This window comes from Melanerpes formicivorus, unplaced genomic scaffold, assembly GCF_026170545.1.
Source record: "Melanerpes formicivorus ecotype bairdi unplaced genomic scaffold, bMelFor1.0.p_v2 SCAF_3, whole genome shotgun sequence".
Lineage (NCBI taxonomy): Eukaryota > Metazoa > Chordata > Aves > Piciformes > Picidae > Melanerpes > Melanerpes formicivorus.
The window spans coordinates 8,840,191-9,128,548 of record NW_027142355.1 but is presented as its reverse complement, the minus strand read 5'-3'; the positions used below and the strand labels follow the sequence as shown (position 1 = coordinate 9,128,548).

The 288,358-nt window shown below is 38.7% G+C and overlaps 4 protein-coding genes and 1 long non-coding RNA gene across 24 annotated transcripts; 2 read left to right on the top strand and 3 right to left on the bottom strand.

The window, feature by feature from the left end:
- Nucleotides 1-65,650: 65,650 nt before the first annotated feature.
- On the bottom strand, nucleotides 65,651-125,493 carry BRD1 (bromodomain containing 1). 5 transcript variants are annotated; one of them, XM_068166256.1, is made up of 13 exons: nucleotides 125,168-125,493; nucleotides 119,572-120,952; nucleotides 109,162-109,318; nucleotides 103,531-103,662; nucleotides 100,148-100,276; nucleotides 98,690-99,002; nucleotides 97,854-98,114; nucleotides 94,305-94,793; nucleotides 79,551-79,686; nucleotides 78,175-78,302; nucleotides 72,826-72,935; nucleotides 70,474-70,628; nucleotides 65,651-67,551 (listed from the first exon to the last, which is right to left on the bottom strand). In XM_068166256.1, the coding sequence occupies exons 2-13, from the start codon at nucleotides 120,936-120,938 to the stop codon at nucleotides 67,368-67,370; spliced, it is 3,561 nt and encodes a 1,186-aa protein (XP_068022357.1). In that variant the 5' UTR covers nucleotides 120,939-120,952; nucleotides 125,168-125,493; the 3' UTR covers nucleotides 65,651-67,367. The 5 variants fall into 5 exon arrangements, 4 of the variants coding, with proteins under 4 accessions (XP_068022357.1, XP_068022367.1, XP_068022338.1 ...); XM_068166266.1 differs by lacking the exon at nucleotides 125,168-125,493 and adding an exon at nucleotides 124,620-124,955 and having other exon boundaries at nucleotides 94,305-94,409; XM_068166237.1 differs by lacking the exon at nucleotides 125,168-125,493 and adding an exon at nucleotides 124,620-124,954.
- A 1,154-nt stretch (nucleotides 125,494-126,647) lies between these two features.
- LOC137455422 (uncharacterized) lies at nucleotides 126,648-135,366 on the bottom strand. Of its 6 annotated transcripts, none has more exons than XR_010990823.1 (7): nucleotides 135,178-135,366; nucleotides 134,795-134,941; nucleotides 134,427-134,471; nucleotides 133,572-133,675; nucleotides 132,325-132,455; nucleotides 131,727-131,892; nucleotides 126,648-130,450 (listed from the first exon to the last, which is right to left on the bottom strand). It is a non-coding gene; the product is annotated as an uncharacterized lncRNA (long non-coding RNA). The 6 variants fall into 6 exon arrangements; XR_010990824.1 differs by having other exon boundaries at nucleotides 126,648-126,904; XR_010990821.1 differs by having other exon boundaries at nucleotides 126,648-131,892.
- Nucleotides 135,367-135,438: 72 nt separating this feature from the next.
- Nucleotides 135,439-159,697, top strand: ZBED4 (zinc finger BED-type containing 4). Of its 4 annotated transcripts, none has more exons than XM_068166087.1 (4): nucleotides 135,439-135,602; nucleotides 136,563-136,673; nucleotides 141,197-141,270; nucleotides 154,335-159,697. In XM_068166087.1, exon 4 carries the CDS (start codon nucleotides 154,741-154,743, stop codon nucleotides 158,305-158,307), a length of 3,567 nt encoding a protein of 1,188 aa, XP_068022188.1. In that variant the 5' UTR covers nucleotides 135,439-135,602; nucleotides 136,563-136,673; nucleotides 141,197-141,270; nucleotides 154,335-154,740; the 3' UTR covers nucleotides 158,308-159,697. The 4 variants fall into 4 exon arrangements, with proteins under 4 accessions (XP_068022188.1, XP_068022213.1, XP_068022205.1 ...); XM_068166104.1 differs by lacking the exon at nucleotides 135,439-135,602 and adding an exon at nucleotides 136,289-136,424; XM_068166095.1 differs by lacking the exon at nucleotides 135,439-135,602 and adding an exon at nucleotides 136,289-136,464.
- A 59-nt stretch (nucleotides 159,698-159,756) lies between these two features.
- Nucleotides 159,757-182,920, bottom strand: ALG12 (ALG12 alpha-1,6-mannosyltransferase). Of its 8 annotated transcripts, XM_068166132.1 has the most exons (11): nucleotides 182,855-182,920; nucleotides 178,549-178,741; nucleotides 178,291-178,423; nucleotides 177,603-177,776; nucleotides 173,819-174,013; nucleotides 172,293-172,396; nucleotides 171,577-171,800; nucleotides 170,732-170,901; nucleotides 170,497-170,572; nucleotides 166,119-166,363; nucleotides 159,757-164,989 (listed from the first exon to the last, which is right to left on the bottom strand). In XM_068166132.1, the coding sequence occupies exons 1-10, from the start codon at nucleotides 182,911-182,913 to the stop codon at nucleotides 166,132-166,134; spliced, it is 1,560 nt and encodes a 519-aa protein (XP_068022233.1). In that variant the 5' UTR covers nucleotides 182,914-182,920; the 3' UTR covers nucleotides 159,757-164,989; nucleotides 166,119-166,131. The 8 variants fall into 8 exon arrangements, with proteins under 8 accessions (XP_068022233.1, XP_068022226.1, XP_068022242.1 ...); XM_068166125.1 differs by lacking the exon at nucleotides 159,757-164,989 and having other exon boundaries at nucleotides 165,048-166,363; XM_068166141.1 differs by lacking the exons at nucleotides 159,757-164,989; nucleotides 182,855-182,920 and adding an exon at nucleotides 182,592-182,698 and having other exon boundaries at nucleotides 165,048-166,363.
- Nucleotides 182,921-183,065: 145 nt separating this feature from the next.
- Nucleotides 183,066-198,719, top strand: CRELD2 (cysteine rich with EGF like domains 2). The gene is made up of 10 exons (XM_068166197.1): nucleotides 183,066-183,361; nucleotides 185,174-185,256; nucleotides 186,141-186,251; nucleotides 189,144-189,235; nucleotides 190,715-190,891; nucleotides 192,893-192,991; nucleotides 193,918-193,995; nucleotides 194,754-194,849; nucleotides 196,570-196,710; nucleotides 198,145-198,719. Exons 1-10 carry the CDS (start codon nucleotides 183,209-183,211, stop codon nucleotides 198,201-198,203), a joined length of 1,089 nt encoding a protein of 362 aa, XP_068022298.1. The 5' UTR covers nucleotides 183,066-183,208; the 3' UTR covers nucleotides 198,204-198,719.
- Nucleotides 198,720-288,358: the final 89,639 nt, after the last annotated feature.

Below are 288,358 nucleotides of genomic sequence, written 5' to 3'. Positions count from 1 at the left end.
CATTAAATGAGAAAGCTGCTGTGCAGTCATCTCGTTACTACCAACTGATAGCAAAATGAAGGCCAAGCAGCTTAGTGACCCACTTACATGAAATGAGATAATTTAAATCTATATTTCTTCAAGTACCTTCATTCTGTTTGCACAACATTACACACCATGTGTCCTAGTAATAAGACAGCAGATTAGAAAAAAGTTCTGGGACCTTTCTCACTGTAGGAAAGATTATTCCTAATAATTTATGGGCTTAGATTTCAAAACCATTCATGTGCTTTTGCTTTCTCATGCACATTGTAGTAATAGGTTTGCAATTTCTCTTTCAAGTTACACAAAGTCTGGTGGGAGAGTCTGGAGCCAAGGTCAAAGCATAAAGACCAGCATACAGGGAAGTACTGGAATGTGTGCTGTGCAGAAAATAATGGCAAATAGAGAGTCAAAAATTTGTTCCAGTTTCTCCTTCTAGATTGTTTCCTCACTAAATCAAAATAATTTCATCTGAAGAAATAAAAATAAGCCAAAATGAATCTTTAAAAATTATTCTTCATCTACATTTGATCAAGAAATTGCACAAAAGAGTATCAATGGTCACACAATTATAATACAGCTTGACTGCATGAAGTAAAAGAGGTAAACCCCAATCAGTCATTTTTAAATGTGACTCAAAATTCATGTTGCTGGAGAATGATAGAAGGATAAAAACTCTAGAGATGTAAAGATTACTGATCTTCTAATTGCATCTGGAATAAATTTTATTTGCATTTTGATGAGATTCCTCACCATGTGACATTGCTGGGTACCATGTTTCCTGGGATAACAGCCCACTCTCAAAAACTTCCCTCCCCTCACACAGAGAGGAGGAAATATAACACATTAAAAAATCTTCTGGGTTGAGATAAGGATTTTAATGAGATGATAGCTGTGCAATTACCTCAGCAAAACCAGATGTCAACAATAAAATGGTTCCCTCCCAAACCAAGAATGCAGCAGCCAGCACAGTGGAAAGAGCCAACACCTCAAACCTGGAAACTGGAAGCAGCAACTAGAACAAGAAGCCACTCATGTTGCAATCTCAACTTCAAGACCCTTAATACTTTGCTCCAGCCAGCACTTTCATTTTGAAGCCGTCATGACAACATCATGGTATTGAATACACATCTTCAGATTCAAGTCAACACCTGACACCATGCTAATAGTATAACACATGAAGGCTTAAACCCAGCACCTTTCTAGGAGACATATAGTAGGCATAAGAAAAATAAGAATTAAATGATAAAAACCAAGCAGAGGATCAACTACAGTCCCATCATGAGAATAATGCAACTATGGCAACAAAAATTAATCAGCAAGTCAACACCACATAATAACCATCTTTTTCACTCCCTTATGAACTAAGTCACTGTTGACTAGATTACATTTTATACATATCAGCTGCATTCAGCTTTGATTTGAACTTGATGTAAATTGTCCTGCACTTGAATCCTCGCTTTTAAAATAAATCTGCAGTAGACCTGCACACAGAACTGAACTCTTCAGAGATTCATATCTCCTGTTATTAACACAAAGTACTTTATATCATAATTCATGCATTTATATTTGGGTCAGAAAAGTCACTTATTAGTATATACTTTATATCAGAATGTGACAACATTGTTTAAAACAATTAAGAAAACCTATGTTTTATTGCACAGTGTCAATAATGAAATGGAAAAATTATTGATCTCTTCTCTTTTCCAGTCTTATTTTGGCTCATGTGCTAGGAATCTCTGAAAATATGGTCTTTTTATTTACATAACTTACATTTCCACAATTATGCTTAGCGAAAGTGCTGAGAATGTTCTTGGTCATTTTTTTTCCAAAGAAAAGCCTAACATTGTAGTATATATCCAAAAAGTGTCTTTGGAAACTGACTGGTTTTGACATGCATCCAAAGAAGATTCATATGCTTCTATGCTGGAAAATCCATTAACTACATGGTTAAAATCTTCGACAAGGTGCAGTTGCAGCTGTATATATAAACTCCCTGACTTTGCTAGAATTTCTCATGTGCTTAAACCCTTTTTTGACTTGAAGCTGAAGCTTTAGCTTATTAGAAAACTCAACTATCTGAAGCTTTGAACTTTTGAAAAGAAACTCTGTAATCTCTTTATGTTGTTATACACTTGATCTGATAGAAGCTTTACAAAGGAACAGTGTGGATTCTACATTAACACTGGAAAAAAATCTGTGATTTTTGTTATCCCCTCAAAAAAAAACCAACAAAAAGAGGGATTCTTTCAACACTTTCGTGCCCTACCAGGGGACCTATGGGCCAGTGTGCTGAAATTAGCCTGAACAGAGGCAGAAATTGAATTACGTGAACTCTACTGATATATACACATTTGGCCAACTATCACAAGTATTCACACATTTGAAAAAAAAAAAGAATTAAAGTTTTTTCAGGGTGTTTGGTTGTGGGGCTTTTTTCTTAGGTTTTTGGGTTTTTCTTTGATATATCAACTCATGCCATCTACTACTTTATTATTTTAAATATATATTCTGAGGACCACTGTGACCATCTGTTGGAACTAAACAGGAAAGACATGTGCTCTAAGTACTTACTAGATTATACATGCATTGTGCTAGTAGTGTATTTCCCAGGCATATATAAAGAGTAGAGCTATGATTCTGGCAGTGCATACGTAGCACAAAGATAATAGGGTCTTCATTAGTCAGAGTTAGCATCCAGGAGAGCAAGACATGCTGAAAGAATCACCTCTTCACTGCAGTAATCTTAGCCCATGTCTTGCACAGACTAAAATATAGATTTACTCTTACTTCCAAGGAAGCTAGTACTCTGTATTCCTTTCCTTCTTCTTCTGCATTCTGGGAAAACAAGAGGTCCTTGAAGATTCTTCGTACCTCTCAGTAGCAGACATTCATGCTTCAAAATGGCATGAAATGTGATTGCTGGTTTTATTTCTCTCTTCTGGGCATTGTGCATTATTCCTGAGTGCTGGCGATCATAGGCAAGTCTGCAGAGTGCATGGAAGCCAAACTTTCACTGCCACTGGATTTTTTCATTATCTCTTTAATGATTCTTGAATCACTTTAAGAAATAAAGAAAGGACTGGAAGCTGGCCAATGTGGTGCCCATCCATAAGAAGGGCCGGTTGGATGAGCCAGGGAATTACAGGCCTGTCAGCCTGACCTCAGTGCCAGGGAAGATCATGGAACAGGTCATCCTGAGTGCATTAACACAGCACTTAGAGGATGGCCAAGGGATCAGGCTCAGCCAACATGGATTTAGGAAGGGCAGGTCCTGCCTGACCAACCTGATCTCCTTCTATGATCAGGTGACCTGCCTGGTGGATGTGGGGAGGCCTGTGGGTGTAGTTTACCTGGACCTCAGCAAGGCCTTTGACACCGTCCCCCATAGCAAACTCCTAGCCAAGCTGTCAGCCCATGGCTTGGACAGCAGCACTCTGAGCTGGGTTAGGAACTGGCTGGATGGCCGAACCCAGAGAGTGGTGGTGAATGGTGTCACATCCAGCTGGCGGCCAGTGAGTAGTGGAGTCCCCCAGGGATCAGTGCTGGGCCCCATCCTCTTTAACATCTTTATTGATGATCTGCATGAGGGCATTGAGTCTATCATCAGTAAATTTGCTGATGACACCAAGCTGGGGGCAGGAGTTGATCTGCTAGAGGGTGGAGAGGCTCTGCAGAGGGACCTCGACAGGCTGGACAGATGGGCAGAGTCCAAGGGCATGAGATTGAACACATCCAAGTGCCGGGTTCTGCACATTGGCCACAACAACCCCATGCAGTGCTACAGGCTGGGGTCAGAGTGGCTGGAGAGCAGCCAGGCAGAGAAGGACCTGGGGGTGCTGGTTGATGGTAGGCTGAACATGAGCCTGCAGTGTGCCCAGGCAGCCAAGAGGGCCAATGGCATCCTGGCCTGCATTAAGAACAGTGTGGCCAGCAGGAGCAGGGAGGTCATTCTGCCCCTGTACACTGCACTGGTTAGGCCACACCTCGAGTACTGTGTCCAGTTCTGGGCCCCTCAGTTTAGGAAGGATGTTGACTTGCTGGAACGAGTCCAGAGAAGGGCAACGAAGTTAGTGAGGGGCTTGGAACACAAGCCCTATGAGGAAAGACTGAGGGAGCTGGGGCTGCTTAGCCTGGAGAGGAGGAGACTCAGGGGTGACCTTATTGCTCTCTACAACTACCTGAAGGGGGGTTGTAAACAGGCAGAGGTTGGTCTCTTCTCCCAGGCAGCCAGCACCAGAACAAGAGGACACAGTCTCAGGCTGCGCCAGGGGAAGTTCAGGCTGGAGGTCAGGAGGAAGTTTTACATGGAGAGAGTGATTGCCCATTGGAATGGGCTGCCTGGGGAGGTGGTGGAGTCACCGTCACTGGAGGTGTTCAGGAGGGGACTTGACAGGGTGCTTGGTTACATGGGTTAGTTGATTGGGTGGTGTTGGGTGATAGGTTGGACGTGATGATCTTGAAGGTCTCTTCCAACCTGGATTCTATTCTATTCTATTCTATTCTATTCTATTCTATTCTATTCTATTCTATTCTATTCTATTCTATTCTATTGTCTGCAAAATTGAACTTTTTTTTACACACAGTCAAATAATTGGCCAAATCATTTGTACTTAATCATTAGGGAAAATTTGCATTTCATCATTCAGTCTTTATGAGATCTCCCAAGGCTTTGGATTGTATCTTTTGAAAATATAAAAACATGGTTTGTTTCAAATGCAATCCGTGGCTTTCAGAACATATCACTGTTTAACAGTGAGTATTGCAATGGAAAAGATAAAATAATGTTCTCTAACCAATATCAGTGAATTACCTCATAAGAAAGCAGTGATATATGAATCCTCTATAATCTTATAGAAAACTACAGCTTGATAGAGAAGGATTACATAACAAAACACATTATCTGACATTTACTTTTTGTTCATGACAAAAATATGTGCCTACCTATATATAGTAAGCATTGAGCCACCTTGGAGCTAAACAAGAAGGGCAGGAGTTAGAACACTTCCTGTGCTTTCATGTTCAACATAGACATCAAAAACAGAACATCACTTAAATGGTTTAATTTGAACCTATTACTGCATTGACACCTTGCTGCTTTAAGGATTGAAAGGCAGAGGTATGAAATGCACAGAAAATACTCAATGGCACCTACCAAGTCTCACAAGTGTATATCAAATATTTTTGTAACAAACAGTTAAACTGGAGAAGACTGTTATTTTTCAAGAAAAAAAAAGTACATAAATTTGTTTCAGACAGCTACTCCAGATAAATATTGGAAGTGTTGTATCCTCCACCCTTCATTTGGAAAAGGAATTGACAAAAAATTTTGTTTCACATTCTTCATGCACTTGAACGCTTTGTAGTTTAGAATGCTTCGTTATCTTCTCCTTCATTAAGCTAACAGCTTTTTCAAGAGCTATTGTAAAATATTCTGTTATTCTCATTATTCTGTTTGCTGGCATGAATTAAAATATTAAGATAATGTTGCATGTAAAAAGATCCATTTTTAGGGGTAACTCCCCGACAGAATATATGACTCACATTCTTAGATTTAAACATTATTTCAAATAACTTCATGGGGAAGGGTGATATAGAAATACCTATGAGGACAAGTGTAATTTTCAGTTGCCAAAAAAGCATAAACTGAGGCTGAGTCTAGATGCATTGTGGGAAATGACAGAAAACAAAACTAGTTGTGTGATTTATCAACATGACCAAGAGAAGGCAGAAAAAAGCTTCCAACTTCTTGAAGTCTTCTCTAAATAGCCATATAAGTGGTGTGAAGTTGTGAATGATGTGTACTGTTTCAAATACGGTATAAAATAAACCACCCATAAATTTAAACAGTTTACTTGAAAAGTACTTTTAAACAAATTATTAACAAGATTTATAAGTAGCCAGGTAACACTGATGAAGCATTTATTTATTGATAATAATAATTCTTGCACTTTAGATCCCTTTTATACTTTTGCCCAACTTTTAAAAGTTGTGCTTTTCCAGAATATGAATAACTGTTCTTGCTATTAGCTAGAAAGGCAAAGACAAAGATAAAATTACAATGTTATATTTTGTCATTTCTAATTCCAACATGTCAGAAATAAATCATTATGGACTTCATACTGTTTCAATATTAATCAATTAATCACAGAATTCTTCTTGATTACAGTGTCCTACAAAAAAGAACACAGTGTGAAATTCAAGAGCTTTAAACATATTCCCAGTGTAAGATATCTAATGCATGTATATTAATTTCCATTTCAAAATAGAAAAAAACAATAAACAGTGCTGAACTGATCATCTGCTAAGGCCACCATCACATCTGTGTTCCTTATTTTGCTGTAGATGTGTGCACAGCTTTACCTTTTAAACTTTTATCTTTATGATTCTCTCCTCTATCGCACAGGACGAGAGTGAATGAGTGTCTGTGTGGGGCTTAGCTTCCTTCAGGGTTAAACTGCAATAGGTACAGAAATATTAAAAGGCAATTCCTGTGCTGGGTTGACATTGACCAGCTGCCAGATGCCCACCCAGATGCTCTTTTGCTCTTCTTCATCAGGGAGAAAAGAAGATGAAAAAGATCATGAATCAAGATAAAGACTGGAGGAAAGTTGAATACTAAAATAGATTCAAGCAAGAAAAAATTAAAATGTGTTCTCCCTGTCCCCCAGCTTTCCAGACTCAACTTCATACTCCTATTCCTGACTCTTCAACATCTTTCCCTTCTTGAGCAGTGCAGGAGGCTGGGAATGAGGGGTTGTCCACAGTCCATAATAACTCTTCTTTGTCATGTCTTCCCTCTCACACTTCCACCCTTTCCCAGCATGCATCCTTCCACTAGCTGCTTCTATATAAACCTCCTCCACCATGGTCTCTCCATGAGCTGCAGGGGAGTCTTTGCCCTTGAGGGTGAATCACCTTCTCCTCTTCCTTCTCTGACCTTGGTACCTCCATGGCTGTTTTATATTTTCTCACTTGTCCGTCAGAACTGGTTTTACCTATTCTTAATTATGTTATCACAGAGGTTCCACCATCATGGCTGCTGGGCTCAGCTGTGCCCTGTGGTAGGTCAGCTGGAACAAGCTGGAATCAACTGTGGCTGCACAGAGTAGCCTTGGCCTCTCCTCACTGCCCAGCAGCCCATTAAATTCCACTGTGATTTAAGATTGCTTGCTAGTTAAATAGTAATTTTTCACTTTTCTTAAAATGAGTGTCATTTCAACTTTCATGGATACAAATTGAAATTTAATAGTACAGCTATAATTCAGTGCATGTGTGAATTCATATTTACAACAAGCTTTTAATTAATAGCATAATTCAGGAAGTTTTACATTTCAACAAAATGCTTTGATCAATGCACTTTAAAGAGTGATTTTATAGAAATAACTAAATAAAAAACTTCTGAAGGAAGTATTTAATCCAACCATACATGCCATGATTCTCTAGAGTAATATCTGGGGTTCCATTTTGGGTTTGGCACCCCACTTACAAACACTCCCAATGACCTTCAGAAGAGCCAAAGATACATTATTTTTGTCTAGAACTACCTGAAGGGAGGTTGCATCCAGGTGGGGGTTGGTCTCTTCTCCCTGGTAGCCAGCACCAGAACAAGTCTCAAGCTGCACCAGGGAAGGTTTAAGCTGGATGTTAGGAAGAAGTTCTTCACAGAAAGAGTGACTGGCCATTGGAATGTACTGCTCAGGGAGGTGTTGGAGTCACCATCACTGGAGGTGTTCAGGAAGAGACTGGATGGGGCACTTGGTGCCATGGTTTAGTTGATTAGATGGTGTTGGGTGATGGGTTGGACTTGATGATCTCAAAGGTCTCTTCTAAACTGGTTAATTGTATTCTATTCTGTTCCACTGACATGTGCTGTCACAGATGCACATATTCACAAAACACCTTCTTTCCCAAACAGAGAAGAATATAGCCCTCCAGCTCTGAAATACTGAACCCTTATGTGTATAACTTTCAGGACACTCAGTTAGACTAGAAAAATGAGAATGCTTAATTTGCATGTGATATCAATCAGGTTAAAGAAAAAAAGAATAAGAAATCAAAATATAAAATCAGCACCACGGGATTGAACTAGACATGTTCCTAAAAACAACACAAAATCTAACAGAATTCAGGGTCAAAAAAAAACCACTTACAGCTTGTAATCATGCAAGTAAGTTTAATCTCTTTTTTACTAAATTTTTCTGCTTTAAGCATATTAAAGTAAAATATTTTCACACTTGTTGAACACTGATCAGATGCTGATATCCTTATTTAACTGTAAGATACAGACCTATGTTCTAAAAGAATTCCCAGCGTCACTGATATTCATGGATAATGACTTGGAATAAGCGTGGATTTCAAAATCCAGATGTCCTTCACCTCTTTTTTGTTCTCTTCTAATTTTTCCATTTAAGAGGAAAATCCATAAGCACACCCTTCATTCAAGTTATGCAGAAAGCAGCATGCTACCTCCAAAAGAAATGGGAGAATTAAAATGATTCCATATAGAAAAGCTTATTCAAAACAGAATTTTTAAAGCCTCCTTTTTCTAGTATAGCAAATTTAAGTATCATTCCATATGCAAAAACAATATGTAACAAATTGTCTTGTATGAGATTATGTGAAAACTATGAGGATGTGCATCATAAAATAACAGATATATAGGTAGATGAGGAGAGCCTTTTTAAATACTTTTTTTCCCACAATGCTGATATGTAGTGGACTTTAGCAAGCTGCAGATGTTTTCTTATCTTTCCAGGATAATCAGTAAATTACTTGCATTGTGTACCTGTCAGCTCTACCATGACTCTTTCAGTGTCTGTAACTGTTTCATACACTCTGGTGGTCTTTACTGTAGTTCAGTTTCCTGACAGCTATTACAACCTCTTCCCATCACCTTTAGCAGTTTTCAAAACACTGAAGTCAGACTGTCTAAATATGGTTCCCTTTAGGACATAAAATTTTTTTGTCTTAAAAAGATTAGAATTTTTGCCAGCAAAGTCTAGAGAGTTGTTATTTGGTTTGGTTTTCTGGTTTTATTTGTTTGTTTGTTTGTTTGTTTTCCTAAACTGGTATGATGTTCTAATTAAAGGATTTTGTTTCTGCAGCCAAAACAAATGATGTAAGGCTGGGAGCATAGCAGTGCTATGTGCTTAGGCATGTTGGGATGCTGAAGAGTGGGGGAAGAATTGCACTCACTCAGATGGGAGAAATTTACATGTAGATTCATACCTTTGCCTCAAAACAGGTCCAGGTTAGAAGTGCACAGTTTTAATGCTTCCTGACCAAGGAAGCCCTGAGCAACTTAATCCAAAGCCAACTCTAACACAGGGTGGAAGTATAGATGACTTACAACCTATGTTTCTATGACTTACAGCCTATGTTTCACTTTCTTACTCTAGAGATACTATTCCCCCCACTCCAAAAATCTTACCTTTTACATTTCACAGCCTAGAAGCCACCTTGCTCCATCCTCTTTCAGCACAAAATGGCACCCATACTAGTGTTAGCTCCTTCACTTTCACCAGGCCAGTCTATTAACCCTATCTAATGTTTTAAAATGAAGCAAAAATCTTCTGATTCACAAAGGGTTGATGGGAAAGTGGACTATTGCAAAGCCACTTTCTTCTATAGAATATTCTTTTGGCTTCAATAGGGTTGTAAAAGGAAAAAAAAATCCACCACAAATAAGCAAAAAAAAAAAACAAACCACAAAACACTAAACAGAAACAAAATATCAAATACAGAATAAAAATATGTTAAAAAACAGTTTGAAATGCTGTTATTTAGCAAATATATCCATCTCAATTTTGAATTCTGAGATGAGGCAGACTTTCTCCAAGTACTCCAAATTGAAATATAACTACTTATTGAAAAGGCACAATGTGAGGCTGATTACAATGAGATGACTTGGCTTTTCACTGAAAATAATATTTCTTCTAGCATATTTTTCTCTACCTCTTTTTCATTCTTTTTTCACACAAAAAACCCACCCAATTAAAATGATTATTTTCTGTATGATATATTTCCTCTAATTATTATTAACATTTATTTTTAATAACCTAGTGGTTTTACCATACCCAAATTGAGGGCAAAATGTTTAGCTATTGCCAGTCATATTTTTTAATAAAATGACTGAGCATATAACAGTGAACTAATTCAGGAAAGGAGAAACTGGTTAGGTCACACCTTCAGTACTGTGTCCAGTTCTGAGGCCCTCAGTTTAGGAAAGATGTTGAGTTGCTGGAATGTGTCCAGAGAAGGGCAACAAAGCTGATGAGAGGTTTGCAGCACAAGCCCTATGAGGAGAGGCTGAGGGAGCTGGGGTTGCTTAGCCTGGAGAAGAGGAGACTCAGGGGTGACCTTATTGCTCCCTACAACTACCTGAAGGGAGGTTGTAGACAGGTGGGGGCTGTTCTGTTCTCCCAGGCAGCCAGCACCAGAACAAGAGGACACAGTCTCAAGAGGCACCAGGGGAGGTTTAGGCTGGAGGTTAGGAAGAAATTCTTCATAGACTGAGTGATTGCCCATTGGAATGGGCTGCCAAGGGAGGTGGTGGAGTCACCATCACTGAAGGTGTTTAGGAGGAGATTTGATGGGGCGCTTGGTGCCATGGTTTAGTTGATTAGATGGTGTTGGATGATAGGTTGGACTTGATGATCTCGAAGCTGTCTTCCAACCTGGTCTATTCTATTCTATTCTATTCTATTCTAAATATTTTCACAACGGCTATCCCTTTTCAAAAGTATTAATCTATAGCTTTCCAGGCACTCTTTCTTCAGCAGTCACATACATCAAACAATCATATCACAAGCAGAAATTTTCTAATCAATATCTAAATAATTTTACCATAATAAACTCCAGCACATGGATCACTAAACACCCTTCTAAACTAATAATTCATCTATATAACAGTTTATGTCTAATAATAAAAACTACATTGTTTACTTGTTTGATTTACAGGATCTACAGGAGGAAATGGTTGGGTGCATATTTTTAGGGTAACTGAAGGGTTATATCTGTTACTAAGAATAAGTTTCTGTCTGTTTCAGCTGTAATGCATGCCATTTAATTAAATAATGATAAGGCCTAAAATTAGAAATAATTTTGAGGTATGTGGGATTATAAATGCATGATATCTGATTATTGGTTTACATTTTATTTGCTACAGAAGATTAATGACCATACTAAAAAAAAAAAAAAAAAAAAAAAAAAAAACAAATACTGTAGCTATTAATGCAGGAGACATATCTGTAATCAGAAACTCTGCATGTGCCTCCACTTTTTGCACTGTGACAGACATGGAGCTGGCTGTAAAGTGATAACAATTCTTTTGAAAAGCATGTGCCCATTCTGATAAATGCTCAACTGGATGAAAAGAAGTGTTTTCTCTTCTCTGTCCATCTTAGCTTCCACTATGAACTACCATATTCCATTCTTTCACCCTATGAGTCCTATTTCTGTTTTTCCTTTTTAGGATACTGAGAACAACTACTCTCAAAGATTTTTGCTGCAGAAGCCAGAGTAATGATGGTTCAGTTAACAGGACATTAGCCTGCTCTACTATGAACTCTCTAAAGCCATGTCAAGAGGACAGCACAAATACACTTTTCTGACTGCCTTGTGGTCCTGTTGTAGCAGATTGCTCTTCTCTTCCAGCCCTTTTGCTGGCTTATCTTTCCTGTATGGGACAGCAGGATATAAGTGCAAGTGTTGGACTGTGCTACTTCACCCTGAGAGGTGCTCAAGAGGGCACTCACTTGGGAAAGCTAATTCTTTCTAGGTTCATGTAGAACCTCAGGCATGAATTGGGCTTTGTTTCTAGCTGCCTTTGAAGTGTATGTCTTATTTCTAGAAGTAGTTACATTCCCTGGATCTTAAATGTGAAAGGAAACTTTAAAACATCTAAATTGATATAAGATTGATTAATGAAAGTAAATTTGAAACTGTCTTCATACATTTTTCTGTGAATTCCAAAGATAAAAATACACTGACATGTTAACTCTTTAGTGTATAATGTTTGCTGATAATTTTTCAGAACACAGTTAGTCACTGGTAAATTACTTCTACTAATAAATAGAGAACATTTTTAGATTAACTTCTTATTCAAAAGGCTTTTAAAAAGCAAGAAATTCTTTATTGCATTTCATATTTTCCAAGGGGAAGATGCTCTCCAAAGCAGGTGCGCACTGGAGTATTCAATTTTTTTTTTTTTTTTTTGGATCCCCATCATCCTAAAATCATTAATCTTGTAACCAGAGATTTCCACAGCCAACTTTCAGTAATTTCCCTCAGTAAATAAAAGAACTAATTAAATTATGCAGAGTGCTTGAATTGTGAAAATCCGTTCCTTTCTACTTAATTCTGATTTGTGGTCCTAACAGTTCCACTCTGTTTCCCATTGAGGTGCTTCAAGCTTTTTGTGTCCTCAACACAGCAAAGATTTTCCTGGCACCATCAAAATTTCTCCAGCTTTTCAAATTTTAGTCTTCATTTTTACCTCTATTTTTTTTTTTTTCCTGCAGATGGATGCAGTTATTATATCGATATAAAGTTTCTCATTTTGCTTCATTTATGAAAACAAAACATCTGCATGACTAGTTGAATATAGTCCTAAACAGAATTTCTTGCACAGAGATGCTTTCCCAGTCTCTTGTAAATCATCTGAATATCTGACATAAGGTCTTGGGAAGTTCAAAAATGTAGGACAAAGGCATCTCATCTCTCATCTTCTTTCAGGGAAATGATAAATGCTTTTGATCATCATGCAGAGATATCAGTGGAAAGTAATTATAATTCATATCTTTGTAATTATTAAAACATTATTTAAAATACTATTTTAAATACCAGATAATTATTCTTCTTTCTGAGGCACCCTTTTCTTTTTTTCTATTTTGGTGAAACAAAAGCAAGCTGAAACTACAATGGTGCTGTAATTTATAACCAAGGCCGGATCATTAGGCAAAAGAATTACCTCGGTGAATTCTTACAGGCAGTGAAGTAGTCCCCAGTTACTCCTAGAACCTGTTTTATTCTACTTACATGAAAAGATTTTATTTTTTTTTAAAGTCTACTACTACTTTTCTTTCTTTTTTTCCTGAACATTAAACATCTGGTTATGGAAGCAGCTGAGACATCAATGCCTGGCAAATGATGCAGGTGGTCATCTGGAACACATACATGTGAGAGGTATTGTTACATAATACCTTGAGTACCATGTCCAGTTCTGGGCCTCTCAGTTTAAGAAGGACATTGAGACACTTGAATGTGTCCAGAGAAGGGCAACGAGGCTGGTGAGAGGCCTCAAGCACAAGCCCTATGAGGAGAGGCTGAGGGAACTGGGATTGTTTAGAGTGGAGGAGGCTCAGGGGAGACCTTATTGCTGTCTACAACTCACTGAAGGGTGGTTGTAGCCAGGAAGGGGTGGGTCTATTCTCCCAGGCAATCAGCACCAGAACAAGAGGACACAGTCTCAAGCTGTGCCAGGGGAAGTTTAGGCTCGAGGTGAGGAGAAAGTTCTTCACTGAGAGAGTCGTTAGCCGTTGGAATGGGCTGCCCAGGGAGGTGGTGGAGTCACCATCCCTGGAGGTGTTCAGGAGGGGATTGGACGTGACACTTGGTGCCATGGTTTAGTCATGAGGTCTGTGGTGATGGGTTGGACTTGATGATCTTTGAGGTCTCTTCCAACCTTAGTGTGGAGATTAGAATCTTTCCCTCTACAGTCCAGATTTGGAATTTCGATTACACAGTTGAATCATGGACAAAACAACAACATTTCTTAAACACACTACTTTTAAAAAGCAATAAAATACACAAAAGACCAAACTTACAGATGTAATTTTGTGTTCTTTTTTCAGAGAATTATTTTAGAACAAATATGGTCTGCTTAGTAAATTAAGGTGTTACATCACATGGAGTGGGTCTTCCTCTGGTAATCCATTTTTATTGTACTGGACACAAATTTTTAAGTAAAAATACCTCCTGAAACAAAAGGAACAAAATTCATCCATAAAATTGTTTTTCATTTCATCAAAGGTTCAAATCCTCTACTTTTATATCATGTGTTATGTTTAGAGAAGTCTCTTGGAACAGAACTGTTGAATTAGGTGCAGTCTCTTTGCACCTTTGGGATAGCCTGCTAACTTTGTGCAAACATGAAATTATAGAGTTTCATGAGACTTGAATAATAGGTATGATCTATTTCTGCACAAACAATTTTAAATAAGGAAAAAATCCTTGTGTGACTTGACTCAATGCAAACAAATTGTACTTTTCTAAGATGTGAGTATGTGCAGTCCTCATTTATTCCTGTACTTGACCAGCATATTTTTTTTAGTTTCTATCATCTATTAAAATAACCGAGACTCAGTTCATTCCCCTAAGAACTCAATGTAAAAGGATGTGCAGACTAGAAATGGAAAAGCCTTAACAAGAAAAGCTGGTATATATCTTAATGTTCCAACTCCCACACAGGGAACTGTAGATAGCCAAGCATGTATATGGAATTCAAAAACAACTGGGCAGGCCAGGAGGTAGCCTTGAGGTAAAGCAAGACTTAGCATCTCATTACCTATCACACAGGAAAATAATAGTCCTTTCTTCCCACTTACACCTTAATGTCTTTTTAAAACCATTTGAGGCTTCAGGTCTTTGATTCAACTGCTGCTACCAAGCCAGAACAGTTCAGCTGACACTTTGCTGATAGCCAAAGGACCATCACAGGAATGCCCTGGTGTCCTGACAACTTTCAGAACTCAGAGTCCTTGGAGGCAGTCCTCGTAATTGTTCTCCAGCAGCAAAAAGCCCTTTCTCTTTTCAAAGGAATGAAAGTTAGAAAAGCTTCCCAAGGGGAAATTTACAGGATAGTTCCCACATTACTTTGTTCTTTCAATTTTTCCTCACAATAGGGAAGATGTGTCCCCCTGTTTCCCAGATATCTCAAACCTGAAAATAGATAATCAACAAAGTTATCACATTGTTTTTCCATAAAGCAAAATTTTAGTGGTTTGCAATTGTTTCAAGATAAACAGTTATAGTTACTCTACCTTCCTAAACATATTACCTCCTCAAATGTTCTGCTTAGCTCTTCTAAGCGGGATGAGTGCTTTTAGTGATTTAAAGTATATTTATTATTCTTTTAAATAATGGAAATTTCACACTTGATGATTTTAAAGCAGGAAAAAATGGACCAATTCTTTAATAAGGCTATGTGTTTAGCTGTTTTAAGAAGTCTACTATGGAGTTCACTGAAATGCTGAGAAGAGCAGAAATAAATGACACAGCACAGACAGAATTAATATTGCAAAACAGATGTTCTACAAGTCTCTGTCTAGATTTGGGCTTTGCTGTAACAATCAAGAATTCACAACTGGTATGCAGATATTTCTGTAACAGAATCCTGCTCGTGCATAAAATAACTCTTTAGTGTGCTTTTTACTTAACAACATTGTTATATATTGAAGGGTAGATCAATCATTTCGTTGCTTCTCATTATTCAGTATGATCTTTTTGTTGTTGTGGTTGTACTCCAAGGTGCATGCCAGAAAATATTTCAAGAAAATTCTCATTGTAATATTCCTGGAAAAGTTCTATTAGGTTTTAGTCCAAATAAAATTCAATGGATTTACCTGGACTAGTTCCAACAGTGCTTTTGGATTTGTCTGATCTCAAACTAGTGCAAGAGCTAGACAGGTTAGACTTTAATCTGCTTCAGATAATCACAGTCAATTCACGTGGAAGCACCTGCAATCCCACAGAAGGCAGCTGACATTCCTAAAACCCCAGGAAAAAAAGGATAAAAAAATATGAGTGTGTAATGCAACATGGAACACTCTGGCCTATAACAAAAGAAAAAAAGAAAATTTGCATTCCCCCAAAATATTTGCTCTAACTGGAAACCCTGTAATATGAGGCAAAAAGCATCCACACAGCTTGGTATAGCCATAGTAAGTCTTAATGGGATATAGAGACCCTCTAGACCAAATTAAAAGGAGCGAATTACAGCCCAGTACCAGATCAGTACATTGACTCCCACTACTAAACAAATGCAGGCTAAAATAAGTGGGTTTATATGAAGCTCTTTAAAGCAACATTTCTTTAATAAGCAAAAATACCCTTCTGAATACTAGTAACATGAGTCAGTCTCAAGATGGTTTATTGAAAATGCAACAGTGCCATCTATCAGATTTTATTAGAATTATAGTTTTCCAAATGGGAACTAGAATGTGTGATTTTCTAATGCTAAACAATAGCAATATTAGAAGTACAGAAAGTGCACAAAACAGTAAACATTGATCAAATATTAAATTACTGCATGCAAAGTGCTAGTTAATCATAAATCTGTAGGGATAGACAGAAGAAAAAAATAAAAAGGTTTAAAAGAAAAAAGGCAAGACTACCTTATCTTTCAAAGAATGCTACATCTACTCATTAGAGACAATCAGTTAAATATCTGTCTTCAGTAGTCTACTGGCTAACCCTGACTTGGACACCTAATTTTTATATATCTAATAGTGGTTAAAACAAATTTCATCAGACAGTGTGGAACCACTAAGCTATACAAACTTATGTTAAATCTACAGTCATCATCATTGTTGAAAGGGATATAATATTTCCTTTATTACATAATGATATGTCAATATTAATCAAAATATTAATAACATTTTATTAATATGAAAATGGCCAAATGTATCAAAAGGTTTGATGTACGGTTAGAATATGTTTACAATGGGAGTGTACAGTATTTGGGCAACTATAATAATTTAAACAATTTTATGCAAACCAGGAGGAACTAACAGAAAGAGAACACCTCAGGAATGAAATGGCGCTCGACCACAGTGGGGGGGAGACTCAACAAGAACCATTATGCCAAAGAGGCAGTGAATTAACTACTCACAACTGGTTGTACCCAAGTGTGGAGTGCTTTTGCTGTGTATTAGAGGCTTTGGGGTGCTCTCATGCGGCAGGCATGGCAGGTTGCTGGCAGGAACACCACGCGGTTGTTGATGGCTGGTCTGGCTTCAGCAGATGGCGGGCTGTTAACAACGCTATCGTGATGGGCACTTGCTTTGTCCTGGGGAAACTGAGGCATGGCAAAATCCTGGCCGCAAGGGGAATCTGGCTTGGCTTTGACTCCTAAGCTTGTGGCTTCTCTCGTGGCTTGCAGTTTGCACGCTCATGGCTTTATCCCAGACGCTGTACTGAGCAACTCGAGGCTGTGCAACTTGAGGCAGTTTCAAGCCAGACAAGGTAGGTTCAAGGCAGGTTCAAGCATGCAAGGCTTCAGCAAGGCTAAGCAAGGCCTGAGCAAGGCCTGAATAAGGCAAAAGCAAGGCAAAAGCAAAGCAAAAGCAAGGTACAGGCAGCTAGAAATCAGCCTGGATAGAAATCTTGCCTGAGATTGATTGGACCAATAGGGCAGGAAACCAGCACATAGCTACCTAATGGGAAGGGGTTCTGTCAGTCTGTGGTCAGAACACATGCCCTTACCACAGATACAAGGTTGTTTTCCAGGCACACATGGTCCTGTCCCCTTTGTTCCTTTTCCTGCGTTACCCTACATTCATGAATTCTACCATATTCTTTGTCATTTCTAACATTCTATAACATGTTCTGTCATAATGAGCACAAATTCTGTTATCTTTGGGGAGACCAGAACACAGGCATTAAAACCCTACCCTTACAATTACTCTATCTGGCTACAATATATACCTAGAAACAGACATTCTTCTGTTAACCTGTGTTCAGAAAAAAATCTGCAGCAGCAACTGATTAAAAAGGGACTCTTTTAAATTGTTGAAATGAAAAATTCCTCTGCAAATGCAAATATTCAGCAGCTATAGTTCTAGCACACTGTAGCAGTCTCCTGCTTATAACCCAACACATTGACATTCAATAAACAGTGTTGCATAAAATTTCATTTCCCTGTGGGGAAATTTTAAACTTACTTTATTATTCTTTGGAATATTTTAAATGAGAAAAAAATGAAGATAAACTACAATTGACCCTAGGCATTATAAATGCCATTAAGGCTCTCGCTCTGTTAGGCCCATCTGTTGCTTTTCAGGCCAACTATTCATTAACCTTATTAGCACCAGCCCCTATAGCCTTGGGTTGACATTTCCCCAGTTAATATGGAAGGCCCATTTCCTAGCACACACAATGAAGCTGATTAAAGAATGTGTATGAATTGTGTAATAGGTGCAGTAGAATAAAGAAATAATTGATCTGTTTTTTCCAGATTTGACATACAGTTCCTTTCTGTGGACTTCTAGGGGACTGCAGTTTTCTTATATGTTAATATGTAGTTTTGCACAGCTACTGTTCTAATCAAATCAGCAGAAAGTTAGTCTTCATGGCAATCTCTATATGTTGCAGCAATATAAATCCAGCTGGTACACTATCAAATTTTGTACTAGGTTTACTGATAAGCCAAAACAACCCAGCAAACATATTAATTTAACTGATTTACTCAGCAGCTGAAAATTATGTGAATGCATAAACTATTTATTATGCTTTACCATAGATATGAAGACACAGTAAGGTGAATTGCACAGTAAGGTGAAGTGCTTCTTCATGCTGGCCATTCATGCAATTTTTAATTCCCACCAAAAATATTGTGAGCAATTTAATTTGCAGAATTAGTTTAGAGGAAGTGTTTTTCTCTCTCCTAGGGGTATTTTGCTGGATATTGCAGGCTTAGACAAAATTCCATAGATTTCTGAACCTGCACACACTAAACCAAACATTTCAGAAATCAAAGAAACATGAATTCATTCCATGTTATTAGTTTGGTGGCAACAGCTGACATTATTTCACACACTAAAAAGAAATTATGAAATCTTTTTGCCAAGAGTTTGCTCTCAATTTTTTTTTTCTGAAAAGCCCAAGAGTGAAACTAAATGGGAACTAGTTAATTAAACTAGAGGGGGACAGTTCAGCAGCATTTCTCATCATCCCTATCCATTTGACACTTCTGATTCTTCCTGTATCTATGGCAATACAAGGTAATTTCCAGATAATTTTTTCCCATAAGTGAAATGTCAGGATAATTTATAGAGGTGCCCTATTCTTCCTGAATAGATTATTTAGTTAGGAGCAAGCCTTTTAGGGTTTTAAAGCAAAAATTAAGAGTACCTTTCCTAAAAACATCCAATTCAGCAATGCAATTAATTAAATGTAAGTTCTGACCTACAGAAACTACTATAAGTACTGCAGGTAGAACATACTGGAAAACATACACTTGCTCAAACATTTTACTTCAGGGATGTATTTATCAAGTATTCTACCTCTATTAATCATTATGTGTGTCTTTTCTTGTGAAGTTATCTGTCTCTGCCATACCTGACCTAAGCCTATATGAGACACAGCCTCTCTTTTTACAACTGAGTCTTTTTTGACCACTAACAGCCCAGCATTAACTGACTTGCAGAGTAAACAAACAAAACCAACCCAACCATGTTTTTCAGTGGGAAAATGTGCAGGAACTTTTAGTGGTTTTGGAGCACATGGAGTCCACTGAGTGTCTTGCATAAGAGTGTTTCACTGATGTCACCTGTGTACATCTCTTCCCACTGTCATCACTGGGATGATCTTTCTCAGGTCAGCATCTTGACTTCTCCACACCTGAAGACTGAACATGCACCTTTGTGCCCTTGAAAAAATGGTAATATTTATAAGTGTAAAGTGAATAGAATAGAATAGAATAGAATAGAATAGAATAGAATAGAATAGAATAGAATAGAATAGACCAGACCAGGTTGGAAGAGACCTTCAAGATCATCATGACCAACCCATCATCCAACACTACCTAATCAACTAAACAATGCAACCAAGCACCCTATCAAGTCTCCTCCTAAACACCTCCAATGATGGTGACTCCACCACCTCCCTGGGCAGCCCATTCCAATGGACAGTCACCCTCTCTGTGTAGAATTTCTTCCTAACATCCAGTCAGAACCTCCCCTGGCATAGCTTGAGTAACTAAAATGTTATAGGAGATATTTTGAAATAGTGTTTTAACATAAGTAAGGAAAAGCAGTTCCTATTGGAATTTCCAGCAGTAATGGATAAATCTTAAAGATGTGGTTTGAGGCTGATAAACACTTCAAAGTTTGAGTGCCTATCTGAATGTTTTTTACTAAAAAACCTAATAATTTGCTTGGAAATTTAGGAAAATAATCTGGGGTTTGAGGTGTGGCTAGTAGATACAGCTGAAGATGCTCAAAGATAATCAGTAAGTATGAGGTCTGAAAACAAATAAAAAACTAAATGTATACAAAACTCAGGAACACTTCTGATTTGATTTAGGAAATAAGAAATCGATTGACTCATATGTCATAACTATTAATTGTTTATAGCAAGTTATTTTGTTGACAGCCAGCTGAACATGAGCCAGCAGTGTGCCCAGGTGGCCAAGAAGGCACATGGCATCCTGGCCTGCATCAGAAATAGTGTGGCCAGCAGGAACAGGGAGGTCACTCTGCCCCTGTACTCAGCACTGGTTCGGCCACACCTTGAGTACTGTGTCCAGTTCTGGGCTCCTCAATTTAAAAAGGACACTGAGACTCTTGAATATGTCCGGAGAAGGGCAATGAGGCTGAGGAGGGGTCTTGAGCACATCCCTATGAGGAAAAGCTGAGGGACCTGGGGTTATTTAGCTTGGAGAAGAGGAGGCTCGTGGTGACCTTATTGCTCTCTACAACTCCCCGAAAGAAGGTTGTAGACAGGTGGGGGTTGGTTTCTTCTCCCAGGCAACCAGCACCAGCACAAGAGGACACATTCTCAAGCTATGCCAGGGGAACTTTAGGCTTGAGGTGAGGAGAAAGTTCTTCACAGAGAGAGTAATTGCCCTTTGGAATGTGCTGCCCAGGGAGGTGGTGGAGTCAGTGTCCCTGGAGATGATCAAAAAAGGATTGGACGCGGCACTTGAAGCCATGGTGTTAGGTATTAGGTAATAGGTTGGACTTGATGATTTCTGAGGTCTTTTCCAACCTGGTTGATTCTATGGTTCTATGATTCTATAATTTGTTAGTAGTGAAAGAAAAATCACATGTTAAAAAAAAAGTCTTTCTTAGTTTTTCAGTGAAACATAAAGGGAGATGAACAGAAAGGTTTCTGTCTGCGTCTCTGCCTTCATTCCTCTACAGAGTGCTGAGCTACAGCAGGAGCTTTGTAATAGATAAACTTGCCCAGTTCTGGTGTCACAGATGTTTTCATAAGTGCTTTGACTCCTAGAAATGCAAGTCTGGAGATAACTATACACGCTTCCTCATCCTAACAGAACAGGACATTACCCAGAAATCATGAAGCAAGCTTCATGTGAGATTTCATATAAAAATATAAGGTACCAGAAAAAGGTTCACACCTAAGAAGCTATTGTCCTTTTTTTTTTTTCCAATGCAATTTTATTTCCTTTTTTCCCTGCATATGCAGCTCTTCCAGATTATTTCGCTGTGACAGTGCATTTATCAATTTGCTGGCATGAAGTTTGTGCTTTCCCTTAACTTGCATAATGCTACCTCACAATCCAGGTCCTAATTTAAAATGAGATTTCTGTTAGAAAGCCTTGTGCATACAGAAGAAAAGGCTCTGTGCCTTAGCCTTTGTAAGTGAACAAAGATAATATATAGAAAGTATGACAAAATAGGCATTCTTATCCCTGTTTTCAAATGAAATTTTCTTGTTCTGCAGTCCTTTGTTCTCCACCAGATTCTTCAAGCACAAAACACCAGTCAGCCAATTCTTGTTAGTCCTGTTAAAAATTACCTAGCTAAGTATTCAGAATATCACATTGTTTGTTTTTCCCCTAAACAACTAGAAAAATAGTCTGTTAATTTCTTCCAACAAATGAAAGGAAAAGCACAGTAATCATGGTTCTATTTGAAAAGATTTGTTCACAGAGTTCTCACTCCACTGGAGTCCAGTTATTTTCTTTAGGGTATTGGAAGTTCATCTCATATCCAGCAGAATTTAATACACATTTCTTAAATAATCTATTTGAACGTGTGTTATTCAAATACTAAAAAAGCTCATTCCATCTGGAAAAGGGGGAGGGCATGGCTCTCAATCATAAAGAAACTAAAGAGATGGACTGTCAAGGTTTTAAATGTACGGGGAGAGAGCAGGTGAGTTTGTATTGCTGATAGCAAAAAAAGCAACCCAGTACAACCATAAAGCCCTTCTTGTGAGCTTATGTAAATTGAAGAATGCCCTCACTGTCAGCAGGTATATTATTTCGAAAAAGACAGACAACTGTGTTAATCTCCCTTCTGCTTAATCCCTGTCTCTCCACAAATCATCATGTCGACAGTTTAAACAGATTTAGATGTGACTGAAATCAAGAAAAGGAGATAGTCTTAGGATGCTGGGGCTAATGCAGGCCTCTAAGAGGTAATTTTGTTTGTGGTAGAGAGAGAGTGAGGGAGAGAGTAAATCTAACAAATCTAACAAAGCAACCCTCTGGCCCAGCCCTAAGGATCAAATCCAATTCTACCAAGATACACATTAAGCCTTGTCTATCACAGCTTTGCCCTTGAAAAGGGAAATAATGATGAGATTCACCTCGTTGTGCTTGTCTCTGGAGAGAGGAGACAGAAGACATTTAAAGAACCCACACTATTGCTCATTTTTAATACTTTTTATTATTTAATTCTTATTATCTTAGAGTATTTTATTCAGCTAGTTGCTGTCCCTTAAATAAGGAGCAATAACCACCAGAGTAACAGAAGCAGTCAATAATAAAGCAAGCATTGGTCAGAGGAACAGTGGCTCATACATTATGCATCTTGACCAAATTATTTGTTGCAAACTTTGGCTTTTGTACTTCTTTTAGGTGAAAAGGACCAATTTCTACCTGCTGCTCTACTGAAAAATCATTGTGGAAAATGTTCTCAAAAGACTGCTGTGAACTGAAAGAAAAAAAAAAAAAAAAAAAAAAACAAAAACCACAACAGTACAACACTGAATATTTAATCATTTTCTGATTGTACAAAAGTTAGATTCACTCACATTCCTTCTGTGCCTGGACCAGACCTTTAGCACTATTTTCAGCATTAATAGTAAAGTTTTAGATAAAAGAAGTCCTTTTTCAATAGGGATTACTAGCATGCCACTCTAAGTTTCTGATGCAGAAATTCTATCATTTAATCACTTTAGCTTTAACTCTTATCTGATCAAATTAGCATTTGCAAGACTACACCTAAAAGTAACAAAAATAGACTTCAGAATAATCTTCAGTGCAATGAAAATTATAATTACCTAGGTGTTCTGCATGATCACAGCTTGCAATTCTGTGTCTTAGAAGAGAACTAGAAAATTAATTAGTTAATGTTAGTGATACTCTTTGAAGATGAATAGCTATATGAAAGCACTGAGAATCATTACAGTTATTAGACAGCACAATTAACAACTACAGGGGGTGCCACTGTTTGCAGTTCCCTGGGCCAGCTCCCCATAGTCTAGCTGATGGGATGAGGGGCAAGAGAAAGTAAAAGTGGGCAGATCATCGGTACACAAGACTGCAGGGCCCTTTGGGAGTGACCAAAAAGGTGCAGGCTTCTGCATCCAGCAGTGGCCAGGAGCCATTCTCCTGCCTAAGGAGAAGTACAGAGGGAAAAGGTAGGAACTCATCACAATATGGAAAATTGAGTTTGCATTTCGAATCTTTTTGTAGCCTCCACGGAAACCTTCCTACTCAACTTCAGCATAAACTGTTTCTGAGAAAGGCTTCTAGGTTTCTAAATTAGCTCTTAAATGACAAAAATAAGGGGGGGGGGGGGGCAACAGACGGATGGACACACACAAAAAAAAAAAAACCACAAACCAAAAACCAAAAAGCAAAACAATGAACGAAACAAAAAAGGGCCCAACACCCAAACAAAGTCAAAGTAGCTCTGACCTATTCTATATGCAGTAGTTCACTCCCTGGGCCATGAAAGTGCTTCTTTTAGCAGGCACAGACAATTACTGCGCTGTACTTTAGCACTTTTATCTGATTGCAGCTACTCGTTCGTTGTATCCTTTGAAGTAAGTTTTCATGCTATTCAAATATGGTACTATGTGGCAATGGCAACCTAGAAATTTATTTTATGTGGATTAAACTGAGTGTGCAACATCTGCTGCAGATTTCTTTCCCAGCCAAGTTTTGTTTTTACTTTACAATTTTTTTTAATTTCTTAAATGTTTTTAGATCATAGGAATGGAAGAGCTAAGGAAGTACAGGATGTAATATTCAAATTACATACAATAATATTAGCATATAATTCAGAGAGAACAAATTGACAAATTTAGGTTCCTCTTCTACATTGTGAGCCACCTTTCCTGGAACTATTCATAATTTAGACATATTAGAAGCATCCTTAACTGTGGTATTTTATGAACTGTTGAATATTCATAATTTGAACTATACTCTTTCTTAAGGTTGCTCAAAGGAGCTACATAGTGAAAATTCTATTCACTGATTGCTTCACTGTTCTCAGAAAATTGCTTGTGTTTGCAAAATCAGAAATGAGCTTTTGCTAATACTTTCACACCACTTTTAAAATTTGCTTCATAGAAACACATTGTTCAATTAATTACTTTGCCTGGGTACATGCAACAATACTCTAACATTATTCTGCAGGTAAAAATTATTGTGCCTGGTGGCAAGTTTAAACTACATTTTTCCACAATCCCTTTGAACTTTTACTGATTTTTTTTATGTGAACAATTAGTAGCTGTTTATAGTTTAAGTGGATTTCTTTCCAAAAGCATTAAAGTTATGAATAATTCTTCATATGTGTTTAGCAGGCTAGTGTTTCAGTCACTGTACACACAAAAGGCATTGAAAATCAGCAATGGCCAAAGATGCAGATGCCATAAACAGAGAAAAATCACCCTAGCAAGAGGAAACAGTTTAAAAATGTCTAGATAATTTAGTGATAATTAAATACAGTATAAGAAATAAACCAAATTACCTGACTGGAAACACAGAAGAAAGCTGTGACAATCCTATAGTTCTGAGCTAATTCTCTAAAGGAATTGCCTCTGCAGAGATATACAGTGCTCCATACTGTGCACTGGGGAACAATCAAGGGTTGTGGTCACCTTGCGTTGCCTATGGTAAACACAACTTCATCAGAAACTAAAGAACAGGGCCAGAGATGTCTGCAGTGGCTAAGCCATTGCAAGCTTTATAGAACCAGCTGCACTTCATAACAGTAGCAGTAGATGAGAATGCCCTTTTGGGGCCATTAGCCATCTTTTTTGCTTAGATGTTACATTTATAGCTGGATACCGGGTGTGAACAGATTAATAATGCATCTTTCCAAATGCAAACAATAAAGGAGCTGCCTCTAGCTCAGGACTGAGGTGCAAAAGCACAGCAATATTACGAAATCTGATCAGTCGCTGCTCATGCTGCCTTCTCAGCTCTGAAAACTAGGCTTCATTAAAGGGAGGGCAAGAGCTGTGACAAGCAGAAGGTGTGCACTCTGTATTATCTAGTGGCACTGTCAGGCCCATTCCATGTAGCAATAAGATTTTGAACTCCTTTGCTAACCTTTATGTTAGGCTTATAAAGTACAGCATTCACTGAAGGAGGATCAGAAGAAAATGGTCTGAAAGGTAAAAAACATATTAGAGAAGGTGTTGCTTAAATATGGATACTATTCACATGTTACCCGGATGTGATCACAACTTAATAACACATATGTCATCATCTTTATTTAATGCCTTTGTATTATTTGATATTGCAGTGCAATCTTAGCCTAACAAGTAAGAACAAATAAAGGCAGTAGGCTGGATGCTGCAATATCAACCCTTCAAGTTAAATTCTTTATTACTGTCCTTGCCTGGTACTGACTTCTTCAGGGCTGTTATATTTTATGTACTAAGTGCAACTATGTGTTAGCTGAAATTTAACTTGTCATGCCTCGGGCCCGGACTGCTTTATATTTTATGAAAATGTTAATTGCTTAGCAGCTATGTTCTTCCATTTTTTAATTAAACATTTTCCTAGGAAAATTCTTATTCTTGCAGTATGTCCCTTATTGAATCTTTTTAAATTACCTCCTTGAAGTAAAAGAAATATATTCTTTCTGGCTTTTTCCTTTTTCTCATATTCCTAAATTTTTATTTCTAAATTTTTATTTTGCTGTTCTGCTATCTAGATAGTACCAATGGAAGGAAACAATCATCTTAAAGCTTTTATGTTCAGCTCAATTTTTGGATGAATTTTTTGTGTGGTGCCTAGAGTAGGACAGTACTGTTCTGCTGTACTCCCTTTTCAGCTTTAGAGATCCATCTCCACCTATTCCCCAGCAGTCAGGAGACTCTTTGCAGTAAGTATTAGGAAGGCCTATACATGCTGTTTTTATTGGTCTGGTTATGCAAATATCTTTATATAAGTAAATTTTAATGAAAGTAAGCCTGTTTCCAGTATCTCTTTGAAAACTTCATGCTTTTATTCATTAGACCGTAGCACTCAAAGAAAAATAAGAGAATGCTATCTAGAAAGTCAAGTGATTATGCAATGAGCATATCACAATTTACTGTGAAGGATTTTCTGAGTTTGACAAGTGACACAACTAAATGTAGGCTGCAGAACTCCCTCCACTCCCACCAAAGTCCAGGTGCTCCACCTAAAATATTCATGCTTCAGACAAGTCACTGCTGCTTTCAAGCCACATGCAGAAATATAACCAAACCATACACATGTGCTCCAGGAAGACACATTCCCTTAGTATTTCCAAGGTTATGCACACAAAGTATCATCTTGAGAAGTCAACTAATTCTACAGATGGGAAAAATTATGCCAGAATGTTCCTGTATAATAACATTCCACAGAAGAAAGAGGGCCTGAGTGGAAGGCGAAGAATATCACTTGCACTGAAATACATGTTCAAGACAGGAATTGTCAGGTTTCTTTTGTGTGATCCTCCCAGTGGCTCTCAAGCACTGCACTGGAAACATTATTCATTAGCATGTCACAGAAATGGGAAAGAAGGCTGAGATCAAATTAATCCAGGTTTTCTGCACTAACCACAGAATGTAGCAACAGCTCAATTCAGTTTCATAGTTAAAGAGGTTAAGAGAAAGGGCTCCTTCCTCTTGTGTGTGATAGCAAAGACCTAACTTCATGATCATGATCTTCATGATCATTTTCTACGTCCTAACAAAGTGATAGAAGTAATTTCAGTTGATTACTATTCTTGATGTAATGTTCTTAGGCTATTGAAAGACCTTTGACTTCACACATTTTGCTTACAAAATTAGAGCAACACAAAGCCAATATGAAACCTATCAAAGGATTAAAACTGGCTGATAATCTCATAAACTGGTAGAAGCAGCTCCTACCTTCAAGAATCTACCTCACTGCTAGCTGTTTGGTTCTCTTGGCTCATTTTATATGCCCCAGAGACAAACTTCTCCAGATGGCAAATATCACAGAACCACAGAATGTTAGGGCTTGCTCATCTAGTCCAATGCCTCTGCCAGAGCAGGATCACCTAGAATAGATCAAACAGGAATGCCTCCAGGCAGGTTTTGAATATCTCCACAGAAGGAGACTGGGCAGCCTGTTACAGTGTTCCATCACTCTCACAGTGAAAAAAATTTTCCTCAGGTTTCCATGGAACTTCCTGTGCTTCAGCTTCCACCCATTGCCCCTTGTGCTGTCATTGGGCATCACTGAGAAGAGCCTAACTCCATCCTCTTGGCACTCACCCATTACACATTTAAAAACATGAATGAGGTCACCCCTTAGTCTCCTCCTCTCCAAGCTAGGGCCCCAGCTCCCTCAATCTCTCCTCATAAGGAAGATGTTCTACACCCTTAATCATTTTTGTGGCTCTGCATTGAAGAGAACTTCTCTTAATCTCTTAATCACACCTCTTCTAATACACCCCAGAATGTTGTTGGCCTTCTTGGCCACAAGGGCATATTGCTGGCTCGTGGTCAACCTTCCATCCACTAGGACCACCAGGTCCTTTTCCCCTTCACTGCTCTCCAGCAGCTCAGTCCCCAACCTATACCGATACATGGGGTTGATCTTTCCCAGGTGCAAGACTCTACACTTGTCCTTCTTGAATTTCATTACATTTCTCCCTGTCCGAAAATGTAACTTGCATGCTCAGAAGCAGCCTTGGAAATAGCCCACTACCACAGTTCTGTAAGGAATTTTGGGAGACTGGTAAGTAAGATAACAGAAATCATAATCCCTGAGAAAGAAAAAGTACAAGGAGTAATATCATATGTATCAAGTGTGAATAGCTGTTAGTTTCTGAACATATGTTGTGTGATACACCCACTACTACACAGAAGTATTTCTAGAGATCATAACAATACATGAGAAAAGCAACCATAAGGACACTAGTACTAAGGTTGGATTACTTTTACTTGCTAAAATGTGCACCATGGTGAACAATCAGTATGGCCTTGAGTATTTTTAACACATTTAGTAAGGTTAAATGCAGCCATACTTATAGAAGGATCTCTTTTGTATTCTTTATATAAGACCATAGGCTTTAAGAGGCCGAATCAGCTAAACACAACCTCCAAATGAAAGAGTGTGATGAAAATCAGTCACATAAACCCTGTTTGAATAAACAGAGTATTTTTCAGAACAGAGGAGATATCTGTATGGGATGTTGTACTTTCCAGCACCAAGACCTCTGATATTAGAAAGGTGTTAGTATAGAAAATATTTATAGAATATGTATTGATCAGAAAATATTTCTCACAATACATGCACTTGAGTAACTAGTTCATTCAGTCTGCCTTAATAAAGGGAAGGTTAGGGGATTGCCTGCCCAAAGCGTCCGTGCCTACATGACAAATAGGCACTTCCTAATAGAAGACTCATCAGTCCAGCAGGTAATTCTGTAATGAGATCAAATGATCTGGATGAAGCAAGCCAAATTCAGATCGACTATAGAACACTACATTTAAAGAATAATATAACATTAAAATAATTTGCTACTGATTATGGCAGACTTATCTCTGGACACACTTTCAACAAGATTGGTTATTTTTCTAAGTGGAACACTGTAGTTCATATGGGAATTAATTCAAAAATCTCCAATGGAATGTGCTATGCAGGGGATCACAGTAAATGATCACAATGGTTCCTTCTGGCTTTTATGTAATCTGTGAGTCTCTGAACTTGGTTCAATAAAATGGGTACTGCTTCCTAGCTGCAGGCACACCAGAAAATGGACCAAGTTTTCTTCCCTTCCCACCACTGACATATAAATCTCACATTCAAAACACCTGACAAACAGTCCACTGAAACAAATATTCCTCTTGATATAGGTGGCTGGTCCATTACTCTGACAAATCTGTGTTTAATGTTTTATATTTAGGAATCTTGGGCCAGAATGAAAAGAAAATTTAAGTACAACCTGAAGGGAGGTTGCAACCAGGTGGAGGTTGGTCTCTTCTCCCAGGCAACCATCACCAGAACAAGAGGACACAGTCTCAAGCTGTGCCAGGGGAGGTTTAGGCTGCATGTTGAGAAGAAGTTCTTCATAGAAAGAGTGACTGGCCATTGGAATGGGCTGCTCAAGGAGGTAGTGGAGTCATCACCACTGGAGGTGTTTAGAAAGAGTCTGGATGGGGCACTTGGTGCCATGGTTTAGTTGATTAGATAGTGTTGGATGATAGGTTGGACTCCATGTGCTCAAAGGTCTTTTCCAACCTGATTAATTCTATTCTATTCTATTCTATTCTATTCTATTCTATTCTATTCTATTCTATTCTATTCTATTCTATTCTATTCTACATAAGAGGCAGTCTTCGGGGATAGGACACAGCTCACCACTGACTGGTAGTCTTTTCCAAACCCAAGAAATTCACTGGTTATTTAAACAGACCTTCTAGCTTTCTGCAGTTAATACATGTTATTGCTTTATGCTCAATCAGATAAGCAAAAACTTTCCAAACAGATGGCTTACATGTGCCACCACAGGTACCATCACCAATCAATTCCTGCTCATCTAAAGATGTGGCTGTAGGGAAGAAATTCCTTCTAGATGCAGTCTGTCAGCAATAACAACAACTCTTCTGCTGAAGAGGAAGATGTCTCATTTCTGCAATACATGTGAGAATCAAAGAAGAGATACCTTGGAGAGCAATGAAAGTTGTGGTGTACTGAGCACTCTAAATTCAAAGCCATAAAACTCAAGTCTGTCCAGTATGTACTAATGTGTGCCTGCAGCAATCAAATGAGAAACTGAGAAAGCCTAATGAGTCTTTGAAAGTTGTATAAGGACAACAGTGTGTGAGTACAGGTGTGTGCTGCAACTTTTCTGCTCAGTTCAAAGATAATGTTCACTGGCATGATGAAGGGAAGCAGCAGCTAGGAAAGTGAGGAATCCACTCAGTGTTTACCATACCAACATCACAATGCCGGCTGATGCTGATGAAGATGGAACCAAAATAAACAAGAAAGCATCTAGTCATCACAAGAAAGCAAGCATAAGAGAAGTAATGTGCTAAAGACGTATCTCCCCAAAAGCGGTGTTCAGTTTTGACACTTGAGGTTCACCTTAGCAGCCAGTTGAGGAAACATACTGGTTGACCAAATCCTTTCAGTTCAGGTCACTTTTTACAGACCTCAGTAAAAACAAAACAACAAAACAAAACGTGATCTTGAATCACTGACATGAAAAAGTAAAAGCTGGAAACTGTGCTGTTTATTGCTTTTCTCATACTATAAGAAGCTGCTCTTAAGCTGTTTGACTGGATGGATGGATGGATGGATGGATGGATGGATGGATGGATGGATGGATGGATAAAGAAAGATAATGTATGTGTGCATAGGTAGATGCACACACAGAGCTTTCATGTGTGTAGAAGTGTGTGTGTGTGTGTGTATATATATCAAAAGCTGCTACAGACAAAGCTTAGCTCAGGTGGATCTCTGGGGAGTGCATTCAAAAAGAAAGAGAAGAAAAAAAAAGTGCTCCAATGAGAAAACTTTTGAGCACCCTGAAGTTAGTTGACAAATATCCATTTCAAATAGATGCAAACACTGCAGCATGTAGGAATGGTAGACAGTTGTGAGAAAACAGATCATTTTGCAGTAGTAAGAAAATCTGATGCTGTGCAGTAGCTAAGGTAACATTTCTGAATTTAAGAATCAAAACAAAGAACTTCCAAAACACAGGAATTAAATAGATGCAGTGAAGCATACATGACTTATTAAGTCAGTCACAACATTTCTGTTTTATGCTGATATTCTAACCACAAAGTTCTGATTTTTAAACAAAGCTCCCAGTCTCATGCAGGGTTAGCCTAGATTTTAAATTCTGATAGAAGCAGTTTTGTGTGTTAGAGAAAACTCAATAGATGGAAAATAGATTGTTTTTCTTCAGTGATTATTTTATTCCACAGATCACGGAGTTGCTAAAGGCAGTGGGACGCTCCCCTGTGGTTCTTTCTGCTTGGTATTTGTCAAGTGAGTTGCAGAATTGTTCATCCGGTACTAATAAACAATCTCATTAATGCTGTCTGAGCCCTGCTGCCTGCTCCAGCAAATCTGTCCAAACCTTCATAGACTAGTCACCTTTGCTACAACACACTCTCCCTTGTGTGCTGGGAGAACTCCTCCTCTCTGCTGTATTCCTTATCTCCATAACGATCTCTTCCTGGTCCCAGTCATTAAATTAACATTAAAAGAATGATGTAGAGAAACTCACATTCCAATTTCACAGGTGTGTATGCTTTCACAAATTACAATGCACTATGTAATAAAAAACGTGATCTGGGGGACTGATAATTTTTCATCTCCCTGTTTTCATGGACTTTTTTTAGCCATGCAAACAGTCCATTAAAACTAGAGAGAAAGCTGATTTACAAGTCCCATTTAAGGTTAACTCATGTCTTAGTCCTCTAGGAAAAGCAGGTTAGTTTTCTCTGCTAGAGCTTAGCACCTCCAAACGCAAATAGTCTCAGGACTCATTTCTGTAGTCTGATTAGACACTCCTCAACCTGGCAAAACCTTGTCCACATGGACAAATTTTGTGTGCTGGGTCCCCAGACATTTCTACTCTAGATTGAAGGAAAGTGAAATAATAAATAGTTTTCTGGAGAAGGTCCCTTGACTACAGAGACATCTAAAACTTTTTGTGTCTGAATAGAGAGCTAGGCAGGTAACCAGTTCCATTTTTCTAAGGTAAATATTTTTGCTTTGAGAGCGCAAAAATTTTAGTCTGGCTTTTTAATACTCAGTTATTTTTTTCATTGTATGTGAAGCCTGTATTTACAGAGTACTTGTGCAATAGACTTACAGATAAAAAATATATTTATCTGAGGTGTGAGAAGAGGAATAATTAAGGACAAAATGACAAGCTAGACTACCCTTATAAAAGAAGGTCTACAGATGTGAAAGTATTGAAATAAGTGTTCAGAGCATCTATACAACTCAAATATAAGACTTGACTGCTTTGAAACCTTCAGAGTGAGGAAACTCAACAATAAGAAACACGAAAATAACAAGAGGTCATTACAGAGAATATATCTGTACATCCAGAAATCTCAGCTCCTGCTTTGAGAGCTGACCTACACACAAAACATCGAGATTTCTTTTGAGATCAGGGGAAGGCATTCATGTGTGTACATGTCATATCATCCCTCTGGTTAGCCTTTTTGGGTACTGAAATTTCAGAATCATTCTCTTACAGAACTGTAAGGACAGAGAGTCACTCTTTTCTGAGAACTGAGATAGAGTGAATTCACAAATGTGATAGTTCTTTCTAAAGGAGTATGAAAATAACTGTTTGATGCAGAGATATGTAGTAGTTTTCCCTCCAAACATTGCTCAGAGCATCCAGGGCATCTGGATTTTTTAGGTCTGCACAGATTTATTCATAAATATCAAGAAACCTAATTTATTTTATTCTTTGTAAAATACGCTTATTAATTTACCAACATTAAAAGGGGGAAAGGAAGATGATTCTTTACCATTAGATTCAGTTGCTTCTTTGAAACTGAAAAGCAGAGGTTTTTAAGCGGGCTGAATTCCATTAATGTAATTTCATAAAGCTTCTTCCAGCATTCCCACCTGAAACTCTGCATCCTAACTGGTACAGCAAACCAAACAGCTATCATGTGAGAGTGACAGTCACTGCCTAGGTCCACCATGCAAGACAAGTGAAATAGGAGAGGTCTCATATTCTGTTGTTCCTGCTTTCTAACAGTATTTTGTTTACTAGAAATATTTTTTTTAAAAAAAAAAATCAGTTGTGTTTTAAAGGAGTAACCACAAATGTAAATATTTCCAGGCATTAGTTCTCAATGAACACATCTCCTTGGCATTCTCTCCTTGAATTCTAAATGTCTATGAAGTCCATGACACACACAACAAACCTCTGGAACGCAGTTCTGCATTCTTAACCTAATTAGATACCTCTAGTATAACTTGGTGAATAACTGACCACATTTTTAAATACATGTATACATCACCAAATCATGGAACAGGTACAAGGAGTACCATCTATAAAGCACAAAAATAAATGCAATTTTAAAAGTTTGTTCTCAATCTGTTTGTTTCAATTGCCTCTATAAGCAAAATAGAACATTGCAGAAGGGATCAATAAAGCAGTTTTGCTTTTGTTTTTATGGATTCATTAGCCATCAAGATGAATAATCTCAATGCATGATTATGCTGAGTGTGAATAATCAGTCAGCTAAACTATTTCAACAAAGCCTAAGCCATAACACTACCAAATGGAGACAGAAATTAAGATTTATCAACAAATAAAACCAATTTTTTGCTCACACAATTTTCTTGTTACTGTCCTTGTCCATTTTCTCTCTCACCATTCCTGCTCATTTTGCAAAGTCCAGTTGTGTTTTATCACTTTCTTATTTTCATATTTTGTCTTTTTTTAACTTATTTTGCTTCTTTTCATAATATCACCTCTAAGCCTTTTATTTTTTGCTTTGCAATTCCAGTTTAAAGGACTTCCTACATTCATCTCTTTTCTATATAGTGATTTGTCTGATTTCTGCCATCTCCTGTTTAAATTTTCTAGCCAATTTTGTATTCTGAACCTGCACTTCAAGTATTTATTTTTCACTTTTTTTAAACTGAATTACATTTGCCTATGGTTATGTTACATGGTTCTGCTTCCTATTTTTTAATTCTGATAGACATTAGCAATGTATCACAAATGAGTTCACATGAAAAACACTTCCTAAGGGGAAAAAAAAAAAAAAAAGAAAAAAGAAAAAGGAGGAAGAAAAAACAACAATAAAATCTCAGATAAGAAAGTCATAATTTTGTATGTTCAATATAAATATTTTCAGCATATGATTCTATGATTTAGCAACTGAAGGGAGGATCTCGACTTTACTGTGTTAAATGTCAGCAATTTAAAATAAGATTGTGTTACTTTACTTACACATATGTGCCTGTATTTCCATCAGTTCTGGATTTGCACATGCATGACCTTGATGACAGAAAGATGCAGGTCTACACTGTGTATCAGAGACTAACACATAGCTCCCTGGTTTTGCAGTGACTGACACATTTCAGTGAGGTGACATGCAGGCAAAACAGCTCAGGTCTGGAAGCAGTAAAACTTGTGGGCAGTGCTGCATCCAATTAGATGAGCCCAGTCTCCCTTGATTGAGCTACAGAATAACACAGCTATGTTTCATTCCTGGCTTGCATGATCTGCTCCAGTTCCAGTCTCTCTTCCACTGCTGGAAGGCTCATCCAAGTCAAGTCTGCCCATACTCATGACACAACTGGGCTCTTAAAATGACAAAAGACAACTTTCCTTGTGCTCTTTGGCAACATGGTTATGATTTTGCAATATTTTATTCATGTTTAGTTAGGTGCTAAGTATATATGTATATTTGTTTGTTTACTGTTGCTCTGTAGCATGAATTTCCAAGAACTCTGAGAAATACTTGAACTCTAAAATAAGGAGGTCTGGGTAATGAGGAACCTATCAGAACTGTATTGCATTCTACCTGGAGAATTATCACTGGGATACCAAGGCTTGAAAAAAATGCAGGCGTTGAAAGAGTCTGTGTCTGCAGAAGACTCCAAAATTCTCCTGATAAATATCTAACAAGCTTTAGGTGCCTATGAAAGGTTATCCACATACAAGCAGCATATCACATTAATACAAGCAAGAATGTTTGGCAGCAAAACCAACTAACCATTTTGACAGCATAGGTTGCATCACCTCTGAGGTGCTTACACAAGACTGCAGCAAATGCTATAGAAACATGCAGGAAAGCCTTATCTTCAAAAATAAGTATGCAGTACTGATTACTGTGATGTGCAGCACTGTACTGCTGCTTATGCTAAGTACTGCATTATCATAAAAGGGAAACAGAAATCTCATATTTTGGCATCCAATTTACATTTATGTTCAGTCAGTCTGATTATGTGTCCTTGAGGTTTAGTTGTAAAATCTTGGTGCAGAAGACTGATCTCTTTCTGGATAATATTTAAACTTCCATGGCTCAGCATCAAGACTCATCAAATCCACACAAGGAAGGCAGTATAATTTACAACATCCTTCTACGTCAGAAAACTAAGCTAGCACATAAACACAGGACTATCTCCTAATCTTGTGCTCCACCACAGTGCTGACTATCATGTAGTGCCTACCCAAGCATTGTATATACACAATGTCAACACAGCACCACCCAAAATGACAGGAGAAAATCATTAATTCAGTACTAACTCACTGAACAGCTGTCTCTCTGGGGCAGACAACATACAGCACTTGTACAAGTGTATATGTGTGAATGTGCCATTCTTGTAACTGCAGCACTTTCCAATATCTACTGTGATTTTGTGGTAGGTTGACTTTGGGTGGCTGCCTGATGCTCACCTAGATTCTCTCTCACTTCCTTTCTTTTGTCCAGAATGGGAGAGCCCCAGACTCTCCTCAGAGAGGCCACTCCACAGCTCCCGCTGCCAGCACCTGGGCACAGACGCCCGGCACAATTTTTTTTCATTACACAAGGCCTGTGGTGAAGGAATGTCCAGGAATGTTTGTTAATGTCTAGAATTGAAAACAAAGACACTGACAGGTTAAATGAGTTGCCCCAGGTCTTAACAATAAAGTGTGACAGAGCAGCTTCAGCAGATGATTATAGCTGTTGGTCAGTCAAACATTTCTGTGGGGTCTCTCAGATGATTTTGTGAATCTGATGGGATTTGCACCAGCTATGGCTGCATGCTGTGAGTAGCATAAGTTCAGGGGTATGCACAAACACAGCTGAGTAGAATTTTCTGGACACTCATTTAAACATTTTTAGATATTTTTGTCACTTTGTCCATGATGTGGAGTATATACTCAGTACATTTTGATTCTTTTGATTTGTTTAGCTTACTACAAGGTCAGTAGGATGCTTTAGCACAGACCTGGGGTTTAGATCAAAATACGCCTCAGCATATTCTGACAAATGTACAACCAAAATTCTTGCAGCTTCCTTTACTGTAATATCCAAATGCTTTGTATTTGTGCATTTACATGAATTTGTATTTTAATATACATATAAAATACATATATATAGGCCATGTAGCTTTGAATGCTTTAAACAGTGTTTTAGGGGCTGTATTATATACATTCTGAAGGAATTTGATCTGTAGGGGTTAAGATACAGACGTATCTGTAGTAGGTCCATGCATATCAATGCAGTCTTCAAGAATGCATTTATTTCAGGAAAAGTTTTGCTTCAGGTGCTTCCTGTTAACATAACATCAAAAGAAATAAAAAAGGCAAAAAACTAGAAATACTTTTAGATGAGTTGAAGAGGAGAGGAGACAAAATAGAAAGGATTTGCAGACTGTGTGGGAAACTCATACAGAAAGAGAAGAGCAACTGTCAGTATTCATATTTTCATGTAGGTATATCAGGTGGAAAGGTGAGTTAGGTGTGCAGTAGCTCATCAAAGTTGCTCCTAGCCTTCACTGTAAAAGGTGGGACAAGAACGGCTTACACCTCTGCAAGCCTCATTGATTAAACCACCAAAGGGACACAGAAATTAATACAATGTAAATCAATTTTATCCCTAATTTGCATCACTTTGTACCAGCCTGTCTTCTGGATTGTAGAACCACCAAGGGACTGGAAAATACTGTACCCTCTCTGTACAGTTTCTTTGTACTCCACCAAATCAATTTTGCCACAGCAAACTCTTAGGTACTTACATAACTGCATTTTGTCCCTTTGAACTGCTCTGAGTAAAGATCTCAAACTAATCTAGACTAATCAGGAATGTATATTGGCTTGCCCTCTGAAACTAACATCAGGCACTGAAGGCATTTAGCATGTAGAGTTATTTGTATAGTACTAGAATAGTTCAGAAATGTATTGTAATTGAACACATTCAAGAGTGATATGCTATAGATTCTTCAGTGGACTGAACTCACTGATGATATCAATGACCTTGAATGTGAGAACTATAACTTACTGCAGCTATGCAGATGCCTTTTCAAATATTTCAATTTGGTATCCTCATCTAAGATTTACAAAAATCCAAATAAAATTCTTGAGTAGGTTTTCCACTGCTGAAGTTCTCCGATTAAATCTGAATATTGTATAAAATGCCATTCACTGCCAGAGGATTGGGAAAAGGTCTTCTCCAGATATAGCAACCTTCAAATATCTGTATAACACTTAAACTGTCCTTAATTTAGTAGCTGGACTGAACTAATTATCATAAAGATCAAAAGATTGCCAGAAATACAGTCATTAAATATTTTTCCTTTTCCTAGCATTAAAAAGCAACCCCTGGCTTTATTAGCATAAGTTTTCTCTTTAATTAGGTGCTAATGATGGTGTTTTTTCAAGTATTTTCAGGGCTAGTACCTTGGGGTAAGTAAACATATAAATAGGTCTGGTAAGCTTTGGGTCTGAAAGCTCAGGTCAACAGCATCATTATAAAGAGGGTATACAATTACAACACTATGTATTTCCTTAAATTAGCTTTGGTGCTTTACATTTCAAAATGACTCATAACATGACCAAAGTCATTAATATGTGCCTAGCCATTAAAAAAAATAATTAAAAAAAGCTATTTTCTTACAGCTTCAGTCAACCTCTAAACAACCATTTACTGAATTCCACTGATGCATTATTTAACAGTATCCAGTCTAGCAGCAGGAAAATACTTCTTAAACTGGAATGTGAAGAAACAGGATCTCAGAACAACATTCGATAGGCATTTTTGGTTTCCAGTTATTTAATTAAAGACCATTCACTCACTGTTGCCACAACTGATGTTTATTGGTTCCTTAAGTGTTTCTGTAATTTTTATTATGTACTACTTTGTGCCAAAAGATTTCAGGGAGGTGATCAAGCTCCTGCCCTAAGACTCTTTCTTTTATCTTTTTGTGGTAAGGCAGGAGGGTGTGAAGGAGTGAGGGCTGTCAACAATGACATTTGAGGCATGAAGTTTGTCAGTGATGGAGCGCAATCAGCACAGGTCCTACGCTTTCTCATCTAATGGTAACACAAGTCATTATTCTTTAGGAAACCCATAACAGTCTGCTGTCACCAACCTCCAGTGTGCAAAAGCACTGTCTTACACCAGAGACTATCTCTACTCCTGTTCTCAAAACATAATGACTTCTGCTTGGAGATTCTGGGAGAAGAACAAATAAAAAAATTATTAATGTGCTTTATGCACTGACCTTAACAGCAGTGACTTCAGCTAAGAAAAGATTACTTTTTAGTAAATACTCTTTCCTACAAAAATGAGTCATTCTATGTAGCAGAATTAAATCTTTCCCAGATCAGACAAGGAAGAAGAGAAGTTGGTATCAAGTCCAGTAATCTCTGGAGTTTTCAGGTAAAATTTCCCTTTACTTGAGATTTTTAAATGCAAAGTAACTGCCACTCACATGAACTGGAAATTCTCTGTTCTGCAGGAATCCTGTAATTTTGATCATGATGATAAAATGATTAGCATATGAAATAGGAATAGTGTTAAAAATAACATAGAGAATGTAATCTTTAGTAAGTTCATCTTCAAATTTTGTATCTGTTTATAGCATTTTATATTCTACTTAAAATATTTTACATTTTCTTCATTAAATGAAAAACTGAGGATGATTCATCTCTTATTTCTCATTTGGAAAAAAAAATCACTGATACTCTGATAGAAATAAGTTCATCTGAGGCATCTAATAGAGATGACTGGTTGTGACTGGCTGAGGCTGTGTCCACCAGCACCAGAACGAGAGGACACAGTCTCAAGCTGCACCAGGGGAGGTTTAGGCTGGCATTTAGGAAGAAATTCTTCATAGAGAGAGTGATTGCCTATTGGAATGGGCTGCCCAGGGAGGTGGTGGAGTCACCATCACTGGAGGAGTTTAGGAGGAGACTTGATAGAGTGCTTGGTTGCATGGTTTAGTTGATTAGGTGGTGTTGGATGATGGATTGGACTCTATGATCTCGAAGGTCTCTTCCAGCCTGGTCTGGTCTATTCTATTCTATTCTATTCTATTCTATTCTATTCTATTCTATTCTATTCTATTCTATTCTATTCTTTCAACACAGACTTGTTTGAAGGCAGTGGAGTACTTGGCATGTACACAGACTGAAATAAAACAGCCTGCACCAGAAAAAATTAGAATGAGACTTTCTCTTTCTCTGTCTTGGCTTTCCAAGGCCACTGCAGAGTATTTTCAATGCTACTGACTCACAGAAATGGTACACAAACTCATTCCCTGTCCTACGCAACCTTTTTCTAGGTTATTTTTGCAACTTTGTTATAGAGCTACTAACAGTATTTCCTGTCATTGATGAAAACCTTTCCATTTTAAAGATTTTCTAAAGACAAAAAACAAAATCACAAATTCTAATGATTTTTACTAAAGAAACACATGTTGCAGTTTTGGTTTTGGTTTTGTTTAGTGTTGAAACAAACATCATTTCATTCTGACAAATAAAAATCCCACTTCAATCCCGTTTACCTCTATCATTATATAAGATGCAACTACCACAACTTGAAATGCCAGACTGAGACCGGGACCTTGTATTTTACAATGGAAAAGTTTGCTCAGTAATGTTTTGGGACTTTTAGTAATACAAATTCATCACCTTCTTTAACAATGCCCTCTGGTCAGCTGGCTTTCTGCAGTAGGCATTCAGGTCCAAACAGATGTGGGGAATATTAATCATGTCAGTGTTTTACCTACTACTGCCTTGACCTTCACTGGGGAAAGTGAAGATCTCAGAATATATGAAAGAGTGGATTAATCTGGGATAAGTCCTCTTCATGATGGGCCAGAACCCAAGCCAGAATCAATTTAAAGACTCTACTGAAGCCAACAGAATAATGTTATTGAAACCAGTTGAATATCTTTTGCCACAGCAGACTTTGCAACCCTCAGGATATTCTCTTTTATTTTCAGTTGATTCTGTATTGCCTGAAATATTAAAAATATTAATGTAAGTTTATCCATATTATATATAAATGGTATGATTTAGATTCTTGCAGGTGGTTTCTCAGATAACTTTTCAGGTTATCTTCTTCTTGTAATTACTGGATTTTTCAGCACCATCCTAGTACAATATTGTAACTACGTGAAAATATTCAGTCTTGATTTCTCATTTGCAAGGGAGTTTCCAGCTGCTAGAGCTAAGCACAAAAATTAGTCTCTAATATTTTAATAGCATAAAAAGTCTATGCAGCAAATTAAAATCAAACCAAAACCACTCCATACAAAAATGGCCACAAAAACTTCCGCAAATATCTAAATACTCAAAACAAGCTGGTAATATTCTGGAAAGCTGTTCACATTTCAGCCTTTGAGACTGGCAATGCAGCTGTTAATCCCATTTCACAAATTACAAACCTGAAGTAGGAATTTGGATGAATTGGGATGAGCTGGTTTTGAAAATTAGCCATTGTTCAGGTTCAAAGGCAGGAGGGAGCACTAAGGTTCCCAAATGCCCCCAGGTAAAAAGTTAGACTGTATTCATCCACCTGTTGGCCTGTATCATCAAGTAATGAGCTAGTGCCTCAGAGAAAACTAATCAGTCCTTACCCTTTCAGGATGATCACTGACACAAGCTCCATTTTGGAAAGCCTGAAAGCCTAACTCCAAACTGCCATGCAGTTCTCCAGGCTATGTAACATGGTGCAACATCATAGCAACAGCTGATTAGCCAAATTTGTGTAAAAGTAATGACATTCATTCCAGTATAAATAATGTAACAAATCCTCACAGGATCCTATCACTATACTGGCAGTAGGCAAGAAACATTTCTGACAGGAGAAAAAAAGCCTTTTAATTGGAAAGTGTGTTAATGGCCTCTATTTTTAACAAGGAATAAATGTTCATGTCAATATTTCCTAACTTCCTCCACAGCTGTGGCGGGAGCTGAACAAGCTGCCCCACTAATGAGCCCCAGCCTGTTTTGAAAGAATAGCAGTGCTGGTGACAGGTGGTCGATAAAACTCTGATGTGTGGGATGGAAGAGGGGCTGCATGACTGACCAACCATAGTCACTTCTCAAGACTGAGGAGCACCTACCCCCTGGGGTAAACTCATGCATTGGCATGAGCTAGCACCTTCCATCAGAGGGTCTGTGATGTACCAAGAGTCTGTGGTGTACCAAGGGTCTGTAGCCTAGGAGCAGCTCCCATGCTGCTGGGGAGCAAAAGAGTACCAGCTTCTACCTTTCCTGTTTGATGAGATCCTCTCAGCAGATTCTGACTCAGCCAGGGTCCTGAAAGGGACCTGCTCCACCCTTTCCATATAGCAAACAGGTGATACCAAGGTTTACACTCTCCAGTGTTTGCAGATTAGAAGTAAAGCATACTAAACTTCAATAAGGTAACTGCTTCTGCAGGAACAGCTCAGCTTTGCAGGATGAGGTCAATTGTAGGAAAGGTTTGGAACCAGAAGTACTATAGTTCCACAGAGTCTGTGTGCTGCCATGGCTGCCATCATGGGGGGCTGGCAGCTCTCTCTTGAAAGTTGCTCCTAGGACAGCATATGCACAGGTTCTCTGTTGGCTCAGTCCAAGCCCCAGCAGTGGGGGCACACACATGAGCAGCATGTACCCTCCTTACCAGGCACACAATTTTGGCAACTGTGTAACACCAACCCAGCAAACACAAGAAAGCCATATGCCAGAGATGCTACAAGAATGATTATCACTTATCACGATTTTAAATATATTTCATTTTGTGAAAACAAAGGCAATAAGCTTGGGGGGGGGGGGGGGGGAGAATATGATTAAACATTCCTTTCTTTTCCCCCTTCCTCCTTGGTCAGTGAAACCCTACCTCTTAACAGTGGGAATAGAGGTCCTGTAGCAAAGAACTGCCAAGAGATGCTTTGGAGAAGCAATGCAATATGAACACTCAACTACATCCATCTCTGCATCCCTCAAAGTAAATCAAAGTGATATTACAGTTTGGGTTTAGAAGAACAAATGGTTTCCATGCAGTTCTGATTCAAGTCTCAATTTACAATACAACGGGGGGTTTATACAGTAATTAATGTTAGAAAAGGTGAGGTTTCTTTTCACTTTTGAAAAATTATAATATTTTATATAGAAGGTTTTGGGAATAACCTACAAATCTGAATGGTCAGTTAGGAAGTTCATGTCTCTGAAGTGATTTCTCTTTTAATGTGCTTTTACTGTGAGGATAGTTATGCTTACTCTTATAACATGCATATTTTTTTTAGTGTACACAATGAACAAAAAGGTAGTATTTATCATGCACGTGTTTACTGAAGATGAATATTCTCCCTTCTGTCAATGAAAGAGGTTTGCATGTGAAAATGCAGGCTAGCAGTGTGCACAATTTATCAGAAACAGCAAGAAAAAGAAACTCAGCTCATGTCTGCACTATAATGTTTCTCCAGGTAGTCTGGCCTGAGAAAGAGCTCCTGCTAGGACATTTTAAAAACAAAAGGAATTAACACAAATAACTGTTGACTGCTCACAATCTCAAAATATTATCTCTGTCTTATTAAAAACAATTTAAAAACTCCCCATTCAGTAACAAGATTTAGATGAAACTTCTAAGTCACCTTTCCATACTGTTAGGTGTGGTGGTGTTTTGCTTTGTTTCTTTACTGCTGACAGTAGAGATACAATTACAAAATACATGGATAGGCTTTCTTAGTGTTTAGATTATCCTTTTTTTATATAAGCTTTATTCAGAGCTGTGAGGATCGAATCTAACCTTCCTAGTAGTATTTCTGAGTCAGACTTCTCTTTAATACTCATGAAATACTAGGAGAGAATTATTGCAGACTATTCGAAATTCATTTCACAATCAACTCTGTCAGTGAAACATACTATAATTCAGTAATATTGCATTCTGGTAAGTTCCAGGTTTTTTTCCCAGAAATATTAGCTGAAATGTGCAAAATACAATTTTTCGTATGCACTCATAATAAAAAAAAAAAGGATAAAAAATTGCAGGTGATGAATAGAGGTGAGACAGATTTATTAGAACACTGTGTAATGCTTCTTAAAACCTTAATATCTCCAAAATTAGTTTCAATTGGAATAGTAATAACTACAATTGTACAAAGTGAAAACGATCTGAATAGTCATAAATACAATGATAAGTATCAAAGTTTCAATTTGTGGCAGAAGAACAAAAGATCCAGTTTTGTGCAAAATTTCCCTGTTAGATCTGGAAAGTAGGAGTAGGACATGATGCTAATAGGCAAAGTATGAGAAATTTTAAAAAATAATCTGGACAAATTAGAAATATTATATCAAAAAGTGGTACAGCTTAAGGAAATACCATCTCATAGGTCTGAGCAAGATTAATGTAGATCAAAACTTGAAAGAAGGAGAAACTAGGAAAGCAATTACATCAGAGAGGATCAGGCCTAGGGCAATTTCCTGTAGCTATGTGATAGCATCAGCTCCTGACAAGCTGCCCACACTAGCGTTTTCTGGACAAAGCTGCCCAGGTGAACTCTTGTCCATTTGCAGAGAGCATAAATGCAGGTTCAGAGGAAGGCCTTAGCTAATACATATCTCAATGTCTACCTTAGTTTTTGCAGCCTTTTCTGAAGGACGTGGAAGAGCATGTTAGATTTCTTCACTTTGGTGCCCAATGATCTTTATTCTTTTAATTAAGTCTGTTGAGAACGAAGTCACAATGGTCTCTGTGTACTTTATGCTTTAAATAAAGGTAGTAGCACCTCGTTTTGATTCTCAGAAGCCTCCAGTGAGTCATAAAATATACATAAAATCCAACACAAGAGAAAATTGTTCACTGAGGCTCTGGCCAGCCTGATCTAGTGTGAGGTGTCCCTGCCCATGGCAGGAGGGTTGGAACTAGATGATCCTTGTGGTCCCTTCCAACCCTGACTGATGCTATGACTGTATTTTTGTTGGGTTTTCTCCCAGATAATTTCCTTTTCATATTTAATTCTGGGATTTTGTCATTTCCATATTCCAAATTAAAGCCTTGGCAAGTCAAGATGCCCCAAACAGTAATGAATTGGTACAGCTTGTTCACTGGGTGAATACAAACAAATTACAAGAGTGACTGCTTTTTTTTTTTTTCTTCCCCACTCACTACGGCCAGCAAACAAGGGTTTGTCATAGTCCAGGTTTTTAAATCCTATTTTAAACTGGGGAAAACAACTAGACAACCAGAACTCCAGGGCTGGTACTTTGCTCTGACATTCATGCTCTGCATGGTCTCTTCCAGACACCTTTTCAGGGCTTTTGGCTGCCCATCTGTGAAATCATTTGCAGGAATGCTGGACTACCTCTAGAAATACCCTATCAACTATAAACTTGGCATAATGCCTTTAAATCTTTGAATACCTCATGAGATTAATGGAGCATTCCAGGGTGTACACCTCGGTGGTTATGCTGAATTCAACGGAGCCACACTACTTAAAATTGAAAAGTTAAAGCTGTGATGACATGATGACACTGATGTCTCAAATTGTTAGCTTACTGCAGACTCTTATGACTCTGTTTAGACCGAAAGTCCATCCTAAGTGAAACTTTGATGGTGTTTAGATACCTTAATCCATATGTCCTCATTCTTTAAAGTGTTAACAAATGCAGGCAACCATACTGCTGTTTACACTCCAGAACAGCAGCCAGTGCAGAGCCATTTGAGTGTACAGCACTCCATAGGATAAAAATCACCACATTTCTTGTTTGTGAAGACTGTTATATAGCTGTTACACTTGTGCCTACACTGCAGAAAGCAGAGAAGACCAGGGGAAGGGCTGCCTGCCACCAGGACAGTGACATCAGGTCCCTCACATCCTTAGAGAAGCGTGGCTGGACAGGATGAAAGACTGCAAGAAGCCTCCTAAGCTTTCTTGAAAAAGACCAATTAATAAAAAAAGGAATAACTTCCAACTTAATAACTTACTGAAAGTATAAATGTTTTTAAAAAGATGATAAGATTCAGTGTCCTGAGCCAGCCCTTGGTAGAGACAGCAGAAATTCCCTTTGGAGAAAGTTAAGGTGAAGCCATACTAAAGAGATGATGAGTCAGGTTTACAAGATCCAATGAAAGTTCTCAGTCACTTGTGCCTTAAGGATGCTTGGTTGGACCAGAACAGAGGGGGAAAGGGAAGAAAAAGAAGAGGAAAAAACAGAGTGTGTTAAGAAGACAGAAAGAAAGATATCACCATGACTTTTATAACCTTTTACTGCTGTGGTTTGTGGGATGGGGTGGGTGTGGGGGAGTGGTCTTTCCAAATCACAGAGAGGTGAGCACCAGATCCCTACACTGTCACCGGCCTTTCTGTGGCACTGTTGCAGTGGCTTTAAAATAAGAACGAGAGAATTCCTGCCTCCGCGGAAATACTCTCTTTTCATTGTTAAACCAATCTGCCAGGCCAGCAGCTCTTCTGGAGAACTATTAAGGACCATCAAAGCCATCGCCCTGTCTATTCAGATCAGGTATGCCACACATTGTTTTGAGACAATAGAGTCACTGGGCTCTCACAAATGATTATCACAGATTTTAACGCCGCGGTAGGGACAGGGTAACGGTTACATCCTCTTGTTAATGTATAGTCTACGGTTTTGTTTGAGGCTTTTGTTTATATTATATGTATAAGCCATTAGGAGGTATTAGCACTACTAAACAGCCTCTATACTTCTAAACAGTTCATGTCAGAACTGTCTGCTTCAGTTACAGTGAGTCTCACTGGAATCTGGTTAGAGCAATGGAGAATGGGTTTTGCATTACTTGAGCTGCCAGTTTTGAGATACCGGGGCCCATCTGAAAGTGCCTCGGGGTCGCTTGCAATGCATCCCCAGCCGTGAGCACAGCACACCAGGCTTCAAACCTGCTCCCCAAGTTGGAAACATCAGCAAGACTAGTAACAAAACAATTTGTGGAGGCACTCTCGGTCCAAGATTGCCATCTTGTGGACTGCGACTGATCGGTGCCGAAGACAAATTTTCTTTCATTGCACCTCAAAAAAAGTGATTCTTCAATGAATCTTTAAGAACAGAGTGAGGATGTTAAGTACTTCTGAAACAATTATAGAAATTGCCGTTTACTAAAAAAAAAAATAAAAATATTAATAATATATAATAATAAATATTTTACAGCTGCAGTGTTTTACAATTACAGGGAACAGTTTTATGTGCAAGAATTTTCAATATAATTTAATGGTTTATAAATTCAGACATAAAAATTTAATTAAATCTTTTAGAAGGAAAGTGTCTTGGTAAAGAAGTCTCCTCTCCTAACAGACATTAGCTAGGAAAGCAGCTTTAATAAATGAGAACTGTTCTCGTACAGGTAAGTGTGGTTTCTCTGAAGTAGTTAGTGGAAAAATGTATTTTATTTACTTAATATTTTGATCTACAATATTTTTCAATATCTGCATCCTAGTTTTAAATATTTTAGAGAGTTGACTTTAAAAAAAATGTATCCAGTGTTGAAGAAAAGATGAATGAAATTAAGGAAAATGTTAAGCACCATTATCTGGATCACACAGCCTATATGCAATATACATATGGGATGCAGCAATGCGTGTGTGTGTTATCACTGTCACAATTTTTCAAACAGCCTGCTTTGTAAGCAGCCTGTTCTCCTGGAGTCTGATTGCTGGGTTTGGACATCTCAGGCAATCAGATGCTCCCAACAGAAGGGCACATCTGGAGAATGCAGATTCATTACAGGGAGCGATGAGCCCTACTCCCTGCTCTGTCATCTGCTATCAAGGAGACTATTTCATCCAAAGATAAAAGCAAAGAACATTGTTTTATGTTTTCCAAGGCCCTGCAGTATCTGTGCAGCTCCTTCTTTGTGCTCCTAATATGAAGCTTACAATGAGACCTCAAAATGCCAAATTCATTTGAGAACCCAATGAGCAGGTGTTGAAAAGGGCCCTTGAACAATATTAACAAAATACTGGGGATACATGATGTAAGAGGGTATCAGACTAGGGCATTATTAATGACATAATGTATTTCTTTAAACATTTTGCATTTGGCATTTTATTTAGAGATATAAATGACAAACAATAACAACACCTTGAGTACTGTGTCCAGTTCTGGGTCACTCAATTTAAGAAGGACATTGAGACACTTGAATGTGTCCAGAGAAGGGCAACGAGGCTGGGGAGAGGCCTCGAGCACAAGCCCTATGAGGAGAGGCTGAAGGAGCTGGGATTGTTTAGCCTGGAGAAGAGGAGGCTCAGGGGAGACCTTATTGCTGTCTACAACTATCTGAAGGGAAGTTGTAGCCAGGTGGGGGTTGGCCTCTTCTCCCAGACAATCAGCACCAGAACAAGAGGACATGGTCTCAAGCTGCACCAGGGGAAGTTTAGGTTTGAGGTGAGAAGAAGGTTCTTCACAGAGAGTTGTTAGCCATTGGAATGGGCTGCCCAGGGAGGTGGTGGAGTCACCATCCCTAGAGGTGTTCAAGAGGGGATTGGACGTGGCACTTGGTGCCATGGTTAGTAGTCAAGAGATCTTGGGTGACAGGTTGGACTTGATGATCCTTGAGGTCTCTTCTAACCTTATTGGCTCTATGACTGTGTAAGTTTGACATCTGATCACCATAGTAGCAATCCAGAAATAATCAATTACTATCAGTCTGATTTGCTTTTCATTTACAGGTTCATTTTCTCAAATGGAAAGTTTTCTGTAATATTTTAAACTCTCTTGTAGTAATTTTAAACTATAAATTATATATAGTTAACTGTAAGAGTTCTGGCACAATTTTCTATAGTATTTTATATAATAATCACTCATTCTCAGTTAACTGTCTCTCTTCTATTTACTATTCATTTTGGGTAGTAACACGCAGAGAAGATTCTAAGCTAACAACACACACCTTCTATCACAGAGGCTGGAAAAATGTAAATGTACTCAACCATTTGTGTTCCTAATAATCAGATGAATTTTAACTGTGAACATTCATTTTGCCTTTCCAAGTTGAAATTATTCATACTTGATTTTCAGAAGCACTTAATTTCCTCCTGTCTAAATTAAATGAATAGGAATTTTGCTCCACTTTTGAAAAAAGAATTGTGAGTATCTCGAATGGGGTATGTAAGATCCTTGTATTTGAAAATGTACAACACAATGCCTCAATGAACATCAGTGCATGTCTATAACATTTGAATATGTCACTCTCTAGAACAAAGAATGAAGTACAATATTTCAGACCTTTAAAACAAGACAGACAAGCAAACAGGCCAGCTCCCTTCCACCAGACACTAAGGTAGGAGTTTGGCTAACAAAATGCATTCCCATGCTGACAATAATGTCTCAGAAGAATAAAAGTCACAGACTACCACTCAGCTGTTATTGAGGTTGTAAACACAAAGCAGATATATCTTAAGCAGAGATAAGACAAAGCTGACAGCCATCTCTTTTTGATATTTGCTATTGTAGTAAGCTTGTCAGTTTTATTACTTTTGTTCAAATCCTGCATGTTTGCAACTTTTCACTCTTATAAAATTTCTCATATGAAGTGAGTAGAAAGGTATTTTGAGCCACAATAATAACGATATTTATCTCCTCATGTGATATATTTTGATATGTTTACATTATCACTGTTCTGTTCAATTGCAGTTTTGAAGAAAACATCAGATGTTATACCAGACATCACAAAAAGGAAAATAAAATTGTACCTATAGAGGAGAACTGAATATGGGTAGCTGAAGAGTCCATCCATCTACCCTTCAACATGTCAAATATACAAGCTGACAAAATACAAAATTGTGAAAATTACTTCTAACATTAAAGGCACAGGCTTTTACCCTGCTCCAGTGCTAAATACTGTTGTATCAAGGCATTTCTTCCAATATGGACCATTAAGTGAAGCCTATTCTAAAGAACATTTTAGTGTGACACTGCTATATGTAGGTCAATGTCTAAACAACATAAATAAATACAATGAGCTCCTGAGATACAGCCACTAGCTTATAGCTTGTATTTTGTGTTATAACCCAGAGAGACACAGGGACATAGAAAATTTCAGACTAAATGAAAATGGTTACCATTCTACTTGGTGCTGCAAATAGAAATATGTAAGGCATCCTGCTGTGGACCACACCAAATAATTCCTCAATGAAATTAATAGGACAGAGAGGGCAGAATTACTGGTTGTACCTATGAAAAGTAATTTTCAAATGCCAGAAGTGTAAACTATTATTAGAAAACCATTTAGGTGGGGTTTACTTCTTTGGAAAAGAATTAATCATCTGTAGAATCCATCTAGACAAGTGTATCTCAGTCATCACCAGGACACAGCTGTGCTATTTTACTTTTCAAGCTAAACTTCTCCAGGCTGAGATCAGTAAGGTTAAAGCTAAGGCTGTGAACATCAACAGTTACAGCTTTCTAGAGCTAATACATTTTATTAATGTAAACTGATTTGAAAAAAAAAAAATATATATATATATTTTTTCACAGAATAGAGACTGATGCTTACTGGGAGTCACTGTCATCTGTGAAAGCAGTGGGGGTCTCTTGGAAATTTCTGTATGTACATAACTAATCACCTCCTGGTCCATATGTTTGCTGCAGCAGTCTGCTGAAATTCACTTAAAATTTCCATTGATTAAAAAAGTCACAGCCATTTCTCAGAAATCTACTTTTCTGGAAAGGCAAACAGCCTCTGTATTTACAAGGGTGCTGAACCATCACTGTGCAGAATCCAACAGAGCAAAATATCTTCACAAACCAGCTTTAGTTTTTAATAGTTTTAGAACAGGCTTCCAAAAACATTTTTACAAGACTTGAATACAAGACATGAAGACACAAGCTTAGATTAGAATAGAATTAGAATAAACCAAACCAGGTTGGAAGAGACCTTCAAGATCATCATGTCCAACCCATCAACCAATCCAACCCACCCAAACAGCTAACCCATGGCATATATTCATGCTTGTCTAAGAAGGAACATATTTCAGTCTCTTGTGGTTTGTTGGCAATTAATCCTACATTTTTGTAACTACATTCTCTCCCTGTGCAAGTTCTCAGTAGAAATACAATGAGACTTTTTAGCAATGCCACACAATGCCCTTTGCCATTATTACCCACTGATCTACCACATTATGGAAATTTTCTGTAACCAACAGATAAAGAGATATTAATCCTGCATGACAATATATATTATTTGTAGTTTGCTGCTAAACTTTTTTGTGAGTCATTTGCTGAGCTCTTCTGGATGAATAAGATTCTGGGCTCCACTCAATTGCTACAAGTCACCTCACAAAGAAAAGAAGCTGAATCTGTGGGTGTCATTTTCCATCATCCTTTTGGGTCCACTAATAAAAGTGAGCTGACTAGAGCCCAAAGGCAAGTGATATCTATCATAGCAACGGTATCAGCTGCCTTCCCATTGAATTAACCAGCACAGGAGGCCTTGATCTGCTCTCATAGATCCCATTTCTGATGAAGGGGGCAGCTGAAGACTGAGAAACTGCTGCAGTGTCCATGAAAGACTATATGAAACACCAAGGTGCAACTCCATCAGGGAGCGTATAATGCTGCCAGAGAAACCTGGCTAAAACAGAACGATTCACGGTCCCTAGGTCCATGCTTCTGCAGAATAGAAGCAATGCTTGTGCTCTGTTCAGGACAGTTAGATAGCCACATCATATACTGTTCTCAAACTGCATCAACTTTGCAAGAACTTTCAGGCAATGAACCAGTTGTACAAGGACCAGTGCCCTAAATGTCTCCAGAAAAAAAGCTAGAAACACAGCATAATGTAACACAATCATATTCTGGTTTTTTTTTCCCTAAATAACTCCAGTCCTGTCCTCAGCACTTTGCATTGGTTTTTGTGAGTTATGCAGGGGTTTGGCGGGGGGGTGGGGGGGGGGTGGGGGGGTGGGGGGTGTGCGGTGGAGGGTGTTGTGGTGGTGGTGGTACTGTTCTTCATGAAATGGAAGTTCATTTCAAAGTCCCAAGAAAACATCTTTGAAAGATGGATAGCGATTTTGGTCTCAAAGAACCCATAGTTCCATCTTAAAATTAGGTAAATATTTTAAACATATTCAGAGATCTCTGAGAAGAGCTGACCACCTGTCAGGACTAAGGAGAAATCCCTTCAGATCTTGTTTTGGACTGGAGGCTGTGTTAACCACCTGTCTGTACATATGTCTGTAGGGACATTTGGGACCAGCTCAGTATGACCTCTGTGTTCTTTTAGATTTATTTTAACAGGCAATATGTTATGTTAAATGAAACTGTCCCTGTGGCATCATCAATCAAAGAGAGTATCTGTAGCATAAGGAGCATAAGGAGCAGGCCTAAATGTGGGAAAACATACAATTCTTTTAAAAATTGTCAATATTCTTGAGGTTTTATTCAAATAATAGTTGGAATTTTATCTGGATAAAAGTTGAGTGCAAGTAGAAAGAGCTTATTCATTAAAAGGACTGAAAGAGGATTTGGATGTGAAGTTAAGTGAAGACAGATAAAATAAAACACAAATTAATATATTGCTCATTTCTGGTTCTGGTTCCGTCTGGTTTTAAGATATGGATGTTGAGACATAAGAAAATTAAGAAAGAGGTTTGATAAGTTTTTGGTGACATATAAACTAGATTTGTAGGACATGTTATGTCTGATTTCATAAGACTCCAAAATGTTTCCAGGCACATTTTTTAATCAGATCAATAATAAGAATCACAGTATCAAGTTATGATTCAAAAGATTCACACCTCAACTATGTACAGTTTTCCTGTTCAGAGCACTTTTATGAGAGTTCAGATGATAGCAAACCCATAATGATGAAACAATTCTCTATCAAAATGATAACAAAGTGCATTACACAATGTTTCTGTAGAGCAATGATGTTCTCAGTTTCAGCTCCTCACCTTCAGTATTGTTAATTCTAATACTGATAACGTTATTTTATTTGTCAGTAGTGTTAACTATTGCACAATTAAAAGACTACAAAATGTGATGAAACCCATTATGAGTACTTATCATTATGAGTACTTATATCAATATAATAAATATGGATAGCATCATGCACAAGCAAAAACTGCTCAAATTAAAATGCATTTGAGTTTAATAGCTCGTCTGAAATATCTTGAACATGAGTAAGAGCACTTTCAACAGAATAATTTAGCTTTGCTGTTTACATTTTTAAAACGTAAACAACAGAAAAACCCCACCAAAAATAAGAAAATTACTTATTTGTTTAACTTGATTAATGAAATGTTGGTTATGATTTCCTCTTCAACATTTATTATTATTTTTTTAACAACAAAAATATTTGTGAACTCATAGGGATTGACATCCAGAAAATTTAAAAAACTTGGAACCATTTTTAATGTGTGCCTTTTCAGTTTTCCACTTGGGAACATTTTACTTCAGAAATTGCAGAGGTTCATTTTTAAATCACTGTAAGTGGGAAACAGTAAAAATTGTTTGCATCAGATGAAAAAGTTTGCAGAAAAAGAGAACTGAAATATTACCAGGGGGAAAAAAAAAAAATAAATATATATATATATATATATATAAAAGAAAAATCCATCTTGAAATAGTATAATTTTCTGTTAAGAGAGAAAATTGCAAAAACCTCTTCAAAATCTGTCAGCTGTCTAAACTTGAGCTGTGAAATCACTACTTTATGTTGCTTCAGAAAAAAATACTCTTTTTTTCAGCTACTTTTTACACATTGTAGTCTCATTTTTCCCTTCTCAGCTATACATCACCAGCAGTAGGTATTACTAGACATTTCTTTCTGTTGAAAATGAGATCTTTCCTGTTGTCTGAAAACAGAACCAGCTTCAGGCTGCTTGAAACCTCCCCAGCGTTGAAGATGACAGGGCTTATGCTGCTTTCTCTTTTCCTGTTACTGATGTTAGAAGAACTAAAAGCAGGAAATGGACAGGAAAGAAGAGATAAAAAGAAAATTGTTGAAACAAAATAGCTAGACCCTTCTGGATCTAAATTTTTCTTGCCCAGTTGTTAATAAAAATGTACGTGTTAAGTATGCACCTATTTTTTCTGTAAATCTTATCTACATGAGCCTGAATACTGCAGTACAACTTGTCATCTAATTGCACTGCAACAGTAGGACCATGACCCAGACCAGCACTGTCAAAAAACTGCAAAAGTTGTCAGGTGTATTCAAAACTCTTAGAAGAACATACAAGGACAAAATTGTTCCTCGATGGCTTTTCTCTGCAGCTTTATACCTCAATGCATTCTTACTGCAATGTGCAAGGAGGATGGGGAACAGCAGTGATGCTTTGGCCTCACTTAAGGGTCTTATGACATGGCTAGAGTTTGCCTGAACCAGTTGTTTGATACATTTTGAGTGCCTGGGCAACATAAAGAACACAACACTCAGAATGAATGAAGATTTCCTATGTGAACTGGATTACGTGACAAGCTAACGTGGATACACATACAGACACACAGAAGCTCAATTGTACAGGTGGACATGACAGAACGTTTCCTGTAATTAATTAAGATACTGCTTCTTATTCCTAGACCTCAACAAGCTGTTTTAAGTCTTCACTGCAGACTCACATCCCCAGAAGAGCTGCAAATAATTGCAAATAATTAAACTGTAGATTTGGTATCTTCTCTCAAGAGATCTGAAATTGTTACTTGTCCTGTGCTCTTCAAAAAAGGAATTGATTTTACTATACCTATTTTTGTAGCCCTATAACTCCAACTATTTATTGAAATGTGAAAAAATAATCTCTTTTCTGAACCTGATAAAACAATTATTGCTCAGCCTTTGAGGTTTTTTGTCACTTTAAAGCATTCATTAATGTGGAAAAAACCCAACTGTCTTAAAATATCTACTTTAGCATCAGACTCCTCCAAATTATGCTGTATCAGTCACATGTACTGCAGACTGATGGATCTACATTCATTCAGCCCAGCAAATACTGATATAATGGAAAGTCACTCAACAATTTCAGTAAATTTTATAAGAAACTCTAGCTAATGCATTTTGAAATGTTGGACAGGTAGTGAAGAATCAGCATACAGAAACAGCAACTTAATGATCAGGAGTCAGAAAAAGTGAGAAGCTAGTTCTAGCTAGTCAGATCATAGACAGTGGGAAATGATAGCACTCTGGAAATGTTTGGGTTGGTTTGGGTTTTGGTGGGTTTGGTTTTGTTTTGTTTTTAAGAAAAAAAAAAGAAACTTGAAGAATAGGGAAACAAAGTTATGAAATGGCACCTCAAACTATGCTAATTCTGCAACAGGAGAGATTCGTTAGAGATAAAAATATATCACAGCATTTGCATAACTGGCTGTACATTTAATGTGTAACAGCTTAGAGTATTAGACTCTAATACTTGTATAAATACCTGGATGGAAGCTCTGCTGCAGGGAAAATGGCAGAAAGGAACTCAGCATTAAATAAATTTGGTTTTTTCAGAAGAAGACTTAAATCTCTAATCTGAGATTAAAATTGCCTTTTAGTTATTTACTCTAGAAAACTTAAAAGAAAGCAAAACAATGGAAATAGCTACATTATATGTATGCTTTAAATGCAATCTTTTCAACTGAAGTCCTTTAACATCTATAGAGTTAATTGCCTAGCTGAGGCCAGCTTCACTCTGGAAACCCTCACAATGTCTTTCCATTCTCCACAAGCATTAGACTCTGCAGTATCAGATAAAATAAGAACTGAAAGACAGAAACAAACAGCCTTTGCTATCAAAACAGAGTATCAGTCCAACTCACTATTGCTGCCATGTTGCAAAGTCACACAGATAAGCTTAAAGCATCATGCTTAATAATTTTGCCTATAGCGAGAAAGGTCTTTCTCACCACTGCTGAAGTCATCCCACTTTAAATAAGTAATTACTTATCAGGCAGGGAATGTGAATCCAGACACCTTATATCTCATGTTTGTTCCATGGCCTATAGAGTGAGTCTTTGCAGAAATAGTTTAAAGCTTGCTAAAGTTAAGCAGCAATATCAGAAAACCAAACCAAAACTACTTGCTTGCACTCTAGCAATGAAGACAGCAGTGAAGATATTTGCACTCGATGCAGCACAGATGCATTCAGTTTGTTTGGCAAAATCAAGCAGGGTACAGAGCTGATCTCGCATATCTACCCTGGATGGTTATTGACAGCCCAATAGAGCCATAAGAATTGCCTCCTTGATGGATGTGGTGAATTGACCTTGGCTGGATGCCAGATGCCCACCAAAGCTTACTCTATTACTCCCCCTGCTCATCTGGACAGGGAGGAGGAAATATAATGAAAGACTCATGGACAAGGACAAAGTTCACTCAGCAATTACCATCACAAGCAAAGCAGCCTTGACTTGGGGAAACTAATTCATTACCAATCAAATTAAAGCAGAATAGTAAGAAATAAAAATAGATCTTAAAACACCTTCCCCCCATACTCCTTTCTTCCCAGGTTTGCCTTTCTTCCCAGTTCCTCACAACTACCTGAAGGGAGGTCGTAGACAGGCGGATGTTGGTCTCTTCTCCTGGGCAGCCAGTACCAGAACAAGAGAACACAGTCTCAGGCTGTGCCAGGGGAAGTTTAGGTTGGATGTTAGGAAGAAGCTCTATATAGAGAGAGTGATTGCCCATTGGAATGGGCTGCCTGGGGAGGTGGTGGAGTCACCATCATTGGAGGCGTTTAGGAGGAGACTTGATAGGTTGCTTGGTTGCATGGTTTAGTTGATTAGGTGGTGTTGGATGATGGGTTGGACTCGATCTCAAAGGTCTCTTCCAATCTGGTCTATTCTATTCTTTGCCTCTTCTCCCTGATCAGTGAAGAGAGATGGGGAGTGGGGGTTGCATCAGTTCATCACACTGCTACTAGTTCCTTCTCACTCTTCTCCTGCTGAAGTGTGGGGTCCTTTCCATGGGATATAGTCCTCCAAGAACTGTTTCAGCATGGATCATTTCCTTTCCACACGTCCATTTCACAGGGTGTAGTCCCTTCAGAAACAGACTGCTCCACCATGGGTCCCCCCCAAAAAAAGGTATTAGGGTATCATCATAATTTTAGCATATCCACTATTCAGTTCATTTATGTCAAGAAAACTTGCTGAATACAAGTTTGCTGTGCTTGTTTTCCCACAATTCCTTTAAAACAAGCAAACAACCTTCTCAGAGTAAAGAGTTAGGTTTAGTCCTTTGGTGTTAAAAATTTTGTCACGTGCCTGTAATTTATCAGTACTAATACATGAATTTTAGCTTAAACCTTAAGTTTGGGTAAAACTCATCCCATGAAGGTATTTATATCTTACCTCTGAGGGAGAACTGTTTAACTAAGGTTGTACTCATTTACTGAAAATGAATTATGCTTGTGAAAGATGTATAAGCAGTTTATAATTTTATTGTGTTTTCAGAAGAAGTTAGGTTTAATGACAAAGGTTTTCCACAAGAAAAATTGTGCCTACCATAGTTCTCTGGCATCATTGTAGTATATCTGTACTAAATGAGCAGCTCATCCATCAGAATGAAGTACTCAAATCCCTTAAAGACTGCTGTGCTAATTTAGTGCTATCATTTGATTAATATTCAGTGCCTCCACTTTTCCAAAATAAGGGAAGTTTTTTTCCTTTTTAGTAATTTAACATACATTTCAGGAATCATGCTGAACAGCCTGTCATCAGTATAAAATGAAGTTAACGGAAAGTTAAAACATTCATATTTCAATCAGCACATACAAAAGTAGAAATACAGTTTCTAAATGAAGAAGCAGAGAATGGTAAAACCTCATAACTTTAAACATAGTACAGATTAATTTGAACTCTTTAATTACATGCACTAATTATTTTGGTAGTCCCAAAAGGCATTCCCAGGATGCACAGTAGAACTTTTATTTATTTCAGTCCTGTCATGGCGTACCTGTATAGGCTGTATACTAGGAACAGCTAGTGCCAGCAGCAAATGCAGGAAGAAAATTAGAGAGGCAAAAGCCCATTTAGAGCTTAGACTGGCCACTGCTGTGAAGAGCGACAAAAAATGCCTTTATGAATATATTAATGGCAAGAAGAGGGGCAAGGACAACTTCCACTCCTTGGTGGATATGGAGGGGAACATAGTAACAAAAGATGAGGAAAAGGCAGAGGTACTTAACACCTTCTTTGCCTCAAATTTTAATAGCAGGATAGGTTGTCTTCCAGACAACTGGCCTCCTGAGCTTGCAGATGGAATCAGGGAGCAGTATAGTTTCCCGGTGATCCAGGAGGAAGTAGAGACCTCCTTAGCTGCTTGGATCCCCACAAGTCCATGAGACCAAATGGGATCTATCCTAGGGTGCTGAGAGAGCTGGCAGATGAGCTGGCCAAGCCGCTCTCCATCATTTTTCAGCAATCCTGGCTCACTGGAGAGGTCCCAGAAGACTGGAAGCTGACCAACATGATGTTCATCCACAAGAATGGCCGGTTGGATGAGCCAGGGAATTAGAGACCTGTCAGCTTAGCCCCAGTGCCAGGCAAGATTATGGAACAGGTCATCTTGAGTGCAATCACACAGCACTCACAGGATGGCCAAGGGATCAGGCCCAGCTAGCATGGGTTTAGGAAGGGCAGGTCCTGCCTGACCAACCTGATCTCCTTTTATGATCAGGTGACCCGCCTGGTGGATGTGGGGAAGGCTGTGGATGTAGTCTACCTGGACTTCAGCAAGGCCTTTGACACTGTTCCCCACAGCAAACTCCTGGCCACACTGTCAGCCCGTGGCTTGGACAGGAGCACTCAAAGCTGGGTTAGGAACGGGCTGGAGGGCTGAGCCCAGGGAGTGGTGGTGAATGGTGCCACATCCAGCTGGCACGCAGTCACTAGTGGTGTCCTCCAGGCATCAGTGCTGATCCCTGAGGCAGAAATGTGTTCAGTTCAATTCCTAGCTCTGTCCTATTCTTCCTCTGTGTCCTTGGACAAGTAACTGAGTTTCTGCTCCATTGCCTTAGCCAGAGATAACAACAGTTCCTATTACATTCCTCTGTTGCATCTAAGCTACAGCCAAGCCCCCAGAGAGGTGTGGGGCACAGTGCTGTACCAGATCAAAAACAAACAAGAGAACAGAAGACCAAGCAGCAGGGTAATCAATACCATGTAAAACTGAACATTAGCAGTGGAAGTGCATTTACCTTTAATAATCATTAAAAGTACCTTCATATAAACCTTCAAAAGTACCTTTATAATGCTACAAACGCACATATCTGTCTATGCACATGTCAAGTACACATGATAATATATATATATTTGCATACCTGGCTCAAATATGGAGCTACCCCAGGTAATGAGGGTTCTGTTTCAAATTTACATATGTGATCTAAAGAGGATTCCAGCTATATTCATAGATTGTTGCACAGTTCTATATGAGGCATACACATGACCACATGATCCCAATTAGGAGGCTTTTTTCCAAAGATTTTTTCATACCATCCTTTGAGACTCAGTTTCCCGCAATCCTTTAAAACAAACTTTTCCACCAAGTTTTCCACAGTTTTCCAAAACTGTCAGCAGCAGCAACAACATTAAATCATGTATTGCTTTGGTCTTGCATTAGAATTGGTTTCCCTCCTGTTTGCATTCTAATTACTCAAAATGTGGTCATCTAAACTTGTAGCTTCATTTTATAACAGATCCCATGAAGACCAAAAAAGATAGTGGTAATTCGATTATGTGCACTTGAGTGGACTAACATCTACTGCAAAGATTTCACACGTTCTCTTACAGCAGACATGACAGCTGAGCAGGATCATCTTCAGCTTTGTAACTGTTTTTTTCACTTTCCAAGGCTGTTTGTTCTTTAGATGGTATTTGTGCACATATGGCTAACGTTAAAGAGATAGGTGGATACAAGAGCTAATATGAACTTCAGACTGTCCCCGAAACTGATTTTTATAAAGGCAGTTAATAAAACAACTTGTCTAGTTCATTAACTACATCCAACTCTAGGACTGATTGAATATATCACTGTCAAATCTAGTAACCTTGGACATAGGAGATAGTGTCACACTAACTAAGATTAATGAAAATACTGGAAGTTAAATATGAAAAAAGATCAAAATTTTGAAAGGCAAAACTTTTTACTGCTGAGGTTTTAAAATACTTACAGTTTATTTTTATGCAAGTAGCTTATGGGTGACTTGATAGACACTTTGAGCAATTGCAGTAATAAGACAGCAGCACGAGGAGGGTGTCTGGCATATGAGGCTCTGGAGGAGCTGTCATACAACTATTTGGTGCTGCTATTGTCTTTGACCTTATTTTTTAAAATTCTGCCTCTAAACTGAGAACTCTGCCCTCATTTTCTATGCAGCCTCCATTCCCTTGCCTAGACATTAGGAGTTTTTAAAATAATAACTGTTTTACTGTTGTTTGTAAAATGCAGTTTTACTTGCCTTTTTTTTTTTCATTTCCAACAGTTAGTATCTGAAAAATCAAATAATTTAGTGACATGTCTAACAGCCAGCACTTTTCTACTGCTTATTTTGAGGAGAAAAGTTTTTCACTTAATTTCAGAAGACCTTCTGAAAAACACAACCACAAAAACCCAAACCCCAAACCCCAGAACGTCTAAACCAATACTGTACATAAAATTCCTTGAAGCTTTGATACTTCTTAACGATACACCTTGTATAAATACTACCACAACAGCCTTTGGAAGAGCGCAAAAATATTATTAAGTAAATAATGAACAGAATGTGAGTGTAAATAAACAAAAAGGAGATTAAAAACTCCAGCATGCTTGCTTTTCTCATACTGGGAACCATTAATTCTGATGATTTATTCTGGCTTTATTTTAAAATATGAATTGGAGGGGGAGGGAGAATAATTAGAGTAGAATTATATTTAGGAAAACCAGCTAAATAGCCAAAACCAAATCATATTTACCTGTCATGAGACAGCTTAACAATTAGGAAGTAGCAACACAGTATTGAAGAGACCTTTTGGGCCATCAAGGACAATCACCTGTTATTTCAAACAGTGGAGTCACCGTAGTTCCTGTCACAAAACTATTCAGCTACCTTTTTGTTGCTTTGCCAATTACATTTTAATGTCTATTTGCCTCTACCCTCCTGGTTCAATGGCCACATGTCAAATCCACTGTAGAATGATGTCTTTCTTTGCCCATAGGTTAATGTACTGCATGAATCACAGAGAGGAAACACTGCTGCACAGACCATCTCGATTTGTAATGTCCAAACCCCAGGACATGTACTCACTTCTGTGTTGCATCTAATGATTTTTTCTATTTTCACACTTCTTAACATGTATTGGTTTGGTGTTACAATACTAATTTTCAGTGAAAGAGAAATAGCTGAAGAAGAATAGTGTTTAATTGCAGCATTAAATATCAGAAATAGTGTAAAAGAAAAATTTGTAAATGAAGCTGATTCTTTACCACATAAAATTATGCGTCTGAACAATTTTTGTTTTAAAGTAACACATACAAATGTGCTAAAGAGAAAAGCTTAAGAAGCAAAACTTAAAGGAGTTCTAAGGAAAGAAGACATAATTGATTTCTTCTCCACTTCCAACTCTATCCAAGGTGCTTCCTGATTTAAACCATTAGAAAACCTTTGTGAACTCACACACTGAAAAAGTAGACAATCTTCAAGAAGAAGGTTAATGGTATCCTGAGCTGTAATAGACAAAATGTTGCCAGCAGGTCAAGGGAGGAGATCCCTCCCCTCAACTCAGTGCTGGTGAGGCCACATCTGGTGTTCTGTTCCCAGTTCTCTACTCCCTAGTACAGAAGATATGGACAGTACTGAAGACAGTTCACTAAAGGGCCAGAAAGATGACAAAGGGACTGGAGCACTTCTCTTTTGAGGAGATACTGAGAGCTAGGATTGTTCAACCTGGATTAAAGGCTGCTTAGGGCAGTCTTATCAGTGTATATGAATACCTGAAGGGAGGATGTAGAGACAGGCTCTTTTCAGTGGCACCTAGCAACAGGACCAAAGGCAATGGGAACAAACTGAAATACAGGAGGTTCTCCTTGGACACCTAGAAACACTTTTGCTCTGTAAAGGTGACTAAGCACTGGCACAGCTTGCCCAGGGAGATTGTGGGGTCTCCATTCTTGGAAATATTCAAAAGCTGTCTGGCCATGGCCCTGGCCCTGGGAAATTTGCTCTAGGTGGCCCTGCTTAGGCAAAAAAGGATGGATTGGGTAATTTCCAGAGGTCCCTGCCAACTTTGGCCATTCTGTGATTATTTGACATTACAAGCACCTACCATGTTTTTACCAGTTTGACACAATCCTCCAGTTATACCTAAAATCCTCACAAGTCAACAACCCTAGCTCTGAGAAACAGGACTAATCTTGTTCAAAGTAATATGCAGTATCTAGGAAATAGTTTACTGTCAGCTGTACCCTTTCCACAGGCCAAAATTGCAACATTTTCAGCATACATACTTAGGTGCTTCAAATTTACCCTTCCTTACTTTACACTCCTCATTTCCTACTGCAAGTGACAAAAACTAAGCAGTAGTCATAGACATTTGTAAATTTAATGGTCAGTAGAAGAATGCAAAAAAATGTCTGGTGGTATATAAACTGAAAAGAGGTAAAGGCTCAACAGTACTGTCTAACATAGAATCATAGAATGTTAGGGCATGGAAGTGACCTCTGAAGATCATTGAATCCAGCCCCATTAATAAACTAAAGCTATGAAATATAACATTATCCTTAGGAGATTATGAGAAGCCTATTCTGATACAGTTGACTAAGATCTTAGCATGCTTAAGAAGAATGAAGAAGTCTAGGATGGATTCAGTTAAGAGATGCCTTCACACACTCTCATGGATGAAAGTATTTCCTTTTTTTCCCCAAAACAATCACCAAGGATTGTGGTTGAAAGCTACTGCGTACAGGAAGCCAAGCATAGGTAGGGCTGATCAATCCTACTTTGCACCAAAGACTGAATTTCATTATGTATTAAAGACCAAGGAAGACTGTAATTTACTTACACACACCTCAAAATTTTTATGGCAGTTGAAGTACTTATGCCAAATGACTAATAACAAATTATATTCAAGGTAAACACGAGAATTTCAAGAGATCTTATGAATAAACTAAGTTGGTGTAAAGATCTTTGCTTGGAAAAGGAGCAATGGAAACTCAGTAAGAAACCAGAGTAATTAGTGAGTTTCTAGAATACAACACAAAAGGTATATATATGCACATTTCCACTTTCAGTCAGACATTACAAGAAGTCTTTTTATCTGCACTGCTGAAATACCCTTTTAGAGCAACATTTGCATTAAATGTTAGGAGTATTTTCTACTGTAAGCTACAGTGCATCTAACTTCTGTATTTTTCTCAGCTGGAAACACCTGCTGACAAATACTGTATTTCAGTACAGAGATAGCACTGCAGCAATTTGACTAGAGGACTGTTTCCTAAGATATGTGATATTCCTGGGACCAATTTTAAAAAAGTAATTAAATACATTAAAACAAACAAATCAGCAACACACAAAGCCATTCCTTATGCTGACTCCTCTGAACATACAGTATCAGCAAAAAACGGGGTGACTGCAGTCACTGCCATGTTAGATTTGTAACACCATGGAGACAATCAAAGATAAAGGGATCTTGAGTAACTCTTACAGTACAGCTGCTGAGATCTTTCATCTTCCTCCCTGACCAGCAGAGACTTGACAGCCATTTCTGTGCACAGGCAATGAAAGCTGAATAGGTAGACAAAACCAAACTTACAGCTCCTTCCCATCAAATGCCAGTTCCTCCCAAAAAGCTTATTTGTCAGTTTCCTGCTATTCCAAGAGCATTTTTCAACTTTCATTAACTCAAATTTACTCTTTCTCTACCTCACAAGGGAAGTTTTAGAAGAAATAAATCTTCCAAAGAAGAACTGATAAAATAGGTTGTCATAATAATTATTACACAAAAATGTAAACACACTAGCCCAAAATGTGAATGTGGACAATGAATGTACCATTTACTTATGTATTTGTGTTCCAGACTTACAGGGCAATAGCACCCTTGCCCCCCCAAAATCCCAAAACACCCAACCAACCAATCAAACACCACCACCACAAAACCCAGTGTTTTCCTGAAACAGGTAACAACCTTGACTCACACCACTCTGCATTAGAACTATGTTTATTTAAATCCCTGCACATATCCTCAGGACCTTCCTGTGCCAGCCTGTAGAACACAGCAATTATCTCTCATCATCACCTCCAAACTTGAATACTTTTATTGTTGATTGATGTGTTAGATTCATACTGCCTTACTAGTAGCAAGCAGCCTTTCTGACACAATAGAACACATCTATTGAAGCACATCTGTGAAAAGAAAATTATTGGCTAAATAGAAGTGCAAAACGTAACTCACCTGTCACTAGCAATTAGACACAAAGAAAAGACAGAAAATCCAGTTCTTCTACATACTTGCTTTGGTTAAAAATACACATTCCCCAAATTGCCCACTTACAGTAAAGAACATCAGAGGAAGCTAATTCTGATGGACTACAAATACTAGAAGCAAAAAAGACTGTTTAGCAGCAAAAGATTTTAATAGCAGCATTCTGAAAGGAAAATATTATGTATTTATCGCGTGAATGTCGATGGTCTGTGTGTATTGCGCCCTCTAGCGTATAAGAGACAAAATCACAATCAATACACATCCAAAAACACCCAGTCTGGGAACAGAGACAGGTGTTTTTTAAAAGAACAATTCTCTATCCACATTTCTTCCCTATATATTTAGAACATGAAAATCTACACCCTGTATTTACTGCTGTAAATCTCCTAAGAAATTGGTAAGACATAAAGGAGTGTTCCTTTTTTTTTTTTTTTTCTCCACTATAATACTAGTTTATGCAGTGAAGTAAATTCTGATATGGACATACTCATCTAACTGATTAGGCCCTAGAATTTGGAAATAAAGTAGCTTTGGAGCTCATACTTCTTTCCTAAGTAGGTTTGAAATCTCTATGTAAAAATACACAAGTCACACTGAAATTATTTTACCCCTGAATCCAGTCTGAAGAGCCACTGGATGATGTACAACTTGGCATAAGAGAGTATGGTGAAAACTGTACCACTGCTGGAACATCTTCTGAGACACTATCTATGAGGAATTCCTGGGACAGTTTCCATCACATATACAAGAGGAAAACAACATAGTCTTTCCTGCCAGTTTCATCAAAAGAATATGCAGTGTGGTTTTTTAGGATGCTTAACAAGCTTCACCAGTACAGTTATCCAGCCTGGAAATTCTCTTGGGTACATACAGACACCTGCAAGATCAAAGCAGCAAATTCACTTTACCAAGAACCAACAGAGCCATCTCTAATGACAAAGGCCAGAAAATGATACTTGGAAGTCTGAGCAAAATTCAAACTAAAGCTTTCACTGAAGGTATGATTAAACAATTTGTTATAATGAATATAATGTTCTGCTTTTGTATTAAAAAAATGATGTTTCTCCCTTTTCCCTACTAACTTTGGAAGCCTTCTAATGAACAATTTTGCAACTGTGTGTATACTTCAAGGGAGATTTAACAAAACTCTTACCACAGAAGTACTAAATTACAATCTTCAAATGCCTATTGTAACTGCAATTTCAGCTTTCCATGGTCTGACAGATCAAAAAAAAAACCCACCCACTTTTTTCATTGCTATAATGTGGCCATGAATAATTATCCACTTCCACACACACCGAATTTGAGTACATTTGGCAGAATAAGTCTGAAATAAAATCTGACGCAGGATGTTGTTTTATGAAAGCTCTTAATAGGCAGTCCTAATAGGGTAAGTGGTGCTACTGTCTCAACATTGCACATACTAAGCTCCATTCCATTCGAAGAAGAGCATGGTTGTAAGACAGATCTGTGAAGTCCTTACACAGAAGTTCTATAAGACAAACAACACAATTTTGTTTTTTCTATCTGATGTGGCTGCCATCACAGCAGCACACCTCAGTGAGGGTCCTTACAGGATACTTGCCATCGCTACTCCCCCTAAAGCTGTTATTTACTGTCAAGACTGAGAAAACTACTTGCTTGATCAGTTGTAAAATTTATCCAACTCATCTAATTTTTAGTATCCATGGATCAGCAACTGGTCTCAGCTAGTGTAGCTAACTAGAACTACGCAGAGGGCTCGTTAAGGATGCTGCTGCATGCCAGAGCAAGAAAAGTCAGGTTCTTGAACTAACATCTCTGTAACAGCTCAGTCGTGGAGGAAGAAAATGGGCACTAACAGCAAGATCTCAGGGGCTAAATTCAGGACAAAATTAACAGTTGAGAAAGAAATTTTATTTCAAGCTTCTAAGGGGGTATTACAAACAATAGAGAATAAAAACATTAAAAACTATTTAAAAAGTAATTGTCCCTTTAAAATAAAGATTCAAGCAGGTTTAACAATGAAGTATGCTATTCAATGAAGTTTAAAAAAAAATTTAAAAAGTATTGGTTTTGCTGTACTTGCTAATCCTTTATAAAAAAGCTGGGCATAAATACTTCGTGCATTCATATGCATTATTTGGTGTTTCATATTATATAACTTGGTACAGTATTTAAGATATCACTGCAAAAGAGTTCAAACACAGTGCATTTATAAATAATGGAGTCATTATAAATCACATTGCAAACATACCTTGCCATTTTCATTGTTACAAATTCAGTATCTCAGTGAAGGTAGGAATAAAGTAGCTACAACAATCAATATCTTGACTTTATTTTTTTTTCCTTTTAATATAAAAATGCAGTTCTGGAAACCCACCCTCCTTCTTCCCCCTGCCCAAACATAATGCTTTACTTCTTAAAAATAAAAATAAAGTACTAATTCTATATACATCACATGTACCATACAAAAATGTATCCAAAGTTTCTATTGCTACCAAAGTGTTCTAAATTAAAAGTTACATAAATCCCCTCCTTGGAAACGAAAGATTACAAGTTACAAAAAAACCAAATTACACACAAACCATCAAGTTATTTTATACAATTTCCAATACATTTTTCTCCCAAAGCAAGTTGTCTTCTCATGTGCCTGTATAAAAATGCATATCAATATATTTGTCAATTTTATTTTTCATTATAAAGCAAATTAATACATTTTCTACAATAAATAAAACACAGGGAGGCACACATATCAACAAAATTAAATCAGTGGGAGATAAATGGGATATGGTTTTGAAAGAAATAATGTGCTTGCAGGCTTTAAGCCAGGTTTGTTTAAAACAAAAACAATCTTAAGTTATTTTGGGCAACAATGGAGTGTTTTTGGTGATTTCCAAGTGATGTACATAGTATAATTTTTTTCTTGATGCCTTTCTCACAAAGTACCCTCCAAAATAATTCAACTTCCTTTCTTAAAATACATATTTGTAATTGTAAATTTACATCAATCTTAAATATGTGGTACTTTGTGCAAAGAGCAATGATTTACACAAACATTCAGAAGTCTTTCAGAAGCTACAGACCAAGGAAGAAATGATACAAGCAGCACCATATTGTATATGATTTAGGCAAACATATATTTGATGCCATTTTGATATTAAGCTTTAAAGATCCACTAAACACCTTAAGCTGGAACATGGTGCTTAGGTAACTTAACCTCAGAAAGAAAAGGAAAAAAAAAGTAAAAAGGATGGAAATAAAAAACAGCTCCCTCCCCAGCAAAATTATAAAAGGAATTAAAGAGCTACTTCTAAAATCAGAATAAGTTAAGTGTTGAATATACATTTATGTACAATTATGAACACTATGAACAAGACATTTTAACAGGTTTAGTGGAAAATCCTCCAAGCTACAACACAATAAAATCAATAATCAGTATGGCAATGGTGATTTAGAAGAATTGCTCAACTATTTCAAGTTTGCAGAACTCAGCCACTGAATCAACAATTAAGGGGTTGTATCTTCAATACATTCTTTAGACAAAGAGGTTCATTAGTAAAGTTTTGAGTTTGTGTGGTATTTATTTTTCATGCCTCGGCAGAATCTCTGTTAGTCAATATCACTGAAGTCACTGACTGGTTCTCCATGGACTCGACTCAGATGATTCATAGCACGATCAAAAGCAATTCTGACTGCTTTTCGTATGCTTGAGTTACGGCCTTCCATCATTTTTAACTTGTCTATGGTTTCATCTATACCAAGGGGAACCATTTTGGATTTGGGAAGCCACTGCCTGTAAGAAAAGGTAAATTAAGTATGTTAAATATAGAATAAAATACAGAATTTTCCAGCAATTCAGGGCTGCTGTATTTTTTTTCTCATGTAGCAGATGAGTTTTATAATTCTTTTCAAGATGGTACTTGCCTTAAATGCTTTAAACCCAAGAAATATTAAGAAAGCCTCTTCCATACAACAAAGAATACATTACAATTAAATGATAATTATTTAATAATTAAATATCAACAAAAAAAAATTAGCAAGAAATACTGATGCAGTTTAGTTTGAGAATAGGCAAGTAACAACGAATGTGGCTTAAGATTCTTGACACAGTTCCTCTTCACTCTTCCACTTCCATTGTTAAAAAGAGTTTGCAGATGATTTAATTTTTGCCTTACATTTAAGACATTTCAATTTGGTCTTCACAGGGAAAGCTAAAATGTCAAAGAAATTCTGCTTAGTATGTTTTTACTCTGCAGTATGAAATCCCAGTAACTCAGTATTCAGAGTACTTTTGCATTTTAAGCTTCGTAAACATTATTCATTGCTAGGCATAGAGGAGCAATAATCAAAAATGCTCTACAACACCCCATTCTTCTAGATACACAAAAATCATTAATCATTTAATTAAAACATATAAAGTGCATTTATTTCATTTCCATATATGTTTATCTTAATCCTGTTTGCTTAAGTTATACTCAAGGAAAACAAAAAATACATAAATTCAAGGAATATCTATTAAAATACATCACTACAATCTGCAATCCCAACCCTGCAAATGGCAGGAGCCATGCTTCTGCTTGAAAACTTCAGTCAAGGAGTCCATTTGGAGCTGAACCAAATGCACAGCAGATAGTAAAGTGTGATAGAATTTTTTTTATTAAAAGATGATTTCTTTAAACTGAATGCAATAGTCTCTTTTAATATTTTTTATTAAAGCATTGTGAACTACAACCCTATTGTACTGAATACACACACTGAATCCAAAAGAAGCCATAGACTCAGCACAAGGATACAGGCTGAAGAGTAAAGAACACTAACATAAGCACAATAAGCAGCAAGCTAATCATTATCAGCTTTTATACAGATTAGAGGGAAGTTTTAAGAAAGCATTTTTAACAGAAAGCTTGTTGGTCCTCCAGATGCAGGTGGTGAAGAAGAAACAAATATGACTGTTTGAAAAGCTAATCCATGGGTGACAGAAGCTGGTATCACAGACTGCAGAAGAATGAAAATCTTACACATGGGTTTAGGGCTAAGAGATAAAAGTGCGTTAGAAGTGATGCGTGCAAAACAGCCACAATAATCAGGATAGAAGAACTACTACCAAAAACAAAGTTGTGGGATGGAGGAGAAGAGGGGGAAGGGAGCAGGAAAAGTATTTAGCTTTTCCTGTCATCTCTGCACAGTACCTGTTAGAGAGAGTTTTGCATAGTATTTGCAGGATTTAGGACCATCCACATATCGTGTCAAATTAGAATGGTTTTCCAGCAGGTCAGGAGAGGCGATTCTGCCACTCTGCTCTGGTGAGACTTCATCTGGAGTACTGTGCCCAGGTATGGGGCTTCCAAAAGAAGAGGGACACAGACCTGCTGGAGTGGGTCCTGAGGAGGGCCACAAAGATGATCAGAGGCCTGGAGCAGCTCTCTGAAAAAGACAGGCTGAAGGAATTGGGACTGTTTGGCAGGGAGAAGAGAAGGCTCCAGGGAGACCTTATAGCTACGTTTCAGTATCTGAAGGGGTCGTACAGGAAAGTTGGGCTTGTAGTGATAGGATGAGGGGCAATGGTTATAAACTGAAGCAGGGTAGATGTAAGTTGGACATAAGCGGAAGTTCTTTACAATGTGAGTGGTAAAATACTGGAACATGCTGCCCAAGGATGTGGTTGAGGCCCCATTCCTGGAGACATTCAAGATCAGACTCAATGAGGCCCTGCGCAGCCTGATCTAGTTGAAGGTGTCCTTGCTGACTGCAGGGGGTTTGGACAAAATGACCATTGAGAGTCCCTTCCAATGCAATTCAATCTGTGAATGCTGCAGACTCAGGAAACAATCACAGATACTGTTAAGATAGTGGATATGGAGAGCATGAATTACCAATAAGAGAAAAATAAGAAACAGAATACCAAATACATTTAAATTTGGATGTTCTCACAGAACCACAGAATACATCTGGTTGGAAGAGACCTCAAAGATCATTCAGTCCAACTCTTGACCCAGCACTGAAGGGTCAGCACTAAACCATGTCCCTAAGCATCAGGTCCACGCATTGCTTAAACACCCCTAGGGACGGTGACTCCACCACTGCCCTGGGCAGACTGTTCCAATGTCTGATAACCCCCTTCAGTGAAGAAATATTCCCTAACACCCAGCCTAAACACAAGCAAAGGGAGAAGAATGCAAGACCTTATGAAAACCTGCACTGGTGAACAAAGAGTATCATAAGGAAGTATCAATTAATCATGCCAAAGCATCCATGGAGACAGAAAAGCAAACATCAGTTCTAAAATTCAGGCAAGAAGTTATTTAGGTGATAGGGTATTAATTCAAGAGTTAAATTCAGATATCAAAAGATTTAAAATTGTCCTGACCTGTGTGGAAACCTGGAGAGAGGAGAGATTAAGAAGAACACAGGAAAGAAATGTGTAATTTCACAAAAGGAAGAAAAAGAGGAAGAAGGAAAAGAGGTAGAAGAAAAACTTCTGTATCTGTTTAGCCAAAGAAGTAATTTTGCCATGTCGATAAATGAAACCATCTTGCAAAACAACTTCTATCTTTTTATGGTCTGCTTGGAAGAAAATAATCTTTCAGTGATGCTGTATCTTTTACATAGGAAAGATAACCATGTAAAGATGATGTTTTAATAATGCTTTAGATTAAAGGTACAGGCTTTTAAAGTTGTAAGTCGCTGCAGCAAGCAATTCATGTCAATAACATACCAACTTCTTTTGTTGTCAAAAAATAGTACCAAGAATAGCTTCTCATCTGATTTGGTCTGCATTTGTTCTCCGATTTTCAGCACATCCAGAGGTGGTACTGGTATAGTAACACCATTGTGATGGCCAGCAACACGAGGCATCTTAGGGTCAATAATCTATAAAAGAGAAGCAAGGACAGTTACTAATTTTTAAAACTATGCAATTTATTTTAAGATGATATTATGAATAAAGTTGATGGGGAAAAAAGTCACAAACTAAACAGCCACTGCCTATAAACTGGCTTCGTGTTACACATTTATGTAATTTCTTGACATAAGTTGAAGGGACATAGTGGAGGCAAGGTGGCAGATTCAACTGAAAAATAAATCTCTAGAATATTTTTCACTGGCATCACTTCTTAAAGTTTCATCTGAATTTCACTTCATACAACTTTGCAGACCTACAAGCAGGTTTCACAATAAGAAAGCTGAACCAGAATTTTTTTAAGCCATAACTGGCCTCAAGTGATGAGTGCTGAGTATCAGATACTTTAAAGAAACAACCAAGGATAATGCAAGATACAAGCCCCACACACAGTGTCTGGAACAAAACCCCTCTACATAAGAAAAAAACCCAACCAAAGACACCACAACAGAAAAGCAGACCAAAACACAAACACCGTCCCCACCCCCCAACAGCAGTTAGAAGTAACTTTCAAGCATCTTGCATATCCAATTTAATTACTCAGTTTTCAGCAACACATGCAGTTAGCAGTCACAAATTCTCCCTAAACAAAGTTTACAGGAGGGAGAAAGCTGCTGCTAACTGTAAACCACTCAGGCTACTACAAAAAAAACCTCCTCTGCAGGCAGATTATAGCATTAGCAAGTGGTCTTCTGTGACCAAAGAGGGTTCATGTCACTTCATGCCTGTTCCACTTGTCTCCTAACCTACAGATGTTCTTGTTGCTTTTCTAGCATCTGCACTGGCACTAACCTTAAACCATAGTAAACTAATTATGGGAACTAAATCAAAAGCAAACCAGCACTGTGGGGAGTTTTTAGAAATCAAGAGAATGTTATTCTCTTAACCCAAGAGTGTTTGAGTCAGCCACTGAGAAGGGTGCTTAAACTCAAGTGCTCTGAATCTCATTTCCACAAGTTTTAATTTGCTTCTATGTATTTCCTGATATCCTCAGCATACATATATTAGAAGTCACGATTGTTCAGTCTTTTACCATAAATTAAGCCCTAGAGAACGAACTGTTTCTATAACCCAAAATATCTGAAGCTGAACACTTTATCAACAACATTTTATGTGCAAGATTGAAGTGTATTTCTCCTAAAATAACATAGGCAAAACAGCTTAAAGTTTCCAGTACATCACTTAAAACTGGATATAATAATTAAATTTATTCAATTTATTTGTGTCTTTAATGAACTTTAATAAATCAGAGTTACTTTTCTACTCATTTTGCAGCAGAAAATACTATTCTAACACTAACAAAATGCCTGTCAAATGCTTATTCAGTTGATTCTTTAAACAGTAATATATACTGCAGAAACAAATACTACTGACATGGGTGTGCTGGTTCTGGCAGTGACACAGTTAATTTTCTTCACAGTACCTAGTATGAGGCCATGTTTTGGACTTGTACTGAAAACAGTGTTGACAACACAGGGATGTTTACATTATTGCTGAGCAGTGCTCACACAGAGTCAAGGACACTTCTGTTTTTCATCCCACCCCACCAGTGAACTGGGTGGAAGTACACATGAATTTGGGAGTGGACACAGCTGACCCAAACCAATTGAAGTGATATTTCACATCGTATAATGTCATGCTGAGCAATATAAAGCTGGGTGAAGAAGAAAGAGGGAGGACATTTGGAGCAATGGTATTTGTCTTCCTGAGTAACCATTATTCCTGATGGAGCCCTATTTTCCTGAAGATGGCTGAACACTTGTTCGACAATGGGAAGCAGTGAATAAATTCCCTGTGCTGCTTTGCTTGTGTGAATGGCTTTTTGCTTTACCTGTTAAAGTGTCTTTAACCCAACCATGAGTTTTCTTGTTTTTACGCTTTTGATTCTCTTCCCCATCCCACTGGTTGGGAGTGAGTGAGCAGCTGTGTGGAACTCAGCTGCTAGTTGGGGTTAAACCACAACGGGTATTGCAGATCCCAAAAGATGAGTAGGGTAGTAAAGGGTTACTGACTCAACATTCATATTGCAATGGTTTTATAAACTGGATGCACAGTAAAGAGGACAGAACTATCTGAGGGGGAATTTATCTATTATCCTAAACTCACACACTGGGATTTTCAGACCAGAAACAGTATCACTAGTGTACTGATGTCAAGATGTGTACTTACCAGAGCTGGGTATGAGGGATATCCACTGCATTTGGCCCATACTACCTTTAGAGGCTCAAGAACAGATGTTGCAGCATCAGTTGAAATCCACATACTGCTATGCCCAACTTCTAAGAACAAATAATAATATATAATTAAAATGTTAAATAAAACTTCAGACAAATCCTCTGCAGTTCTTGGTTTCCTCCTCAGTATCTCATGATCATTGAAATCCAAATAATGGTTCTGAATATGAAAGTTGTACAGTATGTTTCCAAAGTGTCGAATATCTGTACCAGGATGAGCATCTCATGTCTGAGAGTTGATTGGCTGGTATACTCTTCTATTCTTATGTATTAAATCCTAATCTGCATTTTATTTTTATTTATAATCAGCCCTCTTTGTCTCTTTGCCCAACCATTTCCTGCACCAAAGTTCAAAAAGACCAACAGGCTTCAACAAAGTAGCTGCAACGGTAATGGAAAACAGAGTTTATTACTGCTTCCTTCTACCCAAATCTTCCATTTAATTTCTGCTGCTCACCACTGGATTGAAGCACAAGACAGGTTTAAGCCTTTCAGTCAGAATCACAACTGGCCCCTTAGACACATATAGCCAAGAGACCAGGCAGAAGACCATGATTTATCCCCTCAAGATGGAACTAGGGGTAGAAAACAGTAGGAAGAAGGTAATGAAAGTTCACAAGTTGTGGAGATGACACTTCTTGTATGAGGACACATGGTGCCAAAGTACAGTTCAGTAGTTGCCATTGCACTTTTTTTAGCAGTAATACTTGATAGAAGTAGCTCTCTACTTGCCAAAAAATAATTTATTCCTCAATTTTTCCCCATGTGCTCTTACTTTAAATGAGCAATGTTTATATATAATGAAATGTGGCATGTGGATATATATTTTATCTCAATATCACAAAGATAGTACTGGAAAAACCACGGTGTCAGACCTTATCAGAGTAGAAGGAGCAAGGAAAAAGTGTTTAAGGTAACCAAACAAAAGAAGAGGTCATTCTCTACAAAATAGTTTAGGTCAAATTTCAGCCTAATTAATTCAATTATAATTTATTTTCAATCTATAATGGCATCAATATTTCAATAAAATACTTCATTGGACAGTCTAACTTAAGAGATCCACACCTATATAATGTCAGTTACCAAAATGCAGTAGTTTGTAATAACTTGGCACCACAGCACAGTGAAGACATTACATGTTCTTGAAGCTAGAAAATGTCCAGCGTCTTTAAGATCTTGACTGAGTCTCCTAAAAGAAACCAGGATCTTTGGCATCAATCCCCACAGACTTTACAGAAGAGATCTTTAATTAGTGGATTCCATTACACAAAACTGCAAAAATATTTGCCTTATTTACACTATTTCTTACTGAACTATGTAAGCTCGGAAAAACAGTTACTAAATCTATTTACTAGTTTGCTTATTTGTTCCTCTCTGTCCAAGAACATCCTAGAGTGACCTCACCCAAAATTAAAGTCATGCTCATATTCTTCACATTTATAAACACAGAATACTTCTAAGAGTGCAGCTGAACATAGAAAATACAAGGCATTATGGAAAGATATTTAAAATCCAGAAGAACCATTTTGGTGGTATCTCAGAAGAAAAAAAACAATTGTTAAGCCCAACAGAAAAAGCAATTTAGGCAACTTATTAATGTCTCTGCTCTGTTAATACCAGTAGGTGAATGCATGCCAGTTAAGAGTCATGAAAGTTTAAATCAACATATCCCTCACACACAGACTATTTTGAAATTGCTTAGCCTGGAGAAGAGGAGGCTCGGGGGAGACCTCATTGCTCTCTGCAACTACCTGAAAGGTGGTTGTAGCCAGGAAGGGGTTGGTCTCTTCTCCCTAGCAACCAGCACCAGAACAAGGGGACACAGTCTCAAGCTGCGCCAGGGGAAGTTTAGGCTAAAGGTCAGGAGAAAGTTCTTCACCAAGAGAGTCATTCATCATTGGAATGGGCTGCTCAGGAAGGTGTTGGAGTCACCGTCCCTGGAGGAGTTCAAGAGGGGACTGGACGTGGCACTTGGTGCCATGGTCTAGTCATGAGTTCTGTGGTGACAGGTTGGACTCGATGATCTTTGAGGTCTCTTCCAACCTTAGTGATAGTGTGATAAAAACAGTACAAGTTCTCTTCAGGACAGATAACAATATTGAAAAGAAACCTACGTTATTCTCAGCTGCAGAGCTGATACAAAACAAAGAAAACTGTGGTTTAATGCTGACTAGGAGGTCACACAATCTGACAGGATGCATGCAGCCAGATTCCTTCAGAGACTTCTCAGATGTCTAGACAGTAGAGTCTTAGACTTTTGCTAGTCAGTTTACTCCATGTGGTGAAAGGGAGTTACTACACTAGCACATACGGTTACTAGCTTTCTCTTACAGCATAAATCCTCACATTTTTCCTCAAGCTATAAAACAAATTTAAGTTAGCAGTCATAACAATGTACTCCTGAAGATATTAAATAACAGTACTCCCAGTAGCTGAAAACCAACAGTACTGAAATATCACAAACCAAACTGAAGATCCTATGTAGTTTAGGGTAAAGATATCTCATATTCTTACTTCCTTTACAGATTTAAAAAACTTGTTCTTTTTTCACTCTTTTAATAAGAGCAAACATGTTTAATTTTTCTTTTGTGCTTAATTTTCTGTTGATCAAAACACCCATTACATCTCAGTGTCATAAATCTCAAAACTTTAAGGCACTGCTGTCTTCAGAAACAGAGCTAAGAACTTCATAGGTTTCAGCAAGGTAGGTGAGCTCTCCATAAGCCAATTTTATTTTAAATCAGAAAACACAAACTCAGCCAGGAAAATCTATTTTACTGAAATGTCCAAATTAGTAGTACACAGTGTTTTCTTTTCTACACAGATGTAAATTTCATTTTAACAGCTAAATTTCTAGACAAATCCACCAAAAATGGGCATTTTTAAGCTTCAAGACTACTGCCACCCAAGAGGTAGTTGTGGTATCTGCAGCATATACAGATTGTTCTTTAGCACAAACAATAAGCTGAGACCTTCCTTTGATAAGTATTTTCTGCTGTCAATGTTACCTGTTAAAATTACCACTATGAAGAGGAGAAAGCCATTTGAGTTAAGGGCAGCAAAATGCTCCCCCTACAGCCTGCCCACTGCATACTCTTTCTCACCGGTCTCATGTGAGTGAACAGTGCACAGACACCACTGGAAAGGATACTGCCACTAAGATTTACCAAGGGGGCAAAAAAGTAAAATCTGACAAGAAGGTGGATCAACTGGCTGGACAAAGATGGGGACAAAGAATTGAGAAGTGGGACAAACGTTTGAGACAAACGTTTGAGAAAGCCTAGGAACAGCAGAACTAGATAAGAATGCTGAATACAGGAACAAGTAGTATCCCGGAAAAGGACTGGGGGCAGGGTTCAGAAGGGACAGGCAGAAGAAGAGATTGCCACTTCAGCGCAGCAACTTCCTGACCCTACAAATAAATCCAAGACCCTCAAATCTCAGTGTATCTCTGTATACAGCATCTAGGAAAACCAATCATAGCATGTCTATTCTAGTGCTCTTGCACACCAAGGACAAGCTATTACATACAGATAATTCTATCTGAATACCAAGAAAACCCTATTGAGCCCTCAAGTCTAAGGCCCAAAAGTTAAGACTAATTTTTGAAATGTTAATTCATCCTCTGTATCTAAATCTCAGTATAATCTTCATATTTAAGTACAGAACATACCTCACTATAATTGTCTTAACTCACCCAGGATACTGAGTGGACTTGGTTCTAAAACACAGCTTTCTCACAAGTCAAAAATGCTGCACATGTCAGCAATACCACAGAAAACAGCATGCTTGCACACCTGGCTTTGTGATTTCAATAGCACTCTTGTAACATTGTTTGTGTTTGGACTAACATGATTTCAGTGTGCCTCTATTACGATTACATCCAAAACTACATCCTATCATAAGTGCAATATTACTACATACAGGTTCTGAGAGAGTGCCTTAAAATAGAAACCAGATATTTCTTGGACCTAAAGATGGCATAATTGTTTACAATGTGTTTGTTTCTAAAGCATACATCCTATGTCAAACAGAACTGTTTGAGACATTTTGCCAAGAATGAACAACCCTTTAAGTTTCTTTGCAAAATCTGGGATTTTACTAATAAAAGTAAATAATGGTAAAATTGTAGTTAAGCACAGAATATAGGCAGGAGTTTTCACTTTTCTCCTACTCCTACTTATTTCCTCTTCTTGATCTGCTGAGGTAACATGGCGCAGAAGGTAGCCACAAGAGCTCAAATTGGATAGACTATACGGTAATATATAAAATAATACTGTTAAATGCAATTTCTCCTACTTTTAGGCAGCTACAGAATATATCTGAAGACAGAGATGGAATTAAGGGACATAAGGAGAGTCCTGAAAAAAACAGGTACTGGAATTCAAAGTGAAGTGTAGAATACAAGGACAAAGTAAGAAAATACCAGTAAATAATACTCAGGACAAAGTAAGAAAAGCAAATGGAAGAGGATAAGTTCTGTGTAAGAGGTTATCACAAAGATGATAAAGATACTAAAACTGAGAGTAATGAAACAGTAGCTGAAAACAGATTAACTGCAAGAAGGAAAACAGGACTGATCAGATGGGGAGGAAAGAACAGACTATGATAACCAAGACCAGTAAAAGCACTAGCAAGACATGAAAAAGTCCTGGACAAGGAACCCCCAGGATGAGGGGCAGGATCTACAGCCAGAAATTAAGACAGAGCTAGACACTGATGCCTAGAGGCTGATGTCTAACTTCAGCATGGAAGTACTTCATTACACAACCACAACTCTACTTACAGAACAGATGACCTGCTTAAACCTTCCAATACAATTAAAATACTGACAGAGGTGGAAACCATATCAAGAGAACACCATTATTCCCTAAGACTGGGTTACATACTATCCTCTACATTCCTAGAAATTTCCACCTCTGTCTAATTTCAAAATTTTCCTTAATCAAAGCAAGCTGTGTCTTACCCATCTGACAACACATCTATGCAGAAGAGTACATGAGAAGTAAACCCTAAACCAGAAAGCCCGAAGAAAACTACTGACAGAACCACAAATACCACTTCAGGCCACATTCTGTTGTATTACTAGAGAACCACTTAAATATCACTAATTAATCATAACAAAAACCCCAAACGTCAAATTTTTAGAGTCTCAAAACCAGAAACCACTTTCAGAATGCTTAGTGTATTTCATCAGCAAAACCAAGAATGCTAGAATCTGTCAAATAAACTGACAAAATCATAGTTATACACTATTATTAGGAATAAAATTATTTATAGTTACCGGCTGCAATTCTTGCTGCTTTGGCATAGTTTCCATTTTCAATGCATGATATCAATTCACTTCGGTCTTCCAGTGTGTGTCTTCGTATAAGTGCAGGTTTACCTTTACCACACTTTGGCAGGCTGAAACTACAAAAATATTAATATTAAAACCAGTACTTGATAATCATCACTGTTGACTACAAATCAAGACTTTGAAAGGGAACTTGATATTCATCATTAGGTAGTAAAACTGGAGCAGAACTCTCTAACAAATTTTAAGTAACAAATACAAACAACAGCATAAAAGCCCAAAGCCCAGGTTATTAGCATGCACAGAATTGACAAACAGTAGGCAACTGCACCTCAACTGCAGTACATGTTATACATGTACAAATGAGAGGAGCTGCTTTGTCTCCAGTGTATACAGTGGATACTGGAAAACATGTTCCCTCTGTTTCCTATGTAGTGGAACTATTTGAGCAATTACTTTCTCTTGCATTTTCCACTTCAAATTCACATCTTTCAGTACTGGAACATCTAAAGATAAAATGGGAAACTTGTTCTCTGCACACTTGAGTTCTCTTAAAGAGACCACAGAACAGCATTATTCTAGATCAAATCCTCAATAAATCACATCTACAAGAGGTAAAATATTAAATTTTCTTTGCTTGACCTGGGTGCATTAATACCATATCCTCAAACAGTTTAACAGCAGTATTGAACACATGAATAAAGCCTTCTTTTCTCTAACAGATTTACCCTATACACCGGTATGCCTCATTCTCATATTCCCCCACAGCCCAGTACTGGAGACAGCTACCTTTTACCCAGACATCAGTGTGCTTTTGTAATATGTGGACCACTGGTGACAAAGAAAGTATTTATCAGTGGTAGCAGGTGACCGTTCTGACAGCCCTACATTTAACAGACTTCACAAAGAGAAGGTCAGTAGCTGGTATACAGGTACTATCATCACTGCAGTAATTAGCCAGTAATCCAAATCAGAGATGGATAACCTATGGTTCCACAGTTACTGAATTTACCTTCCCCATGCACAAGACTCTGCTTTGGAAATTCCTTTGTTCCTCCCCTCACCAAAATAAACACACCGATCTTTAGTGTTCAGGATTAGTAAGGTAATTAAAACAAGGTACTGTAAGCACACACATGTATTCATCTATGCAGAGCAAGAGGAGCACAGACAAGTTTAAAGTGTAACTGTCTGGACCTGTAATAACAGGAAATCAACAAAGGTGTCTAAGATTTGACACACAACTGAAAATATGGAAATGTACTGTAATTTCTAAAATTTATGCAATCTTCCAATATAAAACACAAGTATAGAAAAACTGACATATCCAGTCTGAATTTTATATTTCAGATTTACAGTTTTACCTCGAGTTGCACAAGAGACTGTTACTAGATGAAATACTAGATTCTGATGCACAGCGGCGACGAGGTTCAACTTTTCTTCCTGGAGTATCATCTAATGCTCTCTCTTTACTTCCATCTCCAAAACCATTTGACAGACCTACAGCATAACACAAAATAAACTGCATCAAACTGGAAACCACACCATTTTCACTAGTAACTTTTTGTATTCACACATTGTATCACTACTTTTCTGTACTTCAAGCATTCTGATGTGATGAAAAAGAAGGAACGTGGAACATTAATAAAAGATTTCATTTTAAAACACAGCATCAGAGGTTCCTGTAGTCCAGATATTAAAGATAGAATGGAAATTTAGGTAATGTAAAAAAGAAAGTGAAGACTGTAATATGGGAAATGCCAAACAGAACATCAAATTGATCTTTGTATGTAATGTTTTCAGCTATTAAGTTAGTCAGACTACACAAGCCAAATAGAAAATCCAAATATTACAAACCAGGCAGATTTACCAAGTCAATACAAGGCTCAGTTAAATACAATGTTACAACAAGAAATAGTGAAAATCCTCTTCAGACACTGAAGTAAAGACTTGTAGGAATTCCTTCCTGATGCTACCTAATTCTTCTTGAACGTCCTTCCATTTCAGTAAATTCAGTCTTGACATTATCATATCTATTTTCTGTGACCAACTATCAGTGACATGCACATTACTAGTTTTGATTATCCTTCCCCTGGCACAGTCTATATATACCCAAGGATGCTGTAATTTCATAATTGTAGCAAAAACGACAAAAAAGGCTTTCATATCAAAAACTACTGTTTTGATAGCTGCCAGCAGTCCTGCCCTGAGCTTATTCACAAACAGTATAGTTCTTATTAAGCTACTTCCATACTTGATTAAAGAGACAAATGAAGATGTTTAAGATAGCATTCTGAAGCCATTCCCACAGGCGTGTGTGTATGTGGTGTGTGAAAATTAGGACTGAAAGGGGAAGAAAAAAAATAACCAAACACAGGATCAAGAGTTTCAACAGAAATGAACTGGCTAAAGATAATGGTACTAGCCTGCAATCAGTTCCTGCAAACTTTAGACTGCAAAGAAAACAAATTTTTTAATACAAATTCAATTCTGAGCATACTTACTTCCTTACAATACAGTTTTTAATTACAGGATATGATGAACATGCATCCCATAACACAAGAAAGAACTATCCATTCTAGACATCCTATTATCAGATTATGATAGATCTTTATCATGATCTTCATTCATTCAGACATAGATCATCTTATGGAACTTCATGTGCCTCTACACAGAGCATTGTGCTATAAGACAATTATGGTGGAACCCCCTTTGTGAAGTTCTAACTCTTCCAGTCTTTTTGATAGAAAGACCACCTCAAAGAGTAAAAACTAAGGAACCTGAGTTTAGCAAGTTACTTTGATCCAGTTGCACCTGAAGGGGGCCTACAAGAAGGCTGGAAAGGGATTGTTTACAAAGGTCCGTAGTGATAGGGAAAATTGTTTTAGAAGAGTGGATTTCGATTGGATGTTAGGAGGAAGTTCTCTACCATGAGGGTAGTGGAACACTGGAACAGGTTGCCCAGGGAGGTATAGTTGAGGCCCCCTCCTTGGGGATCCTGCAGGGACATCTGGGCAACTTGATCTAATGGAGGATGTCCCTGCTCACTGCAGGGGGTTAGACTAGATGACCTTTGGCAGTCCTTTCCAACCTAAACTATTCTATGATTTAAGGGATTTCCCCTTACTCCCCTAGGAGACCTTCAATTTGGATTATCAAGACAATTTTAAAGATACAAAGGTGAATTTATTTAATTATCTGAGTTACAGATAAGAATTACCTTTCATTTTCATTTAGCTGACACTCTAGAACATTCATTTAAGAGTGTCTGTTTTTGATGCCTGTATTTGCTTTTGATTTCCTGTACCAAGAAAAAAAACCCCAAAATATAAAGGGAGCATTGTCTTTAGTATTCAAGAAGCAAACTACAGGCTATTGATTAATCTTCTCATTATTAGCAAGTCAGGACAAATAGCTGGAGAGTAAGGAGGAGTTCTGATTCAGACTATGCTGAAAGAGCTGTCAAAACAGAGGATGCTTTGTGAGAAAGCTTAAATACCTCTATAAAATATCACAGCACACTTCATTCTGAAATTAAAAGTTGAAAAAATAGTCTACAAAGATAAAGGAGATAAAGGTCTCTGCAAGTAACAATTTTTCATAGTTAAATACCTTGTCAGACCTATTTTTCAAGTGAGCTGAAAAACTGCCTTTTTTTTTTTTTCCATCCTGCCACAAGCCAGAGACACATTTCTCAAGTTACCATTCAGGCATCCAGCTAATATAAATTTGCTATCAGCAGAAACATGTCAGATCACAGATTCTATTTTAAATTTAAAGACAGAGCCAAGTAATTATTGCTATCAGAACCAGAGCATTGAGAAAATGGAAGGAAGTATCTGTTTATTCTTGTTAAACATTTTTATGCATCCTCTTTACATATGCCAACTATAACTTGGCTATATTTCGCTGCATGTCAGTTCTATGGGCAAGAAAATAATAATTAGGAAGTAGCTTCACATTTTGATTGCTTCCACTGGTCTGTGATTGTGCTGCTGCTGCAGTGGATGTTTTGGCTCTCTCAGTACCTTTCAATGGTTTCCTCTCACTGTCATCATGTCAGTACCAAACAATATGTGATCACAGTGGTGAGCTTGTTTTCACTGATGCACTGGGCAAAGCAACCATCTGATTGCCTGATTGCTGATGTTCAGAAACAACATTTATCAGAAACTATCAGAAACAAGCAGCTATAGCAATGAAGACAGCTCTTTGCTCTGTTAGTCCAGTCTTACACAGAATATACACTATTACAAGTTTAATGGCTCATTTAATTCACTAACATGTTTTCAGGATGACAGTAGGCAAAGCTTCTTCAATCTGCAGAATGGCAAATAACAGTGGGACCCCCCCCTCCAACTTTTCTGATAAAGAGGAAGTACTAAAGTTCAAAATTATTTAGAGCATATTGGACACATTTCTCTTGCTTGTGGAAGAATGAAAAACAAAGAACAAACAGGCAGGCTATAAACAGGGATTGTAATCCTCCTGAATATCAAGCCTTGAATGACATGGCATGACATATGCAATCCATGAAATTTCATCTTATACAGTCCACTTTTCAGAAATTATAAGGAATGGGCGTTATTTTAACAAAGGAAGACCTCCATGCTTATTTTAAACAAAACCCACTCCTATCCAATCACAGATGCAGCAGTTCATAAGTGATGCTGTAACTTGCAAGAAAAGTCCAGGCAGTAAAATACAAATGCTTTATGGTGTCACTGATGTGCAAAATGCCACATTTATATGCTATAAATGGGAATTTGTGTTTTTAATCTTTACAAAACTCTCCCATGAATCAAGAAACACCCACTCTGCCATAGGTACTAGAATAAGTGAGATTAAGAAGATCCTCATTTGCCATTTACTGGCTCAAAAGATATTACTAAGAAGGTCAAAAAAAGAAAATCCATGGCAGAAGTAATCCATTCTGCTTTTGCAGATTAGTAGCCTGGCTAAGCTTGCAATAAACCTCTGAGCCATTTACATTTTCCAAAAGCTAATGATTTTTGTTAGATTAAATAAGCTTTCTCTACAGTCACAAGGAGAAACTTCATTAGGTCAGGTACTGAACATCCTACACATAGCCACTCACCAACATCCTTAACTGAGAACAATCCCCCCTCAAAGGAAAATCCCACACATCAAAGTAAAACTTTTCATTAACAAATGTTTCTCCCCTCCACCCCACTCCTCTTCTGTTCTTCAGTTTCATCAAAAAAGCAGTCTGTGCTCCAAGGCAGAACACATAAAAAAGGAAATCACAAAACATTTACTATCAATCTGAAATGCAGGGTGACTGGTATTTCCAATCTTCAGCTCTAGAACTCAGTTTACATACAAGGCTTATCACCATGCTAATCTCAGCATAACACACATTAACCAGTTTAATGCTACTGACCAATTGTAAACTAAGAAAAATAAAAGAGTAAGCAAAAAATTATCAGCTTGATACTTTTTGCACAGATCTCTTGCTGCCCCCAAAATTATTTTTGTCAGGAAATTATTCAATCTGCAATTTAAACTTTCGCTGACTACATACGTTAAGCACGGCAAAATCTTGATGCCCACACCAAGTTACTGAAAGCAGGGAAAGGTAACTCTTGAAACAAGACAGCAGAAGTTTAGAACACAGGAACAGACTCAGGTAGTCCAAGCAGCAGCATGCTCCCTGAATGTACAGAATGCTGCCACAGAAAAGAGAATTTTGCATTTCAGATCGTAAATGCGTCTTGCAGTTCTGCTGAAACAAAAATAAAGAAGCAGAAATGGTATAAAAGTATTCAAAAGCACTAAAACTACTAGAGAAGAGCTGAGAAATCATGAAAAACATCAAATAATTGCAACCACTAAGAAAGTGGGAGCATTTAAAAAAGATGACTGCACCACAGAGCACCAGCACTTATATGACAGTGTTTAGGTTGATTTTACCAAGCAAGGACTAATCAAGTCCTGACTTGTGCACTTACCAGCACCAGTGACATTAAGCCTTCATAAATATAAAGAAAAATGTGTACTTTAAAACTACATAAAAACACAAAAATCAGAAAAGTATTTTTTGTATGCTCTACTTCTCCAAGTAAGACTAGACTTGTCTGGGGAGAAGGGAAGAGGATGGATATTGAACATTCTTAACTGATCTGCTCTCACAGAGCATGTTCTGGGAGTAAGAACGCTGGGACTGGTAAAAATCTGCGACAAATTTGTGTCACATATACTACAACATGTACAACTTTATAACTTACGGAAATGGGGCAATATATTGAATGAAGAGCATAGTTTCATATATGTCAAAGACTTCCTCCAACAGTGTTCTTTATTTTTTTGTTTGTTTGTTTTAAGGATGACTGGTGTCTCCAACATGATCCAAAATAATTACTTCAAATGCAATTGTCTTTCTGCGTTCCAAAATGATCATTTAATTGAATTCCACTCCATGTTGAGGATAACAGAAAATAATTAGGATCCAAAGAGATAAATACCCAGCATGATATTAGTTAATATGAGAACCTGGAAGACAGTGAAAAAGCCATTAAGTCTCTCTGAAAGGAAATAGAGCTTTCAAATAAATAAGCCATCCTTACAGCAGTGTTCAGAGACAGTGAAAATAATACAAGTGTTCAAGGTATTCTGACACTAATACTTAGCTAATGTCTCAAAAGGGGAAAACTAGATGAAAAGTTCCACTTTGATTCAGTCCTCTTTCTTGAAAAAGAAAAAATATGCAAGTAATTGAAAGCACAGAATACAATCTTCTCATGCATGATATGCATGAAGAACATGGTTTTGAAATGTATCTAAAAATCCCTTCAGTAAGAAAGGGGATGACTCTAATTTAAGAGGATTTATATATACAGGTATGCAGAGAAGGGATAAAAGAATACTTTACTGTAATAAATTTTTAAATATGCAAACCTTGAAAGTGGGCACACTGTAGCAATAGGATGGTGCCCACAAAGTTTTTAAAAAGTGAATCTATATAACCCTATAAATGTCTACTTCCAACAGTAAATTCTGGAGTGCAGTAAGAATATTAGACACAAACCTTTTCAGAATACAGGGATAAGTATATGAACACATCAAAGTTTACAAGACTTAGTTTAAGTCTTCAGTATACAGACAAAATGGGAGCCAGTTACTCACAAAGATGATAAAAATTTGTTCTGAAGAGTACCCTTGGAGATAAAGCTTTTAAGGCTGGCTTAAAATCAGGTCATGGCCAAAGAAAGGAAAGCTCAGTGTGAGTCCACAACATGGCACCTACACACTACATAGCAACAACTTTCAAAATCCTAAAGAAAAAATATCATCTTTGTTGGTTTAAGCAACAGATAACAAACTGGTGGCTCACCAAATAGTCAAAGCTTTCTATGTTTCAAAAGAGTGCTTAAGAATTCATCCTGTAACTACTAACTTTAAAATCCAAGAATAAGAAGCGTCTCTGGCTATTCAGAGGAGAGACTGCTAAAACAGCTGGATCTGAATTGCCCAAGAGAAAGGAAAACTAAACATTTACTAACTGCAGCTTCAATAAGATGAAGATTGTCTGCTGCTCTGGGTACTACAACACTAGGATCACTGCATTGTAGGACAACTGTCCAAGACATTTAAAAATATTCAAGTGGAAGGCAACGCTAATGGAAGAGTCTGAAAACACTTCAGAAAAACCTGAAAGGAATAAAAGAGCACACAAGCAGGAATGCTTCTCAAAAAAAACCCCAACATTTTACCACTTCTAGAGAGTATCAGCTGTTTCAGTGGTATAGAAAAGACTGATGACAGTAGTTACATAGTAGAAAATGCCATTATCAAGTGTAAGCTCAAAACTTGAAGAATGTAAAACTCACTTTACAAACTGAATTTTTACTAAGCTCTAGTTTGTATCATTGACGACAAGTAAAACAGACACAAGTGACTATGAGATTTAAGCGCCTGAATCACACACCTATCATGTCATCCAGGATCCAAGAAATACTTGAGTATAGAAAGTCAGTAATATTTACAACTGTTTATTTCTAATAATCTTGGCAAAGACTACTTAGGAGGATTTAAGATCAGGACACTTTTTCCAAACACTTTTCCTGTATTATGGAAATGCAAACAGCAAATAAACTTTAGGAAAAATACTTTCTTACACATGTTCCATTTGACTATTCCTATTTTCTCACCTACCAAATCTTCATATAAATTAAACAAACAAGCAAACAAACTTAAATTTTTAAATAACTTAAATCAACAATGATTGTTTTAATTCTCAATTTCTATAATGAAAAAGCATGGTAATTCTCTATCAATATATTGCATCAAAACTTCAGTGTAACTCTCTTCAAGCTTTTATACAGAGTATCTTCAAGCTATACAAACTATCTTCAAGCTTATATACAGAGCTTTCACCATCAGTTTTCCTTCTGCTCTGAAAGTAAATGTTTCCCTGTAATTGTGAGAACTTGTACAATTGCTGGCCATGGTATCCAAAGAAAGCAAACAGGTGAACCAGAGCACTCTCTTACATAAGCAACATCCACCAAACTTGCTCTAATATAAGAGAAACAAATAGTTCAGCATTTATTGGCCTTCTAGATCTATTGAGGGGGGAGGGGGGGGAAAGGTGCCTCATTCTAGGACAGGGAAACTGAACTTGGCACTTGAAAGAACAATAAAGGCAGAAGTATTTACCACCTATCTGTCACTCCTGAGATGATATACAGGACAAACTGTAAATTTTAAGTCACTGAATTAGCCAGTGACTTAACTAAGTCACACACAGCTGCAGTTTTGGACCTGTATTTTCAGGCCTTTTGTACCTTCTGAGATGTTTCACACAGGGAGACAAAAACTTTAAGTAATTCAGTATGGAAACTCCAGTGCTTACTATAAGCAGGGAACAACCTCCTTCTATGATAGTCTGCACTTTACTTGAGGAAGTGCATGATCTGAATCCCTGCAGAGACTGTAAAATCACAATAAAAATTCATTCTAGCCTAGCAGAAGTTAACAGTGCTTGCACTCCTAAAACTCTCACGAGCTTCAATAAAAGGAGATGCAAAGACAAAACAAGATGTTTCACTGCTCAGTGCAGTCAATCTAGCAATGCTTGAAGTGTCATCAAGTGAAAATAACCAAGGGCTATTAAACACCAACCCAGCTTTGCTATTTTTAGGCAGCACTGAACTCAGTGTTAAAATAGGGCTGACTTGCAAATGTACACTGTATCTAATCAGATGAATCTATAGTATGGGTTTCCCTGCAGCCCCTCACACCTAAACCACTTTTATCTTCAACAAAAAAGTATCTTTATGGACCTCAAGACTATACAAACTTAGTCATTCTTATCAGCTGAAGATCAGTTGACAACATCTGCTTTTGTCTCCATTTTTTCCCAATGACATTGTGGTAGGAAGCAATTTCTGAGTGACAGCTGTATTATTACAGCTTTGTAGGGGGAAATTAGTACAGCAAGAAAAAAAAAAAAAGAAGGAGAAAAGAAAATGAAAGCAAGAGGAGTGTTACCATGTCAGGATTGTATGGTCTGACAAAGTCCAAGAGACAGCATGAACAATATTTTTTTGTTACCAACAAAATAAAAGCAACTTTGTTTCAAAGATTTTATCTGTTCTTGAGTAATACATATTTCACTGTATGGGAAACTCTCTTAGTGTGTACATTTCCTGTACCCACAACAGAGAAACTATGTCTGGGTACTACAATGGGAAACACAGAAGAGAATGATCAATTAAAAATATCCCAAAATACTGAACTGCATGTAAAAGAGTACATACTATCAGATTCACTCCTTATGGAGGATGACCTTCGATTCATGTAACAATATAATCTATTCTTAAATAGAGGGGGGGAAAAATAGAAAGCTTAAACTCACAATCTTTTCCAAAATACATTAATCTTGCAGTCAGTCATAATGTAGGAACTATCTCCCTCACTCTCCACTGATAGTGGTATGAGCCTTAACTCCCCTGTATTTTTGACTGCCAGGTTCAGTGCCCAAAGTTAGCGTCGGAGGCAGCAGGTTCATTTTTATGACCATCTGTTAAATCAAACCTGTAGGCAAGTATGTGGGAATTGGACTAGATGACCTTTAAAGATCCCTTCCAACGCAAACTGTTCTACATATTCCAAACAGGTCAAACATAATGGTCATCTGAACAACTCAGGAACCTTATGTACCCAATACAAGGGAGTTTAAGATATCCAAATCCGTGAATTTAAAACTAGGCCATCTATGCTCAGACTCAACAACACAGCAAGTATGTTCTTAATTTATAAGCATAGTGTAGGTCTCCAAATTCACTGTTTTTTAGAATGTCTTCACTAAATCACATGATTTTCTGTTTACCATCTGCGCCACACAGAAAAATTAGTGTTAAATGCCGCAGATGAAGGCCATAAGGCACTATGACATTTTGTTTTTTAAAATACCAAACCCATTCCAAGAAATGAGCTAAGCATTCAAAAAAGAAAAGGCCAGAATACAGTAAAAGGCTCCACAACTTTTATATCATCAAGAAAACCAGAAGGGCATCTACAATTGGTTTGTTTTTTTTTAAATTGTTATTACGGAAGATTCAGTTACGCTGATCTTGGAAAACACAGAAATGGTAACTTGGGTGCTAGGAATGAACATCTTAAACATAACCCAAAAGACAGACTTTCAAAGAAAACAACAAGTTTAAGACTGAATGAAATATTCTGAAATATTAATTCATATTGTAACTTATGCATGCAGACACGTCACATGCGTTGAAAAAGGAGAACCCTCCCCATTTATCTTGGTGTTCAAGCCCCTATGTTTTTGACTGTTGCTCAAAATTCCCTCTCACAATATAAATCATGAAACACACAAATGAATTTTAATGGTGAGAAATTTAATACTATGATTCTTTAAATTAAATAAACCCAAAAGGAACAGAGATTCTCTTAAATGCTACTGAAACTGACCACTGATACGTTTCATCCCCCTCTTTCTGCCTTACGCACTTACCATTTTCCACATTTTATTTCTTTTCCCAGAACTTGATTAGGAATTCTGACAGCCCTGCTACAATTACTGCTATGTAAAGCTTGAGAGGTCCAAATGTGTCTGATTTTCCTGGCAAACAGTCAAAATTTCTCAGTGGTTTTATGGTCATTAAAAAACCAGCCAACCAAACACCAAAACAAAACACCTGCCACTCGCCCCAACAAGCTAAAACCCAAAACCCAATTAAAGATACAAAAAAAAATTGTCAAAAACCAAGCAAAAATGCACTAGCATCCTCCCCAATAATTTTGGTAGTATTCAGGTCAAACTTCATTTTCTCAGCCTCTTTGGTACTTACTGGCTGTTGTGCAGGCTGGGGTTATCCCAACAATTTGGTAATTGAGCTCCTATAGTCCCTGTATCTGTACACTGACAAATTTAACAAGCCAGGGGGAAATTATTTTTAGGTCTTCACTCTCTGCTGCTTGCTTTGTGTGCATACACACCCTGAAGCAGTTTATGTTTTGAAACTTCCTGAATGCAGTCAGCTGAAGTTTTTGGACATCACTAAAAGCTTAGATAACTAAATTTTATGTCTGATTTTATAGGAAAAAATAACTATATCTAAAGAAAAAAGAAAACATAAAAGAATTGTTTAATTCCAAGTACAAAGACTCTGACTATCTCAGTGGATTTAGTCAAATTACTGAATTTTACTCATGAATATATGTATATACTATCATGCCATTCTATGTTAACCAGATGAGCAATTATGTTAATTTGTGTTAAACAACTTCTAGTTTAGTTTGTTATTTACTTAGATGAAATAAGTTAGGTTCTCAGAAATCCATGTACTACTTCCATTTCCTCCATTTAGAGTATGGTCACTGAATGATGCATATGAAGCTTTACTTTTAATCAAAGTAGCCTGTGTTCCACAGAGCCAAAAGGTTTATCAGAAATCAAGTACTGAAGAAGTAAAAAAACCCTCTGTATTCCATTTTATCCTAGATACAATCTCTACTCCTATTACATCAAATATAATTAAAGTGATCATTGCTATCAAATTATAATAAATGAATGTGGAGTTTCTGTACAGGTCACTTACAAACAGTTCTTAAATGTCATGAAATACTCTGTAGCCATCATGCAGAAACAAAGTCAGCCCAATATTTACTGTTAGATTTAATAAGGTATACTGACAGCTGTATGCAATACATATATTAAAGAAAATATAAAATTCCTTGTACTCCAAAAAACCTGTGGTTTTTATTACATTAAATACTCTAATTCAGTGATCTGCATTACAAATATTTGGTTGCCTCTGTCTCAGTGCCTGGGGAAACTCTGTAGTTGGAAGTAAGAATGGTACCAAGTAAATGATGTTTCACTGAAAAAAATTGCTATTGCTGCTATGTAGCCAAGAACAGAAAACCAAAATACTGCACTATACTGATCACCACTCGCAATTCTAATTCAATAATGAATTTAGGAGTTTACATTATAAAGACTTAGTTTCCAATTAAAACAGAGGGTAACAATAAAGTGACTGTGTACTAACCCATATTTAGGAAAGCTTAAAGGTGACTGATTAAAAACAAGAGCATGAAAATGTAATCTAGGTCTAATCTAGCATTTTACAATGCTCAGAAAGTAACTTAAAAGAGTTATTTGTTCCATTAGTTTATCTTACCTATACATAACTGATAGAGGCAAATTTTTAAATGGCTGGTACAATTTAACCTTTTATCCATGAATCAGCTTTAGTTTTACAAGTGAACTAATAACTGCATAACTGCACTAATTTCCTGAGATGATAAATCTTTGTAACAAAATATCAAGGTAAATACACAATGGGTATTTTGAAAAGGTCATTAAACTTACCAGTTAAAACCCAGTATGCCTGAACTTCAAAAAAAATCAAACTTTGATGTGACAAATACTTCCTAAACAAACAGAACTTCTCTTTGAAATTGCCAGATATCATAAGAAGGAAACCCAAGATACATCAAGTATGTGAAGTACATTTTTAAACACATCTCTCCACTGTGTAGTTGTCAGTTACCACATAGCAACTATGGAGAGTGATAATGCTCAAACAGAACACTATGAAATTAAAATTTACAGTTATGTTGCACTATTCATATTTTTTAAACAAAGATTCACACAGAAAGGGAGGTCATAGTCTTAAATTGAACTGCTACCAGGTCTCTTTGAAGGTTAAGTCATAATGTCCCCAGCTCTAGGTGGGGGGAAAGGTGCCAGTATGCCAGTAATTCTTTTGCATGTGATTTCTGTTTGAAAACCCACAACAATACAGGACACCATACTCACTTACATAATAGTGTGCCAATGGATCCTGTATGTATCTTTCCTGAAACTAACTGGCAAGTACACCAACTTCAAAGGTAATTCAAGAGAGCATAGTAAAATGCCTGTGTATGAGAATAATGAAACACCACACAAAGTATGAGTGGTTTTACTTAATTAGGTAGGCTTTAGAGTCTTCCTTTGTACTACTTTGTATAAGACTATACAACTTACATTAAAGGGGGGAAACACTGAGGGGATTGAGTATGGTGAAGGAGTAAACAAGGCATCCTTAAGTTACTGCAAAAAATCATGATGAATAGGTATGGATGCAAAAAGATGTGACAGTGCAGCTCCCAACCACTAAAACTTGCAGTGATTTGTAAAGCAAACAAACTCCTTTTTAACAACTTATTTTCTATATCCACAGAAAAGAAAACCATAAAATAATGATACATTTTCAAGTGCAGTGAATTCTCATGAATTTGCTAACTCAGAAGAATGTATGTAAGAAGCCTGAAGCATACCTTTTGTATCATGGTATGGCTTTGGAGGGAAAAGTTCAAGACTACTGAATTATTTAGAATAAAAACATTTTTAGCAGCCGCATGAAATTAGTAGTTCAGAAACAAATAACCAAATTAAAAAAAATAATCCCCTGTAACTGTATACATAATCTTATTTATTATTATCAGAACACAGACATCTGCATGAATTGACACCAGTTTCCATATGGAAAAATAAAACAATTCAAATGTTTTTTAATCTTGGAAAGCATCTGAGATTTGTGCTGATCGATCTCAAAATAGCTGCAAACTGCAAAAGTTTGAAAACAACACGAGGAGTAAAATCTCCAACATGAAGGCAAAACATTTGGTTGGTAATGGAAGAGGAATCACAGGAGTCAGATGTAGCAAGCTCACATATTTGTATGCCTTAAAGTGCATATACTGTTAAAGAATAACTAGAACACCTTCAGGTGAATGTAACCTGGCTAAAACATTTCAATTCACATATACAATCTCTTCTTGAACAGGCAAAAAGTTCACATATAAATGCTCCTTAACTATTCATCATGAATTTAATTCTGTGCATATTTTCATTAGCATCAGGAAGAAACTACAGTTTTATTAAAAAAAAAAGCCTTTGGGATTTTTTTCTTGTTACTAGTCTATCTATCACATTAAAACCCACGAAAGTAGGAATTCTGAAATGGGAACAGTACTAAATCTAGATGAAACTATTCCCCACTCTTTGGGTTGTGGCTTGTTTGTTTTCCACATAATCAAAAGCATTTTTGCATTCTCTCCCTCAAGAAATAATTCACAACGTTCATGACAAAAATTTCAAGGAGTTAGTGCTAATTCTTGATGTGATCTAGCACAAAATTATTCACTATGCATGTGATAAAATACAGTATGTATGAAGGTACACAATGAAGTCAGCTCAAGACTGACAACTGGAGTATTTGGAAACAAAAGATTTTTATATCATCAGTAAAGATTACTTCATTTCTGCCATCACACTACCTTCACATGACTCCTACTTTACCACTAAAGTACCAGATCTAATCTATGTGCTATTTCCAAGCTGTTAGGAATGGGAACCAGCACTTTCCACAGAGGCAAAACAATTAAAAAACAAAAATAAATATGAAGACTCCCCTCCCCATACCAAATATTACCATTTTCTCATGCTACAATTCCAGCATTAGAATAATGCACCTCCACACTTGCTTGTCCAAACAAAATAATAATTAAAAAATTCAATAAAAAAAAAACAAAAACCTAAAAAAAAAAACCTAAAAAAAAAAAAAAACAAAACCAACCAACACAAAAGGAACCAAAAAACCCTCCCAACTCTCCTCCTCCCAACCCACAAGAAACAAAGACATTTGGACACATCTTCACAATAACAATTCAAATTAAGTTTCTAGATATTTCATTCAAAGACACAAAAAGCCAACATTCCAAACCTGCATATGGGTTATCATCATAACAATGATATAAGAGCATTTATTTCAAAGGTAATATAAAATTCAAAGCAATGGCAATGAATAATGTTAAAGAAATATACTTAAATTTCCTTATGCTGCTGATCTTCCTCAACAGACTGTTTTATTCAAACTTCTCAAATAAACAGAGCTATGGTTTGCTAAGAAAAGTTATAATTAGTCTTCAACTGTACTCATTAGAAGTGTCATTAAGAGTTTAATCTTACACTTTTGTTTCTTCAACTTTATTTATTTAAAAAGTGCACAGACTCAAAAAAAAAAACACCCACCAAAAACCACAGAGGAAATGCCTCTGGGATTTTAACTGTTTGATAAAATACAAGGGGTATACAAAGCACCTCACACAGAGTCATCAGATTCATGATGTGAAAATATGCTTGGAGTAACACTGCAGCAAAATGAAGTCATACACAGAACATGTATTTTCCATACTTCTTACAAGAGTTCTGGTTTTGGTACTGTATGTGTGAAGGAACTTAAAAAAAAACAGCTGATTCACCCTTCCTATGGGTTATAACAAAAGGAAATATAAACAACTTTAAAAAAAAGGAAGAAAACAATCACCCACCTATACATGTGAACTTGAAGGTTCCATTGCTAAAGTAAAAAGTGTGAAAAATAATAAAAATGGTTCTAATTGTATGGGGTCAACACAAACATTAGTAAGTCATCTTTTGAACTGTAACTAAATTTAACTATGAGTAAAGACTGTCCAAGTACTAAATCTGATGATGAACAATTACACGTATGTCAAAAATTTAACAGTTATGTTAACTTTGGAGATACATCCATTCAAATAAGCTTTGTAACATTTACCTGTGTCCAAGCGCTTTACAGGGGACTCATCATCAACCTCAGAATCTCCACATGCACTCCTTGATCTTTTCCTTGGGTGCAGAAGTGTCTCCAACCTTGGAAGGACTACAGACAAAAAGGTTTTGGTCCCTAGCTGTGGAGAAGTTGGCTGGGTTTCAGTGTTCTTTGCAGACTTTTGGGGGCTTATACTTTTCGATTTGCAGAAGAGAATGGATGTACGTCTGTTTACATCAGTTGATGACTCAGCTACAGCAGAAACAGTCGACTCATTGAGATTACTGTCAAGTAAGTGTTCTGGAGTGTGTCCATTTATTTCTTTCTGAATGGAAGTGCTATATAATTCATTATCAAATTTTACTCTTTTGTAAAGCTTACTCTGCTCTGGATTGAGTTCTACTGGTTTGAGGGTTGGTGGTTCTGAATTAGTCTCCAAGTTTGAAGGAAGAGGTAATGCATCTGATGGTTCAAGTTTAGGGGGAGATTTATCTCCTGAAAAAATTATAAATAGAGTGTGATTTTTGAAAACCTGTAGTTATAAAGTCTATTATAAAACTCACTATAAATGTGCAGCCCACCAAATAAATTGTTGTTTGGAAACAAAGCATAACATTTTAAAAACAAACCTTGTTCTAGCAACAAACTGTCCTAGTTAGTAGTTCCTACTTTTATACTGGGAATGTAACAGGGATAGAAAAGTAGGTGTTTATAGCTGGTGTTAATTTACACCTGAATAAATACTGTTTATTTCTCATGCAGTTATGTTAGTTTCATTAACTATAAGCTAACAAATCTATTTTTTAAAATAGAAAGCTGGGCTGGTGGATGATTTTCTATTAAAAGCAATTACACTGCCATCCAAAAAAGTTTTGATAATACACATTTTTATCTATTTCATCTTATCATTACTAACCTTAACTGCCTTAGACAAATTTTATTAGAGAAGCATAAAAAACATTATTTGCAACCTGATCTACAGATATACTAAAATGTGTTATAAAATTTACAGAAAGGCAAGATGTGCAAAGTTGCTTTACAGTTGCAGCTATAAGTTTTATCTACCATAGAAAAAAAAAAAAAAGGTAACCATCCCTCCATCCTCCTCCGAAGTCTAGCAGCTTGATTAGCTACTAGGTGGCAAGTACACACCTTGCAATGTAGACTTGACAGGAGAAATCAGAAAAACTATGCTCTACTATTTCTTCTTCCCTTCCCCTTTTTTTAAAAAAAACAAGCAACCAAACTCCCATGAATATGTCTTTGTCAATTCCAACTACGGAAATAGATCTGTGAGAGCATAAACCTAGTTTCAGTTTTTCATCCCAAGTGATGAGAAAGAAAATAAACATTCTACTGTTGCAGCATTGCCAATAGTGATATCCTAACCAAACCCATAATTAACTCAAAAATACGTTAAAACCTTCTTTCTAGATAACAGAGGAATCTTTCAAAACATAATAAAAAAATAAGATTCTTATTCTAGAGTAACTGTATGGGCCAACAGAATATTTATGCTATCACTGAAATTTTGGATTTAGCTAATTCTTCTGTCACCTGTACAAAAGGTACAAACCCCCAAAAATTTAAGCCCTGTTATCAGCAGTGGTTTAAATATTGTATCTATATTGTTTTGGTTTTGCCTCAGCAATGCTTACTGGGAAATCAATTAGTTCTAACGGCAGAGAAATCTCTGCCCTACTGTTTAAGTTTTAATCAAACAATAGCATAGCTCTTATTAAAATATATTGTTGGAATAAAGTGCAACTATGCTCATATTCTTTGAAGGCAAACAAGTATCAGAATTGGTAAATAATTTGTAAGACATTTAGAATTAAATTTACAGTCAGAGAAGCATGTTTAAAGTACAACCAATTAAAAAGCCTGTAGTTTAGAATGTCCAAGTTGACTATTCTTTGTGAACAAATTCTTAAAGTAGAAAATATTCACAAAAATATTTAAGCACAGAAAACCATTTGATAACTAGACAATATAATCTAAATTTCATGGAGTTGTTCTGGTACTGTATTTTCCACACAATCAGAAACTGAAAACAGAACTACAGGGAGTAATTCATAGCTCTCCAAAAGTCAGCTCCTAGGCACAGGACTGTAATATTTTCCCTATCTTTCTTTTTCACAATTTGTTTTCTTTACTCCGCTAATTACCTCCCATTTCAGAGTCAAAATTTGAACAAACAACCACTACTCTTCACGGGAGTTGTAACAACAGTGCCAATTAAATCTGGATCATGTTCCCTGTGATGCTACTTTCAGAAAAAAGTGTACTGTAAATATAAGAAAACAGCTACTGCTCATTTTTGGACTACTTTTTTACACAACAGCTGCAGGCTGTGTCATAGATATGTTAAGCTACAAATAAATAAAAGTTAGTGTATTCATTATTGGCCAGAACTACATTCCCGGAGAACTACTCAGTAGCATCACCAGTTGAAGATAAAAAAAAAGGCACCAAACATTTTAAAAATACTTAATGGCCTCAGAGGAAGATTGTTGACTCATACACACTTTTCCTACTGTTGCTTAAATCTCAAACAAGCTATATGTTTGAAAAACATTCTTTTAGTCACACTATAAATTAAATATCAAGTTGCAATTTGAATGGCAGTTAAGGACAGTCTTTTTTATTGACTTGCACCTTCCAAAATGTTTGATATTATAATCAAGCTGCACCAGACAGCTTTATTTTCCACTATACTTCCACTTCCCCTTGAGCTCTTTCCTCCTCTAAGTCTGTGAATTTACTCAAAATGTAACACATTGCCAACTCTCTAAAAAACCCCATGTTAGGTTTGTAAAGAGCTGATTGTGAAACAAACTCAACAGAATTTTTTTTGCTGAGACTACATTTTCTTTGCGTCATTTAAGAATGAGAAATAATGATTTCACCAACTGATTTAAAAGCTAAAAATATACAACAGTCAACTTTATATTTTAAAGTTGTCTTTCTACTATACTGACTCACTGAAATCAGCGGGAATTAGCCAAGAATAGATACAGTTCTGATAACAATGTTTTGAGGAGGAAGAGAAACGCAAGGGGAAGGGCTGGTTAAGGTAGTTTGTTAAGTTCTACCAACACTTCCTGTTATTTAAAAACACAAAATAAACCAAAAATTCAACCCAAACCTACCCTACATCCTCCCCAGTATGGAGTAAAGAACAAAAAAAGCTACAAAAGGCAGCACAATGGCCAGTGTTCCGTATCTTTAACTTAGGCTTATGCAATCGCTAATACATATTCTAGCATTTAAGTGGATTTTTCAAAATGTTTTCCACTCAAACATTTCAGATTCCTTCTCATGAGATTGTTTGTACTTTCATTTCTTAACACCTAACTTTTTAAAAAACATTGTATTATCAAAAATGGAACGAGGATTCATTTAGAAAGATCACTCTCATATTTTTAAACTATTTGTTATTATTAAGTAGCTATTAATTTTAAAAAATAAATATAATACTCTCTCCTTGCACTTTCTAATTAACACAATTAAAGTATCTGACTGAAGAGGTTCTAATAAGGCTTAAAATCTTACCTTCTTCTTCTCCATCTTGTTCTAATGTTGTACTTTCTTCTTCAAAACTTCCAATACCTGATTCTATTTGAGGAGCTTGGTTGTGTTGCTGACTTAGTTTGTTGCGAATAATGCTGATTTCTTTCTTTAGCAGCTTTGCTCTTTTGCTCCTTGACCCACTGGATTTCATTGCACAGGTGAGATCAAGTTTCTCTAGCAACTCTCTCAGCTGTTCTTCCAAGGACATATGTGTTCTGTTTGCAGGATTCAGTAACCTATCCACTAAAGTCAAAATACATGTAATTGAAAACGTTAGCGTTTCCCAGAACACTTCCCAGAACATTACCAATAGGAGGGGAAAACAGATACTCTTGCCAGAACTAAAAAATGTCACCAAAATGTCACTTATAAATGAGTTCATTATTCTTCTTAACTGCCAAAACCTCAGAAAACTGATGTGCATTTGAAAAGAAGCAATTTTAATTCATATTATTACAGAAGTGCTAGATTTTTCATTCATCAGGTTATTTAAGAATGTATTCAAGTTTACGTGTACTGGTAGCCATTTTTTGTGACTTAGAAGCATATGCAACCATGAAAAAAAGCTCAACTTAAAAATTTCTTTCATCTATCATGTTAAATTAGGCTCTGGCATTGTCCAAATCAGAATCTGAGTAACATTGGTTTTTAACAATACATCCAGTTAAATCTGTCAAGCAACATTTTTTATGGGGTGAGGGTGGGGCAATCTAGTCATAAACTGAACAGAAGCCATCTTAAACATCTTTATGGAATATTCATGCTGTGCATAATAAAAAAAAAGGCAACTTTAAAAAATAATCCAAAAAATGTCTTACCATCTTCCCAAGAGAAAGGCTGGGGTGACTCAAGTTTCGGCCGTTCAGGTAAGTGCATTCCAGTTTCATTATTAAAACCAATTCCTTCAGCATCTCGCCTAGCTTGCCTGAGAACTACACCTCCTTGATCTCTCAACCGCACTGCAGCTCTATAGAATATTGTATCTTTTGCATTGTATTTCATACAGTTATCTATGATAAGATTGAAGTCGTCTTCAAACTCACTGAGGTTTTTATAGCCTTGAGCATCTAATCGTTTTCGCATGGTAGAGAAATCCATAGGATGTTTAATATGATCCAAATAGTCTGGAACCTTTGAATAAATATTTAAAACATGAATGGCTAAAATTACCTTATTTCAGAGAAAGAAACATTAGCTATTACCTGGTTCAATTTTTTAAACATTTTTTAACACCTTAAATCAAGAACTTCAAAATGGAGCTTACAATTGAAAGCCTTGATGTTGCAAACGTTAACATTTACATATCACAGCATTCTGCACTTAGGTAAGAATTTGGAGCTCTACTAAGACACAGAAGCTACACGTTTTTCTAATTCTGTGGGTTTGTGTACATATTACATGTGTATTTATGCATATGCCATCTAATAAAGTATGCCTACCATATGAGGAAAAACTGAGAGAATTTGGTTTATCCAACCTTAGAAAAAGAAGGCTATGGGGAGACCTTATCACCACATTCCAGTATTTAAAGAGTGGACACAAAGAAGATGGAGATTCTTTTCACAAGCAGTCACACGGAAAGATGAAAGGTAATGGTACAAGTTACACCTGGGGAGATTCTGATTGGATACACAAGGATGATTTTTTCACAATTAGAGCCATCAGCCATTGCAATAATCCCCCCAGGGAAGCGACAAATTCCCAACACTGAACACTTTTAAGATTCAGATGGACAGGATGGTGGGTCATCTTGTCTAGACTGCATTATTCCCAAAAAAGGATAGAACAAATGATCCTTGAGCACCCTCTAATCTGGTATTTTCTGATATGCAGAGCATACACATATATACATAGTATATGCACACACACATATATATATATATAATCAATACAGACATGTACACGTGTCTGCATGGTATTTATACACATATAAATGTGTAATATAAGTACATATGCATATGTAAACACACATATACTCTATCTAGCTTCCCAGTGAATTAAAAGGAATTTCACCTTTGAGTTTGCTTTGTCAAATAACCTTATTGCAAAAGATAAGCATGTACTCATTCATGCTATTCAATACAAATACCTCCCAGAAATTTCCCCCATTATTTTGGTATTTGAGCATAAATACACTTTCACAGAAGTCATAACTCATAAAGTATCAGAAGAGAAACTAAAAGGTAATACTGCTGCCAGCCCTGCATGTAATAATTTGTTTTTTTAAGTGCCACCAAGTCATATCTAAATCTAAGGAAATACATCTGAAAACATACCTCTTTAAGGTTCACTGGCTGAGCAAATATACGAGCAGAATCCTTTTCCTGCAGCTGATCCAGAACTGATCGCAGAAGTACAGTGAATGGAGTAAGCTGAAGTTCCATAGCAACCTGCTCAATCTTGACCTAAAGCAATAATTATCTGTTTGAGCACTTTTTATTATGATAGCATTTTAAAGTGGCTTTGCAACAGTAGTACTTCAGATATGAAACACCACAGAAATAGTTTTAGGTAAATGTGTTCAATGCTACTTTCAGTGTAATCAGCTGGCATTCATGTTTCTACTTTATCTAGAAATGCATTTTCTTCAATTTTTAAACTGTATTTATTTTATTTGAAAATATATTATATAAGAACAGCTTCATATTTTGCCAGTAAAGTGAAAATAGGAATATAAACCTAAATGTAACATTAAAAACTAAATTTCAGTTGCAGCACCACATCCAAAGTATTAAAAAAAACACTGATGAGCAATCACAGGCTACATAAATGTTCTGTGTACATTCCAAGAAAATAATTAAAAAACCCAAAATCAACATCTCTAAATAGTGGATAATTCTTCAGAATTTTCATATTTGACAGTATTACAAACTCCTCTATAGTTTTATTTTCAGGCCATTTAAAGAGTTATACATATTTAAATGGTCCTGTTATGGCAAATATAAGTTCTTAATAACACATGAATGGTGTGTATATACACACACACATATATTTATATATATATAACATGTAAACAAAGTATACAAAAACACACACACAAAATGTGTATAAATATAAGCATATAGCAAGTGATATGCAAACCTTCAGAAATGATGTATGGAATTCCAGAAAGCACTCAAGAATTACAAACTGTATTAGCTTGTAATCAGTGTTCACAGTTGAAAAAAATATAAATGGGATAGTTTTTACAAATGAGGACAATTGAAGACTCCTAAATGCAAACATTTTGCTTTCCTTTTTCAAATGAAAAGTTCTCTTTCTGAATTATTACTTCCTCTTTTCTCCCAGCAATATTAATTCCAGAATGTCATAAGACTTAGATGCAGGGTTGTTTGTTTTGTGACAGAAGAATAAAAATACTAGCCAGTGCAGGCACATGTACTGAGAAAACCCAGAGATCAAATTTTATGCAGTTCTTCCAAACCAATTGTCTTTGGCTTGTTAAAGAACTTCCCTACACCAAAACATGCAGCATAGGCAACAAACAGGAAGGAGCTGGAGGCCATCATATTGCTAGCTGTCATTACTGAAACTTGGCGGGAAGAATTCCATGACTAGAGTGTGGTTATGAATGGATACAGGTAGTTCAGAAAGGACAGGTGAGGATGGGGGGCTGGAAGTGTTACTCTCTACATCAAGAAATGGACAGACTGTGACAGCTGTCCCAAAAGAATAGTCACAAGCAGGTTGAGCTTATGGTTAAGAGTTAGAGCCCAAGGCAATAAAGCAGATCTCATGGCTTGTATGTACTATAGGCTGCCCAATCAAGCAGAGCCTACTGAAGAAGCCATCTTACTCCAGCTACTGGAAGCTTCACTCTTGCAGACTCTCTTTCTGCTGGAGGACTTCAGTTACTCCAATACCTGCTGATTAGCACGGCAAGCTACACACAAACAGAGGACTCCTGTAATGCAGAGAATAACTTAAGACAGGTAACAGACAGCTCTATCAGAAGAGATGCAATACTAGACCTGATGGTCACCAGTGGAAGTGACAATTTGTCAACTGACATTTGGTGATGTCAAGACTGAAAGCAGCCTAGATTGCAGTGATCACACACTGGTGGAATTCAGAATCCTGAGGAAAATGAGTAAGGAAAGGGGTAAAGTCAGAAAAAAATGGCAAACTGGTAAAAACTGGTGAGTAGAAGGCTGAAGATACTCAAGTTCTTTGCCACAGTCTTCACTAGTAACCTCTTTTCCCACACCTCTCAAGTGTGGATCTCAAGGCCTGCCTTGGCCTTGGAGGAGCCAAGTCCCTCCCACAGTAAGGGAAGACAAGGTTTGTGACCACCTGAGGAACCTGAACATACTAAGGCTGTGAGGCTTCCCAGAGTCGTGAGGGAATTGGCTGATATAGTTGCCAAACCACTCTCCATGATATTTGAAAAATTGTGTCAGTCGGGTGAAATCCCTGGAAGAAGGAAACTGTTACACCAATTTTAAAAAAGGATAGAAAGGAGGACCTCAGGAACTACTGACCTGTCAGCCTTACCTCTAGGCCTGGGAAGATCAAGAAACAATCCTTCTAGAAGATCTGATGAGGCACATGGAAGACCAGAAGGTGATTCAAGACAGCAAGCACAGCTTTAACTAAGGGCAAGTTCTGCCTGATCAACCTAGTGGCTTTCTCCAACAGAATGACTACATCAGTGGACAAGGGAAGGGCAATGAATGTCTACTACCTGTACTTCTGTAAGGACTTTGACACAGTTTCCAAAAACATATATTTATTTAAAATTGATAAGACAGCGTGATTGAGTGCACATTCAGCAAATATGCAAACAGCATCAAGCTGAGTGGTAGGGGTAACACACCTGAGGGACAAGCTGGAGATGTGGGGCCATGTGAACTTTATGAGGTTCAACAAGATCAAGTGCAAGGTCCTGCACCTGGATCAGGGCAATGCCAGTATCAATACAGGCTGGGAGATGAAGAGGTTGATTGAAAGCAGCCTGGTAGAAAAGGACTTGGTGGTACTGGTGAATGAAAAGCCCAACATGAGCCAGTAATGCATACTTGCAGCCTACAAAGCCAACTGTCAAAAGAAGCATGTCCAGGTTAAGGGAAGCAACTCTGTCCCTCTACTCCACTCTGGTGGTCTTTTTCTGGGGAGTCCTCAGTACAGGAAAGACATGAACCTCCTGGAACAGGTCCAGAGGAAGGCCACAATGAGAGCTGGAACACTGCTCTTATGAGGGAAAACTGAGAGCCAGGTGCTTTCAACCTAGAGAAGACAAGGCTCCAGGGAGACCTTGATGTGGACTTTTAGTGTTTAAGAGGCTTGTAGCAAAGATGGGGACAGACTTTAGCAAGGCCTGCTGCAAAAGGACAAGGGAGCTAGATTTAGACTACATACAAGGAAGAAAATTTTTTATGATGAGGGTGGTGAAACACAGGAACAGGTTGCCCAGAGAGGTAGGAAAAGCCTCACTGCCTGGAAACAGTCAAGATCAGGTTGAATGAGACTCTGGGCAACCCGATCTAGTTGAAGATGTCTCTGCCTACTGCAGTGGTGTTGGACTAGATGACCATTAAAGGTTCTTCCAACACAAGCCATTAAACACTTTGCATATGTGCAAAGATTAAAAGATAAACACTGCAGTCTTTCTATTGTAAAAGCTTTCCTTCAGAAAAGCTTCCCCAAATATTCCATTTACCTGTTCTCTTTTTAATTTTTCACGCTTACGTATAAGTTCAATCAACAAACGTGCTCTTTCAAGATCGTGACGCAGCCTTTGCCAGTACTTCAACTTTTCTTTTAAGGCTTGCATTTCTTCATCATCTTCTCTCTAAGAAAATAATTGAAATGTTTTAATGAAATGAAAAATGCTAACCTCCTTCTATAAGCTACTTTTATGTATATACAGAACATTTACAGGAAAGAATAAACTACTGCCTTACATTTACAGTGCTTAGTCATAAGCTTCATACCTCAACAAAAGATAACATCTGGTCAGGACATCATCTACAGTTTCTCAATCATCTAGCTGAAAACAAAATTCTATGAACCATAAAGCAATCCTACAGTGAAGGCTTTTTACAGCAGAAAAAGCAAGATAGCAAACAACAACTCAACAGTATAGCAACCTGTAAAATAAGATTTGGTATTTTCGTATCAATATCTAAACCAAGGGAACCTCTTCAGAAACTCAAGTCTGGTAGGAGCACAATCTGGGTGTGCTCAGCACTGTCTCTCCCTCACCACACCCAGCAGAATTAAGACACACTTGTAACAGAACAAAATCATCATGACTTCTGATGACAGGAAATTAAAACCAGTTTTTATTAAATACTACAGTAACTTCACATGGTATTGCAAATAGGTAATGTAATAGTACAACCTTTCAGTAAATGGATGAAAGAATTTTATTCACACATATTTAGGAGAAAGTAGTAAACACTATTTAACTTGATTTGTACATACAGAATTGTGATGGGTTATGCCCATCCTGGAAGCGAGGCGGGGGGGGGGGGAGGGAGGGCTTGTGAGAGCACTGCCCTCCCTGTAGGGGGTTTTCCCCCTGAGAAACTAAGTTAGTCCTCCCTGTTGCACCTCACAACTTTGCGAAGAACTGGTTTTGTATTTCCTATTTCTTTTTTCCCATTCATCCTTGTTCCTTACCTTTGTGAACCCTACCTGTTATTGTTAACACACACACACACACACACATACATCTATATATACTGTTTAAAGAAAATTCTTTACCTCTCTACTTCTAAGCTGAATCCAAATTATTTCTTGGTGGATTTGCTCCTTTCCTTTCTTTTCCTCTCTTTGGGAAAGAGGAGGGGGTAACGGGAGAGGGATTCTCAGCCTGGCCCCCATCTGAGCTCTTAAGTCCCAGTTAAGGCTCAAACCACCAGAAGAATACAGGCTTTCCTCTTATATATTTTTCACAAGGAAAAGGTTGATATTGGGGAGAACAGAGATCCAAAGCTTTGCATGCTTCCCTATAACTAACGTAATGCAGTATACACTTAAAACACTGTCATGTGGGTTTTGTTGATTTAGTGTTTGTGTGGGATTTTTTTCAAAATAAACCAAAAAATAAATTCCTTAAATTGTGAAAAATAGAAGACTGAGGAATAATGAAAATTGTCTAAGCAAATGAGCAATAACCAACATCACAAGTTGTCACATTCAAAGTAAAAACCTCCTTAACAGAAGGATAATTTAGAAATATCATAGGTCCTGTAAAAGAAAGCTTGTGCAATTTTTCAGACAAAGTTCTAAAAATACAAAAGCAAAAAACCAGCAGTTTAAAAAAAAAAGGCAAATAGGTTTATGAGCGCTGATTCCATGATCTGTATCATACTGCTTCACACACTTTGTAAAAGTAAAGGCAAGCATCGGTGGTAGCTAGCCTTATTAAAATCTCTGACTTCATTAAAGGTGAACATCCTTATCTATCAACTATATCTCCAACCTTGGTGATTCTGTGATCTGTATTAGAATACAGCAATCTGAAAATAACAGTTTGCTCCTCTTTAAAACAAAACAAAGCACACAAAAAAATCCCAACACAAACAAAAATACCCAGACAGAAAAGTCCAACCAAAGAAACAAAAATCCCCACGAATAAACAACTCCCCTCAACTCCCAAATCAAAGCAAATAAAAACCCCAGAAATTCTAACTAGAAACTTCCTAGTTCCCTTTTTAATGACTATAACTTAATTATTTCTTTTAAGAAGTCATGCATTAGGTACATAATTTAAGTGCTGAGAGTCAGAATAGTTCAAAGCAAATTTTGACTAAACGAATATTACTATTCACTTTTCCAATTCCTTAAAATTCGAGACTCACTGAATTAGAAAGCCTACACTGCCACTAATTCTGTTCTATACCACTTCCATCTCCAAGTACTGTTCGTATATGTGTAACAGTAAATTTACTATTAACTGACATAATTATACAATTTTTTTAATCATTTTACTGGTTTTCTGCTGTTGCTGAAAGTAGCAGGTTTGCCCTCCCTTTACTTGCAGCGATTTGGAGTCTGCCCTTTTGCCCTGTGTAATTGCATAGCTCATGCAACAGGGGAACTGAGCCTGCCTGAGTCATCCAAACTGTGCAAGTTTTAGGGTGAGTCAGGAAACTGAAACACAACAAGAAAAAAAGTTACTTTATTTTCATTACACCAGGTCTTGGACTAAATCTGAAGGTGCAGTAGCACTTTATGGGTTTTGTTTGGTTGGGGTTTTTTTAATGCTGTCTGGGGGTTTTTCTGTGTTGCTATAAGGGGGGTTGTGTTGTTTTTGATCAAATTCATTCCATAAAACATATAGGTGTAAAATCTGCAGATATGACCCAAAGTATCAAGAGCATCTTGTTTGCTTAGGTTTTTTCCTGAGCACATATCCTCCCCTTCTTGAATGTCACTCTCATCTTGGGGGTTAATGGCAAGCCTCCAATTTTTTGACCCTTCTATGCAAAGTAATAGTAGCAGACAGAGTTACCATAGCCAAGATAAACCCCCTTTACACCAACATTTTTATTATCTGACATACAACATACGACTTTGGTCACCAGCACCTGCTACTTTGTATCTCCTCAGTACAGCAGCAAACAAATGTCACACGTTATTTCTATTCTGACATTTTGTAAGTACAGAAAAAAGATTTAAAAAATGGGGATGCTTATTAGAGTATTTCCAACACCCTTCCTGAATTTCTAGGTGGTGAGAGAAGTGACAGTATAAACAACTCTTTCACAGGGTTCATTGTTCCTGCAGATGATGAGGAAAAGCACGTCAAAACTGAGCTCTGAAACATGTTAGTTAGAAAGTAATTCTAAATTAGTAACACTTCACTTCTTGTAAAATTTGTTCTAGTAAACAAACATTAGAGAGAGGTCAAACCCATTTCCATGAGGCATCTTGAAACCATTTTCATGGTTTTGGTTCCTCATCTAAGCATTTCTTTCAGTTTTGATAATAATAACAAAACCTCCTCTGAATCTGCATTGCATCAATGTCAATAGTCCTTTGATTGACTGAAACCCTATTTAGGTTTCTTGACATCTTGACCTCTCAGATAAAATAAAGCAAAAACAATTTTCTCATCTACACTGAAATGAACAAAATCACCATCTATACTTCAAAAATGTTGAAGCACTCTCACAACTGCTATTTCACAGCTGTTTACTAGTCTTCATTATGGTTTGGCTTATACCTGGAGTAACCAAGATAGCTAATGTATTGAATGCTTTGCAGTCATGACTATTTTCATAGGTATTTTAAATACATACTGAAGATGCTTTGGAGAAGACACATAGTCATGCGCAGGACACTTAATACACATTGAAAAGAACTATCTACACATTTTTCATCAACAGTCATTAATACTCAGCTTTACTTGAAACTTTGCTTTCTGTTTTTAAAAGACAAAGCTAATTTCAATTGCAAGTATTTAAGAATAAAGTTTCAGAATTGTCTCACTTTTTAAATAAACCAGCATAAATAGTTTTCAATTAATTTAGAAAATATTTTCATAATTTTCTTTCTCAGGAATAGTGCACAGTTCTGAAATAAGAAAAGAAAATAAAGAAACCGTGTTTGTACAGGAGTACCAACAGGCAAAGGGATTTTAAACAGAACCTATTTCAGGCTTACTTTATTATCATCAAACATCAGTTATAAGAATAGTTTTATTTTGGGAGTTACTATTTAAATATTTAGAAATGTTGCAGTCTTACCATGTCATCTGAATAGGAAAAGTACTTCTCAACTACCAAGTATATTTTTCACACACTAACTTTAGTGTAGCTCTATACCTCTATATATTTTTTAAGGAATCATACACACTTATTTTAAAAAACCACAAAACTCCACTATCTGAATAATGTATTTGCAGCTGTTATTAGGTAACTGCCAAGCACCACTCATCAGAACTGAAACTTCTCATACAGAATTAAAACATTAATCAAAGGTTGAAATTAGAACACAAAACATTTTCGGACAACTTACAACACAAACCCCAGTATTAAAACTGAGTAATAGAGAAGCAATGAGAAAAAGATAAGGAAGTGACAAATTTATACTCAAAGTACATGCCACTTAAAAGGAATTCACCTAAATTCCATCAATTCCATCCAAAAGGAATATTAACATCTCATCTCTGAGGAAAGGCAGAGTGTGCAATAATTATATTGGAAAAGCAGCATAAAGTATAGTCAGAACAAAAAAAAAAATAAGGGGGGTATGGGGGAATGGGAGGGAAGTGTTTCCTGCTGTCCAGAGGGACCCTCCTGATTTTCATTTTGTGCCCACTGCCACTGTTCCTGTCACTGGGCACCTCTAAAATTATTAATTAGATGTTTGGGTTTTTTAAAAAGTAAGTAATTATAAAATTAATTCTTTAGCTCTAACAGATAATTTACAAGATCAATGTAGTAATAATTTCCAAATCAACATGCTTCAAAGAATTTCAAGGCCTGCACAAATGGAGAGATATATGTGTGTATATATATATACACATACATATATATATAAAACTGAGAAAAGAAGTTTTAATTATTCTTGAAGCTACCCAGTTACTTGAAACTGAAACAACAAAGGAGTCACAAAACCTTCAGTGTCACTGATGAGCTGTTCATGAACAAAAATGGGAAGCAGAAGTACTACTTTCTGATTCTGATACACATCTGGAGTGACTGTTTTTCAGTAATTCTGACTTGTAAATGTAAATAGCTTTAACCAATCTAGATGTATTTTGGCTAGGATGAGTTTTACTTGAACCCAGTATCAGCATAAATACCTGCTTGTCTACAAGTCTAGTCAAAAGTGAAACTAGAAGTTGAAACAGGTCTTTGAACTTCACCAACAACTTGCTCTTTCTTATTTCCAAACAAGGGGGGGCAACAAGCATCTGGAGTTCAAAACTGTAAAACTCCCCATTTTTCTCAGTTTCAATTGTCAAAGATGACATTTGCTTTGTGACCTGTGATGCATTAAAAAACAAATTATCTAACTCACTAGCAAATGGAGGAAGGAGCTCCAGAAAACCACAAGGCTAGTCAATGAACAGTGCTATTAGTAGTGTAGCTTTGGTGACAGTATTTTTGTGAAACATATAAGCAAAACAAAATAAAAGCCTGATTTTTTTTTCTTGTATTCAAAAATTATGAGGATCAGATAATGCTCTATTTCCAACATTGGTCATATCACCTAAGAAGAAGGTAAAGAATTTATTCAGTCCTGAATAGAAGTATTTCACCTGGATAATTTTTTACCCTATGAAATGGAGACTTTCTGAATTTTTCTTAGAAGTAAAAAGTGTGTCACATACCTGTTGTGTGTTTCTTTGTGATTGTAAACTGGACTGCAGCCTTCTCAACAGAGGAACACCATTCCTAGACAGCCTTTTAAGCAACCAGTAACTGTGCACTCGTTCAACAAACTGCTTCTTCCGCTGAATGGCCACCTGATTCATAATCTTATTTAATCTAAAATATGGAAAAACTGATATTGTATTTGTCATAGCAAAGCATAAAACATATTTGTCTATGGAAGTTGAACTTTTATATATATGTGTGTGTATATATATATACACACATAGATGAATGTATAATGTAACAACAGTGATCACCATATTACTTTCTTTCAGTGACAACCTTTTCAGTGCAATTATTACTGAGCAGTAGATTACAATCAAATACATCTGCTTGATACTGTAGTTTCTACCACATATACTAAGGTACTTTATAAAGCTAAAGGCTGTATTTTTTTTCATTGAAATAATCTCAAGAGCAACCCAAGAACTGACCAGAGAATAAAGTTTTATATACATTTCAGAATAATTTTCCTATTGAAAATAAAATCAGAAATAAAGTTCTAAATCCCTGTGAAAGTTTTCAGATGGTTTGTGGCACAAACCACACAGAACTAGCAGTTTAGGGACAATGTATATTCAAACTTTTAACCTAATATACAACAAAAAGCCTGTGTTATTCATCTACCAATAGTAAATTTTTGGCAAATAAAGCAAAAAAAAAAAAAAGCAAAACAGAAGGACGTACTACGATTTTACCACACACATACAATGGAAATGTCATCATAGAAAAGATGCAACAAAAGATGATATAAACAGTTAAGCAAAATATGTTGATCATATGAGCAATATTTTCTCCAAACCTTTTTTTTACAATACAGATGCAAATACTATTTACAAATATTCTAGGAAAGTGCTACATGAACATTACATGCAACAACCTTGACTCCTATTTTTTACATAATGACATTGAAATGTCCAAGCCTCACACACAGCACTAACCTCTCAAAACTTAAATTCAAAACAAAGTTTATCTGACACTGCTCTTCAACTGTGTGCCTAAACCATCTCAAAATCATGGGGAAAAAAATATTTAAAAGTTAATGCTTGTACAATGAAAATGCTTTAGTTCTGCATGGTATTTGCCACTTCCTGCAGCCCTTGCAAAATTAACACAAAATATCCCAAAGCACAAAATGCTTGTATTTTTAGGGTGAGTGTTCATTTGTTTGGGGGCATGGGTGAGTTGGAGAGAGAGAAAAGGGTTTCCCTGAGCTAGATGTAAAATAGTTACAGAAACAATAGTATCAGTGAATAGAAATATGTTAATTCTTCACTTGGTATATTACTATCCATTGCAAAATTCTACAATGGATAGTAGTAGGCTTACCAGACATTCTCTAATAAGATGTAATACCTAAATAGGCAAAATTAAAATTTAAAATGTGTCTGATTCATAAAGCATAAAGCCATTTCAATATAAATCCCAAACATACACACATATTAGTATTTTTCTGCTTTTTCTCTTTTAATTTCATGAATAAAGCAGTTTGTCAGGTAAGTGATGGAAGAAAAGCAGTGAAATACCTAAACAAAATGTAAAGCCATTATGTAAATCTTGGCTAAAATGATTTTTAAGAAGAGCTGGGAAACTTCAATGGTACTATTCAGACAGATATAGAAGTCTGCCATGAGTTCACCAAAGGTCATCTATCCCTGGTTGTTTTCTCTGGGCTGCACATAAGGTAAGGGGCAATAGGTTTACCAGTGCTATGCTAACTGTAGCTATGGCTAGCTGCAACTGACAGCTTTCAGTCATTACAGGTCTTCCATACATCCTTCAACTCTCCAGTAACATTGTTTTTCAATTAATAACTAAGCCAGTTAGATATACTTGAAAAATTTTAGCTTAACTTAAAGCTGAGTAAGTCTGCAGATGGACTTAGGATTGCCTTGCAAGTGTTCCACCAAATTGTTGAGGGAGGCTCCACAACTACTTAGTCATCGCAGAACAGACTTTGACGTGACCATATTAAACTTCAAACACAACAGAATTACAAGTATAAAACACAATAAAAATCAACTTATTCAACATACCTCTCTTGGAAACAGCAAAACATACTGAACCGAGTAAAAAATGCACAGCCAAATATATACCTACTTGGAAAGATCAGAGAATTGTAACTTATGAAAAAAAAGTGTCATGGCTTTATGCCCATCAGATGTGGCAAGACTAAGCAAGCATTTTTAATTAAGTACATTTGCCCATTCACACAACAAACTGTTCTATTCATAGATAATTACAATAATAAAGTGTCAGACTAAGCCTAGGAAAGATGTTCACAGAAGATATCTCCAACTTTCAAAATATAAATAAGCAGGTAATTTGAGTGCAAAAGCTACCTAGCAAGGGGCAGGAATTCAAGCCTCTCTGCCTTCCCTCAAAAAAAACCCAAAGCCAGGCTGTTTAGTATCTTCATAATCAATCTGAATGATGGGATCAAGGGTACCCTGATGAAGTCTGTCAACAGCAAACTGACTGGGGAAGTGGACCCTTTGGAAAAGCCATGCTGCAGAAGACCTTGATAGGCTGGAAGAGTGCACTAACAAAAACAAGGACAACTGTTAAGGTCTTGCACCTGGGAAAACATAATCCAAGAGTGCAACACAGGCTAGGATCTACCTGTCTGAGGAGCAGCTCTGTGGAAAGGGACCTGCTGGTCCTGAATGACAGAAAGCCGTCCATGAACTAACATTTTATTACTGCAGTAAGGAAAGCCAACAGGATGCCGGGTTGCATCAGCAAAGTCACCAGCAGCAGAGATAAAGTCATTATCCAACTCCGCTCTGCACTTGTTAGGCCACAGCTGGAATACTGTGCTCAGTCATGGTCACTGCTATACAAAAAGATGTGGACAAGCTCGACAGGGTACACAGAAGGACTAAGATGATCAAAAGACTGGGAAATCTGCCACATGAGGAAAGGCTTAGAGAACTGGGTTTACACCTGCTACCTTAGATTGAACTAAGTTTCTACACATTGAAACTAAATTTTCAAATCAGAATTCTGAAATTCTGGGAGTCTTAAGATGCTGCAGAATGTATTCCCTTTTTTTTCCTCCAACACAGATGTAATTAAAAATAAACACACGATTAAAAATAATAATAATTTTTAAAAGTAAGGCTTACAGAAATTAGCTCACTTCGTCATGCTACACAAAACACCACAGAGTAAAAGAATTTTCTTGCTAAAGTATGTGTCCACTCCAGAACCTTCTCCAAGCAGAAAAACAGCAGGGAAGAACAGCTTTCTGTAGTGTTTTACTTTGAATGGCAAGTCAAGCATAGTAAGCACTGTGAGAAAAAACTAAGTAAACCAGAATGCATATTAAACATAAGTGTACTAGCTGAAGCTGAGCTTTCTTTTTTTTAAAAAAAAAAAAAAAGACCAATCTCACTGCAATGAGAAGACAGCTCACTAAGAAGAGCATGCAAGAATACGCATTTGGAAGATACTACCAGAGTTATGGTCTCCCTCGTCACAACTGACTTCAGACACGTCAAAGGAAAAAAACAGCCACAACTATAGTGACTACAGAAAACAAAGCTGGGAGACAAATGTTTTCGCTCTTCAGGTTTCACATGGAACAGAATTTGTTAAGACAAAATTTATAAGAAGTATCTTGAAATGGACCACGTTAAATGCTAAACATTTTCTCTCAAAGAATTAAACACAAAGTAAACACAGAGCAGAAGAGCTCTTGCACTGTAACTTCTGCAGTTCAAACCACTGTTTTGAGGCCTTACGAATAGCTGTGTGGCTCACAGCATGCTCTCTTCCCACTCATCAGTTATTTAAAATAAAGTACAGAGAAAGAAAACGGGGAAAATTCCTTCAAGTGTGGCTGTGTTCCCAGCAGCTGCTGTTATGTAATTGGTCCCATAAAAGAAGCATTAGGTTTCAAGGTGATGACTACTACAGCCTCTTGATGTTTTGGCACCATGAGTCATATTCCCTCTCCTGGCTTTTTTTTGTTTGGTTTGGCTGTTTTTTTTTTGCAGGGGGGACACGACTGCATTCCAATACTACACGAATGTCAAAACGTTTTTCAAAGCTCTTTTATTTGTGCCACATGCAACTGAGAAAGTCACTACTACTTCCCCTCCTGAGCCCTTACTTGTATCCAACTGTAAAACATTGTGACATTCACTACAAACGTGATACAGAGGCATTGTACAACTCCTTAATTCCCTCAAAAATACCTTTTTCTCCTTTTCAACTGAACCTTTCAAACAGCACCTGCAGTCCCCAGCCTGAAACAATTGCTCAGGCTGAAGGGTAAATTAAGGTATTAATTAGGCATTTACAAAAGCTATACGAGGATGAGGAAACTGGTTTGGTTTGAAAGGGCAATAGACACAATTTAATTTAAATTTATTATATAACAGCTTTGGTGAGAAACTAATTTATCACTTGCTCTACACTAACCCTCTCCTCACATGGACACACATGGTGGATAATCTATCCTGCAGAGTGATACTCATAAAACACTGGTCAAAGCATTCAGAGAAAGCTAAGGGTAACTCAGTTCTGTGTTTCCTCACCTTTTAGATAAATGCACAACAGCACAAATAGCAGTTTAATGTAAGAAACCAGTGAGAGATAATCACTTTTCTATTAATCATCACTAACCACTCCACAGACCATACATGCTTTTTAACCCCACTGATACCATTTTGGTATTACAATACATGAAGATTTCTATAGCATTTCTCCATCCCCCAGTGTTTGAAATATGTAGAAAAAAATTTCCTTAAACAAGTATGTGATCTTGCTAGTATTACTATAGCAACTTAGACACAGAAGGAATTTAATATGAAAATCTGTAGGATTAAATAAGATCATCTACCCAAAAATTAAAAAATAGACATGAACTAAACCTTGTATGTTAGTTTCTACATTTGTCCTGAACTTCCAGTCTCAATTTGTTGCTTTGCATCTTCCTTGATCCAGCATAGCTGTATTAAAGGTATGTGCAAGAGACTAGCAAAATGTAATTATATCGGCTAAAGTTCTATTTAGTATCACTAAATTAGCAGTTTTTCTTGACCTATGTTAATATCTGTAAACTATCAAATGATGTCCTACTTTCCTGTCAAAACAAAACATACAAATTCTAAATACAAGGAATTGTAACAAAGAAAGAGCATTTGAATTTTCAAGACTTGCTCAGCGGATTTCTACAAAACACACCGAGAGTCAAAGGAAGCAGGAAACACAAAAATGAACAGTTACAGCAACTCCAGTTACTTACTGGAGGAGAACTGGAAAACAAAAACAGAATAAAAAGTTATGGAAGTGCCTATTTTGGTAACTGGAATTAATTATGGAGCCTTGCCAGCTATTCCTCCTAGTTCCTTATACAAAAGCTTCAGCTTCTGAAGATAAGAAAGCCTGCCTGGACAGGTGAAATCCTACTCATACCACAGAGAACCTTTGGCAACAGTTGCTTTTCAAACAGGGTTTGAAAAGTGACTGTCCAATATACTTTTTTTTTTTTTTTTGGAGAATACTGGAGATAGTTTTTGTTGCTGTGTCTGTATTGTTACACTCTCCCGCAGTAAAAGAATTCAACTTGGTATATACAAAACTCTTTTTACCCACTTTGAAGACAACCCACATATGTGAATAACTGTAAAAATTGTGAGTCTGTTTGCATGTCTTTATCTCCTTTTGAAAAGGATAAGGTTTCTTTTGTATCTAGCACAAGTCAGTTATGTGCCCAACAGCACAACTGTGCGACACAGGTCTGCAGAATGCCCATGTGATGAATGCACACTTTCCTAGTGATGACTCCTTTCCAGATTTTGTATTGAAAATCTGAAGATATGGCAATGTCCTGTTGCCAAATAACTTCCCTCACTACTCTAAAGCAGTGGTTTAATCATCTTCATTGTTATTTCTTTTTGTCTGCATGTTTTAAAATTCTAGCTATACAAAACATGTAGAAACTACTTTTTCTAATTTCACATGACTCTGAAACCATTTTTCTCCTTAAGCAAATAGCTTGCAATTTTTTTCTTGGACAAGAAAGTAGGACCTAGGAGTTAAGGAAATGCTACATGATTTTGTTCAGTTCTCTCTTAGTTTAACAGGTAAATTCTTATGACTAGGAACAAAGTAATCTGGTGATATTCCAAACCTACAGATAAGGAAGAAACAAACAAAACCACCAAAGCAATAGAAACCAAAACAAAAAACACAGAAACCCAAACCCAAACCCAAACAACAACAAAACCCCCAAACACTCTGTCACACTGGAAGAGCCTCCTTAGCCTTCTCAGAAAAATCACTTGCATAAATTTACTGATGACACTTCCTACTAAGTAATACTGAGTTATAATTTTTCCTTGCAATTATTAAAAATTTTTTTTCTGTGCTTCTCTGTAGTACTTGTAACAATGCCATATACAATTTTGAAACCTAATCTCAAAAGGCCAAATTAAGATCAGCAGAATATAAAGTATTAATCAAAAACTTCCTTATCTGCAATAAAAGTAATCTCAGTATTTACCTACTAATTTTTGTGCACTCTGTAACTTGGCCCTTGAATAAAACAATTGGCAGGAGACAGTTCTTCAGACAATAGGTTCTGAAAAACATGGGGTTTTACGGTAGCACCTTGTAATTTCCACCAAAAAAAAAAGTTCATGTAATTGATGAAACTCAGAAGTACTGAAACATGAAACATTAATTTTGATTTTCATAACTGCATTATCACATTGTGGACTGAATCATTAGAGGACACACAGACCACTTATTATGTACCTTATAGAAATATCTAAAATATTAATTCCTATTTTAAGCTTCTTTGCTTTGTACATGTAAGCCAAACCAAAGACAAGGAAAAAGTATCTTTTTTTACTTATCTTTTGCTCTGTGTGAAAGTACTGCATTTCAAATGCTTTCTTAATTTCAGACTATACAAATACACCATGTAGAAACTAAAGTGAAAGACAAAACCAAGTATTTCTATACTTTAAAACATCTATGTCCACTTAATACAGCAATATTTGCATGAATGGTATTTTAATAAAGCATATTACATCCCTGTTTGAAAATATTAAAGATAAAATATTTCATATCCCATGCAATTTCCCCTGAATTTATAGCCTCAATATCCTAGTTTCACAAAAATTTTAGAGAATATGGACACTTATTTTGCTTTCACCAAACAAATAAATTTTAAATGCCTCTTTAAGCACACAAGATTCAAGACACAACATCAAAAAAAAATTGTTTGTACTAAAGAATCAAGCACTCAAAAAGATCAGAAATCAGACAGTTCTCACAACTTGCACTGCAACAGTTCACCTTTGTGCATCCATCCTACTCACTGGATATGGCAGCTGTTATAAAGGACAAGAATGAACAGCAACAGGGGAAAAAAAGAAGAAATGGAGCATAGAGACAGTAACAGATAATTAATGTGGACAAGAAGCTTGATTTAGATTGTCAAGTCAGCCTTAAAGTTGTGAATTCTTAACCTGGAAATTCTGGAGCTCCAATCTAAGTAACAACAATAAATAAAGGTAATTTATCTACTATGCAAAACTCAACCACCACACAGTGGAGTACAGACACTTAAGAAATCTGTCACCGTCTTCAGACAAACTAGCCAGTGGCAGCAGAAAGCCACTTTTCTGATAAGCATTTGCCCAACAGGTGCTGGTACCCTCTGTTTCTCTTTCTCAATCCATGCAGAGGTACAGTTTGAGTGATCATCCCTCCTCCCCACATAACACACTGACTCTTTGCTGAAACATATGACTTTTGGACTAAACGCATTTCTGTCTTTTCAAACAAACAAAAAAAAGTACAATGTCAGCAAAAATCTTCAAGAGTTTTCTATTTCAAGAAAAATTGAATGGAATTTCCTAGTAAAGAGGTCATACAGTTTTGCAGCCAGAAGGCCTGATGCAAATCAAATATGTGTAAGAGACTCCCTAGTGTTCCCATAGATTATTCCAAGTGCTAAGCAAGCTACCGAGAAGTCAGCATAGACAGCACAGAAGTCATAAGGTTCTGATATGACCTACTGCACCTTAGAAACTGGACTCTTAGGTACAGACATTCTAAAATGAAAAGTCAAAAGGGAAGAGATGGGGTATTCAACCACTCATCTCTTATTATCAATGGCTACACACTTCTGATCCTATACCCTTAGAACAGTAGTTTACAGACTACAGTTTGAGAAGCCACATCATTAGATTAAAAATGACTTACAGAATGACACTATGTAATTTAATAGCAAAAAGCTTGTGGTATGACATGTATGCAAGAAATTCTGGTAATTGAAAAATGTACAGCTCTCAAAATCATTCAAGACAACCATATAGAAACCTGACCTACAGATAAGCTGATATGAGCTACAGAAGCTCTACAGAAATGATGACGCATGCTATTCTACACCAGTCTTTTTAGCATACCCTGAAGGTTAGGACAGGTGTTTAAAAAAAAAAAGAATTATCAAAACTGACACTCACTATCCAGGTAGGGAAACATCTTTTAAACAATTCAAACACTGTTTAAACACTGAGCGCATATGTTTCTCCTCTGGCAACTTAAATATAGCTCAATTACTTTTCCTCAAGATCTCTGGAAAGGCAAATATTTCAGCACCAAGGGAAAACAAGTGCATTAAAAACAGAATAGAGATCATTTAAATTAAGACTGCTGTGAAATGATCCACACTGTTATTAGTTTATGGGTATGTATTTAATTCATGCAAGAGTTTTTCTAAAGCAAAATAAAAAAGCCAAAGAAAATTAGGCAACTGCTACTTGCGTCTGCAGCATAACCACTCTTCCTTTTAGAATACCCATTTGTGTTTTGTTTTTAATTCAGGACTAGGCACACTTCTAGGACTAAGCACACTGACATAAGAAAGAGTACTTTTAAGAATCTCAGATGGAGACAACCCACTGATAACAAAGTTCAACTTTAAAATAGTTTTAAATTGTGTCCCTGTTTTAAATTTCTGACATACGTCATTGTATTTCTGTTCCTGCATGTAATGACTCTTAAAAAAAATAAACAACTTGATTATAATATTCTTTTAGGGCCTGGCTTCTAGGAAAATTACCAACAGAAAGAATTGCCAGAGGAACAACTGAGAACGTACGTTCTAATCCTCAACTCTCGGTCAGTTCATGTTCTTCATTACAGTCTTTAATAAAACAAACCAAAAACATAGTACACCACCAACCTGTGGGGACAAAGCTAGATTCTTTCACAGAAACTCCCCCCTCCCTGACAACAGTACCTGTTTATGTTATTTACTGTCAACTTAAGCTTTTCTGCAGTGCCTTATTAAAGCAGCCTTTTGCCAAGCAAATCATAAACTGTGCATCTATCTGATGTTTGTCAACACCACACAGGAGCCGTAGCCTTTTTGTCAAAGTTAATCAGTAAGTAGCTACTTATATTAACAAAGCAGTTATACTAACATGTACTTACATTAACAAAGCTTGTATTAACAAAATGTGTATTTATTTCGATTACTTTCACCAGCTTTTACTGTCCACTACCTGAGACTTGGGAGTCAGCTTTCAAAAATACATGGCTTATCTGTCTTATTTTCAAGAGCCATCACTGCCTGAGTACTCAAGAGTCTTGTCAAGTACAAACAACAAACCTGTACATGGAAGTAGTGCCTCTTTTGAGAAATTTTCTAAACTACTCTTTTTAAATCAGCATGAATTTAATTCAGGGAGTAAACAAACATAGTGATGTTGTAAATGCTAGAAAAACAAAAAAAGAAATAAATACCCTTTTAGTCCAAATAGTCCAATTCAGGAAAAACTTAATGAAAAGTTACTCTGCCCCATAAGGAAAATACTCCCTTGAGGGTTTTTTGAACTACTTACACTGGTCTTACAGCACAAGTTTAATTTAGGAGAAATAAACAAGGTTCAAATATTACTTATGCAAATGTGATTTTCATTTTCAGGCTCTTAATATTAGGAAAACCAGTTCAGATTCCCAAATAATGAGTACAGTAAATCCTAGGTTTTTTTTAACATGAGGGTCAACTACATATGCTACTCCAAATTCAGTAGTTAATTCTCAAAAGCACAGTGAATGACAACAACCAAACACAAAACCTGATTTGGTCTCACAAAAAAAACAATTCTGAGGACAACGCAGACCACTTGACAACTTACAATTTCTCTGGAGAAGTTGCTACATTTTTAATGCAACTTCACAAACTTACAATATACATAATTTCCCTTAATCCTCTGAGTATGGCCTTAAGGAAAGCATGTAAGAAATGCGCAAAAGCTTCAAGCCAGTATCAAAAAGTATTAGTTTAAAATTACCAGATAATAAAATAAAGGATTCTCTCACTTGGATGGTTTGCTTACCTCTGGGGGGGTATATAAGGAGCAGATACTGTTGGCATAACTGTACAGGGTTCAACCACTGCTTTCTTGGCTTTTTTTGTCTTTTTTCTGACTTTTGATGTTGACCTAGCAGTTCTGACTGATCCCTCCTTTCTACAAACACCATTTTTGATTTCAGTTTCTCCATAAATATTTAGAGGTCTCCGTGTGCAACCTGGTGGAGTATGTACATCACAATAGGCAGTCTTTTTTACAGAGAATGTCGTCCCACTGCCAGTTAGTTCTTTCACAGGTTCCATTTTCATATATAGACCAGCCTTTTGAGCACACGTCACATGGAATGCAGTATAGCAGTTTGCTTTGTGGCACTGGATGCAGGCACCAACACCTTTCTGTTTACAGAGGTAGCATGTTAACTTCCATCTGGCTGGGGGAATGTTCCTGACACCATCAATTGGCTCAATAAAAACTGTATTGGCAAATCCAACTTCTGGAATCCACAAAGCACACACAACGTGTCCCCAACGATCATCATCAGTCTTTTTAAAGGCACCTCCCTTGTTTGGGCACAGCACACAGTCTACAGGCCGAGAACGGGACTGCAGACAGTGTCTGCAGAGCCACTGGCCCTCAGGTATATATGGCACCCCATAGCATTCCTGATGTACTGCTAAATTACACATATCACAAAATAGAATTACATTGCTGTTCTGACATTCACCATCCATGCATATACAACACACTGCATCTTCATCAATTAAAGACTGATGATCACCCTGTTTTTGGTTCTCACAATAAGACTCTTTTTCAAACCTGTCCATAAGGAATTCAAACATATTTTGTGAAACAACTGACACTCCATCACTTTTCCGCTTCTCATTTATAATTTCTAACCATGCATAATCTTCTTCATCCATGTCATACTCAACTTCATTATCAAGTTCTTCTGCTGACTTCTCAATGAACTTGTAATAAACTGGGGGTCTCCGAGGAGCTGAAGGGGGACTGTATTCAACAATCCGTACTTTTGGTTCTGGAAGAGGAGTTGTCGTAGCAGGTATGCCATGTGAGCTCGGAAGAGCTTCATTTTTCTTTTTCACTTTGTTATTTTTATGCCGTTTGCTTCTTAGACAAACTGGTGGTCTTTCACTATTCTCCTTATTGCTGTTGCATTCACTCATCTCCTGGGCGGTAAGATCATCTTCTAATATAATCTCTAAAGGATCAAAGATACTGATCCTATGCAGACGACCTTCAATTTCTATTTCAACCATTCTTTGAGCTTGAGCATATGTCAATGTTTCTCGTGTGGGGGAGTGTTTAATACTGCATGGCGAAGAAGAATGCCTTGTTGCCGATACTCGATGACATCTTCCTTTTCTCCTCATTTGGTAATGTTTACCTAAAATTAGAGTAATAGTTAATATTATGCACCCAAAACATTTATTTTTAAATATTAGGTTTATTACAGCAAGAAAAAAACCCCAAACCTTAAGTTCTATAGCTCTCAACATATTTACTCAATAAAAAAAAATTTAAATCCTGATTTAATGGGACTGCTCACACCATTCCAAATTAATTCAACTTAATGATAAATAGAGCTCCTAGATAACAGCTTCTCTATGTACAGTTACACAAAATCCTCAATATAAAAATGCTACAGAAGAGCTATTGGTTAAGACGTGAGAAAAAAGACATTTCAGAAGTGTCACTGAAATGTTGGACTTGTTACATTGTATAAAACCTCTAATACAACATTTTCAATACCTTAAGGCTGTACGCAGTTTGAAATTATTTTCAACAGCAACGGTTTACTTTCTCCAGCTCTCCCCTTGAAAGAATTAGCTAATTGTGAAAGAAGAACAAGTTTTCCCAGCAATTTTTTCAAGTGCAATTTGAAATAGTCATGTTAACAACTCAATTACTACAGCTATACTTAAAAGGTGGAAAACCATGCTTACTTATAAACTTGGCAAATCTGTGGTTTGACAGCCCTTTTGACTTTTCCCTTCACAACTCTTAATGAGTATATTATTTTTTACAAAATGACAAAAACACAATTGAACTTAAAGTTCCCAATATGGTACAGTATTAACTGCAGTTAGGAAATATTTCACCTGTAAAAAACATCTGACTGAGCAAAAACACGCTCCCTGCATTTAAATACGCATTCAGACACACCCTTCTCCCTCAACTGATTCAAGAGTTTTTCTTACAGCAATAGGGTTAGACATAAACCTCCCCATCTTTATGTCCAATTTCAAGGTATTTTAACAAAAAAAAAAAAAAAGGGAGAAGATCATTCCACACCCCCTCACAAAAAGACAGACCTTTTTCCTCACCAGAGCACCAGGTCTAGGACAGGTATGCATTTTGATTAAAAAATTTCTGGTTGAAAGCTTCCATACTTATGTTTTTTAATATTTTAATAATGTTAGTGTGTTATTGTTGGGTTTTTGTTAGGTGGTTTGGTTGTTTTTTCCCCCCATAAGGTTTGAAAATGCTATAAAGGCAACTGATACGGTAAATTTGAAAAAGTTCCCCTCTTTCCTTCTTCCTAACAAGTCATTAATAAATTTAACCTCAGCAACAGAATAAACTCCTTATCTTTAATCACTGGCTTAAAGTATTACTAGAGACTCACCACTTCATGTAATGTGTCATGTAATAGTTAAAATAATGCAACTGGTGTTAGCATGTACTGCCCGAACAGCAGAGAAATATAGATCAAAATGCAATGATTGTTAAAAGACTAATATATCTATTTCAGGAAGAAAACAGCAAAGATTGGAACAATTACACAAACTACTCCATGTAGCCTGCCTTTTGCTTAGTCTAGGATGACAATCTCTAAAGGCACCTTCAAAGTACTAAAGGAACTCCTTTTACAGGAAGACTAAATAATTTAAGCAGCTAGAATTAAAACTAGTTCTTGAGAAGGTCTGATCTGTCTGCTTTCACAAACTGACCTTGTTTTCCCAATCTAAGCTGGTTTTATTATTCGTGTGAGAATGGTGCTGCTCATAGATCTGACTTTTACACAAATTATATTTAACTGATTACTTTTAATAGCACAAGCACAAAACCAAACAACAGAGTATAATTGTGACAGACCTCTGATCTGCTCTATATAAGTAACAGATAAAAAAGGCTCCACCTCTTCAAGCAAGCTTGGAAGAAATATGTAACAACTTAATTCTGTAAAAAAACATAGGAATTAACCATACCGATTTCTTAACTGTTGAAATTTTAAATTTGTAATACTGCTACAGAAGGTCTAATACCCAGAAACAAAAGCATATTGATAATTAACTGAAAGTAGAAGTTAGTTCCCAGTTTCTCAATAGATTTTATAATTCAGAAGCCAAAGATAACACAATGGTTCTGACTTCTGTTTATTATCATGAACAAAAAATGCAGGATTCTTCAGAAAAAACACACTGATGTGTCAATGTACAGCAACTGACTACAGATCAGGATGGTTACTTTAATGACTTTTATTTCTGTGTGTCACTAATTGAGTCATCGTGACAAATAATTTACATTATGTTTACCACATATAATTGCACTTATTTCTGTCTAGATGTAGAAGTCTGATTTTTTTTTAATGTCCCTTCTTAGCTGCTTGTGTATCTGTTCATCGTGGTCTGTGAGCATAGTGAGAGTTTTGAACAACATAGAGACAGCCTTCAGAAATATTTTTTTTTAAAGTGCCACTTCTCCACACTTTACTATCTAATTTAACCCAGTAGCACAGAAAAATACATTAATGCTAGGTTTCCAAGCTCTCCATTCCCCTCTCTTCCCACGATTCTTAAGCATAGCTGCAAGCAGGCAATAGGAACAGGAAAAAATTTCAAAAGTACAAGTATTCTTTCTTTAAGATTTTAGTACTGTAAAAATCAAATAAACTCTACAAACAGGAACAATAAAAAACAGTTCAGCCAACACTTAAGCATCCTCCCTGTAATACCCAATTGTAAATACAGCTCAACTAGGTGGCAAAGTACAGTCACAGTTAAACACAGAGTAAATACCCTGCAAATGCGATGCAAGGAACTCTGGCCAAATTTCATTGAAATTGTGTGTGAATAACACGAATGTTCTGGAGATCAAAGCAGTGTTTAATTTTGTTTCTCCAAAAATTCTTCTATTTGCAAAAGTCCTATAAACATTCCAGCTGAAGACTAGATTTCTGCATAGCAAATTCATGACTGGCAATTGGTTTGCTTTTCCTAGCTATTTGTCAGGCATCTTTTTCACTCCCCTCGGCATTCTGTAGATCGACAGGTATGAAGACCATGGATCTAACTTCCAAAGAGTGTAAGACAGTTTCCATTCAGTATCAACAAAGACATCACACTATGAGCAAAGTTAAATTATGTTGATACCATATTGTTTGCATTTTTCTGCCTCTTTCAACAACTTGACCTCAAAGACTGCAGGAGATAAAACAGGAAAGCTATCTACAGCTTTCCTCTCTTGCTCTTCGAATTACACTAAGCTGCTTGGGAAGAAAGTCACAAACATGCTCTCCCTCAGCACAACAAAAGTTCATGAAGGCAACTGTTTGGGCAGAATGCACAGTATGAACCAAAAAGTTTTATCAAGGTGTAGGATAGCTAAGATCAACAGGAAAAGTACGAGACCGTGTATTATTTTTATTACTAATTCCTTTTACAATTCTGTCCCAGTTACCTTCCTCTCTTCCTGTAGTCCCTGGACCCCCTTCTCAATAGAGAAGGGAATTCCATTCTCAATGGACACTTTCATACAGACCATTAAAGAAAGAAAGACACAGGAATGCTTTTTAGTCCTGGACAATGAGGGAGGGTAAGCAAACAGTCCTTACAAGCATATGGGCAGACACCACCCACAACTTCAGCTACGAAGCAGGAGCAATGCCCTGAGGGGAATGCAAAGAGCCAGGGTTCACGAAGCTCAATGATCCCCCTAAGCACTGTGGGATCGCCGGAGCTGCTCCCCTCAAGCCGGCGGAAGACCGCCAACGCCGCCGGCAGTAAGTCCCCTCCCCCACGCCCCCGGAATCGGGCAGTTGTCCCGGTTACCGGCACGGTTCCCGCCGCCCCCTCGCCGGCACCGTCGCCCCGCGCGCGGGGCCCGCCCACGCCCACGGACCCGCCCTCGCCGGTTCTGGGCGAACACTTCCTGCCCACGCCCAGGGAGCCTCCAGCGTGTGCGCACCCCTGCGCGGGGATGGTTCCTGCCTGGCCGCAGCATTCCCCCCTCCCGGCCCCCGGGAGGATGGTTCCTGCCCAGGCCCATCATCTCCAGCCCTTCCCAACAGTCACCTCCCTCCCCTCCGCGAAAATACTCGGCCCACAAATATGGCGGCTGACAAAACAGCTCGAGCGGCGCCCTCCCCCAGACCGCTGCGCTCGGCTTCCCCCCCGCACAGCATTCCCGCCCGCCCAGCCTCGCCCCCGGCCGCCTTTCTCTCCCGCGCCCTTCGCCGCTGCTGTGCCCAGCCCGTCCTGCCCTTCCCCATGCCGATCTCCAGTCTCGCTGCGGTGAAACTCGCCGCGGCAGAATCCACCGGCTCCCGGCCCAGCAGCCCACACCCACCGCCCCACACCGCCTGCCTGGCTTTACTCACACTGTGGGAGCCGCCGAAGCGCGGCTGACAGACCTCCCGTTCCGCCTCTGCGGCCGACGCTGCGGCCGGTTTAATGGCGGAGATGCCGCCGGTGCTGCCGCCTGGCCCCGCGTCCAGCAGCCGCGGGCGGGATAGCAGTCGCTGAGCGGGCCGCGCTTCTGGCGGCGGCAACCCGACGTTGGGTGCGGGGCTGCTGCTGCAGCCGGGCGCGGCGCATTCGTGAGGCGCGTCGCAGGTCGCCGTCCGGCTGCGGGCTGGGCGCTCGGCTCCCGGGGCTGAGAAACTCCCCTCCCCCCTCGGCACAAACAATGCGGCTTCACCACAGCGCTGCGCCGACGGGGGGGGTGGGGGTGGGGGGGAGGAGAGGCAGGGAAGGGACGTGAGGGCGCCAGGCACCGCCCAGCCTCGCCGTTGCTGCCGCCGCGGGGCGGGGCTTGCTCTTTGCTGCTCTACCCGCCCACGGACGGCGGAGGACCGCGCGGACCTGGGCGGCTTGGAACCGGGCAGCACAGAATGCCCGGGTACGCAGGCCGGAACGCGCCGCGCTCCGGGGTCAAAGCGGTAACGGCTGCTCCGGACACCGCGTTCCCGCCCAGGGCCACATCGGCTCCGCCCGGCGGCAGACAGGACTCCAAGCTTCGCCGGGGCGCCCCCTCCGAGAACACTGAAACGCCCCAGCGCAGGGTGAACGAAATGAGGGAGAAGTGGGAAGTGGGGGGGGGGGAAGCAGGGCAGGCCGTGACTTGTTACAAAACCAAGGGTCGAAACAACAAGCCACTGGTATTTATTATTTCTTTGGGGGAAGTCCAAGCTCGAGCTTCATTAAGCAGAAAATCTGCTTGAAAGTTAGCTCTTGCTGGTCTGCGTGTCAGGCTGCTGCTTGTAAATTAACTGGGGATAGCCTTGCATTTTGACAAAGCAAAACCAAGTTATTTCTGGCTCTCCCTGTGAAGAACACCCATTGTTACATATTATTTTTAGACAGCCATCACAGCCTAGAGCTAGAGGATTTTGCTGGAATACATTTCTGCGAGGCAGCTGCACTCAGGTTTAAAAAATCAACTTTTAACTAGCCCAGCCCACAAACACAGTTGCCTTTGCCAATCACACAGAACAAGTCCTGCATATGGTAAAAAGCAAATGGTCGAGCGGAGGTGTGATTCCCTTCATCTATCTGAAACAACCATCCACTTCAAAATGACTTACCAATTTTTTTCCACTTTTTTTACCTTTTTCTATAGTACTATGTTTGCTTGTCTCAGCAATGAATTTATGACTATGACATCATACGTAAATACACCTGTCATTACTTGTGGAAAGCAAATTAACATCCTGAAAGCCTAAATATCTTCACTGAGGAAACCCTATAGAATAGGCAAAGTACTTCCAATTCCTTTTTCACCCATCAGGGACCATCCAGCATGTTGATCTCCTAAGACCGAAGCCATTAAACCAACTAACATTTGTACAGCACATCCAGTGTAGAAAAAAATCTTTATTATAAGATAGGCCCTGCAATTTAATTTCCAATACAGAAGTAAAAAAAAAAAAGGGACGGGGGGGGCGGGGAGAGATTGTATGAACTGTGTAAGCCATCTAGTCATTAGTATACTTGCCTTTGAGGAGTTACTCTCTGGTCATACTGCTTAAGTAATCCTACCCATCAGTCTTAGAGTCTTAGAAAATGCTGATTTAAGTTACTGTTGCTGTGCTGGAATTCTGCTTATGATGAAGATACTAAGGAGGGAACAGCACAATAAATAATATGCATCAGTGTGCAAAGTATGAAAATGACTAGAAATTATAAATGCCAAGAACAACAATAAAATCTAAATTTATATTAGGAAAACATTGTTTTATCTAAGTGATAATCCATGTGTATCTGTCCTGCATCTGTACAAATGCTTTAGAATTGAACACAAGCTTTCCACAGAGAACTTGCTGGTGTCCATACTCTCATGTATGATGCACAAGTCTGGCATTTTCCCAGTTTTCTTTATTCTGTTGGGTGGACTACAGTACTCCACAGCTGGACATCCCTTCAATAATGCAGCATGCCTTAGTGGCATTTGCATCATTTTAACCATCTTATTGTAGTTCAAACTCATGCTTTATTTTCTCTAGGAAGCTCTACTTACATGACTTTCTTGAGATTCATTTTCTACCTCAGTTTTGTGCATAAGGCACGTTTGGTAAAAACAGTCCATCCATAAGAAGTAAGGTCCTAAGCCTCATGCTGATAAAACCAGGAAGTGGCAGTTCCAAAACTATTTAATTAGTAAGATAGCGGCAGCATCGATTCTCACAACCTACTGATCAAGGACTCAGCACAGTCTGAATCAATCACAACAGCGTGTGATGGTGCTGATATCCTGATATCCTAACAGATCAGAAATTAAAAGCTTCTGATCCACATTTGCCTATTGCAGAAAGGCTTCCCTGCTCCTCAGATTCTCTGCAGGACTTCAGAGAGCTGTTGAGCTTCATTTCCTGGTTCTCATATTTAAAACTGTGTCTCCACCTCAAACTCCCAACATGCAGGCAGGGTTCATCAGTGTTCTAGAGCCTCTCAATAATTCTTATTAAGAAGGTAGGAGGAATTTTCACTACGGACTGTCCAGGCTGTCACACAGAATACATGTAATTTCTTGATATGGTACTCCAGAGCAACAGCACAAAGAGCAGGCTCAACACCTAGGAGCCTTATACTTCTGAAAAAAAAATTTGTTGACCTTGTGCAGGCTACCAGACCAAGATCTTCCACCTTTTTATGTTAAATATTAGTATGCTAGCCTATATTGCTTCAAAATGCAACAGTATGTAGTATTGTCTGGGGCAACTGACCAATCTTCAGCATATACTTCTGTCATCTCAAAGATCCATTTTGTTTGCCTTTTCCATCTCAAAAGTGAGACTTGGTGTCTCTATTTTTGGACAAGGAAGAAACAATTCTATTGTGATACTGCACAATTTCAAGCAAGCTTGATGGCAAACAGGACCTTTGCCCCCTTTTTTGTCACTAGCTCAATACGCATGTGAGGCTTCAGTCCCAGTCCATCAGAATCTTCACACCTCTACGTGGCTGCATCAAGTATTTATCAAATTGCCTCTGATGATTTATTCTGCATGGGAAACTTCCACAGAAGAAATACCTTCTTATCTGTCTACCAGCTTTTACCTGCACTAGTTATCAAACTCTCAAGAGAAATGCTTCAAGAAGGATCATGTAAACAAGCCTAAATGCTTTTTATCTGCTTTGGCATCCTCTTCCTGTTCCTTGCAGAATGAAACTTCAGGAGACACATTTCTCCTCTGCTAAACTGTTACCACCTACATAGTATCATATTTGTTTTAAAGATTAATAAAGATCAATTCAGGTTTGCTGCAGCACTTAATATCAACATTGGAGCTGAATTTCCCCAGATGGAATTCAGTCTCCTTGTCTTGAACAGCTGGCTGGTGAAGGAACAAAGAAGAGGCAGAACGCATGCTACACATTCTTTATAAACTGCCAAGAACCTTTCCATTTCACAATAGGTTTTTTAGTGCTATAACACACATATGTGGCCAAACTCTGCTAAGCCCTATGATACCTCTGTATGATGCCTAAAGCAAATGTATTCCCATGAAGTTTTTAAGTCTGGCTTTTGCAGTATATGGTTTCTAACTTCAGATTCATCTGTGCACAGCTAATATTCCCCTCTGGAATACTCTCATAAGATACAGCTTTACCATGGTCCTTTCATCCTGAAAGGGGATGCTTTGTAATCTCACATCATAAATCATGGTATATAGCATGGGCATGACTGTGCAACACTGCTGGTTGTACTCAAAGGTGGCTCCCAAACAGATTTTTGCTTCTTATGGCCTCACTAGCTCTTGCTTCTTGCATTTACCATCTTTTTTATCCTCAGAATCAGAGTGGGTTGCTATTTATAAAATTGATAAGAAAAGCCTTTAGGTCTCCAGAGCAGTTCATGTTCATCCAAATGAGTTTTCACTGAAAGATGAGTTTTAAAACAAACAGGGAGCTACATCAATGCCTTCTATGGTACTGATAAAGACAAAGCCATTTTATCAGAGCTTAGGCAGAACTCAAGCTAAATCAATGTGCTTGCTAAGAAATACCTGTGAGCTGCATTTGCTAAGCAGTCCTATGGAATGTTATCTATGGATAAGGACCATTTGACAATGTCGCCTTTAAGCTGCACAGCTGCTACGAAAAGGCCCTCACCCCATTTCCATTTGTGGGAACTACTGCTTGGAGTCACCTACAGCAAGAGGTAGGTACACTGTCACTTGCAGACAGAAGGATATGTTAAAGCACTTTGCCAAGATATGCAATTGACAGGGATACTTACTTCCTGCCTTACTTACTGTTCCCCTATCTAGCTGGAATCCTTTAATATAATGTGCCCTTGGGATTTTGCAGTTATAAGATGCTTTCTACCCTATGTGCTTATAACTGTTTCATGATGGAAGGTGGGGTTTGAGGACACTGCAATAATTTTAAACAGATTAACAATGATAAAATCTTTGTTGTTAGGATAAAAATTAAAGTGTGTTAATTACACTAAACAAACAAAAAAAAATTCCAAATTACAAAATGCTGCAGCAAAACAAAAGCTTGCCTATCTACTCATCTGTAGGTCTGTTGTAGTTTTAGGCTGTGCCTAGAAAATTTTCCACAGATCTTGAACAGGAAGTAGTACAATGTAAATAAATCACCATTGGATGCAAAAGGAAAATAATGATAAGGTCTAAATAATCCCATTGGTCTGACTACCAACAAAGTTAGATTTGTAAACTAACTTTTTCTCTTTCTGGCTTCCTTCACTCTGGCAGATACTAGCTACTGCTTCTGCTGGCTTAGCTGACCTTGAATGCATTCTTCTTGCGGGTTCAGTACTAACAGCCTACTCTGCTTTTTCTTCTTTCTTGTCTTGTCCCATGTAATTGGGGGGGGGGGGGGTAAGGGAGAAAAGAGGAAGAAGCTCTTGGTAACCCCCTGGTTTTGTCCATGGGGGTTCTTGAGTTGTTTGTAACTTGTAAATACGTGTAGATATTGTATCTTTTGTACATATTTATTGCATTTCATATTTCTAGATTGCAGTGTGCTTGTACATATAGCTTCATTTGCTTTCAACTGAGCTGGTCTGGCAATTTTATGCTGGGGGGGGTAATTTCAACCCACCACAGTCTTCTAAATATCTACTGGAGACTTTTATCAAGTACAAGCCTTGGAAGCAGAGTTATTTGCACTGTTATGTATAATAATGTAGTCTGAAAAAAAAAAAATCAGAGAGCGCCATAAATGAATTAACAGCATTCATCTTCTCTCCCAGCACTTCCTCTTTGATATTATTCATTTCCCAATGTTTAGTTTGGCACCTTTATTATGTTCTGCAGTAACTCCACACACAAATGTCTTATATGGGAAGTTCTTCCTGCCAAATGACAACTGCCATCAGAATAACCCTTCAAAAACAAGTCACTAATTTTCTGGTTAGCTCCCACGGCTGTTTCTCCACATCCAGATGAAAATGACTGCCAGTACAAGAGAGGCAGTGGAAAAGTAAATCCAGGACTTGGGAGTGCTCCTTCAGCATCCCTAGTTATTAGGCATCATTAGCTTACCTGACTAGAGAAGCTGCATGTTTAGAATTGGATTGTCAATTCATAAACTGAGCCAAGTTATGGGCAAAAATGAAATGTCAGTAGTAATGCGTAGGAATCAAAAAGCAAAATAACAGCTATATGAAAGTTCTAAAAATATCACATTTGCATAGCAAAAGATTATAAAACACTGTAGCTAAGCAGTTTACATTGTATTTTGACTTTTTTTTGCAACACATGCTGATGAAATCTCAGTAGTAAAGACAAAATCCAGAAAAAATTAATGCAACAACAGAAAAAAAAAGGCAGCTATTTGAATTGAAATTTTTTGTCAAAGGCAGCCACAGTGAAGGAAAAAGGAAATGTCCTCCACAGAAATATTTGACACAATGTATTTCTCAAATCAAACATCAATTTTTGGTATTTCTAATTTCTCCCTGTGATTATTCTCATCAGGTTTGGACTGCAGAAGTTACTTTGTTTAGCATCAACTCAGGTAACTGCTTAATACAGCATAACCAACGTAAATAATATTACTACAAATACATTATTACTTTCTCTGTTAACACTTTTCTACTCCCCAGTCTTTTCCACTATACTGGAAAGGATTCTCTATACAGCCTTCATCCAAGCAAAGTTACTCACTGCCTTCATAAACTTTAATGTATATTTATTAAATACCTTATAGGGACTTCTTTATTCTCAATTCCTTTCTGGCAGTACAAAAACTTGAAGGTGTAATATGTGATAAAATATAAACTCCATGTGAAGTTGTTTTCCTAGTTAAGCCATCCACAAACATGTATCTCTAAGAAACAATCTCCAGTGTTTTCAGTGAGCTAATACTTCACCCTTAGTACCATTAAAATTCAATCACCAATGAGACATGAATCCAGTTTTAATTACTTTACTACCTCCTCTTCATTAAGTCTAGAGGACAAACCTGGTCCAGGATTATTAAGATGGTATGCAATGGAGGAAGCTTTGCTGTTAGAATCCATAGTCATTTACTGCAGAATAAATCCCAAAACAGATGGGCTCATCCAGAATTAAAAACTTGTCCCCTTATTTACATGTGGAAGGACTACAAAGTATGGTGACATCAAAATCTGAAGAAGAAAAATAAGGTGGAGAAAAAAAGAACTCAGAATCAAGACCCAAACCACAATATCCAGACCCCCCAACAAACAAAAACAACACAAAACCCCCACAGAAACACACACACACAAAAAAAAAAACCCACAAGCAAACAAAAAAAAAAAAAAAAAAAACCAAAAAAAAACCCAAGACAATCAGGCATGGCTCATAGCTTCTTCAGAGAAACCTCTTTTGTATCATTTAACAAATAAACAATGAGTCCTACACAAGTTTGCTTTGCCTTACATATGTGTACAACCTCAGCCAGAGCCTGATGTTGGCTAAGAAAGAGATCTTCCAAATTCATGCATATAAAAGTCAGTTCTGATGTATAATATGGCATCATAATGCAGACACAAACTCAATAGACTCAAAAAATTAAAAAAAAACAAAACCAAACAAACCAGAATAGGAACTTCAAATTGAGAACTCCAGAAAAGCACATTCCAGCTCCACACTCATGTTGTATCAAAGGCAAGTATGACTAAATCCTGGGAACATGCTGTCATATATGACCATGTAGGTTGGAAAAGGCCTGTAAGATTATCAAGTACAAGTCAAAAATCACTGATGTACACTTCTGATGTGCTATACATTCAGGATGATAAAGGGATTAGACAGTTGTGTTTGTAACAAATAAGGTAATTAATACAAGACCACAAAGCCATCCTGTTTTTGACAGAGAATGGTCCTTAAAGTTGTTCACAACCATCATGTAATTGCTCATTCTTTATTTTCTAAGCATCTGATTTGATAACTTAGATCTGATGAACAGAGCCAAACACTCACTGAAATTTATGGGATATGTATGCTAAATTTATGTGCCCTCCAATGTTACATGTTCTTAGAAACTGTACCCTTATGATACTAAATTGGTCATCCAGTTGGGCAGAGGTACATTTTTATTACTCTATTTTAAGGTTTTGATCACTAAGTTGACACTAAGACAGGGTCCTTGAAGAGGCTACATCTATACAAATAGGAAAAGAGATAATTTTATTAAATTTATTACCTCAGTGGATACAAAAAGTGACAATTCTTTGTATTTGAATTAAGAACTACTATTTCTTGATATAGTTTTCATCTTCATTATTTCATATATAAAATGCATCACCAACAGAGTACTTGCTAGAGGGAATATCAAAGGTTTGAGTGATTCAATAAAGAAAATAATCTTAACAGATCAAGTTTGGAGACAAATATATTTAACTGCCCAATTCTGTTAAGAAAAGGTAGCAGCAGCAAAATGGTTAATATTCCCAACACTGGTATGCCATTATAACATTTAATGTTTTCACAGGTATACAAATTCAGAACAACAGTATAAATATTGTCTTTACTACTGAGAAAGAACTGGATGGAATGAGGCAAAATGCAGATTAAGATGAACTGCTCAGTGACTGGAAAGACTCTGACCACAGAATCCAAAGGTTTATCTGCAGCTACTCAACACATACAACTGTCTAATAACATAATATTGACAGAGGAAGATACATTTAAGGCATATCTTAACTTCTGTCACAGTAGGAAAGGATATAAAGATTTAATCTAATTTTCAACTGGCTTTAGGCTCTTATTACAGTCTTTCTGGTAGCCTTCTGAGTTCAGTGTGCACCCTGGTATTCAGAGTAACATAGACCTGGTTACTTACCATTAGTGCAGTGGTATTTCCTTCTTCTCTGAATCTGCAACATCTATTCTCCAGACAACCCAGACACTGTCTTTGAAAGCATGTTCTCTTAGGTTTCTGATTTTCTAAAAAACATAACAGGAAACCAGGTACTTGTGGTCTGCTGCAGGAACTGGAGTGAGAAATTACTTTTTAATAGTCATTTAGTATCAGATCACTTTTAATTCATGGCAGGTTCAGTTAAATGCGCAAATAAAGATGCTTATTCACAGTACCCGAAAGAGATAACAGGTTTATGAAGACAAAACCAGGGAAAAACAAAGAAAAAAAATTATTGTGAAGTTACATAAGGAAAGTCTTGGTTTCTTCACGGAGAATCTGTCATTTTTAGACTATTGCTACAACAGTGCTGCTGCATTCACCACAAGCTGGCAGTCTGGAGCCTTCTCCAGGAACTGTGGTTAGTTACTCTTTCCTTTGCTTGTCACCAGACCACTAAAATTTGTTTGGTTTATTCTTCAATTTCCTTGATTGCTTGTGAGAGGACTTTCTCACCTCAGCTTTGACCAGATTTTTAAGATCTACTTTCTTAAGTCTCTGGTATATTTTTAAAACCAGAATGAAATTCCAGCTATCTCACTTGATGGGTGATAATACATCTATAGATTAGATAACAAATCCTGTTTGCTTCTCAAGTCACTTAGAAGATAATTTAAAGAAATAACCAACTTTCGTTAATCTCAACTCTTACCAACCTATAAGGAAATTTTCAGAATAGCATGCATGAAAAAGTTAAGAGGTGCAGAGAGGTACAGAAAAAGCAACATGTATGCAGTGGGAAAGCAGAAAGAAAGTTTCCAATATTTTTAAAATTACCGTAAAATTGTTAACTATAAACAGGGAAGCTCTTCAAACTCGTAACTGTGAAAGGAAAAAAAATAGTTAATAGAGGCACCTATTCTAACATTAGCAGGCTTTCTATGGTGTGGTAAGTGTAACTGCGTAATTCCAAGTAAAATTCAACATAACTGTTACAATTTTATAGTTCTGTATGAGATGCTTTGTAAGATAATATATTTCTATTTATGAACATTAAGTAATGAACATTAATTAATTAATTTGTCAAAGTGGTGATAAAAGCTTCTTAACTAAGCTCTCACACCTCGAAGTCTAGCTAGCAGACCTGACCAAGACTAAACTTAAGTTGTTGTATTCATGTAAATGTGTTTAGAATAGTGGTGTACCCGCGCTCTGGCGGAGCGATACCCATGAAGGCTTTTCCTCAGTTTCGGTCCCCTCCTGAAGCCGGCGCGGTCTGGCTGCCAGCCCGCTGCGAGGACGCCGCACACCAGCCATCAGCTCCCTCGCGGTGCTCAGCCGCCAGCCTCAGGCTGCAAGGAAAGGAACGGCCATTCCGACAAAGGTCGGCCCACCAGGAACTCGCAGCTCCCGCCCGCTGCCTCATGGGGAAACCGCTGCCGGGCAGGCAGTGGCCCTAGCAGTTCCTCGAAGCTGCGTGCTGAAACCCCTAGGCCGGTGCCGCCCTAGCACCACTGTCCCTAGAGCTACGGCCGCTGCCCCGCTCTGCCGCCTCAGAAACGAGGTGGGGAGAGACAACCGGCCGCACCTTCATAGAGACCACTCGCGTCTCACCCCAGCCCCACCGCAGGGGCGGCGCTGCAAAACACTCGGCTCCCCATGACTGCCGCTACCCCGATCCGGTTCCGGGCGCGAAGCTGCCACACCACCCCCTCAGCGTCACAGCCCTGCTGGCGGCCATTTTGCGGCCGCAGCCCGGATGACATGTTGCGCGTCATGCGTGCCACCGCTCAGCGGCGGCGGTGCCGCCCCCCTGTTCCCGGCGCCTGCGCACCGCGCCCCGTGGCGGCCGAGCCGGGGCAGCCTGCTCAGCGCCGCGGCGGCGGCAGCGGCCGGAGACAAAGCGCCCGGCTAATGAATGGGACGGTCCCGCCCGGCCCTTCCTTTTAACTCCTTCGGGCCCGGCCGGGCGGCGGCGACCTCCGTTTTTCCCGGCGGCGGTCGCTCCAGGAGGTGAGTGGCACCTTTCGGGCACTGAGAGGGGGCCGGGTAAGGCGGTCACGCTCGTAGTCCCCAGGACCCTATGGCCCTCCCCTGTCCCCGCTAGCTTTGCCATAGCAATGTCGGTGTCTGCGCGACCCCGTCCCTGAGTCGCGGGCCCGGCGGCGTCCCGTCCCGCCTGGGAGCGCCTGCAGGACAGCGCCGCCAGGCCGGGGAGGGGGCGTGTGGCGGCGGGGCGGCGCAGGAAGCTGGGGACTAGGCCCGCGGTGCTGGCTCCATTGTCTGCGAGGCCCTGGGAGGGGGGCCGGCCAGCCCGGCGAGCGAAGGTCTTTGGTCTCCAGGGTAGCTCGGCGCTGGCCCGGACCTCCCGGCAGGCTCTGTTGCCCCCCACCAGGAGAGGGTTCTCGCCTGGCCGCGCCCCGGGCTCGTTTGGCATTGTGCGCGGTCCGGGCCAGGCCGGCGGGACCCGTCAGGACTCCACGCCCGCTCCCACCTGGCGGGGCCGCGCCGCCGGGAGGCTTCGGGAGCCGGGCCCGTGGAGGGAGCGGTGACCACGTGGCCGCTGCCATCCCGAGCTAAGATGGCCCGGGCAGACCCGGGGGTGGGGAGCTCGCTGCCCTCAGCAGCGGGCAGCTGTGACCCGCGACCCGCGTAGGGCACTTGCTGCGGGCCGGGGCTGCGCGGGGACCGGCAGGCGAGCGAGCTTCTTGCTAGTCGGGTGCTGGGGCCCAAAAGCCCAGGATATCCTCAGAAGCGTTTCCACCAGGAACGCGGGACACGAGGGGGTCAGGCGCCTGCCAGCGGCTTTGGTGTAAACACCGCAACTCTTCCTGTGTGGGTTGAAGTTCCCAGCCCTGTCATTCACGAGAGATGCGTATGGATAAACTGCAAAATTTAACTTTCATGTACTGCTCTTCTCATTTTTTGCTCGGGACAGTAATTTTGGTTAAAAATGTCTTCTGTAACTTGTAGGTCTACACTGAGACGGCTGCCGATGGTAGAGACTGGTGGTGTTCTCATGCTTGCCGGCTTTCAGCGGGTGTCTGATAGAGTTGTCTGCTGCACGTGCAGTCTACTAAAAGTGTAAGAACACTTATTAACGCAATGAAAGCTAAAAGGCCTCTTTTGCATTAATGTTGATTCTTATTACCATTGCAAAGTTTAGTAGCGTTTAGCTTTGCAATGTGGAAAAAGTTCCCCAGTTCTTCCCCCTGATGGGTGTATTAGAAACAATCTTATCTTGTTTCTGGTGGGTATCTTTGAAATTTTACTAACTTGGTTTGAACTATCATGCTACACTTACCGTGCCAAGTGCACAAAGTCTTTAAAGTTGCCACAATGTAAACATACTTTTAAGGCTTTCCTTGTGCGTTGTCTGTATGGCCCACTGTATGTTCACGTGTCTTGCTTTTCAAGAGAGTAAGCACTGTTCTTCTAAGGGTTATCTTCGGTGACAAAACCTTTCATTTAAAGCATAGCTGTGCAACCTTGTGAGAAAGTTCATGGAGTACATACTGGGGGGGGTGGGTAGTAAAGTCTAGAAGGTATGACCAACTATTCTCAAGATACCACACTTACTAGAAAGCCTGTATTTGTGCATATACTGGGCAATAACATTCTAGTTATTTTTTGCAATGGGGAAAAAAAACGGGAAAAAAAAGTCTGATAGCTCTTAACTATATATTAAAAGCAGGAGAAATTCTTTTGTGAGCTCTTAGACATTTGAGTGCTGTCTGCTAGGTGTGAGACCAACAGGCAAGGTGCTGAAAGTTTTTGTACAGCTAGTTGTCTGTCTACTTTGTTACTTACAATGTTCTTAGCATCTTTCATCTTTAACAGATTTTGAGGAATTCATGCCATAGTATCATAGTATCTCAGAGAAAAGTTTTTTGAAATATTTGTACATTTGAATAGTTGTAATTCTGTTACTCTTTATAGACCAAAATTGTGAAAGGTACAACATCGTCAATGATAACATGAAAGGCAAAGTGTACAATGTAAGACTAGACAGGTGGTGAGTTAAGAGTAATGCTTACTGTCTTTCTGTTACCTTGTTTGCTATGGCCTCTCTCTGGTGTTTCCACCTATTCTGGCACATTTTAAACCTAGACTGCAAACATCCTGAGCAAGAATTGTGTTTACAGAACAGTTAGTGTCATGCGGTCACAGGTGGTTAGTGTAGAGGGGGTCTGCTTTAGTACACATAACACATCACTAAGGTTTATAACGGGTCCTTTGGAAAGACATAAGAACAACTACGTTTCACGCATTTATTTAAAATTGCCTGTTTGTGCTATCAAAGATTCTTAAGAACTGGGTATTACAGGAGGAGCTCCTAGCAAGTTCGTGGGCAATACTGACCAGTTTTTCTGACCTTTGAGCCCATTGTATCTTTTTCTTCATCTTTTTCTTGGAATGTGTTTTCTTCTAATTTTCCATAACCTTGAATACCAAACATCCTTAGAGTTTCTTCTTGTGGCGCCAAGAAAGTTTGAATTAAAGGATGCAGATATTTTGGGTCATATTTTGGGTCACACCTTGCTGCATTTTACTACCACTCACAGTAAAGGCTCTGTATGAGAGGATTTTGTAAATCCTGTCTTTTGAAGGTTGCTTAAATTATAGGAGTTCTCATCTTCAGAAGGAGCATGTTGTGCTTAGGGTCACCACTATAATGTACAATTTAATGTAATCAGCTTTATGCGCATAGGTGTGATTAGACCAGTAAATTAACTTATGTTTAGTTAGAAGAAAGTATTATTGATAGTTTAGTTGAGGATTTGACACATTGTAGACTGTAGCTTGCAACCCATCATCATAACTGATTTTTTTTGCTTTTTCTTAAGTAGGGATAGTCTTAAGTATCTGACTAGTATTGACACAAATTAATGTAATTAATGTTACCTGTTCCAGTGAACAAAAATTACTTTGCTGAAGGTGTTCTCTGGTATGTGTCAAATGTACATTGTTTTCTGTACAACTTTGGCCGTTTATTTTTTGTATAGTACTGGTATCAATATCACAACCAGTTGGGGGAGGGGGGGCGGCAAAGAAAAAGGTTGTTTCTTGGTCTAAAGGTAGCTTTCAAGTGGGATCTTGAGTTTAAAGCATACACATCAAGAAGTGAGAGCAACTACAACTTTTGCCAGTTTTTAATTAATTCCCCCTCCCTCAAAGTGAAGGAACTTCTATCCTAGATGATCTAGTGTGGTATATAATTTAATCATAGTGGTACTGTTTGGTTTTGGTGGGTTTGGGGTGCTTTGTTGTGATAAGTCACGATGGTCTGTGAAAGCAGCAACAGGGAAGTAGCATAAGGCCTTTGTTTTAATTCAAGTATGTTAACTCAGAACAAATTGTGAATTTTTGATGTTGAACAACATACTGGAAAGTGAAGTATTAGTCTTCCCTATAAGCTGTGTAAGTCTGGTTTTCAGTGGATGTTGACATAAGAAATATTACAATATTGCCATAATCTTTATTTAAACTTGCAACCTGTCTGCTCTGTTTAGCTATTGCTGCACGCTGGCCTTCCTTCCACCTTTTAACTCTTTCTTTTCCTTCTTTGCTTCAATGTGATACACAGATTGAAAGATCTTGGAAGGTTTGGAGGGTTATTAGTTCACTGTTACAGCTTTCTGAACTGTTACAGCTTTCTGAAAGCTTGTTTGGCTTCTGTTTGCTAGTTTGCATTCACTAGAGTCACATAGATGAATTTTTGCCCTTGGTGTGCTAATTTTTGCACTGAGTGCTCAGATGTTCTGTACATTTGATGCAAAAGCCAGCTCTGTGTTTCAGTAGTCCATAGCTTAAAAATTACATCTGAAAATAGGCTAACAGATGTGACATTTTAGCAATACACTCATAATTCTTTAAAAATATGGAAGAAAGGTATTTAAAATCAGTGATGTATTTGTCTCATACGACAATGATCAGACTATGTACTATTTTCCCCCCAAATAAGTTAATTTAATTAGTGCTTCAATAATAATACTGCTTACCTGTTGCTGTCATTCTGTATGTTATTTTTCTGAATCAGTGTTTACCTCAAAAAAAAAAAAAAAGGCAGCTCAGATTTAGCTGACTCTTTCATTATAATTCTTGTCACTAAAATAAACAATCAAGAAAACCCAAACATTAATTTGAATTAAATGAACTATTTGGCCCAGCTTGAAACTATTTTATAGTCATCTCTAACATGAATGACTGGGAAAATAGGAAGGGAAAGGTGGGATTTTGGTGTTGTTTTTAAAGATATCGGGGAGCATGAAGATGCATTATTTGTACTCTATCTTGCCTGTGGTTGAATGACTCTAGCACTTGGAAGGAATGTGGGAGAGCCAGGTTTGCTTCCCTGTTTTGCCTGAGGAGCTTAATCCACATCTTGGGAGAATTCCCTGGCTGCTGCTACTGGAGCACCCTATGTTGAGTGGGTCCCTGTAGCCTTGGCTGACACCTTCCTACCTGTATACATTATTTAAATGTTCACTGTACTAGGGACAGATGAAGTGTCTTCACAGTCAAATTAGTCAGCTGTGCAGCTCTGGAGATGTTTTCACTTAAGAGGGAGTATGGAAGTATTTTTAAGGGAAAATGTCAATCAAAGTCCATAATGCGCAGTAAGCCAGCAGTCAGGTCTTCTACCTTCTGAGTGGTATTCTCCTTCTCAAGGGAAAAAAAAAAAAAGTAAAGTGTGTATATGTATCAAGTGCCATCTCACAATCTGTGTAAGAGCAGTGAGCACTGACTGATGGGGACAATGCTGGGTTGATTTAACCCTTTGCTTATACTTAATCTATGTGAAGTTTAGAGCATAGAACAAAGCACCATCCTGGCCACTAAGTAGTGCAGACTTCAATGTTCTCTGCATTTATGTTTTGAGTCAAAGTTTACTTTCCAGATTTTCTGTTGGCAAAAAGATTTCTTGGTTGGCAGTTTTTAGTATACTGGGTCAGTGAAGCAGCTGGGGTCTCTGCACACTGACACTCATGTCTGTGTAAATAGTCAGTGGAACTGAAGTTGCAAAACTCTAGAAAATATGTCCTGTGATAACACTATTTCAGTGTGTTTTGTTGCTAAATCAAAATATCTGACTTAATATGCTCTGCTTGTAATCATTCCTTTCTCATAGGGAATGATAATCTTGTGTTGATCCTACGTTAGTTCATCTTGATTAATACACATGCTAGGTGCAGTGTACTTAGCTCACAAAGAGGAGGTGTGACAAGCTGCCAAATGAATTCTGTAGTGCATTGAAAGGTGCCAGCAAGCTCCTTTGCTATCTTGCCTGTAGTGTGTAGACTTGGTTTCATTCGTCATGTGGTGCAGTCAACCCTAAGCATGAAAAAAAATGGAGCATCATCCAGACAAGTGAAAAAAAAAAAAGGAGTTTTAAATCTTTTTAGTATTCAGTGCGTTGGAGTTCTAGACTTGAAAATGTCTAATTTTTCTTCACAATTATGAAAAGAAGCAAGAGCTAGTCATGTAAGTCCTGGAGCTATTACCTAAAGAGGAACTCAAAACATCCCATGACTTGCCACTGTGACAGTTTTCATGACTAACAAAGTATAAATTATTGAAGTGAATTACTTTCTTCTTTTCCTTAGATACAATTATCATCATTAAGTTTGAATAGCACCTATGTAACCTCAGATGAAGCCACCTGCATGCAGTGGAACAGGTGTGTAAGTTGGTTTTTGGTTGTTTTTTTGTGGGGATTTTGTTGTTGTTGTTGTTTTTCTCAACAAATTAGTGGGCAGCTTGTTTTCTTTCAGGTCTTGAATCATCCTTGAATCATTGTTATTAATGTAGAGTGAACCAATGAATAATTGTATGCCTGTGCAGTGACTTGTATGGAGCTTAATAATTTAGCAGGTGGTTTGTATAAGTGTCTGAGATTTAAAAAGTAAGTTTTGAAACCGGGCTATCTTTATGGTTGGCTTATGATTTTCGGAGCACCTCTTACTCTGTGGTAACAGCTGGCATATAGATACATGTAGCTCTTAAAACAGGAAAACTAATTTACATGCTGTATTCATCCTATACTCAAATTATACTAATCTTACTCAGATATTCATGTCCTCACTGATAAAATAAATTTTAATATCTTCTAGAGTTTGTCTAAAACTTTTCTGTCCTTACATATTCAGTTTGAGCTGTTGAATACATATTTTTTAGAAGCTTGAGATTTTTTACTAAGATGTAGTAGGAAAAGAAGTCTTCATATATGGTTCAGCATTTGTATGTAGATGAACAATAAATGTTGTTCTTGGATAGTGTTTCAGAGCTTTCTGATTATTATTTTTTATTTCCCCACTTCCCCTGTCCTAAATCATGTAGTTCAACTTTTAAGCTGTCTGTATCGTTGGTTAACATGCATGTTAGCAACAGATGGACACAATGTTTAGATGGGTAGGATTTTAAGCCAAGTAGTCTTGGTGTGATCATAGAACACCTTGGGTTGGAAAGGACCTTTTAAAAGTTATCAGCTCAAACCTCCCTGCAGTGAGCAGGGACATCTTCAACTAGATCAAATTGCTGAGAGCCCTGTCCAAGCTGACTTTTCATGTTTCCAGGGTTGGAGTTACTACCATCTCTCTGGGCCACCTGTTTCAGTGTTTTGCAACCCTTATTGTAGAGATTTCTTTATTGTATCCAGTCTAAATCTACCCTCTTTAGGATTAAAGCCATTACCTCTTGTTGTGTTGCTACAGTCCCTATTACAAAGTCTGTCCCCATATTTGTTATAAGCCCCCTTTAAGTACTGAATGGTCACAATGGAGTCTCCTTGTTTTCTCCAGGCTTAACAACTCCAACTCTCTCAGCCTTTCCTTGTAAGACTCTGGTCTCTGTAGAAAAAGAAAAATGAAAACATGATTCAGATTAATTTCTGAAGGAAGGAAAGTTTTCCAAGGTGAGACATACAGAAGGTGTAGGGGATTTTGTTACAGACTACATCAGCTTGTGGGTTGTTCTTCATGAAAGTCTTAAGTGAAAATGAGATGCCTAGTGCTTTCCAAGTCCATAGCACAGCCAAAGAGCAGGAAAGAGCAGTCATTTGCAGCAGCCTAGTTCTAGACCATTGTAGAGAAATCTGATAAAATGGACAATGTTGGTTTTGCCACAAACCCAGGAATTTCACTGCCACGTATTTAAAGCTGAATTCTAATGTACTTGTTGCATCTTATAGTTCTATCTAAAGTGTCTTTCTAATGCGTCTCTCAAGGTTAAATATTCAGTGAAAATTATTATCTGGTCTTGCTAGCTTCAAGAACTATTTCTTGAATTATAATCCCAGTTGTTATGACAGATAATAAAGTCTGTAAGTGGATAGTCTTAAGAAAAGTAAATGTCAATATGAGCTCCAGAAGGAAACTATATACCTTTTGTCACTTTTTTGTTTGTCTGGTTGGTTGTGTGGTGGCTTATATGTGGTTGGTCATATTAGTGTGCTTCATTGAAATCCAGGTTCTGAAATAGAGCTCAGGTAATTTTGGTCAGCCTAAAAAATGGGTTTATAGAATGTATTTTGAGTTCCTTGTGACTTTTTTTGAAACGTAATTTGGTAATTTTTTTTATAGAACAGTCATTTCTACGTATTTATTTTGGTATATGTGAAGATTGTATCAAATATGTCATCTTTTAAGTGATCTCATACTACTTCCTGTTGGGGTCCTACTCTTTTGTGGCATGGTAGTTGAAGACTGACTTGTTTTCCTCTGTGTTTCAATATATCAATATGCAATATGTAATGTATTCACCACTACAGATTACATCATGCAGTGTATTGTGACCAAATTATTTCATACTGGCTCATGGAATTGAGTAGTATGGCCCAGAGAGCTAGCATATTGCAAATGTTCCTTCTGTCGATGATGCTTTTCTTCATTTATGGTTAATAAGGCACTTTTGTGTTAAAACATGTGCTTAACAGAGCTGAAATCTTCTGGGAGCAAAGATCCAAATATTCTGCTGTCCAGATACCTTTTCTGTAAAATCTAAAGTTTCATCAGGTCAGAAATTCTCTGCATGAATCAAAGTCTTCTAGTACATATGCTATGCAGTAGGGTTTCATGTGCAGTTTAGATATTAGAAGAAAATTTAGTTCCTGATTAAAGGGAAAAGTAGTGTTAGATATGCCATGAGGAGGTGGGAGAGGAAAGAGTAGCGTGGAAACTGCTCCTTGTTTATAATTCCCACCCAACTACAGGCTCCCAGCTCAAGAACTTACCTAATATTTGGGATTGCAAGTCCTTGGTAAAATGTGGCATAGATAATTGCCACATTTCATATAATATTTTCTATCATAATATTTTATATCATATTATACTATATAATATTTTCTGGGTTGACTCCATAGTTCTCCTTCTTTTTTCTGCGTTAAAGGTGGGAACATGATATGCTAATAAGGGTGGGAGCATATCTACAGACAGGGTAAAAAAAAAAAAAAAAGGACACAACAGGGTAGTAGTCATTACATGAGAGGTTTTCCCTTGTTGCAACTTGCATTAGTAGCCACTGAAATAGTAGGAAGAGTGGCTCAGCTTTCAGGGAGCTAAACAGCATGCAGATCATTCTGTCAGCAGCACCTTTACTTTTGACACTGGGAAAAGGGAGGAATTGAAGTTCTATTCTTTCCTAGTGATTTGAAGTTGCCTACTCTGGCAATTGTGCTGTGGAGAGACCATTATCTCTTTATGATGGGAAATACAATGGTTCTCATTAAGTATACTATACTCTTTAAGTGTACTATTTACTATATCTCACAAATTATTAGGTATATTAAAATAATTATTATGGCTTCTGTGTAGCAATAGAAAACAAACAAATGAGAACAGCAAGTGTTATCATTTTCTTTATCTGCTCTTGTACAAATAATGCCACGCATCCTGCTCTGAATAAAATGTCTGTATAACCTTATTTTGTAAACTTAATTAAAGGTTTCATTAGAAGAGTTAAATCTTGTGAACTGCACTGGTTCAAGAAGGTACTACAAAAAACTTTATTCCTAATTAAAATTCTTGTTGTATTTTTGGTTAGCTCCTTGCTCAAAACTTTATTTGTTCAAATTAAAATCTGTGTCTTTGGCAATAGGATGGTTCTCCTATAAACCATTTTCTTCTGACAGAAGACAACTGACCTATTTGTTTGACGGTGTCTCTTCGGATTTCCATCTAATACTCAATGTGGTGCTAGTGGAAACAGTGTTGGCTTTCCTGGCCTGGTTGTCTGTGGCAGTTGGACCTTTGCTGCAAAGTCTCGCCTTGCCTTGAAGAAGGCAAAGAGAGTATGTTCCTAGAAGAGGTTGAGAGGAGAAAGACCCCTCATTATGGTGGCTAGGGATGGGCTGGTTGATAAACGTGTGGGGAGAGCTGTACACTCATTTCTCCTCCCACTTCTTGTAAATAGGAATGTTTGTTCTGAAAGAAACAGAGCTGAGGTAGTTGTTTTTAAACTGAGACATTAGGTGAAAATGTCAGATGCTACTGATGAACATCGAAGCTCCTTAGGAAATACTGAATGAAAAAAAAAATACCTGAAAGGAGCATACAAAGTTCACCCCTGTCATGGGCATGATAGATTATGCTTGCATGTGGCATGGAAGCTTGGCTTTAAAGTTACCTTTAAAGCTTTGGCTTTGTTGCTGTTGTCTTTGTGCTCCCTGGAAAGGTGAAACTGTAAATATGAATTCTATAAAAATTGGAGAGTATTGTGAATATTATTATCTGTCATATTTAGTAACTAGAGAGTATTTTTCTTGCTTCAAGTAAAATGTAGCCATACTGCTTTTAATTGTTATATGAGGAAGAAAGAAGATAACTGGTACAAAGAAACAGATTTCTTTGGAGAATCATGTGTAATTGAGGGTATTTTCTGACTTGAAATACTCTTTGAGGAAAGAATGATTTGTGACAAAAGCTCAGCTGTAAGAAAACAAAAAAAACCCACCCTACAAAGTATTCAAACTACTGTATATTCTCTTGGAAAATATTTTTTGTCTTTTCAGGGACTAAGAACTAACCTGCCCTGATGTGCACATGCATTCCAGGCAACAAAAATAGTGCTATGTTGTTACATGTATACCGTTACAACACGTGTAAGCAGTGGGAAACCTCCCCATAGCACAAGTGAAAACAAACTTAGGACACAGTACTGACTGGCATCAATATGAACACAGGGTTGAATTAATGGGTAACTGAAGGATCTTTAAAACAGATCTCTAGAGACTTGATCTGGTTACACAGAATGGTGGGGGTTGGAAGGGACATCCAAGGATCATCTAGGTCAACCCACTCCATCCCACTGTTACTTTCAAAATAGATAATATATAATAATTCTAGCAGTTTAACAGATACTATTCAGTGTTGGTTGGTGGTTTTTTTAAGAAAAAAATACTGTTCAAACATGTTAATACAATACTACATTCTGTAAAGTGCCCTGTTTACATTTGGGTTTTTTCACTTTATATTTACATGAATATTTTCAGCAAGAGTTCCAAGAAGACTTACTGTACACAGCACATGGCATGCCCTTCCTAACTGCTTTTTCATTGTTCATAATCTAGGTTATTCAGCTCTGTAACCATCAGCTCTCTTCTTTGCAAGTTTCTCATTTTTAACTGTTTGAAACCATCCTTAAGTTGTCACTCTTTCAGAGTTTAAAGATAATTTTTTTTTTTTTTTTTTAAAGTATGTTTTCTGGTATATTGCAAGCTAGCAAGGTGGACTGCTCAGGGGAAGACTCTTTTTATTTTGTCAGATGTGGTACTGCACATAGAGAAGAGTGTAATGAGCTAGGCTAGGAATTGGTCACTTGGGGAAAGGAGTCTTGCTTTGAATTTTCTGATACTTTTGTGAAAGTAGGCTGCTGTTCTCTACCAACGTGGAATAATAAATGTTTTTGATTCTTTTGGAACTTACCTGTGGTAACTTTGTCTGTTGTGTGTTGTTTCCTGTTCCATGATAATACTGATGTGTCTTCCCTACCCTGTTCTTATTTTTATCATCTGCATTTTACCCTCCTGTTGTGTTACTGCAGCCTTTGCTCATCTCCCCTCAGGCCCAGATTGTACAGCATGACATACTAAAAGCAGCTTTGGTGTCATGCATTAAAAATGCTAAAGCCAAACAATGTATGCCTCATCCGCTTTAAAAAAAAAAAAAGGTTTTTTTTTTTTCTTAAGAAAACTACCTTGTCTCTTACAAGACTAAGAATTCCTCTATATCATTACCATGCAATATTTGTCCAAAATTGTGAATGATAAAAATATAAAAACAAGAGTATAAACTCCTGTAGCTTTCATTTGGAGCAACATTGGAACTAATGTGTAAGACTTAGGAAAATCCTACTGAAATTGTAATAAGATTGTTGTTTAAAATGTAAGCATACTAATAAATGACAGGTAGATCTGACATTTAGTAGGTGTAAACGGTAGCATAGAAACACATTCTGAAAGCATTACTTCAGTAATATAACAGATAGTGAGAAGAAACACTTCAACACTGAAGAGACAGTTTGGATCCTAGACAAATGTTGAGGTAACTTGCTTATTGTGTCAGATGCATTTTTTATGAGAGATAACTTAATCAAAGCTGGGGCAGAATGATTAGCCTGCCCTTTTATTCCTCCTTCCTTACAGTGTGCTGCTGTGGGAAGTTAGCAAAGGACATGTGAAGGAAGATAGTCCCATTGGAGATCTGATGGTATTTTTAGTGCACTAAGGAAAAAAAAATAGCAACAATTAAAGGCTTATCTGGTGGTTGTAGGTATGAGTAGTGTTACTATTTGTGGTGATACATAATATTATGTATGGTGGCACATGCAACTCAGTGATACTACTTTTTTTTTTTGTTTGTATAAAACTTAGAAATGACATAGTTTTGGCTGAGGTGATACTTTGGTTTTCTTTGTTTTTATTTAAGCCTTGCATTTTTATTTTCCTGCTGGGATAAATGCTGTTTGAAATTGTATGGAATGGGGATTTCTGTGCTTTGGGCTTTGTAATGTTCAACGATGTTGATTAAGCCTAGGTGATGGAGGATGATGCTTCAAATGGATACATGCTTAATAAATTGTCAAATAAATTAGGAAGGCTGCTTTCTCCAGAAAAAAGTTTGAATTCTTGTATCAGGCACCTGCTTTATTCTTAGACATGCGGACTAGTCAGCCTGTATCATAGATCTGATGAAATGTTTGGGTACTGAGCACATGTAGCTGGGCACTAAAGAGGGATGTCAGAACTAAATGTTAGCCAGATGTGAGTAATATGCATGCTAACACAAACATCATTACTTATATTAGACTTCAAAAGTAATTAATATAGACTATCTAATATTTAATAAGCATTATCTCAAAGTTTACAAGAAGTTTCATTGTTGAGGGTATACTGGTGTGAGAACTGAATTAAGAACCAGATGTTTTTTAAAAAAAAGAAAACTAACACCCCAAACCAAACAAGCAACAACCAAAAAACCCCTAACAAACCAAACCACACATACACAAACCCAATAGTTTTTAGAATTAAGTCTTGTTTTTATTTCTGCTTTGTGTTTACTTAAAAGTTTTTTGTGTTTTTTTAATTATGCTCATCTGGAAGTCATAGCATTTCACTTAGTTTTGCCATTGTCATTGTTTTTCACTTCTTTTACTCATCAGTATAGGAGCCAGTATGGTTTTGTGCAGGGGGAGCTAGTACACACTTTCTTCCATACACTGATGCAGGTTATTTGGGTTTGACATGGAGACATTTGTAAACAGCCAGGGCTTTTAGTTCTTTAGTCTTTTCAGGTGTTCCTTGAAGTGTCAGTAAATTGTCAGTAAATGAAGTCCCATAGACTTTTTTTTTTTTTTCCTAAATGTTTATAGTAGCAGGAGAAGAAAAAGATACACAAAATAAGAGAGTTGTTAGCCGTTAGAATGTGCTGCCCAGGGAGGTGGTGGAGCACCATCCCTGGAGGTGTTCAAGAGGGGCACAGGCAACTAGAAATCCGCCTGTATGTAAATCTTGCCTGAGATCAATTGGGCCAATAGGGCACTGAAACCAGCCCATAGTTACCCAATGGGAAGGGGTTCTGCCAGGCTGTGGTCAGAACACATGCCCTTACCATAGATAGAGGGTTGTTTCTTAGACATGCATGGTCCTGTCCCCTTTGTTCCTTTTCCCACATTACCCTGGCTTTCTGCAAGAAGGAGGGGGGAGAGGGGGACCATGTCTAGGCACCTTAGTGTCAGTCTGGGTTTGTGCTGGGGACGTTTGGCCCTACCATAACATGTATAAATGATCTTTATATTTGGATAAATAGGAGGTCTCTGTGTCACGTCCCAGCAAGTAGCACAAGCACACTAGGGAGTTCACATACCTTTTTTGGAGGGCTCTTGTTCTTCTTGCCTTGTCTTCCAACCTCTGAACAGGTGCCTTTGTCCCATCACTTTCCAAATCACTTTGTTTCCTTCCTTATGGCTATGTGATCTTACCTTAGTAGTTTTTCCCAGCTTCTCCTCTCTTCAGCCATGAGGGTATTGAGGGCATCTGCTGCCCTTGCAGGATGCTGCCCAGTTTCTTAGAGCAGCTGAAGAAGCCCAGCAGTCAGGGTATCCTTGGGAACTGCCTGGTGCCCACCTCCCAGCCTGTTACAGCACCTGTGTGTGGTATCCTCTGTGGCTGGCCATGTGTATGTTAAATGGTCCAGCCCTGGACAAAATAATTCCTATCCTTGTGGGTTTTTGTGTTTGGTTGGTTGGTTTTGTTTGTTTGGCATATTTTGTTTGTTGGTTGCTTTTTTCTGTTTGGTTTGGGTTTGGTTGGGTTTATTTGTTTGTTTCCCTTTTTACCAGCAGCCCTATTCTGAGAGCTGAATTGGTCTTTTCTTGTTTACACAAACATATAAAACTGTTCATGAATGTTCCTTATGTGAAAATTCAGATTTTGTATATGTTTGTCTCCCTCCAAATTTGAACTTTAAAAATAATTGTAAAGTGTTTTTGACCATTCTACAAGTGTTTCAGGCGTAGTGAGGGAGCCTTCCTGAGAGTGAGACCTTGGATAAGTCATGTAGTAAGATGACCTCTGTAAACTTATGATTGTGTAAAAACAAAAGATGATTTCTCAGTCAGTATTAAAAAGTTCTGGTTTTTTTTTTTGTTTTTTTTTTTAAGATAGAAGTAAGGAAAAAAGTACACTAAATAGTTGAAATTTTAAATAAAAATGCTTCCACTTTCTAACATCATGATTTTTCTCTGTGGTAAAACAGAGCACTTAAAATGCAATGGTTTCTCTCTTTTTCTTCTCCTTTGTATGTCCTTCTGGTGTGGTGTTTGGGGGTTTGTTTGTTTGTTTGTTTTACAGGGTGGGGCTTTTTAATTATTTTTTTTCCCAATTGACTTAGACACGATTTTAGTTATGATTTTTCTCCTTCCCAGAAATGTATTTTGTGTATTTTTAATATATTTTTTTAAGCATATTTTCTGTTAATTACACAGATTCTTATATATTTCAGCTCTTTCATACCAGATTAATAAAAATATCTAATGTTACTTCTCTTATACGTATAAAGTTTGTTCCAGTATTTGGTAAGGGTGAAGATTATTCCTGTCAGCAAAGATCAATGTACAGTATTGGTGATGCTGTTTCCACACTTTATTCTTTTGTGTCCAAATGGAGTGTTGTGGACCTGAGATTTTGCAAGTTGCAGAGAATACATTTGTAAAGCCAGAACAGCTAACAGTTAATATAAAATCTGATTTTTAATATGTCTGGAGAAGTCATGGTATAGCAAGAGTGTCTTTACCTTCCTCTATTCTATTGTGAAAGTTCTCTGCAAATCGTATTTCCCATGAGGTCCAAAGCAGTTTGTTTCTTTTATTAAACCTAGTTTTCCCAAGCCTGACTTTGATCCTAGTTACACTGTTGCATCCACTAGCTACTCTTGTATTTTGCAGAGGGGTTGTGTTTGCTTGTATTTGCACTATATGCGCTTGTATAATAATTTAAAGTTTTTTTGTTTTAAACTAGTTTCTACAACTGTTTGTACTAAAATTCTGTAATATAATCAAGTTCATTATTATTGCCTGGGTACTTGACCTAAAATTGAAAACGGTTTAAAGTTTCTGAACATATTCTGCTCGTGGTTTAGCGCAGTGTTCTTGCATACTTTTCATACCTCATTGCATGTTAATGTATGTCCCTACAGTCCCAAGACACCAGTGTTTCTTTTGTTTTACCCCCTTCCTTCAGCAGTGATTTCTCTGGTCATGACAGTTCATTGTGGCACTCTTTGGATCAGTGACATTCTCCTGGCATTTCATGTCAACCAGTCTGTGCTTTATAATCCCATTTTGAATGGAAAAATCCTATAAAATATTTCTGCAGGCTTATTACCACAGCAAACCACCGTCTACAGCTACTCAGAAGCTAATAGTCTAGGGTGGAACATTTGAGTATATAATCGTTCTCTACTTCCATTTATTTTCTCTGAAGATTTTTGTTGTAAGGTGACTCTTCCTTCCCATTGGTTTGCTGCTTGACTGTATCAAATTGAGGAGATTTCAAAGGCATAAGTAATTTTAATTTTGAGATGACTGCCTGTAGCCTTTTGTACCTTCTGTTCAAGAAGGAAAACATTTTTCTTCTTGAATATCTTGTTTGCTTAGCAGTAGTCCTTAACTTTGAGTAGCTTGTGTTCAAGGGTAAACAAGTTGTATAAAATAACCAACTTTGTGCTTTGTTTTAGATTACTATAGAATTTTAAAATCACATGGAGTGTTTTGTTTGGTGGGGCTTTTTTTTTTTGGTTGGGTTTTGTTTTGTTTGTTTTTTAAATATTGATGGCATGAGAGAGGGTGATCAAAAACGTAACTATTTTTCTAATCATGATTAAAGAAAATTTGACTTAGCCATCCCTGGAGTTCAAGAAGCTGTAGCTGTGGTGCTTCAGGACACGGTTTAGTGGTCATGGGAGTTGGGTTGTCGTTGGACTCGATGATCTCAAAGGTCTCTTTTCCAGCCTAAGTGATTCTATGATTCTAATGTTACTGTGTGATGTAGTAGCACTTCAAACAACAGAGATGATTCTTAGGTGTTTGAAAGAAAATGGGGGGGGGGGGGGGGGGGGGGGGGCAAAATCTTCTAAGGGGCATTTGGCCTTGAGGATTTCCCAGGAAATGATCTAGCAACCCTAGAGTCTCCTCCAAGAACCTCAGATATTTTGCATTCCTAGAAGACAATAACAATGCCTAGAAAAAATACATACTATGTACCCAGAGAACTGTAATAGCCATATAGTGGACAAAATATAATTAATTTTTTCTTGCCACACTGCTAGTAGCATATCCTTCCTAACAGCAAGAAAGTATTGCCTAAGCACAAGTGTAGAAATAATATGTAGTTTCAAAGGGAGACCTATGTTTAATGTCACAAATAGGAGATAGAAAAGCATTTGAATGAACAATTTGAGTAGTAAAATCTGTAAGTAAAAAACAAAGCATACAGGAAAGAACTCTCATGGAACAAGGACAGTTTCTGGTCCTAAAGAAAAGAAGGTAAACAATGTCAGCTGCAGATAAGATAGCTTCCCACGCTCTTTTTGGTGAAGGAGATTGTGAGCATTTAAAACACCCAGCGACAAAAAGGGGAAAAGGAAGACAAGTCTCCCATCTGTATTTCTGCTTCAGAGTCCAAATGGCTGTCTCTCCTATCGCTGGAAGTTGCTGAGGATCATCAGGGACCATAGCCATTAGTATTTAACTATGTAGCATCAGCTAAGTGGTATTGTGTACTCAAAGCTAATTTAGTATAAGACGATTAGGGCCTAACTGTTTGAATATGTAGTGATAACGATTGGTAGTGATTAGGAACTTAACCACTGGCACTGTGAATGAACGTCAATCTAGCTAAGTATTGTTAGGAAGCTTGCAACTGGTCTCATTTATCAGGTTTTCAGATCTTCTCATCACAGCTACCTTACACTTAGTTGTGTTAAGCAGCAACTGCTTATCAGGACAGGTGAAACATCTATGTGTGTGTGTGTGTTTATATATATAATTTTTTTTTTTTCTCTCAAGTCTGGAACTGTTCTGGCATAATTAAGAAGTTATAAGTGTTTCAGGCTAGAGGTGTGATTTCCTGTTTTGAGGCAGAGAAACTTGCATACAAAAAATTGCATACAACTTCATCAGAACACAGTGCTAAAGGATGTGTACATGCATTTTACTTGGAATCTGTAATGTGCTTACTGTAACTTGGCACTTATATGCATAATTGATGTGTTGAAAGCTCTGCATGGAGTCTGCTTCTCAGCCTTTGTGTTCTGTGATCTTAAGTCACAACAGCTCATTACATATTTTTGCTTTTTCTCTTTGCAGTACAAGCTTTGAAATCACAGATACAGATCAAAATAAAGATTGGGGGGGGGGAAATCCTTGGATTGATTTCTATTAAAAATGTTGACTGTCTTAAATTCTCCCATCTGCACATGCTTCTGTATCAATATATTTGTGTTTCATGCAGTTTTATACTGTGATGTAAGTTCAGTCTCTGCTGCGAGAGCTGTTCTCGGGTGAGATTTCATGAACCTGTGCAAAACACCACATATTTTTTTCTAGAAATGTTAGGATTTTTTTTCCTCTTTGCCTCTTCACTAGAACTGATGTTCTTCATGCTCAACCCTCCTATCTTTTGGTGTCTCAAACTTTTTTCCTTTTTTTTTCTTTCTCTGATTAAAAGAAAGAAAGGCAGAGCACAAATACTGAAACTTTTACAGAAAGAAAACTGCCTTCCTCTTTGCCAGCTCTGACTGCACCATGTCCTTTTTCTTAAATTACCTGCAATAAGCTGATTGCCCCTCCTTGCCACTTTCCGTGTACTGGAATAAAAGTTCTCACCTTGATAAGCTTCCCCAAAATCTGAAATGCACAGAAAAGAAGTGTTTCTGATCTCTCTTGTAAACAGGCTTTCTAGTGTAACTTGTGTACATGAGGAACTTGAGCTGGCACTGCTGCACTAGGCATCAGTATATGGAATTGTATATATCTTTGCTTCTGAGTGATATTACACTTTTCAGAGACCTGAGTATGTATGTATGTGGCATTTGCACAGCCCAGTTATCCCAAATTAAGCATTTACAGTTTCTAATTGTGAAATTAAAAAAAAAAAAGTTTCTATGGTGTGCTGTTTTCTCAGAGTGTTAGGGTATGAATATAATCAGGTGAGAAGATGGTCAGAGGAAGAGAGATTAGTATGACACCACTGGACACCCTTACAGAGGTTTCTTATAAAAACTTTAATTTTTAAACACTGCTGTCAGTAATGAAGGGATCAAATCTCTGGGAGGATAACTTAACATTTGGTTTTAAGTATGTATTTCTTGTGCTAACATGATTAACTGCTGTCTTGTCTTACTATGTATCTGTGGATAGAGACATGTATATATTAGATGTTTGTATGTGTGTATGCATGATTATGCAGTGCTTGTATTAAGATGTAGGATGAGGTGTAGGTATGTCCAAGCAGATACAGAAGTGATGCTTGGACTCTAGTTTTTGTCAAAGCTACATATGCAGATGTGTATTTGCCCACAAAATATGCATTGAGAAAATGTTTGGTTTATTTTTGTGTATTGTTTTTGTGTTCAATAGTAAATATTCAGTGCATTTTTAAAAATTTTGTATTTACTGTAATTGATCAAAGTGTGTTAGTCAACTTTGTTTCCTTTTTTTTTTTAAACTTTTTTTTTGTTTTTAAATTTCTAGGTGGTGCAGAAGAACCACCGTTGCCCAAGCAAGATGAACAGAATGGCTTCCTTCAACAAGAAAAGAGAACATTCATTTTTTAGGATTGCCTACAACATGAAGCATTTAAGAGTAGCTGTCTTTGAGAACATTCATCTATGACCTGAAATGTCCTGATCCTGGGGAAAAAATGAGATTCCATTAATTAAGTCTATAATTTTTAAATGCATTTTTATGACTAATCATATTTAGTTATGCACAATACAGATATAGAAATTATAAACTAGATGTTCCTTTAACACATACACACATTTGTGTTTGTGCATTCAGTATACAAGATACATCATTTAAATCAAAATTTAAATACTCTTTTAAATTATCAATATTTATTAATAAATGAAGACTTGGCAAGAAGAATTTGCCATCCATGGACAAAAGTAGAACAGGTTCCCCCAGAGTGGATGGTAATTTTGTATTGGGTAAAATCAGTAACTTAAAAGTGGAGCAAGAGGAAGACAGCATTAACTGTACTCTAGAAGGAATGGATATAAAAACAGAACAAGATGACTTTAAACATGGGGAGAGCAGTGATGAACAGGAAGACAAAGAAAAGAACTTCATTACCAACAACCCTAGCAAATATTTATCTACTGAAAACGAAGATAATTATGGATCTCTTTTTTCTCAGTATAGTAGTACTCTATATGATGTAGCAATGGAGGCCGTGACACAAAGCCTCCTTTCTAGCAGAAACATAAGCTCAAGAAAAAAGTCACCTGCTTGGAACCATTTTTCTATATCTCCTAGAGATAGCACTAAAGCAATATGTATGTACTGTATGAAAGAATTTAGCAGGGGTAAAAATGAAAAGGACCTGAGTACAAGTTGTCTAATGAGACATGTGAGGAGAGCCCATCCCACTGTACTAGTTCAAAGAAATCGAAGTATGCCAGGTATATCACATCCCACTGTACTAGTTCAAAGCAATCTAAGTATGCCAGGTATATCCTCCTTTTCTTCACCTACATTGTTACTACCACCTCAGTCAGCAGATGTTGGAGATCTGAGTTCTATGTTATCCCCCATAAAACTGGTCAAGAAAGTGACTTCTAAAATACCCTCTCCAGATCGAATAATTGAGGAATCTGTTTCTATTGTTTCTTCTGAAGAAATATCAGATCTTTCAGTTTCTGAGAAGTGCATCAAAGAAGAAGTCATGGTTGAGTCATCTCCACAGCTACCCAACAACCAGTATGATGACACTGTGGAGAACGTAGCAGAAAAAACTGTTGTAATTCCAAAGAGTACATCAGGTTCCAGAAGGAGATCTGCTGTCTGGAAACACTTTTATTTGTCCCCTCTAGATAATTCTAAAGCTGTCTGCATTCACTGCATGAATGAATTCAGTAGAGGAAAAAATGGAAAAGACCTGGGAACAAGTTGTTTGATAAGACACATGTGGAGAGCCCATCGTTCCATCGTCCTGCAAGAGAATGGGGGTGGCACTAGCATACCACCTCTCTACACTGCACCTCCAACTCTGTTGCCTTCTTTGCTGCCTTCAGATAGTGATCTGAATTCTATGTCATCTTCTCCTGAAAAACTAATAAAAGAATCAACTTCTGTTTCTTCTTCTCCGGAGAGAATCTCTGAGGAGATCCATACTAATCTCTCTTCTGGAGATGCTCTAGTGGAAGACTCAATGCTGTCATCATCTGATGATATAGGTGATGTCTCCTTCATTTCATCTCCGGAGAAACAGTGTGAGGGATTAGGTCCACTAATATTTGAACCTACAGCTGTATTTCAGCAAAATAAAAGGATTATGAAAAGACTCAAATCAGAAGTTTGGCACCACTTTTCACTGTCACCTTCAGACAGTCTAAAAGCAGTATGTAGATACTGCAGTTGTACGATAAGTCGTGGTAAGAAAGGTGATGTGGGCACAAGCTGCTTGATGAGACATTTATATAGACGCCATCCCGATGTAATTGGAAACCAAAAAAGTTTTCTTGATATGAGTTTGGCAAATTCTCCTTATGCCACTTTGGCTTCTGCAGAATGTTCATCCTCAAAGTTGACTGACTTGCCTACAATGGTTACACATGATAATCCAATTATATTTCCTGTTAATAGCAAGAAGACCTCAAAACTGTGGAATCATTTCTCAATTTGTTCTGCAGATTCAACGAAAGTAATATGTATGCACTGTGGTCGTACAATAAGTAGAGGGAAAAAGCCAACAAATTTAGGCACAAGTTGCCTTCTAAGACATTTGCAGCGGTTTCATAACAATGTATTGAAAACCGATGTCTCAGAGACAGTATTATCCTCATCTACGGATAATCACATGCCACTGAGCACAGAATTACTAGGATCTTCAAATTTTGATGAAACCAATGATAAGTTTTGTGACTCTCACCCAGTTGCCAAAAAAATCACAAGTCTTGTAGCTGAAATGATTGCACTTGACCTTCAGCCATATTCTTTTGTAGACAACGTTGGCTTTAACAGGCTTCTTGAATATTTGCAACCTCAATACTCCTTACCTTCTCCATCTTACTTTTCTAGGACAGCAATTCCAGATATGTACGATAATGTAAAACAAATAATTATTTCACATCTTAAAGAAGCTGAAAGTGGAGTCATCCATTTTACATCTGGAATATGGATGAGTAACCAAACACGAGAATATCTGACTCTGACAGCTCATTGGGTTACATTTGAATCTTCATTTCGACCACAGTGTGAGGATTACCATTGTTCAGCGCTATTAAATGTATCACAAATTGATTGTGACTACAATGGAATCAGCATTCAAAAGCAGTTAGAGTACTGGTGGGAAACATGGATTACTTCCATTGGCCTTCAGATTGGGATTACTGTTACTGATAATCAGAGCATAGAGAAAACTTTAAATGAAGGTGATCATTCAAGTGTACAATGCTTTAGTCACACTGTTAATGTCATTGTAAATGAGGCTATTAAAAGCCAGAGAATGGTTCAGAATTTACTTAGCATTGCAAGAAAGATCTGTGAACGCGTCCATCGGTCAGCAAAGGCAAAGGAGAAGTTAGCGGAGTTGCAAAAAGAGTATGAGTTGCCTCAGCATCAACTAATACAAGATATCCCATCAAAGTGGAATACATCATTTCATATGCTTGAACGTCTTATCGAACAGAAAAGAGCAATTGATGAAATGTCAATAGAGTGCAGCTTTCGGGAGCTAATAAGTTGTGATCAGTGGGAAGTCATGCAGTCAGTGTGCCACGCTCTGAAACCTTTCGAAGCTGCAAGCAGGGAGATGAGTACACACATGTCTACTCTAAGCCAAGTGATTCCAATGATTCATATACTTAACAGAAAAATAGAGATGCTATTTGAGGAAACAATGGGCATAGATACAATGCTGAAATCTTTGAAAGAAGCCATGGTGAGTAGATTGTCCTCTACGCTTCATGATCCAAGGTACATTTTTGCTACACTTCTGGATCCCCGGTATAAAACATCCTTATTTACAGAAGAGGAGGCTGAACAATATAAACAAGACTTAATCAGGGAGCTGGAAATCATGAGTTCTACCTCAGATGATGATAAACCTGTTTCCAATGGTTGTGATATAGGTTCACCATCGACAAATTCATGTGGGGAAGATAATCTTTGGTCACTCATGGGTGACATGAAGAAAACAAAAGACCTGAAAGAGAGAGCAAAGTTACCAGAGGAAATGGTGCTTTCTTATTTGGAGGAAGAAGTGCTTGAGCATAACTGTGATCCTCTAACTTACTGGAACTTTAAGAAGTCATCTTGGCCAGTACTGTCAAAATTGGCTGTCAGGTTCTTGGGTTGTCCACCAAGCATTGTTCCTTCAGAGAGATTGTTCAATACATCCAATGAAAGCAGCAACTTTAGTCAGTCAAGGGTAATGATTGAACACTTTGAAAAGCTCATCTTTTTGAAAGTGAATCTTCCTTTAATATACTTCCAGTATTGAAACTAATGAACAAACTGCTAGACTAAACCTGTTGTTGCTCACTGGATATTAACTATCAGATTGAAAAATTGCTCCAATGGGGGCCATGTATGACATCTAATCAGTGACTGTAATTCCAAATTTTAATTTCTTTGGGGTTTTTTTTCAGCTTTCAATGTCTACATGTGCCTTATTCATAGTACTTCAGGCCAGATACTGTATATATGTTTTTTAAAAGTTCATAATAGAGCTAGCCTGTCTTGACAAATTAGGTTTTAATCCAGAATTGTAAATGAACTTTAAAAAAGCTCATTCATTTGTTTTCATAGAATGAACTGGGAAAAAAAAAAAAAAAAGAAAAAGAAAAAAAAGATGTAAACAGTTCTATTCTGTAGTTTTTTATTCAATTATTATGTAAAAACCATAAACCAGGTACTGTATTTTAGTTGAACATTGCTTTAATTGCAACAGCTTTTGTAGTTGTCGAAAGCAAGATGTACATGAAAGATGGGGTTCAAGCCATCTTTTTACAATGTGATGTTTTTAACTGCAAGCCCTAAAAGTACTTAAAGGATTAAGAGGAATTGTTGAGGAAGACGTGTTTACAGGAGGCTATTGATTTAATTTCTAAAAATCTTAAATTTGAGATTATATGGAATGTCAGTTTTACAGCAATCAGTAGTAAAACTTCCCATTCTGGGTTCTCCTGATCAGGTTTTACTTTTAACTGAACTACAGAAATATTCTGGGTATTTATAAAAGCTCTTCAGAAGTCTTATCAAAGTATGTGAATTAATGCTTGTTATTTAATGTTGGGTACAAAAAAGGCAAGAAACTTAACATGAAGATTTTTAATTAAGTCATTCTAAAGCCTTTTCTAATCTTCAGTGCATTGAAACTGTAAGGTTCTCTATTGTAAAAATTGAGCCCTTGCTCCTAATGTGATTTCAGTTGTATAGAACAGCCTGTCTTAAAGCTCCTAGTACAATAATAACTGATCTTCTGATTTTCAGTAATAGCGTTGTGGATATGGAGCACTACTTAGAATTTTATGTAGTAGGGTTGATTCTTAACTGTTGGTGTCCATCAGGCAGATGGGATATAGAGCCCTTAAAACTTCAGTAAGAAAAAAACAAAAAAAAAAAAAGCATTTTAATTCAAAAGGAGTATTTTCCATGTTTGCTTCCCCCCCCCCCCCCCAACTCTAGAAAGATTAATCTTGTTATTTCAGTCTTCATTGAATGCTTTTTGGGAAACAAGTCATCATTTGCCTATGACCTTTTAGAAAAGTTGTAGCTTTGTTAAAATACTGTACCTATGCCTAATCTAATTTTGCATTTACTATGTTTTAGTGTATTTATAAATGGTGAATTCAGTTTCTGAAATTAAACATTTTATTTGCAATTTTCTAGTGGTAGTCAACACTGCCTTTTATTTTCAGATGGATGTAAGACAGCTATTGAATAAAAATTGATACAGTTGTAATCATAAATATACCACAGAATATGCTATGTGCACAGACTGGGTTTCCGATTAGCTTTCTGGACTGAAGCCTGGATTCTAATTCAATAGCTCAAGCTATTTGACCTCAGGAAAACTTGTTCTTTCCCAGGTGGCTTTAGTTTCCATGTGATGTTCCTCTAAACATTTTAGCATTTCAGGTATTTAAATTGTTTTATTTCATCAGTTATGTTTACACCTCAAATTATTTTATAGTGTACCTGGGAAAAACTAGTACTGCATTTTGTCTCCAGTATTTTAAAGGTAACTTTTACTTGTATCAAGTCAGCATTTCTTTGTTGTTCTAGGGTTAAATGAGAACAGCAGTGTGTTTTCTGTGGTAATAAAACAATTTGTTCTACTTTTATGTATAGTTAGAACTAGATGAGTTTGAAGCAGCTTATTGAGAAACACATTTAAATGGTTACTGGTTAATTATTATCTCATTTCCCTCCCCCCCCCACCTTACATTTTAACTGTGAATATAACCTTGACCTTTGTAAAGGGGATGTTTAATCTGTCCAAACCAGTAAAGAGGGAGGTAGAGGATGAAGAAACAAGTGATAGAATTGCCACTCCAGGCTTGAATGTAAACACGGCCTTTGGCTTAAATCAGTGTAGAGCCACATGATACTAATAGGAATGCGGGCAGTGGACAAGCTTACCTAAAAATCCCATTCTCTGGAAACAAACATTATGGCTCTTCTGAAGGCAGTCTTTACTGTAACTCCTAACTCTTGTGTGGAAAGCTGAAGTGATGGCATTTTATAGCCCCCAGTTTGCTCTTTATTCATATGGACACTTAATTTTGTACTCATGTTTTGCCAGAACTTCTGAGAGCGTGAGAACTAGTTACTTTTTTAAATTAAAATGTTTATCAGTTAATGTCAGGAGAGACTGAAAGCACAAAGTTGCTATTTTTGGTTGTAAACTGTAATCCTTCCAAAGGAGTTACAGGAGCATTTCTGTCTTCAGTTCAGGCACCACCACCTTTAAGAAAAGAATGACTTCAAAAGAAGGGCTGAAAGTTTTCCTTGCAGTATTGAGGTAAGTTTTTGAGTGGGTGTGGTTTGTGTTGGCTTTATTATTTCAAATATAAATTATTAGTCATTGCTAAAACTTTTGGTTTCCCATGGCTTCTCTTATTTGTAATATATAGGAAACTCCTATTTTACATTACTCTCCCTCAGACTGAGTAAAACAAGCTGGTAACAGTAGGAGGTTTCTTCAAGCTGAGTTTGTGCTGCACCAACCCCTGCTGCAGCAGACAGCTCTCTAACACATAATGACATGGAGAACCTACAGCAGTTATTTAAACAGTTAATGTCACTGCATTAGCCACTTCAGAAATAAATGTAGAGACTGGGGTTTTTTTTCCTCTTAAAACACCTAGATTATATGAAAGTACCTTGTGTCTTTGTAAGACTGTTCTATCTTTTGCTTTTAAGAATAGGGGAGGATAGCAGGAAATAATTTGTACTACAGGTAGGAAAGGAAGAACCTGAATCTTGCAAAGCGTATATAACAGAAAGTGTCTACTGAGATCTGTATTGTGCTCTGGAGACCTATGGCCGTGCTACCCCCACATTACCCCTCTCCATTTGGCCTCTTTTTCTATCCACAGAGTAGAAATGAAGGAAATCTGTTTGTAGAATTTGGCAAGTATTTACTAAGAATATTCATAGTTTCTCCTTGCTCCCGAAGACTGGCTTTTGAGCTTACAGGGAAAAGAAATCTCAGTATAGAGCAGTTTAAATTAAAGATTTGATTGCTTAAATGCCGATGTAGAGGGAAAAGCTCAGTGTACATCATGTGTAGTTGTTGAGAGTTCTGTCCCTTAATGGCATTTGTTTTTCTGCCATTATATAGAGCTGACCCTAACAAACTTGGGTTTAGGTGTCACCAGAGACAGGAAAAATAAAACATATTTGTAAATAGCAGATATCTAACGATCTGTAATTCTAAAGTGTTTTTAGAAATGCAGCATTTCGATCTTCCATAAATATATTCATCCTCTCCTTTATTCTTAGTGATAAGGAAGAGTGATTCTTTAACTACTTAGTTTCATTGCTAAACTAACCCAGAAGTGCTTAGTTTCATAAAATGAGTATGCCGACCAGAAATAGCCACAGTGATGTCCCCAACTCGAGTATGAACTTGGGTTCCAAGACCTCGATTAATGAGAAGCAGTCCCTGTCTTCTCCCCTACTTTCTCTTCTCTTCCAGTTTCTTTCTTTGAATTGGCTGCCTTAAAGGAAAAGATGGATTCTTTCAGACAGCAGTTTTAATATTACACTTGACAAATCAAGCCTGGTACAGAATCAGAGGCAGCTGTAGCTGAATATAAAGCAGAATTGGTGAAAGACTACTTATGACAGTAAGATGTAGAATTTTAGGGAAAAAACTGTCTTTACTATTAAAGTTCTGAAATGAACAATCAAAAGTAGTTGCTCATGTTTATCAAAAGCAGTTCTAGCATAAGTAGTTCCATACAGAGGGTATCAGTGACTTCTAGAAGTGACACATTTAAATAAAAAAAACTTTCATGGAGGTATTTGTATTTAACTTGATTGTTTGCAAAGATCCCTTCTGTGTCCTATGTTAAGGAGATTGCAATACATATAAGACATAGTTGGTTACATAATTAACCTCAGCTATCAGCGAAGTCCGTGGCTGAACAGTCTTGCTTACGCTAGTGATAAACTCAGCTTGTGGTTTTCTTGTTTTGCAAATAGAAAGCAAAGTAGTTTGTACAAGAAACTCTTTGATTAGGAAGTTACAAGGAAGGCTCTCAAGAGGATGAGAGTATTTAATGAGCATGGGTAGTAAGGCAAGGAAAGGAAAGCAACACTTCTGTGTGATTTCTGTTATGTTTGAAAAAGTGCTCTTGGATGCAGGGGAAATACATGCTTACATCGAAACAGAGATAAAGACCTTTAAATATTTTATCACCTTTCAAGTGTTACAGAAATAACTACAAATATTCAGGACGATAGGAGCAGTCCTACAGGAGTTTTAACTCAGTAAGACATGCATCACAATCTCAGTCTTGTTTGCCTGGAAGTGTAACTTGTCTCACCAAGGAGCTGAACAAAATGGCCAAGGGGTGAGAAAAAGGGAGTGAATCAATGCATCATAACATGTCGTGAAGTTGCATTGTGTTGAGGTTGTGAAATGAATGGCAAAGGGATGAACATGAAACACATTCTGTCTTTTCTTAGTGTTAACAGAAAAAATACACATCAGATTGGATACAACCATTCTGGAGGTTCCCTCACCTCCAATTTGCTCTTGATAGAAAACACATGTAACAAATACTTAGGGCAGGTTCAAGGTAAATACATGGTCTGGTATACTTTCCTAGCTTTGAATGCTCTGTTAATTAGGGATGGTAAACTGGAAGGTTTTCCTCAGTCTTTGGTCATTTCAGTTCTTCATGGGACAGTCATCTAACCCTGTTCTGAAGCAGCTTTTACTTTCAGTATTCAAAAATGTTCTCTATCAGCACCTCCCACAACTGTTTTTCATGCAATTAATAGTTTTACAATACAGAATGTCCCATCTCTCAGGCTAAGACAATGTTGGACCTTTGGGGAGTTCAACAAAACATGCTGAAGTAAATCCCATTCTACAGCAGCATTATACATGTTAAATATATTTTATTTACAACTCCCTTCTGTGTTTAGATGTTGTTGATGCAATGTAATTTGTAGATGGACTTGCACTACTTGTCTTTTACTTTTTGCACATTAATTCATCCCTCAGTTATTTGGGCAGAATTAACTTGAAATTAATGTTGACCCTAATTCTGGTCTTATTACGAAAAGTTCTGCTGTAAGGTAAAGTGGTTTGTAATTGTGAAGAAAAACAGATTATTTTTGTTTAAGAAACTGAAGAGTCATGAGAAACTTATTTTAAGTCTGTTAAAAAATTCCAGCAAGTCTGTTTTCAGTGTCTCTTACCTGTACCATTCCTTCAGTAACTTGAGACTTCCAACTCTGCTCTGCAAATGCAGAATTTGTAATACCCCACACAAGTTTGTAAAAGGGATTTCCTTAATGCCCTGATAACTAAAGGAAGGAAACCCCATGCTTTCTTCCATGCAAGTACACTAAATATGAAGCTATATTAAAAGAGAAAATAAGCTCTCTGCTTCTTACAGAGCTGACGGAAAAATGATACAGGACCAAGATGCAAAGATACCTTTAAGGGAGAAATGGCTATAATTTCTTATTTTGAGGAGTGGGATTTGTTTTTTGGTGGTTGGTTGTTAGTTTGTTTTGAGGTTTGGTCTTGTTTTGAATTGAAAGCAGTCTTTGGGGGAAAAACTGCAATAATCTGCATTCCAGTTTGAGTTGTCCCTCCTTCTGTCAAGTATGAGCTACCGTAACAGTCATGGCCTATGCTGGAGGGGAACTACCCCTGTTATCACAGAAGTTATAAAGCCTGTAGTGCTATTGTGCTGCATGGTCATGATCTAGTGTTTTGTCTACAAACCCAAACAGGTTGTAGCTCTTAAAACAGCACATTTCAAGAACATATGCAGAGCAAGATGCAACAGGCCCTAACTTCAGTGTTCAAAACTGCAATCCATTATCTTTCCTCTCTCCTTGTATATATTTCTATCTTTCTGTACCAACCAAATACATTAACAGGACAGTGGGAGCTGACATCTATTTTCATTAGTGGCAAGGCTGAACCAGCTGGACATCATGACTGGTCTGAATCCCACAGGGCTTCTGATAGTCAGAGACTTGGAAAGCTGATGTAACTACAGACCTAACTTTCATCAATGCAGACATTTGTCTCTCCAGGACAAATTCTAGTTAACTTTGAGTTGTGGATTACAGTGTGAGAAAATGACAAAACATCAACAATTAGGCTTAACATAAGGGTCTGCATCCTTGCTCAAAACTCTTCCTTTATATTGTTCCAAATTCTCAGCTATTTGCACATGTACTTCCTTCTGTCTTGTGAGTTGTTTGATGTTCAAATTGGATCTGAAGGATGCTGAGTTTTCTTCCAAAGACCAGTCAAACAGATAATACTTGAGTGATTTCAATATCAAGAGCTGCCACAGACCAGACCAACAAGTTCTGCAAGGTGCCTTTGCCAGATCTGCCCAGCATAAGGAAGCCTGTGCAACAGCCACCCACATGGGAGCAGGCACCACCCCAGCAGATCAGTTCCTGTGATACATGATCTAGAGAAGAAAAAGAAAACATGGTCCTAAAAATTAAAACGTACACAGGCAAGTACACTTTAAGAGTAGAAAACAAACACTTTATTCAATGTTTTTTTACTGGAGTTCTCAGTCAGAAAGGAAGCTTTTTGCCTGTGCTTATTTCAGCAACACTGGTTTTTACACTTGTAGAGCTCCTGTCATGCTACAATTTACCCTAACCAAAATTATAACTTTTTTTTTTTTCCTCCCTAGAATTTATCCCTTAACTTGTTCCCTTCAGCAACCTAGGCAGACATGCCTAACAAAAACATCTAGTAAAGACTATAGAGCATGCTCTCTTATTCTAGTTTATAGAATGCAACACACGGCACATCAGATTATTCTTTTCCAAAGGGACTTCTACTTAAAAAAAAAAAAAGGGAAAAGAGCACTTATTTTCTTAAAATGTATTCAAGTGAGTATTCTCCTAAGTAAATTTTTACAGCAAAAGAGAATTTTATTTTTTTTTTTGGCTGCTTATTCATGAACTTTTGGAATGAAGATAACCTTCCAAATCTATTATGATACAGTGCTTGTCAAAAGGCTCAACTGCATTTTAAGTGAATCTTTCACATTAATTAGTTTGATAGCCTACAGGGCACAATTAGGTATTTTGATGAAGCTGTAATGAATGTGGCTTTCCTATGTTGATAACATCATTAAGTTTCACACAGGCAATCCAACAACTGAGGGGGTTACAATCCTGCAGATACATCACGTAATACGTCTCTGCACTCATAGATAACATATCAAATGATTGCCATAGCACCAACCTGTTCCCTTATGCATCTTATATAGGACAATTGGGACATACCTGCATTACATTATTAAACAGACAGCTACCCAAACTAAGTAGACAGGCTTTACTAAATACCACTAAGCTTTTAGGTAATCTCACTCAAACATAGCTAACAACACAACTCAGTATTTGAGTATATACTGACTAGGAATGTGTTGTAATACTCATGTGAGAAACAGGACAGAGCTAAGTACCAACTGGTACAATGGTTTTCCGTGCCTTTCCACAGAAGCTGAATTGCAGTGCTGGCATGTCAATCTGCTGCTAATTATTATTCAGTCACCAGCAAAATTACATCAAAAGACTTACTTAAAATTCACAGTCAAGATGATACAGGAAGTTTTTCCAACAGTACTAATTTTGGTTTCAGGTTTAAAGTAAAAGGAGGTAGTGCTGTAAGGTTCAATCCAATTTTACTGATGGCAGGTATATTTGCCAGTGGTCTGTGGGTTGTCTTGTAATGTGATATTTCAAGAGGGTTTGTTTCCATCAGTATGTGTGTGTAAGAAAACATCAACTGGTCTCCTGGTTTAACATCTTCTCTTTTGTCATACCTGTAAAGAATAAAAGAAGGCTAATTTACATTCCTCTCTTTACATATTAAACATCTCCACTATTGCAAGGGCATGTAGCATTCAAGATGAAACACAAAAGGTGCAGTATCTCTTGATGAAATAAACTAATACTGGAGAATGAAAAAGTATTTTTTGAAGACTTTAGGGAGCCAGTCATTCCATGCCAGGTTTTCTCTATTGTGATATAAATCAGAAAAACCTCACTGTGATATAAACCTAGAAAACTTCTCACTAGTTCTTTATTTAAATTCTAAGGAGAAAGGACATTGAAGCTTAAGACTGTAGAAGAGACTAATTTTTAAGTTTTACTCTACAAAGAACTGTGGTTTGGGTATGTGTGGTTGTGGGTTAGTTTGTTTTTTTGAGTTGTTTGGGGGGTTTTGTTTGCTTATTTTTGTGGGTTTGTCTTGGGGGGGGGATAATGTTTTGGGGTTTTATTAAAAAAAAAAAAGGTACTTTATCAGAAGAAGTCTTTTCTGGTTGTCATAGATTAAAGCAGAGGCCTCAAAAAATAGGGAGAAGAATTTGTTGAATGTAAGAAAGAACAGCCTAGTAATTATATTAACTTGGCACTTCATATTTCTGGGTTCAGTTCTTTGATCTACGTGTTTGGGCAGGGCACTTCAAGGCAGCTTTTATAAACTGGCTTATATATAAAATAGCTGGTGAATACTGAAATGATTTAACATGTACACTTCGTTATTTCTTAAAAGGAGTTCTATTCAGTCTAGCCACAGGGAGGATTTACAGTTGGAAAGGATATGTAAGATCTAGGTTCAGACACTGTCTGATTTAAGCCCAGAAGTGAAGTTCATTATCTCACGGATAATCTAGATACTGAGAAAAGATCTCCTTCACTATCTCATGGAGACACTGTTCTACTTCACAATAGCTACTGATTCAGTGAGAACCTTGGATGGAAATTTATAGCCCAAAGATTAGGCTTGCAGCCTGATTGAACCCTCAGTCTACCAACTTCAAAGGGGAAGAATAAGTCAAGTCCACTTCAGAACACTTCATAGACTACTGTTTGTGCTTCTTTTAGTGGAACACATGGATTCAAATCTTTGCTTTTTATTCCAGAAAAAAAAATTCTACACTAATGCTGGATAACAGAAGTTAAGATAGGTTACTTGCCTTTAGCTTATGACAAGACAGTCTTGGTCATCTAGCTATAAAGGAGTGTCCGTGCTTTGTATCTCAAGCGAAGAGCAGTGCCCAGTTTGTCACCCCTTGTTTCCCTTTTCTGTAAACTGTTTTCTATGAGATTTTGGACCTCGTATTCTTAGACACCCAACTCCTCCCAAGCATTTCCCAGCAACTTACTCAAAGCTGTGGTTTTTCTTAGAGGCATGGACACTGGTAGAGAAGTGGTACAAGCCCAACCCTACGTACTTGTAAGCATACCTAGGCCTCAATCCAGGCAGTGTCTTTTGCCGCAGGTATATTTGCATGCCTGGTCTCTCATTTGCCCAAGTTGCGAAAAATTAAAACAATCCAAGTTTGTATTTTTACACCACCTGATAAAGCAGTCATTAATATTTATGGCAGTGCAAATTACAGGACTTGTATGGATTGTTAACTGAAATTCTGGCAAATCAGAAGAGCCCCCAGGTTGACAGAATCCCTGTGTCAATAAATGCAGAATTTCACTGCATGCTGAACAAGTGCCACCCTCTTCCAAATAATTAAAAAAAAAAGGGCACAGTAATTTCATCTGCTATTTCCAAGATCACAATACCACTTAAGATGGTACCTGCATCCAAAGCAGGGGAAGGAATGGCATAACTGCATTTTCTTCAGCAGCAAATAAAGGGCCTTTCATACTGCTGCAAGCATTTCTGAACTTTCTTAACATTTTTAAATATTTTAAGCTTAGACAGCATCTTTATTCCTGGTTCAAAGAGACTGTGCTAATTGAAGACAAGACTGTAACACCTGTCCTGCATAAGAATCTGCATCAACCTTCTTTTCATTACCTTTTGAAGAAAAATAGCTCACTTGCATTTTTCTGAAGGCAAATAGATCTAATCTGAGCATTCCATTGAAAGCTGTTAAGACACTTTTACTTAGGGACTGTAGTTATCCTAACAAATCATCAGGCTTCAGAGCCACCCCATTCATAAATCCGTTTCCACCTGATGTACACAGTCTGTGAAGACAGTAAATTAGTTTTCATGCATCTGAAAGGCTGTCACTTCCTTGTATAAAGAGAAAATAGACAGCTGGTGGTACCAAACTTTGCACTGCTGTGCTGTCAGACAAAGTGGCAGTGCTGTGTATTATGCTCTGTGGATTTTGCCTGATTTTTTAATGTGGAACTTTATGATGAATTAGCCCTCCCCTAAGGCCCTTTTATGATGAATAAAAGTCAGATGAATAAAAAGTCAGAGAGAAACTGCTTTATGGCTGTAAACACTATGAAACATCCACTAGTATTATTTGTTTGCCTTCTAATTCCACTACACTGTAGTTTTGGAATCCCAAAACAATCCAAACCCACGTCAAATAGCTCACTGAAATTAAGCACTATATTTAGAGAGTAGAATTCCATTCAGAGTAGTGTGTGTACTTAAGTATATGCAAAAAAAAAAAGATTCAAACATTTTAGTTATGAGTGGGTTTTTTTTTCCACTTTTGATAGTTCAGTATCTCGTGACTGTTCATGACCTTCTCTAGATTGAACATGCAAAGAACAACTTGAAACAGAATCATAGAATTGTTTTGGTTGGAAGAAATCATGTCCAACTATTAACCCAGCAGCGCTAGGTCACCACTAAATCATGACCCTAAGTGCCACATCTATTTATTACATACCTCCAGGAATGGTGCTCTGGGCAGACTGTTCCAGCACTTTACAACCATTTCTGGGATGAAATTATTTCCAATAGCCAATATAAATCATCCTTCCCTGGTGCAACTTGAGGCCGATTCCTTTTGTCCTACCACTTGTTACTTGGGAGAACAGACAGACCCCCACCTTGCTCCAGTCTCCTTTCAGATAGCTGTAGGGAGCAGTAAGGCCTCTGGCATCCTTTTCTCCAGGCTAAATAATCCCAGTTCCTTCAGCCACCCCTCATTAAGACTTGTGCTCTAGACCATTCACCAGCTTCACGGCCCTTGTATTCGTAACTGTGAAGGTGATTAAGCTTTGAAATGTCCATATCATCACAATACCACAAGAGAGCACAGAAATAAAATAAGGCATAGCAAGCTTGATGATTTTTGTAATTGCTTCAAAATTATACTTTTCCTTTCCATACTTTCCCTTCTTTATTTCTAAAATACCTTTATCTCTCAACATGCCAGCAACTAAATTGTTTATCTTACTCTGAAGACTGTCAGGAGAAAGGAACACCATTCTCAGCGTACTACTTAAACCAAAATCTGCTTGTGTTGCTTTTTACTGCACACTGAAGTGAGACTTTGGGTCACTTTCTGATTAACCATTTTCATCAAGATGACATTTTAAACTATATACCTACACTTCAGCTGAAGAGGTACAGGAAGCAAGCAATGGCATCCCACAACTGTCTTCTACCACTCAATACTCTGATTCATGAAACTGGCTGATTATGGTAACAAAGCACTCAACTGCTTTCTCCCAGAGTCAATAAATATGACTGATAATCCACAGCAGCAGCTTCACTGCCATCTATTGAAACAGGCTCCACATAAAAACAGACTTTGAAAATTAACATGCAGGTAAGTTTCACATAGCTGTACAGCATTCAAAAAGAAACAAAATGAGAGGATATCCCCACAATTATATATATGGTTTTGCCAAGAGCACAAGAGTGTTCTTCTACAGCTGTACTTTACAAGATCTGGTGAGGTATCAAACATGGCTTACTAAAATGCTGATATCTTAAATGCAGATAAGTAAATTTTGCATGTTTCTGATGTCTTCAAGACACTACACTATTGAGGCAAACCAAAACAAATAAAAATGTTACAGTGCTTTACTTAAAAAATGGTAGCACTGCACATATCAAAATTCTCTGAATATTCACATTGTTCTTGACCATCTGTGATGCTTGCCCCTGTGCATATACAAAACAGAAGAAAACAGGGTCCTGTCTTCAGATCAAAATCCTTAATTCATAACATACCTCCAATCTGAATTGATTTCTAGAAACCGAGAAACTCCTGTTTGTGCTGCAGCCACATCAATATGAACAGAGACATCTACATAAACAAAGAAAATAGAATTTTAAATTTCTTCCAAGAGCACTCTGATTAATAAACAGAATACTTGGGTGTGAATAGCGTAAGAAATATCCAATACATGTAAGAGATATACTAACAGTAAAGAAACTGCAATTGACATTAGCCAGCTTTACATACCTGCTGTTGACGGTACCAACTCATGCAACTTCTGAATTGCCACTCCTCCAGGATAGTTGAAATGTGAAACATATAAAGATGTTCCTGAATAAGCAGCATTAACTAGAAGATGCATTACAACAAAGATAGATCCAAGTTTGTACAGCCAGGATTTCCGGTAGTTATTCAAACTGTTGAGGTGGGGGGAAAATGAGGAAGAATAAATTGGTACTTTTCTTTCATACTGATCATTTAGTATTGTGATAGCACTTTAATGAAAACTCCACTATCAGATTAATGCAAACATTATTACAATAATGGAATGTCTTTATTCTGACTATATAAAATACTAGATTCTAGTAACATTTAAATGAGAATATTCTCGTTAATAAAGTTAAGACAAGGTCATCAATAAAGCCAAGTAGTTCTCTGCCTAAAACCTTAAGCTATGAATGCATTCAATTTCAAGGAAGTTCAGAGTTTAACTTTGTTACACTGTGTTTCACAAGCTCCACCTGTGTATTAAATTATCTCCTGAGGTGAGTTAGCAACACAGTAGTGCACTTAAATGTGACTTTTTCTCTGGTGAATAAATTAATTGTAAAAGGCTAACAGTAAAATCAGGGCTCTATTCTTAACTCTGTCCCATACTTGCCATATGGTCCTGTCAAAACACTTAGCTTTGTCTTCATTTCTCTCATTTGTCAAATGAGTACAATGATATAGGCCTGCTTTCTAAAGCCCATAAAAATCTCAAGATGATACAGATTCCAAGATGGACAGAAGTACATAAAAAGTGTAATAATTTTGATTTTCTTTTGCATTTTGAAATTAAATAAAACCAAACAACAGAATTTTGAACTTACATTCGTGTGCACATTTTAGCAGCCACTATGTTGAAGACAGGGAAAGTATACATGATAAAACGGAGCTCTTTATGTGGGAGAAATGAATATAAGAAAATGAAGCCCAGTGCTGGCAAAAGTAATATCCGAGTTCTCTTTTCCGATACACCCAAAGGTACAAATATAATGCTGCATCCCAAAGCACGAGGCAGGGCTGAATAGAAATACCACAAGAAAGGGGAGGTCTTCAAGGTAAAAAGGAAAGTTAAGGATGCTTTCACAGCCAACAAGCAAAGTAACTATTCTTTACAGCAACACACACCAATTTTGCAAATACGCCGTTTACTTTTTTTGTGTATCACATTCTTCCAGGCATTTGGTTTCCTCCCTTAGCCTTTAAGAAATAAAAGCAGGTGCTTAACTACATTCACGTCGCCAGACAGAGGAACATCAGAAGGCACTAATGACAACACGCAGTATGACAAGCCAAGGGGAAGAAACCTGGGTTTATGTTGGTAGGACACAAAAGCAAGAAGGAACAAAGAGGAAAATTAAAATTTGTGGAAAGATCTAAGAAATGGACGTTGTCTCATAAGCTTAAAAATAATGAAATATATATATGTGATGAAGAGGAAGATTTAACATCATAACTGAGTCTCAGGAACAGGTAACATCTAGTCTTCACTTTGGCTGGTAGCATTCAATAGGTCTTTTACCCAGAACATTTCAAAGGATACTCCCCAGTTGGAACTTTTGTTTAAAACTGTGTTATACCAGAGCACTTTCCCCTCAGGCCACACAAGTTGTCTCCAAAATAAAGAATCCACAGCAACTGTTAGCCCTGGAAGATTAAAGAAATACAAATCTCTGTGAATTAAAAAGCATGGAAAAGCAAACCAGCACATCCAAATTGCACATTCACTGATGAAAACAACAAACTGGAACATGCATTGTAAGCCACAGACAAGGTCACACGAAAGCACAAAGCCACAGGGAAGGCTGCATCTGTCTGTCTCGCAGTGGAAAAGAAGGCGAGGGAGGCACTTCCTAAGTGGGAAGCACTAACAGAAGTCTTAGCAGCAGCATGTTAGGTAGGAATCTTATTGAGATTCACCTCATTCCAACTCCAGGTGAGAAAAGCAGTAGTTTGAGTTTGTTTTGAGTATCAGAGCATTAATGAATGGTAAGGAATGGCAAGAAACCCAGGTTAACTTCAGATGGTATTAAATGGATTTTTATTGTAATACTGGTAAGAAAAAAAAGCAGTCTCTACAAGTTTGCTACTATTTATTAGGTGGGAGGGAAGAAGGAGGGTAAGAGATGAAAGGCAAAGAGGCAGAAGAACAACGAATTGTCACCCCCATCTCCTCCACTCAGCTCTCTGGTATTTAAGAAGCTTGCCCAGTGAGAGAATGGGAGTAATAGTGACCAATTTCTGTCAGACTTCCATACTCTTAGGCTGTGAAATGCCTTCAAATGCACATGGTGTAATCTTTTACTGTTTCTACTGTCCATGCTGTGGAACGGAATGCACACTACCAGAGGTCATTATCAAGCATCTGACAACAGCATTTTTCAGTTAGGTAGGCCAGCAGAGAAGCTTAAGAGTATTTACGTGCATATGCATGACTGTTCCATGGATGGGAGTCAGGGGGATTTTTCAACCTCTCTAGCATGGATAATCACTTAATCTCTTGAAATTAATGTAATAAAAAACAGAGCTGAACTGTGACTCTCCCCACAGCCCTCTTGCTTGATAACTCTCTCTGTCATGTTGTTTTATCCTGGGATTCAGCTTATCATCATAGCAATAGACACTACAACTGATCATGCACATGTAGCTACAGTCAGGTACTAATTCTACTGAAGTCAACTTGCACGTTTAAGTCTTTTTAAGATCAGGATATTGTACTGTAAGCATCTAAACACCTGTGTCACAGCATCTTTCTACTCCTCTGTGCACACTTATTTCCTTATATGAGAATTTTCAAATGAGTAAATAACACTGTCATATTAGTGGCAAATGGAATCAGACAAAAAAAAAACCATGCCAAAGAACAAACAAAACCCTAAACCAAACAAAATACAAACCAACCAACCAACCGAAATCCACAAACACCCCCCCACTGCCTCCCAAAAAATACCCCAAACTGACCCAACCAACAACAACCCTAAGGGCCAGGTCACCAGAGAAATCAGTCACAACTCCAGACTTCTGCTGGAAATGTGGCATTTATTATTTTTTTTTCAAGCAAATACTTACCCAAACAAAAAATTCCAGCAGGAACAGCATGGGAAAGCACCTTGAAAATGGAGATTCTTTTAGTTAACAACGTCACCAGAAGCATGAGGCCTAAGAATATACAGAGCTCTGATCTGAAGACTATAATTGCGAAAGCTGAGAACCAAATGAATGGCCTTTGCTTTTGTTGTATCCAAAATGTCAATGCCAGGAGCACTGAAAAAAAATAAATAAAACACCATCCAACATGCTGAACTATTTTATAATGGTAACGTTTTTCTCAATGCTATTGTAATCTTTCCTTAACTTTCCACAAATTCTCTTGGTCTTCCTACCGTTTCTAGTCCCGACATTCTTCCTCAGTTAGAGAAATGCAATTTGAAATAGCACATGACTTTCTAACTGTTGGTGCTTAATTCATCAGGAAAATTATAACCACATAAGGAACACATGGGAACTCTACCTTGACAGTATGAATAGCATAGCTTTCTTTTAAGGAAAAAAAAACAAACAACAGACCATAAGGGAGTACTAAAAACCTTTCATATTATTATTTCTCAGTATCAGCTGAGGACTTAATGTATTCTATTGACTGGGTATATCTTACATTCATGGTAACAGCAACCCATTTAAAATATGAAGTTGGGAGTACTGCTCAGAGAAAAAAACTTGTAAACCCATTTGCATGGTTAGCTAGAGACACACTACCTCTACCTATGGAGTCGCCTCTACTCCCAGTTTAAATCACACAACACTGACTACATAGTAAAGTGGTCACAACTCTAAGGAAAATGCATGAAGTACTAATAGAGAAAAAACATGAAATACAACTTGTATTTTTTAAAGCCTGCAGAAATTACAAGTAGTATTACACAGTGTTTCTGACAACCTGCTTTGTTTTGATTTTCAGTTCTGACCTATCCATGTTCTCATGATTTTATTGGTTGAACAATCTGCACTGAAGCATCGCTGCCTACAACTATCTGAAAGGACGCTCTGGAGAGACTGATGCTGGTCTCTCCTCACAGGCAATTAGTGAAAGCAGAGGGAATGGCCTCAAGCTGCAACTTCATAGATTTAGACTGGACATCAGGGAAAATTTTTTTCACAGAAAGAGTGGTCAGGCATTGGAATGGGCTGCCCAGGGAGGTGGTTGAGTCACCAACCCTGGATGTGTTTAAAGGTCATTTGGGTGCGGTGCTTCACAGTATCACAGTATAGCCAAGGCTGGAAGATACCTCGAGGATTATCGAGTCCAACCTGTCACCACAGACCCATGACTAGAACATGGCACCAAGTGCCACGTCCAATTTCCTCTTGAACACCTCAAGGGATGGTGACTCCACCACCTCCCCGGGCAGCCCATTCCAATGACTAATGACTCTCTCGGTGAAGAACTTTCTCCTCACCTCAAGCCTAAACTTCCCCTGGCGCAGCTTGAGACTGTGTCCCCTTGTTCTGGTGCTGGTTGCCTGGGAGAAGAGACCAACCCCTTCCTGGCTACAACCACGCTTCAGGTAGTTGTAGAGGGCAATGAGGTCACCCCTGAGCCTCCTCTTCTCCAGGCTAAACAATCCCAGCTCCATCAGCCTCTCCTCATAGGGCTTGTGCTCAAGGCCTCTCACCAGCCTTGTTGCCCTTCTCTGGACACGTTCAAGTGTCTCAATGTCCTTCTTAAACTGAGGGGCCCAGAACTGGACACAGTACTCAAGGTGTGGCCTAACCAGTGCTGAGTACAGGGGCACAATGACCTCCCTGCTCCTGCTGGCCACACTATTCCTAATGCAGGCCAGGATGCCATTGGCCCTCTTGGCCACCTGGGCACACTGCTGGCTCATGTTTAGGCAGCTGTCGATCAGCACCCCCAGGTCCCTCTCTGTTTGGGAGCTCTCCAGCCACTCTGATCCTAGCCTGTAGGTCTGCAAGGGGTTGCCATGGCCAGCACTTGCAGCACCCAGCACTTGGACTTGTTGAATGACATCCCATTGCACTCTGCCCATCTGTCCAGTCGGTCGAGGTCCCTCTGCAGAGCCTTTCTACCCTCTAACTGACTAACATCTGCTCCTAACTTGGTGTCATCTGCAAATTTGCTGATGACTGACTCAATCCCCTCATCCAGATCATCAATGAAGATGTTAAAGAGGATGGGGCCCAGCACTGATCCCTGGGGGATGCCACTGGTGACTGGCCGCCAGCTGGATGTGGCACCATTCACCACCGCTCTCTGGGCTCAGCCCTCCAGCCAGTTCCTAACCCAGCACAGTGTAGTGGTCCAAGCCACGATCTGACAGCTTAGACAGCAGTTTGCTATGGGGGACGGTGTCAAAGGCCTTGCTCAAGTCCAGGTAGACCACATCCACAGGCCTCCCCACATACACCAGATGGGTCACCTGATCATAGAAGGAGATCAGGTTGGAGAGGCAGGACCTGCCCTTCCTAAATCCATGTTGGCTGGACCTGAGCCCTTGGCCATTCTTCAGGTGCGCAGTTATTGCCGCCAGGATAATCTGCTCCATCATTTTCCCTGGCACTGAGGTCAGGCTGACTGGCCTGTCGTTTCCAGGTTCCTCCATCTGACCCTTCTTATGGATGGGGACCACATTGGCCAGTTTCCAGTCATCTGGGACCTCACCGGTGAGCCAGGACTGGAGGAAAATGATGGAAAGCGGCTTGGCCAGCTCATCTGCCAGCTTCCTCAGCACCCTAGGATGGATCTCATCCGGTCCCATGGACTTGTGGGTGTCCAAGTCCACTTGGGGATATGGTTTAAGGGTGAACTTTGCAGAGCAGGGTTATTGGTTGGACTTGGTGATCCCAAGGGTCTTTTCCAACCTGAATGTTTCTGTGATCAATGATTCAGCTAGTATCCATTACACGTGGTTAATCTTCACAGAATCAGAGAGTTGTCACAGTTGGGAGGGAATTCAAGGAGCATCCAGTTCCAACCCCCGCTGTCATGGGCAGGGACACTTCACACTTGATCACTTTGCCCACAACCACATCCAGCCTGGCCTTAAGAACACCCAGGGATGGGGCTTCCACCACTTCTTTGGGCAACCTGTTCTAGTGTCTCACCACCCTGATGGTGAAAAACTTTTTCCTAATGTCTAATCTAAATCTACCTTCCTCTAGCTTGGATCCATTTCCCCTAGTCCTATTGCTACCTGACACCCTAAGAAGTCCCTCACCAGCTTTCTTGTAGGCCCCCTTCAGATATTGGAAGGCCACAATAAGGTCTCCTCAGAGCCTTCTCTTCTCCAAACTGAACAGCCCAAGCTCTCTCAGCCTGTCCTCAGAGCTGCTCCATCATCATCACTGGGGAAAAACTGTATGTGTAGAATTAGGTTTTGACTTTGATTAATACCATTTGTACCATCACAAAATGATACTTCAGAAGAGGAAGGTGGAGATGTTTAAGTGGGAGCTCTTTCCAGCCTCATGAGAAGGCTGTTTCCTGTGTAGACTAAGCTCACATATTTGTTTTTTTTGTGAACTCCAGCTGCACCTACTGCCTTCTCAACAGCTCTACATTTTATGCATCAGGTGTGTGTACTGAAAGTTCTTGCTAATCTAGACCACCTGACAAACTCTACACATACTAAGATTCAACAAAACTTCGTTCATCACTGTAAGCATGTGTGGTTAAATAAAAAGAAATCACAAGTGTGTAACTTTCCCTGTCTTATCACACAATTTAATCAAGCACATGTATTAATTCAGACTGACCACACAACTTCTGTGCTTTAACTATTGATACACTCAGGAATAATTTTAAAATATAAAAAATCTTCTCATGAATACTTACCAAAAGGAAGTGCAAACACATTAGGGAGGGTTCTTGTACAGTAAAACATCAAATGAAACTGAGTAACAGTGATGAGACAGAAGATTATTGATGTAACCGCTCCAAACTGCTTTCTAACTTCTTTCTGCAACTTCCACAATGCGTAAATCACACTGAGACCCAAGCTCCCTCTGACTATAAAAATGGTAAATAAGAGTAATGTTAGACAGATCACTGATGAACAACTATGCTGTCTAACAGAACGGAAAGAATAATGGAGACATCACAACACAACCCACATCAAAGACAAACAAACCCAAACCAACAACAACCCAACTTCTCATTAGTTTATCTATTCCAATCCACCTTTAACTTGTCTGATACTTCTGCACAAAGGTCAATGCCCAAGCTAAACAATGTTTTCTGAAGTGTACATGATAGTACATATGGGAGTATATTTTCTGAAGACACATTTATTTCTAAGCTATCATTTGTTAACACACTTTCCCTTGTTACCCTACAGAGGTGGTGGAACTGCCATGTTGGCTTTAAGTACCTACAGTTTTCAAAAGCTGTCATTAAGGAAAAGAATAGCACATTTTATCCACTGATCCAAACACTGAGTATTACAACAGTGTCCCCCATTAGTCCAGTATTAAAACTATCTCTGTAAAACCAGCTCTATTCAGATGATTTAAAGTTCTCATACCTATCAGCTGGGAATAAAACTTGGACATTCTTAGCACAGAAAGAACATATATAGCTGGGCTGGAAAGAGCAGCAATAAAAATTGGTCCAAGGAACGTTCTTGGGACAACTCCAGGAAATTCATGATGGTCATACTGCAAAAAGGCAAACACAAGTAAGACAGGCAAATGCAAAACAAAGGAAAACTGGGATAAATCATATTCACACTGCATTTATCCTACTCATACACATATCCTGTCCATTCATCTTTACAATTTACCTTATCAAAGTCCAGTTGGTGGTACACCACATCATGAATAGCTTGTAGGTTAAAGCTTTCCTCCACTTTTGTAAAAGGACAGATAGTCAAATGAACAAAGGCCACAACAATCATTAGCAGCAATGCGAATGACTGCCCACTCGAGTTCCTCTTCTGAGCCATCTTGGGCTCAAAATTCACATGTATTCTATAACTATTAGAAAGAAAACACATTAGTATGAAGTATACAAACAGAAAAAGAGAGATTGACGATACAAGGAAAAGACATTACAGTACTGTGAAAGTTTTAAAAAAGACAAATAAATGAAATAATCCATTCTGTTTTTTAATATATATTCAATGAATTGAGTAGATAGACAAAAAAGTATTCCAGCAACATTTCAGGACTTACGCCGCCTTCTGCAAATGTAAAGGTTCTAGTCTTCACCTAAAAAGTTCTCAAAGAACATAAGCCCTGTTTAGGAAAGTATTTCCCTTTGCATTTCATACTGCCAGCACTGCTGAGAGTACCACAATTATGTCTGTGTTTTGTGCGAGTCAGCTTTGTAAGTTACTCTCACACTGGATTTGCATACGATCTTTAGAACACACTCTCCTGTTTGTCTAGGACTCTGGACTCAGTGGGAGAGGAACCACAAGGATAAGGAATTGCTCAGACAAAAGCACTTTGATCTTTTCAGTGTGCCGGCAACTAGGTCTGGTCTCAATGAGCAAAGGATGGTTCAGCACCCACATCACACCATTATGGCATGAGATGGTCCAAACCCTTTCCTTCAAGATGCTACCTGGAAATCAAGGCCATCTCCCTAGTGTTTAGTTTCACAACACTGCTGAGCAACTGTTACAGGTAGTATTTATGATATATTTTATCATGATGATAAAAATCATGTGTCCAGGTGATGCCTGAGAAAATATGCACAGGTATTGTCATGGGGTAAACAGCTCATCTTTTTACTGGTTTATAACCTGAAACCAGGAAAAAAAAAAAAAGTCACAACACAAAACAAAACAAAACCCCAAACAACCACCACCACCAAAAAAACCACACCAAAAAACCCCCCAACACACCCACACCCAAAACAACACCAAACAAACAAGAAAACATGTTATTTTCCATGACTACTTCCAGCAAAAACATGGCCATCTATTTCAAGTTCTTTTGAGTGAAGCTTCCCACTTTTTCTAAGTTTACAACTTAATAAAAGAGATTTTGGCTCTTGTTATTTGTGTTCTGTTCCCACAGAAACAAAATTTAAAGATAGCAGCTTCTTGGTACAACTGGAGTTTTGGTTAGACATGTTTTGGTCTAAATATGGCCACTAACTAGATCTAAGATAGTTGGCAGATTTGCTAGAATCACATAGCAACTGCCTCCTAGATTTAGTTTCTCCTTAATTGATGCTTGTTCTGTCCATTAGTAAAATTAAAGAGTTAGCTAATGTTCTTTATTTTCACAGCCAACACCAATGAATTAAACAATTTGTGCATCTTCTGTAAATTGCATGTATTCGCGTATTATTTTACATATCTCGCTGAGTGCATCTCTTTTTCATGACTGCCACTGTTACAGACTATAACTGAAGCTCTAACCCTGGGCTCAGAGTTCTGTGTAGATTTTTAAGATTTTTTGCTTGTTTTGAAATTATAAGAGCCTAGTATCACTTTTTTTACAACAATGGACAAAAATGACATTGTACAACAGAATTCTTTTTCCACAGCTGTAGTAAAAGAGCTATGAGACTGATACCAAATCAGGAGCACTTCAGGAAGTGTTTGGCATCAATTAAGCTTCTGCACCACAAACAATGCACAAATTCTTGTCTCCAGAAAACTCTGTTGCTGTATTTTCACTTCCAATAAATAGAGAGGCATCTCACGTTTTCAGCCAAATTTATCCAAGAGAAAACTGGACACTGAAGGATCAATCCACCACTGCACACAGCAACACAAACGTTTCAGTAGCTTGTGTGAAACAGTACATAATGCGCTAGCACCATAGGTATTCCTCACTCCCAATTCACAGCTTCTTCATGCTTCAAGGATTTTAGGACCCAATGAATCTTTGTAAAAGGACCTGAGTGCCAAGAAGTTTTACTTTTCCTTCTTAATCATATTGGCTGTCTAAGAAAAGATGTTACCTTCACCTATAAATATTGCATTCATTTTACTCTGAGTGTCTACAATAGCGCCTGCTCCTGATAGCTTTAACTTTTCATCACAGCTCAACTTACTAAGTCATCAGAATGACAATGAAGCTACGTATCTCACACACAGATTCTCACAAGCCTTTTCTTTTATCTTGTTGACTACAACCCTTTTGTATGCCTGAAGAAGGCAAGCAGACCAGCATACTCATACATTTTAGTGATAATTACATGTATTATATATACAAAAATTCCCCGAAGGGAAACACAGTAGGTATGATGTTTAACATAAACTTGCTACATGAAAGCAAAATACTTGAAAGTATAGCTCTTTTTTTTTTTTTAACACCAAACCCACAAAAACAGATCTTCACTTAAGTAAATATTGTAACAATGAAGGCTAAATGAGTATTGTAAGCAAATACAAATTAATATTCTAACGACTTAACAAGATTCTTCCTCAGATGTGTACAACATAGCTACACTGACCTCCTCCAGTGTCTAGTCTATACCAAGACTGACTTTCAATGTGAATTAATCCCTTCCTGAGGCTAAACTGGGTGAAAATAAATTGGTTTGTGACATTAAAAAAAGGCTGTAGCACTTTCACTTTGGAAGCACCACTAATTTCAGCAATGGACTTTCTACTTTTCCCATGAGGAGCCCACCATATTCAGCTTACTTATGTTTTACAGACACCCATCAATATAAATATGATACATTTCAGTAGCTAAACTGCAGGCTGAACCCATCTACAGCGGCTGCATTTAACTCCCTGTATGGAAGCAGCAAAGAACACCAAGAGCATTCCACCATAAGGTCCTACCTCTTCAGCTTGATTGCTTTGCAAAACCTACATTGGATTATCTTCAGTTTTCCTATTTGGTGTGTTTGGTTTGGGGTTTTGTTGTTTGTTTAGTGTTTTTTTTCCCTCTTTCTTCTCTCTTAGGCTTTAATACCTCTTCCAACTTTGCTCTAAAGCTAACTTCTGAATAGCATCAGATTTAAACCTTGTACTTTCCAGGATTGTTTTTTCTTCGTTTCTAAGAAGGAATATGACAGTTGCTGTTCTTATATACAGTTTTTCATGAGTTTGAGGAATGGTTAAACAAAAATAATTAAGACAGACAAAAAAAAGAGAAGACAAAGTTGAGGCTGGAAATAAAATCTGGCACAGCAACAGCAAGTACGACGAAGCTATGTTCTGCGCTCCGGACTAAGGAAAAAAGTACAGAATGCCTCCAACCTGAAGAAATGAAACCAACTTCCCCCGCTTCTCCACCCCACGGTCAACCGGATGCCCCACTGTCACCCAAAGCGTGTGTCTGATCCCCCTCTAGCGGCCGACCCGAGGGAGAACAGCCACCCCCTCTGAGGCTCGCCATCCTCAGTCTTCAACTAAATGGACGTACAACGCTTGGACCCACCGAGCTCAGAATCTACGAAACGTCGAACTTCGGTCACCGTTAGCCTACATGCCACAGCGTACACCGATACGTGCGCACTCGGGGTGGAGTTGAAATCATTCCCCTTTAGGTGACTCCTATGCAGCCCTGCGGCATTTCATGATAAGATCACATCACCCACCGATCCTGAAGCCACCGGCACCATCCCCGAGGCCGTATGGGCCGCGCGAGGTAGAGGCAGGCCGGCCCACCCACTGACAGGCACACCCTCAGGAGGCGGCTGCCATGCTATGCCCTGCCCTGCCCTGCTCCCTCCCGCCATGCCGCCGCCACAGCGCCCGGGAAACGGAGAGCCAGAAGGGACGCGGCCTGACAGCGCCTCTCCGCCTCCTGCGCGGTAACAGCCGCGGCCTGGCGCCGAGCGAAGAAAGGCGGGTCATGGGCAGCCTCGCTGCTCCGCCTCACACGCGCGCACACATCACATAACTCTTACTTGCCGGCACGACTACGACCACAGCGCCCTCAAACCGGCCCGGTCCGCCCGCACTCACCACCCCAGCGTCCACGTGGCCACCCCGCAGAGGGCGCCCGCAGGTGGGAGCTGGTGGCGGGAGGCGGGGGGAATACAGCCTTGCGGCCACGTGACCACTTTCTGTGGCCAGCCATGTTAGATGAGGGCAACAGCGCCCCCCAGGCAACAAGGAGGCTCTGAGGCGGCTGCCAAATACAAATGGCGAATGGACTTGAAGCCCCTACCGAGATTGTGCTTGCCCATTCTCATGATGGCGGCGACACCGCATGAGGCCGATGGGCATTGCTTCTTCAGACGGCTCTTTGCCACGCCCCTTGCTCATGCCTCTACGCACGCGGGGAGCTCCAATTGGTCCGGAGCGTGGCGGGGGCTGATTGGACCACGTTCCTCCGCTCCCCTGTCTCCACCATTGAGCGCCTGCGGTCGGAGCGTGCGTGGGGCCGACGCGGAAATCTGAATGAAGCTCGCGGGCCGGTTGCTACGGGGGTTGGGGAGGGGTGAACGCGCTGCGCGCGGCCGGCGCTGCCGCGGCTGAGGCAGGCGTGCTGTGTCTACCCTGGCCTCCCCGCGCCCTCGCCATGGAGCCCGGTCGCGTGTTTTGCCCGGATCGGGCGCCGCTGGCCATGGTCTTCTGCATTGCTTTGTTGATGCTGCCCTCCGCCCTAAGCGCTGGCGAGCGGCGGCGCCTGGCGTGCTCCACCTGTCGAGGCATCGTGGACAGGTTCAACCAGGTAGGGAGTGGGGCCTCGGGGCGGCTGTCGGTGGTGGGCCTCGCTGTGGGGCAGGTCGTGGTAAGCTGGGGATCCCTGTCGAGAAACCGGACGCAGCGTCCCGCAGGATAGCCAGAGGTGGGCTGGCAACGACGCAGGCCACTCTGCGCCTGCTGCTCCGAGGGGCAACCCTCAGTCTCTGTTGCCGGTCAGCGACAACGGGTGCGGAGGGCTGTGGACTCGCCAGGAAGTCGATAGCACCTCCCGGCCCGGTCCGGGTCTGCTCGGCTCTCCGCCCCGCAGCTTCGGACTCCCCTCGGTCAAACTCCGGTGGCGCTTCTGCCGGTCTCGCTGTTACTGACAGCGGCTGGTCGAGCTGATAGACGGCAGCAGTGTTCTCCCGTTTTCGATAACAATTGTAGTCCTTGGGACGATAGTTTACGAAGATCTTTGGGCTTTGCTATCTAGGATATTTTAGTGCTTTAGTGCAAAAACAGGTTGGCCGTGTTGGCCGTAGCATATCCCATTCCATGAGGAGTGCCGATGGAAAACATTACCGGCTAAAATCCCATGTCCACCTGCAACAGTCCTCTATTGTGGCATAGTAAATTCAGAGTAGGCAGCAAGGGGCCGCTTCGGCATGTGACATACTCAAAACTCTTTGTCCATCAGTTTATTGTTGTAGGCTTGGTAGATCACTTTAGCTGTGGAGACATTTTGCAGGGTACGATTTGCCCGTGGCTCAGAGAAGTTGTGCTGGTCATGATAAATTACCGTGTATGGTTTTGTGTTCCTGTCACAGCATGGTGAAGATTGAGCTAGGTACCGCCAGAACTGAATGAAGTAGAGGCCCTGTTCATAGTTTCATAGTTTCATTCAGGGTTGGAAGGGACCACACGGATCATCTAGTTCCAACCCCCCTGCCATGGGCAGGGACACCCCACACTAGATCAGCCTGGCCAGAGCCTCATCCAGCCTGCTCTTACACACCTCCAGGGACGGGGCCTCGACCACCTCCCTGGACAACCCATTCCAGGGTCTCACCACTCTCATGGTGAAGAACCTCCTCCTCACATCCAGCCTGAATCTCCCCACCTCCAGCTTCATTCCATTCCCCCTAGTCCTGTCACTACCTGAGATCCTGAGAAGTCCTTCCCCAGCCTTCCTGTAGGCCCCCTTCAGATACTGGAAGGCCACAATTAGGTCACCTCGGAGCCTTCTCTTCTGCAGACTGAACAGCCCCAACTCCTTCAGTCTGTCCTCACAGGAGAGGTGCTCCAGCCCTCTGATCATCCTTGTGGCCCTTCTCTGGACACGTTCCAGCACCTCCACATCCCTCTTGTAATAGGGGCTCCAGAACTGGATGCAGTACTCCAGGTGGGGTCTCACCAGGGCTGAGTAGAGGGGGAGGATCACCTCCCTCGACCTGCTAGCCACACTTCTCCTAATGCAGCCCAGGATCTGATTGGCTTTGCGGGCTTTGCGGGCTGCAAGTGCAAACAGCAAGGGCTGTTCAATTAATTAACAAAGTTCCTGAGAACTTAAAGGAGAAGGATATAAAGTTTTAGATGTGTATGTTGACATAACTGAAGACTGGAACAAGGTATTATTTATGCCTTAATAGAATTGAGTCATATTCTGCTTATAACCTACATTTTCTCACTTTTCTTGTTGTCACTACCTGTTTCATTCCGTTAGCAACTTCAGAGCTTTACTGAAGTTTCTACATGGCACTTTTCAAAATTTCCATATAAGTATTTATTGTTGCCCCTAATTTTTATTAGAAGCAGACCCAATGTATCTTACATTCTTTTGGTACTTTTTCATTTCTAGGGATTAGCAGATACAGCTAAAAAGAACTTTGGTGGTGGAAACACAGCTTGGGAAGAGAAGACGCTGTCAAAGTATGAGTCCAGGTAAGATGCTTCAGTATTGCTCTTTCAGCTTATGCTTCCTGTCCACTGCACATAATTTAATAGTAACTGCTTTTGTCTGGAAGTTAAATATTGAATGTTGCAGCTAAAGCTGCATGTGTCCAAGCCTTAGATTTTTGTTGATAAATTAACATTGCATTGTAAAGTAAAAATTACAATGAAGACTGAAACCCCTTACTAATATCTGTATTTGTCATGTTTCTGAAAATGAACGTTAATGCTGTCATTAGTTGGAGTTTTTTTTTTTCCTGTACACCCATTAAAGTCCTACAATAACATTCTTAAATAATGATGATTAGTTAATTGGTAGTCATAAAAAATGTGGACTATTGCAATGTTTGTTATAGAGCTAAAGCAGTATCACCTCCTGAGAGGTGATTACTGTACTTGTATATATGTGTTTGATTACTGAGCAAAGTGGTCTGGTATCTTTCTTGCACATTTCAGACTGACTTTTTAATCTTAGTTGGAGCACTGAGATGTAAAGGTGGGATTACTGAACCGCACTTGCTGTCAGTTTTGAGGGCTTGTATTAGATACTTACAGTATGCGAACCTTATTGTTTCAACTTGGGAGAAAGATACTATACTCAGAATTTGTTGGGAAGCTAAAAATCTATTAAGTCTACAATCTGCAGACATAACAGATGCAAGCAAACCCGAGTGATGCTTCTGGTCATCCTTCTAATTATGTTGGTTGAAATAACATTTATTAGTTCTTTATTCTGATCAATTTTGCTATGGAACTAATTCAGAACACACCATAAGCTGGTAGAGTGTTCCAGGCTGAAGTCTAGCTTATCTGTTATGTCATCAGGTGTGTCAAGTGTTTAGTTGAAACTTAAAATTTTCCTTTTCTGCTTGTAGTGAAATTCGTCTTGTGGAGATCATAGAGAATCTGTGTGACAGCAGTAACTTCGAATGTAACAACATGGTAGAAGAGCATGAAGAACATATAGAGAAATGGTGGTTCAAACTGTGAGTATGGAATTTTTTTGTGGAGATCTTTTGTGTGGACAAGTTTTCTAAGCACGTGAACTGCTAATATTGCAATCTGTGCCTGAACAGCAGCAAAGTCTACTATAGGCTGCCTGATCAAGAGGAGCCTATTGATGAAGTGTTCATGCTCCAGCTACAGGAGGCATCGTGCTAACTGGGGGACTTCAACCAGCCTACATTTTCTGGAAAAATATCAGAGTGAGCTGTAGGCAATCTGGGAGGCTCCTGGAGTGCCTGGGCAACAATTTCTTGAAACAAGAAATAGACATCCCTTCTCAAGGGGATGCAATACTGGATCTGTTGGTCACCACTGCAGGCGAGCTCATCAAGGTTGTAAGGATTGGAGGCAGCCTGGGTTGTAGTGATCATGCACTGGTGGAATTTGCACTACAAAAATCAGTCAAGGAGCATAATCAGGACCCTGGATTTCAGAAAAGCAAGCTTCCAGCTCTTCAGTCAATTGGACACCCTGGGAAACAGCCCTCAGGGACAAGGGAGCAGAACAGATCTGGCAGATCTTTAAGGACATACTCCAGAGAGCATAAGCAATCTTAATTCAGAGGTGTAAGAAATCTGGCAAGGAAGGGAAGGGACCAGTGTGGCTGAGCTGAGACCTGCTGGTCAAGCCAAAAGGCAAGGAGGAGTTGCACAGGCATTGGAAGCAGGGACCAGGTACGCTGGGAAGAGTATAGAGATGCTGCCTGATTATGTAGGGATAAGGTCAGGAATGCCAAGGCACAGTTGGTGGCCTTCCAGTACCTGAATGGGGCCTACAGGAAGGATGGAGAGGGACTGCTGCCGAAGGCCTGTAGTGATAGGATGAGGAGCAATGATTTGCAATTAGAGAAGAGTATATTTAGATTTTAGAAACAAGTTCTTTACTATGATGGTGGTGGAACACTGCAACAGGTTGCCCAGGAATATAGTAGAGGCCTCATCCCTGGAAATGTTCAAGGTCAGGCTTGACAAGGCTCTGAGCAACCTGATCTAGTGGAGGGTGTTGCAGTGGGCTTGGACTAGATTACCTTTGGAGGTCCCATCCAACCCAAACTATTCTATGATTTTATAACTAAGCTTTTCATGTGTCATCATAAAATAGTTAGTGCATTGTAGCATTTAAATCTCTTAAGATTTTTTCTGTGTTTTTTTTAAATTCCAAATCAAGTTTCTTGAGAGCACTTTTTACTACTTTAGACTGTCACACACCCCTCCAATCAACTAGGATTTGATATAGTTAACTGCCATTATAATGTTTCTTAACTGGGTAAAGATTTTTGATAACCCTATTATCTCTTAATGACTGTTTTATTTCTTTATCCTTTTACCTGACACTACAGGATTGTGTATACATTAACATGCCATTTAAAGGAAATGGCATAGCATAGAGTATTTCAGTTGGAAAGGACCTGTAATGATCATCTAGTTCAACTGCCCAGCTGCATCAGGGCTGACCAAAAGTTAAAGCATGTTGTTCAGGGCATGTTCCAAATGCCTCTTAAATACTGACAGGCTTAGGGCATTGAACACTTCTAGGAATCTTGTTTCAATGTTTGACCACCCTCTCAGTAAGAAATTATTTATAATGTTCAGTTTAAACTTCTCCTGGCACAGCCTTGAACCATTCCCATGCATTCTGTCACTGGATAGCAGAGAGAAGAGCTCAGCACCACCTTCTCCACTTCTCCTCCTCCTGAAGCTACAGAGGACAATGATGTCACTGCTCATCCTCCTTTTCTCCAGACTAAACAAGCCCAAAGAGAACATTCCTTCCAGAAAGTTGAGCTGTGCAAACCAGAGTCGCAAGTTTGTCTTAGATTTACAGGACTGCAAGAAACATGTCTTAAACTAAAGAATTTGACAAAGTAGGCTTACTAAAAGTTTTTAAAAGTTAAGTCATAGAATGCATTGGCTTTTAGAAAGTTTCTCTATTTAATAGATCTCTTAGTACAGTCAATTACCTCTGCCTTCTGTCCTTTCACCTAAGATATCCAAATGTCATTCAGTTTCTGTGGTAGTTTCCCAAGACAGTTTCTTTGTTCATGAATACCTTAGATGTTTTTTTCACAAGTTGTTACATTACATGTGGTACTCAGAAAGTTTACTTTTCAGGGCCCAAGACAGGGAGTCAGTATAGTCAGGGAGGCAGCACAGGACTCAGGAGTTGCTGAAGACTTCTGTCAGGCTACAGAATACATAAGCTTTTCCTTTACTAGCGTTTTCTCAACATGATACTGAGATCTGAGAAATGTCATTCAGAGCTGTAGTAGTCCTGCTTGCTTGCAAAATGATAGCTAGCAATTTAATTGTTAATTAACTTCTTAGTATTTTGCAAAGTCCTTCTAAAGTAATACTTAATTCATGCTAAAAAAGAGGAGAAATTTTAACAATCACTCTTTTGTCAGGATGGCAGTAATTTAGGCAAGTGTTAATATCTGTCCTGGATTACTTTCTGCGTAGTTTAGATACACTAACAGCAGTTATGTTTAAGGCATAAATAGAAGTATCTAAACTATAGATAAACCTTCCCCAAAAATAATGTGTTAAAAAAAAAAGAGAAAGTGTTTGTTCCAAGATTAACTGTTGTTTGTTTGCTCTTATTTTACATTCTTCATAAACACAGTTTATAGAACTTGAGTAGAATTTGTTAATAGTATTGTAGTTTCAAAGCCAAATTCATCTCAAGTTGGAGAACTCCTAGAAGTTGGTTCATGAAGTAAGTTCATCTTCAGAATGGAAAAAATCTGTTTCTTATCTGTCACATGCAAGGAATTTCTCAGTTCTGTTGTGTGGGTTCACTTATGGGAGTTGTCTATTAAGGAATCTTCTTTTCTTTTTCTTTTTTGATTGATAAATAAAATCTTTCCTATACAGAAAGAAGAAATACCCTGATTTGTTTAAGTGGTTTTGCATAGAAACAATAGAAGTTTGCTGCCCTGCTGGAACTTACGGACCAGATTGCCTTGGTAATTTTTCTTCTGAAAAATATGGTAGCAGAAATATTCTTTTTACTTGTCCATTTCAGTCTGTCATAATAAGGACAGATGAGTGAAGTATGATATTTTGCATGAGACACCACTTCCCAATAGTTAGCTAGCTGCCATGTGAGCATCCTGCTTGAAAAAAGGTCTTTTGGGCATAAAGTAATGTACAAAACTGTTAAGAGTACGCGTGTGCAGAATCCATCTGATCTGATGTTCACATCCAGACCTGACTCATGGTTAAAGGCTTTCTGTGACATCAAGCCTGTTGTTCAGGTGGTCTTTCAGAAGCTGTGTAGACAACAGTCCTTGACCAATTTCAAGAGTAAAATGGTTAAATCACTGCTAGGAATTAAATGAAGAAATTCACAACTGAGGATTAGTTAGAAAGGCAACAGGAGAAATTGGATAAAAGTAAGTGAGAAACATTTAGATGAAAAGAAGGTCTTTGATACAAAATTATTAAAAGAAGTATTTTGGTCTCTGAAGTTTGTAAAATTCACAAATTTCTAAAACCTTGCATCTTGTCAGAGATCAGTGTTGCAGAGGCAACCACAAAACAGACAGCAACAGCCACCCCAAAACTGAGGATATATTGCAATTATTCTGCATTCCTTCCAATAGTAAAATTACAGATTTGGATGTCACTTGTGAATATACTGCTGCACAACCAGTCAAGCTATCTAGAGAGACATAAACATGCACACACTTGGAGAAGGAAAATCTCCTCATGGGTGCCCAAAATATACACTTGCCAAGCAGGGGTGAGGACTCCTTGGAAGAGGTCCCAGCCCAAGGGGAGAGGATCTGACTGCCAGGCTGCTTGCTGTGTGGAGAATGCCCAGCTACCGTAGCAGGACTCTATTTATACCCTGTCCAGTGTGCGCTATGGTCAATTTCTTAATTGGTTGGAGGGCTGAGTCCTCCCAAGCAAGGTTGGAACTTCTGGGCCCAGAGGTACCAGTTGATGTCTGGAGGTGTCCCGCTGATCTTTGAGCTCCTAGCCCATTGTCTGGTGTCTGTCAGGACCTTTGTGCATACTGTTACAAATTGTCAGTTCCCAATGTTGATCCAAATGATTGCTAGCAGGCGCTTTCAACTACAGTATGAGCATTCTCAGAAATCCAGAATAAATAGTACCAACCTTAGCCAGGAAGCTAGGAAAACAGATAAAGTCCTAGGCTATGGTCTTTATCTCAAATTAAAATTTATAGCTGAACTTTCCTAGAGATGGAGTTCTTGAATGTATTACTGAGCATTCCTAATTGCATACCTTTTGGGTCAAGGGTAGAAAGATTTTGGAAATTATATCTTGCTTTAATGTAACTAATTTAGTTTTTGTGATTATTATTATTTTACATTATGTTGTCTATGAAGAGAGCAGAACTCCAGGTGCATGTTGCTGAGAATAGGAAGTTATTTCCCATTAACATCTGGTGTAAATGTATTTTTGATCCTTTTTAGCTTGTCGTGGTGGATCAGAAAGACCTTGCCATGGAAATGGCCACTGTGACGGTGATGGTACCCGAGGTGGAGATGGCTCCTGTAGCTGTAACAAGGAGTATACAGGAGATTTTTGTCTGGACTGTTCTAAAGGTTACTTCAGTACCTTGAGAAATGAGACGCATTCTGTTTGTACAGGTAACCAAGTCTTTGATGCATGCTTAGGTCTTTGTCTTCCTTTTTCAGTTTTTTTTAAACAAAACTAGAAACAATTTAAATTGACAAAAGTAAGCAAAAAAAAATGTTGTGTGGTTGGGTTTTTTAAAATTTTCTAATTATTTGCTGCTTTAATTTAAAAAGCAGAATTCATCTATGTCATGAGGGAAGAGCAAACTTCTCCTCCCCACTGAGCCCAAGGACTTTATGAAAATCTTGAACTGAAATTGCTGCATAGTGGCCTACATTGAAAGCTAGGTTTTCCTTATGTCTTGGATAAGCTTAACTGAAGTAAATGTGCAAAGAAACAGCTGTACTGTACTGTAGGCAACACAGATTCCAGTTGAATATGTCTAAACTTAATTTTGAAACAAAGTCAGGTCATAGGAATAGATCTTTCTAACTGGTCAGATGTTAATCTGTTTTTACATCTTGAATGCCATTCTGCAACAACTAAGTCCTGACTATGGGTTCTAATGAGATTATTTCTTCAACGTGACCTATGTTGGGATTTTTTATCTGTTAGTGTTCTAATACTTCTGTATGATTTGGTTTATATTACAGTATATAACATGCATATGTTATGTATTACTTGATATGTAGACATGTAATATATGTATATTATATATACCTTTTGAAGTTCAATAAGGACAGGTCCTGCATCTGGAGAGTAATAAAACCTGGCACCAGTGCAGAGTAGGGATCATCCTTCTGGAAAACAGCTTAATGGAGAAAGACCTTGGAGTCTTACCAGACAGCAAGTTACCCATGGGACAGCAGTATGCCCTTGTGGCCAAGAGGGTCACCAGCATCCTGAGGTGCATTAAGAAAAATGTGTCCAGCAGGTCTAGGGACTCTCTTCTCCCGCTCTGCTCTGCCCTAGTGGGACCACACCTGGAATACTTTGTCCAGTTTTGGGCTCCCCAGTTCAAAGAGAGACAAAGATCTGCTGGAGAGAGTCCATCAGAGAGCTACAAGAATGATTGTGGGACTTGAACGTTTCCCCTATGAAGAAAGCCTGAGGGAACTGAGGTTGTTTAGTCTTGAGGAGAGAAGGCTGAGAGGGGATCTTGTCAACATCTCTAAATATCTGAGGGGTGGGCGTCACGATGATGGTGATAGTATCTTTTTGATGGTGCCCAGTGATAGGACAAGGAACGAGTACAAGATAGAACACAGAAGGTTCCACCTCAACATGAGGAGAAACTTCTGTACCATGAAGGTGATGGAGCACTGGAACAGGCTACCCAGGGAGGTTGTGAAGTCTCCTTCTCTGGAGGCATTCAGAGCCTGTCTGGGTGCATTCCTGTGCAGCCTGCCCTGGGTGATACTGCTTTGGTAAGGGAGTTGGACTCAATGACCCCTGGAGGTCCCTCCAACTACTAACATTCTGTGGTTGTGTAATTCTGTGATATACAACTGGATTTCTAGTATGCTTCCTTGTGGAGTTCTTTGAAATAGTATTCCTTCACACATTGCTCTCACAGCCAGTTGCAAACAAAGTATTCTGAGGATTCTTTAGGTGGGCATGCTAAGTCTAGTGTTTATACTGTTATCCCAACCCTGAATAGCTGAACAAAGTTTAATTCCTTGACCTCCTCTTCCCAAATACTTGGAATTTAGACATGCCAGTCCTTATAGTCAGTAGGATTTGATGGCACTATTTTATGTAGTGCAGATGACAGTAATTGCCAGGTTTGGCTTCCTGAGTTTTTGGGTGGGTTTTTGGTTTTGTTTGTTTGGTTTGGTCTTTTAGTTTGGGTTTGGTTTGGTTTTTTTTCCCTTCTCTAATAGGATAGACCTGCATTTTTGTATATGATATCTCCATAAAATGAAGATGTAATCTTGAGAATTGGAAAATCAAGCTACTAAAATTTGGTAGCTTCCAGTGAGTCCTAAATAAGTTTTCTTTGAGAATTTGTGGGCTGGAATTGTCTTGGAATTACTCAAGAAAGCTCGAATTGTAGTTTTCTCTTATTTCAGCCTGCCACGCTTCCTGTAAAACTTGTACTGGTTCAAGTAACAAGGACTGCCAAGACTGTAAAGAAGGCTGGATTAAAAATGAAGAAGAAGCTTGTGTGGGTGAGTATTAACTTGATAGGCTTCAAACACTTTTTAGCAGCGTTGGCTGGTGAGATTAGATGGCATCAAGTTGTGTTTTATGGAAGCGTTCTGTCAGTCTAGATTTCTGTAGGTTTTTTATTAGTAAGTTTCTGACTTGCTTCATGTTGCAGGAAAGTCGTGTTTCATCCCCATGGATTGTCAGATGCTTACAGCTGTCTTTATAAAAGTATTTGCTGTGTATCTTTAGTGTAATGGAATACAAATGGCAGCAAGTGGGCTGTTCTTTTTAAGCAAGCTAACCTGCCCTGCTCTTGACTTAAACTGTTTTGTCAACTGCTGAAAGTTTCCTGTCAGCTTATTTACATATTTTGTAGTAATCATACAATTTTCTTCACTTGTACTGTGTGTTTATAAATGCTCAACCCTAATTGAGTTAAAACATTTCTCTAAAAAGCAGACATTCTAGTGTTTCCTATTATTGGAGAGAAATAGCAGGAGATGGCAAGCTCAGTGTTTCCATTAATCTCAAGTATAAATTGAGTAAGCAGTAGGAATGATGTCTGCAGCAACAGAACGAGATAGACAGCAAAGGAGCTGAAATAGCCTTTCTCTGTTCAAATCTTTGAGTTCTGATTTCAAGGAAACATCACAACAGCACTCACAAGACTATTGTGTTTCCCAGGTGGAACTGGTTTTCAGATTGCCTAGTCCTAATGCATGCAAAACCTGGACTTAAAAATTACAACAATGGCAGATATTCTGGAGGTTTCTGCATATTAGATCCTAAACTCATTGTAACAGTTACTCTCAATGTCGTCAGCTTAAGTTTATAGCTTTTCTGGGACAGTTCTTACAGTGTCTCTAAGCATATAACATTCAAGTATTAACTTGGCTATTTAATCATAACTACTATTTTAGGAAACTTGTCACTTGTTGTCTTTCAGATCTAGATGAGTGTGCTACTTCTCCTTGCAAAGATCACCAATATTGTTTGAACACAGATGGATCTTTCTTATGCAAAGGTTTCTTTTTGACCTACTGTTGTACTTTATCACCTAGAATCTTAATCAAATGCTAGAGGTAATGCACAATACAATGTTGGCCAGTCCTGACTGGACATGAGGAGGATGAGGATTTAGACCTATTGTATGAGGAAAGCAAGACATTTCTGGTTATTTCTACTCCACTCTTGTGAGACCCAAACTGGACTACTGTGTTCAGCTCTGGGACCCCCAGTATAAAAAGGATGTAGACCTGTTCAAGTGGGCCCAGAGGAGGGCCATGAAGATGATCAAGGGGCTAGAGCACCTGCCCTGTGAGAACAGGCTGAGTGAGTTGGGGTTGTTTAGCCTAGGGAAGGCTCTAGGGAGACCTCACAGCAGCCTTCCAGTATTTAAAGGAGGCCTACAGGAAAGACTGAAAAGGTCTCTTCATCAGAGTGTGGTGATAGGATGAGGGGTAACGATTTCAAACTGAAAGAGAATAGATTTAGATTAGATGTGAGGAAAAAAAATTCTTTTTCTGAGGGTGGCGAGGCACTGGAATAGGTTGCCCAGCTAAGTTGTGGGTGCCCCTTCCCTGGAAGTGTTAAAGGTCAGGCTGGATGGAGCTTTGAGCAACTTCATCTAGTGGAAGCTGCCCCTCCTCATGAGAGGAGGATCTTTAAGGTCCTTTCCAACTCAAACTATTCTGTGCTTTCTTGAGTGACTGAATGACTTTAAGGATGGTACTTTAAATCTCATATATGTGAATTTTTGTGCTAAAAATACTTTATCTTTAGCATGTGATGCCAGCTGTGTAGGTTGCACAGGGGAAGGTTCTGAGAAGTGTAAGACCTGCTCACCTGGATACATGAAAGAAGATGAAAAGTGTACAGGTTAGTGCATCTAGTAGTGCATGGCAGAACAGCAATGAGCTCACTGTTAGCCATACTGAGGAGCTGTTAGGTACATTTGTATCTGTCTGCTTAATTTTTCAAGCCTGTCAAAATAAATGCAGTTGTTCTGGTATTAGCAGCACAGACATTCTTTATAGCCTCTTTGATATTATTGAGCTAATATGTAAGACAAGGCTTAAAGGAACAAAGTATTTTATTGTGGGTTCAGAGACATTATGTGTGTCTCTTGTCAGTTATTTACCACTTCTTTAAGAGTGTGCATCTGTATTTGTTTTGTAAACTGCCAAGAATAGAATGTGGAATCTCATCTTTCTGTTAAGCTGTTAATGTCACACTTCAAATGATGCTAATTCATAGTAGACTACAATATGTGAAATGGTAGTAAAAAGAGTGAAATTAATTTCCTTGTGTGCAAGACAGGAAGATACACACAATCTTAAGAGGCTGTTAACTACATTGATGTCCTATTTAGAGGCTACCTTCCATTTAGTATATTTGCAGGACTGAAAGAAACATCTTAATCTAAAGAATTTGACAAAGTAGGCTTACTAAAAGTTTTTAAAAATTAAGTCATAGAATGCATTGGTTTTTAGAAAGTTTCTCTATTTAATAGATCTTTTAGTACAGTCGCTTACCTCTGCCTTCTGTCCTTTCACCTATGACATCCAAATGTCATTCAGTTTCTGTGGTAGTTTCCCGAGACAGTTTCTTTGTTCAGGAATACCTTAGATGTTTTTTTCACAAGTTGTTACATTACATGTGGTACTCAGAAAGTTTACTTTTCAGGGCCCAAGACAGGGAGTCAGTATAGTCAGGGAGGCAGCACAGGACTCAGGAGTTGCTGAAGACTTCTGTCAGGCTACAGAATACATAAGCTTTTCCTTTACTAGCGTTTTCTCAACATGATACTGAGATCTGAGAAATGTCATTCAGAGCTGTAGTAGTCCTGCTTGCTTGCAAAATGATAGCTAGCAATTTAATTGTTAATTAACTTCTTAGTATTTTGCAAAGTCCTTCTAAAATAATACTTAATTCATGCTAAAAAAAGAGGAGAAATTTTAACAATCACTCTTTTGTCAGGATGGCAATAATTTAGGCAAGTGTTAATATCTGTCCTGGATTATCTTCTACGTAGTTGAGAAACACAAACAGCAGTTATGTTTAAGGCATAAATAGAAGTGTCGAAACTATAGATGTGTTAAAAAAAAAAAGAGAAAGTGTTTGCTCCAAGATTGACTGTTGTTTGTTTGTTTGCTCTTATTTTACATTCTTCATAAATACAGTTTACAGAACTTGAGTAGAATTTGTTAATAGTATTGTAGTTTCAAAGCCAAATTCATCTCAAGTTGGAGGACTCCTAGTTACACTTCGGCAACAATAAAAAAAATTACTGTGGGGAATTCTCCAGTAGGTTAAGAAAAGTGCCATTGCTTGGTTAATTTGTCTACATAGGAGACTGTAAAATGGAAAGAAATCCCAGTGCTGTCTGAACAAATTTGAATCACAGGCTCTACATCATGAAGAACTGTAACAGATTATTTTAATAAAAGTTAAATCTGTTGCAGAAGCATTCTGCTCTAACTTCTGTTTTTATTTTCTTTTGTAATATTTGAATAACATTTTGGTTATATGACTGAGCACGAGTAAGTTTTGTTACAAAATAACAGCAGTGGACTCTCTTTCCCTATCCTATCTCTAGATATAGATGAGTGTAACCTTCCCGAAAAGGTCTGCGTGAAAGAGAATCAAGACTGTGTTAATACTTCGGGCAGTTATAAGTGTGTATGTTCAGAAGGGTTTGAAGATAAGGATGGAACATGTGTTCAAACTGTAAAACCAGGCAAGTGGCTTGTCAATGACAGATTTATTTTTTTTTAAAATACCAACAAGTTGGCAGTATATTTCTATTTAAGTGTCTAGTCACTTTTTAACTGGAATTTCTCATCATCCTACAGCTGTGGTGTGAATCAAATAGTTCGTGGTGTAGGTCACATTCTAGCATGAATGGTTCTTTCCTTAAATACTGTGGATTTTTTAAAAATCCTGTTCTTGCATTGATTTTTTTTTTCCTTCCTTCTCCCCCCCCAATTTGATGTTATAAGTCACCTAAAGTGTCTGGCTGTCACAAAAGGAGGTCTTCCTCCTCTCCATTTTTTTTCCCTGTATTATGGTAAGCTAAAGATTTATCTGATAGTGTGAAAACTATTTCAGTTCACCAAAAGCTCAAAAAATTAAGCAGAATTTTTTTTTACTGAATGAGAAAGCTGAATTTGTTTATTTTGTGATCACAAAAGCATCAGAGCTTGTGTGAAGGTGAAAATGGAGAAGACAACCATCTTTCAGTAGTAGGGAAGTGTTTAGCTTGACTTAATCTATACCTTCAGTTAAGAAATTCAAGTGTAATTCACTCTAGGATACATGACGTATTATGGACATAACTATGTTTGTTAGTGTTCATTAGGCTTTTCATATAATTCCAAGGTGAAAGACAGGATTATTCTGCAGTAAAGGTTGAAGAATAGATGAGACATTATTTTATACCTTTATTTTCTTTCTACTTCTTTAGCTTGTTTGTGTAGGGTTTTTTGTTCACTCCCCTCTCCCCAACTGCTTTTTCATCTTGTACTAATAAGTTTTAATGATCTGTGTAGTATTGCTACTCAAGGCTATCAAGTTCAGACATAATACTCTCAGTACTCAGGTATGTTTCTTCTGCAGATGCTCAGGATATCTGTTACCATGGCTTTTTTAGTATACCCCGATATTCTATGTGAACAAAAGCAAAATTAGAAGTTTACAAATTGGCCTAGTTTTTTTTCTTAGATTAATTCTTTGACCAATATAATAATAAAATTGCTCTTCTTTTGTAAAGGCTGTTACAACTTCTGAATTTAGCACGTTGCATTATAGAGAATAATTCTGAGTAACAATTGATTTTTGTTTTCAAGTGCCAGGATTTCTTTTGATGGGGTGTGTGGAAAGGAGAAAGTTCAGTGTGAATTGCTGAAAACAAAAGCTTTTAAAAAAGGCAGCACAGCTGTTTTTGTTTTTCCACTAGCAGCATTATACCATTTTTTAAGGAAGTGTTTTTGAAAAAATCCTCCCATGCAGGAGGATGGTTCAAGTAGCTTTTCTACATGGATTTATTACTTTTCTGGTCTTGATAAATAATGTTGCTATGGGTTTCTCTCAAAAAAAAAAAATCTAATGTAAAAAATTATGTGGTGTAACTAATAAGATGTTTGTATTCTAATTATGATAATTAATTTCACAGGAGAGGAAGTAGAGAATAAAGCAACTGAGCCCTCACCTACTGGACATGATGACTTGTGATCTGCACTCAGAACCAAAAGACATTCCTATCTAAAGTTTAAATTATTGGACTATGCCTCTGCTGGCTGAGAAACCTTGGAAATTATATTAAATATTCAAGTTGACATGAAGATTTTTCTGTTTTAAAAAATGGTGATAAATGGCTCTTTAAGCTGCATTTCTTTATTCTTATATGTCACTTTTTATATAATTCTTCAAGTACAACGCTCTAGGTTACTACAAAATTTGGATTAACATAACATTGTACCCAGCAATTGTAAACAATTTGCAGGTTTCTCATTCTAGTGCCTACTGAAAACTATCATCATTTGGAAGGACTTAGTTACAAATCATAATTCAAGAAAAATTTAGACTCAAGTTTGGATTTTCTTGACAAAAGAAAGTACTTCTGTAACTGAAATACAGGTTTTAGAAACTGTCAAAGGGAGTCTCTCTGGGTGGTGGGGGAAAGCATTGTTCCCTTAAACAAAATAGAATGCCTAATGCTGCATTCAATAAAAGTTTATTTTGTTGGAATGTGCCTTAAAATTTTTTAAGATGTTAATACCTTGCAGTGTTGTCATGTCTATTTTTCATTTAGGCAGTGAAAAAATAAATCACAGCTAAAACAAACAACAATAAACAACCAACCCACAACAAAACCCAAGAACCTTATAAGTACTATATTTCAGTTCATCACTGAATTCCAGCATTCAGTTGTGCTGGAAAGTATATGGGGAAAAGAATATGAGAAACCCATTAAGTACACCATAGACACACTTGCGTCTAAAGAAAGATTTATGTCAAACTTAAGCAACTTTGCAAAGGCAGGTAGACAAGTCTTTTTTTTTTCTACTTGTATTAAGTATGTAAATTAGTTTATATGGTGCTGAAAAGTAAGTTTGGTTAATAGCTACACTCAGTGGTGCTCAGTTCTTAAAGGAGTACTCTCTAATAGATTACTTTAACTACTGTCTATTGCTGCATGTAATGGCTTCCTGTATTTTTCAGAGCAAGCATACTATAATCAATCTATCTTCTTTTCAAATGGAAAGCTAAAAAGCATAGCATAGACACAACTTCCCATATCTGTTCCTTAAGCTTACAGTCAAACATAAGACCTAAAATTGTTAGGTTCTGCAGGACCATCACTGCTGTAAATTAGCTAAGGACCATCCAAGTACAGTAAGCTCTGATGTAAGTCAGTAGAGTTTGGAATACGTTGCAGAGGTGGATACAGGGAGCACAAAGAGGGATTACAGAATAGAGATAAAAAGAGCATATCTTCAGGTTGACTATGAAGAAGTTACAAATAGTACCCTGAGGTAAGTGGAAATGGAAGGGTATGAATAGGATTGATCTGCTGATCAGTGAAGGCCAAACACTTGTACAGTTCTGAAAACTTTGTTCAGACTAAGTCACTGTTGGAACAGTGCATGTGGCGTTTGTCTGTGCAGTAGGTAGATATATAAATATTGTGCAAAAAAGGATTATATTGGATTCCTGTGTTAAATGTTAAGCTAATCTGTCCTGTAGTTTAAATACCTAATGGTATTAATGTATCTACAAGAGTTTCCTTAAAATAATTTTCCTTCAGCTAGAAACACCTAGATGTTTCTTAATTTACTGGCCTGAAAATGAAAACTTGAGTGCTTTCGCAGCTGTAGATGCCAGAGATGGGCCTATATGCCATATATTTTTCAAGTTATAGGGTAAGTTGTATTTAGTGAGTACTAAATTAAAATGAAGAAAAAGTAGTCACTTTTGGAGCATAGGCTATACAGCTAATCTTTAGAGATTTGTAGTACAGGGATAACCAGTTACATTAACATTAGGCCTTCACGAGTGTACATTGTCTTTGCTGCACTTAACTCCCAAGTGTTCCAGGTAATGGTCCTAATTCTCATTTATTGATAGTAGCATGTTATGAATAAAGAGGGATAAGGAGAGAAGTTAATACAAATATAAATTCTTTATGAATTTGGCTCTGCCTCCATGTAACTATATGCAAAAGTTACTGCAGATTATAAAGATTCAGTATTCAGTTGGGAATGGGTACAAATAGTTTGAGAACAGTATTTGAAAAAGGATAAATCCAAAACTAGTAAGTTACCCCACTAATAAAAGGCAGGAATTTCGCAGAGACTTTAGGAATATATCAGTTATTCATGATGCTGCTGGCTGATTGTGGGAATTTCTTTTTTTGTCTCTCCTCCTGAGCTGCTTTGCTGCTTATAATCCATGTGTGTGGAGTGGGCAAAACCCCAAGACAGAAGAGCCTCCGGCTCTCTTCAGCTCACCTGTTTTATCCAGCCAGCTAATTTTTGTCAGAATTGCCACCAGACAAAGGCTAGAATTGATAACCATCAATTCTCTGCTTAAACGTGCCCAGACTTGTGCTGTGCCTGGCAGGACATGCAGCCTAGGGAAAGGGCCCATGTGAAATCCACTAATCCACAGGCCTGGGAAGGGGAGGTCTCCTCTGGCTCCCTTCATCTCCGCCTCTGTTTCTTCATCCCATTTTGTCTCTGCAGCGTGTGGGGGGAGGGAGGGGTCTTGGGTGCACTGTCAGAACATGAAATGTCAGTTCTGTTTAGAAATTCCCATCAAATCATGCTCAATGGAATTATCTCTTCAGTATAAATTCTTTCTATTAATGATTCAGGCATGAAATGATGTTTTGTCATATGCAGAAGAACTTGCTATTCCAAGTTCCCTTCAAGTTGTTTGCGATTCTGGGGGAATATGTGATGAGGCTCTTAACTACATTGTGGAAGCATTTGCTTTCCATTTTGTGCCCCCTCAGGCTCTAGACAAAAAGCTTTAATTGAATCAGTCCTAGTTAAGCTCTAGAGTGAAGTAAGGAAAAACAGAAACTTCAAGTTCTGTAAAACAAATGAAAAGTCAGGTTCATTCATGTCATGGTGGGGGGAAGTTAGGGTGTTTTTTGTTAAGTGTGCGTATTTAGCTTGCTTGACTTTGGCTTTGTAGAATCTAGATGTCAAAACCTGGATGAGCTCTATAATAGCTGCCTTTATAACAGATTGCATCTGTTGTTGGGACCCTGTTGCACCTATTAGTTGCTGGGCTCCTAGAGTGGAATCAGAAGTCCAGATTTTGGTGAGTGTGGTTTTGTGAAAGTGCTAACTGTTCCACTCCTGGCACAGTGCAATGTCCTAGACAGTGAATTGCAGGTCCTAATTACACCAACTCTGTCCATTAAAGTTGGACTCTTAAGGAATTACTGACCTGACCTCCAAAGTGTACCTGAGACCCAGTTAACTCTTCCACACTCCCACTTGCTGCAGCCAGGATTCAGTCCTACCACTTGACTGTAACTGACCTTTGCCACAGCCAGGAAGATAAACCAAATGAATTTCTCAGATGACAGAATCACAGAACAGCCGAGGGTAAAATATGCCTTTTGAGGTTGTCTAAGCCACAACCCTGCTTAAAGCAGAATCAGCTGAAGCAGTGCTTTGAATGGGGATAGAACAGCCTTGTCTTCAGGTCATCAGGAACCTATCCCAGTTGGTCTGACTTTTCAAAGATCATCAAGATTGGCTTTGCAATAACATGCCTGCGCTATTTCTTGAGTGCCTTCTATCAGGCCCCATGGGCTTACTGTCCATCCAACTTGTTTAAGTGTTCCCTTACCTGGTTCTACTCCAGGTAAGTCTTCCTTGTTCCAGGCACTCCTACAGCCCCAGGAATTCTGAAAGCAAATCTTACCAGTAAAAACCAAAGCAAAGAAGGCACTGAGTACCTTCGCCTCTTCTGTGGTCCTTGTCACCTGGTCCTATGCCTACAGCAGAGGGCTTATGCTTTCTGTTGTCTTTGATGGCCAACATATTCATTGGTGACATGGGCAGTGGCATTGAGTGCACCCTCAGCAAGTTCACCGAAGACACCAAGCTGTGTGGTGCAGTAGACATGCTAGAGGGAAGGGATGCCATCCAGAGGGATATTGACAAGCTGGAGAGGTGGGCCCATGACAACCTCATGAGGTTTAACAAGACCAGGTGCAGGGTCCTGCATGTGGGCCAGGGCAATCCCAAGCACTGATATAGGCTGGGCAAGGACTGGGTTGAGTGCAGCCCTGAAGAAAAGGACTTGGGGGTGCTGGTTGGTGAGAAGCTCAATGTGAGCCACCAGTGTGCGCTTGCAGCCCAGAAAGCCAACCAGATCCCGGGCTGCATCAAGAGAAGCATAGCCAGCAGATCAAAGGACTCCTCTCTGGTGAGACCCCACCTGGAGTACTGCATCCAGTTCTAGAGCCCCTATTGCAAGAAGGATCTGGAGGTGCTGGAATGTGTCCAGAAAAGGGCCATGAGGATGATAAGAGGGCTGGAGCACCTCTCCTGTGAGGACAGGCTGAGAGAGTTGGGGCTGTTCAGTCTGGAGAAGAGAAGGCTCCAAGGAGACCTTATTGTGGTCTTCCAATATCTTAAGAGGGCCTACAAGAAAAATGGTCAGTGACCTTTTAGGGTGTCAGGTAATGATAGGACTGGGGAAATGGAACAAAACCCAGAAATAGGTAGATTCAGATTGGATGTTAGGAAGTTCTTGCCTATGAGGGTGGTGAGATACTGGAGCAGGTTGCCCAGGGAGGTGGTGGATGTTTTTAAGGCCAGGCTGGATGTGGCTCTGGGGAACCTGATCTAGTGAGGGTATCCCTGCTCATGGCAGGGGGGTTGGAACTAGATCTTTGAGGTCCCTTTCAACCCTAACAATTCTGTGATTCTGTTTGCTGCAGATGTGCCTGTAGTAGCCTGTGATCTGCAAATCCCTTGCTGGTTCTACTCTTGGTGGGCTTTGGCTTTCTTGACCTCATCCCTTCAAGCCAAGACAACATTTCTTTATTCCTCCTGTGTAACTTGTCCCCATTTCTACTTCATGTTTTCACTTTTTCACATCCTGACTTTAGTCAGGAGGTCTTTGTTGACTCCTGCTGGACCACTGCCAGCTTTTGATTTTCCACACATGAGAATTTGAAAAGGCAATCACTGAAAATCAGCCGGCCTTTATGGACCATTCTGTCTAGGACTGTCTTCCTTAGCTTTCTTTCAAGCAGATACTTGAAACAGTCTAAGGTCTACTCTCCTGATGTCAAAGGTTACTGTCCTGCTATTTCTTTATTGTAAAATGCTGTTTGGGTACACTAGTTGGTCTGCTGCTTTACCTAATGATGCTTTTGTTGAATTTGACCCTCCAAAGTTAGCCTTTGTCAGTAGGGACTGTAGGCTCTTTGATGCTGAGGGTTGTCCTTTTAGTTTCTGTTAAAAAGATTGAAGCCCTAATCCTTACCCATTCCCCAGTTCACATCATAGCATTTGATATGTAGGATCCACATCTTCCATTGTATCCACTTGTGCAGAAACTGCTTGAGTAGTAGCTGGAAAGTTGTGCAGCTAGGTAAAATGTTCTTTTCTTGCTAAATCCTTCTATATTCAGGAGGCACAGTATGCCCAAGAAAAAAAAGTATGTTTTATACTAGCTGCAAAATAAATGCTGAAGTTAAGCTTATTAGTGTTGGGATAAGCTTGTTAATGTCTTCAGTCATATTCAAATACATCTTGGGGCTGTTATGTCAGTATTTCTAAGCCTACTGAGAAATTAATGTGGGTACTTTGGTGATGATGCTTCATATCTGCTGTCTACAACTACCTGAAGGGAGATTGTAACCAGGTGAGGGTTGGTCTCTTCTCCCAGGCAAGCAGCACCAGAACAAGAGGACACAGTCTCAGGCTGCACCAGGGGAGGTTTAGGCTGGTTGTTAGGAAGAAGTTCTTCATAGAAAGAGTGATTTTCCATTGGAATGTGCTGCCTGGGGAGGTTATGGAGTCACCATCACTGGAGGTGTTTAGGAAGAGACTTGATGGGGTGCTTGGTGCCATGGTTTAGTTGATTAGATAGTGTTGGATGATAGGTTAGACTCGATCTCAAAGGTCTCTTCCAACCTGGTTAATTCTATTTCATAAATCTGTAATGTCCATGTAGTCTGATCTATCACATTAGTAGTCTATGTATAAAATACCATTATAAACCTAGCATTTTCTGTCCTCTTTTTGACAGATGTCATACCTGGACTAGGGGTATTTATATTCACTGAGGGGGGGAAAAAAGAAAAGACACCTTAAATCAATTCAGATTCATGTTAACTTTTTCAGTGTTTTCTAGGAATCTAAGCTGGATGCTGTTGCCCATTCTGTGTACCTATAAGAAGTTATTCCTAATTTAAAAAAAAAAAAGGAGAGAGAGAGAGAGAAAAACAAGTGGCCTACCTGTTGTGTTTTGGGTGGTTTTGTTGTAGTTATAAAGGGCTGCTCAAAAAAGGGACGTGTGAATCAATAATTCAGGATTCTAACAGGAGAGACCTTGTGGGTTATCTTATTCTTCCCTTACCAGTGTGGAATTCTCTTTGTACTATTTGGAAATCTAATTACAAAATTGCTGCCTTTGCCACCATTCAGTTAACCACAGAATCACAATCACCAAGGTTGGAAGAGACCTCAAAGATCGTCAAGTCCAACCTGTCAATAGTAATTCTTTTTAATGACAAACACAATATGTGAGAACTCTGCATGTGCAGCTGTGATCATGGCCTCACTTGTTTGAGTTAATGTGCAAACACAGAGGTTATGTCCTGTATGAGACCTTTGCCTTGCAAAGCCTGGAAGAGGAACAGATTCAGGGAATTGAGACTCATCTTCGACATTTAACAAAATAACATCCAGATTTTTAGTTTGCTTTCACATTTTTTTGTTCTTGGAGTAAGCAGTGTCACATTTTAAGCACTGAAGCAAAGAAGGCCAGAAATTGCCATTTAGAAAAGCATGACAGCTGACACTTTTCATATGAATGCAATTATGGGACAAAAATGGTTAACCATAGCTCTAGGCAGCAATGAAACCTAGTTTCAGTGTTAAGATCAACTTGTTCTTGGGAAATTCAGTATTTTTATTCTAGGAGTGCATTCCCATAGAGACTTTGTAACATACTTGAAGAAAGTTACTGTTTTGTTTATTTATGAAGTTACTCCAAGGGTAGCTGTGGCTGCTCAGTGTTGTTGGCAAAAGGGAAAAAATCACACATCACCCGGAATGACAAGGAATATGAGAAGTTACAGGTGTATGAAGTGACAACCTCAAAGGAGTGGCATGGTACCCACCTTTAAGGGCAGTCTTTTGCCCAAGAGCCTGGACTGAAGTAGCATGTTCTCCTTAGTAATCAGGTTAGGAGAGAAAGAATTTGGTCTCAACTGCATTTTTACATTTACTCATCTATATATCTAAATGCTTATGTTTGTATCTACCTAAAACTATGTATATAGACCTATGTGCCATAGTATAAACAAATACCTTGGGGGTTTTTAAGTTATTATACATTATAATATATTCAGTGTTTAAAATAAATTCTTCCTACCTGGTGACAACTTTGCAGTGAGAAATTTGATTGCAGTGTGAGCTGTAGAAGGTGGATAAACTCTTCCCTTGAGCTGGCAAGGGAGAAAGATGAGTCATTAAGACACAAACTGTTCTGTCTTTGAGGGCATGCTTCTGTTAGCAATTCACTGCACACTGTTCATCTTCAAAACAGAATAAGCTTTTCTTTTATGTTAAAGCTCTTCACACAAATGGCAGTTGACAGTCTATTTGATGAGCTAAGCATCCTAATGCTGGGACAGCTCTGGAATTCCATTTGTTTGGAAAGGAAAACTCTGTGGCAGGCATGGTGTGATGTTGCTTCAGGCATTCCCTTTTTAGATGATAAATGTTGTTGCACAGCTGTTTGCCCCATGCAAATGCACAGCTGTGCTATACTGGGGAAGGAGTATATCTCTGCAATGTTGTTCCAATAGATGTGATGCAGAATTTCACAACTTTCATGTTAAGCCACCAGAGGGTACTCTTAAGCTTCCAAGAAGAAGTTATGTTGGCTGCTTCAGGAGGCCACTATCTGAAACACAGTTACTGTACTGAGGGCAGGGACCAAAGATGAACTTTCTTTAATTATAAGGGCCTGATTGTACTGAAGTGAAACAAATGAATAGGCCATGTAATTCTTCAAATAAACCTTCTACACTGTGCTCTTTCCAAAAGCACAAATAACTCAGGTCTTCTCAGTCATAAAACAACATGATCCCAGGAACAGGAAAATTTGGTTTGGAAGAGACTTCAGGAAGTCTCTCACCCCACCATCTGCTGAAACAGGGGAAGCCATAAGGTTTGAGTAGCTACCTTACCCACTCCTGAAAACCTCTAGGAATGGCAACATCTTTTAGCAACTGTCCTTGTCCAAAATGGTTTTCTATATACTCAGGTTGAACCTCTCTTGTTCCAATTTACACCTGCTGTCTCTGGCCCTCATTTTACACACTGCTGTGAATCCTTGATCTTCCAATGCACTTAACTTCTTGTTGGAGGAAAAAAAAGTGGTGTCGGGCACACTGCATGTAAAAAGAAGCTGACCCCTGTTATATCTCACTCTTCCACAGTAGAGACCCATGGTTCTTCAATTTAACTATATCAGAGCATGTGTTCCAAATCCTATGAACTTACATATCTGTTACCAGCAATTTAAAAACCTGCTCGTTTTCATAGTATTCTATAAACAAAAAATAGCTAGTCGTTCTGAAAATTTATCAACTAATATTCTCAAAATAGTTCAATATTTACCAGGGAAGTCATCACCAGTGGCAGTGCTCATTCCCTACTGGCTTTTGTTTTGTACTGTAATAATATCTGGGCTTTCCACAATGTGAAAAACACAGTGCTTACATGAGTTAGAAGCATAGTGCTGGAAAGAAGCAATGCTATGAGTTGATGTTCTTTGAATACCAGTTGAATAAACTTCCATGGGAAATTTGTTTACTTCTGAACTTAAAAATGGTTCCAGGAAAGACTCGTGCCGTGGCAAAGTTTCACAGTTCTCAGGGGTAGAGAGGGATTTTGTTATAGGATCACGGCCTCCTGAGTTTGCCAGTGGAAGAACAGACTCTGTAGTCTGAGCTTTTGTCTTTACAAATATAGGGGGGAAAATGAAAAAATAAATTCTGCAACTAAGCTTGGCAGTTGTATTTAAGGTCCCAGCAAAGCCTTAAAACTGTTACAATTCCTAGTAGCAGGTTCATGGAGGAGTTGATGGGGTTTTGTAAAAATAGGCAGTTTTGAGAATCAGTCTCTGCTGAACTTTGTCATTGCAAGTATCAATTCCAATGCTGTTGTCCTCTGAAAAACAGTCTCCTCCCAAAGTGCTAGGCTGAGGTGGCTGAAGATGTCTTGGTACCAACCATTAGGTGCTTCACAGCGATATTATGCATTTGTTATTACACCTGTAGACATTCTCTACAAGGATTAAGCAATACTGAGCAGAGCTGGCAGCTTGCTTATGCACCTTAACAGAAGCCTGATAGTTTGCTGAGTAAAATCACAAATAGAAATATTTATGAAACTGTCCAAGTTAAAAATACAAGTTGTGCCTGGGTAGTGACACATGAGTGAATAAAATGCTGCTATCTCTGTAACAATTTCTTGGTTTGGATATATCAGACTATTATATCTCCAGTGAAGCTGAGAAATAGAGTAAATAGCTGTGCTAGGTTAAATCTCAAACCAGCACAGTAGAATTCAGCAAACAAAACCAGTCCCTCTCATTTTAGAAATGTCTAGACTTTTATGTTGCAAGGAGGCATAATGTAGCTTGAATTAGCAGAAATGTCATTGTAATGGGTATGCAATGATGGAAATTAGGTCTTGCTGTGGAATACTGCACCACTTTGAATGCAGATTATCACAGACTAAGGGTACAAATAAGACTTGGGTGCAAAAACACTAAGACTTCCAAGTCAGCACGTATTTTTCAAGGCAGATCTGCATTGCAGTTCCACTTCAAGGATAGAAAAAAGTGTCTGTTTTTTTCAATTGGAAATAGTTCTGGCAGACTGAACAGCCCCCAGTCAACAGACAGACAAGTTTTATAAACTCTGTTTTATCACATTAGTAAGAATTTATGCCTGCAGAACTGTACAGGACAAAGCAATGATAATTAATCCAACATCCTATCAGTTGTGTAGTAGTTTTAGAGCTACACTATATTACTTATAGATAGCATGCCATATTTCTGGGGTAAGGTTTCTCATGTAAAGAGTATATTTTCCAATATAGTTCTCTATTGTTATGCTGATTGAGTATGTCTAGCAATGCAGTAAATTATATTTCCCAACTGTGCTGGTTCAGCCTTGGGTGGGGGCCAGATGCTCACCAAAGCCACTCTATCATTCCCCTTCTTTGATGGACAGGAAAAATACTACAAGAGGCCTGTTTGTCAAAATAGTGTTGTCTCCACCCAAGATCTTGCCCACACTGCTGTGTTATCAGTGCCCTTCCAGCCACCACTGCAAAACACAGCGTTATGAAAGATGTGATGGGGAGAGCTAACTCCATCTTAGCTAAATGCAGTACATCACCCAAATTTCCCATTATTAATAATGAAATTATTGGCTATTTACTAATCATTAATAATAATGTTCTGTGAAAGTCTGATCTCAGTTTTACAGTTTCTCTAAAAGCAACAAAAAATATAGTTACAGGATACAGTTTATGTTAAGTCATCAGATGCCTTGGGTACCAATCAGGAACAGATATGATACTTGCTTAGTATTATCCAAAAGAAATAATGAATTTTCTATGTGTCTAGCTTTGTGTGTAAGAAGTTCATGGTGTCCAGCAGCGGCAGCCTTCAGGGCTGCTTAGGAGTTCTCTGCCTATCAAGTCTCTCCAAAAAAACTTCTCAAGTGTTCATGGCATATGTAGTTTACAGTATCTAGGGTGCACTACGTGATAAACTGTCCCTGTGGAGCTAACCTTACTGCCGGGACTGCTTGAAGGAGTCAAGAGCTGCTGAGCATAATGTGCTCAGGGTCATATCAGTGTAGATGTGTTGGCACTTGATCAGCATTGACCCACTTGCATACTGTGCTATGGACTCCTTTTGGAGCAGGACCATGGGGACTCCAAATCAGTTTTGTCTGTGGGTACCAGCAAAGTTTGAGAAATCTTCATCTGGACATTCAAGAACCTCATTCAATACCAAAGCTTTAAATTCAGAAGCTCTAAACAGTTCCCAAGGTCTGGGTTACACTCAGCTCCAGACTAAGTGGGTGTCGATTTACCTGTAAGGGCTGCCAAGGATTCCCTTAGCATAGAAGCCACCAAAATGGATTTAATACAGCAGAGCAGCAGATGAAATTTGTTCCCTCATTAGAAACATAGCTCTTAGGAGCAGGGCTCAGCCTTCTAAGTTGCAAGTAACCTCTGTGCAGTTATAAGCTACTTCAGAAGTCACTTTAGCCTCATTGGACTTAAGGTGATGGAAACAAAAGTACATCTCTGTTTTCCACATGCTTCCCATTGTGGAAAGGCTGCCTAGTCCTTAGCTCATGTCAAACGAAACTTTCCTCATGAAGCCCCTGATGCTAAAGGTGTCAGTCAAACCCTGTAAATGGCCCCTAGCCACTGCCATGAGCATCTTGAGTCAGAAAAAGCCTGCTGTATTACAGAGCTGTTTTATAGGGTAGGGTTAGGAGTAGTTTAAATAATAAAAGCCACCTGTGAAATGCTAGAGTCACTGCTTATATCCAATTGGAACAGGAAATTACTTTTTTCTTAGGATATACTCCTTTCCTGGACTTAAAACTAGTCAAAACTATGGTATGAGCTGCCCACTCAGTGAGACAAGAACTTGGTGAAATACAGGACAAGAGCAGATTCTTTGTCCTTTTAGACTTAAGAGTAACTAAATTATACAGGAGAAACACTGTTTGTATTCATGTCACCCAGTATTTGCCAAGTGATCATTAAAAAGAAACAAACAAAACAGAGAGAAAAGCACCCCGAGGACTATTAGATTCTTAGAAGAGAGCGACTGTCAAACATAACCCATGAAATTAACTGAAATTGCTCATTTCCACTTCCTCCCTAAAAACAAAGTACCACAATGTATAAAGCACAGAGCAGGGAATGCAGCAAATCCTGAAGATGAATCATGGCAAACACAGCCTCACAAAACTTGTTTATTAGGAAATGGTATATCCCCTTCTTTTTAAGCATTTATATTCACTGTCTTATGTATAGTTCTGCCTAATATATGATAAACCTTACCTAGTAGAAATTTGGCCTCAGATTACCTGCATGGTAGAATTGTATTAAGTTTTAGGGTTCTTTCCAGGCATTATATTAACTGAGTTGTATTTCGTTTTGAATCTAGTGATGAAAATTGCCACAAGTTCTCACTGTAGAGCACAAATCCTCCAGCTGAGGAGGTAATAAAAGGTATATGTAATATTATATAAAATATATAATATATACAATAATATTCTGTTTTTTGTGGTCTTCTGCATAGATACAAATTTAGTACTGATGTTAAATGGTGCTTTACCCTGTGAGTGACCCATCAGTTCATGTTGACTTCATCTGTATACTTACTGAGTAATTTATACCTCTGGCCAGCAGATGATGCATTTGTTCGGTGTGGGCTCCTCTGTTGCTGACTGATCCTAAGGTGTTTTGAAACTTTACTCACCTCACATCCTTTAAAACACTAGAAAGATCATTTCCAGACATTCAGTACATAGTTGTCATTATCTCTACTGCCTTTAGCAAGCCAGTCCTGACATCTGTTTTCAGGAATGCCAGCTTCTATTGTTTCACATCATAAACAGCCTTTGCCCTATGCAAAACATCCCTTTACTAGTGTGCTCCTGAAATCACAATTAATTGTTCCACTAGTGTTTGAAGCCATTATGTCTCCAAATATGAAAACTTCACTACTTACCTCACTGCTTTTGCTATTTTAATTAACTTAATGGAATTAAATAAGTAAAATTAAAACAAAAAGAAACTGCTATTGTAATTAGCCAGATCCTCATCTGGAAAAACTTCAGCAAAATTGCATCACGTTATGGGAGGAGTACTTCCAACACTGGAGAAGTTACGCCTGTGAAGTCTGTATGTACAATAGCTGCTAACATCATTAAAAAGCACCATTAGCAGTTCAGATAACATTAACTACATTAAACATTTGTACTTCTTGATATTGCCTTTGAGTGCAATTACAATGTGCTGTGATTGACATTTATGTTGTCAACACTTATTCTACAGCATGCATAGCTAAATAAGCATTGAAGTTACAAAATCTGGGTTTAATATTTGCTAAAACCCACACTTATCCACCCTGCTTCGTTCCTGTTACTGGCGTTGTCCAAAAGGTCCTAGATGATGAAATGAATTTATGATTTGATTCCCCAGAGTGGGCATCCTTTCTGTCCTTCTGTAATATGAGGGTGACTCAACACTGTTGGTAGCTAATGCAGCTATGCAGAGCAAGTTTGTCTGGTGTCTCTAGGTAGTTCTGTTCAGGTTTCTCTGGGGAACAAAGCAGTTGATGAACAATAGTGAAATGACATATGCTTGAACTAGGAATACATGGCATCTGTAAAAGCTCCATCCTTACTGGCTTGGCAGTGGTTCATTTGAGAATTAAGGATGAAAGCAACAGATGTTATCCATTCAAGCACCTGTATAAAGAAATGAAAACCTGAAAACTATACATATTATTTTGACAAAGCAAAATGATGAAACTTGCCTTTGTCTGTGATGTCCCATCCTATTCAGATAAGGTGCTGTTTGTTTTTAAATGGAAATATGGCTTGGCATAACATGACAAAACCAAAAAGGCCCTCATGGCCATGTTACATCTGGGTCAGATGTATTTGATGTTCTTACTTTGATCTCCTGTGTAATCAGTGTGTTTTCAGCTTAGATCTTGGATCCACATCTCTTGTAAACAAGAACAATTCCCAGACCTTTTGATCTGCAAAATGATTAATTCTTCCATAACTCTACTCCAGGACAGCAGAGAGAAGTGACTGTTTTTCCTAGGGATTCCTCCCAGACATATAAAGCTCTTTCCTAAATAATAATTAAAAAAAAAGAGTTAAAGGGACTAAACAAGATCTCTAGTAGATCTCTTGGAACTTTTTTTTTTTTTAATTGTTCACATTTGCCCCATGCCTATCCTCGAGATTTCAAAAATTTGCATAAAGTTCCCTATGATGATTTGCTTGATTTGCCACATTGTCAGGGACTTGTTTGATAAGGTAACTGGGACTCCAAAGTAAGGGCATAATGGATAGTGTAGAGGTAGATGGATTGTGAAGGAAGCTAAAAATATGTGGACAAGGATCAGGAAAGTGCAAGACTGGACAGAGGGAGAATGGAAAGCGTAGAGCCAACAAGGGCTCAGTAATAGGTGAAGTTTTGAGATGAGCTAGACAAGGACATGAGACAAAGGACTGAGGTGCCCAGGGCAGGGGTGTTGCTAATGGCTGAGGGGTTTAAAGGAGAAACTGGATACCTGAACTCCCAGAATCAAGTCCTGTGGGTAGGGAGAAGTGATGGAAAGTGGGTGAGAGGGAAGCCAGGCTGTAGGAGCAGTCCAGGGCATGGGGAGCAGACCTAGCTCATGGAAACAAAATATGATCAAGCCATAGAAGCCAACATGCGGAAAAGACTGAGGCTAGCTCGGAAGAAGAGGGAGTTGTGGCAAAAATAGGTGAGAAGTGGTGACCACTAAAAATGTACTCTTCACCATATGACCACACTCATGATCTTCACCATTCACCCACACTTACCACTTTTTGTGGCACAAAGTGGCAAAATGTCCTGTTCGTTTTTGAGCTGGTGAAAATATCTCACTCTCTTCTATGAACTTAAGAGGTTACATTTTGTATTTAAACACCACATTATCCTTATTAAAACTGTGAGGGTTCATTTCAGTTCAAGATTTACAACCACTTGGGAAAAATATTTTTTCCACCTGTACTAAATAAGATGTGGATCTGATTAAAAATGTGGTGAGAACATGTGAGGAAAGACAATGCCATTACATTTTCTGAAGTCTGAATTGCAATAGTCCTTTTTTTGGCTGTGCATTTTTACTTTACAAGTCACCATTAATAGTGTTCTTTTAAAACACACACTTCTCTTACTATATAGAAACATTTCCACCTAATATACTGAGACATTAACCACAATTTCTATTTATGTCTTGCTTTTCATTTTGGCTTCTTTTGTGTGGTATACTCAGAATGTGGATAGTAGCTGTGAGCTATTTTTGGTATGTAATACTATAGATGTGAGCAATGGATCATGTGTTAGAGAAGGAGGAGGGTTCTGCAGAACATGCTTCATTAGGTGCTATTAAAGGTATATAACAAATAATGTGGGAAGCAGTAACCCCCTGGGACAGAAAGGCATGAAATCTGTTCACATGTAACGAAACAGAAACTGAAAATGGTGGTATATTTTTCTAATTGATGGGTGCCATCCAACTTCTAAATTGCTTATTGTGACAGTAAGTCACTACACAGGCACAAATCTTATTTTTTGTTTTCCCAATTAAATTTCTTTCTGTTTCTTGTGTTTTCTCAACTGGAGGGAAAGAAGTGTCTGTGTGTCCTTTCTGTATGTGTTTTTTACCTGAAAATCACTTACTGAGAGCCATGCCAGAAAGCTTGCTGTGCTGCAACATGTCATCCTCGAGTGATTTGACAGCTGCATGTCTGGGACCTGTGGCATGCAGGGAAGTCATAGAAATCCAGGATGATGACTTTTCCTGGCACAGCTTTCTCATGATGCACAAACACATGCCTAAAATATGCAGTGTAGGCCATGCTGAGGCACCCTTGTTGCCCTTTGCCTTACTAAAGGTACTGCTGGCTCATCATGTCATTTTTAGCTTTTGGCTAGAAAACTTCTGGGATTTACTGAGAGGTGCAGGGAAATCCCTTGGTGTCTTCCATAAAAGACACCAATAACATCCTGTTATTGAGGTGCTCCCTTCATGAGGTCCAGCAATGCAATATTTATTCCAAATTCCTTCTGTCTTGTGACTGTCTGCAAACAGCAAATGCCTAAATAAAAAAGGAACGCTATCTGGCATGGTGCTCTTTTAAAACACATCTCAGAGTGAGTGGCACTAAGAAATGTGTTTGGACATTTAAGTATACACATGTGTATAAATGCATTAAACACTCTGTGAGTGATCCAAAAAACCTCAGCCTTCAGCCTCACAACATTTACATTCATAGCTGTAATTTCCTCACATATGCCTGTCTTTACCTATTCCTATACAACATACATGTCAGTGTGTTCCTGTTATTTTCACATTACACCAAAGTGGACTCGACCTTTGGTCTTTTTAAAACGCTGGTGAGGTTTCCCAGTATCAGCCAGCCACTAGAGGGGACTGCAGTTCTGTGCTGGAGAATCTGACTTAGGTGCTCTGGAGCGTGGCATTCTGTGGCTGATATGGTATTTGTGTAATGCTTTTTTTTTTTGTTTTGTTTTGCCAGGTCTGGCCTGTGTCTGTGCTAAGTGCTGCACAGACAAGAGGCAGGTTGTGCCTGGAGCTTTGCCTTTACCCCAGTTGGAGAGCAAGGGCAGCAGCTCTGTGGGTGAGAGGTTGAAGGGAGAGAATCAGACTGGGCTGTAGGAGGGAAGAGTGGCCCCAAGACCCCCACTGGCCCTCCTGGATATCTTCTTCTAGAGATTCACAAGTGCTTGAGTGATGTGTTTGGTGTGATACTGCTGGATTCACAGGAAAATGCATTAAGAAAATGAAGCCTGGTCAGGAAAAGTTTGATCCATATATATCCTTGACCCTCGTTTCCCTGATACCCAAGAGAGAAGCATTTGCATGCATGGCCACATAAGAAACCTGTTCAGTGATACTTCTTTAAATGATAAATTACTATTTAAGTTTTTATGTAAAGAAGAAAGCTTAAAATATGCATGCATTAACTAAACATACTTAGGATATATCAATCCCTCATATTTATGATATTTATTCAGGAAGAATAAGTAGATAAAGTAAGCCTGGACAATAATTAGCACCCTAATAGAACTGAGACACCTAGTTCCTGTCCATTGTTATTATCCTTAAGTTTATTATAGACATGTGAAAGTTTACAAGAAGAAACCCATGCTGACTAAATACCTTTGCTTCCCTTGGGATAAAGAGAAGGCCTCTGAGCTTAGAGATACAATAATAGCAATGCTAATACCTTTTCTAGTTCTTTTCAGGGTAAATACTACCATCTTCTCCTCCTCTTGAAGATTTCCCTACTGCAGATGAGTACTATGCCAAGTCTCTGGCATCACATCCAAAAATGTCAGAAGCCGTCTTACCTTCCTTACTAATGCCTTGCTTTACTGCACTTCCATGATACATCATTCCCTTAAAGCTACCCAAAGCTGAAGATTAATGAAGAAAATTAGGAAAATTTTACTAACTTCAGTCAATTTGCATAAAACTTCCATCCTATTGTAAGCTTTCTCTTATGTTTTTCAAGAATTTGTGAGATGGAAAAGCATGGTGATTATCTTGGAATACATTTCCAGCTGTGTGAGCCCTCACATGTACTACTGTAGAGTACCTTTAATTTACACAACTCCCTGAGTGTGTGAGAGTTGACTTTTAAAGTCTTAGTTGAACAGCAAAGCCAAGAAGTGGGCTCCTGGGACACCTTCTATGCTCTCAGAGTGTACTGGAGATTTGTTTGCTTATAAAAATCAACCTGAAGACTTCTTCAACTGAGCTGAGTTTGGGCTATGTGATGGATGAGGTGTGTGACCTTTCAAAATTTTTCAAAGAGGCTGGTATGGGAGCATATAGTGCACAGTGCTGTCAGGTTGAAAATTGCCAGCCAGGAGCTGGCTGAGCTAGTATGTAGGAGCCACTCAGCTGGTTAAAAGGAGCCATAAGCAGAGGTATGAGTTCTCTCTAGTTTGTTCATCTCTGCTCTGAGATATATTCAGAGGACCAAAGGCACTGGAGAAATCTGCCAGATTATTAAGTAGCTTCTCAGAAACAATATAACAACTTGAAATTGTTCATTCTTGGGTTTTTGGTTTTTTTTTGGTGGTTTTTTTTGTTTTTTTTTTTTGTTTTTTTTTTTTTGTTTTTTTTTTTTTTTTGTTTTTTTTTTTTAAAAAAGGGGAATTGCACATCAAAAGTGCAAAGTAATCATAGACATCAGCAGGTCCAGGGAGGGAAAAGTAAGGACAGCCTCTAAATAGATTTGAAAAGTAATAGGAGAGAGAATGCCCTGAGCTCAAATTCGTAAGAAAATATTAGGGAGCAGGAAGCAAGTATTATAATTCAACCACAGTGAGAACCAGGGCTTTTGTGGCTTTCTGTGATCATGCAGGGTCTCTGTGAGGTGACTTGACTTTTGAACACTGATGGTGATTGAAATGAATTACCCAGATATGAGAAAAATAAAAACTCCATAGCCATGTAGACAATATGCTGACCTCTTGAATCCAGATGGAAATCTGCTACTCCTTGCACTCACAGAGAGTCACAGAATCACAGAATGTTAGGGGTTGGAAGGGACCTCCAGAAATCACTGAGTCCAACCCCCTTGCCAAAGCAGAATCATCTAGGGCAGGCCACACAAGAATGCATCCAGGTGGGTTTTGAAAGTCTTCAGAGAAGGAGATTCCACGACCTCTCTGGATAGCATATTCCAGTGCTCCATCACCCTCACAGTAAGGAAGTGTATCCTTCTCCTGAGATGGAACCTCCCATGTTATAGCTTGTACGCATTGTTCCTTGTCCTATCACTGGGCACCACCAAAAAGAGACTATCACCTTCATCTTAATACTCACCCCTCAGATATTCAGGGATGTTGATAAGATCCCCTTACAGCTTTCTTTTCTTGAGACTAAACAGCCCCAATTCTCTCAGTCTTTCTTCACAGGAGAAATGTTCAAGTCCTGCAGCTTGTAGCTCTCCTTGTAGCTCTCCATTGGACTCACTCCAGCAGATCCCTGTCTTTCTTGAACTGGGGAGCCCAAAACTGGACACAGTATTCCAGGTGTGGTCTCCTCACCAGGGTATAGTAGAGGGGAAAGAGAACCTCCCTAGACCTGCTGGACACACTTTTCTTAACGCACCCCAGGATACCATTGGCTCTCTTGGTCACAAGGGCACATTGCTGTCCCATGGATAACTCGCTGTCCAGTAGGACTCCAAGGTCTTTCTCCATGGAGCTGCTTTCCAGCAGGATGACCCCTAGTCTGTATTGGTGCCTGCTATTATTCCTCCCCAGATGGAGAACCCTGTACATCTTCTTATTGAACTTCATGAGGTTCACATTAACCCAGGACTCTGGCCTGTCCAGGTCTTGTTGGATGGCAGCACAGCCTTCCAGTGTGTCACCCACCCCCCTCCCCAGTTTGATATCATCATCAAACTTGCGTACACTCAATCCCCTCACCCAGATCATTCATGAAGATATTGAACAAAACTGTACTCAGTAATGATCCCTGCTGAACACCAGTGGCTGCAGGCTTCCAGCTCTGCACTGCTGAACCCTGTTGTTGAGTCAGTTTACCAATCCACCTCACAGTCCAATTAGCTAACCTACTTTTCTTGAGTTTACCAAGGAAGATGTTATGGGAGATAGTATCAAAAACCTTGCTGAAGTCAAGATAAACAATATCCACTGCTCTCCCTTCATCTATCCATTTGGTCATGCCTTTGGAGAAGGCTATCAGCTTAGTCAAGCAAGATTTCCCCTTAGGGACTGCATGCCAGCTACTCTTGATAACTTTTTCTTTGATGTGGTTAGAGATGGCCTCCAGAACAAGCTGCTCCATCACCTTTACAGGCATGGAGGTGAGACTGACTGGTCTGTAGTTGTCTGGGTCTTCCTTCTTGTCTTTTTTGAGATTGAAGCAACATTGGCCATCTTCCAGTCCTCAGACACCTCCCCTTTTCCTCATGATCTTTCAACCCAATCCACACTAACTGGTGGAGAGTCCTCCTCCCTTCAGTTTTGGTCTCTTACTTCCAGATTCCTGAGGGCAGATCCTAGCAGTAAAGACTGAGGCAAAAGAGGCATTCAGTAATCCCACCATCTCTGCATCATCTGTCACCACATCTCCCAACTCATTTAACAGTGGACCCACTTTTGCCCTATTATTCCTTTTATTACTGGTGTATTTAAAGAAGCCCTTCTTGTTTTCTTACACTTTCCTAGCCAGGTTCAGTTCCAAGAGAGTGTTTACCTTCCTTGTTTCATCTTGACATGCTTTGACAGTATTTCTATAACTGTCCCAACTGCCCAGACCCTGTTTCCAGTTATCGTAGACTTCCCTCTTCCATTTGAATTTGAATTTTTCTAGCAGCTCTTTGCTTATCCCTGTGGGTGTAAAAATCAGCCCACAGCAAAATGAATACCTCAGCAAATGAACTATCATGAGTCCTCTGAGTGGACTGTGACAATAGGTCTCCTGCCTTGTCTACTAGATTTTTTTTCAAGGGTATATATTTTTCTTGAGCTTGGAGGGGATGATATTTGAATATTAACCAGCTCTCTTGGACTGCTTTACTGTCTAGAGCCCTGGCCCATGGGACACTTTTAAGTAGTTCTTTGAATAGGACAAATTTAGCCCTCCTAAAGTTCTGGGTCAAAGTTTTACTGTTTTTCCTACTTCTTTCCCTAACAGTACTGAACTCTATCACTTCATGGTCACTACAGCTGAGGCTGCCTCCTACCTGTCTCAGTCCAGAGAGGGAAAGAGACTCAGTTCTTTTGAATATTCCCTTGTTAGGAAATTAGAGACACAAACGAGGCCAAAATGCATGGCCACATAAGAAACCTGTTCAGTGATGGACTGCAGAAGCTGAGCCAGGCTGTTCATAGCATGTCTGAGTGTCTCCTGTTTACCTTGCACTAGAAGGGGTGACTAAAGTTTTGTGCCTTGTGCCTTGAGGCACTGCTCTCCTAGCTATTGGAATCTTTTTAGTATCCATCCTAAATCTAAGCCAGTTTGGGAACAAGGAAGACCTATCTAGCACACACTGTGGGTGTTGAATTCAGTGCAGAACAAAACAGTGTCTTCCAAACCACAGCTAAAGAAGGCAGCAGTAATACTACATTTCATTTTGTGTCCTGTTAAGAGCTATTAAGTAAAAAGGGGGAGATCTGGTTTAATACTGCTCTCATCCTGATAATATTCAGATTGTCCTTTGCAGGAGACTGCACGCTTTGGCAGTCAAGACTGTGGTGAATGGAAAACATGAGACGGATGGGAGCACAGAAAGCAAAAAAGTCTGATTCTGTGGGCTACTATTTATGGTACCTCCTTGGCAAGGAGAAAACCTTGGTTCATGTGCTTGATCTGATGACCTTTAATGAGCTAAATTCAACACAGCACAGCAAAGGTTTTAAGTTGTATGAGGTAGTCATGGCAAAGGGTAGTGTGGAGCAATATTAATCAATAGTTGATATGACTGGCAAGTTGTTTCTTTTGGTCAGTGCTGGAGACTGCTGCTAAAATATTGCTGATAGTCCCTTCCTACAGTTAAGGTGGCAGAAGGTGGGAGGGAGTTTTAAGGCATACGAATGGGGTGAGTGCAATAGATTAGCAAATTGTTTGGCATAAAAGCAGGTTCTGGGAGAGCTGGAAGACAGAGCTATTGCTGCTGATGGTCATGGCACAGCACAAACAGGAAATGAGAGCCAAGAAGGAGATGTGTCATGCAGGGCTTTTACACAGAGAGTGGGATGTGCCAGTGTAAGGAACAGCTTAATGGGGAATTAAGTGTCATCTTTCCTTGTTACTTTAAGTGAAAAATGAGAATAGCAATCTCTGCAGACACCTAATTTTTCTTTTACTCAGTGCATGTATAATTTAAATTGAGACATGCATGCTTCCCAGACTGAGTCATTTAACAGTAGTACTTCTGCTCTTTCCCCACAGTGATGGGTTATTTTCAGAAGTAAGGATCTGGCCATAAGGCTGTTAGCCCAGGTTTGGTGGGTTTTTCACATTTGGGAACTCACTACCACAGCTTCTGTTTGTCTCTGTGCCCTCCTTCGCAGACACAGCCAGTCTGATTTCCAAAGCCTATAAGAAGCTTCACTCCTGTGCCAGGAGTGTGGAAGTGACCAATGCTGCTGCTGTGGGCAGATATCACCTGAGTGACTTTCAGCATGTAAATCTGGATATTCAGTGCAGATATCTGAACTCAGTTTTCATTTACAGATAGAAGAATATTCCTTGAAACTGTACACCTTTTAGCATATATAAAAATCCTTCAAAACAGATGCCCACCTTGAAAAGATTTAAAGCAATTAAGGTAGTCAAGGCTTAAGATCAATTGTTTTCCTAGCTCATGATGCTGATCATCCTACATATATTAGTCTGTTAAAAAACTGGAAGGAATGAGTAGTGCATTACGAACCCATTGAGAATCCTATTTGTTCCTCTTCATTTTTGTTTCTCTTTTTCACTGGGATAGGAGAAGTATTCTTTAGTTTTAAGTTTTTATTTTTAGTACTTTTAAGTCAGTTTTCAAAACTGAAGAAAATCTGGCCCAATCTTTATAGCTCCAGGCTTGCATAGAGCTGAATGTTAGAGGCACAGAAAGAAAACAACTCTATCAGTCCTTCTACCTATTCTGGTGGGCAAATAATCCATAAAATATCATGTCAAATATTTTAAATAGTCATCTCTTTGTTCAGGGACTAGCATGGGATATTGTGGCCTTTGTCTTTGCACAGGGTAATAGTGCTTGCTAGAATGGGAGACTTTAATGAAGAATTTTGACATTGTCTTGTCAGTTGTCATTCATTATCTACAATCATAGTGGCATGACAAGTTTATCTTGGCATTCTGGACACTTTCAGAGGACATTAGAAAGATCTTTGAGTAAGAGATGCAGTATGAAATGGGGGCTGGATGTTTAAATCTAGGGATTATGGGAAGGGATGTGCATGATGATTAGATAGCTCCTATTCGAAACTGCCAGTGGTTGATTAAACAAGAGTTAAGTTTCTTTCCTCCTGGCTGGTGGACACTGAAGCCTTCCTTTTTGTAATCAGTGAAACCTGATCCAGCAAAATGATAATGGGTCACCCTGCCAGTTATTCAAAACCCTCTAAACAAGCAGAAATATTGTGAAGCATTAAGACTAGCCAGCATGGATTTAGGAAGGGCGGGTCCTGCCTGACCAACCTGATCTCCTTTTATGATCAGGTGACCCGCCTGGTGTATGTGGGGAAGGCTGTGGATGTGGTCTACCTGGACTTCAGCAAGGCCTTTGACACCGTCCCCCACAGCAAACTCCTGGCCAAGCTGTCAGCCCGTGGCTTGGACAGCAGCACTCTGTGCTGGGTTAGGAATGGGCTGGAGTGCTGTGCCCAGAGAGTGGTGGTGAATGGTGCCACATCCAGCTGGCAGCCAGTCACTAGTGGTGTGCCCCAGGGATTGGTGTTGGGACCAGTCCTATTCAATATCTTTACTGATGATCTAGATGAGGGGATTGAGTCCACCGTTAGTAAGTTTGCAGATGACACCAAGTTGGGAGCAGGTGTTGATCTATTAGAGGGTAGAAGGGCTCTCCAGAGGGATCTTGACAGGCTGGACAGGTGGGCAGACTCCAATATGATGACATTCAAAAAGTCCAAGTGCCAGGTTCTGCACTTTGGTCACAACAGCCCCATGCAGTGCTACAGGCTGGGGTTTGAGTGGCTGGAGAGCAGCCAAATAGAAAGGGACCTGGGGGTACTGGTTGGCAGATGGCTGAACATGAGCCAGCAGTGTGCCCAGGTGGCCAAGAAGGCCAATGGCATCCTGGCCTGCATCAGAAATAGTGTGGCCAGCAGGAGCAGGGAGGTCATTGTGCCCCTGTACTCAGCACTGGTTAGGTCACACCTTGAGTACTGTGTCCAGTTCTGGGCCCCTCAATTTAAGAAGTATGCTGAGGCTTTTGAACATATCCAGAGAAGGGCAATAAGGCTGGTGAGAGGTCTCATGCACAAGCCCTATGAGGAGAGGCTGATGGAGCTGGGATTGTTTAGCCTGGAGAAGAGGAGGCTCAGGGGTGACCTCATTGCTCTCTACAACTACCTGAAAGGAAGTTGTAGGCAGGTGGGGGATGGTCTCATCTCCCAGGCAATCAGCACCAGAACAAGAGGACACAATCTTAAGCTGTGCCAGAGGAAGTTTAGGCTCAAGGTGAGGAGAAAGTTCTTCACAGAAAGAGTCACTGGCCATTGGAATGGGCTGCCCAGGGAGGTGGTGGAGTCACCGTCCCTGGAGGGGTTCCAGAGGGGATTGGATGTGGCACTTGGTGCCATGGTCTAGTCATGAGTTCTGTGGTGACAGCTTGGACTTGATGATCTTTGAGGTCTCTTCCAACCTTGGTGATATTGTGATACTGTAATAAAGAAAGGACAAGGAAGAGAGATTTAGTGGGGGGTTTTGGTTGGTTGGTGGTGGTTTTGTTTTGTTCTGTTTTTTTTCAAATGCTTTTTGAAGGTTTTATTGACAATTTTTCCCCAGCTTATGGGGAACAGTGATGAAGGGCATCTCATGACTCACTAGCCCTATGCTGATATTTGACCTTCCTTATAGTTATGCAGTGGTCACCCATTAGCACATGAGCTGTTCTCTCTTGCTTTATAATTTGGCTAGTCAGAGATTCAAAAATTTTTAAAAATAGATCATCTTCACAACTACAGCGCACCAGAGGAGAGTAACTGTCTTCATTTTTTCAACCCTGAATGAATCATGTAGTTAATCATGGACACTTAGAATCTGTATTTCCAAATATCAGACAACTATTTAAAACCTGTGATCAGCTGTCATTGTGTCCTAATGGAGGTTGGATGGCTCTGAAATGTTGACAAATGCACTATGTTGAAAATAAAAGCAAGTTATTTCACACCAGACTGCAAGCATCTGTACTGTGAAGGCTGGATGCGAGGCTTAGAAATGAATGCAGGGTAGGATTGCATGCTGACAGTTCTCAGGCATGTTTATTCAAATGTTTCATTTAAGATGATTTAAGACATCCATGAGCAATTCCAGCAAGATAATAAATAAATACAGACACTGTGAGCATGCAGCTATCGTGGGAGAATGATGAACAAAGGCCCACCTATCACTTTCTAATGGAGTCTCAGCTTGTGGTGGGACAAGACTCTGTGGGTTTCTAAAATGGTATCAAAGCCATGCACTGACTTCTGATGGTGTACAGATGTGACATCTCTAAACACTTGCAAGTGACTGCATGCACACAGACAGATGTTCGTATTCCCAAGCCTCTATGATTCTGTTTGTGAGAACAACACTTTAGTACTGAAAATAAACAGCATGGGAAGCACCTGAAGAGCTGAGGTAGCAGGGAAGGGTGAAAGTAGAAGACTTATCTATTGCTGCGTGCTTCTCCCTTGTCTCCTGCCCCAGGATTCCCCTTTGGTACTGTCCTCTGTGCCCAGTAAGGTCAAGATCAGGATTATTACAGTGAAGAGATCTGTGGACCCCCTCCTCGTCTTTCTTTGCTTCGTGCCACAACCCAAACGCCTGAATTACTCTGTCACTGGTGATCCAAAGATTGTACTAGGCCTCTTTGCCAAGGGCTATTGGAAGATCTCATGAGCCATTCAGCTGACCTCTAGTCACACTAGAGATCCTGTAAGGTTGCATGATTGTCTTCATCTCACATCAGCAGCATCATTTCATCCCAGTACGTTGTCACAGAAATATCTAAGGAAAAGCGTAGAACAGTATACCCAGTGGTAAATTTCCGAATATTCTTCCAGCCTGAAAAGGTGATCAGGATACCAAGAAGTGTCAAAGAAAAAGCATTTATGGAAAGGAGTAAATACTCATGGCTTTTATATAGTCTGGTAGGGTTCATCTCTCAAGAAAGAATGTGAGGAAAAGGACTTGTAAGTTTATGCAAAGCTAGAGAAAATAGATGAAGCCTGAAGCTTGCAGGTCCAGCATAACAATATCTAGAGAGTGGGCAGATGAGCATCTCAGTGGAAGATGCTTTAAGAGGCTCATCACCTATTCCCCTCTTTCCCTTTCACAGTCCATGGCATCCCTGTACTTCTCATATTTTAAACTGAATTTCTGTTCCCTTAACATTAAGCAGTTACCAAATTTGATCAAAGTGGCTGCAACAATTCAACACAGGATGAATTAATCTCTTTTTCAGTCTTCATCTCATTTTTTGTGAGAAAAGTGTTGCAGAATCTGTTAAAGAGGGAGGTGTAAGTTAGGAAAAGTTGGAGGATTAATCCTATGGCCTGATGAGTGAAACACTCATCTGGGTAGGTAAGAAATTTCTTCTGTTCTTGGAGAAGTTTCAAAATACATTATACCGCAGAAGTTATTAACAGAGCCCCATGGCTTTATGCTTAAGGAAAAATATGGATGATGGGAATTTAAATATCAAGCATAGACTTGAACATGCCATGTCCCAAACTGTCCTAGTTGAGTACTATGTTTTGGCTTAAACAAACTCACCGTCATAGTCATATGAATCTTGTATCTCATTTGTTTTTTTCCCCAGCTGACAGTAATAAGCAATTCAACACAACTGCCTCAGGAGGCAGTGCAGCACTAGTGTAAGGGGAAGAACACAAGCGGATCAGCATTTGCAAAAGATGAGCCTTCAGGGTTTGCATTTCTTCAGCTTTATTACCTTCATAATATTGATTAAGTTGATATTAATGTATGCTATAGCATGTGCATGAAACTAAGTATTTGTCTTTTATACTGAAAGCTCCTGCAATGCTCAGCCCTTCTGAAATAGAATACATGAGAACAAGAGCTTTATTTCAGCTTCTTAACTCATATGCACTTATAGATGAGTTCGAGACTCCAGCATTGCACATTTTTAGTCAGGAAAACTTCAAACATAATCTTTGATGTTCTTTGTTATAATTAAACTGAGATTGGAGTATATCTGTGTGACATATTAGTCTAGCCTCTTTGCTTCATCCCATTCTAATATATTCCATCTACTCCAAAAAACTAAAATCACATGGAAACTTGCTGGGTTATGGACCACATCTTCCATTCAGAGTGTATCACAATGGCACCTATGAGACACACATTATAAAGTATTTTGCATAATGACATGGGTTTTGACTTAAAATTAAAAGGACAAAATTATGTTGAATCTGATTCTACAAAGCTATCATTGAAACTCTTCACCAGCCCCTTGCCCAGGTTAGCTTGTAACTATGTGTTGAGACTCTTATTTAACTGAAGGAGATTTAAACACTCTCTTTAAGAGGGTATATTTTTTTGTTGGACCAAAAATGGGAGAAGTAGTGGCTTCAAACATGTTATCAGTTATATCATGTCCCAAATATGGCATATGTTGATAAGTGGTGAATTAAGTCAAACTACAGAAAAAGCCACCTTCCTGTAATTAGAGGTAGACCACAAAAAAATATTACAAATAGAATGTAAATGCTGAGTGAAACAATATTTTCAAGTGTAATGATTTATTACCTATTATTTTACATATATATCCTGTAACAATAAAACTACATGCATGCATTTAAAAACAAAAGAATCAACAACTTACAAAAATATTGGTGATTAAATAGCATAGATACAGTGCTGCTTTGATGCCAAATCATGTAGATAATTTGTCTGTCTGGATTTCATCCCTATGTGGTTTTGCTTTTACAGATATCCTTGCATTTCAGTGTGGTAGTTTCAGGCTATGCCTGGAAAATTTTCCGCAGATCTCAAACAAAGTAGTAGAATGTAAATAAATCACCATTGGGTGTAAAAAGGAAAATAATGATAAGTTATCACAGTATTACCAAGGTTGGAAGAGACCTCAAAGATCATCGAGTCCAACCTGTCACCACAGACCTCATGACTAGACCATGGCACCAAGTGCCACGTCCAATCCCATTCCAATGATGAATGACTCTCTCGGTGAAGAACTTTCTCCTCACCTTGAGCCTAAACTTCTCCTGGTGCAGCTTGAGACTGTGTCCCCTTGTTCTGGTGCTGGTTGATAGAGAAAAGAGACCAACCCCTTCCTGGCTACAACCACCCTTCAGGTAGTTGTAGAGAGCAATGAGGTCACCCCTGAGCCTCCTCTTCTCCAGGCTAAACAATCCCAGCTCCCTCAGCCTCTCCTTGTAGGCCTCTCCCCAGCCTCGTTGCCCTTCTCTGGACACGTTCAAGTGTCTCAATGTCCTTCTTAAATTGAGGAGCCCAGAACTGGACACAGGACTCAAGGTGTGGCCTAACCAATCCCATTGGACAGGTAACAAACATAAGGCTAGTAAGGTAAACGAACTTGCTCTCCTCAGCTTCCTTGCTCTGGCTGAGACTAACTTGTGCTTTTGCTGGGCTTTGCTGACCTTGGCTGTTTCCTTTGGTGTGGCTGAGTACTATCAAACAACTCTCTGATCTTTCTCCTGTCCCTTGTGCACATGGGGATAGAGGGAAGGGGACAGGGAATGGGGAAGCTATTATTACCCCCCTGGTTTTGTCCAGAGGGGCTCTTGTGCTGCTCATAAATTGTAAATACCTGTAAATATACATGAATACTGTATATTTTGTATATAGTCATTGCATTGGATTTTAGATTGTAGTTTTGATTGTACATACAGCTTCATTTGCTTCCAACTGAGCTGGTCTGGTAATTTTATGTTGGGGGGAATTTTCAAACCACTACATTCAACTCCAGCCTTCTGAAAAATATGAACCTCAATAGAAACATAGATGCACAGGACTGTTTAGAAGGGTTGTTTTGTTTTGTTTAACAAGATTGAAGTAGTACACTTTAAACCATTCTACTATTTTTTGAATCTGCTACTTGATTTAACATTTTTCATTTTTCTCATGCATTTAAATAAACCTTCACTTTATTTATCTCTATTACCAAAACATTCCTTTGACAAAACCAAATTTTTTGCTATGTACAAGCTGCTGGGGGCAAAATCATAGCTGTTCTGAAGTCAGTGTTTTTCATTTAAATAAGAAATCTTATTTCTGAAACTCTTAGGAAACAATCTTGTCTTACAAGGAACTGAGATAATTTAAATTGTGAAAGTGAATGCCAGCCTCCATGTTACTTCAAAAGCAGTTTAATGTTCTCATGATACTAATGTCTACTATTTAAAATATAAAGTCTACCAGTTCTTCCAGTGTGAAGTCAAAAAGAAAGCAGGCAAGATCCATTTATCCTTTCAATGCTGTTTTGAACTTTTGGCTTGCTGTGCTGAGGAAAAAAGATAGTTTCCTTTTAAACATGAAGCTTAATGTGATCTTTGATCTTTGCACTTCAAAAATTTGTGTTTTTTTTTTTTTTTTTTTTTTTCCTGGAATAGTCTTCCACAGGTGAGTTATAAATCCCTGAAAACAGAAATTTATAATGGAAAGGCTGTCACCACATTAATTACAGTAGCATAAATGTGGTTCTGCTTCTGTAGTTAGTCATTGCTTAAAAATAAAAACAAGGAAAAGAAGGTGTTCAGACATGAAATCTGTCTTCCCAGTACTCAAGGTCAAAAGGTCAATATTCAGTCAACTGTTTTTAAAAAGTGATAGATACGGGGTATTTGTTGTTGTTGTTGGTTGGTTGGTTTATTTTCTTTTGAGAACTTTTATTTGCTAGTATATAATAAATAGTATATATCCACCAATGAATAGGAGTTGGAAAAGAGCGAATATTACATATATAAAAATCTTGATTACACAATAAAAGAATATCTTGGATGCTTAGAAAAGTCATTGACTGGTTTACTCTTTCTTCCCCCCCCTGCAATCTTTGCCAACAGTTTGCATTCAAAGACTTTAAATTCAAATTTTTGCTATTGATCTCCTGTAGGTCTTTGCTTCTTTCTGATTGCTTTTATGGTCATGCTGACTCTTTAAATTAATTTGGAGGACAGAAGTCACTTAAACGTAATGTAAATGATCTAATATGGTAAACTTCGTAGGCATTTAATAGATTGTGTGTTTGTATTTGATTTAGACATGATACTGAGAGCATATGTTGTAGTATATTAGTATGTATCTATTTGGCACAGGAATAAAGCTTAAATCATGGAACAGTGCAAATTTTATGATGACAATCTTCCTGGGAATATCCAAAGAAAAGTCTAAAGGGAAAAATGGTTGGTGATACAGCATGCTGTGCTGAAAGGATTTCTGGACTTCAAAAGACATACGAAAAGCATAACAAATAAAAAATGCTTATGAAATGGAAATGGATGCCTTTTGTGCTACAAAGTACTATCACAAAGCTGACACTGCAATTCAATGATTTTGGCCTTGGTTGCAATATTTGTGATCCACTGAATTTTAACTGTTCACAGCACATGTATTTAACCCTTTGCATGGTTCAGAACACAACAGAAGTATCTTTTAGTATGACTGGAGATAAACACAAGCAGAGCAGTTAGCTGTAGCAGTCTTACTGTTAAGACTCTGAGTGTAGCACAGGAAAAGCTACTTCATTTTTCTGGTTTGGTTTGAGTTCTCCTAGTCTCCTCTCTGAATTCTTCTGTGCTATTCTTTCTGCATAATTGTGTCATAATCATATTTTCTATTTCCAGCTCTGTTTTAAAACACATTTCTTCCTAACAGACTACCAAATGTTAAACCTTCTATGGAAGGATGCAATTGTAGGAATCTTAGGAAGGAGCAGCTCTCTGAGTACTGATCCTGGGTGACATTATGGGAACCATTAATACCACAAAACATGCTGCTCTTATTCCAAGCATTGCTGGGCACAGAAAACTTGTTAAGTGCACATTGAAATTAAAGTATTTTCATCATTATCATCTAATTTAGGCTGCATTTTGACTGGTCTTCATTTTCCCTTCCATATGTCATAACACACAGACCAGCCAAAAACAACAGTGTGGAAAAATGCTGTTACTGTTGGCTCTGGACACAAATCAGCATAGGCAAAATGTGGTACTTTTTTACCATTACATGCAAAGCAGCAGAATACTAGTGCCTTCTGCAGAATTCTTTTGTCCTACTCCCAGTACAGGAGGTCTGAGTGATATCTGTGATCCGGGGATGCTACCTTGATATTGCTCTGGCAATGTGCAGTGTGCTGGCAGCACAACCAAATGTTTTTTGAGGTTGGACCTAGGCCTTGCTCAGGTACTTGGGTATTTTCCTCACTAACAAAAAAGGGACCTGGAAATCAGAGCAATTAAATACACAATGACACTCCATTGGAGACAGGGAAGTTTGTAAGCTTTGAATAAATTAAGCATTGAGCTGAAGACTTTAGAGAAGACAAATTAAAACTATGGGTTTCTTTGTCTTTGCTAGTATTTTACCTTTAGTTAACTAATTCAAAACATGAACTCACTTCCTTCTTTCTTTCTTTTTTTTTTTTTTTTAATGGAAGGCAAGACCCTGCATCTGACATACCAAAGTTAAAGAACATTTAATTTTGGATCCAGATTTGTCAATTTGGGTCCATCTGTGACAAGAACAGAGTGTGAACTCATGGAAAGGCTTGTGTGAATTTTTAATAAATTATCACTACCCCATTATGATACAAGCTAGAAAACTGTGCATTATTGCAGCAAGGAACTATGATACATAAAAGAGGTGCTTCCTTAGCACATACTGCAGCCCAGCCTAGCCCAGTCCAATGCTCTCCAGCAAGCTGCAGACAGTAACAACGCCCTGCAGTAGCGTTTGAATATCTCACAGAACTGCTGCAATGTTAATAGTGGGACATGGTCAGAAGCACTAAGTTCCTTAAGGACATGGCATGAAATGAAAAACACTGGGAGAAGCAATTGCAGATAATCTGGTAACCTGATTAAAACTAGGTACCTTTTTTTTTCCCCCAGCACAAGATTGCATGACAGAAAATGCAAATGTTCGTAGTAGGTTAAATGTACTAAAAAAGCCATAAAATCTTTAAAAAGAGCAAATTTGATTTCTTTTTGGTCCTCAAATGATTTACACTGATTTGTCTGTTTTTCCAAGGAAATGAGTGAAGAAGAGTTCATTTTAGGTCAAAGCGGGGTTTATTTCACTATTTGATAATTTTTTGGCAACAAACCCATGCAAACAGATATTCACACAGCTCTAGTTTGTAGTTCTGGTGATGGCTGTTTTCCAAGTTATATTTGGGAAACAGTTACACTCCCACAAGTCCATTTATGAGAAACGAAAGTGTTTGGGATTTTGTGATTCTTTCTTATTTTACTTTTGCATTCAGCTTTCAGGATATCAAGGAAGGAAAAAAAAAATCTTTTAAAGATGAAGCACAGAATTTTGAATGCAGCACACAATATGAATATTGTAAATTAATTTTCTGGATAGAGTTTGAACACTGGTAAATTTTGTGGACATGGAGTAATAATCTGAATTATGTTAAGATATAAAAACAGCTTTCTATGGAAACTAGACAAAAAAATGAAAACTTAAATTTCCAGATGGAGTTCTTATTAAGGAAACCTCATGGCTTTGAAAATCTTATTTCTTCATCTGCTTGTAATATATTGCAAATGTCTCTCTGTATATTTGCAATGATGATTTCTTTGGGTCATATTCCTTATTGATTATTACATAATGCTACTCCTTCCCCAAAAATGCAACTATTCACTTTATTAGTCAGCAAAGACTAAATTCAATTTATTAGTTGATCTGAGCTGTGGAAAGAGATATGTTGTGGAATCTTGGCAATAAAAAGTGACGTGGGGCCTGAAAATCTCTTCTTCCTGAAACCCTTTGCAGGGAAAAGTTTTGTGTTGGGACTCCTCTCCCGTCCTTATGGTCTGACTCATTCTGACTCACTGAGTTTGAGAAAGCAGTCAGCTCTACTCCTTTCTGGGAAAGTGCAAATAAGGAGCAATCCTGTTCCAAATAAATGGAAATAAATAAGCTGCAAGCATCTGGGAAAAAGCAGTTAGAACATGAAAAAAGATTCCTTGTCATCCTGTACAAAACTACAGTGTAATTTTGGTTGTTACCAAATTTTTGTTTCCTGACCAAGGGAATGAAGTCTGCAGATTGTGAATCCAAGCTCAGTATGTGATTTGGGTAAATAATCACAGAACATTAGGGACAATAGGCCACATTTGGTTACATTTCTATTTCAAAGTGGTTTTGAATTGCTTATCCAGTCATTTCAGTTTAAGAATGCAATTAATGTCATTGGCTTTAATAATCTTTTCAAGTGCATTAGCTTAAGCCTTGGCTGATTTACTTTGGGATATGTTATGATTTTTCAAAGAACATTCTTATTTCAACTTATTTGCTTGCATATTCCTGAGAAGATATTACAAAACCTAGACATTTTGCCTGCTGATATAAAAAAAATCCAAATCAGTATTTACTGGAAACTGCTTACTCTGAGTGACAGCTTTTATCTGGGGCTATCATAAAAGCTGTGATAATAAAATAACTGCACCAGCACTGGGGGCAGCAACAGAGGGAGGAAGCCTGCCATTAAGGTGCCCTCAGCTTTTCTAGCTTCCATAGTGTGCACACAGGTGGTATTGGCTGTCCTTTGGGGATCCCCTGCTTGGAACTGGAGTTCAAAATACTGGATTTTTCTGGGTGTCAAAGCAGTATTTCACAAAAATGTAAAGCCTGCAAACTTTGCAGTAGCCAGATGGTGTCAGTCTTGTATTGAAGCTTTGTAACTCTCCTCAGTGCTCAACAGAATGTAACAAATTTTGCTGCTCACATTTTTAGTCACCTGTACTTGCTTAACAACAACAATAAACCAACCAAACAAAAAAACCCAATCAACCAAAAAAAATAAAATGCTTCTTATCAGAGAGGCACAGAAAATAAAGGGTGCCTGCAAGACTTTAAATGGACTAAACCTGCTCAGAATTGGGAAAAATAACAGCAGTGAATGACAGGCCATTTTAAGGCTGGCACCATCACAAATAAAAAAAAAATCTCATAATATGCAGAGCCACAAAACATCACTGAAATGTAGGGAAAAAAATAGAGAGGCAAAAGCCCATTTAGAGCTTAGGCTGGCCATTGTTGTGAAGGACAAAAAAAATCCTTCTAAGAGTATATTAATGGCAAGAGGAGGGGCAAGGACAACCTCCACTCCCTAGTGGACATGGAGGGGTATATAGTAACTAAAGATGAGGAAAAGGCAGAGGTACTCGACATCTTCGTTGCCTCAAATTTTAATAGCAGGATAGGTTGTCTTCTGGACGACTGGCCTCCTGAGCTGGCAGATGGAGGCAGGGAGCAGTATAGTTCCCCGGTGACCCAGGCGGAAGTAGTTAGAGACCTCCTTAGCCACATAGATCCCCACAAGTCCATGGGACTGGATGGGATCCATCCTAGGGTGCTGAGAGAGCTGGCAGATGAGCTGGCCAAGTCATTCTCCATCATTTTTCAACAGTCCTGGCTCACTGGAGAGGTCCCTGATGACTGGAAGATGGCCAACGTGATGCCCATCCACAAGAAGGGTAGGTTGGATGAACCAGGGAATTACAGACTTGTCAGCCTGACCTCTGTGCAAGATTGTGGAAGAGGTCATCTTGAGTGCAATCACACAGCACTTACAGGATGGCCAAGGGATCAGGCCCAGCCAGCATGGATTTAGGAAGGGCAGGTCCTGCCTCACCAACTTGATCTCCTTTTATGATCAGGTGACCTGCCTGGTGTATGAGGGGAAGGCTGTGCATGTAGTCTATCTGGACTTCAGCAAGGCCTTTGGCACTGTCCCCCACAACAAAGTCCTGGCCAAGCTGTCAGCTCGTGGCTTGGACAGCAGCACTCTGTGCTGGGTTAGGAATGGGCTGGAGGGCTGTGCCCAGAGAGTGGTGGTGAATGGTGCCACATCCAGCTAGCAGCCAGGCACTAGTGGCGTCCCCCAGGGATCAGTGCTGGGCCTCATGCTGTTCAATATCTTTATTGATGATCTGGATGAGGGGATTGAGTCCATCATCAGTAAGTTTTCAGATGACACCAAGTTGGGAGCAGGTAGGGTGGAGGGTAGAGAGGCTTTGCAGAGGGACCTCGACAGGCTGGGCAGACGGGCAGAGTCCAACAACATGACATTTATCACATCTAAGTGCCGGGTTCCGCACATTGATCACAACAGCCTCATGCAGTGCTACAGGCTGGGGTCAGAGTGGCTGGAGAGCAGCCAGGCAGAAAGGGACCTGGGGGTGCTGGTTGATAGTAGGCTGAACGTGAGCCAGCAGTGTGCCCAAGCAGCCAAGAGGGCCAATGGTATCCCGGCCTGTATCAGGAACAGTGTGGCCAGCAGGATCAGGGAGGTCAATCTGCCCCCTGTACTCAGCACTGGTTAAGCCACATCATGAGTCCTGTGTCCAGTTCTGAGCCACTCAGTTTAGGAAAGATGCTGAGTTGCTGGAACGCGTCCAGAGAAGGGCAATAAGGCTGGTGGGGGGTTTGGAACACAAGCCCTTGGAGGAGAGGCTGAGGGAGCTGGAGTTGCTTAACCTGGAGAGGAGGAGGCTCAGTGCAGACCTTATTGCTCTCTACAACTCTCTGAAAGGAGGCTATAGACAGGTGGGGGTTGGTCTTTTCTCCCAGACAACCAGCACCAGAACAAAAGGACACAGTCTCAAGCTGCGCCAGGGGTGGTTTAGGCTGGATTAGGAAGAAGTTCTTCACAGAAAGAGTGATTTGCCGTTGGAATGAGCTGCCCAGGGAGGTGGTGGAGTCACCATCACTGGAGGTGTTTAGGAAGAGACTAGATGGGGTGCTTGGTGCCATGGTTTAGTTGATTAGACAGTGTTGGATGATAGGTCTTTTCCAACCTGGTTAATTCTATTCTATTCTATTCTATTCTATTCTATTCTATTCTATTCTATTCTAGTCTATTCTATTCTATTCTATTCTATTCTATTCTATTCTATTCTATTCTACTCTATTCTCCATTAGTTAATACAAATATTATGGGCTTTTGGATGAGCTGTAAAACCAAATTCTTGGCTATCCTTAACCTTCAGAAGTGCTTTGGCACTTTAGCTGTGCTAGGATGTTAATATGAGGGTGCTGTCCAAATTCCTTTTGGGTAACTGTATTTTGCCTAACTGACATTTGCATGTATTTTTGTTAGAGACATTATGATTCCTTGCCTGCCTCCTACTGTATTACAGAGCAGCTTCTGCTGTCTTGCCAGAGGCTGTAATAATCCAGGGACTGGTGGAGGGATTCCTATTGGTACCAGCACAGGGGCTGTGATCAGTGTTTTGGGAGTTTGGATTGAAAGTGCTCTATAAGTTAATGACCATAACCAAAGTTTTGATTCCAATATCACAGAAATGCTGGAAACCTTGGCATTCGCTAGCGATGCTGAACTCCTGGAATTGATGGCAATATTTAGGGAATTCTTTAGCATTCTTGATGAGTCCTGAATGAATAAAATAAGAAAACTGGTAAGAAGGCTCAGAAAATATATGCTGTGTGCTATTATCTTAGTTGAATTTAAACTATTTATCTAAACTGTTTATTTGTTAAACTATCTACTTAGCAGTTAATCCAAAGGTTCTATATGGCTTCAGGTTGGAGCAGCTTCTGTTTCCAGAAGACTTGACAGGATCTCTTGGCTGTTCTCCTGTGTTGAGTGGGCAGGGGTTTGTGTTGTGACTACACTGTTGTTTTTGAAATGGGATGTTTTGGGTGTCTTTAGGAAATTTGCCCTGTCTCCTCTAGAAGATTACACCCTCACTGGATTCTCTAGAATAGAAATGGGTTTTTTTGCTATCTTCCATATACAGCATCTTAAATTAAGATTTAAATTAAGTGTGAGAATAGACTGGATGAAGCACTTGGTGCCATGGTTTAGTTGATTAAATGCTGTTGGGTGATAGGTTGGACTTGATGATCTCGAAGGTCTTTTCCAACCTGGTTAATTCTATTCTAAAATACTGTGACTATGATTGTTTTAGGGAACGGTAGTCAAGACTCCTCAGAGCATGACTATTCAACACTTTTGTTGGGGCAATCTGTTCTGCACTGCAATGCTAAACTGGAGGAAAAACTGCTCATGACACCTAGCAGAGGATGAGTCAAAGTCAGTGCAGTTACAGCTGAGTCTTGCAGTTCCTTTTGCCTTCTTAGTTTTCTGAAGGCCCATATATATGCCAATAAAATTATTATGGCTGCTGTGAGTGTTGGAGTGTTCTGCAGCTGCTCACTGTTTCTGTTAGCCCCACCCATGGCATGTGTTTGACTGAGCCACGCAGCAGTCTCCCACATCATACCTAGTCTTGGTTATTGGGAGAGTGTGAGCCTGGGACTATTCTGTCTCTGTGACAGCAGGCGTAGCACCACTGTTGTGGAGCAGTAGAGAGCTATGCTGAGTGGACATGGCTGCTCCTGAACTGGTTATGTCTACATTTGGGGAGCAAAAAGAGAATTGGAGGTGAAACCAACCAGTAAATACCAAAACTTTGTGGCTATGTCCTGTGACTTAGGATTGTATTTGGTTTTGTTCATGATAATATACTTCAGTCCTGCAAAACCTAGGCAAGTGGAGCAAGAAAAAACACAGCAAAATTTTCACTGGCCCACGAATTAGATGCCCTGTTCTGCTTACTGTATCTAGCCACACTAGTGACTATGGCAGCCTAGCGGGTTTGTGCAGGAAAGCTGAGATCTGTCATCTCTGTATAACAGTCAGGGACTTTGGGACCTCTTTAGGGCTAATCAGGCCACAGAGATGTAGAATTCTCTTGTCACTGAACTCTCACAGCTGCACCAAAACAGAGAACCCCTCTGAAACCCTGCATCTGCTTTTCTACTCCTGCTGTAGTGAACCTCTTTGTTAGTCTTGATTTAGCTTGCTCATTTAGTGCTGCTGGAAAAATGGTGACATCTCTCTCTTCACAGCCTGACATCAGCAGAGACTTCCAGTCACTGGCAATTCCTAACCAACATTACTGTGGGAGTGCAGCATGGGAACCAGAGACATAGCCATTGGTTTCCAGTTCTCCCTCTTGTGTCTTGCCACTGCTCTCTTCCAGCAGCAACCGTCTCCATTTCCCCCATCCTTCTATCCTTAAATGCATTGCACCAGGCTTGGCATGCTATTAGTTTTCTGTCTCCCTAACATATGATGGAGCAAGCATTGAAAGAAAAAAACTTATATATAAGGAATCATTTCTAGCGGGTACCTCTCAGTTCATCATGCTTGTTGCTATGCAGAATCTGGGGAAATTCTGACTCTCACACAACTGTGTTTATAATGTATTTTATGTGTTATAAAGTCAAAAGAACAGCTTGTTTCCAAGTGGAAATAAATACAAAGAAAACCTGTTATGCTAAATGGAAACTAGATGTTTCTGATTTTCCCTTTTCCTCTACTCCCTTTTCTTCTCCCAGGAGTGCTACTCTAAGAATTATAATCTCGTAGTGCCCTATTTATGGGTTTGGTGACTACATAATAGTCCTAAGAAACCTTTCTCTTTCTGGATTACTTTTTCCATTGAGTTCATAAACCCAAAAAGAGATCTTCCCAGCTCAGTTGTAAACCATAAGGAATTTAAACAAAGGGGTTTATTCTGTTACTGCCTTACTATGGTGCAACTCCACAGGAAATCCTATCGCTTCCAAGGAGTTTATCTGGATCTACATAAATGTAAATAGACCAGAATTTGGCCAGTAAAAATGCAGCTGATTTAGGCATTGGATTAGCATGGCTGGCCTTAACAATCTCACTGTATTTAGAGATCCATCAAATTCTCTTCCAACTTGGTTTTTTTTAATGTTTTTTTAATATCCCTTAGTGTTAATATGAGTTGAGATGATGGGGTACCTTACCTAGCGATGCAAAATATAGAGTGACAGAAGGCACTGAAATGGTGGGAGAGTGTTGCCTAGCACTGACAGTAAAGGTGCCATCCACACCCTGTGAGTGCCTGAAACAGTGAACACATTAGACATTTTCCAAACACTCAGTACAAGTTTTAAAAGGCTCCTTATGCCCTTGTTATTGCCAGTGCTGCAGAGAAAAGAAATTAGCAAATTGAAACCAAGGGCCCTTCCCAAAAGAAGCTCTTCCTTATCACAGGACATACCACACTCAGCCCTTGTTATAGACCAGTTCACTTTTGGCTTCCACAAGTCAGATTGAGTTTATCTGTGATTTTTTTCATGTTTACTCAAGCTCTCAGCTTGATAGTGATGCATGGATAATACTTGGGTGGTGGGACATTCCAGGAGATTTATAAAGGACAGAAACCTTTAATTATATGCAGTTCATTTTGAAGCTTTTCTTTCCACAACCATCACTATAAAATTTTAGGCAACAGATACAGCCCCATTTGGAGTCCTTAGGGCACTGCTGGCAATGCAGAGTCTCAGAAGCTGCCATTGGCAGCTAACAGGATTTCTTCTGGCTACACATTGCCATTTGGCTACAACCTTTTGTGGTCAGAGGCAGATTTGTGCATATGCTCTGGGGCAGTTTCTCTAAGGAACATGGTGGGGAACACTAGCCAATCAACATGGGTTAGGCAGCCCTGAGATGTGTCCAGATCATACTGGGGATAGTCGGTATGGAACTCCTTGAACAAGAAAGTTTCAAAAAGTTTCCATTCCTTTGCTACTGCATGGGTCCTTTGAGTACTTACTGGAAACAGCCAAGGAAGGAGCCTCATATCTTCTGTTACTGAATTTTGAAGTACTTCCAAGAAAATGTAATATGTTTGTTGTTTTTTTTTTTTCCTGTCTAACAACCTTGAGTGGTTATGTTTGGGTTTATTTTTTTTAGTTTTTAAAATAAGAATTCTAACTGAAATTTGTGGATTCTTTGTATCCCTGATGCCCTTTCTTTTTGTAAATTGTTTTGTCACAGTATCATTTTGACAACCTTGGAATAGATAGAAGAACCTCCAGTAAGACTATATCTTTACAAATATATGAAATATATATGAAGGTTGTTTTATTCTGAATCATTGAACATGTTTTTATTCTGCATTTCTTTAATTACTTTTGAAAGACATGGTAAGGAACAGGCATTTTAGTGCATTTTAGTGCTTAAAGAAAAAGTGTAAAAGTAAAGCAATCTTGCTCTTCTTGAGTATTTCCTTGTGGTAGTGGTGCAAGACATTGTCATTTATTTTCCAGTTGTTTCTTTCACCTAATGGATGGCTGTTCCCACTTTCTAGGCATGTCTGAGCAATGAAAACAGAAGCCAAGAGGCCTACTTTCTTATTATCATGAGATCTGAAAAAGGTAGAAGAAATAGTAAATTCTCCACTGAGTGATCCCACTGTCACTTACCGCTTAGTCTTGGTGAAGTCAGTACAGGAAAATTTTGCCTCTGGGTGCCTTTGGGCATATCGGCTGATGCATACAATGATCCCATGTCCAGGGACTTGCACCATACAAGGTTTCTCCCAAGTAGAGGGGATTACCCACCGTCTGTCATATTTGTACTATCATACTAACTTCAGGGTACCCAGTCTTTCTATGTATATCTCAGAAAATCTTGTGTAGCCTGTTGATGCCGAATTTTGCCCCAAAAGGCAAGAATAACTGCCTAAGAGACTCAGTTTAAGTCAGATAGACAGGAGGTATTTTATTAGCAACGCGTTGGAGAAATCACTAAATGGATTTCTACCTTTCCCGTAACAAAAGCATGTCTTTTATACAGTTTTGGATGTGGTATTGCATCAGATCACATACATAATCATATCTTTGCATACATATTCATAAGAGGCGTGGTGTAGGTGGAGCGTGGGCAGGGACATCTCTTTTGAGGATCTTCTTGGTGGTCAATTCCCGGTGTGCCTGGCTTAGTTTTACTGACTGGACAAGGCTGTTAGGGTCAGTTTGACCTTTCTGGTTCTGAATCATGCTTTCTCCGTCAGTCCTTACCACTTATCTCCTTTTTCTGTCACAGTGTCCCAGGCCTTAGCGATTTATTGCTCTATGTGGTTTGTGCTCCCTTCCATTGCTTCACATTCTCGAAAGCTATCTGTTTTGGGGCTTCACTGTATCCACATGCACGACGTAATTCTTCAAAAACTCCATTGCAAAACCACATGACTATTTCATTTTTAATACAGCAACTTCCTGAGAAACATATCAAAAGGGAAAGATGAACGTGTGAGGTTCCCCCAAATTCTTGTCCATAAGTACACAAACCCAGAATTTAGGCTTTGTCACTCCAAACCATGAGGTGATCATATTGATATTCTGTTGTAGTAGGTCACATCCTCTCTCCAGTAAACAGTGATGATGCATTGTATTACATCCAAAGATGTGGGGAAGGGTCTATTTAGTGTAGAATTTTGCAGATTTATATGAGAAGATGAATCACAACAGACTTGCTTGTGACAAATAGCTGGGCCACAGAGTTTTTGGGAATTTGGCCAGCTTACAGAGAGCAGTGCCAAACCTCTTCTGCCCAGAACGAATGTACTGCCACTGCAGAGCCCCTAATGTGAAACTGAAAAAAAAAGAAGTATGATTTTGCATCATGACGTTAGCAGCCCATTGGTTTATCATCTATGTCTGGAGTTACAACTCTGCCTTTCAGTGGTGTGGCTGGAAGCGCAGATGACATGCTTCCTGGAGAATCATCCTAAATTTGGATGGAATATAATGTATGGTATGTATGTCCTAGTTTAGAGTGGGACAGATTGCTCTATTGCTCCAGAAGGGGCAAAAGAATAACACTCACAGAAATGGACTGGATAGTCAGGCCAAAGAGGCCTGGGATACTCCCCCATCATTACCAGATAAAAGAGTGTCTCCCAAGGGAGCAGAGAGGGAAGGAAGATAATAACTTTGCAGCCAGATTTATAAGGGTAGAAATGGATAGAAATACCTGATCTTCTGTGTCCGCCCCATTGGGCAGGACACTCTAGATACTGGAAGTCTCAACTCTGTGGCTTCTTTTTTTGAGGCACACAGCCTAAACAGCCACAATGTGGAAGGCTGCTTATTTGAAACACTTGAATGGTAATTCTTTATTAGTGAGGAGAGATGTTTGCTCTGGTAACTGGTCTTGCCTCTTCCCTGTGCGAATGCTGAGCTCCCAGTGATCCCTGTGAACATCCTACCTCTCCAACTCCCTAAACCACACTCACAAATTCATTATGCTAGATAAATAAACGGAGCTAAGGCACAGTTAAATATTTAGCTTTCTGACTGAATACCTTAACTCACTGTCAGGCATTTAACTACTGTGGGGAGACTTTCAAACCCACTAATATACTGAGAGCATTGCTACTCAGCACTAACCATTGAGTTATACTGAGGATGGGAAGACATTTAAATATAGATCTTTATTCTTCTTTTCTAGAAATATATATAATTGCTTGCTTTTCTTTCTATACTTTCATGGAAGAAGAAGTACAGCAACGATTTTTGCAATACTCCATTAATCACAACTTAAGTCCAGAAGCCGAAGACCGAAGTGGCGGTAGTTTGTGATAGTTTAAAATTCAGCTTCTCCATTGGAAGGTGTTTCTGTAACATAATTGCCTGCAGTATCAGAAAATGCTCTTCATTGGACCTAGTGCTGCATTTTGATTATATATTTGGTGTGAGAAATATTAATGTTGGGATGAAGTTCAGGGAATGGTGGATTTTCTCTTTGGTAGTGGGTATTAATAAGATAAACATTTAAATTCCACCTATACCTATCTTAGGCCACATGATATGTACTCAGAATACTCTGTGAGTCTTAGGGTGAAGTAGATTTTTCCTGCCTCACAGATTGAGGCAACAAGGTTCTGCTTATATCATGTAAAGACCCCTATTCAGCAATTAACCACCCAGAAAATAAGAGCAAAAGATACAGTCACAAGCCATGTGGCAAGATGAGTTTTACATCAGTGACAGGGACTCTACTACCCTCACTTCAATGTATTTTAGAAGGGCTCAGGAGTGGATGTCTCTGACCAGTTCCTTTTTAGGAAATACCTGTTACTGTTTATGTAACTACTGTGCTAATGGGTCTTGTTTTTCACGCTAACTGGTTATGTTTTATAGCAATATGCTGCAGAAGAAAAATCTGATGACTGAAGTTTCTTACCCAAGCAAATGTTAACTTTTTAAAAAAGAATTGTCTTCTCAGAGCTCTGACACCTAAATATTTCACTGTTTTGCAAACTGAAGGAAAATTAGAAAGTGGAATAAAAGGCTCTGCAGCTGAAAAAATGATGCTGAATAGCATCCTCAGGTAAACTTAATCCTCTCCTCTTTTTCCATGCTGTGATTAGACAAGAAGGCTAATGGAGGGATCTATTTTCAGCAGAGAGCTGTATTTTCAGTATAGTCTCTGTGATTATCATATTACAATCATGAATTGTTAAAGTAATTGTGTTACTCTTCACATTGACCATTGAAGATTTTGCTTTCAATCCAAATACTCAGTCCTAATAGGCCACTTGTTAGACCAGAAGGAAGACACAGCAACCTCTACAGGACAGTCAGGCAACAGGACTGCTCTTAAAGGGCCTGTGAACTAAGATAAGAAACCTGAGTAGAGATGAAACACCTGAATAAGGGAGGAAAAAAGGCAAGTGAAAGAATGCAGAAATGAAGATGCAGAAAGATTTTTTAGTGTAAATTTCAGTGCAAATCTCTGGGACTATAATGGAAGTTGAAAAACCTAAATTATAAATCAGAGTATTTAAGACACCTTTTGTAATCCTTTTCATTAGTATCAGCATGATACTAAAGTGGTGCTTCTCTGAAATGGAAGTCAGGTTGACTGGTAAAATTGGATACTTAGAAAATAATATTATTTAGCTGGAAACGTTGTCAAAGTGTTTCTGAGTTGTAGTTGTGTATTGTCAATCACTGCAATTTGAATCAGCCCATATTAAAAAAAAAACAACAAAAAAACCAAACAAACTTATATTAAATTATGGAAACACTAATTTTGTCATTTGAATTAATATAAATGTAAAATATTATTTTGAATTTTTGGCAGAAATTCAGAAATAATTACTTCAATTACATTTTGAAGAGTCGTATCTGACATTCATAAATATCAGTGGAAATTTAACTCTTTTGTAGGAAATTGTGTTATGTTGTATTAACGTAATATTTAAATTATGCCAAGAGCTGTTGGAGTGGACTTAGGGATTTTTTAACAATTCAAAATAAAATAAAATAAAATAAAATAAAACAAACAAAAAAAAAAAGGAATGGGATTGTATTTGAGATCCTTTTGAATAACAAAGAAATTATCATTAACTTGGTTCAGCAGACCCTGTGGAAAACCACGAGTAATGTTTTTCTAGTGGTTAAGGAGTTTGCAGCTTTAGTAGGTACTGAAGATTCTGATTTAGATACAAACTTTGCGATGCAGAATCAGCTTTGCCATAAATCAAAACATATCAAAGTTTAGGAAGTTTTAATGCTAAATCCAAATATCATAATGATGATCCATCTTTAAGTCGGAGAAAACCCTTGAGGTTTGGATGACGTCCTATGGTGCTGTCATCAGAGAGTAACTTCATAAAATTTATATAATAAAAGATAAACTGAATGAGCTAACATAAAATCATTGTGTGGCTTTATAAAACCTTTTTTGGGGGTGGATGAAAGTTTGAATAATGAATTTTCTTCTTCCATTTTTGACATCTCTGTCCAGCTCAGACAAATGTGTGGGCTGAGAAGACAGCTACACTAAGTAGACAGCCAATTAAAACAGACTTTCATAAAATAGCAGGATGATTTTTCAGGACAGGCATCATTACTTTATGAGCACGAATATCACTTCCTAAATGTCTAACAGATGCCATCTGAAAGAAATTGCATCCCTCTCCCAGCAAAAATATCTTAGCCACTTCAAAGAAGAGACCATCTGGGGGATGATGAGTTTGGGGGATGATGAGTTTGGGGGATGATGAGTTAATTGAGTGAAAGTCCAAATAACTCTTTAGGAAAGACACGCTGAGGAACAGCAGTAGACTGTAAAGTGATTTAAAGCAATTTATCTCCTAATGAATTTGCTTCAGTACCACTATTACTTAATCAGCTGTATTATTACCATATTTGGGAAGCCTAGTCTAGTCTAGTCTTATGGCTCAAAGCTCACTTTGAAGGACTGTAAAATGAGTAGTTATATTATTTACACTAAAATGTATAACAAAATTCAGTAGTATTTCAATAGTAAAATCAATACAGTTACTTACAATTTGCCCCTGAAACTCTGTTTTCAGGCAAGTTTAAAGTAGCTTTTAGGCAGTTTAGGGAAACATTCCAAAAGCCTATGAAATGATCTCTGAATTAAGACATATGAATCCCATTAAAATCAGCCAAAAGTTTCCAAGTTCTAAATGTTATTTTGAAAACCAGAGGGCAGTGGCTGCACAGTCAGAGCATTATAGATCTTTATCAATACTATTTTCATTAAGTTCAACAGTTGGGTGTTTTGCCATTTAAAGGATCCTTGCCAGGCTAGAGAACTGGGCCAATAGGAACATAATGAACTTCAACAAGAGTGGTATGCCAAGTCCTGCAGCTGGAAGGAACAGCCTTCCATACTAGCACAGACTTGGGCATGACCAACTGGAAGGCAGTTTGGCAGAAAAAAACACCTTGTGTGTCCTTATCAATACCAAGTTGATCATGAGCCATCTCTGTGTCCTTGGAGCAAAGTTACACCTGGACTGCATGAAGTAGAGTGATGCCAGTAGGTCGAGGGATGACTTCCATCTTTTCAAGTGAAAAGGCAGTAGTAAGAGAAATGTGCTCACTCTCTTGTCTAGAAGAGAGCTTAAACAGCACATGTATCCCCAGAAGATATTTGGTAATATTATGGAATTACCTACTCTCCAGTTCCTATCTTTCCTGACTACTTTTCTCTTGGGTTTGCTCCATGAAATGAAAACCTGAGTTCACCAGTGGAAGGCTATGTGCAAAGTATTATCCTGACTTGAAGACCAGAAACAATGAAGTACTATCCTCTACAGAAAACCAAAACTGAATTTTAGCGACAGCCTAGTGAAGTCAACAAGTCTAACACCTTTCAAGATCTCTTCTCAGGGACCTTAAACAGCTGAAATTTTAGGGGACAGTTATTTTTATTCCTTGGGCTCATACACATTACACCAGGTCATCATTTATAAAATATGGAGGAAAGAAGAAGAAAGGAATCCATAAAGAGAAACAACACAAGCAAAGCCCAAGGATAGAGCAAGAGAAACAGGGACTTAGAGGAGGCGGGTTGGAATGAGGGAAGGAGAGTAGCGAGGGTAAAAAGATATCAAAGCGGAAAAATGATACACAGAAGTGCAGGAAGGGATAGAGGAAGGAGGAAATGGGAGATTCTTGCAGAGAAGGAGACAGACCAAAAGAAGTAGGAGATGGAAAGGAACAAAGAAGGATAATAAGGGAGCTAGGACATCAGTGGAGAAGCGTAAAGTGGAGCAGGAATGTGACCTAGGGTGGAAAAATAATCATGCTGGAGCCAGAAGAGAGAAATAAAAGAATTTTGAAGCAAAAGGGTTTTCAGAGAAAAGGAGGCAATTACAAGAAAATTAGGGATGCAAAAGGAAAAAAAGAGCAATGGAAGCATGACAAGAAGAAGAAGAAGAGAGGCATCATGAAGTACAGCTTCTACATCAAGTGATGAACTTTTGGATGTCAGAATTGAGGTAAACGAACCTCACTTCAATATGTGAAAAGAACTGGGGTGTTTTGCAAAGTTTATTAGTTATAGAAGAAATTCAAGTATTTTGTAGAAAATACAAAATGTCATGACTTTGACAAACATAGGGCTCTGGTGTGAATTGATTTGTAAAAAATGCCAAAGTAAAACATATGACATCAAGCTGTTGTGTAGAAATTAGAAAAAGAAAGCAGAAGCCTGCTATTTTATGACACAGGCAGGAAAGAACACTCTTATTATGTATGCGATGACTTACAAATCTGTGGAAGCTATTGTGACTGGTGTCCAGCCCTCACTTTATACATTATTCAGTGTAAAGGGTGATGTCACAGAAGGATTAGTTCTAATCCTGGACAAGAAAGCCTTGTGATGACTCAACAAGATCAAAACAAAACAAAACAAAACAAAACAAAAAAAACGAGCTAAATCAGCTTAAAGTCAGGCTTTATGGGTTTGGATGCAATCAGCATTTTGCATGTGTGGTTATGCTTTGCACATAACAACACACTCAGTTCCCAATGGCACTCTGTCTATGGCTTTCCTATTTCTGCATCCCATTTTGGCATGCTGCTGGTTGAGTCTCTGGCTGCCACTAACACAAAATAGGTGACCATGTTCCATGATCAATACAAGCAAACTTTTAATTAGTAGCAGAGATCTTTGCATCATGTAAGTTTCACAGTGCATTGGTCAGTGCAAATAACCAATAGATAATCTGGGCAGGCTTTCAGTAGTAAAAAATGTGGCTGCTAGACAAGCCAGCTTTAATTCTCAAGTTGTTGGTAGCCTTTGTCTAACGAAGCAGAATCCTAATTTTCAGTGACCAAATTTGCACACCTGCTAAATGGTTAGCACCAATCAATCACTGATTCCTCCAGCTCCAGAACTCTGCTTGACCCAGTTGAATGGTGGCAAGATGATAGGTCTTTCTGATGCCACAGAACATCTTTGCAACAAGCTCTTTAGTCAGACCATCACTTACATAGGAATCAGCTAAGCTCAGGGCACCCCTGGGTCAGCATCATCTGAATCAGAAGCAAAATGTGAGAGGCTTGAGTATTATCTAAAGTGGTCACTGTACAGCAGGCCTGTTCATATGATTAATACTGAAGAACTCTTCCTTGTGTTGAAATGGTAGCAAACCATTCACAGAGACTTACAGAACATTTAACTTTTATAGGAAAAGCAGCAGAATCCTGTTTGGAAAGGTAAACAAACAGAAAATTAATTTGCAGCTTCTTATGGCTCTGATAAATATGTCCTCATTTATTTGTTTTGGAAGTATTACAGAAGTAAGTGCTAATTGTTGCAGAGATGATTTAGGTTCTGTTTTAAGGATATACCATTTAAAAGACTTCCTTAGGTTTTAAGCAGATTAAGAAACAGGGACTCTCGTGATACATTCCATTTTAATATTTCCTTACACACACTTGGTTTTGGTCTCAAAACCAATTACCTTAAAGATACCATTGAGACAAAACAGATTCCTAAAATACTTGCAGCTTTATTTCAGAAGTTTGCTAGACTTTATGGGGGCTGCTATAAAAAACTCTGTTTTGCAACTGCCAATTAAAAATTTTAAATAGGATGCCAGATATTCCCCACAGAATCCTCTAATGTAGATGTGACAGTTGGAATTAATTCGGTCCATTCTTTTTCAATGCTAATTACTCAACTTTTAAATTACTATTGCAAAGCCTGCAGGTGTGGGGAAAGAGTACAGGAAGGAGCACATGAAATAAAAATTATGAAAATAACATTTTTACCACTAAGGCAGTATAAAATTACATGATAATTCATGGTTAAAATGTTCTATAAGTTGAAGAAATGTAGATACAGAAATCAATAGCAATGTTTATCTGCCAGCTTTCTGTCATCCATTGCCTTACAGCTTTGACACTCCAGTCACTTCCCAGTGGACAATTGCCAATTCAACTGTCAAAACCACCTTCCAGATGGAATAGTTTTACATAGAGGCTCTACAGGTCGCAGCCTAAGGACATGAGGGAATCCCAGCACCATGGGCACATGGAGAGGAAGTCATACTATCCTTGTGTGCTTTCCTGACAGAGGACAATACATGGAGTCAGGCCAGTGACTGGTGATCCTTTCATCAACATGGAAAACTGTTCTGGCAATAGTGGTCTCATTTTCTCTTTGTGCAGTTGTAGAGTTCTTCTTGCCTTGTTATGAGTTTATGGGTGTTGGGAGGAGACAGTATAAATATTCATCAGGAACTGGTAAATTGCTGTGACAGCATCTCATAATCCTTCCTATAAAGCCTTCCTAGGTTATTGAATTACTGTCTCCTGTTTACAAATGGAGGATAAAAGGAGAAAAGCACTTCAATATCATGTTTCTAAGAGTGATGGGGAAGAACCTTTTGAGCACTGATAATGGAGAAAACCAAATCAAAACAAAGACAGATCTGCAAAGGGACTAGGGACTGGCCCAATAAAGAGTTGAGGAAATTCTGGAGAAACTTGGATCTAGCTGAGTGTAATTATGGTCCTCAAATCCCCTGATCAGCTTCAGCTAACTCAATAAAGATACCTTTTTGTTTGATATGAAACATTACTATTATGAGAATGCGGTTCTGTGCAGCCCAGTCCAGATTGCCCCAGTATGAGAAGCTCAGAAGCTGGTTCAACACTTGTTCAAGCCTCAGAAATAGGAATCTTCCTTTAAGTCTCTCATTAACTTGCAAAATATTCTCAGAATATTTCTAATAAACATGGAGACTGGTGTGCTGCTTGAGAAATAGTTGTTATTCTTTTATTATTTATTTTTTTATTTTAAATGGAACAAGAAGGGAATTCCTATACTTGAAAGGGGCCTACCAGAAGGCCCTGAAGGAACTTTTTACATGGACTTGTAGCGATAGAACAGGAGGGAATGGATTTCAGTTTGAGGAGGGTAGATTTAGACTGGATATTAGGAAGAAATTCTGTACAGTGAGGGTAGAGATGATGCCAAACTGAGTGCTGCAGTTGACACAACAGAGGTACAGAATGCCTTCCAGAGGCACTCAGACAAGCTTGAGAAGTGGGCCTGGGTGAACATCATTGGGTTCCACAAGGCCAAATGCAAGGTCCTCCACATAGACTGGGGCAATCATTGGTATCAATACAGGCTAGGGGGATGATGTGATAGATAACAGCCGTGCAGAGAAGGACTTGAGGGTGATGGTGGATGAAAGGCTGGCAGTGATCTGGCAGTGTGCAATTGTAACTCAGAAGTCCAACCATATGCTGGGCTGCATCAAAAGAAGCATGGCCAGCAGGATGTGGCAGGTGATTTTGCTACTGTGCTCAAATGTGGTGAGACTTCACCTAGAGTATTGTGTACAGCCCTTCCTTTATTCTCTTTATTAGCAATTACTAAAGCCCTCTTTGGACCAAATAGCCCAAAGAATACCCCTAAATTCACAAATGCCATGAATTTTGACTGATATGGGGAATTATGGTGCCATATGAAAATTTTTGTCATGATTGTCAGTTTGAGAGACTGAAACTTAGTGTTTCTGAACTTGTTTCACTCAGCAAGTGTGCCTAGCAAATCCAAGTTTAAAACCAGACACTCTTACACACAATGGTATATATCTGTTTCATCTAAGCTATTCCCTTAAATGTCTCTGTTGTGTAGGAAACTGGTCCTAAGTCCTTCTCTGGCATCCCAGATGCTTCAGTAGGTGGCCAGATAACCCTACTTTCCATATAATATGAGCACTGAATTGGTGTAAGTTCATGTCCACACATACTAATGCTCTACTTTAGTCTTCATTGCTTGTTGGACGGGGAAACACTGACCTCACTTGAAATCCTGTGCATAATGCACAATTATTCACAAACCACTTGATACAGAAAACACACTACGCATACGTGTGGGCTGCCAATCCTTTGTCAATGATGGATGAAGATCAGATGTTCTTTCTGATTCTTTTAGATGTGTCAGCTGCCTCCAATATTCTCAACCATGAACTCAGCTGCACTCTGACAGTCTGGAAGCAAGGACGAATGAGATGCATTGTGGAGCTCAGAGTTATGTGCAGCTTTGAGCCCTGAAGCATGCTAGCAGTGGGCAAGGATCTCTTCTATGTTAAAAAAACCCATCTGATTCTTCATTTTGCAGCATTTTGAATATGTTTACCCATTAACATTTTGATAATGCAGCTTTAGCACTTATTGAGGTCTCTGCTTGCTTGCCTCACATTTTTTTTAAATGCTGTAAGCATATATAAAATGTTTTCTACAAATATTTTCCCCCACAGCCTTTTGCTTTTAGCTCTTACTTCCTCCAGCTGCCTCAGAAAATAGATTAAAAGAACCCTGCTCCATATAGCATGCTTAGAAATACCACCCACCTTCTCCCTCAACAAGCAGCCAAACAAGCTAGTCCCTGTTGGACCTGAGGGTATAGGGTAGGATTTACAACTAAAGGTGGAGGCAGTTCTGCCAGAGAGCTCCTCTGGTCCTTGTTGGCTTCACTGCCAGTGCCTTGTTCTCAGCTGTGACAAATTATGGCATGATAATTTCCTCCATTCAGTCAGAATTTGGATTATACACCACTTCCAGAGATCTCTTTCATACTATAGATTCCAGTCCAAGTAATGGAGGAAAGAAGGGGAGCCTGTATTTCTCTGCCTCCACTTCTCTATTCTGTGTGAGGCAGCAGAGACATAATCTCAAACTGCCTTTAAACTGCAGATCCAAAATCAGTAATCTGAAGTCCCTCTGGAAACAGTTGCCAACCACTCAGACTTGGGTTCAAGTACTGCTAGTTTGTATAGCTCTTCTCCGGAAGTCTGTATGAGCCATTAGATGGAGACATTAGATGATTGTGGCCAGCATTGAGAGACACTTAGAGAAATTTGCAATCCAAGGTGACAAAGGCATGGATGGCACTGATGGCACAGTCTGAAGGGAGACAGCTTCTTGATCCAATTCATATGGCAAAGCATATTATGCCATGTCAGCTCAAATATGGAAGTAGTTCATATTTAAACAACTAGGCAGGTGCAAATACAAGATAAATAGATAAAAGCTTCCATACCTTGTACTTACTGGCTTTCTAAATACAGTTAATCACAGAGGCAGGTAATTCAATGATAGCAAGTGCTGATCAGTGCAACGTAGGCATCTCAGGTAAGCACTAGGAGGACAGGAAGTTTTCCACTTTACAAAGGAGTGCAATAGAAGTATTTTCTTTTAAAGATTCTGTTACATGTCAGCATGGATCTATGATTAGACATGGCCTATGTAATCTTACATTAGTAAGACAGAGTTAAGTCAATGTTGTCTATCCAGAGAAATAAGATATTCCCTCATGATTTGCATATATTATATTAATTTCTTGATCTCTTTGACAAAGACAGAAAACAGAATAAATAATAAGGTGGTTGATTATACAATCCTGACATTTGTCCACTTGCTATTGCCTTTTTTTGGCCCCTCTTTAGCTAAGACAGACATGAGTATTTAGAAGCAGTTAGATTTCCCTGATAGACCTGAACTAATGTTGTGCCACAGCCCAACAGCATCAGCCACTTGGAGAAAGTGCTATATTGTGTCTTCCAAAAACTGTTCCCAGGGCTTCATAATATTTGCTGAATAGAACAGGGCTGTTTTCTGTAGGGTGGCAGTTGCATTCAGTACAAACTTCTTGCTTTATTATGCACTGGCTCAATCTGTTTGTGCAACACTTTACATGTGGTGATAAAGTTAGTAAAACATTGGCCATGTGTAGTGCTGTTTATTAAACTATGAATATTTCTGTTTTGCTCTTTCTAGAGTACTGATGACTGATGGATTTTAATTGCCGTGCAGCTTTAAAAGAAATAAAATTACTATGTGTAATTGATCAATATGAGATTCATCTATTATGTGGCCTCAGATCTGTCCTGTAACCTTTTAGTACTCCACCCCAATCTTTGTTTATTGCCATTCCCAACCTTCTTCTCCATCAGCTGTTAGCACATCTATGTTTGTTCTCTAAGACATCTTCTCAGGACACCAGAGACAGGTGTGGGAGACAGGCACAGCTGCTGATTGTTTTAACACCAATGCCATGTTTTCCAGTTGTTTCAAAGTTTGTTTTCCTTAGCAAAATGAAAACAGGAGAAAAAAAAAAAAAGAAAGAGAGCAAAGCTGTTTGTGTTCCTACAAACTAGTACTAAACTATTTAAAAACCTAACTTTTACTTACAGTTTTTATTGTAAGGCTTCAGTTGTCTGGGTTCCTTTGGATTAGTTTTGATTTTCATTACTCTATAATCCTCTGTGGCTTGAAACAACAGGGATTAAGTTTAATTTATGTAGACAAGTTATACAAGGACCATTACTACATCAACTAAGGTCCTGGTTTATAAGACAAAACAGAGCTCCCCCCTCTATTCAGACAGGATTTACAGGTATTTTGCTAGTCATATATTCACAGTTCCTTTGATTTCCAAGTGAAGTGCTTCATATATTATTAGTAGTAGTGCTGTCACCTTAACTGGTATATATTCACTCAACTATTTTACATCAGTTGAAGGGTTGGCTTTTCAATTTCGAAGTTTCCTGTTCCTATCTTCCTTTGCCCTGTGCCAAAGCACTGCCCTAGAGGTGATTACATTTAATTTAATATTTGCTGAAAATCCATCAGCGTGGCAAGGTCTTTTTGATTTTCTTCTCTGGGTAACGGACAGGTAGTAATTTTTCCCTGAGAAAGGATTTTGTCAAGAAGAGTACAAGGATCTTGTTTGGAGATGAGTTTTTGTCATTGCTTTGCTGGGGTTCTTATGTCCAAAGTGTGGTATTCCATGTTACTACACATCTTGGCAAAAAACCCAACAACCCACAAGCACAAGCCTAAGATGGCAAGTTGAGTCCATGCTCAGTATCAAATTTTCTGTCATGCAGGTCAGTTCCCACAGTCTCTGTCTTACCTTCTGAACTGCAAAACAGTGATAATAGTCCCCATCTTTGTAGACAATTTGCAGGCTATGAAATGGTCAAATACCCTTCCCTGTTGTAACTATGTCAAGGGTAGGGGTGATACCAGTTCTCATGCTGTGAGCTTGTGTGGATATTGCTATAACAGCAGGAAAATTATCCCACATTGTGACTCAATTAAGCTGCATGCAAATCCAGGAAGTGCTGGACATTTTAGGTAGTGTTTCTTGTTTGAGCAGTTGCCATATCCTCCAGGGAATAGGTGGTGAGCAGGCTGGTATAGCATTAGCAGTAATCTGTCCTGAAGCTTGAAACTCCCTGAGGAACATTAAAAATCCTCTTGTCTCAGAAGTACCAAACAAATTCTCAAATAAAGACTACATTCTGTTCTCACTCACATGTAAAAAGCCTGTTTCTAGCCTTGAAAGACACAGTCATAAAGATCCTGTCTTTTTCACTGGAGTGTGAAATTCTAAGAACTTACTGGAATGAACCCCTCCACTCTAAAAGTTTCTTCTGCTTTGAGGCACTTTCCATTAAAAAGTAGCAGGAAAGATTACAAAAGGAAAGTCTGCTGTTAGGGCTGAAAAAAAATAAATAAATGCTCCAGCTGCAAACGAGTAGCACATACTGAGCCAAGCATCAGTAGTGTAGAGTAGCGAGAGCCAAGCATCTACAGACCTGCAGTGTACACAGGCCAGGGTGCTGTGTCAGCCCAGCCTTGATTGTACTACCCACTGTCTGTGCTTATGCCATGTAATGATGGAAAGCTGACTCCTGGAACAGGAATCCTGGGTCCTCTATGTCATGGACAATGAGCTTTTTTAGTCCTTGCTGCCTTGCACAAGAAAGTTGTGTTTGAGCCACAGGTATACAACCATACAGACTGCCCAGTGCACTGGCTTGCTGGTGGCTAGGACAAAGTGACTGGTATGAGAATTGTAACACAGATTGCTAAAACCTAGGTAGACATTTTAGGTGGATCATCTACATTGCCTTTGAAAATAGAGGCTGGAAGTGTCTTGAAAACACCTGAATTTGGAAAAATCTTGTTGAGAGTGAAGCTGTTTAAAAGGGACTAAAATTGATTTATTTTTAAAGTATTTTTACCCCCACCTTTTTGTTTCTCTCTGAAATTTAGAGTTCTTGCTGGGTCTTCCTGTGCAACAGAAATCTTATACATAAACAACATAAAAACATCAACATCAATACATTCAATCGCAGGCATGCCTTTTTTTTTTTTTTTTCATTATATAACACAAAAAGGTTTTGTTTGCTTGTTCATTAGTTGTTAATTAGTACATCTATAATTCTCTGCTTGCTGATAATTTAGACCACGGTCCTGTGTATTCACTTTTAAAACACTGTGCTTCAGTTAAAGAACCTCCTAATGTCCAGATACACGACATTTCCAAGAACAGATAAGTGTCTGTATTAATTTACTATCCTCAGTCCACCTGGAGTTGTCCAGTCACTGATTAAACACACACTGATGACTAATCAATAAAGAGCCATAACTTTGATCCAGCTCATGCTGCTTCTATTAAATAAAGTCATACTCTTAATTCAAATGGTTGATTATTAAAAACTTGATGAAATCGCAGCAAGAAGTTGCTCGTTTACTTGCTTCATACAGTGCAATAGGAGCTTGCTCATGCTCTTAACTGGTTTCAGGTTTTTAGAGACAGTTGCATGTGACCTGCAAGTCACACTTTGATCTGTGTCAACAGCAAATGGCACACTTTCCTAAAGACATCTATTTCCTAATCTTAAATAGGGCAAGTCAGTGCCCCAGTGTCACAAGATAAGGATTTTTAATTTTCCAGGGAAGAGTCCTGGCTTTAGCTGATGCAAGATGAAGCAAAGCAGAATCACAGAATCAACCAGGTTGGAAGAGACCTCCAACTGATCACCCAACCCTAACTAATCAACTAGACCATGGCACTAGGTGCCTCATCCAGTCTTTTCTTAAACACCTCCAGGAATGTTGACCACCCCACCTCCCTGGGCAGCCCAGTCCAATGGGCAATCTCTTTTTCTGTGAAGAACTTTTTTCTAAGATCAAGCCTAAACTTCCCCCTCCACAGCTTGAGACTGCGTCCTCTTGTTCTGTCACTGGTTGCCTGGGAAAAGAGACCAACCCCTACCTGGCTAGAACCACCCTTCAGGTAGTTGTAGACAGCAATAAGGTCTCCCCTGAGCCTCCTCTTCCCCAGGCAAAGCAACCCCAGCTCCCTCAGCCTCTCCTCATAGGACTTGTGCTCCAAACCCCTCCCCAGCTTTGTTGCCCTTCTCCATCACCTTCCAGCAACTAACCATTGAGGAGCCCAGAACTGGACACAGTACTCAAGATGTGGCCTAACCAGTGCTGAGTACAGGGGCACAATGACTCCCTGCTCCTGCTGGCCACACTATTCCTGATCCAGGCCAGGATGCCATTGGCCTTCTTGCCACCTGGGCACACTGCTGGTGTGCTGTCAGTCTGCTTTGACTTTACCTCATAGATGTGTATTTTATTTTCTTACAGTACAATCAAACATACCTATTCACAAGCCTCTGACTGTTGACAGTCTATTTCATAAGGACAGGAACAGCCAGGTTTGCTATGTTACTGGAAAGACTTAATGTCTGGTAAGCCACACTACGTGGTATTCCGTGCTGCTGTTGTAAGATTGCTCCGAGCTAAGGGTTATGCAAGTGTGTTATACTTGCATATAACTATTATTTAGTAACTATTTTAATTGTTTTGATAGAAATTATGTCAAGTTTTAAATTAGGCTGCCTGTCCTTGATGAAGCCAAAACTGAAGAACAAGAATAATTCTTCTCACTCGGCTCTTAGTCACATGTAAAATCCCTGCATGTGCCAGCCTGAAAGGACTGGTCAAGACCTGTTTTATTGACAAGCAGAGATGACACTGGTCACTCAGCCTCTGCTAGCAGCCTAAAGTATCTGTGGCATGTCAATCATCTGGCTAGCCTCCAAAAGTCTTTTAATTTATGAACAATTACAGGATGAGAAGAGGCAAGTTTGAGATTAAGGAATAGGACCTACCTGTTTTGAGAAGGAGAGAAGATGCTTATATGTACTACCAGCTCTCCTTTGGATATCAGCAGTATCTAAAATGTGTTTGGTTCTCTAACCCATTCCCCAAATCAAGTCACAACACTGGGAGGACTCCAAGGACATGCTATGAGTGGCAGGAGAAGAAGGATTACCCCAAACTGGTCATGGCTGAATTCAATCACCCACTTCAGTGAAGTAGCCCAGGCAGGATAGTGAGGTTTGTACCTGTGGATAGGGCTAACCTTTTCTCATCACACTGCACACCCTTGTAACAGATTGGAAAACTACAATTTTGAACTATTCTTCTTCTGTGGTGGGGTGCCACAGTGACTGGGTAATGTATGATCCCTGAGGTATCATGACCTTCTATCTAAGGCTAAATTTTGGCTTTTGGGTTGAGAAATCATGACTGTTTTTTAAACTCTGTTTTATTACAGTAAAGTTACATCAGCTCATCTATACTGGCTTCTTGCATTATGCTAGGAAAAAATTCAACAAGATCTGGCACTATCTCTCCAGCCTAGCTTTGAATTTGAAATACAAATATCTCTCCTTTTCAGTACAGTTAGGAAAGATAGGGTCATCTTTATACCTGATATCTCAAGCAAAGCAGTGAGTAAATATCAAAGATGTTAAGGCAAGGCAAACATACCCCTTTTATGTTTGTGGGCCAACACTAATGACATAGAGTGAAATTTATTCTCTTATCAAAGGTCAACACAAACCTAGGCAGTACTTCAAAGGTAAATTGATCCTATAACTGGCTCTTGGCACTGAGCTGGATTTCACCAAACTCCAAAACTTACAAGAACCGATAGTTTTTTTGTATCTGTCTAAAATAGCATAATGTGTTCATATTCAGACACACCTAGCATTTTGGACTAGCTGTCTTGATTTTTCTGGCAAAATATATTGGGTTTTGTCTTGTCATATAATTTGGACAAATCTTCCCAGCCAATTGTCCTTCCTCTTAATCGATCAAAACATCCATGATCTTCACAACTACACAATATTTACTCAAGATTTGTGTTTACCAAGAAGAAGCTGACAGTCCAGCAACTGAGTGGTTAGTACTGCAGATACTGCTTGGTTTGAAGAGAAAAGCAAGAATGAAGGCACTGTCAAAACCATTCTTTCATGTCAGTGAATAAATATGACAATGCTCCATGATACTAAAAAAGTCTTGCATACAGGGAAAATGTGAAAGGCAATGGAGAGGGCAGAAAAGCCAATTCAAGAGTAAGTTAAAAACTGGTATCTTTTTGCTAGTGGTCACATGCGTAAATGTGTCACTACAGAGGAGGCATGGGATTTTTATGTAGGAAGTGTGGTCATGATGGCTGTGAACATATGCATTGTAAATACTGTAGAAGATATGACATCTTCAGCTGGTGGTGTTTTTTTCCTTTCTTTTGTATTTTCTTCCTGTGTTTGTGTTTGAGCACGGTGTGCCAATATTTACAGTCTGAGAAATAGCATCAGAACACCTAGCATTCACCTTCACTAGCAAAAATAATGAAAACACTTCAGTCAATTCATGTGCATTAGTCACTGGTCCTGGTGCGCTCTAATTATAGACTGCCTTGACATAACTTCAGGGCACAAAGTAATGACTTTTAAAACGTTGTTTTGATATTTTTCTTTTTTTTTTTTTTTTTTTTTTTTTTCTTTTTTTCTTACTAGGCTAGTGGAGAAACTGCCTGAAATACAGGTCTGTTCTTGAGGCTGTCCTGTTCTCAGAATACAACTGTGGCAGTTAACATGATTACAGTGACATTAGCTGAGATGGATTAGCAGGTGCTTTGCTCAGGATATGTAAGCTTACCTGGCTGTGTGTTCTTCCTTTCCTCCTGGGAGAATTAGAGTGCTTTTTTGATTTGTGGGAGTAAGACACGAGGAATCTTTATATAACCAATTTATTAACCTGATTTGCTCTAAATACATAAATAAGGACAGAAAAGTCCTATGTGCTATGGCTTACTGTGTAAGTTAGAATTTATTAGCTGTTATACTCATGACATGAAGTCAGAATTCCCTTGTTCCGTCATGTACATGATTGCTTTGGGGGCTCAAATAGGTCAGACTGACAGCACCAAGCATAATTATCTCCTGAATATACTCACACCCCATGAAAAGCCAATGTTTCTTTGGTTTTGCCTTATTTAAGGCTGTATTCATTAGCCTACAACCTTTTGAGAGACTTTCTGAACTGTGAATGATTGACAACTGCAAGAAACAAGTTATTTTAAGATTACGTTATGACATAAAACATATTGAAAGAAAATTTTGTATTTCCATAAAAAATTTCAATACATAATGTTTTTGTAACATGCTGATGCAGCTATCTGTATGTATTTGCCCCCAAGTTGTTCCCCTCATTGCTAATTCTTTTATGAAAGAGTAATTTTCAAAAGAAAATATATTTCCCCCCAAAAAAATCTGGCAGATAATGACCAGACAAAACCCTATATTTATATATATATTAATAAAATATTTTTGAAGACCAAATAGAACAAAATGGCAGAGAAATTTTCAGTAAAGTTAAAATGTAGCACTGTATGAAACATGGCCTTTCTCAAGTGAATCCCCACTTAAACATATGAGGTATATTTGGCATGTGGTCAGAAATCTGAGTGCTGATAGCTAGATATGTTTGGAAAATAGAAATCCATTTGGCTTACTCAAATACTTTGGAAAATATTTGCCTTCTGAATTGAGGTGAAAAGCAAAATGAACAATCCTCCCTTCCTCCTCCTGCTACCAACATTAGGCATAGTTTTTTATTTACTGAAACAGAGAGAGATTTCTCAGAACAAGAACAGCAAAAAACACCATCACCACCACCAACCCCTGAACAAAAACCCACAAACAGACAAATAAAAATGAACATTAAAAAAAAAAAAAAAAGTGTTTACAGAGAATTTTGGCTTGCTATTTGTCTGCCTGCCCAGAAAGTACTGCTCAATATCCTCTTCCTTTCCATAAGTGAAACTATTAGTCTTCTGTTGGGGTTACTAGCAGATAAATGTGAAATCTTTTTGCCCTTCTGATTTTTTTTCCTAATGCCCATTCAGGGAATTTTGTCAGCTTTGCAGCTTTCCCCACAGGTGAAATACAGGAGGCTATAGCATGGGTAGCTGTAGATCTCATCTCAGTAACAGAATGCAAAAAATGAAAATAGCTACTGGAAAATTCAAATTGTTTTGGAACAGATAGTTTCTGTTTTAGGGAAAATAACCTTCATGAAAAATTGCTAGCTAGCTCACCTCTCAAGTCTTCTCCAAATATGTCAGAGATTCCATTTAGATATTTAGATTATTATACTTCTGATACCATATGCCACAGCAGGATGGAAGCTGACACTGAAAAGTTTAGCCCTTGCATTACATTATGCATTTTAAGGCTAGAATGCCCCTTTAATCCCTAGCATAGTGATGGCTCAAAAGTAGCATATTATCATAAAGGTAATTTAGTAGTAATGTTTTGTGACATTTGCCAGTTTATCCTCGATTACATGAGGAAAGGACAAGATACCTCTATTCTTCAGAGTAATTATTTTTTAATTGTATCTGATGCTTCAGTCGTTAAGTTCAGGCTAGATGTGAGGAGGAGGTCAGGCTAGATGTGAGGAGGAGGTTCTTCACCATGAGAGTGGTGAAACCCTGGAATGTGTTGTCCAGGGAGGTGATCGAGGCCCCGTCCCTGGAGGTGTTTAAGAGCAGGCTAGATGAGGCTCTGGCCAGCCTGATCTAGTGTGGGGTGTCCCTGCTCGTGGCAGGGGGGTTGGAACTAGACGATCCTTGTGGTCCCTTCTAACCCTGAATGAAACTATGAACTATGAACTAAGATCTGGGCTTCCAGAGGTGACAGGTCAAGAAGTTTTTATGTTTTGCTTGGAATTTAAATATGTTGGATATTTAGATGGTATGTAGACATCCACTGACACATCTATGTATGTGTGTGTGCTCATGTATCTGTACTTCTGTATAAAAGAACTAAAAAAAAAAAATCTTTCTATAAAGATTCTATTCAGTGAAAGTCTTCTCAAATATTTTACCTTCTTCCATTTTTCAAAGCATCTTTTCTACAAATGATGGAGCTAGGGTTTCAGAATAATTTCTTTTTAAACCCTGTTTTCATATATCTATCCTTACATTTTCATTTACAATAATATGTATTATTATAATTCCTTTCAGACATGCATCAGACATTTTCCTGAAAAAGATATAGGAAAAGACAGTAGAAGTTTATCCAAAAAAGAGTTTATGGGTTAGGCTTCAGGTATGAGAGGACCAGCTGATCATAAACATTGTCCATTTAATCTAAATGTTGTAGATGACCATTATGTATGTGAGGTACCTCTTTCTAAGAGAAGGCTGGCCAAGGAATCTGTTTATCCATTCTTCATATCACATATAAAACTTCTCCAAAAAACATTACTTAAATGAGAAAATTGAATTTTCCCTTCAAAACGTCACATGATGAGTCTTATATTTTCTTCCCCTCTCTGTATCCTCTCTCTTTTCCTTCTCTCTCTACTTTTTACTGAGTTTACCAATGCAATTTGTGAAATTCAACAAAAAGTTTTCAGTCAAAAAATGTTGTCTGTCTGTTCACTTCTCTTTTAGAGAAAATATTCTTAAAGACAGAAGTTGGTAACAGACAGTACAGAAGCCAGGTGATAAAATAGGCTGAAATGGAGTTGGGAAAAGAATCAAAAAAACAATTACCAACTAAGAAAGGCCATTGCATGAAAGGATAGTAGTGGTTCACTCCCTTTTGGAAGAAGGGATAGTCAGAAGAGCAAAACATGAACAGAGTAGGCCCATAGGAACCCATAAATTAATTTGTGGTTAAAAGAGGCTACATGTCACAGATGAAATATCCAAAGGCTAAAATTAGTACTAGAGCAGAGGCATAACTGTAAGCATAGTGCCAGCAATGAACTGTAGTGAGAAGAGTAACAGATTCAGAAGTGCTGGAAAATGGCTTTGCTAGAATTTTTCTGCTTTGTCCTGGAGTGATGGAACTTTCCTTGCTATGGGTGGAAGAATGATCGTGATAAATTGTCTGCATACACCAAATCAACCACATTAAATGGGAAATCAGGAAACAGACAACTGAATACTGGAATGATAAATATTCTTAGTCCTCCACTAAACTTCCGCTATAGTAGTCTCTTTCTCCTCATAGCAGACTAGCTTCCTTAGTTCTGTAAGTGATGACACAATTAAAGGAAAATATTCATCAAATCACAGACATATGTGATTTAGATAAAGGGAGAAGAAATTTTTTTCCCCTTAAAAATCCCAGCACATCTGGTTACATACTGTGACTGAGCAAATGCATGAGTTATTTTATGTTTTTGAAGACAGCAATAAAGATTTATGGTCTAATTCTATAAACCTACGTTGGAGTGCTGTAAATTTAGGAATAGTTTGCTTTGATAACTAACTGGAAGATTGGTGTTATTCCTAACAAGAAAGATCATGTTTATAATAGAAATGTGCTGTGATAAAATGTCCTAAGAACTAAATATCCTGGAAAGAATTTTAATTCTTATGAAGATAAGTAATTGAAGGAATGCTAATTCTCTGTTTACTAAGAAAGACTAGGAATGACTGTGTGCCACAGCTACACACCAAATGTCTTGAAGATGCTGATAGTATTTTTACAAGAAAGGTTGTGAATATTTTTTTTTGTTGGTAAGTAAAGACACATAAGGAAAAAGAACATTTTTATAATGAACTGTTGTGAAGAAAATACATTGCAATCAGCTGGTAGGCAGGTGAAGAACTCAGCAAGAAGATACAAATTTCAATAATTTGGTGGTCAATAAGTATTTCCAGAATTACAAATAGAAATATTCCAGTCTGCAGTAATGATTTTTAAAAAACAATAAAAGTGAGACCTTTCTGAGTGATATAAACCAGCTATGCTAATCATGTAGGAAAAAATATTCTCCACAGTTCAGAAAATTCTGCAATTTCCTAACAAGTAACTGGGTGAATGAAAAGTAGAACAAAGCAGCTGCTGAGTAACTTGATCTCTCTTTCATTTGTCTTGAATTAGTAAGACACCAAAACTCAGGAGCTGTTAGGCTGATAACTGAACAAAATGAAAATAGTCACAGTTGGAATGACTGTGGTTAGATCATATTTGCAGGTGTGCATGCTCTAGATATTTTTGTCATTTGTTTCTATACATAGTGATGGCTGCTTTCATGGCATTAGACTAATGTTTTATAGCTTTCAGATGATATCACTATTGTGGTAAAAAATGTAGCTTGACATAAAAGTGAGTAGTTCAAGCATGATTGTGCAAAAGTTGGAAAAATAATTTCAGTAAATTTAGAATTTCTTTTCAGAAAGTATCTTGGTTTGTTTGAATGGTAGGTTTACAATTTTCAAAGGCTGTTTTTGTTTTCCTAAGCAGTAGTCCACTGATTTACAGTATTAAACATAATTATATGTATTTTATTTCATCAGAAGCCTTCCTTTGTTGGAGCATTTCCTAGAAAGGTGACACTGATTTTTATAGAAATACAGGAAATCACCCATAATTCTATTGTGTATGCTACTGATGTATTCTATGAAACTGGTATAAACTTCTGGACATTTAAACATGATATAGTTTTTCCAAAGTCTGTAAATCTATTAATATTTTTATAAACTATGATTTCTCCCTAATTATAATTGTTCTCTTGTCCATTAAGGGAATTTTTTTGCAAAAGTCTTGTCTTCTATGCCATTTGTTTTCTCTGTTCATTTTTCCTAACACATCGTAAAATCAGCATGTACCACCTCACTAATCCATCACTAAGTTATGGCACTAGCCACATCACTCAGTTGGTAGCTCTTTGGTCTGACAGTCTGTCCCAAGGAGCTCTCAGCGCATTCAGAACTCACATAGCCCACGAGCTGTGACATCCCTGAAGACTGCAACATGTTTCTTCTTCGTGCATGATGTTAGTCCTGCCATTCTTGCTCTTGGGGTATCAATCAAGAATGGTGAAAGGGCAACATGTGCAGAAAATAACTCTAGCATTTACTTCAGCAAAAGCCACTGAACATGCTGTTTCTATGGCTGAGTGTAAGGGTGGAGTTGCCTGACACTGAGATTAGAGGAAGGAAAACGGCTATGCAATTTGTAATTTAGGATATTAGTGTCCAGACAGTCCATGACTTCCCATCCTCAGGGACTCAACAACAGTGAGTGGGAGGGAGCTGGACAGAACTTTTGATATACAACCAAATTGGTTAGTGCAACAGAGAAAAACACTCATTCCGGCAAAATAACCCCATCTCCAAGTCTGGTAAGTTAAGTCAAGGCTGTCCCTCTTGGCTGTGGGCAATAAAACACCTTATGTGCAGAGGTCCGAGCATTTTCAAGAGCAGATGGTGCCTTTCTGTATGAAATGTTTAATGACGTGTTCTAATGAAGCTGGCATTTACACTGTTTTGGGACATGGAGGTCCATTGCAGGCTTCTAGTACACTCTGTGCTTTTAACTGGTGGAGCTCAGTGAATGAAAAGAAATATAAAACCTGCTATTTTATTTGAAGGGAAATTCACTGCAGCCAGGGTGCCCAATGCCTACGTATATATTAATCAACTCCAAATGTATCTGCAGGAAGAAAATTGTTTAAATGAACTGCATAATTCAATATACTCACTTAATCCTCCTTAAGATTTCCTTCCACCTGCAGTCACTTGTTATAGGAATACTCACCAATTAAAACTACCACTGATCTCTTTTGCAGCAAGAGGTCTTTGTTAAGTCCTTGCCAGGTCAGCTTCCCGCATGCCTGCTTACACACTTTTGGACAGTGAGTAGGACACGGGCAACAATCTTTTCCAATGCTTTATGTTCAAACAGCTTTTACAGAATCATGAAAGAAAGCTGTGACCCAGGCACAAGCAGACCAGAGCAATTCTGTATGTCAGTATCTACAGGATCTATAAAACTGACCTGAAGTATCCCTCCAGCCTTCTGTAAAGAATGTGCCACAGAAACCTTCAGCCACCACATGTGGTCACAGTATCACAACATCACAGTATTGCTAAGGTTGGAAGAGACCTCAAGGATCATCAAGTTCAAGCTGTTGCCACAGACCTCATGACTAGACCATGGCACCAAGTGCCACGTCCAATCTCCTCTTGAACACCTCCAGGGACGATGATTCCACCACCTCCCTGGGCAGCCCATTCCAATGACGAATGACTCTCTTGGTGAAGAACTTTCTCCTCACCTCCAGCCTAAACTTCCCCTGGCACAGCTTGAGACTGTGTCCCCTTGTTCTGGTGCTGGTTGCCTGGGAGAAGGGACCAACCCCTTCCTGGCTACAACCACCCTTCAGGTAGTTGTAGAGGGCAATGAGGTCTCCCCTGAGCCTCCTCTTCTCCAGGCTAAACAATCCCAGCTCCCTCAGCCTCTCCTCACAGGGCTGTGCTCAAGGCCTCTCCCCAGACTTGTTGTCCTTCTCTGGACACGTTCAAGTGTCTCGATGTCCTTCTTAAACTGAGGGGCCCAGAACTGGACACAGTACTCAAGGTGTGGCCTAATCAATGCGGAGTACAGGGGCACAATGACTTCCCTGCTCCTGCTGGCCACACTATTCCTAATGCAGGCCAGGATGCCATTGGCCTTCTTGGCCACCTGGGCACACTGCTGGCTCATGTTTAGGTGGCTGTCAATCAGCACCCCCAGGTCCCTCTCTGTCTGGGAGCTCTCCAGCCACTCTGACCCCAGCCTGTAGCACTGCATGGGGTTGTTGTGGCCAAAGTGCAGCACTTGGCACTTGGGCTTGTTAAATGCCATCCCATTGGACTCTGCCCATCTGGCCAGACGGTCGAGGTCCCTCTGCAGAGCCTTTCTGCCCTCTAACTGACTAACATCTGCCCCTAACTTGGTGTCATCTGTAAACTTGCTGATGACTGACTCAATCCCCTCATCCAGATCATCAATGAAGATGTTAAAGAGGATGGGGCCCAGCACTGATCCCTGGGGGACGCCACTGGTGACTGGCTGCCAGCTGGATGTGGCACCATTCACCACCACTCTCTGGGCTCAGCCCTCCAGCCAGTTCCTAACCCAGCACAGAGTGTAGTGGTCCAAGCCACGATCTGACAGCTTAGACAGCAGTTTGCTGTGGGGGACGGTGTCAAAGGCCTTGCTGAAGTCCAGGTAGACCACATCCACAGGCCTCCTCACGTCCACCAGACGGGTCACCTGATCATAGAAGGAGATCAGGTTGGAGAGGCAGGACCTGCCCCTCCTAAATCCATGTTGGCTGGACCTGAGCCCTTGGCCGTCCTTCAGGTGTGCAGTTATTGCCGCCAGGATAATCTGCTCCATCACTTTCCCTGGCGCTGAGGTCAGGCTGACTGGCCTGGAGTTTCCAGGTTCCTCCATCTGACCCTTCTTTTGGATGGGGACCACATTGGCCAGTTTCCAGTCATCTGGGACCTCACCGGTGAGCCAGGACTGGAGGAAAATGATGGAGAGCAGCTTGGCCAGCTCATCTGCCAGCTCTCTCAGCACCCTAGGATGGATCCCTTCCGGTCACATGGACTTGTGGGTGTCCAAGTGGCTCAGCAGGTCCCAAACTAATTCCTCATGGATTTCCAGGGTATTACACTGCTCCCCGACCCCATCGCCCAGCTCAGGAGGCCACTCGTCCTGAACTGCTGCCTTGCTGTTAAACATTGAGGTAAAGAAGGTGTTCAGGACCTCAGCCTTTTCCTCATCTTCAGTCGCAGTGTTCCCCTCCAGGTCCAATAAGGAGTGCAGGTTCTTCTTGCCCTTCCTTTTAGTGTTAATGTATTTGTAAAAATGCTTTTTATTATCTTTCACAGAGGTGGCCAGCTTCAGTTCCAACTGGGCCTTTGCCTCTCTAATTTTTCTCCTACATAATCTAACAGCTTCCTTAAACATACCTCGAGAAGCTTTTCCACCTTCCCAAGGTGATACAGCCTCTTTTTTCCCTTTAAATCCTCCAGGAGCTGCTTGCTCATCCAGGCCGGTCACCATCCCCGCCGGCTCGCCTTTCAGCACGTGGGAACTGCCAGTTCCTGTGCCTTCAAGAGCTCCTGTTTGTAGTAGGTACAACCATCCTGGACCCCTGGGTTCATGAGGGCTGGTACCCAGGGAATTTTACAAATAAGTTTCTTAAACAGGCTGAAGTTTTCCCCCTGGAAGTCCAAGGTGAAGGTTCTGTTGGTGCTCCTCCCTATCTCCCTGCATATTGAAAACTTCACTATCTCGTGGTCACTGCACCCTAGGCAGCCTCCCACCATCACATCTCCCACCAGCCCTTCTCTATTGGAGAGCAGCAGGTCAAGCAGAGCCTGGCCTCTGGCAGGTTCACTTAACAGCTGTGTCAGGAAGCAGTCCTCCATGCACTCCAGGAATCTTCTGGACTGCCTCCTCTCTGCTGAATTAAGTTTCCAGAAGATATCTGGCAGGTTGAAGTCACCCACAAGGACAAGATCTGATGATCCTGAGACGGCCTCCAGTTGCTTGTAGAATAATTCATCAGCCTCCTCATCCTGGTTGGGTGGTCTATAACAGACTCCAGCCAGGATGTCAGATTTGTTAGGCTGCCCTCCGATTTTAACCCACAGGCTCTCAATCCCTTCTTTCTCCACCTCAAGTTCTGTGGCAGAGAGTGACTCCCTAATATACAGAGCCACCCCTCCTCCTCTTCTCCCTCGCCTGTCTCTCCTAAAGAGCCTGTAACCCCGCAGTGCAGCGCTCCAATCGTGCGTGTTGTCTCACCATGTTTCTGAGATAGCGACTACATCATAGTCACCCTGGTGGACCAGGACTTCCAGCTCCTCTTGCTTATTTCCCATGCTGCGTGCATTGGTGTACGTGCACTTCAGCTGGGCTCCTGACTTCTCAATTGCCCCTAATTTGTGCCCTACTCTTTCCTCTACAGAGGGACCGATTTCCTCACTCACCCACTTCCGACCTAGTTTAAAGCCCTCATGTCCATCATGTCCTCAGGCACCCACCTTCACCCTGGTCCACCTGTGCAGCAAAAGGACAGACTCCTGAAATGTACTACGCCATGTCAGGTGGCATTGTCTCAGTTGCAGATGCAAGAGGCCTGAAGTAAGATGAGTCACATCACCTGAATTTTGTCCTTTTTGTAAATAGTTTTATTTAAATGTTCTTAGATACATCACCTAAGTTTCTTAGACAGGATGAAAACAATTCTGTTGCAAGTATATGTAGCAATGTTATGAAACATTATCAGTGTTGTCAACCTTGGGCATTTGCAGTTAGCTTGAACTTTTAGTAGCTACTGCCACTGGCATGAAGAATTTCTTAGTCAGGGAATCACAGAATTGTTAGGGTTGGAAGGAACCTCAAGTATCATCTAGCTCCAAACCCCCTGCCATGGGAAGGGACACCTCACACTAGGTCAGGTTGCTCAGAGCCACATCCAGCCTGGCCTTAAAACCTCCAGGGATGGGGCTTCTACCAACTCCCTGGGCAATCTGTTCCAGCGTTTCACCACCCTCACGATGAAGAATTTCATCCTAACATCCAATCTGAATCTACCCATTTCTATTTTTGTTCCATTCTTGTACTGCTTTTGTGAAATGGTTGGAGTAGTCTACTTTGAGTCTCTGCTTTTGCAGAGACAGAATTACAGAGTCACCAAGGTTGGAAGACACCTCAAAGATCATCAAGTCCAACCCGTCACCACAGACCTCATGACTAAACCATGGCACCAAGTGCCACATCCAATCCCTTCTTGAACACCTCCAGGGACGGTGACTCCACCACCTCCCCTGGCTAACCATTCCAAGGGCTAACGACTCTCTCAGTGAGACAGTGGTAAAACACTTTGGTCACATGGTTCCTTTAAAGCCAAGGATGAAATTCTAAAGCCATGCAACAAATCTGAGGGAGAAAGTGTTCAAAGAAGGGATTGTAATTTAGCTCTCCCTCTCTGCTTTCTTTTAAGGGAGATTTTCTGCTCAATGCTTCTGCTGTAGCAGATGTTTCTGGGTGTCTACGCATTTGTGTTATTTTGGCATTTGGCCATGACTTTGTTGACAGATGGGAATGACAGCACACCTGTACCTGGGACGTAGACAAATGGAATTTCAGAGGAGACACTAGAGATACTTATCTTCAAGAGCCTTCTTCTTGCTGAATTTCAAAGACCTGTTGTAAGAAATAAAACTAGGAACATTAAGCTGAAGGTCAAAATAAGTTTTTGTTTGTCTAGTGATAAATGTTCAACAAAGCAGAGTTCCCTTACTAAAAATATATAGATATGTATATATGCAGTTTTGGTTAGAGAAGACCTTTACAACTATTTAATATAATAAGATTTTTAGAATATTGCTTTTTCTTGTTGTTGTTGTTCCTCTCTTCAGCATTTTTTACTGTTTTCCATGAACACTGGAGAACCAGATTTTGCCCATGACATGGAGTGTGACAGCACTGAAAGGCTCCTTTCCTCATGCATAAGGACACTCACAACTAGGTAGAATAGAAATATGAAACAGATGGATGAATCTCTGGTTTAGATTTAAAATTACTATATTTTTCTCAAAGTTTTTTTTTCTAGCTGCACATGGATCTAAGCGTGATTTTACATGCTAGAAAACACATGGGCAATTTTATGCTTGCATCACCTCCCAGCAGGATTCTGTGTATGCACAGATAATCAAATCATTCACATTTGTTGGATGTGGGGTAGTAGTCTAACCCTCCATGCAGTAAATACAGTTTTTTTAGAATGTGTCTAAAGCTTTTCTGTATGTTTTCACTCAGTGCTGCAGTGCTTCACTGAAATTGTGATTCAGCTCAGCTCATCCTTGGAATCCCCCAAAATAGATTGTATTTAAACCAGAAAATTCCTATGACTGTTTGTTTATTTTTGTGAGCTTTTCCTTTTACAGCAAGAAGAATACAGACAGGCCACCCACATTGAAGTCGTCTTTCAGGTGTGTAAGTAGTAGATTTCTGTTCAATCATGAAATATAGAAGTGGCCATAAGTCTAACATGAAAAAGAAAGAACACACTGAAACATGATCAACACAATTCTAAAAAGAACTACTATGCTGGTTTAATATGGTATTGGGCTATCATGTTTGCAATCTCCACCTGCTCAAAAAAACAACTAAACATGCAACTTGTTTCCACTGGAGTGGTTTGGTCTCTTTCCACTGACTCATTGCTGCAGAGAAATGTACCTATTTCATTCCCTCAGATGGTTTAAAAAATATTTTGAGCAGCCTGTCAAATTAAAAATGGTGGAAGTAGACAATTTACACAGAAGTAAGCCCTTCTGTTAGACTGTTTACTACGAAATTATGAGAAGTTTTTCCTGGTTCTGTTTCAGATGAAAAACAGAGAGAAAAAAGGAAAGAAAAAAAAAAAAAAAAAAGAGAAAAGAAAGATTTAAAATGTGGGGGGAAAAAACAGAAAACAAAACAAGAAAAAGAAAAAAGAAGAAAAAATAGAAAAAAGAAGAAAAAAAAAGAAAAAGAGAAAGAAAAAGAGAAAGAAAAAGAGAAAGAAAAAGAGAAAGAAAAAGAGAAAGAAAAAGAGAAAGAAAAAGAGAAAGAAAAAGAGAAAGAAAAAGAAAAAGAAAAAGAAAAAGAAAAAGAAAAAGAAAAAGAAAAAGAAAAAGAAAAAGAAAAAGAAAAAGAAAAAGAAAAAGAAAAAAAAAGGGAAAAAGAAAAAAAACACAGACTGTTAATAGTAGATTTTAAGAATATGTCTTAAAAACTATGCCTGAAAAAAAAACAAATTCAAAGTAATGATCAAGGGGAAAAGAAGATCTAGATTTACCACCTCTTGTTAATAATGCAGAAGCTGACAATTTCTACTGATAGTGAAGAAATCCTTGTTTCAGATTTTGTGTCCACTATCACATTGGTACAGTATCTAACACAAGATGCAAGACAGGCTGGGATCACAGGTTGATATTACAGCATACAATTTAATCTCAGACCTACTGCAAATTTGATTTTGAAAAGACTGCTTTCAGAAATATCACTGAGAACAGAAAAACAATACAGCAGCCTGCAATCCACTGTCAGGAGGAAGGAGCAGATGTTTAGCTCTCTGCAAATTTCTAAAGGCTTTCTCAATAATGGGCAGGAATCAGTAGCAGAATGAAGGAGAGCAGAAACATGAGTGACTACATGGAATTAAGTAAGGGCAAATGTTAACTGTCTGGATAACCTCAGTGACAGTAAAATCTAAAAGTCTGTGGAAAATTTTCCCAAAGGAATTGGTGAAAGCCTTTCTGACATGCATTGAGTAGATTAAACAAAAAACTTAATGTATAATAGTAAAAAATCATGCTTTTATGCAGAGAGATAGACTATCCTAATGGTTTTCTCCAGCTGTGATTTACAGTAGAGAAACAGTACCCCAAACCATAAGGATCTATTCACCTAACTATTTGCTATTTTCTGATTCAATTTCCTTCGGACAATCAATTTTAAAATTGGAGTATGCACATAAAACATATAGGTAGAATATTTCATTGAAGTTATACTGGATGGTTGTGAATTCCTGAAAAAACCCATAAACTATGCAGCCCTTTATGCTTCATTCTGGATAACGGTGGAGAGACTACCTTAATTTTTATTTTTTTTTTATTTATAACCTGGTGATGCAGCAAAGTTAAGATGAGTTTATAGAGCAGTTTCAAATTCTGTTCAGTCATATGAGGATCATAATTGGATATTTATCTGAGATTTTTTCTTTTAACCTCAAAGTTCAGGCTATTCCACATGAAAATACTGTGTACAAGTAGGTGCTCCTTGACAGCAAAATATTTCACAATGTAGTGGTTCAGCATGTTTTTGTAGAAGATAACTTCCATAACCGGAGATGTTTTGCCTTTTTTAGGCAGAGGACTAAAGTCTCAGATGGGATGTTTTCAGGAGCCAGCACAGGACAGAGGTGAATTAAAATGAAGATTATTTTGATAGTTGTAAAGGTCTGTAATTATGTAGAATCTTTTTAAGCTACTCTCATGCTGATTTTTGTTTATAGTCTGAAGAACAAGATGACCCAACACTTCCTGCTCCTGCAGACATTCTGGAGCTTGTGGACTGGTGTCATTCTTCAGTGAAAGTTGAAGAATCTGATTTAAATGTAGTTTCTACTGATTCCAAAAATCTTCGTCTTTCTTGTGGGGTTGTTCATTATAGCCCAAATCATGTCTACATCTGTTTTCACCTCTAATAAAGACTAAAAATATACTTGTCTATTTATTGACTATACATTATTATAGGATAAGGAAAAAAAAATAAAGTAAAAGTATTATTTTCCCCCTATTCTATGCACTGTTTTAAATATGACTCTACATTTTCTTTAATTCCACTCTGATGAACAGATCTTTAAGCTACTCAGGCATATGCTTGCAGGAAATAGTAAGTCCAATTTCAATAATGGCAACAGTTCTGTAGAAATCACCAGGGCAATTGCATTAAGCTCAGGCTGCTGCTTTCTCCTTGTAATGGTCTGGAAGTAAAATAAAGCTAAACAAACCTAGACAAGGCCATTTCTTTGTGGTGCAGTTGACTATCTACATAGTCTACTTCTGCATAGTTGATCAGAGATCATTTTATGAAGCCAATTCTTTCAGCCTCTTGATTTTTTTTTAACTTTTGTAAAAAAGATATTTTGTAGAAGGACATAGTAGAAACATACACCACATTCTTCATAATATAATTTGTTAACAAGTAAGCTTCAACCTGCAACTGAAAGACTTGTCTGAGAGATCTCTGAGATACGTCACCATAAGGTATGATAGAAGCTTCTCTGTTTCCACATCTGGAAACTTTCTGGTCTTGGAAAAAAACTTTAGAAGTGTTTAAAGTCTTTTGCATGGTAAAAGAATATCACCCAACTGTTTAGTACTACTGACTTCACTGGACGTATCATCATGAAGTGGGCTTCTCAAGGTAAACTTTCAAGAATCCCTAACATCAGACAAGCCTTTCAGTTGCAATGTAAGGAGGAGGTTCTTCACCATGAGAGTGGTGAAACCCTGGAATGGGTTGTCCAGGGAGGTGGTCGAGGCCCCATCCCTGGAGGTGTTTAAGCCCAGGCTGGATGAGGCTCTGGGCAGCCTGATCTAGTGTGGGGTGTCCCTGCCCATGGCAGGGGGGTTGGAACTAGATGATCCTTGTGATCCCTTCCAACCCTGAATGATACTATGATACTATGATAGGTGGGAGCTTACTTGTTAATAAATTATGTTATGGAGAATGTAGTGTACGTTTCTACTATGTCCTTCTACAAAACATCTTTTTTACAAAAACTGAAAAAAATCAAATCGAGAGGCCGAAAGAATTGGCTACTGGTGGTTGCAGTAAGCAGTGGCCCCAAATTAATGTGAAAAAAAGTGCAGGTTAAGAAATAATTTTTTAAAAAATGTAAATTTAAAAAAAATATGACCTAGATAGTTGGTTCTGCAAGTGTATAGATGTGAAATTTGTGAAAATATGCTTTTAATTTCTACTAGGAAAAATATACTGTGATGTCCACTGGAGGGATTGGTTTCATTGCGATTTAGTATGCTGATGCTTCATTAGGTTAAGGTCAAACCATTTGATTGATGGAATTGATGCACTGTCTGGGCAAGCTGAAGAGTTGTAATGCTGAAGTCATTAAAAATCACAAGGTAACAGATACAGAAGTGTGATGTGATTGTACATTAAGAAGGTTGTTTAACTGGCTTAAGCCAGCTGAAGTGTGGATGAATATGTGCTTTATGTTAACGCTAGCTTTTTACAAGACTATCAGATGTTAAACCATGATATGTAATGTGGTTTTTCTGTAAAAATCTATTATGGTTAATTGCATAGAATGTTGAAATAAACAACCATACTTTAATTTGCTTTCACAAAATTTCTTGTTTCTGATTCTATCAGACACAGAAGATGCATGCAGTCATAGTAAATGAAAACTATTTTGTGCAGTGTGATGCATAAAAGATCTCAGTGAAAGCTAACCTTAATGCACCCTTAGGCATAGTTACAAAGGATATTTAAATGAGCAATTTTAGCAAAAATCACAAGCAGCAGATTTAGGACAAATGTTGCCATGTGATAATACCTAATTCTCCAACTACAAACTGAGCAATAACTTTTGTTTTGCTTTGTTTTGTGGTGAATTTCTAGCTTATAAAGCTGGTCTTATTTTGGAATTAAATAGGTATTCAACACAGCAATGTACACAAAAACCTCAGAAAAGAAGTTAACTAGAACCAGATGTTAAGCAAGATGCCACACATGGAGAAATCCACTTTAAACAACCACCTTATTGTAGTTACTTGAGTCAACTCAGTTTTTGGCAAACAGAAAGGAGCTTTTCTTAGTTGCTATAAACTGGTGTACACATTTCAGCACGTGAAATCAACACCCCCTTAAAAGACACAGTGATTGGTTGCAGGATTTAGAGTTTTATAATGCCTGGTTTTATAATTTGTAATCCTTGGTGACCAACGCTGGATGATACAAAAGCAAAAGCCTGAACAATATATTGGCTTCATGTGGCAAGGACTGTGTTTTTGTTTTCCTTTAATCTGAATCTTGAAAGATTATACCTTTGTTGTGTACATTCCAAAACAAAGTCTCTGATACTTCCAGTGGAAAAAGAATGAAATGGGAGAGATTCTGCCAGCTTTAAAGACACACTTCTTTTTCTCTGCTATTACTACATGCAAGTAAAATGTCTGAAATATATTTCAGTAGGAACATGTTTTTCTGCTTGGTTTTACTCTGCTTTTATTATTATTTGTGTGTGTGTTTTACCTGAATTTCTGAAAACAGGTTGAATCCAATACTATTTCTCCAAATTTTTTTTTTTGATGATTCATCTGCTATTGTCTTTAGAGGGGAAAGCAGTAAAGACATAACGAAAGCCTGAAATCTAGAATGGGTAGGGCAGAGAGTGGTATGGTTTGACAGATCTTCCTCATCCAACTTCTCCTCTGCATTTATAATGGCCAATCTCTGGTCATTGATGTGGCATCAAAATCAGAGTACACTGAACTTTTTTTGGGAAAACCAATTTCTCAAGTACCTTTTAGAATCAGATGAGATACAGGCATTTTCATTGCATAAGCTTCAGAAATGATGACAACCTGAAAGGCAGGGCAGTTTTCACATTCTCTTCAGATCCCAAAGGAGAGATTCTAATAAATTTTCACAATCAGATATTTCCAAGATGGGTTATCATGACCATCCTGCTGAAACATTTGAATTCAGTCTTAAAGGATTTTTTACAGAAACTGAATGAAATCCATATGAACTCTTAATTTTAAAGTGATCACTTCAAGACCATTTTCCATAATGAACTGATTGCAAGTTTAATTAAAGCACATTTTACTTTTGGTTGTGTGATTCAGATTATTCTTTTACAGTGATTACTCTTCCTAATTATTTACTACCCCTTCAAATTTTATATCTTCTAGGTAGGCCAGGAAAGGCAATTTATCTCTGTTGAAGTCACTGATAAAAGTGTGCAGGATCAAAAAGTAGTATCTGTGGGACTCAGCTAGACATCTTATTCATCACTGATTTCACATTGACTATATTTTAAGATTTCTCAGGCAATGTTTTCAGCCTCTCAAACATAAGACTTACTAGTACCATTTACAGTAAATGTTTTTATAAATCAAATGTCCAAGTAAAAATTCAATTAACTCAGAAAAATCCAATCATACAATATCAATACCGTGATATTTTCTAGCCAGTTTTATGTTTCCATGAGACTGTTGGATCAAACATACCTTCTGCAAATAAACATGTTAAGTCTTCTTGCTTATGTTTAAAATGCTAAATTCTTTGCTGAGTCTCTAATTGCTATTTCATAATTACATAAAGTTAATCCATAGCTAATAAGTGCCCTTTGTCTTTTTTAAATATTGGAAGAACATTAATGATTTCTGAGTCTGTTGAAGTTTTCCTGAATTTGTTTCATTCATATTACTTCTTAGCCACTGTTGCTCCAAAATTCCTTAACCATAGTAGATGCTTCTTCACATACTAGTTTTCCAAAAGTAATCTTTCTGTTCCACTGAGATGGTCCTTTTGTACGAGTTCTTCTCAGTTCATGGTGGAAACAACCTATATACATTTATTAAATTAATTTAATGCATTTTTACCGTGTAAATTTAACAATCTGCTTGAATTACTTTCTAGGGTATTTGTTTTGTTATAATTAGTTTATAAAATGCCTTCTTATTTTTACTGCCTTCAAGATAGTTCCAAATTTATTTGTGATTTTTTTCTATTTACTTTTTCTTTTTTCCATTCTTACGTACAACTTTTTTGCTGATGTTTTAATGTTACTGTCATGTCCTTGTGTAAGATGTCTTTTGTTTATATTACATTTTATTCCTACTAGTAAAAGCAAGCAGTTTAGATGGCCAATTATCCTCCAAGAACTCATAGTCTTTCTAATGCCAATGAGTTTAAGTTTATAGTTTCCTCATTAATTCCAGCTACACTTTAAGCTTTGGAAACAGATATAGCTACAGCCTCTGTAGATATATGTCAGTACAATATTAAGTAGAATACTTCATATCACCGAATGATAGCCACTTGTTCTTGAACACTCATGGATTCTTAAGCTAATCACTAACTCTCCTTCATCCAATAAAATGAGCTCAAATGTTTCATTATTACCTGCTTCAAACTTTAGGACCTTTAGAGAATTTATTATGTATTGTTTTCAGAGGTAGTAAAGATCATTTTGTTTACTGTTCCTGTAAAGTCACAAGAAGTATCCATCATATTTCAGTTATTCATGACAACTTTTTCTTCAGTCTACCTGATATGGATAAGTATTTGATGAGTCATTTATATCACTCTTTCCTGAGATTTAGTTGGTCTGTCCAATACCGCAGTGTACCAGTGATCTGTTACCCCATGGGAACTGACACCTGATGAAGGTAGATGACTGATCATCTACCATTGATGCTTGCTTTTTGTTCGGATCTACTTGAGTTGGTTGACATTCTTCCCAATGGCAGAACTTTCAGTGCATGTTAAGTTACACAAGAGAAGCAATTTAAGGATCTCTTGTGTATAAATTAACTAGAGTCTTAGAGATATACTGCTTATCTGAAAACATAATTGAGGCCAAAGTTCTGGCACTGACCTTTCACAATTTGGCTGTCAAAAGAAAAAAGAAAATAAATAAGGTGAGGGAGGGAAATATCATCATCAGAATTATATCTTTCTCAGCTCTCACAGAATTGGGGGGGGAGCTGTGTGAAGAGAGCTTAAGCTATGTGAACAGCTTATAGTGTATTGCTGGCAGAAAAGAGGTGCTAGACCAGTAAAAGGAAACTGTAGTTGAAAAGGATAGTGTGTTGTCCATACTTACAAAATTAAATTAATGATCTTTTTCTCAATATTTTGCTAATGCAAACTTGCATTTGTGACATAACTATTATTCCAAGCTCTCAATTAAACAGTTATCAAGACACTTAGAAATGTCCTTTTATGCAAAAGAACCATGAAATTTCTCAGTTTTGAAATAAGATTTGAAACATAGTCGTAATAAATCCTGATAGTACTACAAGAAGTTGAGGCTGGAAATATACCTAAGAATAAATAAATGAATAAATAAATGACTATACACCTTCCCCCACCTCTTGTCACATAATTCAATATTTCTGAATCTTTCACCTTGTCCACTGTAAATAGTTTGCCCTCCATAGGTTTCCATAATTTAACACATACAGTTATCATGATTCCTGACAACATTGTGAGTTTTTAATGCTTTCCAGTGCACTGAATCAGAGGATAATCCAGTAACATATCTACCATAAAAAATAGTATGTTCTAAGTCTCTTCTGAATGTGTAGCATATACAAAGACACACACGCACACAAGTCCATGGGGCAGAGACTTCAACCAAAGGGCAGGCTGGGCAGCAAAGGTATGAGTCTATTTTAGTACATTAAAAAATAAACCATGAGATACTGATGCTGCCATTCTGTAAACATGGCTCATCCTGCACGGTAGTGATGTGTACCCTGCACTTTCTGTGAGGTTTAAAACCATTGTGGTACTCAACGCTATGTGATCACTCCACTCTGCCTGCAAACTGACCTCATATTACCATTTAAAAGTACACACAGATGCACAGACAAATACACATAGAAATACACACAGATAATAGAAACCTTACAAATAAAATATTTTGTCAGAGTAATATACAGAAGAAAATAAGAGAACAGAAAATTTCAAATGAAGATATATGACATGCTGGTACTCTGTGCTAACACTATGTATAGCAGAATATTTACAAGCAAACTTCTAACATTTCATTTTCCTTTCCCCACTCATCTACCTTCTAGATCTGAATTTTCCCAGTAATCTATGAGAAAATGGTAAGATTGCAGAAATGGCTAAGGGATTACACATAATATATTTGACATATCTTCAGGGAATAACCTTTACAAATCACTGTAGAATGTATACTTACTGAATTATGGTGTCATTGCCCTTATGGATGTCATATTTTAAGTAAATCTAACATCCTATTTTATCTTATTTCAGCATATCCATTTCTTTTTATTACAGCAGGAAAAAAAAAAAATTAAGATTTTTATGTTCTAGCTGGGACTGGGGCAAGTGAACAAAACGTCTCTGAGCACTGCTGGCCAGGTGCACCTTCTGCTTTCGGCCATTGGACTATGGGAATCAATGCAGGGGATGTTGCCTTATGCACCATGTATGCACCAGATGAATCTGCTGCATGGGATAGTGTGCAGTAGGATAAAAAGGAAGGTTCCAGCTGTACTCAGCATCTTTGTGCAAGTACCCCCATAATCCTTCCAAATAATTATGCCTAAATTGTCCCTTTTTTGGGGGGTGAATTTGTGATTTACTGACACTATGTTTAATTCCTTGTGTAAAAGGAATGATGTGTTTTAGCCTTTTTTGCAACTGTGGTTAAGTGTTGCTTGTCATTTGTTATGGTGAGTCCAAAACCTCTATGCTGTTTATTTTGAATGAAATCCCTTAATTAATTTTAGGTAGTAGCAAATTTTGAAAATCAGTATTTAAATAATCCTGCCACCAGAGAATTAGTAATTTTTTTATGTTCAAGCTGATCATTTTGGTATCCAGCCACTTCAAACCTGTTTTTCACAGTATGTAATAATATCACAGGATCCTGTGTTGACCACACGTCGTACAACAGCACAGAATGACTTCCATACACAGAACCAAATGACTCAGTCTGGGTTTTCATTTAGGTCCCTTCTCACTTCTATTGCTTATAACAAGACAGATCTGATGTCACTTTAAGAAATCAAAAGGCTTAAGTTGTAAGTTACTAAAAAAGGTATTTAGTGGTGTTTCTGCCCAGCATGAGTGAGGTGGCTTACACAGCAAGGCTGAGACTAGGATTGGTAACAGGATGGAATTTTGGTAAGTGCTGTTCTTCTAGGTGATAATAAAACATCCTGAGGCCCAGCTACATGCTATACTGGCTGCCAGAATGTGAAATCCCCATTGACTCGCACTGGTTTTAGGAGGTTTAGATTTTGGTGGTCAAGAGCTGGTGATGAGAAATAAGAGTGGCTGGCCTCTCTGGAGGCAGTAAGCCCCACATTTGATGCTACCTTGACAACTGTCTGTACTGCCTTGCTTTTCTTCTCCCAGCCAGACCTCATGGGTTTCGAAGTGGCAAGAGTGCTAGTTTCTCAAGATATTGATAAACATGGAACTGTCTCTGGATCTATCCTGAGGAAAATTTATATGTGATCTGTAAATCTGCTGGCATTATTTGGTATAAGCAGGTAAGATCCTACTTCACAGAAGAATTCTTTGACACAAGTTACTATTGCTACCAGCTTCCCTTCAATTTGTTTGACAGGCATTCTTTAAATGAGCACTTTTCTCTGCACCTCTAGCTTTGCTTCCCTCAGTCTGAGATTGGTTGTTGTCTCCCTCTCTCAGTCTGAGGTCACCTTACTAAAAACAGCAGTAAAATCCTGTGCTCTCCACTGATATTCATGACATGAAGCTTGAACACATGTATAGTGTGTCCTTGTACATTTTTGGAAGAAAAAAGATTGCTCAGAAACCTTGATTTTCCATCATTCTTTAAAATGGGCTGATTGACTTCCAGTCCACCCTTGGACATATTTGGAAGAGGGGAGGAATGAAGAGAGGCTGTAACAGATCCAGTCAGATATGAAGTGGGATGGAGAATGTGCTGCACCCATATAAAGTATGTTCTGTGAATTTCCAAGAGTCCTGGGAAGAGTCCATCATTGCCCTCCCTGGAAAAACTAGCTTTTGTACAGCCTTTTGCACCTGAGAACATGGACAAACTAACTTTCACAAACAGGCATTCCCCGCTTAGACCACTTGATGTACATGATACTACCAAACAATAAATATTTTTATCATAGCTGAATCTTCAGATGAATTTTGAGAAATTAACTGCCTATCCAGAAAGATGCTGCTTGTGGGAAATCTCATCTAAGGCTTATCTTCTCTGTGAATTTAAATATGTTGAACACCCTCACTTAAAATCTTGATGGGATCTTGTTTGCACAGAAGTAACTCTGTTGAAGTTAGCTGTGTGACAATCTGATGAAATCAGAATGAACCCCTATGTACATTATGGGGCATCAAAGTTAGAAGCAGTTACCTAGGCTCCCTCAACAGCCAGTGAGGAGAGAGGCAGACAGCACCAAAGGAAAATGTTTGCTCACTTTTAACACCTGGCTCTTCAGGTAAGATAAATATAGGCATAACTGAGCTAATTTTCAAGGAAGGTAGCTTCCAACAGACAGGTATGTCATAAAGTATCTATCTAGGTAGCTGATCATAACGGATAAATATCTGGGCACAAAATTGTGATCAACCCTAAGCTTTTTAGGACAGAGACATTTGTATCCCATATTCCTACACGGTTTGTTTATAAAAACACCAAATTGTCCAGCTTTCAATGTAGTCCTTCTGTTCAAAAATAATATCTTTTGGTTATAGAACATATCAGAGAAACTGGTAAGGTGAGCTAGATGGAGAAATAAGCCTGAAAAAACCCTCTCCTGAGCTCACAGAACATGGATCTTCTCAAGTTGGTTGCAAAATTAGTTGCAATCTTCTCTATAGGACATTTTTCTATTTTCATATTTGTCTTATAAAACAGGACAATTTTTCTTTATACATCATTATCTAAGAAAAACTCCAACCCCCTGGGAAAGGGTATTCTTACTTCTTCCCATCTTCCCTAGCTAGTAAGTTACCTAAGGATTTCCACGCTGTATTGTGATAAATAGATGAAACAGTTCTTTAGATCTCTGGAGGTGTGGGAGTTTGATTTGCTACTGAATGCCGGATGTGTTTTCTTGGGAGGTTCCTTCACCTTGGGAAGTTACTCCACTGCTTCCAAGCGTATGTAGGATCCATTTCCTGACAGGATTATTATAAGGCAAATGGAAGAAGTCCTTCATCACAGTAGACTTGCATTTACCACTCACGAGCAATAGAATTGCACCTTTTATGAAAATTCATTGTAAAAAGAGAGACATTTCCCTTGCAGGTTTGAAAAGTAATCAACATGACTCCTTCTCTAAGTGGTTCTATATCCCCTTTCCTTGTAAATAAAGGAAAACTAATGTTATGTGTTTACCTGATAAAAACCAACATGGTCTTCCCAGCAACTAGAAAGGACCTGCTCATACAGCAACAGCATTATTGTGAATGACCTCATTCATTTACAATCCTGATCCTATTCTGACAACAAATCCCATCTGCGTGTGTTTGTTTTCTAAAGAAAAGCATTAGCCCAGAGAGAGATGTTTGGATTGAAGCAGCTCACCAATATTCACTAGTGTTATATTTACGGGACTGAAATTGTAGTATTTGATGAGTCTATTGTTTGTTAGATGGAGAGTGAGTTCATTACCTTCAGGATCCCAAGTGTTTACAACTAGTTGCTACTAGAAACTGTTTTGATTCTGTGTTGGAAACCACAATCATGTAGACAGCCATTAAGTCAGTTGCCCAGGGAGACCTGGACTTTTGCGTCTGCTTTGTAATCCCCTTATTCACTTTTATTCAGACTGTTTACTACTTCGGTACTTCAAACTCTCATTTTTTGCCCTCGCTACACAGAGGAGGTTAAGAAGTGTTAATCATTGCTGGAACTGAGGGAGTTTTTCTTATATTAAGAGCTGCTTTACAGAGAACATGGTGGATTACTTCAGCCTGGTTCTCTGCTGTGTGGGAACAAGGCTGTCATTCATGTATTTCTGCTGCCTCTGGGCAGCCTTCATCCCTATCACTTACAGGAATGCATAAAATCACTTGTGTATGTTACTACCTATGATGTATTTATCCTGGAAGTACTAAATCTCTTATAAATTGTTGTAAACTTGGTGGCCTGAAGCCACGAAAGAGGATGAGCTTACTTTTAATACCTGATACTGAAGTAGGAGGAAAGCAGCCCAGAACACCTGGAGAGGTATGAAGGATCCTGCCAAACTGGCGAATGCTCCGCCTGAATCTGCTTTTGAAAAATGAGAATGAAGTCAATGGGCCAGGCCTCTGTCAGTTATGTGACAGTTTATAAATTTTCTGTTTAAAAATAAGCTGTGAATTTTTACTGTTGAGTGAATATAATGTTGGCATTCATGTTTGAAAGTGAACAGGCAACAATGCCCAGAGTGGGGGAGTCCCCCTGCCCACTGCAGATGGTTTCTAGGAAAAGCCAGGAGAAAAATGAAAAAAGATAAAAATGAGGAAAAAATGTCAATTTACTGGGGAATGTCTTTGCTTGTAGGCAAAGGGCCCACTAAAGGCCTTTAATTCTACTCTGAAAAACTTCTGAAACCTTGGAGGAGTGGGTAGGAGATACATGCAGTAGTTCAGGGTCTGAGCAATGACCACCAGAGCAGAAGAGCTGCCATGCAGCCATGATACCAATGTGTACCTCTAAAATTGTGTCACTGCAGCTGAAATTCTATGAAATTCTATAAAATTGTCCAGAAATCACAGTAAAATTAGCTGTGTCATGGGGGATCCTGCCAGGTTGGGCAATGAAATGATAAGGGGAAGATAGTAGAGGGAAAGGACTGGGAAATTGGGTGAGAAAGTGATAATCCTGCATGCTATCATTTCTTTCTTTCCTTCAGCTGTTTTGTTGTTGTGTTTTCCTTTTTGTTTGTCTAAATAAATCATGTTGCTTTAAACCACACTGGTCTCACTGTTTAAATACAGAGAAATGTCAATTGCTGGTATAAGAGAGCTATTCAAGTTTCTAACTACGAGTGCACAAGAGCACTGGTAAAATGTTTGTAGAAACCCTTACAAATTGAACATATTGTGGCACAAAGTTTGCACCAGCTTTTCCATTGAGAATGACTCAATTTATTTTGGTTTTCTTTCCTTTTTCTTTTTTCTTTTTTATTATTCATGAGAGTATGGCACTGCAGGCCTAAAGCTCACTCAGTCTGAATGAAGGTTTTCTCCCTGACATTCCATATAAATTTTGGGATGACAAAAGAAAGAAAGAAAGAAGATAGGAAAAAAAGGTAGAATTAACACAAGCCATTAGCCACAGTTTGGAATGATACTAGTCAGCTGGTAAAAAAGTTCCTTTTGGTGTTTCTAAGAGTTATCATCATTCCAATTTTCAAAGGAATTGCTATGCAACCACTCTACAGACAGTGTAAGCACTACATACACCCTCCCCTCAATCATCTCAGCAAAACCATATTGGCTCTGACCTGTCATCTGAAGAGTGCTGGAACTCATTCTGCAAAATAGTCTCTTCTGCCAGTCTGCTGCTTCTCCTAACTTTTGTTCTCCCCATAGTAGGAGAGGTATAGCAGATCTCCCTTTGGTAATAAAGATTACTCTAAGGAGCATAAAGATGGAGCCACATAGGAAGTTGATTTTCTGACAATATTCTGGAAGAAACTACAACCTTTTCTTATAACAGTTTGCCACATAAACCAGCTAGGAGGAAAATTACTGTTATCTTTGCCTTGTAATTTATCTCTTTTAGGCAATTCTAATGTGATTGGGTGCATATTCATTACTTTCCGTTGATCTTGTGACCTGCATCAGTCATTTCATTTCCAGACAGCTTTGTGTGTTCTATTTGAGCATGCTATTGTTCCAGCTACTGCTGAACCATAAGTCATTTAAATAGAGGTTTCCAAGGTTAAAAATGCCTATTTGTGGCCCCAAACAAATTAGTACTTGAAACTTGACAAGGTCAGAGGAATTATATTTTGCCATTGTAAGTGAAATAAATATATTTTGTCTTATATTCTATCTTTGCACCTCAAATTAAGCATATCAATAGGAAGGTCCTAAAGTGTATGCTGTTAAAAAAAATGTAGACTTAGATTACTGTCTCAAAAATGTGTTGGAGGAAAGAGACTTGTGTGTTCAAGACAGGTTCCAAATATTTTCACACAGAGTGGAGTTTCCATATTTTCATGGAAATCAAATCTCCACCCTCCCCACCCCAGAACAAACCTTGTGATAAAACCCACAAAGAGCAGGTCTCCATCTGGAAGGAGCTGAGACCTGATACTCCTCACTGGATTTCTCAGTACACTGGCTTAATTGTAATAAGGGCACCGGAATCAGTGAAATAAATAGCAGAAGGTGAATTCAGTCTGCCTGTGTGTATGCTTGCTTTCTTGTTTCTGATTTTTAACTGCTTATTTGTCTTTATTGAAGCCTTTAATTGCTGGTCCTGCACTTCTGTCTGACAGCTTATTGATTTGTCCTATTTTATTGGATTTGACAGAATTTCTTTTTCAACTTTTTCTGTCTAATCTCTGTCAAATCTCACTTCTCTGCTGTTCTTTCCTACTGAGACACAGTATAAGCAAAGCATCTTGAACTTTAAAAAGACTCCATTGCCTGAATACTTGTTTATTCCTGAATCCTCCCTCTTCTTCCATGTGTGCCATTGGTTAACACTGAGGATCACTGATGTCAATGCCATAGTGAGTCATCCTAGCAGAGGATAGAAGAATTGAGAGCCTGCTCAGGTTATGTGAGGTCAGTACTGTAATTTCTGCTCTCAAAGTCCTCTGCCCATGCTGATGCATGTTCTCACTCAGTTGTGCCATTCAAAAGTTACACTGCACAGGCAGAGCATGGGCTCAGTTGGGATGCCATACAAGAGTTGGAAATCATGAGAAAAAAACAGAGATGGGATGGAGCCTACACCTGCAAGGCACATCCATATGGCAGCAGCAGTAGGCTGTGAGTCTTTTCCACTCATTTAAAGGGTATGCACTTTCTGAGAGTGATAACATAGAATCAATAACACCTCCAGGGATGGTGACTCCACCACCTCCCTGGGCAGCACATTCCAACAGCTAACAATTCTCTGTGAAGACCTTTCTCCTCACCTTGAGCCTAAACTTCTCTTGGTGCTGTTTGAGACTGTGTCCTCTTGTTCTGGTGTTGGTTGCCTGGGAGAAGAGACCAACCACCACCAGTCTACAATCTCCTTTCAGGTAGTTGTAGAGAGCAATAAGGTCTTCCCTGAACCTCCTTTTCTCCAGGTTAAAAATATAACATAGAAACAGAGTACATGTGTCTGTCCTTCCTGTTCTTTAAACTTTCTGCTTCATTTAAGCCCTTTGAGAGAAATAATTTCATCCTTCTAAGTTCTGGATTGTAGAACAAGATCTCTCGTAGAACAAGATCTTCATATTGTGACTTGTCTAAGGCATGATGTGGTGAGATCCTCTAGCCCTGTGTAGAATACTATAGATGCCATTGCAATGCTCCTTCTAATAATATCTTCAAAAAATTACCAGTTTTGGGGCCCAGGTAGGATGCTGATAGTGCTTCTGCTTCAAGGCATCTGGGAGTCATTGGTGTGGGAGAAGATGACTGTATATTGTCTCGGTGAGGTTTTCTAAGCAGGTATTATGCCTCTTAATTCAGTGGCTGGAAGAATGCCCACTTCAGAAAGTAAAGATAAAACGGAAACTTTGCCAAATTTTTTTTTTTTTTTTTTTTTTTTTTTGTGGGTGGCACACAATTTAGATAGGGCTTTTAACTTCATTAAATCACCCATTTCACCCTTTTCCTTAATTATAGGCTTTGGGGGTTTTAGAAGAAAAACTACCCAAAGTAGAATGTTAAAAGGAACATCAGACAAATAGAGCCCCAAACAGGAAATCATGTGAACACCCTGGTGTACACCTACTCTCTCCCATTTGAGAACAACATACTGAGACTGTCTGCTGCAAAAACACGGAGGACATTTTGTTCAGCTGCCTGGGATTTGAGCACAATGATACTTTCTAATGCGCAAGTATTCATCTGGGACATCTTTGCACATAAGAGGAGGCATTCATTTAGGCCACTGTAGTTACAGTTGCAAAACAGTTTCCACTATAACCTCCTGGTTTCTCCTGCTTGTTGCTTTCCAAAACAAGAGAAATTTGGACAGATTTTTGCTATGATGAATCCTTTCTGGACTATAATTTTTCTTAGGAAAAGCAGAAAAATTTGACAACGTAGTTTCACAAAGCTCTCAAAACATTCATTTATTTTTCCATGATGAAACCATGCAAATATAGTTCCTGAATCTCCTGTCAATACATCATTAAATATATGCATTTAAAATCACAGAATTTCAGCAAATAATGATTTCAATAGTCGTGTTGGACATGCACCTTTTTCTTTCTCTACCCTCATTATTAGTATTACTACACTATTTATCCAAGACATTTTTCATTTCTCTATTTCCAGAATTCTATTTTCAGTATACTTAGAAGCAATTCATTTACCACTAAAGACCAGTCTTGCAATCTCAGAAGAAGTTATTTGAGTGCATGTCATAGTTTCATTCATTCAGGGTTGGAAGGGACCACAAGGATCATCTAGTTCCAACCCCCCTGCCATGGGCAGGGACACCCCACACTAGATCAGGCTGGACAGAGCCTCATCCAGCCTGCTCTTAAACACCCCCAGGGACGGGGCCTCGACCACCTCCCTGGACAACCCATTCCAGGGTTTCACCACTCTCATGGTGAAGAACCTCCTCCTCACATCCAGCCTGAATCTCCCCACCTCCAGCTTCATTCCATTCCCCCTAGTCCTATCACTACTTGAGATCCTGAGCAGTCCCTCCCCAGCCTTCCTGTAGGCCCCCTTCAGATACTGGAAGGCGACAATTAGGTCACCTCGGAGCCTTCTCTTCTGCAGACTGAACAGCCCCAACTCCTTCAGTCTGTCCTCATAGGAGAGGTGCTCCAGCCCTCTGATCATCCTCGTGGCCCTTCTCTGGACACGTTCCAGCACCTCCACATCCCTCTTGTAATAGGGGCTCCAGAACTGGACACAGTACTCCAGGTGGGGTCTCACCAGGGCTGAGTAGAGGGGGAGGATCACCTCCCTCGACCTGCTAGCCACACTTCTCCTGATGCAGCCCAGGATCTGATTGGCTTTGCGGGCTGCAAGTGCACACTGAGAGCTCATGTTGAGCTTTTTGTCCACCAGCACCCCCAAGTCTCTCTCCTCAGGGCTATCCTCCAGCCAGTCACTGCCTAGCCTGTATTTGTGCCTGGGATTGCCTCGACCCAGATGCAGGACCCTGCACTTGCTCTTATTGAACTTCATGAGGTTGGCCTGTGCCCACCTCTCCAGCCTGTCAAGGTCCCTCTGGATGGCCTCCCTTCCCTCCAGCGTGTCTGCTGCACCACACAGCTTGGTGTCATCAGCAAACTTGCTGAGGGTGCACTCAATGCCACTGTCCATGTCCCCCACAAAGATGTTGAATAAGATAGGTCCCAGGACTGATCCCTGAGGGACTCCACTTATCACTGGCCTCCACTGGGACATGGAGCCATTGACAGCCACTCTTTGGGTGCGGCCATCAAGCCAGTTCCTTATCCATCTAGTGGTCCACCAATCAAACCCATGTGTCACCAGTTTGGAGACCAGGATGTGGTGCGGGACAGTCCCTGGTCCTGACTAGGCCAGTATATTTTATTGAGGTTACCTTCCTCTATGATTGCAGTAGGTTGACCATAACTGGCGGCCAGACACTCACCCAGCCACTCTCATTCTCTCCCTTATTTGTCTTATTATTTATTTGGATTTTCTTATTCATTGATCTTTTTTATATGGAAGGGGGATTTTATTCCTTTGCTAGATGTCTCAAAATGTAAAACTTATTACCCATTTCAGTTAAAGTGTTTCATAATAACTGAAGAGCTGATATTAATTTCAGTGTCCTCAACATCTGCTTTCTTTGGCAGTATGCTTAAAATGTTTTCAGGCATACAAAAGTTTTAAGAAACAATGTTAAATGAGTAAATAAATAGAACTGTGACTGAGAATTTTCTCAGCTCTAGTTAAATACTACAGCAATAAAGATAGTGTAAAAAATCTAGCCATTATTCCCTTGAATAAACAGAAACACCTGTTCACACAGTCAAGGGAAATGTTATTTTTAGTAGTCATAAGTATTTATTTTTTACTGCTGTACTATGTCACTTGCTAGTATTTGAGCCTCACAATAATACTCCATGCTTGTATTTTTTTTTGAGTTCCTGATAATTCCTGTTCAAGTTCCATACAAACTATCCAGGAATGCTTTAATGCTTTTTTCATGTTTCAGATATATATAAAAAAGGTAGAATAAAGTATAATAATAATAATAATAATAATAATAATAATAATAATAATAATAATAAATAAAACCCAACTAAATGAAACCAACAACAAACCAAGCAGCAAACAATGCCCGAAACCTGGTTATTTGGGATAATATTTATTTCAGAATAATGCTGACTATAGGCACCATGCCAAATTTCACCATCTTATTTTATCAAAGTTAAGAAGACATCCATGGTGGAAGACCCAGTTGTAATGCGCAGCACATTTTGTATGTCCTAGCTCCCTAAACTGATAAGGACTTGGTAAAAATATGCCTTTTGGAGAGAGCTTTTTCTCCAGGCAAAAAGTTGTATATTTTCTCATTTCTAGTCCAGAGGACATTCTATCCTTTAGAATCATGGAGTCATAGAATCAGTAAGGTTGGAAGAGACCTCAAAGATCATCAAGTCCAGCCTATCACCCAAGACCGCATGACTACTAAACATCAAGTGCCACGTCCAATCCCCTCCAGGGATGGTGACTCCACCACCTCCCTGGGCAGCACATTCCAATGGCTAACAACTCCATCTGCAAAGAAGTTTCTCCTCACCTCAAGCCTGACACAGCTTGAGACCATGTCCTCTTGCTCTGGCGCTGGTTGCTCGGGAGAAGAAACCAACCACCTCGTGGCTACAACCTCCCTTCTGGTAGTTGTAGACAGCAATAAGGTCTCCCCTGAGCCTCCTCTTCTCCAGGGTAAACAATCCCAGCTCCCTCAGCCTTTCCTCATAGGGTTTGTGCTTGAGGCCTCTCACCAGCCTCGTTGCCCTTCTCTGGACATGTTCAAGTATCTCAATGTCCTTCTTAAGTTGAGGGGCCCAGAACTGGGCACAGTACTCAAGGTGTGGCCTAACCAGTGCTGAGTACAGGGGCACAATGGCTTCCCTGCTCCTGCTGGCCACACTATTCTTGATGCAGGCTAGGATGCCATTGGCTTTCTTGGCCACCTGGGCACACTCATGTTCAGCTGTCTGCCAACCAGTACCCCCAGGTCCCTTTCTGTTTGGCTGCTCTCCAGCCACTCTGACCCCAGCTATAGGTTTTGTTGAAACAACTTAATAAAAATTAATACTTACTCCTCTATCCTATGACCAACACTCTGTAGTTTCAGTGGATGTTTTATGGAAGGTTTTAGTCTCCTTTTTGTCCCTGGTGCTGAAGAAGGGAGCTACCTTGTAGAACTACTTGGCTGAGAGCATAAGGGACATAAGCTACAGAGCAAAACAGAGATGCACATTGTGGAGCAACACTGCCCATGAAAGTATGGCATAGTCACAGAAAAATGTAAGTTGGCAAGGACCTCTGGATGCTGTCTGATTTGATCTTGAAAGACAGATGAAGGGCTAATATCAAAACTAGACCAGATTGCACAGGGCGTTGTCCCACCAGTTCCTTCAATTTCTCCTTGCACACCATGCTCTGTTCTCGTAATGTTTTGCTAAACATTACTAAGTTCTTTTCCATTTGCCCACATCTTTCTTATATTCATAAGATACTCTTCATAAGATATCAAGCAAAATTGCATACACAGCATATTCAATCCCCTTATTCAAAGTAAATATACATAGCTTTTTGCTTTTCAGTTACTCTCAGTCATGCTCTCTCAGGTGTTAGTTATTCCAGATAAAGGTAATCATTATGTAAAATTACCTTTCCCATTTCATACTGTGATATGAGAAGATGTAAGTGTTTATTTTGTGGCATATATTTTGTGCCCTTTGGGTATTGTATAATTTATATAATTCAGATAGGTAAAAATGTTGTTTCTATTTACAGGCAAGCTCTTACTGAGCAGGTAGGTCAGGAAGACAGAATAGATCCTTCAGTATGTGAGAAAATGCTGGTTGCAAAGTGATGATGCAGCAGGGGCTGCTATTCTTGTACATGGATTGGAATTCACAGTGTCTGTGTACAACATACGTGGGTGTTTTGATCTTAAAATTTTGGTATTCCTGCTTCAATGAATCCTCAGTAAATGCTCCCTGCTCTTCTGTGTATTCTGTATTCCTATTCTGT

What these genes read in the sequence shown, in the direction of transcription:
- ZBED4 (XM_068166112.1), top strand. Translation starts at nt 154,741, where the DNA reads ATGGACAAAAGTAGAACAGGTTCCCCCAGAGTGGATGGTAATTTTGTA.
- BRD1 (XM_068166237.1), bottom strand. Translation starts at nt 124,839, where the DNA reads ATGATGGGCCTGGGCAGGAACCATCCTCCCGGGGGCCGGGAGGGGGGA. An exon ending in CACAAAGAAACACACAACAG is followed by an intron (nt 103,663 to 109,161) that starts GTATGTGACACA and finishes TTATTTTCTTAG; the next exon opens with AGAGAAGATGATGAAGAAAT. An exon ending in AGTCTCTTGTGCAACTCGAG is followed by an intron (nt 78,303 to 79,550) that starts GTAAAACTGTAA and finishes ATATTTTTGTAG; the next exon opens with TTTCAGCCTGCCAAAGTGTG.
- CRELD2 (XM_068166197.1), top strand. Translation starts at nt 183,209, where the DNA reads ATGGAGCCCGGTCGCGTGTTTTGCCCGGATCGGGCGCCGCTGGCCATG. An exon ending in TTACGGACCAGATTGCCTTG is followed by an intron (nt 189,236 to 190,714) that starts GTAATTTTTCTT and finishes GATCCTTTTTAG; the next exon opens with CTTGTCGTGGTGGATCAGAA. An exon ending in GACGCATTCTGTTTGTACAG is followed by an intron (nt 190,892 to 192,892) that starts GTAACCAAGTCT and finishes CTCTTATTTCAG; the next exon opens with CCTGCCACGCTTCCTGTAAA.
- ALG12 (XM_068166132.1), bottom strand. Translation starts at nt 182,913, where the DNA reads ATGCCCATCGGCCTCATGCGGTGTCGCCGCCATCATGAGAATGGGCAA. An exon ending in ACCAACTGGACTTTGATAAG is followed by an intron (nt 178,424 to 178,548) that starts GTAAATTGTAAA and finishes GCCTTTTTGCAG; the next exon opens with TATGACCATCATGAATTTCC. An exon ending in GAAATCAATTCAGATTGGAG is followed by an intron (nt 166,364 to 170,496) that starts GTATGTTATGAA and finishes TATTCTTTACAG; the next exon opens with GTATGACAAAAGAGAAGATG.